Source organism: Bos grunniens, chromosome 2 (genome assembly GCF_055505025.1).
Source record: "Bos grunniens cultivar Pamir isolate PY7600 chromosome 2, Bosgru_T2T1.0, whole genome shotgun sequence".
Taxonomy (NCBI): Eukaryota; Metazoa; Chordata; class Mammalia; order Artiodactyla; family Bovidae; genus Bos; species Bos grunniens.
The window spans coordinates 24,044,642-24,332,999 of NC_141166.1; the positions used below are offsets into that span (position 1 = coordinate 24,044,642).

The window sequence follows — 288,358 nt, forward strand, 5'->3', positions numbered from 1 at the left end:
GCTCACCACTTGGAATTCTGACCCCCTTTGCTCCTCAGACACATCAAATTCATTTCACTTGCATATACTCTGCCCCCAGCTCACTTTTCCTACATTTTCCCATTGCTATTGCCCCACTTCCTTCAACTTTCTTTTCTAACGTCACACCCTTAGAGATTGCTTTCTTGACCATTTCTCTCTTTTTTTAAAAAAATTTTTTTTGCTTATTTATTTAGTTGCACTGAGTCTTGGTTGTAGCATCCAGGATCTTTTAGTTGAAGCATTTGAACTCTTACTTGCTGTCTGTGGGATCTACTTCCTCAACCAGGGATCGAATCCAGTCCCCTGCATTGGGCGTGCAGACCACCAGGGAAGTCCCCCTCACCACTGTTTCTAAAATAGTCATCATTCATTGTCTAGCCACCAATCCCAGCTGTCTCCATTTCCTCATGGTACTTTGTTTTCCTGCTATCGTTATTTTTTAGTATTTAGCCACTGTCCGAAATTATCTAATATATATATATATATATATATATATATATATATTTGCTTCTGTGTTTCTTTTCAGTCTCTTTGCACTAGAACGTGATCTCTGAGCACATAGACCTAGTCTGTCTTGTTTGGGGGTTTATCTCCAGAAAAAAGAACCATGCCTAGCATACAGGAGTTGCTCTGTAAATATTTGTTTAATGAAAGAACAAAATTACAAAATCACTGTATTTTTAGCTTTGGAGAATAGAGTAAGAAGATAATGAGAAAGAGGAAGGGGAACATATTGAGTTTTTCAAATGCCTACAAGGGGCCAAGCACGGTGTCACAAATGTACTAAAGTCCCTAAAAATGGTCACTGTTTGTTGATCCTGTACTGATTTACACACTCGATTGAACTTCATGCACTCATGGATTCTTTCATGGATTTAAGGTAGACATTAGTGTCCCCATTACGCAGAAAAGGAAGCTGAGGCAGAAAGGTGTTAAATAATGGGCCAAAGAGCTGGGTCACTTCATGGCAAATAGGTGGGGAAACAATGGAAACAGTGACATACCTTATTTTCTTGGGCTCCAAAATCACTTCAGATGGTGACTACAAGCCATGAAATTAAAAGATGCTTGCTCCTTGGAAGAAAAGCAACCTAGACAGTATATGAAAAGGCAGAGACATTCAGTTCAGTTCAGTCGCTCAGTCATGTCCGACTCTCTGTGACCCCATGAACCGCAGCACGCCAGGCCTCCCTGTCTATCACCAACTCCCGGAGTCCACCCAAACCCATGTCCACTGAGTTGGTGATGCCATCCAACCATCTTATCCTCTGTTGTCCCCTTCTCCTCCTGCCCTCTATCTTTCCCAGGATCAGGGTCTTTTCAAATGAGTCAGCTCTTCACATCAGGTGGCCTTGGAGTTTCAGCTTCAACATCACTCTTTGCAATGAACACCCAGGACTGATCTCCTGGACTGGTTGGATCTCCCTGCAGTCCAAGGGACTCTCAAGAGTCTTCTCCAACACCACAGTTCAGAAGCATCAATTCTTCAGCGCTCAGCTTTCTTTTTAGTCCAACTCTCACATCCATACATGACCACTGCAAAAACCATAGCCTTGACTAGATAGAACTTTGTTGGCAAAGTAATGTCTCTGCTTTTGAATATGCTATCTAGGTTGGTCATAACTTTCCCTCCAAGGAGTAAGAGTCTTTTAATTTCATGGCTGCAATCACCATCTACAGTGATTTTGGAGCCCAGAAACATAAAGTCTGACACTGTTTCCCCATCTATTTCCTATGAAGTGATGGGACCGGATGCCATGATCTTCGTCTTCTGAATGTTGAGCTTTAAGCCAACTTTTTCACTCTCCTGTTTCACTTTTATCAAGACGCTTTTTAAAAAATTCCTCTTCACTTTCTGCCATAAGAGTGGTGTCATCTGCATATCTGAGGTTATTGATATTTCTCCCGGCAATCTTGATTCCAGCTTGTGCTTCCTCCAGCCCAGCATTTCTCATGATGTACTCTGTATATAAGTTAAATAAGCAGAGTGACAATATACAGCCTTGACATACTCCTTTTCCTATTTGGAACCAGTCTGTTGTTCCATGTCCAGTTCTAACTGTTGCTTCCTGACCTGCATATAGGTTTCTCAAGAGGCAGGTCAGGTGGTCTGGTATACCTATGTCTTTCAGAATTTTCCACAGTTTATTGTGATCCACACAGTCAAAGGCTTTGGCACAGTCAATAAAGCAGAAATAGACGTTTTTCTGGAACTCTCTTGCTTTTTCCATGATCCAGAGGATGTTGGCAATTTGATCTCTAGTTCCTCTGCCTTTTCTAAAACCAGCTTGAACATCAGGAAGTTCATGATTCACATATTGCTGAAGCCTGGCTTGGAGAATTTTAAGCATCACATTACTAGCGTGTGAGATGAGTGCAATTGTGTGGTAGTTTGAGCATTCTTTGGCATTGCCTTTCTTTGGGACTGGAATGAAAACTGACCTTTTCCAGTCCTGTGGCCACTGCTGAGTTTTCCAAATTTGCTGGCATATTGAGTTCAGCACTTTCACAGCATCATCTTTTAGGATTTGAAATAACTCAACTGGGATTCCATCACCTCCACTAGCTTTGTTTGTAGTGATGCTTCCTAAGGTCCACTTGACTTCACATTCCAGGATGTCTGGCTCTAGATGAGTGATCACACCATTGTGATTATCTGGGTCATGAAGATCTTTTTTGTACAGTTCTTCTGTGTATTCTTGACTCCTCTTCTTAATATCTTTTGCTTCTGTTAGGTCCATACCATTTCTGTCCTTTATTGAGCCTATCTTTGCATGAAATGTTCCCTTGGTATCTCTAATTTTATTGAAGAGATCTCTAGTCTTTCCCATCCTTTGTTTTCCCCTATTTCTTTGCATTGATCACTGAGACATTATTTACCAACAAAAGTCCATATAGTCAAGGCTATGGTTTTTCCAGTTGTCATGTATGGATGTGAGAGTTGGACCATAAAGAAAGCTGAGTGCTGAAGAATTGATGCTTTTGAACTGTGGTGTTGGAGAAGACTCTTAAGAGTCCCTTGGACTGCAAGGAGATCAAACCAATCAATCCTAAAGGAAATCAGTCCTGAATATTCATTGGAAGGACTGATGGTGAAGCTGAAGCTCCAATACTTTGGCCACCTGATGGCAAGAACTGACTCACTGGAAAAGACCCTGATGCTGGGAAAGATTGAAGGTGGGAGGAGAAGGGGACAACAGAGAATGAGATGGTTGGATGGCATCACTGACTCGAGGGACTTGAGTTTGAGCAACTCTGGGTTTTGGTAATGGACAGGGAAGCCTGGCGTGCTGCAGTCCCTGAGATCACAGAGTCAGACACGACTGAACTGATCAGAAGGAGCTGGAAGGTGACAGAACTGACCCTGATGCCAGAGATGGTTTCCCTTCCACCACACTGATTCTGACCACTGTGTCTGAGGTTTACTGCCATAACCTTTCATCCTTACACTTTCTCCTGTAAAAAAATGGGCTGAATTAAAAAGAATGAAATAATGCCATTTGTAGCAACATGGATGGACCTAGCAATTGTCGTACTGAGTGAAGTAAGTCAGACTGAGAAGAAGTAACGTCATACTACATCCCCCCTTATACCCCTTATATGTGGAATCTAAGAAGAAATGATGGGAATGAACTTACCCAGAGACTCACAGACTTAGAGAATGGACTTACTGTTCATTCTTACCTGTACACACTGCTATATTTGAAATGGATAACCAACACAGTCCTACTGTAAAACACATGGAACTCTGCTCAGTGTTATGTGGCAGCCTAGATGAGAGAGGAGTTTAGAGGAGAATGGATGTATGTTTATGAATGACTCAGTCCCTCTGCTGTTCACCTGAAACTATCACAACATTGTTAACCCAATAAAAAATAGAAAGTTTAAAATAAATAAATAGAAATAAAAAAAAATTGGCTGAAAAGAACTTGCCTCCTAAATCCTAAATGTGCCCAAGGCAAGAAAATAAATCTCAAAAATTGTTTCAACCTCTTGGAAGTAGAGCACCCTTTGATGGCTAAGTGCCTCTTGATCATCTGGCATGTCAGAACAAATTATGTCCTTGTTAATAAAGAGAGGTCAACATTTGAACACCTGACATGTCCATTCCTGCTCCTGTCCATCCAGCTTAGACTCTACATCTGTGGTCCCTAGTAAACCACACACTAGGATCAGCATTTTCCCTATCTATTATGATGTCTTGCCTTGCAAAGGGAACATAATGTGGTCAGACAGAATGATCACAGACACACTCATAAATTGACTTTTCCCCTTTGAAGAACCCTTTTCAGTAATCACTTACCTAAAAATTTGATGCTCAGTTTTTTTTTATAAAAGTAGCATGCTGAGAATGGAAAACGGTGTTCGTTGTTGTTGTTATTCAGTCACCAAGTTGTGTCCAATTCTTCATGACCCCATGGACTGCAGCACACCAGGCTTCCCTGTCCTTCACTATCTCCCAGAGTTTGCTCAAACTCATGTCCATTGAATTGGTGATGCCATCCAACCATCTCATCCTCTGTTGTCCCCTTCTCCTCCTACCTTCAATAGCTTTGACTCATATAATTCCAACATCTTTCCCAGCACCAGGGTCTTTTCCAATGAGTCGGCTCTTCTTATCAGGTGGTCAAAGTATTGGAGCTTCAGCTTCAGCATCAGTCCTTCCGATGAATATTCAGGGTAGATTTCCTTTAGGATTGACTGTTTTGATCTCCTTGCTGTTCAAGGGACTCTCATGTATCCCCTTCACGGATCACTGCCTTGTTGTGGCAAAGGGGCTTGCATAACTCAGTGAAGCTATAAGCCATGCATGCAGGGCCACCCAAGATGGATGGGTCATAGTGGAGAGTTCTGACAAAACGTGAGTCACTGGAGGAGGGAATGGCAAACCACTCCAGTATATTTGCCATGAGAACTCCATAAACTGTATAAAAAAGAAAATGGTATAACCACCCTGAAAAACAGTTAGGCAATTTCTTTTAAAAACTAAATATATACTATGACTTAGCAATTGCACTTATCCCAGAGAAGTGAAAATACATGCGCACACAAACCACTACACAATTGTTCATAGCAACTGTAATGGAAATACCCAACAGACGGTGGTACCTTCATGCCAGGGAATTGTGCTTAGTAATACAAAGGAATGAACTAACTGCTCATACACACAACTTGGGTGAATCTCAAGGATATTATGTTGAGCAGCAAAAAGCCAGCCTCAAAAGGTCACATACTATAGAATTCCACTTATATAACCACCTCAAAATGACAAACTTACAGAAATGGAACAGATTAGTGGTTGCAAAGGTTTGGTTGTGGTGGGGGAGGGTCAGGTAGCAAGAGGGAAATTGCTGAGACGTTGGAATAGTTCCTTATTTGGATTGTTGTGGTGGTTAGACACAACTGTGCTGTGCTTAGTTGCTCAGTTGTGTTGACTCTTTTCGACCCCATGGACTGTAGCCCAGGCTCCTCTGTTCATGGGATTCTCCAGGTGAGAATACTAGAGTGGGTTGCCATGCCCTCCTCCAGGGATCTTCCCAACCCAGGGATTGAACCCAGGTCTCCTGCATTGCAGGTGGATTCTCTACTATCTGAGCCACCAGGGAAGCCCAAGGATACTGGGGTGGGTAGCCTATCCCTTCTCCAGAGGATCTTCCCAACCGAGGAATCAAACCAGTGTAGCAGGTGGATTCTCTACACAAGTCTTAGATTCACAGAGAACTATGCACACACATGGTACCAATGTCTGTCCTAGTGAGTGACTCTATAGTGCTTTGTGCACATACAGAAAACACTTCTCTCTAAAATCAGACATTCTAATAGAAACAACAGAGATAAATTGCTTGTATAAATTGTAACATTTGATAAATGTTCTTGGGATAGTCCCAGGAAACCCTTTTGCATTCCAAGTCAATCCAAATCAGAGTGCTATAATATATAGGTAGATATAAAGATAAACAAGTTTGACGGTTTGAAACCTCAAGAAAGTTCCTAGTAAAATCTGAAACTGGACCCCAGAAAGGGAAAGTGAGGAGAGAGAAGGGTCAACTTCTCTAGGCTGGTAGGTGGCTTTGAAATAAGCAAGGGACTTACATAAGAGGCTTGTCTTGGGTGACTGCTGTAAGTGTATCTTCTCACCCGCCCACCAGAATCTTGAGTTTGTGTACAGACCTTACTACCTGGGTTCAGTCAAGTATTCAGAACAGATGGTCCCAATAGACCTTATTCTTTCGAGGTTATGACCTTGAAAATCCCCCTGCCCTCCCCCCCCCCACTCTGAGAACAGTGGTCAAAGTGTACATTCCAAGGACAGGGGAATGTACCAGCCTGTGTACAAGCCTCTACTTGCCCGGGTTCAGCGTGCAAGTTAAGCAGTGGTCACGTTCTCTCCACTTCTTCCAGCACCTTCAGTACTGGTTTCAGCAGTTCTAGAAGTGATGATTGAAAATACATTTGTTCTACGATGGTGTTTTCCTATGTGTTTTCCCTCCTTAAATGAAGTAAGCTCTGCCTCAATGTCTATTTCCTTCTGTGGTTTTGTTTGCTGTGGCAAGAGCCCCGGCAGGTAATGTAAATGTGTGAGTCAAATAGGATGTAGTGCGACTTAGAGGGAACCAAAAAGCATGCCTCATCTCAAATCATTCAAATTCAAATATTATAAAAAGAGAGGAAAACCACACACATTGTGCCAGCTCCACAAACGTGCAGCCTCTGAGCAGTTGCCGAGCCCCTCAGTAAACAATGTGCAGGTGCACAGTCACTGAGGTGGGGCCAGGCTTGTTTGTTTTCTTTTCAATCAGGATGAGGAGGCAGCCATCATGAGGAAGTGCTGAATTTTTTGGCCACGAAATAGAGAGGGTGCCTCCCAGAGACACCCACCTGTTGAACTGTTTACTTCTTAAAGAGTGTGGCAGGGAACATCAAGATACCACTGATGAAAGGAATTCGGCTAAAGCTCTAAAAACCAGCAGTAGTATATTGGGCACATTGGAGTGCAAAAGGTTTCTACAAAGCATTGGTGAATATTCTGTTCCCTCCCACTCACAGTAATCCAAAACCAGTCATTTGTAATGTTTATGTTGTTCTGGATAAATGGGGAGGAAAGCAGAAGAAAATTTGCATTGACAGTCCCTAAAATCTGTGGCCCATTGCTTTCTGTCAAGTTGCTGTGGAGCCCTGTAATTCCAAATCCCAGTAACCACAAAATCTGTGATTTTGTGATTGCATGTGCCCATCCCCCTTGTCTTCAAACAAAGTTATCCTAAATCTTTTAATGCAGGCTGGAAATCTGGAAGCTGCCATTGTGTGAAATTCAGGCCTCAGGATCCAAATGGTTCACGGAAGAAAAAAAATGTAGCACTGATGCCTGTTCACTGCTAAATGTTATTCACATGGTTGACATCTGGTCTATTACAAAATCCTATGTAATTTGAGGTCCTGATTATGTGATTGTATCTTCCTCTGTTTCCTTTGGACAGGATGCTTTTGTAAATGCCTCCCTTTTTAATTTCAGGAAAACTAGGGATTATTTGGACTTTTTTTTTTTAACTACAGGACAAATATAGATCAGATTTGCCACCGTTCTGGGTACTCTTTTATCAGTTTATCTATTCAGCAGTGTTTATTGAGCTGTTACTATGTACTAGCAACCATGATAGATGCCAGAAATAAACCAATGAGTAAAAGATGGTACTTATCCTCAGCAAAATCCTGCAGAAAGAAATAGAGTAGGTGGACATTAGCAATTGTCTATCTAGCAGACTTTTCCTTCTTAGGCCTTTCAAACAGAACTCCGACTGAAGGGTAAATTCATTTCTCTCATCAGCGATTAGGCAGGTGAAAATTCTTGCCAATGAGTTATGAGAAGAAGTATGTTGGGGGGCCCCCACCATGCTCTTCAGAAGAAACTTCTGGAAGCTTCTGACTTCCTCTGATGTTACTGTTCATGGGTCATGTGTCTCAAACAGCTGCATCCAGTTCAGTACAAGAATGAGGGTGAAGCTGATCCATAGAGAGGCACAGAGCTCAGTCAGGAAAATGGAGCCAGTAGACAAAGACAATTAAAACTGTGTCCTATGTCTGGGCTTCCCCTTATAGGAACCAGTGAGTTTCTTTGTCGTCAAAGCAAATTTGAGTTGGGTTTCCTCATACCTGCAAAGAAAATGGTTTGTTATGCCTTTACCAAGATCCCTTCCCATGAGAAGATCCAAGATCACACCATCTTTTTCTCAGTGATGAGAGTGACACGTGATGTCGTAAACTATCATGGATGTACTTCTAACTGTGCTTGTACTTCTCAGGAAAGATACTTGAGGTTATCGGGCACTTTCTCCTCTCTCTTTGCCCTTGTATTTACAATCTCCCTTCACTTACTCCCAGTTAATTTAACCTAAACTACAGCATGAGAAACACAACAGGAAAGTTTCTCAGACTATGACTGTTTCTGTAGGTTTATTTTCAGTTATAAAAATTATTTTCAGTGGATATATATTTACAGTTAGAAAATTAGATATATATTTACAGCTAGAAAATTCACAATTAGTCAATTAAAAAGTGGAACTTGAACTCAAGTTTTCTGACTGCCAGCTTAGTGCCTTTAAAAATAATGTTCTTGTGAAAACCCTGGCCTTCCTGAAGAACATCACCGACAAAGGTCCTTCTATGAGGAGTTCCTCTGATAAATACCACAGTGACACAGACTCTCACTGATTAACTTAGGTTATCATTATTTTAGACTATAAAGAAACTATTATTTCAGTTTTAACACAATAATCACAAGTAGTTTAAGGGCAACACCCACATGACTTCTCCCTGCCCCACATGGCTCAGTCCAGGGTAATAAGGTCTGAAGTATCCTAGGCCTTACCTTCTACAGAAACGGGAGTCAATAGAGGGCAGTGCCGCTGCTGCTGCTAAGTCACTTCAGTCATGTCCGACTCTGTGCGACCCCATAGATGGCAGCCCACCAGGCTCCCCTGTCCCTGGGATTCTCCAGGCAAGAATACTGGAGTGGATTGCCATTTCCTTCTCCAATGCATGAAAGCGAAAAGTGAAAGTGAAGTCGCTCAGTCGTGTCTGACTCTTAGCAACCCCACAGACTGCAGCCTACCAGGCTCCTCTGTCCATGGGATTTTCCAGGCAAGAGTACTGGAATGGGTTGCCATTGCCTTCTCTGCTTTCCCACACTGCCCTCGGCAAATCCCAGTCCATCCTTTGTAACACCTATATCCACAAGCTGTCTCTGAATGGTTCCCCCTTTTTCTTGCTCCAACTATAACCTGGCTCTCCCCTGAGGATGCTGTTTCCCCTGCGGCCTTTTGGCCAATGGACCTCTTTTCTCCCAAGGCCCTTGTATTACCTGGTTATGGAATAAGTTATCTCAAAGCTAACATACACAAAACAGCTCCTGATCTTCCTCCACAGAACTCCACTACAGACTTCCCTATTGGACTGATTGATGGCATCTCCACCCTTCCAGTTGCCCCAGTCCAAAACCTTGGAGACATCCTTGATTCCCTGTTTTGTCACACCTCACATTCAATCTGTAGGGAGATTCGTTGGCTCTACTCTGAAAATACTACATTCAAAATGCAAACTCTTCTCTCTACCCCTGGTGATCCACACCATCCCTTTCCTAGATTACTAAGACAACATCTTTGAAAGCATCACTGCTTCTGTCTAAGTCTACTCTACCTTGCCGAAGTGCATTCTCAAGGCAATAGCCAGAGCAATCCCTTAAATATGTAAGTCAGAGGATGCCACCACCTCTGGGCTGGAAACCTAACAAAGACACCCTGTTTAGAATGGAGTGGTACAAATCAATACCCTCATGGTGGCCTACCAGGCCCTATAGGACCTGGTCCCTTGGCCCATCAGGTCTCTTCTGCTCTCCCAGAATTACTCTGTTCTACACATTCTTTGGGCTTCCCTGGTGGCTCAGATGGAAAAGAATCTGCCTGCAATGCAGGAGACCTGAGTTTGATCCCTGGGTCAGGAAGATCCCCTGGAGAAGGGAATGACAACCCACTCCAGTATTCTTGCCTGGAGAACTCCATGGACGGAGGAGCCTGGTGGGCTACAGTTCATGGGGTTGCAAAGAGTCAACATGACTGAACAACTAACACACACACACACACACACACACACACACACACACACACACACATTCTTCACTCTCCAATGCTCCCAGGAGGAACTGAAAAGTCCTGTCTCTCTTAGGACTTTGAACTGTTTCTTCTGCTTGAAACACTCTTTTTCCTGATATGCCCCAATACCACCCCAGCATTCCTGATCCCCACACCCTGCTCTGTGCTTTCTCCTAGCTCTCATCCCTTCTATCATCTATATAATTTTCTTATGTATCACATTTCTGTACCCCCAACAACCTGAGAATGTAATGGCGGGAGCTGGAATCTTTGCTTGTTTGGTTCACTGAGGTGTCCCAAGTGCCTACTTAGAACGTAGGACTGACTCCTGATCATCTCCCACAAACCTGCTTCACAATGAACACCTCTACCCCCATCTCAGTTAATGGCAACATCATCCTTCCAGTGGCCCAAGTCAAAAATATTGAGGGCATCCTTAAATCTTTTATCTCTTAACACCCACATCTGATCAGACAGAAAGTCTTTTGTACTCCACCTTTAGTATAATTGCTTGTTAATTTCATGTTGCAAGAAAGACTGATTGATCCTTGTGCAACTGGCTAATAATAGTATGTCCCAGTAATAGAAAACCATGATGGAATCTCAATAGATCTAATCCTTTTACATATCTCACACATTGATACCCTACCAATTACACACATAGGTATGGGTAGTCCTTCTAAACATCACTTTTGAATCTAATTTTGTCTGGCTTGACATCTACAATGCATAGACTGCATTAACTCCCTAAGTGCAGGAAGCATGTGCAAGAGACTTTCTAAATCTTGTAGGTCCAGTTTAGTCCTTCTAGCTATAAAAGTATTAGTTGATGGTAAGACAAACAGTAAGTTCACAGTCTTCAAACCATGGAGTTCTCAAGATCCTATTTGAAAGTCCATCTAATCCAATGAATTTTTACTGCATGACTGTACTAGAAATTTTACTGAATGCTGGAAAGATCAAAATACATAACTCTCAAGACGCACACTGTCTAATAAAGAACACAGTCATTTAAACAAATAATTTCAATACAATGTGATAAATAAAATATGGACATGGATACAAGGTGAGAGGAGTTAACCCCCGGAAACCCAGGGAAAGACAAGGACATGTCAGAATTTATCAGGAATACAGTGTGGGGAAAAAAACATTCCAAGCATGGAAACATTGAACAGAATTCTTTTGTTTGTTGTTAAGCTCTTTTCTTTATTATTAGTGATGCTACTTTTGGGCAGGGGAGTGCAGATGGGGAAGAGGATTCAATTCACAGACCAGAACACACACATTAGGTAGGAAGTTTGAATTAAACTGTTTTCAAAGTCCCCTGCAAAACTTTTATACATAATAACTCAAATGATCAAAAAAGGACTCTATTAATTTATTCAAGTTTTGACTCAGAATGTTTTTGGCAAGGTTTTCATGAATAATACTATTTTAAATGTGGCTGAGGCCAGAACTGAAGTATTAATAGACTGTGTTAAGATTTAAATGTAGTCATAAACATGTCTCCAAGATAAGATGCATGATAATTAGGAGAAAAAAAAATAATCTGGGGCTGTTTCTTTCTGTGAACCATCAGAACCGTGAACAGCTACAATCTGTCTTTGCGTTTTCCTTGAAAGTAAAATTGAAAAACAACAAAGAATAAAACTGCCACTACCTATACCACAGTCTAAGAATAATTCTGTTTTAATTCCATTTTGAGAAATTTTGACCACTTGCTAAGGAAATATTTTCTTCTGGAATCTGTAAATTAAGCCATTGCTTTTCCAATAGGCACGGATAAATACATTCACATCTTCACAAAACTAAACAACAAATTGCATCTTTCTTTGAAAACAGTTGCTTCTGTTAACATGCCTTAAGTTATTCCTGGGCTTCCCAGGTGGCACTTGTGTTAAAGAACTTGCCTGTCAATGCATGAGACTTAAGAAATGCAGGTTCAATGCATTTGAGTCAGTCCTAATGAGGTAGATTAAACTAGAGCCTATTATACAAAGTGAAGCAAGCCAGAACGAGAAAAACAACTATTATATACTAATGTGTATATATGGAATCTAGAAAGATTGTACTGATGAATTTATTTGCAGAGCAGCAATGAAGACACAGACATCGAGAACAGACTTATGGACACGGCTTAGGGGATGGGGAAGAGAAGGTGGGGTGTATGGAGAGAGTGATATGGAAACATCTATTACTATATGTAAATAGACAGCCAATGAGAATTTGCTGTATGACTCAGAGAACTCAAAACGGGGCTCGGTAACAACCTAGAGGGGTGGGATGGGGCGGGAGGTGGGAGGGATGTTCAAATAGGAGGGGACATGGGTAAACCTATGGCTGATTCATGTTGATGTTTGGTAGAAACCAACACAATACTGTAAAGCAATTATCTTTTAATTAAAAATAAATAACTTTTTTTTTTTTTTTAAAGAAAGAGATGCTGGCTTGATCCCTCAATCAGGAAGATCCCCTGGAGGAGGAAATGGCAACCCACTCCAGTACTCTTGCCTGGAGAATCCAGTGGACAGAGGAGCCTGGTGAGCTACAGTCTTTGGTGCTGCAAAGAGTCAGACGCAACTGAAACGACTTAGCTGCAGCAGCAGCAACCTACTTTTAAAAGTATAACTGGATTGCAATGCTGACATTAGCACATACTAGCCAGTTTTATCTGAGAGCCTGAGTTTTCCTAACTGAAAAGGGGAAATAGCAAAACTTGCCTTATCTCACATATTATTTGTGAGACCCAAATCAAAATCTGAAATTTTATCATAAACACTAAAATATCATATACAAACAAAAACATATATGAATGGTCACAGGAGCATTATTTGTAATATCCAAAAAGTGGAAATAACTAAATCAAATGGCCAACACTGATGAATGGATAAACAAAATGTAGCAAAACCACACCATGGGATATTATTCATCTATAAAGGGAATGAAGTACAGATCTTCTTTCACTTGTAACAGGGTTACATACCAATAAAGCCATATCGTAAAATGTGTTTAATAATACACCTAACCTACCAAACATTATAGCTTAGTCTCAGTACAGTTCAGTTCAGTTGCTCAGTCGTGTCCGACGCTTTGCGACCCCATGAATCTCAGCACGCCGGGCCTCCCTGTCCATCACCAACTCCCGGAGTTCACTCAGACTCATGACCATCGAGTCAGTGATGCCATCCAGCCATCTCATCCTCTGTTGTCCCCTTCTCCTCCTGCCCCCAATCCCTACCAGCATCAGATTCTTTTCCAATCAGTCATTCTTTGCATGAGGTGGCCAAAGTACTGGAGTTTCAGCTTTAGTATCATTCCTTCCAAAGAAATCCCAGGGCTGATCTCCTTCAGAATGGACTGGTTGGATCTCCTTGCAGTCCAAGGGACTCTCAGGAGTCTTCTCCAAAACCACAGTTCAAAAGCATCAATTCTTTGGTGCTCAGCCTTCTTCACAGTCCAACTCTCACATCCATACGTGACCACTAGAAAAACCATAGCCTTGACCAGACGGACCTTTGTTGGCAAAGTAATGTCTCTGCTTTTCAATATGTTATCTAGGTTGGTCATAACTTTTCTTCCAAGGAGTAAGTGTCTTTTAATTTCATGGCTGCAGTCACCATCTGCAGTGATTTTGAAACCCAGAACAATAAAGTCTGATACTGTTTCCACTGTTTCCCCATCTATTTGCCATGAAGTGATGGGACCAGATGCCATGATCTTCGTTTTCTGAATGTTGAGCTTTAAGCCAACTATTTCACTCTTCTCGTTCACTTTCATCAAGAGGCTTTTTAGTTCCTCTTCACTTTCTGCCATAAGGGTGGTGTCATCTGCATATCTGAGGTTATTGATATTTCTCCCAGCAATCTTGATTCCAGCTTGTGCTTCTTCCCACCCAGCATTTCTCATGATGTACTCTGCATAGAAGTTAAATAAGCAGGGTGACAATATACAGCCTTGACGTATTCCTTTTCCTATTTGGAACCAGTCTGTTGTTCCATGTCCAGTTCGAACTGTTGCTTCCTGACCTGCATACAGATTTCTCAAGAGGCAGGTCAGGTGGTCTGGTATTCCCATCTATTTCAGAATTTTCCACAGTTTATCGTGATCCACACAATCAAAGGCTTTGGCATAGTCAATAAAACAGAAATAGGTGTTTTTCTGGAACTCTCTTCCTTTTTCCATTATCCAGCGGATGTTGGCAATTTGATCTCTAGTTCCTCTGCCTTTTCTAAAACCAGCTTGAACATCAGGAAGTTCACAGTTCACGTATTGCTGAAGCCTGGCTTGGAGAATTTTGAGCATTACTTTACTAGTGTGTGAGATGAGTGCAATTGTGTGGCAGTTTGAGCATTCTTTGACATTGGCTTTCTTTGGGATTGGAATGAAAACTGACCTTTTCCAGTCCTGTGGCCATTGCTGAGTTTTCCACATTTGCTGGCATATTGAGTTCAGCACTTTCACAGCATCATCTTTCAGGATTTGAAATAGCTCAACTAGAACGCCATCACCTCCACTAACTTTGTTCATAGTGATGCTTTCTAAGGCCCACTTGAGTTCACATTCCAGGATGTCTGGCTCTAGGTCAGTGATCACACCATCATGATTATTTTGGTCGTGAAGATCTTTTTTGTACAGTTCTTCTGTGTATTCTTGTCACCTCTTCTTAATATCTTCTGTTTCTGTTAGGTCCATACCATTTCTGTCCTTTATCGAGCCCATCTTTGCATCAAATGTACCCTTGGTATTTCTAATTTTCTTGAAGAGATCTCTTGTCTTCCCCATTCTGTTGCTTTCCTCTATTTCTTTGCATTGATCGCAGAGGAAGGCTTTCTTATCTCTTCTTGCTATTCTTTGGAACTCTGCGTTCAGATGCTTATATCTTTCCTTTTCTCCTTTGCTTTTCCCTTCTCTTCTTTTCACAGCTATTTGTAAGGCCTCCCCAGACAGCCATTTTGCTTTTTTGCATTTCTTTTCTATGGGGATGGTCTTGATCCATGTCTTCTGTACAATGTCACGAACCTTAGTCCATAGTTCATCAGGGACTCTATCTATCAGTTCTAATCCCTTAAATCTATTTGTCACTTCCACTGTATAATCATAAGGGATTTGATTTAGGTCATACCTGAATGGTCTAGTGGTTTTCCCTACTTTCTTCAATTTAAGTCTGAATTTGGCAATAAGGAGCTCATGACCCAAGCCACAGTCAGGTCCTGGTCTTGTTTTTGCTGACTGTATAGAGCTTCTCCATCTCTGGCTGCAAAGAATATAATCAATCTGATTTCGGTGTTGACCATCTGGTGATGTCCATGATGTCTTAGCCTAGCCCACTTTAAACATGCTTAGAACACTTACATTAGCCTACAGCTGTGCAAAATCATTTAACACAAAGCCTATATTATAAATGAAATGTTGAATATCTCATGTAATGTATTGAATACAATACTGAAAGTGAAAAACAGAATGGTTTTAAGTATATCAGCTGTTTACACTCAAGACTGCATGGCTGACTGGAAGCTGGGGTCATTGTCACAACTCAGCACAAGAGTGTATCATACCATGTATCACTAACCCAAGATCAAAATTCAAAATTTGAAATATGGTTTCTACGGAAAGTGTACTGCTTTTGCACTACCATAAAGTTGAAAAATCATCAGTGAAACCACCATAGGTCAGGGACCACCTGTAACGATACATGTTACAACTTGCATGAATCTTGGAAACATTATACTAGTAGTAGCCGCATACATTTATATGATTTATATGAAAAGCCACGTTTATATGACTCCATTTATATGACATTTCCAAAGCAGGCAAATCCACAAAGACAGAATGCAGATTAGTGGTTGCAGAGCTGAGGAGAAAGAGGATTAGGGACTCACTTTGAATGGGGGTGGGTGAGGGAGGGAAAGAGAAAATGTTTTGACATTAGGTCATGGTGATGGCTACCCAACTGTATGAATACAGGAGAAACCACTGAACTGTACACTTCAAAAGGTGAGTTTTTGGTATGTGAATTATATATCAATTTTTAAAATGATACAATACACATATAATATATAAATATAAATATTTTGATTATTACTTTCATCAATTAGGAGTCTATTTCCATTAGAGGTCCTTTCTCTGAGAATATGCTATGGCTCCTTTTGTCCTCCCTCAAAATCTCACTATAAAGTACTTATATAGCTGTCTTCCCAGCTCCTGGACAGTAACAGAGAAAATAATTGGTATTTCAAAGAAAGCAGGAGTTGGGAAAAGGGACTGGAGTTCACAAGCATGACCATATACAAGAAGTGCTTTCAGAGGCTAGATACAATGTGACATGACTTTTCACTCAAAGTTGCACTTGGTATTTATTTTGAGCCAATAATTTCACCTGGGTAAAAATGTATATATCTATGTGTGTAAAGAAAAAATATGAGGATACAACACAATCTGACCAGGGCTCTTCTCTTCCTGCCATTAAAGTTCACCAAGTTCTTACAATTTACCATATTTTTGAAGAACTTTTTCTTAATTTCTAGAAATTTTGAATAACCATTTTTTAAAAATCTGTTGGTAAAAGACATATGATCAAAAATATAATATTAAATTATATAATATCATTATTCAAATGTGGCATAATATTTATTTTCTACCTGTAAACTATTTTCAAATCAAAGAGAACATAATTTTATTTAATTTGGTCATTTTTCTTATGAACAACTAGGGAATCTCTATCACACCCAAAAAAATGTATTCAGTAAAATCACAACATGAATTTCATACAGAATTAACTGTTGTTACACTAATCACTTTTTACCACCCAAAGGGCTGCTGCTACTGCTGCTGCTGCTGCTAAGTCGCTTCAGTCATGTCCAACTCTGTGCGACCCCATAGATGGCAGCCCACCAGGCTCCTCTGTCCATGGGATTCTCCAGGCAAGAACACTGGAGTGGGTTGCCATTTCCTCCTCCAATGCATGAAAGTGAAAAGTCAAAGTGAAGTCACTCAGTCGTGTCTGACTCTTAGCGACCCCATGGACCGCAGCCTACCAGGCTCTTCCATCCATGGGATTTTCCAGGCAAGAGTACTGGAGTGGGGTGCCATTGCCTTCTCCAACCCAAAGGGCTAGGCTAGCATGGAGCAATGAAAGCAAAAAAATCTTTAAAAATAGCTTCTTTGAGAATATAAATAGGGATACAAAAGTAAAAATAAACAGCGACTTACATAAAATGCTCTCCTTTTCATTGTTTTTAGTGCATGAACATGAAAAGAAGAGGAAGTGAAGCACTGTAATAGTAGCTGTCTCTGAAAAGGTGGATGGTGGGTGGTCTTAACCTTTTCCTGCATATCTGACTTTTCTGTAAAATCAACATCGTAAAAGAGGATGTGGCCAAAATGTAGGAGTAGGAAGACTCTGAACTCACCTCCTCCCACGGACACACCAAAATTACAACTATTTACAGAGCACTTATCTTTGAGAAAAACATGCAGAGTAGTAGAAAAGAATTTTCACAACTAAAGACATCAGGAAGGAATCACAACATGATGGGAAGGCGGGTCAGAAACGATATAATCAGGACCCACAGCCCTGGGCCAATGACTCACAAACAGGAGGGGATCACAGTCGTAGGAGTCCTCCCCCAGGAGCTAGAGGCCCAAGCCCATCATCAGGCTCCCCAGCCTGGGGGAATCTCTACTGGGAAGGTGATCCCCCAGAAGTCTGGCTTTGAAGACTGTCAGGGCTTGTCTTTGGGAGAGTTGGAGGCTACAGGAAAACAGGAACTTCACTCTTAAAGGGGTACACAAAACCTCACGTGCTCCGAGTCCAAGCAGAGATGATAATCTGAAAAGAGCCTAAATCAGAACCACCTGGAAAGACAGAAGGCACCTGGGATTCCCTGGGGACCCTGGAGGCGGCCATCTTGGGAGCTTGTTCTAGCACAGCCACAGCAGTACCGGCAAACACCATTAGCACTGGAGACACAGCCCCAGCTTCTAGCTGGCTGACATCAGCCTCCAGGTCCGCAGGCCACACAGACGGACCCCCAGAGAACTGGCGCCACCCACCAGTGGATAAAAGAAGCTCAGCGTCCCCATGGCCTCACAGCCAGTTGCTAAAGAAGCCTATCCACTTTGCAGCAGGCCCGTAGCCACCTCAAGAGGCAGGACGTCACAGCCAACCAGGCCCAGGGTTCAGCCCCACCCACTGACATGCCCACAGTAGTCAGCCCCACCACAGCAGAAGAGTGCATCCAGCCTACACAAGGGGCACTCTAGAGCATATAGCTCAAGCGACCAGAAGGGAGTGTGCCGCTGGTGACTCCTACATAAGGCCAATTCTCCAGGATAGGGAAATGCACCCAGATTACCTAACGCATAGATATAAATACAGACAACTGGGCAAAATGAGAAGACAGAACATGTCCCTACTGAAGGAGCAAGATCAAATCTCAGAAAAAGAACTAAACGAAGAGGACATAAAAAATCAATCCAACATGGGTTAAACGGGGAGGTTGGAATATATACACACTGCTGCTGCTGCTGCTAAGTCGCTTCTGTCGTGTCCGGCTCTGCTCATAGACGGCAGCCTACCAGGGGACTACTCTGTATGAAATGGGCTTCCCTACTGGAGAAGGCAATGGCAAGCCACTCCAGTACTCTTGCCTAGAAAATCCCATGGATGGAGGAGCCTAGTGGGCTACAGTCCATGGGGTCGCCACGAGTCTGTCGCGACTGAGCGACTTCACTTTCACTTTTCACTTTCATGCATTGGAAAAGGAAATGGCACCCCACTCCAGTGTTCTTGCCTGGAGAATCCCAGGGACGGCAGAGCCTGGTGGCTGTTGTCTATGGGGTCGCACAGAGTCGGACACGACAGAAGCGACTTAGCAGCAGCAGCAGCAGCACTGGTATGATGGCAGAGCATCCACCTGCAATGCAAGAGACTTGAGTTCGATCCCTCAGTGGGGAATATCCCCTGAAGAAGGGAATGGCAACCCACTCCAGTATTCCTGGAAAATCCCATCGACAGAGGGGCCTGGTGGGCCACAGATCATGGGGTCCCAAAGGAATCTGACACGACTTAGCAACTAAACATCAATATATAAAATAGAAAACTAATAAGGACCTACTGTATAGCACAGGGAACTCTACTCAGTATTGTGCAGTAGTCTATATGAGAAAAGAACCTAAAAAAGAAAAGAATGGACATAAGGGTATATAAACTAAATCACTTTGCTATACGCCTGAAACTAACACAACATTGTATATCAACTATGCTCCAATAAAAATTTTGAAAAGTGGTAATTACCTGGCCATAAACAATTATTCACTAACATGATAAGAAAAAAAATAACTTTTATTAAAAAAAAGAAATTTTACTCGCTAAAAGAGTAGCATAGCAGGGCTAAAAGGTTTAGATACACTTTAGATTCCTTTTACTATTAATAGAAACATTACTGAGAAATCTACCTATTTTTCTTATTTTTTTCTTATTTGGTAATACATAATCTTGGGCTTCCCTCATAGGTCAGTTGGTAAAGAATTGGCCCGCAATGCAGGAGACCCCAGTTCAATTCCTGGGTTGGGAAGATCCCCTGGAGAAGGGAAAGGCTATCCACTCCAGTAATCTTGCCTGGAATAGTCCATGAGGTTGCAAACAGCTGGACATGACTGAGTGACTTTCACTTCACGTCACTTCATACATAATCTTAAATTAAGCTGAATTTTGTCATATAAAATAGCAGCTAGTGTTTACTGTTTCCTTCCATCTGGTATATATGGGTTTAGTATGAACTGTGTATAAAGGTTTGATAGTAAGTAAACAGATTTACTAAGCCATCAGATCAGATCAGTCGCTCAGTCATGTCCGACTCTTTGCAACCCCATGAATCACAGCACGCCAGGCCTCCCTGTCCATCACCAACTCCCGGAGTTCACTCAGACTTACGTCCATCGAGTCAGTGATGCCATCCAGCCATCTCTTCCTCTGTCGTCCCCTTCTCCTCCTGCCCCCAATCCCTCCCAGCATCAGAGTCTTTTCCAATGAGTCAATTCTTCACATGAGGTGGCCAAACTACTGGAGTTTCAGCTTTAGCATCATTCCTTCCAAAGAACACCCAGGGCTGATCTCCTTCAGAATGGACTGGTTGGATCTCCTTGCAGTCCAAGGGACTCTCAAGAGTCTTCTCCAACACCACAGTTCAAAAGCATCAATTCTTCGGCGCTCAGCCTTCTTCACAGTCCAACTCTCACATACATACATGACCACAGGAAAAACCATAGCCTTGACTAGATGGACCTTTGTTGGCAAAGTAATGTCTCTGCTTTTGAATATGCTTCTAGGTTGGTCATAACTTTCCTTCCAAGGAGTAAGCGTCTTTTAATTTCATGGCTGCAGTCACCATCTGCAGTGATTTTGGAGCCCAGAAAAATAAAGTCTGACACTGTTTCCACTGTTTCCCCCATCTATCTCCCATGAAGTGATGGGACCGGATGCCATGATCTTCGTTTTCTGAATGTTGAGCTTTAAACCAACTTTTTCACTCTCCTCTTTCACCTTCATCAAGAGGCTTTTTAGTTCCTCTTCACTTTCTGCCATAAGGGTGGTGTCATCTGCATATCTGAGGTTATTGATATTTCTCCAGGCAATCTTGATTCCAGCTTGTGTTTCTTCCAGTCCAGCATTTCTCATGATGCACTCTGCATAGAAGTTAAATAAACAGGGTGACAATATACAGCCTTGACATACTCCTTTTCCTATTTGGAACCAGTCTGTTGTTCCATGTCCAGTTCTAACTATTGCTTCCTGACCTGCATACAGATTTCTCAAGACGCAAATCAGGTGGTCTGGTATTCCCATCTCTTTCAGAATTTTCCACAGGAAGAGACTAATTTATAACATGTTTCTTTCCAGCCATGACATATAACTGCAACCACAGCTAATGATACATGCAGTGTTTCAGGTGAGTTGTAGATAAAAATGCGAGGCAAGCAGTCTTTGGGATACATGTGCCAGTACTGGGAATTGCTTTTTGTTCAATTCAATTGCAATTGACAAAGGAAGGTTTTTATTAAAATCTCAGAATTCTGAAACATTCCTGGTATTGGACTAGAGAAACATAAGGATATTATCAAAAGGGGTTTTTCTTATCACTTATGAGGGAAACCAAAGTCAAAGTGTTAGTCGCTCAATCATATCTGAGTCTTTGTGAACCCATGGACTGTGGCCCACCAGGCTCCCCGTCCATGGGATTCTCCATGCAAGAATACTGGAGTCGGTTTCCATTCCCTTCTCCAGGGGATCTTCTCAACCCAGGGAATGACCCTGGGTCTCCTGCATTGCAGGCAGATTCTCTACTGTCTGAGCCATCAGGGAAGTTCCATACCTGGGAAACTGGAAATCTGAGGAGAAGGAGATTAAGACCTGAATTTCTGCTTTCAAAAAATTGGTAATTAAGTCTAATGGAAACATGTGGACAGTGAATACACATGCAAGTAAGTGGACAGTGGAGATTTAAATATAGCAATACTTTCTTCTATACATAGATTTCTTTGACACTACATCTTTGCATTGCTGTTGCTCGGTTGCTAAGTAGCTCAAAGTATTGGAGCTTCAACTTCAGCATCAATTCTTCCAATGAATGTTCAGGGTTGATTTCCTTTAGGATTGACTGCTTTGTTTGGTCCACTGAGGTGTCTCAAGTGCCTACTTAGAGTGTAGGACTGACTTGAACTTGCAGTTCAGATAAGAAATGTGCGGCTTGCAGGATTTGGTTATTTTAGAATTCCAGACTCCAAATCAGAGCAACACATCACCTTTCATCATCTTTCATAAATGTTTTGTTTTGCTGGCTATTTATTTCATTGTGTTTTATTATTGTTTCTGCAGATCCGAGACAACACTAACTGTATATGTCCCAATAAAAGTGCATTGGGGATTTCTTTGGAAGGAATGATGCTAAAGCTGAAACTCCAGTACTTTGGCTGCCTCATGCGAAGAGTTGACTCATTGGAAAAGACTCTGATGCTGGGAGGGATTGGGGGCAGGAGGAGAAGGGGACAACAGAGGAAGAGATGGCTGGATGGCATCACTGACTCGATGGACGTGAGTCTGAGTGAACTCCGGGAGTTGGTGATGGACAGGGAGGCCTGGCGTGCTGCGATTCATGGGGTCGCAAAGAGTCGGACACGACTGAGCGACTGATTTGATCTGATCTGATGTAACCCACAGGGTAGACTTTTTTCTTTGTCCAGAAGGCATTCACTGTCTGCAGGATGATTCTTCTGGACCCCAGAAGCCCCTGATGAGGTCTCTGTGTGACACAGGAGTAATGAGACAGAGGAAGGACAGCCCTCCTGCTCATGAACACTGTCCCAAGTGCCTTTGGCTGAAGCTACCTTGGCGCTGACTCATTGAAGAATTAAGGCAGAGCTCACAAACAAAACAAAAAACACACAGAACCTTTTGGTACGGAGGGCAGTTTTTTTTTTCTTTTTTGAAAATTTGAGTCTAAAAGCCTTTAGGTGAGACACAAACTTACCACAGCCCCCAGCTGTCTTACACTTGGCTGCCTCTGACTTCTCTGATACCTCTGTGGTCCCTGAAGGCTCCTGGAGAGCAGGTCTCTCCCACCAGATTGCTTATATTTATTCCAAAGCTGCATTGAATACAGAAGGTACGGGTGGGATCAAATGTTGTAGCCCTTGTTAAGATGCCAGTTCTTTTTTTTTTAGTAAAAATTTATTTTATTGAAGTTTAGTTGATTTACAATGTTGTGATAATTTCTGCTGTACAGTAAAGTGGTTCAGTCATGCACGTATATATGTTATTTTTTTCAATTTTTTAAATTGGAGAATAATTGCTTTACAATGCTGTGTTGTGCATGCTCAGTCACTTCAGTGATGTTCTACTCTTTGCAACCTCATAGACCGTAGCTTGCCAGGCTCCTCTGTCCATGCAACTTTCCAGGGAAGAATATTGGAGTAGGTTGCCATGCCCTCCTCCAAGAGATCTTCCCGACCCAGGGATCGAACCCACAGCTCCTGCATCTCCTGCATCACAGGCAAATTCTTTACTGCCAAGCCACCGGGGAAGCCACAATGCTGTGTTAGTTCTTGCTACACAGCAAAATGTATACAGGTATACATATACAGTCCTACAAGATAATGCTGTGAAAGTGCTGCACTCAATGTCAGCAAATTTGGAAAAGTCACCAGTGGCCACAGGACTGGAAAATGTCAGTTTTCATTCCAGTCCCAAAGAAGGGCAATGCCAGAGAATGTTTAAACCACCACACAATTGCACTCATTTCACGTGCCAGCAAAGTAATCTCAAAATTCTCTAAGCTAGGCTTCAACAGTACTTGAACTGAGAACTCCCAGATGTTCAAGTTAGATTTAGAAAAGCAGAAGAACCAGAGGCCAAATTGCCAACATCTGTTGGATCATAGAAAAAGAAAGGAATTCCAGAAAAATATCTACTTCTGCTTCATTGACTATGCTAAATCTTTGACTGTGTGGATCACAACAAACTGGAAAATTCTTCAAGAGATGAGAATACCAAACCACTTTACCTACCTCCTGAGAAACCTGTATGCAGGTCAAGAAGCAACAGTTAGAACCGGACATGGAACAATAGACTGATTCCAAATTGGAAAAGGAGTATGTCAAGGCTGTGCATTGTCACCCCGCTTATTTAACTCCTATGCAGAGTACATCATGAGAAATGCCAGGCTGGATGAAGTACAAGACGGAATCAAGATTGCTGGGAGAAATATCAGTAACCTCAGACATGCAGATGACACCATCTTTATGGCAGAAAGCAAAGAGGAAATAAAGAGCCTCTTGATGAGGTGAAAGAGGAGAGTGAAAAAGCTGGATTAAAACTCAACGTTCAGAAAACTAAGATGATGACATCTGGTCCCATCACTTCATGGCAAATAGATGGGAAAACAATAGCAACAGTGAGAGACTTTATTTTTTGAGGGGCTCCAAAAGCACTGCAGATGGTGACTGTAGCCATGAAATTAGAAGATGCTTGCTCCTTGGAAGAAAAACTATGACAAACCTAGACATGAGTATTAAAAAACAGAGACATCTCTTTGCTGACAGAGGTCAGTATAGTCAAATCTATGGTTTTTCCAGTAGTCATGTAAGGATATGAAAGTTGGACCATAAAGAAGGTTGAGCACCAAAGAATTGATGCTTTTGAACTGTGGTGCTGGAGAATACTCTTGAGAGTCACTTGGACTGCAAGGAGATTAAACCAGTCAATCCTAAAGGAAATTAACCCTGAGTATTCTCTGGAGGGACTGATGCTGAAGCAGAAACACCAGTATTTTGGCCACCTGATGCAAAGAGCTGACTCATTAGAAAAGACCCGGATAATGGGAAAGACTGAAGGCAGAGGAGATGAAGGCAACAGAGGATGAGATGGTTGGATGGCATCACTGATTCAATAGGAATGGGTTTGAGCAAACTCTAGGAGATAGTGAAAGACAAGAAAGCCTGGCATGCTGCAGTCCATGGGGTCGCAAATAGTAGGAATGACTGAGCGACTGAACAACAATAACAACAACAACATACATATATCCCCTCTTTTTTTTATTTTCTTCCCATTTAGGTCACTGTTGAGCATTGAGTAGTGTTCCCTGTGCTATCTAGAAAGTTCTCATTAGTTATCTATTTTATATGTAGTACCAATAATGTATATATGTCAATCCCAATCTCCTAATTCATCCTACTGCCCCTTCCCCTTTGGTATCCATATGTTTGTTCTCTAAGCCTGTGTCTCTACTTCTACTTTGCAAATAAAATCACTATGCCATTGTTTTAGATTCCATAAATATGTGTTAATATTCCACATTTGTCTTTCTAACTTACTTGATTCTGTATGGCAGGCTGTATCTAGGTCCTTCCACATGTCTGCAAATTAGACGCTCCGTTTGTTTAAACCTCATTATGGCTAAGAATTCATACCTCACTTTCCTGGGTAAGGGGATAACCCCATAAGGAGGCATCTGAAGCTTTCAGAGTGAGTTTCTTCCCAACCCTGATCTCTCTTGTTTCCCATCCTGGATCCTCCAACTGTCTTCCCCTCTAATATCCCATCTTATCTTTTTAGGGTGCTTCTTACCCCTCCCTGAAGAAATAACCAGGTAAATTCCATATCCCCAGGCACCAAGTGTCAATGACAATAATGATGGTTAACAGGGATCGAGTTTATATTATATACAATATAGTGCTAAGGGAATTGTTAACCATAGTTTACATATGAAGACGTTGAGGCCTCAGGCATGACTGAAATTCTTGGTGCCACAGGCTGTGGGATTCCAACCTAAACTGCCTGTCCTGGGCCCTCCATCACAATATCTCTTCTGCTTTCTCCCTCATCCATTTCTGCTCTAATGAAGAGAGAGCTGAGCTTTGACTTAGGCTATGAAAGTCTGCCCAGAGAAGGGAAGGCAGAAAAGAGGAAAAGTGAGTCTTTCTTCAAACCCCGATCCCACACCTACCCACTCTTATACCTTCTCTGCTGAGAAGCAGAACCAAACACATTCACCAAGACAAAGACCCATTTCCTTCTGACACTTGGCCTGAGGGTGAAGAATAGAAATTCATATTCTCCCATTATTTATGCAAAGTAATATCTTAATCTTTTTAGATCTAGAAAGCAATTGCTCTCATTTTTCGCTCATCACACAACACAAAGCATCTTTGTGAACCAGATAGTGAATAATACAAAGACAGCAACACCTTTCCTAAAACAGGAGGCGGGCGAAGGGAAGAAAGATGTAGGGAAGAGTCTCAGTGTTCCTTTGATAGTTTAATATACAATTAATTTAGGTTAAATATTGATGTCTTTTTAATATGATGTGTAGAGTCTTTAAAACTTATACACAAAAGGGGGGAAAGACACCAAGAAAATGCAGCCTGATATTTGGTCCTAGGGATTCAGAAACACCTGTAAATCTCAAACTTGGCTCTGTCCCAGTGGATCCAAAGAGGCTGGCTTCTTTCAGGGAAGCTGGTCTGTGTAGGCCACATTGAGAGGCCTGCTAAGTTGACCCAAACCTCGTGTCACCTGGAAGTCCATCCACGTGACTGATGGTAATCACAGAGACTTTTTATAAAAGTTAAATAAATGAATAAGAAAATAAATAAAGGCATACATGCATTCATACATTCGTAATGTATTCAGGGTAGAAATCCATTCAAAGCTAATTGCTAAGCAAATTAACAAGCTAGCTGAATTGCCCAGAAATTGTTATTTCGTGTGGGTAGCATAAGACAATGTGTTAAATACAAACTATCGTTGACCCTAGAGGAACTTGTATTTAAGAAGGGGAGGAAATTATGCCTTAGAGCATTCATTTTTTAAGCTCTTTACTATCTGTTTGGGTGAAAGACCATATAAAGGCCGGTAATTACCATTGTCACTAATTATCTGTCACTAGAAATCTTTTTCAGTTTACCATTAGCATTAAATGTGAAGCAAGAAGCAGGCTTGTTAAGTCCTAGAGGAGATTTTAAGTCTCTATAGACACACATAGTTTACAAAGCACTTCTGATTCTAATGTGGACTCTGTCCAAGTACTTAGGATCCAGTCCAGCTTCACTTTTGTGCATGGAACTGCCTGCCCGTTCCTCAGACCTGGTGTTGTGTAACCTGGGCTCAGTTAGGTTCTGACGCAGTTAGGTTCTACCTGGTTATCCAATTACCAGGGAGAGTGATAACTGTTGCTGTGTGCTAGACGAGAATGCTCATGGTATGGATGTCAAAGACCTCAACATTCAGAGATTCTAGGCCCTGAAAGAGAAAAGCTATGTATGCTTGTTGTTGTTGCCAGTTGCTCAGTGGTGTTAGACTCTCTCTGACCCCATGGACTGTGGCTTGCCAGGCTTCTCTGTCCATGGAATTCTCCAGGCAAAACACTGGAGTGGGTTGCCATTCCCTTCTCCAGGGAATTGTCCTGACCCAGGGATTGAACCTGGGTCTCCTGCATTGCAAGCAGATTCTTTACTGTCTGAGTCAACAGGGAAGCCCTTATGTATGTTTGCTGCTGCTGCTGCTGCTGCTAAGTCGCTTCAGTCTCGTCCGACTCTGTGCGACCCCATAGATGGCAGCCCACCAGGTTCCCCCGTCCCTGGGATTCTCCAGACAAGAACACTGGAGTGGGTTGCCATTTCCTTCTCCAATGCATGAAAGTGAAAAGTGAAAGTGAAGTCCCTCAGTCGTGTCCGACTCTTCACCACCCCATGGACTGCAGCCCACCAGGCTCCTCCATCCATGGGATTTTCCAGGCAAGAGTACTGGAGTGGGTTGCCATTGCCTTCTCCGGTATGTATGTTTACTAGACAGTGAATAAAACCCTCATTCACTTACTCTGCTTCATTCATACAAGTGCTTAACACAAAGTAGAAACCCAAGGAAGAAGCTAGAAAAATGTTAGTTGTCGTTTCTAAGTAGAATGACTTGTGGCTTATTGGCTTCGTATTTAATTAAGTTGTTTCAGTGATCTACTGACTTTATTTTTCAAGAATTGAGATATCAAATAGTCGATCTTTCTCAAGAGCTTACTAAGCAGACTCAGATTCCAGTTGCCATATATCTAGATTGTCGTTTCATGGTGTGATCTCCCTCTTGACACACTGTACAACTAAATTAACCTGCTACTTGACTCTGGAGCCTAGAACTTACCCAGCAACCAAAGAATATTTTACAGAAAAACATGGCAGCTTTCCTCCATGGTGTTGTTAGGTAGTTAGAATAGGAAAGAGGAGTCCAAGATGGCAGTGGCTAAAAGACAGACAAAGAAAGGGGAAAAGCCCATGAAAAGGGAACAAAGGAAAAATCTGTAGGCTAGGGTGAGAACCTCAGATGAAACAAACACACCTCCTTCCTGACTAGCCCTAATACGCATAGGGCAGGCTCAGGGAGGAGGAGATAAAACATATAAAAAGTGGGATCCCAGATGGGTTGAGGCCTCTTCTTGGGGGTCAGCCCACCCTCATGCCTCTGGGTATACCATCCTTAATAAAACTCTGAGCTGTAACCAAGCTGTAACACTGGTCTGTCACTTCAAATTTTTGTTGCTGCGAGACAGAACGGAGCAAATTACACATTTTCCCAACAGTGTGTTCTCTGAGATTACAGAGACCCTGGAAAGTCTAAAGGCCTCAGCTTACCTCTTAAAACCCTTAACAATCTGATATCACTTTATATTTCCAGCTTCTTTACCTAATTGTTCCCTTTATGAACTTGGGCTATAATGAATCCATACTATATAATGATCTCTGAATCTCAGAGTTAATCTAGAAAATTTACTGACTACATTCATTTTACTGACTCTTGTGCTGTACCTTTATTCATGCTATTTCATCTTCCAAAAATTAATTTCTTCCATATGCTACTCACATTTTAAAGTTGTCATAAATAGGTTTTCAGAAATGTGTCTTCCCAAACTCCCTTTCTTGCCACCTGCCACCATCCACCATCCACTCCATCCTACTAGGGCCGCAAAAGAAAGGGGTATAGGTGCCCATGTTTTTACCATGTGTTTTCATTCCTACTCTCAGCTGAGTGAATCATGTTGGATGCATAGCTAATCAAACTGGACCAATCAGAATCTTCTCTTGGGAATCTAGAATTAACACAGAGTCAATTCAACATAGAAAGTTATGTAAAACTCATCTAGAGTCTCTTGAATTAGTCCCTTATCAACCCAAAGTCATGCACAAGACAAAGTTATGGAGGATCAGAAACCAAAGAAAGTTGGTTGGCCAAACACAAGAGAGCATGCTTATGAAATTATGTGCAGAAGAAGAATTGTGCAGCCACCAAAAGATAAAGCAACCTTGGCAGCTCCCCAGGTTATAGCACCATTCCCAGCTGTATCTCATTTATGTGAGAGCTCCATTTCCTAAAAATAAACCCTCCTTTCAGTTGGAATTAATTTGAATGAGTTTCCATCCCTTACAACCACCGAGATTTGCCTTTTGAAAAATAGCTCTACTTAGGTCTGGTCCCCTTGTTGCTTTTCTTCTCAGATTGAGGTATGGGGGTGAGGTAGTGGTATGCTGACCAAACCTTGGCCAGGTAAGATAAGATAAGCATGGCAATTTCTCTGGAGCATTTATTCTCCTGGCAGATTTTTGAGGAAATGTTAATTAATGGAAAGATTATTATTACATTAAGTTGAATTCAAAAATTGCATTAAATTTAATAAAATCAAGTATCTTAAAAAAAAATACCTCCACTTAGATGACAACCCTTCTATGGTTGTTGTTCAGTCTCTACGTCATATCCAACTCTTTGCAGCCACATGGACTGCAGCACGCCAGGTTTCTCTGTCCTTCACTATCCCTCAGAGTTTGCTCAAACTCATGTCCACTGAGTCAGTGATGGCATCCAACCATCACTTCCATCACCCTCTTCTCCTCCTGCCCTCTATCTTTCCCAGCATCAGAGTCTTTTCCAACGAGTTAGCTCTTTACATCAGGTGGCCAAAGTATTGGAGCTTCAACTTTAGCTTCAGGATCAGTCCTTCCAGTGAAAATTTAGGGTTGATTTAGGATTGACTGGTTTGATCTCCTTGCTGTCCAGTGGACTCTCAAGAGTCTTCTCCAGCACCACAATTTGAAAGCATCAGTTCTTCAGCATTCAGCTCTCTTTATGGTACCCTCTTCTATGGTACTTTGAATTGTCCCAACTGAAACAATTCTTGCCTTGCTATGCTACCTTGTCAAGAGCTGCCTGATTTTCTATTCTTACTGTCTCCTAGTTTCTGCACATACACCCCTCTAAGCTTAACCTCAACTCTAAGCCCTGGATAGATCGTGTATTATTATCTGGGGAAACCAGAGAAGGCCTAGTTCAATTGCCCAGTACTACTAGACTTCAGCTTGTTTCTGTCACCAAACTCCCATCTTTGTCCTTGGTTTGATAATTTGGTATATGACACCTTTCTAAATTGATCCTAACTAGTTGTCTTCTAAGAGTCCAGTTCTAAGGCAGGGGTTGTGCCAGACCTCTCTAACCTTAGTAACCTCTTGGCGCTGGCCGTGGTGCTCTAGAAGTGACTTTGGCATATGGTATTATCTTTTATCACAATCTGATAGGGAGGCGGAGTGGCTTGCATCTAGCGAGTAAATTCCAGAGATGCTGATAAACATCCTACAATGCACAAGACTGTTGCCCACAACAAAGAATCATCCAGCCTAAAATGTGAATAATGTGAATGTTGAGAGTACTGGGTAAATGACCTTGAGCCAGTTATTTAACAACTGTATGCTTTAGAATTTCCCTCCATAAGAACCCTATTTCTTGTAGGGTTATCACAGTACCTAACACAATGTCTTTAGTACTTTGTCATGATTATGTCTGTATAATACAAAAAAATCTTGTTAAATAATTTTACTATTATCTAACTATTCCTTCCTTATTCCATCTATACTTTGGGTTTGGAAAACTTTTTGGCAGTGATGAATTCCTTGTTTACTCATCAAATCTCTTAGGATTCTGGTCTTTGATCACATTTGTCTCGATTTTTCAATAAGATTTCTTAATGAAACTTTTTATAGTGTTAAAATACAATAGCATAAAATTTTAATTTAATCATCTTTGTTGTCGTTCAGTCTCTTAGTCGTGTCCGACTCTTTGAGACCCCAGGGACTGCAGCATGCCAGGCTTCCCTGTCTGTCACTCTCTCCCAGAGTTTGCTCATACTCATGTCCATTGAGTCGGTGATGCCATCCAACCAACTTGTCCTCTGTCGTCCCTTTGTCCTCCTGCCTTCAATCTTCCCCAGCATCAGGATCTTTTCTAATGAGTCAGCTATTTGCATCAGGTGGCCATCTTAACCATTTGAACCATCTTAACCAGTTTTAAGTGTCCAGACCTGTGATATTAAGTACATTCATATTGTTGTGCAACCATCACCGTCATACCTGTCCAGAACTCTTCGTCTAGCAAAACTGAAACTCTGTACCCATTAAACAATAACTTCTCATTTCCTCCTCCCTCCTACCCCTGGCAATCACCATTCTACTTTCTGTCTCTACATACTTGACGACTCTAGGCACTTGTATAAGTGGAATAGTACACAGTATTTGTCTTTTGATGAATGAGTTATTGCACTTAGCATAATACTGTCAAGGTTCAGCCGTCTTGTAGCCTGTGGTAGAACTGTATTCCTTTTTAAGACGGAGTAACATTTTATTTTATGTACATATTTTTTGCTTATACATTCATCTGTCAGTAGATAGTTGGGTTGCTTCTATGGTTTAGCTTGTTGTGAATAATGCTGCGGTGAATACGGTTATACAAATATATCTTCAAGACCATTCTTTCACTTCTTTTGGGTACACACCCAGAAGTAGAATTGCTGGATCATTGGTAATTCTAATTTTAATCTTATAAAGTACTGCCATTTTGTTTTCCATAGTGGTGTACCATCTTATTAATACATTCCCACCAACACTGCACAAGTGTTCCAATTTCTCTACACTCTCATCAACATTTGTTCTTTTCCATCTTAATGTGTGTAAAGTGCGAAATTTTGATTTGCATTTATGTAATGACTCATTGGAAAAGACCCTGATGCTGGGGAAGATTGAAGGCAGGATGAAAAGGGGATGACAGAGGATGAGATGGTTGGATGGCATCATTGAATCAATAGACACGAGTGTGAGCAAACTCTGGGAGATCATAACAGACAGGGAAGCCTGGAATGCTGCAGTCCATGGGGTAGAAAAGAGTCAGACACGACTTAACAACTGAGCAATGACTATTAGTGACGTTGGGCATCTTTTTGTGAGCTTGTTTGTTATTTATACATCTTCCTGGGAAACAGGTCTATTTAATTCCCTTTGTCTACTTTTGAATTAAATTGTTTTCTTCTTCTTGAGTATTAGGAATTCTCTACATACTCTTTATACTAATCCCTTATCATATATATATATAATTTGCACATAATTTCTCCCATTCTGTGGATCATCTTTTAGTATTTTAATAGTGTCTTATGACACACAAAAGTTTTCATTCTGATAAAGTTCAATTTGTCTATTTTATCTTTTATTGTCTGTGACTTTACAGGCAGTACTCAACAAATCATCCCCAAATCCAGTGTCATGAAGCTTTTTTTCACATATGTTTTTCTGAGCTTTGTGGTTTGTATTTTGGGACAAAATTTTGTAGCCTAAATATATGAATTACTCATCTGCAAACCCAAAGGTAAGTAGCTACTGTATCTGTACTTGTGCACATGTGTGTACCCAAGTACTTGTGCATGTATGTTAGGGTATCACTTGCTGAAAGAAATAGAAAAAGCATTTAACACTAGTACAGGAAAATATGGACATATTAGAGTGTGTAGGCTAATGGCTAAACAAACAAACCCCCAAATTTTCTAGCTGTTCAAGCAAAAAAAGATGTTTATTTCTTACTTGTGTACTATCCAAAGCAAATTTGTTTGATTGATGGCAGGCTTTCCTCAAAGTGATGATCCAAGGACCCACACTTCTTCCTTCTTGCACCAGCTTTCATAGGCTGCATGTTCATTTGCATCAAGCTTGGGAAAGGGGGCAGAGAGTGAAGAAGCCACACGTGCTTCACCTTAGTTTAGAAGTGACATACATAACTTTTATTCCCAAGTTTTTGACAATATCTAGTCACTGGGCCCTTCCTAGATGCAAAGTAGCCAGGAACTGAGGTTCCTTAAGAGCATAACTGTTGTCCAGTGATTGCTCTGTCTTTGGGATCCAATATGGTAGCCACCAGACACATGTGGGTATTGGATGCTGGGAATGTGGTTCAAACTGAGATGTGCTATAAGCGTAAGGTGCATCCCAGGCTTTGATGACTTTAGCATGAATGAAAGGATATAAATATCTCATTGACAAGTTTTAGTGGTTACACATTAAAATGGCAAGATTGTGAATTTGTGAATAACTGGGTTAAATAAACTATGTTGTTAGAATTAATTTTACCTGTTTCTTTTTACTTTTTTACCAAGGCTACTAGAAAATTTTAAATTACATATGTGGCTTGTGTTCTATTGGATTGGCCCAAAATTCATTTGGATTTTTTTCCCATAACACTTAAGACCCAAATGAACTTTTAGGCCATTCCAATATTTCTATTGGATAGTTCTGCAATGGAAACCAGCCTTCTCTGTTACATAGATTATCTCACAGGCTTGAGATAAGGAGTGTATCTGAGCCATTCACAGAATCCAAAGCAGGGGACTTGGAAGCTCTCTTGAATCAAGATGTGTACTCTCTCTCTTTCTCTCTTTCTTTTTCTCTCTCTGGAGCCACATGGTCACTGGTGTCTCTCTCAATACCTACTGACTTGACTCTTCTCTTTCTGTCTGTCTCTTTCATCCCTGTTGCAATCAGCTGGGGTCAGGAGGCTGAGGTCAAATGGCTTGCTGCCCATTCACCAGAAGCAATGGAAACAGGTTCTCAGGAAAAGGGCATGAGTAGGTCAGGCAGATTGACTGACATGTTTGCTCAGCATGTAAATGTGTAGAGACCACATGGGCTTGGCAGCTGTCAACATTCTCCAATTTTTATATTTAAAAGACTATATTTATTCCGAGGCCTTTTGTAAGAAGTCTGTGTTGAATAGATGATAAATTTAATCTGAGGGTATACTATTTAATTCAAGTCATCTCTAATGAGAACATGTAACTAATTTTTTTTCTGGGGTTTGTAGCAGTGCCCAGAAATAGTCAACCTCGTGGACAAAGCTTAAATTTCCAGCAGTGTACTTTGGGCTCAATATATATTCACAGAATGTCAATTTAGCCCATACGACAAAGTTCATTAAACCATATGCTGAAATTATGTGAGAGTACAAAATTAATAAATGGGTGATATACCCCAAATATAACTCACATCTAGAACTAGCACATTTAAATTGTAATGCCTTTCTCTGGAGTTTAATTAATGTCTCCAAGTAGCCTCTGTTAGAATATGTACATATGGACTAGAGAGATTACCAGATGTGTTTATATTCTCAGGAACATTTATATGCCAGACACTGTCCTAAATCTATGATCACCACTAACAATTTATCGAAATGGTTTTTTCAAATTATTCTCTTCCATCTAGAAAAAAAAGGGGCCCATAAGAAATGGAATTAACTTTTGTTAAAGCAGGGTTTGATTAGCCTCAAAATATGTCAGACTTCCTAGATAGCTCAAGAGGCAAAGAATCCACCTGCCATGCAAGAGATGCAGAAGACATGGACGCAATCCCTGGGTTGGGAAGATCCCCCGGAGAAGGAAATAGCAACCCACTCCAGTATTCTTGCCTGGAAAATCTCATGTATAGAAAAACCAGGCAGTCTATAGTCCGTAGGATCACAATGAGTCAGACCAAACTGAGCACACACACAAGCGCACATGTACAGGGGTCCCTGTAGAGACTGGACAGCCAGTGCATGCACTAGGATCCTGGCCATCAGGGAGGGAAGAAAGGCCGGAGATGATGAAGAAAGAGGGGATGGAAGTGTCACCAAACACACATTTTGCATTCTTTATTTTTCTGATGCAACTAGAGCTTTGACAGTGGTAGTCTTTTGCAGGTGCAATTTCACAGCCTTGCTTTGAGGCTATGTCCTTCAAGGTAGGTAGGACTCTCCTCAGTCTCTGAGGTTCTTTTGGACTTGTGTTAGTCAGTGGATGACTTTCCAGAAATGAGCTGACATTTCTTGTGGCATTTTAAGGATGCTGAGTGTGGCTGGCTGCAAGCTGAGCTGTTGAGGATACATACTTGCCTTTTTCTCTCTTACAGAGCTTACTCAGAGTCCGGTGGGTGTGTGGGTCTGCCAAGACAGGCCTCTACTACACAGTGCATCGAGCTGGACCTTAAGTCTCCCACTGACATAATGACCTGCCTCCCAAGAAGCCTAGCTTATTCCCAAGGGGGATCCTCTTACCCCTTCACTAAGAGGAGTTGGGGTATAGTTGCCAGCTTGGAATCTAGACAAATTCCAGCCAGGACATTTGCCAGAAAGTGGAAAGTGGCAATGCAAACAGCTCAGATATCTTCCACTACTTGTGCATGGCTTTGAGGGCTACACATAAATCTTGATGGAATCACTGGCCTTATGATTTATGTAACAAATAGTAGTTCTGAGCTTTCTAGTACATGTTCTTGAAATCAAACACACATCTTACAAATAGGCACAACATTTGACGACTAGAGCTAGATTATTAGCTCTATGAAGGCAGGGACCACTTCTGTCTTTATTGTCTTGTTTTTCCTACTATCCTTAGAGCTAAACACTGATTAAATGAATGAATGAACAACAAATTTACTTATACTCTTGGTGATATGTTGTTTATATTTATCATTTTTGCCATAGTCATTCTTTTAAGGAATGATAAGATCTGTTTTACTTTATTCTGTGTCTAGGTGACAGCTTTATCAGGGAACCACTTACTAAAAATTACTGCTAATAAACAATTGGATGGGAACGATTAGAGTTGTAGTTGTAGAGAACAAATAATCCTTTACTCTAAAGAATGGACTTCTTTTTCCACTTGCCATGTTGAAAATAAAAAAAATAATGAGAGCACAGAGAAACAATAAATAGTATCTGCCTCAAACTCTATCATGTGGGGGAAAAAAGGGAATACTTTCACATACCCTATTTCATTTTATACTTAGAGGAATCTTCTCAGAAATAGAGCTGAGATTGTCATCTGTTTTATTAGTAAAAGAGTAATTTAAGATGCAGATAGTTGTGTATATCTCCAGTAAAACCAAAAGGGTTGGGGTCACCAATTGCAACATGTGGCTCCTCTTAATTTTGAAATCTGGATACAGACTTCTGTGTTGACTCTTAGGTTACAGACACAGTTGCAGCCAAAATCATTATTTTATGTCTGACTCCTATGGATCCCTCAGATCTCAATTCAGATGTCTCCCTCAAGGAAGTCCTCTCTCTCTTTCTCTATAGGCTAGGTCTGGTCTCTCTAGAAATGCTCTCAAAGTACCTGGTAGCTTTTGTGAGTGTGTGTAAGTCACTTCAGTCATGTGCAATTTTTTGTGACCCACGGACTGTGGCCCACCAGGCTCCTCTGTCCATGGGATTCTCCAGGCAAGAATACTGGAGTGGGTTGCCTTGCCCTCCTCCAGGGGATCTTCCCAACCCAGGGATTGAACCTGCATCTCCTGTGGCTGCTGTATTGCAAGTGGATTCTTTATCCTTGAGCCACTGGGGAAGTCAGGTAGCCTCTGTACATGGCACTTATCACACTTGTCTCTTACGGGCTTTTTCAGTGGCATTATTTGATTACTACTATTATTAGTAGTAGTAGTATTTGGTGGCATTATTTGATTACTAAGAAGCATTCTGTTTTACCTTGTTATTCCTGGAGCTTAACACACAGTAAGCTTTGGTAAGTGAACACCATAGCATTAATGAGTAAAGGAATAAGGACTTACTGTATAGCACAGGGAACTAGACTCAATATTTTATGATAACCTATAAGGGAAAAGAATCTGAAAAAAATATATGTATGTATGTGCATAACTGATTCACTGTGTAGTACAGCTTAAACTAATACAACATTGTAAATCTACTATACTTCAATTAAAAATAAATAAATAAATAAATAATGGAAAAGGAAATGGCAACCCACCCCAATATTCTTGCCTAGACAATCCCATGGACAGAGGAGCCTGATGGGCTAAAGTCCATGGGGTCACAAAGAGCTGGACACAGCTAAGCCACCAAGCACATTACTAAGCAGGAAGGGAGAGTGCCCAAAGGGAGAATTTCTGTGTCTGCAATAAAATGGGTATATATTTTAAACAGAGTAGTGGAGAGATATTTTTCAAATAAAGCTTTCATCAGAATGTTAAAGAGGTCTATTAATATTTATAAATTAAAAAAAACACTGTTCAGAACAGCATCAACTATTTTACTATGTAAATATATAGATTAGGGGTATCTTTCTAGATTATCACATGTCTGTGCTGGAGCAGGAGAGTAGAAAGTAATAAATAAGCAGAGGTTCAGTGCTGTCATATATATAATATCAATGCCATTTGATAATGATGGTTTATTATTTTAATTTACCCTCTTAAATCAATCACTTTACATAAGTTAGTGACTTCTTTTTCATGCACTCTACTGATGATGTATTACTTAAAAGATTTTTAAGCAATTTAAAATTGTATCTATCCCCTCTTCTTCTTTCATCATTTTGGATTCTAATCTCATTTCTTTTTGAGAATTAGTTGAGTTTTGCTTTTCATAATTAATTTCAAATTAATAAGGCATAGTAAACATCAAATAAATAAATAAAAGAATAAATAAATGTTGACTTTTTAAAATGGAGTTTAATGTCCAAGGAAGAATTCAAAGAAAAAGAAGAATTAAAATCCATTTTCAGAGGATATGAATTGATGTTTACATTTCAGAAGTAAGAATAATTTTAAAAATTTAAATAAATGCAGCAAAGAGATATTTCAAACAGTAATTACTAAATAAATAAAGATGTATTATTTTTATAAGTATGTATATACACAGACTACTTAAAACATTTAAAATAATTTCTTAGCATCCATAAATCTGTAATACAATTTGAACTTATTTTTTAACTTGACTTATGTACTTTCTTAATAGGAGCATCAGTTAAATCATGAATTTTTTTTCTCCCTAATGATCTGTTTTTAAGATAAAAACATTTGATTCATATTATCTATAGCAATATGTTTTATTAAAATGATGCTGAGAGAGGGAAAAAAATGGCTAGAAAATTCAAGAAATAAAAATAATGCTATAGTATATATGAATTAAGTTTATATGAAATTTTATTCTACCTCCTACTTAGAAAAATTTTATAGGCCAGTAAGACATCAATAAAAACTTTTTTAAGTTGACTAATGTAAGAAAAGAATGATTATAGGTTTTTCTAACTTCTCTTGGTCTATAATAAAAATAAGTAGCATTTAATAGAATTCAAATGTAAGACATTTAAATGTGGAAAAAAAGAAGTACCTAAAAATAAAACGTCTCATTAAAACTGTCAAAATCTTTCAGTCTAAACACTGGTAAGATATTTATAGAAAGATTACAGTTTTCTTAACTTTTAAAAAATATCCACATATATGTGCATTAAGATAGCTTCAGATTTAGACATAGAAAATAATATCTAAATTAGCAACTGCAAAAGTGAAAAAGGATTTTGGACAAAAGGCTTAAGACAATTTCCTCAATATAAAGATTTAACATAAAAACTTAAAAGTCTTAATATAAAGACACATAATACATATATAAAAGTGAGAATTCTTTAAATAGATTAAAAGTCAAAGCAGAGCAAGGCAAGAGGACTGTTTGGGGACAATTAAAGGTAATGGAGATCAAGGATTTTATTAGATTAGGAAATAGGCAAATCTGTAGACTTTTGAGGGCTTCCCTGGTGGCTCAGCAGTAAAGAATCCACCTGCAACGCAGGAGATACAGGTTTGATCCCTGGGTCGGGAAGATCCCCTGGAGGAGGGCATAGCAACCCACTCCAGTATTCTTGCCTGGAGAATTCCAAGGACAGAGGAGCCTGGCAGGTTATAATCCATAGGATCTGTAGAGTCACACATGACTGAAGCGACTGAGCACGCATGCATCCATAGACCTTTGAAGAGCTGGTTTCCATAAATATGTCTGTTCCTTGGTAAACTGTGATTTCCTTCTCTTGTGTTTAGCATAACAGCAGAATTTAACCAAGAGAATTACTAAAATTCTTGAGTGTTTTCCTTTGGTGAATTCCATAGTTACCATGACGCTGATTTGCAGGAGCCTGACATAAATGATACATAATGCTAGAAAATTGAGTTTAAAATATACTTCTTTTTTATATTCTCATTCCCATAATAGAAGAATAGAAAATTGAGTTTAAAACTGCTGTGTTACTGACACTTCAAATAAAGTTTAATTGGTTTCTCTGACAAAGCAGTTAATCTTTAAATTAAAGAGTTTAGGAGTGCCTAGCCCCATAAAATTCTCTAAGGAAATTTAAATAGGAATAATAAGTTTTAAACACATCTTTCTTGGTACCTCCCATGAGACAGCCAATGTTGGCCCTGACAAATGGCAAATATAAATACACCTTGAATCTGTTAACAGTCCATCACAGGCAGTTACTAAAATCAGACTTCTTGATGTTTGGGCATTAGAAGTCGACCTCCAGAATATCAGAGAATGATATGGAAATACTAATCAATCAATAAATGTCATCTTCTTCTATAACAATAGCCAACATTTTATTATGTGCTTAGGAAATGCTATGACCTACTTTAAGTATTTTACATGGATTGAATCTGGAATCCTTTTCTCAACCCTAGGTGGTTGGAGCTATTATTATTTCCATTTTATGGAGGATGAAACTAGGGCTTAAACAGGTTGAGTGACCTCCTTGGAATATATTGATAGAAGATGTCTGTAGCAAAGGCTGTGGGTGTGCCAACTATAGTTCCTTGGCCTTATCAATGTAGTGCACACCCAGGCCATACTTCCAACTGCCAGGGCCTGCTGCAGGCCGCTCTGTGTACGTTTTGCTGTATGTAAGACAGGCCAGAAAAACTTAGAATCTGTCCCAACATCCTCCCAGGAGCCCTCAATCAATGATGAATGGGATTTGGTATAAAATATCTCAGGTCCCTCACCCCTCAGACACATGTTCTATATTGCCTACTAAGAGTTTCTGAGTGGAATTAAACTTTTGTTACCCATAGTCATAACTTACTTAAAAATTCATCATTTATTGGCAGTCTTCCCTCCCCTTTTTTTATTTCCTTAGTTCCTACCAGTAATTTCTGGGATTACCTCCCAAATAAACTGTTTTCTCTCATATCCTTATCTTAGAGTTTGTTTCTGGAGGAATTCAAACTAAAAAGAGCCCTAGACATGATTAGAACCCAGACAGTCTGGCCACAGAGCCTAGTGTTTATCCCTACCACATGCTTCCTATTCTCCCCAAAAGATGATATATATTTTGTAAACTTGGTCTCAAGACATGAGAGGCAAAAGAGTTTTGTCTCTGTTATACATCCCAACTTCTTATCAAGAACTGTGAGGGGTCTGAGATTTTACATTTCTTGCCAACAAAGAAATTAGCCTGCCATAGGCTAGCAGAGTTTTGCCAAGAGAACATGATGGTCATAGCGAACATGCTTTTCCAACAACCCAAGAGCTCTACACATGGACATCACCATATGGTCAATGCTGAAATCATATTGATTATGTTCTTAGCAGCCAAAGATGGAAAAGCTCTAAAGTCAGCAAAAACAAGACCTGGAGTTGACTGTGGCTCAGATCAGGAGCTCCTTATCGCAAAATTCAGGCTTAAATTAAGAAAGTAGGGAAAAATCACTAGGTCATTCAGGAATGACCCAAAACAAATCCCTTATAATTATACAGTGGAGGTGATGAATAGATTTAGGGATTAGATCTGATTGACAGAGTGCCGGAAGAACTATGGATTAAGATCAATAACACTGTGCAGGAGGCAGTGACCAAAATGATCCCCAAAGAAAAGAAATGCAAGAAGGCAAAATGACTGTCTAAGGAGGCTTTAAGAATAACTGAGGAAAGAAGAGAAGTAAAAGGCAGGGAGAAGGGGAAAGATATATCCAACTAACTGCAGAGTTCCAGAAAATAGCAAGGAGATATAAGAAGGCTTTCTTGAATGAACAATGCAAAGCAATAGAGGAGAACAATAGAATGGGGAAAACTAGATATCTCTTCAAGAAAATTAGAGATATCAAGAAAACATTTCATGCCAGGATGGGCACGATAAAGGACAGAAACAGTAAGGACCTAAGAGAAGCAGAAGAGATTAAGAAGAGATGGCAAGAATACACAGAAGAATAATACAAAAAAGGTCTTAATGACCTGAATAGCATGATGGTATGGTCACTCACCTAGAGTGGAACATCCTGGATGGCCAAGTCAAGTGGGCCTTAGGCAACATTGTTATTAATAGGAACAAAGCCAGTGGACATGATGGAATTCCAGCTGAGCTATTTCAAACCCTAAAAGATGATGTTGTTAAAGTGCTGCAGTCAATATGTCAGCGAATTTGGAAAACTCGGCAGTGGTCACAGGACTGGAAAAGGTCAGTTTTCATTCCAGTCTCAAAGAAGGGCAATGCCAAAGAATGTTCAAACTACCTTACAGTTGCACACATTTTGCATGCTAGCAAGGTTATACTTAAAATCCTTCAAGCTAGGCTTCATCAGTACATGAACCCAGAACGTCCAGATGTATAAGCTATGCTTCGAAGAGGCAGAGGAATTATATATCAAATTGTCAACATTCGATGACTCATGGAGAAAGGAAGGGAATTCCAGAAAAATATATACTTCTGCTCCATTGACTATGCTAAAGCCTTTGACTATGTAGGTCTCAACAAACTGCAGAATTCTTAAAGAGATGGAAGTACTAGATCATCTTACCTGTCTCCTCAGGAAATCGTATGTGAGTCAAGAAACAGCAGTTAGAACCAGACATGGAACAATGGACTGGTTCAAAACTGGAAAAGGAGTATGTCAAGGCTGTATAGTGTCACCTGCTTATTTAATTTTTATGCAGAGTACACCATGCAAAATGTCAGGCTGGATGAATCCCAAGCTGGAATCAAGATTTCTGTGAGAAATATCAACAACCTCAGTAATGCAGATGATACTACTCTAATGACAGAAAGTGAAGAGGAACAACAGAACCTCTTGATAAGGCTGAAAGAGGAGAGTGAAAAAGCTGGTTTGAAACTCAGCCTTAAAAAACTAAGGTCATGGCATCTGGTCCCATTTGCTGCCGTTGCTAAGTCGCTTCAGTTGGGTCTGACTCTTTTCAACCTTTTGGACTATAGCCTGCCAGGTTTCTCTGTCCACAGGATTCTCCAGGCATGAATACTGGAGTGGCTTGTCATGCCCTCCTCCGTGGTAAATAGAAGGGGGAAAAGTGGAAGTAATGACAGATTTTATTTTCTTGGGCTCCAAAGTCACTGAGGACAGTGACTGCAGTAATGAAATTAAAAGATGCTTGCTCCTTGGAGGAAAGCTATGGCAAACCTAGACAGTGTATTAAAAAGCAGAGATACCACTTCATTGACAAAGGTCCATATAGTTAAAGCTATGGTTTTTCCAGTAGTCATGTATGTATGTGAGATTTGGACCATAAAGAAGGCTGGTGTGCTCAGTTGCTCAGTCATGTTCGACTGTTTGCAAACTCATGAACTGTAGCCCACGAGGCTCCTCTGTCCGTGGGATTTTCCAGGCAAGAATACTGGAGTGGGTTGCCATTTCCTTCTCCAGGGAAATAAGGCTGAGCATGGAAGAACTGATGCCTTCAAGTTGTGGTGCTGGAGAAGTCTCTTGAGAGTCCCTTGGACAACAAGGATCAAGCCTGTCAATCCTAAAGGAAATCAACCCTGAATATTCAATGGCAGGACTCATGCTGAAGCTGAAACTCCAACACTTTGTCCACCTGATGCAAGGAACTGACTCATTGGAAAAGACCCTGTTGCTGGGAAAGACTGAAGGCAAAAGGAGAAGGGGTTGGCAGAGGAAGAGATGGTTAGATAACATCTCTGACTCAATGGATATGAGTTTGAGCAAACTTTAGAAGACAGTGGAAAACAGAGGAATCTGGCATGCCACAGTCCATGGGATTGTAAAGAGTCAGACATGAGTTAGTGACTGAACAACAGTTTCATGAAGACTGACAAAAGACACAAAACTCCTGGGTCAGAGACAAGAGCTCTGTTCTATTATATACAGCAATGATAGTAGCTAAAAAAATCTGCATTTGCTCCCCAAGGTCCATTTCTCACAGGATGACACAAACAGGCCCAGATGGATAACTACACACACAGAGGACTGTGTTATGAGAGAAAGGACCCTGAGGTTAGAAAACCCAAACCTTTTATACAGGACAATAAACATGACTGTTCTTTGCTCCAGAGATAGTCACTACTTCTGTCTTTCAAGGCTGTTACCTATACTAAAATCTTTGAAAAGATAGTCCGTAACAGAGGATATCAGCGTCTCACTTGAATGTGTGCAGCTATGCAAGCCACCCATAAAGAACTGTCTTCTTTGTTCTGAAATCACAAAAGTTTGTTCCTAGTTTCATCACACAATGGAAACATAATTATGCCTTACAGAAAATGGCAAAAACAAATGGCAAAATTTAAGAACTGTTCATTGCATGGTCTTAGTTTTTATGGTTTTGTCATTTTGTTTTCAAGGTATAAGCGGGCTTTCCTGGTGGCTCAGATGGTAAAGAATCTGCCTGCAATGCAGACCTGGGTTCCCTCTCTGGGGCAGGGAAATCCTCTGGAGAAGGGCATGGCAACCCACTCCAGTATTCTTACCTAAAGAATCCCTTGGACACAGGAGCCTGGGGAGCTACACTCCATAGGATTGAAAAGAGTTGGACACAACTGAACGACTAACACTTTCACTTTTCAAAGTATAAACACATTTTCCTTTGATGCCAGCAATAATCCTGTGAGGTAAGTAGTTATTTTATGACTGACGGAAAAATGACTTGGAAGATAAAGAGCTTCATTATACTCCTCTAGTGAGTGGTGGGCCCAGAGGTTAAACCCAGGATTTCTTATTTCCAAACTGCCAAATACTTGACCAATAGCACTAGAGCAGATGAACATTTGCTGAGAACTTAAAACCTGAAAGCTTTAGTGGGTCTCTTCATTTCCTCAGTGCTGCCACACTCCCATGGCAGAATTTTGGGAGCAGAATTGAAGACATAAGCTGGAGGGAACACAAGTGGAGGAGAGGATATAAATATGCCCTCTTTGTCTTTTGATGCTCAACTTCCCTTTTCTACATTCATTTTTTTTTCCTTTTGGTGGTTTGCACTACATAAATCAGTCATTGCTTAAAAAAAAAAATCCCACAACGACATGAATTTGGAATTAAACTGTGAAAAAAAAATCCATAGTTATCAGAATGATAGCATTTTCATTCAAATGGATGGATGCAATACATATTTATTTTAGAATTTTGTGTGTTTCTCTCACCGGGGAAGTATGCACAATTTCAGTGCATTCAAAACTTCAAGGGAATTTACATTTTTTGGACATACGGTTCGTAGCATCTTGGTGCTGCTGTTTATGACATATACAATACCTGAAAAAAGTACACAGATCAAATTCTGCTACATCGTATGATAGTTGGAGTACATTATAGAAATCTGTTACTTAAAGGAATCCTATAGTGAATCCATTTTGTAACAAAAACAAAAAAACTGTACCTTGAGAGATATTATGACTTGTGGCAAAAACCTTGATCAAAGAGTAGAAATTCTGGGATTCTAGTGCTACATCCCCTTTGTGTCATTTTTACCAAGGAAGGGGAAAATATGATCTCTAAACGTCTCTAATTTAAATGTCCTTTTCCTGGGGACTTCCATGGTGGTCCAGTGGTTAAGATTTCACACCCAAAGCAGGGGGCCAAGCTTCAATCCCTGGTCAGGGGAATAGATCTCACTCATGGCAATGAAGATCCCACAAGCCACAACTAAGATCTGACGCAGCCAAATAAATTAACTTTAATAATAAAAGATTTGCCTTTCCTGGAGTGCAATGACTTACGTGGTTTGCCTCTCAACTGTGTCGCTTACTGGATATACACTTTCCTGCAAGTCATGTAACCTTTTTATATCTTATCCTAACTTGTGAAATAAGGATGATAATATGTACTTCAAATAGTAATTGTATTATATTAAATTCGATAATGGGCTTCCCTGGTGGCTCAGCAGTAAAGAATCCGCCTGCAATGCAGGAGACGGGTTCAGAATCCCTGGGTCTGGAAGATCCACTGGAGAACGAAATGGCAACCCACTCCAGTATTCTTGCCTGGAAATTTTCATGGACAGAGGACCATGGTGGGCTACAGTGCATGGGGTTGCAAAAAGTCAGACATGATTTAGCAACTAAAGAACAACTACAAAATTAGATAATACTTATTAAGCAGTTTGTACATACTAAGTACTCAATAAATTGTAGTCAATACCATTAATTCTACATTTTAATGTATCAAGTTCACTTACAGTGAGACTTCCTATAACACATACATTTTTTGGACTCTTCAATTAAATCTGACTATAAGCAATTTTTTTCAGTAGTCACGTATAGATGTGAGAGTTGGACCATAAAGAAGGCTGAGCGTGGGAGAATTGATGCTTTTGAATTGTGGTGCTGAAGAAGACTCGAGAGTCCCTTGGACTGCAAGGAGCTCAAACCAACAATCCTAAGGGAAATCAGTCCTGAATATTCATTGCATGGACTGATGCTGAAGCTGAAGCTCCAATACTTTGGCCACCTGATGCAGAGAACCAACTCACTGAAAAAGATCCTGATGCTGGGAATGATTGAAGGAAAAAGGAGAAGGGGGCGGCAGAGGATGAGATGGTTAGATAGAATCACTGACTCAATGGACATGAATTTGAGCAAGTTCCGGACGTAGCAATAGACAAGCGAGATTGGTGTGTTGCAGTCCATGGAGTCGCAGAGTTGGACACGACTTAGCAACTGAACAACAAAATAATTTAATCCACACATTCATATTTTTTCTAACATTTTATTGAAAAATTTTAAATCTATCTAAGGTTGAAAGAAATATGCCGTGAATACCTATCCAACCATGGCCCGGATTGTACAATTAACATTTCCCTGTGCTGTGCTTAGTTGCTCAGTCATGTCCAAGCTCTTTGTGACCTCATGGACTGTAGCCCGTCAGGCTTCTCTGTCCATGGGGATTCTCTAGGCAAAAATACTGGAGTGGGTTGCCATGATTATCAAGGATATTTATGTTACCACTTATCTGTCCACTTATTCCATCCACCAAAGCTTCTTTTCTAATGCAGTTCATATTCTATGGAAAACATCAGTACACTTCTCTCCCCAAAAATATCAGCCTGCTTATTGTTAAATAGAATCCAGACTTTGTTTGGGAGTCTTTTTTTCCCACTTGGGGTAAAACTTTACATATAGGGAAACTCAACATTCAGAAAACGAAGATCACGGCATCTGGTCCCACCACTTCATGGGAAATAGATGGGGAAACAGGGGAAACAGTGTCAGACTTTATTTTTCTGGGCTCCAAAATCAAGACAGATGGTGACTGCAGCCATGAAATTAAAAGACGCTTACTCCTTGGAAGGAAGGTTATGACCAACCTAGATAGCATATTCAAAAACAGAGACATTACTTTGCCAACAGAGGTTCGTCTAGTCAAGGCTATGGTTTTTCCTGTGGTCATGTATGGATGTGAGAGTTGGACTGTGAAGAAGGCTGAGCGCCGAAGAATTGATGCTCTTGAACTGTGGTGTTGGAGAAGACTCTTGAGAGTCCCTTGGACTGCAAGGAGATCCAACCAGTCCATTCTGAAGGAGATCAGCCCTGGGATTTCTTTGGAAGGAATGATGCTAAAGCTGAAACTCCAGTACTTTGGCCACCTCATGCGAAGAGTTGACTCATTGGCAAAGACTCTGATGCTGGGAGGGATTGGGGGCAGGAGGAGAAGGGGACGACAGAGGATGAGATGGCTGGATTGCATCACTGACTCGATGGACATGAGTGTGAGTGAACTCCAGGAGTTGGTGATGGACAGGGTAGGCCTGGCGTGCTGTGATTCATGGGGTCACAAAGAGTCGGACACGACTGAGTGACTGATCTGATCTGATGCATTTCTTCTTATATTCCAGGGTGATTTAAATATTTCAAGTCAACTCTTTTGTGGTGACTTAAATACTCAAGTTAAATCGCCAATTATATTTGCTACAACCCATAATATAATGCATTGAAATGCCTTCAAAATCCTGGTATCAAAGAGCAAGCTTGTCTGATAGGTCAGCTGAACCATATCAAGTTTCTCTTTGCTGATTGTTTGATTTGGGCATTTTCAGTTTGATCTTGTGTCATAAATCCAAATCCATCTGGTATATCCATTTGTAATTTAAAACATAAAGAAGTTCCACCACAAGAAAAAAAATTGTAAATTTGTAACTACATACTGTGATGATCATTTCACAGTAATCATCATGTTGGACACCAAAAATAAATAGAATGTTACCGTGTCAATTATATCTTGATTTTTAGAAAGAAGAAAAGAAAATAAACCTATAAATATGTAATAAAACCTCAGAAAATAGAAAAGACAATGAATATTGCAAGTCAATAAAATTAGCATGATGACAAGGGTCATGTTCTGGTTCTCCAGCTTTTGTTTGATTCTACCATGTCAGAGCACCTAACTCAATAGTTCCCACATGTAACACTATGGGGACAATGTGGACAATGACTGATGAGATCCCCTACCAAAGGAAGGGTTTTGACAATCTTAGTCTTTTTATGTGTGCTCCAAGAAAAAAGATTTCAACAAAATTATCCTCTAACATGTGCCTGCTCAGCGTATTTTATAATTCACACCTACTTCTTCTCATAATATAATTGATGTAGAAAGTAAACCCTGGACAGAAAACAAAAACATTCCAGTACTGTTAATGAAAAAAGCAACACATAATCACAGTTGGGACCGTCTCATATATCTATCTATACATTCTGGTGAGCTAAAGAAATGAATTTCACTCCAAAATCTCTGTTGAAACTTCAGTTCTTTTCTCTACCATGTGAAGAACATACTCAGCAAAACAATTTTTCCTAGCTAACTTATATCTTAAAAGACATAGAGATGGTCTGTGAGTAAAGATCACAGCAATCTTATTACATTTTCAGGTCATCACTGAGAATGGCAACAAAACACAGTTATCTCTCAGTATTCAAAGGGGATTAAGCTCCAGGACCACCACGGATGCCCAAGTCCCTTCTGTAAAGTGGTGAAGTATTTGCATATAACCTATGTACATCCTCCCGTGTACATCAAATCACCTCTAGATTACTTAGGATATCTAATTCAGTGCAAAAATAATTGCAATGTGTGGCAAAGTTTTGCTTTTTGGAACTTGGTGGAATTTTTTTCGCCAAAATTATTTCATTCCTTTAATTGGCTGAATCCCTGGATGCAGAAACCTTGGATACAGGAGGTCAATTGTAGTTTGTCAGTAAGACCCCTAAGGGGGTTTTAGGCATGGACTCTCTATCATTCAGCATTTGGCAACATCCACCTAGGGCCCTTAAGTACAGATCACTAAGGAAGATACAAAAAAAAAAAAAAAATTCCACTCTCCAATTTTTAGGGAGCTTCATCCTATTATCCTGTGTGGAACAGAGCAGTGAAATAGATGATTCAGCAGGAATATTTACTATTTGTGAAAGATGCAGACTCTAGAAATGGATAAACCTGAAATTAGAAAAAATTGTTCGAATTCCTCTCTCATGATTTATTAATGCAGTGACCTTAGGCAAATAACCTCTCTCAGATATGACAAGTTACATAATCTCTTTGAGATACGACTTTCTGATAGGTAAAACAATAAAACAAGAGCAGATTTCTATTCAGTTCTTATTATTGCACAGTCTAAACTTGAACCAAGAGTGTTGAAGATTCCTTAACTGATTTAATTTTTAGAGCAATCTCATGAGGTAGGTTACTATCTTCTTCTGTAGGAGAGCCCAGGTCGTTCAGCTTGAGTGCAGTACCTGGGTTTGAACCCAGAGCTCTTCATCATTTTATCCTAGTAAAACGGAATTGCACAGGGTTGCTTTCAAGAAAAGTTAGCAAAACTGAGGCATGAAAGACATGTGTTACTGCTAAGTCACTTCAGTGGTGTCCGACTCTATGAGACCCCATAGACGGCAGCCCACCAGGCTCCCCCATCCCTGGGATTCTCCAGGCAAGAACACTGGAGTGGATTGCCATTTCCTTCTCCAATGCAGGAAAGTGAAAAGTGAAAGTGAAGTTGCTCAGTAGTGCCCGACCCTCAGCGACCCCATGGACTGCAGCCCACCAGGCTCATCCGTCCATGGGATTTTCCAAGCAAGAGTACTGGAGTGGGGTGCCATTGCCTTCTCTGTGAAAGACATGTAGTAGATGTTCAATCAACGGTAACCCCCTCTCCTTTGCAATCTGAATCAGAACATCCAGAACTTATACTTTAGATATTTTTAATCTATTTATTATTGAAGTATAATTGATGTACAATATTGTATGTTACAGATGTACAATATAGTGATGCACAATTTCTAAAGGTTAGATACTTTCTTACTCTTAGGAAGTTAGTGAATCAAGCAAACAAAACAACAATAGATCAAGAATCGATCTGACCTAAACATAAAGTACGAACTTCTATTCCCAAAGGAAAGCTTCCTTGTTACACTGGCTCTTTACATCTTTGGGGGACACACACCTTTGCTATCAAATAGTAAAGACAGGATCAAGAGCCAGAAGGGCTCCAGAATGATTAAAAAACCTTTTGACATCAATGAAGTACAAACATTTCTGAGCTAAATATCCCGATACAAAGTTCTCACATTCCTACTCATTCCCTTGTTGTTGTTTAGTGGCTAAGTCATGCCTGACTCTTTTGCAATCCCATAGACTGTAGCCTGCCAGGTTCCTCTGTCCATGGGATTTCCCAGGCAAGAAGACTGGAGTGGACTGCCATTTCCTACTTCAAGGTATCTTCCTGACCTAGGGATTGAACCCTCATCTCTTGAGGCTCCTGCATTGGCAGGTGGGTTCTTTACCTCTAGCACCACATAAGAATACTGTCGTGGGTTGCCATTTCCTTCTCCAAGGGATTTTTCCAACCCAGGGATAGTACCCATGTCTCCTGCATTGGCAGGCAGATTCCTTACCACTGAGCCACCAGGAAAGCCCACTCACTCCCTTAGGAGGGTCTAAAATGATCCCAAAGTCATAGTTGATTCTCGGGAACATTGATTAATTTCCATTGTAATGTGGAGAGGAGCCAATCTCTCACCAATAAGCAGGAAGTGGGGTAAAGAACACAATCCCAGGATTCCCCTTGGAAGACAAGCCAGGGAAAGAGGAGATCCCAGAGGGCCACCGACCCTCTCCTGACAGGCTTAGTTTCTGGTTTCTTCCTCATATATTGGTTCAAGTAGGACACACGTTTGAATTTCATCATCACATTATTTTCTCATGTGTTTTACATACACATGCTTGTCTTACTGGAAATCTAAGCAAACTGATAGAGCAGTTGTATCTCCCTTTTTAAAGATGCTATCCATCTAGGAAATTTGCTTGTTTTCAGGTACACTTAGTTTCTGTGATGTAACAATTAATGCCAGGGTGTTGGTGGCTTAATGTAGTCTAATTCCCATAGACATTTACTTTTTCGGTGTTTTTTTTTTTTTAATTGGAATATAATTGATTTCAGTGTTGTGTTAGTTTCTGTTGTACAGTGAAGTGAATCAGCTATATGTATACATATACTCCCTCCCTCCCCCCTCAACCCATCCCACCCTTCTAGATCATCACAGGTCATCACAGAGCACCAAGTTGAGCTTCCTGTGCTTTACAGCAGGTTCCCACTTGCTATTTTATACATGGCGGTGTGTATATGTCAATCCTAATGTCCCAGGTCATCCCACCCTCCCCTTCCCTGCCTGTGTCCAAAAGTCCGTTCTCCAAGTCTGCATCTCCATTCCTGCCCTGGAAGTATATTCACCTGTACTATTTTTCTAGATTCCATAATGTTCATTGCAACACTATTTACAGTAGGCAGGACATGGAAACAATCTAAATGTTCAACAGCAGATGAATGGACAAAGAAGACGTGCTGCATGCATACAATGGAATATTGACTCAGCCACTAAAAAAATGAAATAAGGTTATTTGTAGAGACATGGATGGACCTAGTGTCTGTCATACAGAGTGAAGCAGGTCAGAAAGAGAAAAACAAATATATTAATGGATATATGTGGAATCTAGAAAAAGCATTACTTTTTGAAAAAACCTGTAGGCATGCTTTATACAGTAGTGTTCAGAGAAGGCAATGGCACCCCACTCCAGTACTTTTGCCTAAAAAACCCCATGGACCGAGGAGCCTGGTAGGCTGCAGTCCATGGGGTCGCTAGGAGTCGGACACGACTGAGCGACTTCACTTTCACTTTTCACTTTCATGCATTGGAGAAGGAAATGGCAACTCACTCCAGTGTTCTTGCCTGGAGAATCCCAGGGACGGGGGAGCCTGGTGGGCTGCCGTCTATGGGGTCACACAGAGTTGGACACGACTAAAGTTACGCAGCAGCAGCAGCAGCATACAGTAGTGGAACTGATGTCTTTGGGCTGAGAATGGGGTACCACAGGGGCTTGGAGAGACAGCACAGAAACTCTCTCCATATTTCATGGCTAGCTAGCTTCCTTGTCCATCTAAGCAGATGGCTAGTTTGATTTCTCTGTGTTTTTGTGCATTTCATTTCCTTTGTTTTTGAGGGGAGAATTCTGGAGGGTGGAGAGGCCTCTCCATTGCCTGTCATGTTGCTCTGTGTGGGCACCCACCTTGTGTGCATTTGCCTGTGGTGGTCCTGATCTATAGATCCCATTAAAACAGGGAGCAGAGAATAAGGTTTCTTCAGTACCTCTGAAAGAGAAGCCTGTGACCCCTGAGAGAAGTGTGAAAGTGTCTGCGTACATGTGCATGCCCGTGGCATCTTTTTGAAACAAGCAACATCTTTCTGTGGATCCCTGGCTGTGATACACTTCTCTTCGATTTCCTTTTCTGTGTTTGAGAGCTATCCTTTCATTTCATTGTAGTTTGAGGCCTGAGATCATGCCCCTTTATTCATACACACACACACACACACACACATTCCCTTTCCTTAATCTCCATGTAGACTCTCTTCACAGATAAATAAATGTGTTCTATACTTAGTTGACTCCAAAAATCCATTTTACCCCAATGATTAGCATAAACTAAGGTCACTCTCCTTGCTACTGAGTGGGTTAAAATATACATGTAATCTAGTCTTGGCCAATGAGCCACAAGAGAGTCTCCTGCTTCTGGGAACACTTTCTGGCTCATTACACAGAGAGACAATTCTCTCCTTCCTGCTCTGTTGACTTTGTTGTGTCTGTAAGTGATACAGACACACATAGAGATACAGAGGTGACTGCAGCCACCTCTCCATCAGTCCAAGACCAGGGCCAGGAAGATTGTCACAGGCTGGACTGGAACCTTGATGTTCCTACCTAGAACCCATGCTAACTTTGGACTTGCTATGTGAGACAGCAGATTTGATTGTTGCACATGCCTGTCTGAGTTGAGTTTTCTCTTACTTGCAACAAAATTAACTTGGCTGATTCAGATGCACTACTTTTTAAAATTTTATATATTATCTGTTTGTTTTGGGCTGTGCTGGGTTTTTGTTGTTGCACGCAGGCTTTCCCTAGCTGTGGTGTGTGGGCTTCTCACCGCTTCGGCTTCTCTCATTGCAGAGCACAGGCTCCAGGCACATGGGCTTAGTAGTGTGGCACAGGGGCTCCTTAGTTGTGGTTCATGGGTCATAGAGAAGGCAGGCTTCAGTAGTTGTGGCTCATGGGCTCAGTAGTTGTGACACATGGGCTTAGTTGCTTCGCGGCAAGTGGACTCTTCCTGGACCAGGGATTAAAGCTGTGTTCCCTGCATTGGTAGACAGATTCTTATCCACTTCACCACCAAGGAACTCCTCAAGTGTACTATTTTTATGGACAACCATAATTGTCACTTGGCTTTGGTATAACCACTTGATAACTGCTAATATTCTTTAAGTTTAGACCATATGCCAGGTATTTCTATAAAGGAGAGTGTGCTGGCTTGTTTTAAAAAGTGATGTTTCTCATAATCAATTCATTCATAATCCTTCCCCATTCCTACGCATGGTCACTTGTTACATTAGTTCAAATGGTAGATGTGTAAATGCACCAAAAATTGATGGTGAATAAGTTGATCAAACGAGAGTCTTGTGGACCATTTCTATTACTTCTAAAAGTCTGGACACAATTATGGAAAGAACTGCCTACTTATCAATAGATATAAAAATACTTTAGATTTTAATATAGCATCATGCTGCTGCTGCTGCTGCTGCTAAGTCGCTTCAGTCGTGTCCGACTCTGTGCGACCCCATAGACAGCAGCCCACCAGGCTCCCCCGTCCCTGGGATTCTCCAGGCAAGAACACTGGAGTGGGTTGCCATTTCCTTCTCCAATGCATGAAAGTGAAAAGTGAAAGTGAAGTCACTCAGCCGTGCCCGACTCCTAGCGACCCCATGGACTGCAGCCCACCAGCCCCCTCCGTCCATGGGATTTTCCAGGCAAGAGTACTGGAGTGGGGTGCCATTGTCTTCTCCGATATAGCATCATACTTTCAATCAAAACCTTAAGGACGAAGTTGTTATCTGAGATTAAATCAATGCAAGAGTGTCAAGGGGAGTTTTCTATCCACTCCTTTTAAACTGAGGTTTCCCAGGTGGCTCGGTAGTAGAGAATCCTCCTGCCAATGCAGGAGATGTGGGTTTGAGCCCTGTGCTGGGAAGATCCCCTGGAGAAGGAAATAGCAACCCACTCTAGTATTCTTACCTGGGAAATCCCACGGATAGAGGAGCCTGTCAGGCTACAGTACACACGGTCACAGAGTTGGACACGACTGAGCGACTAAGCATGCACGCCTTTTAAATTTGCATTCTGTTAATATTATTGGCAAGTATTAGGATTAAATGAAAATTTAAAAACATGTGCTGAAATATAATAAAGGTGAAAAGTGATGAGAACACAAAAAGCTTAAGGATTAATTTAATTTGTCATGTACTTAACACTGACATGAGACATAATTTTTCCGTTGTCAGGATGTCGGTTCGAGCCTTGCTGCTCTCTTGTGCACAACAAAAGTGACGTGGCAGTGGAGAGAGAAAAGCGGAAGTGCAAATGATGATGGATTGCACCACGTGTAATGTATATATCCAAGGTTTGTGCTTTGTATGCTTTGGAAGGTAAGAACACAGCATAAGACAGACCATGACAAGGGACAGTAGGGTTATATTGCTTTGTGTGTTTATTTTTCCTAGTCCATTTTCAGCCCTTAAAATAAGCATAGTAGATTTACAGTTTTAATCCTAGAATTGTGGTAAAGTCAAATCTTAAACTACAGAAAGGATATCCTAATAGTATAAAAGTTAGTGAAGATTTTGACATGACTGGAAAGTCAAAGCAAAATTCCCATCATTGTTTCTCCTTTTCAGTCGTTTTAGAAGACTTGCTGCTCCTGGGTCTCCCTGGGAAGACAGATACCTTGGGAGGAACGTTCATAGGTAAGAGACAGCTAGGAAATAGGCCTAGAGAAGTGAAAGTTGCAGGGAAAATGAAAGCTGATTGGAAAGTGATATGATTGACAGGATGATGGTAGTACAGGTAACCAGATACAGATGACAGAAAAGTGCTGATGGTACTGGTGCCACCAAGGAAAGGATCAAGCAAACCGGATACTGGTGGCTGCAGGAATGAAAGTCAAAACACAGGGTTAGAAATTAACCGTGGAACAATTCATGTCGGTGTTGTGCCAAATACTTTACCTCCACTGTTTGTCTTAATCCTCATGTTAGCCTTGTCAAGCTGGTATTATTATTAACCTGATTTCACTGTTGAAAATAAATGGTACATTTACAACAGACATGAACTTGGGCACACTCCAGGAGATGGTGAGGGACAAAGAAGCCTGGCATGTGGCAGTCCATGGGGTCTCGAAGAGTCAGACACAACTAGGTGACTGAACAACAACAAAAATTGATACACTGCAGAATTTGGTTTAGAATCCAGGTGCTCTGATTCCAGCATGGGCATGCTTAACCACGGTGCTATTTTCTTTCATAGTTTAAAACTTTAGTGTATAGGTAATGCAATCACTGTTTGTCTACATGATAGGTTTTCAAAATAATTTTATTTCGTTGTGCTGCGTGGGCTTCTCGCTGTGGTGGCTCCTCTTGTTTCAGAGCACAGGCTCTGGGACTCACCGAGTTGTGGCTCCCGGGCTCTAGAGCACAAGCTCAAGAGTTGTGGCACGTGGACTTAGTTCCTCTGTGGCACGTGGGATCTTCCCAGACCAGGAATCAAATCTGCATCTCCTGCATTGGCAGGTGGATTCTTTACCACCGAGGCACCAGGGAAACCCTATATGATAGTTTTAATACAAATTAGAAAAGACCAAAGGGTCCTGCCCACCACCGAGGGAAACACAGACTCACAGCTGCATAGTTTAGAGGGCAATTGGCACTTCTGATCAAGGAAATAGGTTTCCTTCCTTCAAGTAATGACAGCCCTTGCAAGCACACCTGCTTTGGATATCACTTCTATTGACCTCCTCAGCGAGGCATCTCCTTATTGTGCACAGACTTTACAACTACATGAAGGGGTTTAAAAAAATGTGTATTTTATTTTTATCAGTTAAGTCTTATTCACAAGAACTCTACACAGATATTCCCTGTTCCCTTCTCCATTCTGCTCTGTGTTCAGGAAGGCTAACCTTTATGGGATCCATTAATGAGCTTCCTTGCCTTCTGGCTTCCAGTTAGCTTCATCCAATGGAGGTTACCAGCCAGAAATCTGGAGGAAGGAGAAGAGTAAGGCTCGGGTATTTTCTCCCCTGTCTGCCTCCCTATTAAGCCAGCAGCTTGGGTCCTCTCCTAAGGTCTCAGCTTCTCAGACAGCCCTGTTCCAAGGCTTCAGAGAGAATTCTGCCTCCAGGTTCTGGTGGCCATTTCTCATAGCCCTTCTAGTCTGGAAGGGATGCAAACCTCCCTTCTGTTGTTAGTCTTGAGATGCTTCATCATCCTGTGGTCACTCCCTAAATCTGCCCACACTTCTGTAAATAGTCGCCTGAATTAAACTTCTGAATTAAACTCGCCTCAATTTCCCTGTATGAGTGAGCCATCTGTTTCTTGCCAGGACCCTGACTGATACACAGTGGAAACAAACTTTAACTATTTTAAGTGAAAATGGAAATTGGGGAAAGCATGTTAGGAGTCACAGAAAGGCCAGGGAGGTGGGAAGATCAGGGTTGGAGAATAAGCAGGAACCCAGGGATCTCTGGAAAGCTGAAGAGCAGAAATGACACGGAAGTCATTCAGTGGGAGGCACCTAGGCCACCCACTGCCACTGCCTGTATGCCCACCAAATGTCCCTGTGTCCTTCAGCCACCAACTCAAGGAGAAGGCCCGCTCGCCTGAGTCTACATAATACATCCCCATGTTGAGCTGGGCAGTGGAGAGTGGGCATCAGGCCCCCTTGGCTATTGCGATAGGAAATGGACACCACTACCCACCAAGACCACACTCAACAGTTGAATCCTTTAAAACAAGAAATCAGGAGATGCTAATAGGAAGTACCACCCCCCGAACAAGCACAAACATAACTATAAAAATTAATAAAATAGCGTGAAACTGCCTTAACAATATGAGCATCTAAAGCAACTTTTCCCAAAAAATGAAGGTTCATGCAGAGATAAGCACTTCTCAACAAAGTCCCTTAGCAGAGAAGGACAATATCTAAAGTTTTTATACATGAAAAATTTTTACAAGGTTTTAACCTGGGTGAGATATAAAGTTGCCTGTTTCATCTTAACAGGGTGTCCACATTGTCCGTTTCTTAGAACCATCCATTCAGTGGATTGTCTGCCCCAAAACTAGCCATTCAAGAACCAGGAGGTTCAGATACCAGTAACTAACTTCAAATCAACTTATTGGTGGGAATTAATTGATTATATCAACTTGGGGCTAGAAATCGGCCCCAACAATTTAAAACAATAATTTGTAAGTTTCTTAAAGGTAATTCTTCATCTCTACCAGCACTATTGAAAATGTAACAATAAAGAATATAGGTTTACTGTGAACTCAAAACAGTTTATTGAAGAAATTGAAAGATAATACTATTTTATTTGTTGACTGTTGTATTTATAGTTCACACAATTACTAAATGTAGCATAAAATTTAGACTATTTACATTTATAGTCCTTTGGAACTGCATTTTATCTCATCTTCAAAATTAACTTACTTCACAAAGACAGAGCTGAAGAGTTATAAATTTCAACATGCGTTTTACTCATCACGAAAGAAAGAGCAATACATATCCATAATTGTCCCCCAGAGGATTCTTGATATAGTTACTGTTATCAGTAAGAGGAAATTATTTGTCTTCAAAATAAAATTACATTGACACGATGCCTATAATTTTTAATTGAGAATATGTATTCTGTTAAATTAGGTTTGTCGGTTGTATATATAGACATTTTTATTTTCAAAATATTAATTTACTGGATAAATGTGGAGTAAACAGAACACTGTCCAGGCTAACTAGAAGATTTCCAGAGCTTCCAGTGAGATGATTTTGTTTAGCATGACATGTGATAAAAAATTGAGATGGGTTTTTATGATACAACGGGCATTTAAGATTTTAATTCAAGATGTAACTTGTTTCCTATGCTCATAGGTCTTACATGCTCTTGTATAGATGATATACATATAAAAAAAACAGTAAAGAGTAGAAAAGATCTACAGTTTTTATGTCTGTGATTATGTTGTCAATCCAATACTCCTATGACATGTCATCTTATAAAGCAAACATGAATGCTACTGCTCTAAACATGTACAAATTTAATGGCCTACAATACTTACTAGTTGCCTGGTGGAGACAAGGAAGAAAGTAGGTTGAGCCCTTCTTTTCAAGGACGTGATAATATCTACAGATCTTTCCCTTCCAATTTGAAGAATGTGCATCTTCCCCTAACACAGCCTTTGCTGTTTAAAGCCAATGAGCAGATCTTTCCAAATAAATTGGTAGGCTGTCAGCTGTTTTAATAAGCAATATCTGCAGAATCAAATCACTAGGTATGATGCAGTGATTAATGTGGCTTGGTATCCTGGATACCTGGAAATTCATGGCCAAGAAGAAGCTATTGCCTTTCACTGGCTTCTCACAGTCTGTACTGCCCATCTCTAGACTGGGATGTAGAAAAGAGGCTGGTCCACTCAGCCTCCTGGCTTCTCTGACTGCACGTGCTCCCTGCAAATAAATGGAAATGGGGCCACAATTCTCCTGTGTCAGGACACGGTCAGCATAAGTGGGAATACCAACTGGCAGGCATGTAACATCTAGTTGGTTCCTAGTCCCGCGCTCCTTTCTCTGCTGGATCAGGTGGCAGTTGACAGAAAAAGGAATATCCTGAAAGTTCATTTGCTATTTGCAGGGCAGGGAACACGACTGGACTAGGGGCCTACTGCTGCTTTAGAAGGTATTTCATAGGCATTTTGAGGATGTTGATTTTCTAGGAAGGAAAAGCTCTGATTTCTGGACTACAGTGTATAAAAAAGTTATTGCCAAATCCAGCGTGGACCTGTCGTTTCCAAGTTTTGGGGATGGCGGAGGGAGGAAGGACTATATATTATGTAATGGTAGGTCTCATCTGTCTTATTTACCTTACCGCCCGATATATGGCAGCCATTAAATAAATATTTCTTAAATAAATGAGCAGTAGAATTTTTTATGGCAGTGGCAGACAAATTCATTTTTAAGAATTTTTCTGGGTCTTTGTGGTTAACAACCTAAAGGGAGACAGTAGAGAGTGATTCTTTTAAATGCAGCTAAATTTTGCTTAAGTAAAACCATAATATGAAAATCTGAGTTCACAAAACAAAAGGACATTATACGCTTCACAATTACATGGATATATGCTTTAATGCAGGGGGGTTTCCTAAATGCTGGCTTTTAGTGTGTTGTTAATGCTGGTGTTTTCTCAGGTTCACACTGAAAGAAGAAAAATCACCTCAATGCATTGTTCTAAAGAACTGTTCTTCATTCACAAACTGATCTTCCTCCATTTCTGTGGTTAAAATACATAAAAAAGCAAAATAAAATAATGAAGTTAGTCTATACTTCCGGTTACTTATTTTCTTTTAATGCTCTTTGTTGTTGCTGTTTTACTGGCTAAGTCAGCGCTCAACTCTTTTGCCACACGATGGATTGTAGCCTGCCAGGCTCCTCTGTCCTTGGGATTTCCTGGGCAAGAATACTGAAGTGGATTGCCACGTCCTTCTCTGGGGGATTTTCCCAGCCCAAGGATCAAACTGGCATCTCCTGTGACTCCTGCGTTGGCAGGGGGATTCTTCACCACTGAGCCACCTGGGAAGCCCTTTAATACTCTTACTTGCCAAATAACACTGGTTCTCTAATGTTTGAAAAAACTACTTTATTGGTTTCTGAAATCCAAGTAAGATTCATTTTGTAAAAGCATACAGCATTCTTAAAGAAACCTACATATTGAATAAAGGAAGACAGTATAAGCTGGGCCTTAATTACCAAAGATAATAGCAGCCAACAGGTTTTGAGTGACTACTCTGTGCTGAACACTGCTTTCAGGGTTTTAAAAAATGTATTTATCATCTAAATTTGAGTAGCCCAAGGAAGAAACATTCTTTTTATCTCCATTTCACAGATAAGGAACTCTAGACAAACAGCCTAGCCCTTGCCCCTAAAGACACAGAATACATCCAGTGAAAGAGTAGAAGGGCTTCCCAGGTGGTTCAGTGAAAAAAGAATCCTCTTGCAATGCAGAAGTGGGTTTGATCCCTGGGTCAGGAAGATCCCCTGGAGGAGGGCATGGCAACCTACTCCAGGATTTTCGCCTGGATGATCCCTTGGACAGAGCAGTCTTCTTACATTAGAAAGAAACTGAGCCACCTGACCCTGCAACCAATACAAAAACATTGGTTGTTAGTATCATCTAATGATTATGGAAATGAAGGTTCAATCAGCACACAGATTATAAACTTCTATCCAAGACTCATGTGAAGTGAAGTGAAAGTGGCTCAGTCGTGTCCGACTCTTTGCGACCCCATGGACTTTCCATGGAATTCTCTAGGCCAGAATACTGGAGTGGGTAACCTTCCCCTTCTCCAGGGGATCTTCCTGACCCAGGAATCGAACCGGGGTCTCCTGCACTGCAGGCAGATTCTCTACCAACTGAGCTTTAGTACGGTGAAGTCACTCAGTCTTGTCCGACTCTTTGCGACCCCATGGACTGTAGCCTACCAGGCTCTTCCATCCATGGGATTTTCCAGACAAGAGTACTTGAGTGGGTTGCCATTATTTAAATCAGAGTCCCTCCCATTGTTAGCTTATCAACAAAATTCTTGACATATTTTTAGCTTCAGTATTTACATAGATATTGCTTCAAGCAATATCCTTGTTTCTTAAGCTCTGTTTTATTAGCAAATACCAGAAAACAAAACAAGAAAATGTTTTCAATGGGGCATTTCAACCAAGTAAGGGGTGAAGGCACAACACTGGTGAATCTAGTTATCAGGATTAAGTTAATTTAGGGAAAATCTAACCTTACAGTGAACAAATCAAAAAGGTATATTCCAGTTCATTTATTAAAAAAAAATAAAATAAAAACCCCCAGAGTCCAAATGCTTAAAAAGATTTAAACTTCATCTTAAAAAAGGCATTAAAAATAAAATTTAAAAGTATTAATATTCTATTAATATTTATTCCAACAACAGGTTCTTACTTAAAATGATATCGTAAACTTTAGTGGGAACTCACATATTCCTCTGCAGTCAGAAATCCAAATATAACAATACAAAGAAGTAAATTAGGATGTAAAATTCATAATGAAAAGCAAAACTGATGAATCAAACTAGACTTTTTGAACGCAATGCCAAACTTTTATTCCCCCAAATTATCAGCAAACTGAAATGAAAGACAAAAATTTTGGCTTTCAAAATGTATCATACTCTTGAAATGGTAAAAATGATTTGGCAGGTTAAGGTTAGGTTTCTATCATTCTATTTTATATTTAACACCATTTACCAAAATATTGCACTGCGTTAAGGGAGCTGTTATTTCAATGGCTAAGAAATACAAATTTTAATACTAGTAAGTTCTAGGTCTCTCAGACAATAGTGAATCAAGAGCTTGTGCAGTTTAAGGAAATTTTATGGATTTCCACCCCTCAATCCTGACAGCTGGAGTGTGCACATCCAATCCGAATACCTTGTTAGGCATAGAGGACTCTACTTTCTGACACTGCATATATTAATAACTCCTGCACAAACTCTTCTTTCAACTTTCTGGCTTCTGGTCAAGTATCCATCCCTAGTCCACATGCCCTAGAAAAACACAGGAACCAGTTTCAGGACGTGGTTATCCACCTAGCACCCTACGCTCCACCCCGAGACTACCCTCCTCCCGCTCTAGCCCAGCCCATCCAGGTCGGCCCAGCTAAGCAGAGCCGAACACTGCCTACTACAGTCCGGCTCCGGCTCTCGGAACTTCCCCCGCCCACTCGGTCCACGTGAACAGGACCCCGCCCCCTCGCCGGCGCTCCACCAATCAGCAGCCCCTTCACCCAGGATCCGGTCTCCAACGCTCCCCTTTCAAAAAGTAAGCTCACTCCTCCCTCCTCAGTCCCGCCCCTTTCCTACCTCTCCTCCCCGCTGGCCCCTCCCACCTCCCCAAATCCCCGTTCCCTTCCTCCTCTCCCGTTGCCCCCTCCCACTCGCAGGCTTCGCCCCGCCCCGCCCGGGAAAGCGCGCTCGCCCTCTTCTCGCGAGACTTGAGCGTCCCCCTCCTCCTGCCGCGGCCGCCCGCCTCCCCCTCCTGTCCTCCCACCCCCCCTCCCCCCAATCTCTCCACTCTCCGGCTCTCCTCCCTCCCTCCTCCCCTCTCCACCCTCTGGGCCGGATCTCGTCTCGCTGAGGCGGAGGAGGAGAAGGAGGAGGAGGAGGACGTTCGGCCTGCGCAGTGAGATGTTTGTCCGTCGCCGCCGCCGCCGCCATCGCGAAGGAGCGCGATAAAGGGAGCCGAGCCGGGCGTGAGGGGGACCCCGCGGAGCCGCCGCGCCAGCGCAGTCCCCCAGCCGAGCCCGAGCCGCCGGAGACCGAGCCGCCGCTGCCCCCGCCGCGGCCGCCCAGGGGCCGGCCAGCTCCCCAGCCCAGCCCGGGGGCCGCGCCGCCGCCGCCGCCCCCAGCGTCGCCCCTCGCCTGCCCGCCCGCCTTAAATGTGACACCGGCGCCTCGGAGTGCGACCCGAAGCCGCCGCCGGGGAGGGGACGAGCACCATGTCGAATCTGAGCAAAGGCACGGGCAGCCGGAAGGACACCAAGATGCGGATCCGGGCCTTTCCGGTGAGTCTCTTCTCGGCGCTTGGGACCCGGGGTCTGGGGGCCCGGCCGACAGCCGCACGCGAGGCCCGGGCTGAACTCCCCCCCAACAGGCCGCAGGCCCGGCCTCCCATCCCCCACGCCGCCGGCCGCGGGGCGCGAGCCTTCCCGGCAACGGGGCGGCGCGGGGCCCCGGCGCGGCCGCCTTCCCGGGCCGTTCCCCGCGCCCCCGGCGTCCGAGGCCGGCGCCGCGCCCCCGCCCCAGAGCTGCGCCTCCGGTCGCCCCGCGGGCGTCGGCTGCGGCCGGGGCCCCTCGGCCGGTCCCGGCACCTCGCCGCGCTCTTGGGGTGTAGGCCCAACCCCTAGCACCCCGCTCCTGCTCGGTCCCCGGGGCTCTCAGCCCTGCAGGGACGGGGACCGTCTACGTCCTCCCGGTGTGGGGCGTGTGTGTAACTTTTCACGTGAGGTTTCGCAGCAGTTGAAAAAAAATCACCATGCCTAAAGGATGGCCTGCTAAAAGATGCCGGGGACGGACCTCTCCCGCTCTTCCCCTCCCCAGGAAGGGCTCTGCCGTTCACCTACCCTCGACGCGTTGACAGACGTTCCGCGTAATGCTCTGTAGTAATACACTAACAACGTCGGTGTGTTTACAGAATCTTTCATCCGCAACCTTCCAATGCACTTTACAAACTCTCCTGTGCAGGAATGGCCTAGCCACTCAAGGGGAAGTAAGAGAAAACAAATGGGACGATTGGTTCTTCATTTCTTAGCCATGGAAGCCCAAAAGAATAAGTAGTCACCACCGTGAGTTGCTTTACTCTAGGTTTTAGTGACAGCAAAAGTATTTTTGTTTAGAAACTTTTTTGGCCTTAAATTAAGTCATACCCCTGCGGTGTTTAGTATTACAGGGTATAACTTTGGATGTCATATCTGAATCAGATAGCCAATGGCAAGCAATTAGAGTGTACTCTTGGGACAGAGAAACTGGACATACTTGCTCATGGCCGCTTCTGTAACAAGTAGACGTCAAGGTGGACAAACTAGCAATTGAATAGAAGATTTTAAACCAGGAAAACTAGAGAAGAAGCTGTTGTTTCCTGTCTTAGAATCACAAGCACATTATATTGTGTAGTGGGGGGCATTGAAGAGAGGGTTTGTATTCACTTCTTAAAGCATGCTTTTTCTAAAGTGTAGTTCGCACTTTAGTGGAGAGATTAATATAATTGTCCTAGTTGAGTAAGAAACTGACTTAGAAAACTTGAGGACCTCCCTGAATTCTTTCGAAAAAATACACCTGATGCAGAATTCCCAGATGGTAATAAGAAAAATGTTAATGCCTATGTGAAAACTCTTGGGACTTTACGTAAATAAAGGTAGGATATAATCAGGAGAATTAGATGTTTTAATGCACATTAAAGGGATTTTTAATTTCTGAAGTTTTTTTCCTTAAGTAATCGTGAGAAAGTACAAAGAAAGTAAGAAATGTTGACAGAAGAGCACTAATGAAGTTCACTTGCACGTTTTCCTTTATAATGATAAACAATGAACTGGGTTTATGAATTCGTGAGTAGGGATAGTTTTCCTACTGAATCAGTTCCTACTAAGTGAGCAGAATCTAGAATTATTCAGAATTTAAAATAATTTTATACATTTTTAAGAAAAGTTTGCTATTCTTGAAGTCTGACTTCTAATACAGATTATTGTTAAAAGGTGAAATAGCTCACACTTGACATCAACTCACTGTTGTGGATATTCTGATTAATCAGCTCTGTCTTTATCTATGTGTAATCAACTCTTTGATCTCTTGGTTTGCCTGTCCCTACCTGTTCTTCCACTCCATTCATTTAGGAAATACTGAGGACTGTGTGCCAGGTACTGTTCTGGGGTCTTGGGATGTATCAGTATAGCTTCAGAAAACAATATCCCTCTTTTCTGGATCTTGTACTGTTGGGAAGAAGCTGTGGGAGAGAATTTTGTTCTTCTTTTAGCTAAAGAGTATCAGAGTATGTGACAGGTTACCACACAGCACTGAAACTGACTTTTTTTTTTCAGGAGCATTATGGTCATGAGCTAATGTAGGCCTTTTCTTATCTGTAATTTGTTGCCCTCTTAAGTTTGTCTAAAATCCTTAAATGAAGTTTGCAAGTAGCTAGTGTTTGATATTCAGTACTTAGTATCTGCTAATTTTTAAAAGTGTCTAAGAGTTTTAAATTTTCTCATGGGTATTAACATTACTCATAAGTAGTTCCTACAATGAGAACCATTGCATTTCTTTAATATATAAATTTAAAAATCATAGTTTTTTGAACTTTCATTAAGAATGGCTACATAAAACCTCAGTGGTGTGATATTTCACTGATTATTTGGTAAATGAATACTTACAGACTTTCAGAATTTTTTTTTCCTTCCAGGTTAGCAGTCATTTACCTAACTGTAGTCTGCATGGATTGCAAGTCAGAAGTAATAAATGCATGTTATTCCATAAAGAAAATATGGAATTGTGTATTCATGTGTGCAAAACTACTATATTTTACCATTTGAGATAAACAGCTACTCTAAGGGAAATTGTAGTGTAAGCAGAGGCCTCAAATACTCCTTTCAAAGTGTTTTATAAAACTGATCGGTGAAACAGTGTAAAAATATGTTTGAAGATTGTTTTGTTATCTTTACAAAATAGTAAGTGATGGTACAGGATATTTTGTAAATGTGTAAACCTACCCCAGCTGTAGTCTCATCAATAAAATCAGGTTCTGAGAAGTTGGTTCTTTTTAAGATGGAAAACAATGCAGAACTTTCTGTATGTAACAGATTGACGATGGAGGAAATATTTTATTCCAGTTTGTAAACTTTGCTGCAGTGGACAAAATATATAGCATCTCATATCTTTCGGAGTTTTTTGGTACCCAAAATGACAGCAAGTGACACAACACTTTTTTAAGAAAGGAAGCTGTAGTTGTGAAACTCCTGGAAACTCTGTGGCTTTGGACCAAAGAATGCTGTCCCAAGAAGTTCCTGCCCTTATTTCCTTGCTGTTGCCATGTGTTTCACTCTGTAGGATTAGTTGCTGTCAGGTGAACTTTTTGTTCTTATCTTTATAATAGTCATTCCTCACCGTCTGTACTGTAGTTGGGTTGTTTGTCCACATGGGCTTGAAAAGCTTGATTGTATTGGAGGGGATATGGTTGAATGGGAATACTGGTCTCCTCTGATTTGCCTTTTTTGACTTAGACTTCAGAGTTTAGGAGACAAATTGTGAAAGTGATTTTCATTAGAATGTGATCTGAAAATGGTTTCACTTACTGGTTTATAGAAGCATCGTCAATCATGATAAGGAATCTCTGTCTGTGATGTGCATGCAGTAATTCTAGATGAGCACCACCTGTGTGGCATGGACAATAAGAGAAGTTATTGTTAAATGGAACCCACAGAATGACTGATACTCATTTGTTATGTTCTTAAATACTTAAGAGCACAAGAATTTAAGGACAAGAGGGAAAGTTAATGTTTTTGTTTCTCCTAGCTGTAGTGATATTTGTTAGATTTAAGGGAACAGCTTTAATGTTCAAAATAGGTTTCTTTTATTTACTACCTGGACTGTACATACAGAGAGATTGAATAAGAGTTTTGCAAATCACACAGGGTGCGGAATTAACCTCTCAAGTTTGGTTTGTTTTTTATTCTTTAATATTTTCTTATAGGGATGTTATGGAGATATAGCATTCATTAAAGTATTGCTTTCACTTAGACTGATTTTTTTTTTCTATTTAATGGTTTTAGGACAGCCAGCTGTTATAGTTAGTACCTCACAGGCTTTAGAAGCTTAAAAATAAAAAGATAAGTAGTTACAAAGTGTCTATTTTGTATTATCTTAGAAAGCAGTTCTGAGGAGCCAAGAAAATTATTACTACCAAATTATTAGTACTAAAGTTACTGAATTTGAAACAGTTTTAATAGTATAGAGTATAATGTGTGAATTTGACTTGTTAAATAATACAGTAGTCACACAATAAGTTCATTCAAACAAAATAGAGAAAGTTTCATTCATTAAATGCAGCTAGGTAATAATAGTGTTTTCTCTATTTCAACAAGATTATATAATTAAGGCTAGAAAAAATAGTGTATCTTCTCATTGTGTTATAAATTGGGAGACCTCAGAGATAATTTTTTGCTGTTATTTGAAAAAAAATTATCTGTTAATCTTAACAGCAAAACAAAATTTTGAAGTTTTGCTAGATTTTTATAAAAGTTCTGAATTTGAATAATGCGGTTGAAAGGCAGAGTCCAGGTCTTATGCAGTGTTATCATAGGCACTTTACAGGTGAGGACGATAACACACAGAAACTGTGAGCCACCGAACCACAGTTAACAGAGATGAAGTGTCATTTGAAGCCATTGGAAACTAATGAGCAATTAGGAGGCAAATTGTGATTCAATATAATAGTTACGACTTGTCTAACTACCAAAGTTTCATAACAACAGGCACCTCAGTGGGGTTCTGAATCCCCTGTGCCCAGGAACACCCAGGAAAAGAAGTAATAATACAATAACATCTTTGGTTTACATCCACTTTATGATTTCCAAGGTGCTTTATAGGGAGCTTCCCTTTCTTTTGGACTTGATGGCCCTGCTGCTTGTTTCCCACCTACTCTGGTCAAGGACTTCAAACCGCAAGCAGATTATCTTGCCCTGCCCACTAATATCCACTGTCACTGACACTTGAGCTGGTTTCAAATGGTCGCAAAAGTTTTTTGACAACTGAGCAGCATTTGAGGAACCATTAAGCTGTATTTGTGCATATGTGCTCTTCATTTATCCATCTGCTCATTCAACTAGTGGTTATTGAACATCCATGATGTGCCAAGCGCTGCCTGGGTGCTAAGGATACAGCAAGGAAGAAGGCACAGCCTATGTAGCCACAGTTGTCCACAGCCCACTCATAGTCTACCCATCCTGGAGGTCACCTCCAGACAGGTCACATCCAGGCCAATGGCTTTCAGCCACTCTGTGCCTCAGGGTTTTCTCTGGTCCTGGCATCCTTGGCCACTGCAGAGGAGCATCCCTCAGCCCAGGGGAGGAGGAAGCTAGTGGATATGTGCCCCAGCTTCCTTGCCCTTAGGTGGGACAAGGTGATGTATGCCCTTTATAGACTATTCACACCTCGCCCCCAACAGAACTGAGCCCTAGTTCTAGAACCCAAATCTGAAATGTCATTCATGCTCCGTCCATTGTCTCTCCTTCATTTCCTATCTCACTTCCTCACTTGCTCACTGTGCTTCTTAGGATCATTTCCTAAATAAACTAATTACACCCCCCCCCCCAAAAAAAAAAGTTATTGGACAATTTATAGCTTTAAATAACGGAACTTTCATAATAGTTCTTGTTTATCATTATAAAGTCAACAAAAAAGGTGCTACTAGTAAGTAATCACTGAGCTGAAACATGAATTACAGTTAATGTCTGTAAGTATATTGTGAAAATTATTCAGTTGTAGTCTAGCAAAGCTATGAATTCATTTTAGTAGGTTTTCTAGTTGTAAAAGTGATGCATATTCATGATAGAAAACTTAATAAGTATCTGAACTTCTAAGTAAAGTAATAGATAATCACCTGTAACCCTGCCACTTGGAAGTAAGCTGTATTAACCTTTTGATGTGTTTCCTTATAATCTTTCATACATGTGTAAGCACACAGTAAAATTGAGGTACCATCTTTTTATATACTGCCTTTTAAATACAGTATCTTACTATATTTATTTTATTTCCACTAATTTTTATTTCTGTACTATATATATTTATTTCCATGTTAAATATATCAAAAACATGATTTTGAATCTGCAGTACTTTGGCTTATCCATTTCCTTGCTGACAGGTTTGATTGATTCCAGTGAATACATGCTTTCTCTATTACAAAGAATGCAACTGTGATTATTTAGGAGCTTCCCTGGTGGCTCAGACAGTAAAGAATCTGCCTGCAATGCAGGAGACCTGGGTTGAATCCCTGGGTAGGGAAGATCCCTGGAGAAGGGAATGGCTCTCTACTCCAGTATTCCTAGCCTGGAGAATTCCATGCACAAAGGAGCCTGGCAGGTTATACAGTCCATGGGGTTGCAAAGAGTTGGACATGACTGAGGGACTAAACAGTTTCACTTTTTCACTTATGATTATGGAATTACTGGACTCAACATAATGTATCAATTGACCAACCACATTGACCTCCAGAAAGGTAGGAATAATAATAGTTCCACTTGCTGAATGCTTATAATGTGCCACACACTGCTCTCTCTGCTTTGCATGTGTAAACTAATTTAATTTGCATAACTCTGTAGGGTTCTATTATCATCTTTTTTACAAAAGAGGTCTTGAGATGTTAAGTAATTTGCTTAAGGTCACTTTGCTTGGAAGTAGCAGAACCTAAGGTTCTTTTTAACCTAGGCAGTCTGGCTCTAAAGTGAAGGCTGTAGGAATTAATTATATCTCTCAAGGTTGTACTTCTACCCTGTAACAGTGTCTTAGATAAGATATCTTTAATTTCATAGGTGAAAAAATAGTACTTGAATGTTTTAATTTTTATTTCTTTGCCTACATATAAAACCATGGATAGTCTGTAGGGAATTTTCATTTAGTTTCACATTTGAGTATTCAGCATAGGTTTAGAAACCTGACTAAAAAGTAAAAAGACTAGAGAGCATGAGTGTGGGCTCATACACTATCAGAGTTTAAATGTCAGCTGTGCCTCTTTCTAGTTGTGTGACCTTTAACACGTTACTTAACCACTTCTAACCTCAGTTTTCTCCTCTGTAAAATGAGGTTGTAGGGCCTGTCTTACATGGCTGTTGTGAGATAAAGAGAGTCAAGCATTAGAACTGGACCTAACATACAGTGAACAATTGTTATACCAGTATTTAGTCATGATTCTGCCACAGTTTTGGAGAAGGGCATGGCACCGCACTTCGGTATTCTTGCCTGGAAAATTCCATGGACTGCGGAGCCTGGTGGGCTACACAGTCCATGGGATCGCCAGGGTTGGACACAACTAAGTGAGCACTCATGCCACAATTTATGTTAAAATTGAAGGTTATTTTTGCAAGTAATTTTATTTATACAGTTATTTTAGTGATGCTGCCAGTTTTGGGTACTTAAATTTTTAGAACTTAGGTTTTGAGAAGCTTATAGATTCAATTTGTGGACCACATTAAGAAATCAGTCTCAAAGTATATGGGTTTGGTCACTGCTGGGGTGTTTGAAAAGAATGCCACTGGCTCTTGTGGGGTGGGGGTAGATTGAAAAGAGAAAATACGATAGTGATGGTTACTCATTGGGGTAAGTGTATAACCTTTCTGGGATAACTTTATTGAAGGAGTAAACACTCACTTGGTGTGTACATTCTAATATGTACATTAAAGGAAGTGTTAGTCGCTCAGTCATGTCCCAACTCTTTGTGACCCCTTAGACTGTAGCCCGCCAGGCTCCTCTGTCCATGGGATTCTCCAGGCAAGCGGGCTGCCATTTCCTACTCCAGATATGTACATTAAGTGTTTATCTAAAAGTACATTTTGTTTTTATTTCCTTCCTTCTTTTCTTCCACCCTCTTTTTTTTCACTCATGAACTAGGTTATGGTTCCTGCCCAAAGTTTATACCAGATCCCCTTTTCAATCTTGAAGTGTTAGACACAGTGTGGATGGTTAGTGAAATGATTGATTAAATGAGAAACTAGTCCTTGAAGCCAAACCACAGTAATCAATGACTTAGCTAAGTCGATTCTGGGAGTATTCCAAAATATTTGAACTCTTTCAGCTGTAAGTGAAGCCTTAATTTGTAGGTCATTACTGATCATGTGGCACTTTTCCTTAAAGGTTAGTTAGCCTAGTCTCCTAAAACAGTGACTTGAAAGTAAAGATGTAGGTATGTATTAGCAGTTACTTTGGATTGCGTGTCGGAAGACTTACTTGCTAGCCTAGTCTTTTCTGTTCACTAGCTTTCTCTACATTTTACTCCCTCCACCATGACTTCTTCCTCCCAGCCAGTTAACCATAGCTGGTAAGGCCCTTCTTTCTCGGCCGATTGACTACCATCTGTCATCTCTACCTGTTCTGGGAATTCTTCACCCTCTTTTCATCTGTAATTTACCTTTGACCTGAGGATACAGGCTTATCTTCTTGAATTGAGGTGTCCTCTTTCCTTATAATCCATGAATCATTGGGCCCATATGCTAATGATTGCAACATCTATCACTCTTGCAGCTTGGGCCCTTCTGTACCGTTCTTTGAGTGATTCCTGTGACTGTCTCCTAACTTCTTCCACATGCTCCCTCAGTCATTGAAGACTTGCATGCATTCTTCACAGATATTCTCTCTAGTTTAAACTAACTTTATCCAGTGTGTGTGGGCAGGCATTCATTTATTTATTTTAATACATGTTTATTACGTGTTCCTACTGGCACTAAATGGTAACGATGGGACAGATCTGGCCCCTTCTCTATTACTGTGGTCTTCACTCTGTCTTGAAACTTGTTATCCGCTACTTTAGAAATCTTAAAACTTCATACTACAGTCTGTCCTAGCTCCTTCATTTATTAGGTATAGGACTTGAGCAAATCACTTAACCTCTGTCTGTTTTCTCTTTTGTAAAAGAGAAGAAAACAGTAGTACCTACCTCATAAGGTAGTTGTAAGGATAAGGTTAATACATACAAAGTTCTTACAAGTGGCACATAATAAACACTATAAATAAATCCAACCTGTTATTATTGAATTATTCTATCCTACCTGTTGCTTGTTTTCTTCTCACATTAAATGTGCTGTGGGATCTCAAGAAGACCCTTTTCATTCTCCCAGGATGTGGGGCCTGATACCAGTTGCCACTTCTTTCCTGTTGTCTCCCAGGGTAAGGCCAGAAATATCAGCAAAAAGCATCTTGAACCATTCCATTCATCTGTCTTCACTGCTCATATTTTTTAAGACTATTGGGTACTCCTGGAGAAAATTACAAGATTGTGGTCTCTAACCTTGCTGGACTTTTCAGTGCCTCTGGGCAATTTTTTGTGTCCCTGTGAGCTTTGGCTCCCTTTTTCCTGCTTGAACTATTTCAAACTTTAGTCATTGTCCTCAAGCTCTTTATTGAGAATTCTCTTATCTCTCTTCTTCAGGAAATGTAACTACCAAAGTTATCTTGTGTAAGTACCTTCAGCTTTGATCTCTTGCAGTTTCATTCATTAACCTGTATCTTTACTTATTCTCAACTCCTTCCCTTGGGTCTCAGAGAAGTAGGATGTTCCTTTTTCTGTCTTCTCTACCATGGTAACTACCATTCCATTTCCTTTCATAGCCCCATCTTCAGAGAATAGTCAGTATCTCCTGTATTAGAATATGATTTTCTTTAGAGAAGGCAGCAGATCTCTTTTATTGATCTTTGTCAGTGCTTTACAGTAGCAACCAACAATGTTGAGTGAATGAGCTGACAGACTCTTTATAGTTCGTTTTCCCATCTTTTAGATGGGCACTATAGCAATCTTTCTCACAGATTAATTGTGAGGAATAAAAGAAATAATATTAGAAAGTGCTTGCTAATAAACAGTAACATCACTGAGACTGCTAAAATCATTTTCTAATCATAAAGTTAGTATTTTCAAGCATAAGAGTAGTGTGTTAATGTAGAACAGTTATTGTCAAACTCTTACAGGGTCTCTGCTTAGTTCCTCAGTTGTGTCCGACTCTTTGCCACCCCGTGGACAGTAGCCCGCCAGGCTCCTCTGTCCATGGGGATTCTCCAGGCAAGAAGACTGGAGTGGGTTGCCATTCCCTCCTCCAGGGGATCTTCCCAACCGAGGGATCAAACCCAGGTCTCCTGCATTGCAGGCTGATTCTTCACCATCCGAGCCACCAGGGAAGCCCTAGGACTCAGGAAGCCTAAGAGGGGTGGAGTAGGTATCTTCAGAAATCTCCCTCTCTAGCCATTTAGAGCCATTTTTGTATTGTTCTTTGTATAGAAGACTTCATTTTAAAAAGTTCTCTGTTGTTTTAGAATCAGTGACCAATCCAGTGTTTTTAAAGTTGAGAGTCCTACTTTCCTAAGTTGCTGCCATTAATGAGAAATTGAGAACAGTCTAAAGTTGCTTTAACCACTAGTCCAGAGCCTTTTGCTACAAGAAAACATTCCTTCTTTCTTTTTTAAAAGTTGAAAATATAATTAAAATTTATTAATTTGACTTCCGTTTATTTAAGTGAACTTTGAGTAGGGCTTGGAGCTGAGTTTGCTCTTTAGATGAGAAAGGTTACAGCTAAGCAAATGAATAAAGACTTCAGAGAGATATCTTTTACCTACTTTAAGAAAATACAAGATTCCTTAGAGATGCTTTTCTGTAAAAGCAAGCCATCATTTCTAAGAGGAATGCTTTAACATCCTGATTGCAAGTCATTCTTATCTAAAGCAGCTCTTAACTGAGCAATACTTAGCCTCTTCTCTTCTCCCTATCCTCTTGAAAGTAATAATGAAAAACTCTTCCCCCTCTCCTTTTCAGTTTAATAGTATGAGAAATTGCTTTATAAGATTAATAACTGCATTGTGTTGAATGTCTACTTTGTGCTAGGCTCTGATTTAGGCTGTTTGAACTATAATCTCAAATCCTCACAACAATCTTTAGATGTTACTTCTGAAGGACTGATGTTGAAGCTGAAACTCCACTGCTTTGGCCACCTGATACAAAGAGCTGACTCATTAGAAAAGACCCTGATGCTGGGAAAGATTGAGGGCAGGAGGAGGAGGGAACGACAGAGGATGAGATGGCTGGATGGCATCACCAACTCAATGGACATGAGTTTGGGTAAACTCCAGGAGTTGGTGACAGACAGGGAGGGCTGGTGTGCTGCTGTCTGTGGGGTCGCAAAGAGTTGGACATGACTGAGCAGCTGAACTGAACTGTTTTAAATCTGTCCTGTGGCTCAGAGTGAAGTCAAAGTCGCGTAGTCGTGTCCGACTCTTTGCGACCCCATGGACTGTAGCCCGCCAGGCTTCTATGTATATGGGATTCTTAAGGCAAGCATACTGGACTGGGTTGCCATTTCCAGTAAAATAATGTGTATTACATATACACCTACGGAAGGGCAGAGCTGGGATTTAGATCCCAGGTGTATCTGACTCAGAAAATCATGTTCTTTCCATTACATCACACTGCCTTAATTATATTCAGTCAAAAACTTGCTGGATTCTGAAGAAGGAAATGGCAACCCACTCCAGTATATTTGTCTGGTAAATCCCATGGACAGAGGAGCCTGGCAGGCCACAGTCCATGGGGTCGCATGGAGTCAGACACAACTTAGCGACTAAACTGCCTTGCAATATATAATAAAAGTACTGGTTTAAAAAAAATATTTACTAGTTTCTGATATTTACTTTCCTAATAGGAATATATTGGGAAGTTAATTCTAAGCTTGCCATTTAAATGATTACCCAGGGGTTAATCCAGGGCCCCTGAAGCTTATACACTTCAGTACTCTCTTTATAAAAAGAACTTAAAATTAGTTTCCAAGTCTTGGAAGGAGCTTTTGCAAGTTTAAACCTCACTAGATTCAAAGTGTGTGTACCTCTCACATACAAGTTATAAGAACTTTGACTCAATGGAATCCTATGTTGTTCAGTAAAATTTGACTATATATATTGATTAAGGGGGTCCTAGTGTGTATTGACTTTAATAAAGCAGTCAAAATAATAGCCTATAAGAAAGATACATTAGTTGATGTATTTCTAAGTTAACACTTTTCTTTTTAAGTTGAAGATTCATAGTACACATTTTTAAACTTTTTTCAGTTATTAGAAATTTATCTTGTTAAACATTTTAAAAAGTGATTCCTTGAAGTTAATGTATTTAAGTGAAGGTGAAGTCCCTCAGTCATGTCCTACTCTTTGCAACCCCATGAACTGTAGCCCACCAGGCTCCTCCATCCATGGAATTTTCCAGGCAAGAATACTGGAGTGGGTTGCCATTTCCTTCTCCCGGGAATCTTCCCGACCTAGGGATCAAACCTGGGTCTCCCGCATTGGAGGCAGATGCTTTACCATCTGCTGCTACTGCTGCTAAGTCACTTCAGTCGTGTCCGACTCTGTGTGACCCCATAGATGGCAGCCCACCAGGCTTCCCTGTCCCTGGGATTCTCCAGGCAAGAACACTGGAGTGGGTTGCCATTTCCTTCTCCAGTGCATGAAAATGAAAAGTGAAAGTGAAGTCGCTCAGTCGTGTCCGACTCTTAGGGACCCATGGATTGCAGCCTACCAGGCTCCTCTGTCCATGGGGTTTTCCAGGCAAGAGTACTGTAATGTGTTTAAATACCTTTATATATAATTTTTTGTGTCTCAGAATATACTAAGAAGTAGGTTAAAGAGTGTATGAATTTTGGAGTACAAGGATCAGATACTTAAAATAGTTTGCTTTTCTTCATGCCGTATGCAAATGAGATATGAAAGAAGTGTGTTTTGATGAGCAGTGTTCAGTTGCTAAGTCATGTCCAACTCTTTGTAGAGGACATGGCTTCCCTGTCCTTCAGTGTCCCAGAGTTTGCTCAAACATATCCATTGTGTGGGTGATGCCATCCAACCATCTCATCCTCTCTTGCCTCTTCTCCTTCCCTCAGTTTTTTCCAGAATCAAGGTCTTTTCCAGTGAGTTGGCTCTTCACATCCAGTGGCCAAAGTATTGGAGCTTCAACCTCAGTCCTTCCAATGACTATTCAAGACTGATTTCCTTTAGGATTGACAGCTTCAGGAGACTCTCAAGAGTTCTCTTCAGCACCACCATTCGAAAACATCAATTCTTGGACTCTCAATCTTCTTTATGGTCCACCTCTCACATCCATCCACGACTACTGGAAAAACCATAGCTTTGACTCCATAAACCTTTGTCAGCAAAGAGATGTCTGCTTTTTTTAGTATGTGTCGTTTGTCATAGTTTTTCTTTCCAGGAGCAAGCGTCTTTTAATTTTATGGCTGCAATCACTGTCTGTGGTAATTTTGGAGCCCAAGAAAATGAAATCTGTCATTGTTTCCACTTTTGCCCCATCTGTTTGCCATGAAGTGATGGGACTGGACACCATGATCTTAGTTTTTTGAATGTTTGTTTTAAGCCAGCCTTTTCACTCTTTGACCCTCATCAAGAGACTCTTTAGTTCCTCTTTGCTTTCTGCCATTAGAATGGTATTATCTGCGTATCTGAGGTTGTTGAGATTTCTCCTGGCAATCTTGATTCCAGTTTGGGATTCATCCAGTCCAGCAATCCACATGGTGTACTCTGCAGATAAATAAGCAGTGTGACGGTAGACAGCCTTGATGTACTCCTTTTCCAATTTTGAACTAGTCCATTGTTCCATGTCCGGTTCTAATTGTTGCTTCTTGACCAGGTTTCTCAGGAGGCAGGTTAGGTCGTCTGATATTCCCATCTCTTGAAGAATTTTTCAGTTTGTTCTCATCCACACAAAGTCTTTCGCATAGTCAATGAAGCATATGTTTTTCTCAAATTCCCTTGCTTTTTCTATGAGCCAAGAGATGTTGGCAATTTGATCTCTGGATCCTCTGGCTTTTCTAAATCCAGCTTGAACATCTGGAAGTTTTTGGTTCATGTACTGTTGAAGCCCAGCTTGAAGGATTTTGAGCATTACCTTGCTATCACATGAAATGAAAGTTTGAACATTTTTTGGAATTGCCTTTTTTTGGGATTAGAATGAAAACTGACCTTTTCCGACCTGTGGTCAGTGCTGAGTTTTCCATATTTGCTGGCATATTGAGTGCAGCAGCACTTTAACAGCATCTTTTAGGATTTGAAATACCTCAACTGGAATTCCATCACCTCCACTAGGTTTGTTTGTCGTAATGCTTCCTAAGACCCATTTGACTTCACATTCCAAGATGTCTGGCTCTAGTGAGTGAGTGCACCATTGTGGTTATCTGGGTCCTTAAGACCTTTTTTTGTCCAGTTCTTCTCTTTATTCTTGCCACCTCTTGGAAGCAGATCTCTTCTGCCTCTGTTAGATCCTTGCCGTTTCTGTCCTTTATTGTTCCCATCTTTGTATGAAATATATCTCCAGTTTTCTTGAAAAGATCTCTGGTCTTAATAATTAATTTGATCCTATTTGTTTTCATATTTAATTTTAGTCTTTAAAAGCTAAAAAGACTTTAGAGAGAATCTGTTCTAGATCTTACATAATAGATGGGGAAGTGGAGAACTGGAGAAGGTGATTTACCCAGAGGATACTCATGTCTTGAATTTACGGAAGAACCATGACTTAAAAGCCTGGTTTCTGGTTAAAAACTTTTTTCTCTAGGCCAAACTAGAAAAAAGCATATAGCCTTGATAATTCGGTGTTAATATTAGCCTATTAATTATTAATTGATTTTGTAGTATCAGACACTCAGGTGATTTGAGTTAACATGGTTTAACAGAAGACTCTTGAGAGTCCCTTGGACTGCAAGGAGATCCAACCAGTCCATTCTGAAGGAGATCGGCCCTGGGATTTCTTTGGAAGGAATGATGCTGAAGCTGAAACTCAGGTACTTTGGCCACCTCATGCGAAGAGTTGACTCATTGGAAAATTGCTGGGAGGGATTGGGGGCAGAAGGAGAAGGGGACGACAGAGGATGAGATAGCTGGATGGCATCACTGACTCGATGGACGTGAGTCTGAGTGAACTCCGGGAGTTGGTGATGGACAGGGAGGCCTGGCGTGCTGTGATTCATGGGGTCGCAAAGAGTCGGACATGACTGACTGAACTGAACTGAACTGAACAGAAGGATCCTTAGCTTAGGACACATGGATTCCTTCATTGCTTTAACTAACTGAATAATTTTGGATAAACTCCCTAGCTTCAGTTTCTTCATTTGTAAAATAAAGAGATTTTAAATTGGGGTTTCCTTAGGCTCATTTCTGTTTTTAAAATTTCAGTCTAGAAACTGAATGCTGGTGTGTTCTCCTGTGCCCTAGAACCTTTTGTGATGTTGCAAATGTCACTTGTCTTTTCAGCTTTAGAATTTCTTTAGAATAAGAATGGTATGTTTCAGTGATGATGATTAAATGCTAATATGAAGGAGTGGAAAAGTTGATTATGTTCTTATATACTTCTTTTTGTGTCAGTTTTAGAGAAATTTTGAGATGTGTTGTCAGATTTTTGTAATAATTTTATGAGCTAGGCCTTTTGCATTATCACATGTAGTTTATAATTAGAGTCATTCAAAGACAAAGCTAAGTAACTGTGGCAGCTTATACTGTTTTACTTTTTTTTTTTTCCCTCTTTGGATCATGTGTAGCTTATAATGGTGTAAACTAATTTGTTATTGTCTAACAGTTTATACAGCTGTACGCATTATTTCCCAACCCAGGGATCGAACCCAGGTCTCTGGCATTGCAGGTGGATTCTTTACCAGCTGAGACACAAGGGAAGCCCACACGTTATCATAGTTTTAGAAAAACTGGGTTTACCCACTAAAAAAAAAAGAAACTTTAGAGATGAAGCTACAGAGAACAGAGGATTATCATTTTTAAATTAAAATTCATAGTTTTAGATTGTAGGGTAGAAATATGAAACTCAGATATGCATTTAGACATGAAGTATTTCTGTCTGAAGCATTGCTACTACTACTTTGAGATTCCATCCAAAATATATGATTCTTGCTTTTCTCTTATTTTTGTTTTCCAGATAGATGTTTAAAGAGCTAGTTTATACTCATGGCCTCTTATTGTTAATGATTGGGATTTAATGGTATATTAAGAAAATAGGAAATGTTTTTATTTTAAATTGTTGATCTTATAGGTGTAATAACTAATTTTCTCAACAAGGAGAGTCTTTGAAGAGTTGTGAGAGTCTTTGAAGAGTCTAGTGAATATAAATATTGTATTCTCGGGATAAAAGATGTTTTAGGATGCCAAGTAACATATCTTTATCAGAGAAGTAGCACCAATAGGATAGTGACAGACTTCTTGACTCAATGAGAATATGTAACAATTGCATCTTGTGGTCATTATCAGACTATGAAATGTTAGATATACATTTTTTCACATAAAATCACTGACAGATAACAGTTGAAAGAATACTGTTCATACTCGTCAGTTGTGACTTAACTGAACTTTACAGGCTAATCTGAAAACTTAACCTATGCCTTTGAAAGAAATTACTTCAAAATCTTAAATTGATTTTTGAACAGCCTACTCATGTTGAGAACTGAAATGCGGATTATAATAATTGAACCTTCTGTTGATGATTTAGCTTTCTCATTATAAATGTTACTGTTCTGTAATTTAGTGATGTTAGATGCCAGTTGAGTGTAGGTCAGACTTAATTTGTAATTTCATAGTATTGTTTCAGGCTACTGTGCTTTTCTAATTGATAATCTTTCTTTCCATCCTTGACATCAGTCATTACTTTTGGCAGCACAATTCCAGCACAGAAGGCTGTGTGTTGTTTCTTTGTAGGAAAGAAAGAAATTTATTGAGCAAGGGTTATATGTCAGATGCTTTCACAAACTTTGTTAATTGCTACACAATATACCACCTTCTCCCATTTCTCTTGTTACAAGCAGATGAGGAAAGTGAAGTTGGAAAGTTTAAATAACTTGCCCAAAGTCTGAGTGTGTCCCACTGCGCTGTTTTCCTCAAAGCTTGGATCTTTGACTATCTTTTTTGTGGTTGAGGATACTTAAAGATTAAGTGATGAGCAAATGGGATTATTTTAGACATCATAAGTCGTTGTGTGAGCTATGGGTCATTAAATAAGATTCATCATTATTACTAACTCTTAACGGGACTGCCTTCAAATTATCTAGGCGTCATGACATGTTTTAAAAAGGATACGGTAAAATAAGAGAACAGGCTTGATATTACTTTGAGATGCTTATAATCTGGGAGGGAATGTCCTTACAAAATTTATAGTTTTAGTTGTATTTGTCTAGAATATTGCCATTCCTCAGATATTTGTACCAAAACAACATTTTTTTTTTTGAAGCTGAAGCTCAAAATTAAAATCAAGCATTTTTCCTTGTTTATTTTTTTCTAGCTGTGTCATTCTGAATTGCCTGGAATTTGAAATTCTCACCCTTTCCCCCCACCCACCCTGTTCTAAATTTCTTGTTGAAAATTATTCACAGGGGACTAAAGACTTCTTGTCCTCTGTGTGTAGTGAATGTGAAGAATACAGTTTTCTTCATTTTAGTTTTAATTGGCTCATGCTGCAGTTCTCCAGCTCTCAGTAATTACAGAATCTTCAAGATGTGTAAGTATGTAATAGACTGACATCCTTTTAAATGTAGCATTTTGAAGGTTATGCTTTTATATCTTTTAATGTAGATGAAAAGGCAGAGATGTTTGTGAAAGAAAAGAGACTGTTAGTGTTATTTTTCTTATTTATGCTTATTAGCGGGGACATTATAATCCTGGATTGGGTACAGTAAGGGGGTGAAGTTCACTATTTTATTTCTTTTCTCTTTTTATTACTCTTTAAAGGTCACTTAAAAAAATTAATTTATTTATGGCTACACGGCATGTGAAATCTTAGTTCCCCAACCAGGGATTGAAGCCATGCCCTGTGCATTGGGAGCTCTAGTCTTAACCACTGGACAATCAGGGAAGTCCGTTTTTTCTTTTTCTTTTTTTTTTTTTTAATATTTTATTTGTTTGAAGGTTACTTTTAAAAAATAGTGTTAATTTGGTTTCTAAGAGGTCTCACTAAACCTTTCTTTACTTGCTAAATGAATTTATTTTGCTGAACACTTTGTAACGTGAGCTTGTTGGGGAAGCATGCAGTGTCTTCCTGCAATTGTGTGCGCTTAGTTGTGTCCAACTCTGTGACCCCATGGACTGTAGCCTGTCAGGCTCCTCTGTTCATGGCATTCTCCAGGCAAGAATACCGGAGTGGGTTGCCATTTCCTACTCCAGGGGATCTTCCCGACACAGGGATTGAACCTATGTCTCTTCCATTGGCAGGCAGGTTCTTTACCACTGAGCCACCTGGGGAGCTCCATATACCTAAAATTAGCAAACATTAAATGTGTATATAGGCGTGTGTGTGTGTGTGTGTGTGCATTTTATTGTTTTGCTGAAGCATTGTTAGCACATTCCTTCCTGAGTGTATTTGCAGTTACTGCAACCTGAGTAAGTCGGTTTCTCCAATGGGATAAATTCTACTCAAATAATTTGGAAAATTACTTTAAAGTATTAGGGCTTTTAAATGATTCTGGTGTTTTTTAATGGTTAACATTGATGACTTCAGAGTTTAACATTTAGTTCTTTTAACTTTTGCTGACAGTTAAAGTTGTGTTCTCTATCAAAGATGGGTGAGACATTCATGCATCAATTCATCACCAGTGCAGTTATCTAGCTGCTGTTGTTGACATGTTCACTGATGCCAAGACCAAAGCATGTAGGAACCTGCACTTGAAGCATATTTCCTTGGGTGTGTGGTTTTTGGACTTAGTTGATTTAGAGGAAGATTGTAGTTGTGGACTCCTCCTGAAGAGCTTTTTTATCCACTATTTTTCTCCTGCTGCTGCTTCTGCTGCTGAGTCGCTTCAGTTGTTCTGACTCTGTGCGACCCCATAGACGGCAGCCCACCAGGCTCCCCCGTCCCTGGGATTCTCCAGGCAAGAACACTGGAGTGGGTTGCCATTTCCTTCTCCAATGCATGAAAATGAAAAGCGAAAGGGAAGTCGCTCAGTTGTGTCGATTCTTAGCGACCGCATGGACTGCAGCCTACCAGGCTCCTCCGTCCATGGGATTTTCCAGGCAAGAGTACTGGAGTGGGGTGCCATTGCCTTCTCTGATTCTTCTCCTAGTTAACGTTAATTAATAAAATTAATGATTAAACATCCTTCTGAGGCATTTAGTTAGGTGAATGGGAAAATATGAAAATACTTGATATATGAAATTTGAGAATCCTTTGCTTGTACATTATTTGAAAAAAGATAGTTGATTATTTTAAAATTAAAATTACACTATTACATAAGCACATCAAAATATTTCTGTTTCATTGTGCTTAGTAAATTCAAATGTTTGTGTTTTCAAAATTGCGTTGGTATAACATAGATAAAACAGCATTCCCCAGACATTTGTTTATGGCCTTCAGTGACATTGAAGAAAAATGCACAGTCCGTTAAGTATCTCATAGTCTAATGGAGGAAAAAGATTCGCAAATGGATAATTATGGAGTAGTATGAGTGTAGTGATAGATATAACCTGAGTGTTGTGAAAAAGTTAAGAGTTGTTAGCTTTGCTTGAGGATTTCAGGGAGGGATTTTTGGAGGATGTGACACTTGAACTGTGTTCAGAAGCTATGTAAGATATCAAGAGGCAGAAGAGGGGTGTATAAAGAATGAGAGGGTGGTGTGTGGAAGGGAGGTGTGACAGTGCAGGAAGTGAATGTAAGATAGGTTGCAGTGAGTGACAGATGAAGTTCCAGAAGGAGGCATAGACTGGATCATCAAGTGTTGTGTTCGCTTTTAAAAGGGCCACTGCCTCCCCCCACCCATGCTAATAGGAGCTGGGTTTTGAACAGGGCCATGATGCTCAAGTGTTTTATTTTAAAGGGTGGATTTTGAGGAAAATAGATTCTAAAAGGTTATTAGAGTTCATTTCATGATGCCTGGAAGACTGTTGCAGTGATCTAGAAGAAAGTTTTAGGGCAGCAGTATTCAGATTGAAAGACTGGAAGCATGTTTGAGAAATCTCTTGAGCCTGACATTGGTAGCCCTTGATGATTGGATGAGAGAGAGGAAAGAAGACAAGTTAAGGCTTATGCTTCCAGCTTGTATAACTAGGTGGTTTGTGTTGGCCACTACTGAACTAGAGAATATAGAAAGAAGACTTGGGTGGGTTTGAAGAGTGAGTTTACCAGAAAGTTTGGACATGATAAATTTGATTTGAGTCTGGAGGATTTTGTTGGGCATGTCCAGCAGGTAGTTGAATACCATAGTTTAGACTTTGGGGTTACTGCCGGGCTGGCAGTATAGATTTGGGAGCAATTAATACGTAAGCCACTAATTTATCTTCTTTGAGATATGGACCAAATTTCTTCAGAAATCTGGTAAGAGCTATTGACTCACCATCCAGAAAAGAAGTACACACACAAAATTTTGCAAAATTTTCTATGTGGTTTTAGGGGACTTCAGAATCCCTTGCTGGTCTAAAACTTTGTACATTTTAGAATCCTGAAAGTGTTCATAGTAGTTGTAACCATTATAATAAATGGAAATGCATGCAGACCCAGTGTAGAGTGAAAAGAAGAACCAAGGACAGAGCTCTGGGGATTAAAATCATGTAAATGACACTGGAAGAATAGGAGATATGAAGTAGGGGGATACTGTTTTTGAAAGAAGGCTACATTTTATTGACTTGCATTTAGCATAGTTGTGCTCTTGTTCAGTCCCTTAAGTTGTGTCTGACTTTTTTGCTACCTCATGGACTAAAGCCCACTGGAAATAGTGGCAGACTTTATTTTCTTGGGCTTCAGAATCACAGTTGTGTTCTTAAGGTACTTCTGTTTTAGCTGTTTATTTGCTAAGCTTGAAAAACTGTTTTTTCCCTGACATTTGATTTCCATAGATGAGAGTTCAAGAGATCCTGTCACTGATGGTCAGCATGTGAGGGATTATATAGTAGTCCCTCAGTATCCTTAGGGGACTGGTTATAGGACCCCTGCAGATACCAGGATCTGCGGGTGCTCAGTGAAGTGCAAGTCGCTCAATCATGTCCGACTCTTTGCAACCCCATGGATTATACTATACAGTCCATGGAATTCTGCACGCCGAAATAGTGAAGTGGATGACCTTTCCTTTCTCCAGGGGATTTTCCTAACCCAGGGATTGAACCCAGGTCTTCTGCATTGCAGGTGGATTCTTTACCAGCTGAGCCACCAGGGAAGCCCAAGAATACTGGAGTGGGTAGCCTATCCCTTCTGCAGCAGATCTTCCCAACCTAGAGATCAGACTGTGGCCTCCTGCATTGCAGGCGGATTCTTTACCAGCGGAGGTATCAGGGAAGCCCTTGAGGGTTCTCTGGTCCCTTGAATAAGATGCCGGAGTACAGTCTGCTCTGTATCTGTGAGGTCCATGGATACGGAGGGCTGGCTATACTGTGCCTTGGCCTGGGCAGAATTTACCAACATTTGCGTTTAATCCTCATGATAGTCTTTTGAGATAGATGTTGTTATTAAAAAGTGAGGAAATAAAGGTTTGTTGTTATTTAGTCAGTCATATTCAACTCTTCTGCTACTCTGTGTACTATAGCTATAGCCTGTTAGGCTCCTCTGTCTAAAGGATTCTCCAATACTGGATTGCCATTTCTTCCTCCAGGGGATCTTCCCAACTCAGGGATCGAACCCACATGTCCTGCATTAGCAGGCAGATTCCTTACCAGTGAGCCACTAGGGAAACCTCTTAATAAAGATTTGGAGGAGTTATGTAATTTTGCCCAAGGTTGTGTGGCTTATGCATTTAGCAAAGCCATGACAAATCTAGGCATCAGGTCAGTCACTCAGTCGTGTCCGACTCTTTGCAACTCCATGAACCGCAGCACACCAGGCCTCCCTGTCCATCACCAACTCCGGGAGTCCACCCACTCATCTCCATTGAGTCGGTGATGCCATCCAACCATCTTATCCTCTGTCATCTCCTTCTCCTCCTGCCCTCAATCTTTCCCAGCATCACGGTCTTTTCAAATGAGTCAGCTCTTCACATCAGGTGGCCAAAGTATTGGAGTTTCAGTCCTTCCAATGAACACCCAGGACTGATCTCCTTTAGGATGGACTGATTGGATCTCCTTGCAGTCCAAGGAACTCTCAAGAGTCTTCTCTAGCACCACAGTTCAAAAGCATCAAATCCTTGATGCTCAGCTTTCTTCACAGTCCAACTCTCACATCCATACATGACCACAGGAAAAACCATAGCCTTGACTAGATGGACCTTTTTGGCAAAGTAATGTCTCTGCTTTTTATTGTGTTGTCTAGGTTGGTCATAACTTTCTTTCCAAGGAGTAAGCGTCTTTTTAATTTCATGGCTGCAGTCACCATCTGCAGTGATTTTGGAGCCCAGAAAAATAAAGTCAGCCACTGTTTCCACTGCATGGGGGGGCAGCAAAATCTGTGTTCTCTACTATTAATAATATACTGTACTGTGTTTACCAAGATTGTCAGTGATTACTGATACTGCTGCTTTACCTAGTTAGCACAGAGGAATTGTAGGTGAGTCCAGTGGTTTGGACTAGATTTGAAAATATGGATTCTGATTCCAGCTCTGTGATTTTTGGGTAAGTCATTTAACTTCTCTGGGTCTATTTTCGTCTTTGAGCATTTTTATGCTTCAGCAATCATGAGAAGAAACATTTTGTCCTGTGTCTTCCACTTGTACCTATAATGCACAAATACTGAGGAAAATAAACATAACATCTTGGATTTTAAAATAATTTATATGTGTGAGAAATGATTCTTTAAGAGTATTTGTACAATATTTGAAACTTGTTTATATTTTAGTTTATCTTTGTAACTTCTATATTTTATACTAAAAATATGTTAAAAATACTTTACTTTCTAATAGAAAATTTAGTAATTCATGCTGAGTAGAGACCCTCGTGTATGTTTTTTTTAGCTTCCATGGGGTCTTCGTTACAGAGCCTGAAAAGATCATTTAAGGTTTGCTGAACTTTTATTTAGCAGTATAATTATCTCTGGCATTTTCAGTCCACAGTTAACTTTTCTTTCTTTGAAAGTGTTTTCAACATTCTTTATATGTTCAGGATTTAACCTCAGGAATGGTGTCTTAGTCTGCTTTATTGTAACCTCTATATATACTGTCGGCAAACTGTTAAGAAAACCACATTGCACATGTATGGACTGTTCGAGGCCATCATTCTCACATTGTCTTGTGGCCTTTATTTGTGCAAAGTTGTAAAAAGTCATATCTTATTTATATTTCACATGGATGGCATCCTCTGTATAAGGGTTCGGTTCAGTGCAGTTCAGTCGCTCAATCGTGTCCGACAATTTGCAACCCCATAAGTCGCAGCACACCAGGCCTCCCTGTCCATCACCAGCTCCCGGAGTTTACTCAGACTCACGTCCATCGAGTCAGTGATGCCATCCAGCCATCTCATCATCCTCTGTCATCCCCTTCTCCTCCTGCCCCCAATCCCTCCCAATATCAGAGTCTTTTCCAGTGAGTCAATTCTTCACATGAGGTGGCCAAACTATTGGAGTTTCAGATTCAGCATCATTCCCTCCAAAGAAATCCCAGGGCTGATCTCCTTCAGAATGGACTGGTTGGATCTCCTTGCAGTCCAAGGGACTCTCAAGAGTCTTCTCCAACACCACAGTTCAAAAGCATCAATTCTTCAGTGCTCAGCCTTCTTCACAGTCCAACTCTCATATCCATACATGACCACAGGAAAAAACCATAGCCTTGACTAGACAGACCTTTGTTGGCAAAGTAGTCTCTGCTTTTGAATATGCTATCTAGGTTGGTCATAACTTTCCTTCCAAGGAGTACGCGTCTTTTAATTTCATGGCTGCAGTCACCATCTGCAGTGATTTTGGAGCCCAGAAAAATAAAGTCTGACACCGTTTCCACTGTTTCCCCATCTATTTCCCATGAAGTGATGGGACCGGATGCCATGATCTTCGTTTCCTGAATGTTGAGCTTTAAGCCAACTTTTTCACTCTCCTCTTTCACTTTCATCAAGAGCCTTTTTAGTTCCTCTTCACTTTCTGCCATAAGGGTGGTGTCATCTGCATATCTGAGGTTATTGATATTTCTCCCGGCAATCGATTCCAGCTTGTGTTTCCTCCAGTCCAGCGTTTCTCATGATGTACTCTGCATATAAGTTAAATAAGCAGGGTGATAATAAACAGCCTTGATGTACTCCTTTTCCTGTTTGGAACCAGTCTGTTGTTCCATGTCCAGTTCTAACTGTTGCTTCCTGACCTGCATACAGATTTCTCAAGAGGCAGGTCAGGTGGTCTGGTATTCCCATCTCTTTCAGAATTTTCCACAGTTTATTGTGATCCACACAGTCAAAGGCTCTGGCATAGTCAGTAAAGCAGAAATCGATGTTTTTCTGGAACTCTCTTGCTTTTTCCATGATCCAGAGGATGTTGGCAATTTGATCTCTAGTTCCTCTGCCTTTTCTAAAAACCATCTTGAACATCAGGAAGTTCACAGTTCACGTATTGCTGAAGCCTGGCTTGGAGAATTTTAGGCATTACTTTACTAGCATGTGAGATGAGTGCAATTGTGTGGTAGTTTGAGCGTTCTTTGGCATTGCCTTACTTTGGGATTGGACTGAAAACTGACCTTTTCCAGTCCTGTGGCCATTGCTGAGTTTTCCAAATTTGCTGGCATATTGAGTGCAGCACTTTCACAGCATCATCTTTCAGGATTTGAAATAGCTCAACTGGAATTCCATCACCTCCACTAGCTTTGTTCGTAGTGATGCTTTCTAAGGCCCACTTGACTTCACATTCCAGGATGTGTGGCTCTAGATGAGTGATCACACCATCGTAATTATCTGGGTCATGAAGATCTTTTTTGTACAGTTCTTCTGTGTATTCTTGCCACCTCTTCTTAATATCTTCTGTTTCTGTTAGGTCCATACCATTTCTGTCCTTTATCGAGCCCATCTTTGCATGAAATGTCCCCTTGGTATCTCTAATTTCTTTGAAGAGATCTCTAGTCTTTCCCATTCTTTTGTTTTCCTCTATTTCTTTGCATTGATCGCTGAAGAAGGCTTTCTTATCTCTTCTTGCTATTCTTTGGAACTCTGCATTCAGATGCTTATATCCTTCCTTTTCTCCTTTGCTTTTCCCTTCTCTTCTTTTCACAGCTATTAGTAAGGCCTCCCCAGACAGCCATTTTGCTTTTTTGCATTTCTTTTCCATGGGGATGGTCTTGATCCCTGTCTCCTGTACAGTGTCACGGACCTCATTCCATAGTTCATCAGACACTGTATCTATCAGACTAGGCCCTTAAATCTATTTCTCACTTCCACTGTATAATCATAAGGGATTTGATTTAGGTCATACCTGAATGGTCTAGTGGTTTTCCCTTTCTTCAATTTCAGTCTGAATTTGGCAATAAGGAGTTCATGATCTGAGCCACAGTCAGGTCCTGGTCTTGTTTTGGTTGACTGTATAGAGCTTCTCCATCTTTGGCTGCAAAGAATATAATCAATCTGATTTCAGTGTTGACCATCTGGTGATGTCCATGTGTAGAGTCTTGTCTTGTGTTGTTGAAAGAGGGTGTTTGCTATGACCAGTGCATTTTCTTGGCAAAACTCTGTTAGTCTTTGCCCTGCTTCATTCCGTATTCCAAGGCCAAATTTGCCTCTTATTCCAGGTGTTTCTTGACTTCCTACTTTTGCATTCCAGTCCCCTATAATGAAAAGGACATCTTTTTGGGGCGTTAGTTCTTAAAGGTCTTGTAGGTCTTCATAGAACCATTCAACTTCAGGTTCTTCAGCGTTACTGGTTGGGGCATAGACTTGGATTACTGTGATAATTAATGGTTTGCCTTGTAAATGAACAGAGATCATTCTGTCATTTTTGAGATTGCATCCAACTACTGCATTTCAGACTCTCTTGTTGACCATGATGGCTACTCCATTTCTTCTGAGGGATTCCTGCCTGCAGTAGTAGATATAATGGTCATCTGAGTTAAATACACCCATTCCAGTCCATTTTAGTTTGCTGTTTCCTGTAATGTCGACATTCACTGTTGCCATCTCTTGTTTGACCGCTTCCAATGTGCCTTGAACCATGGACCTCACATTCCAGGTTCGTATGCAATATTGCTCTTTACAGCATCGGATCTTGCTTCTATCACCAGTCACGTCCACAACTGGGTATTGTTTTTGCTTTGGCTCCATCCCTTCATTCTTTCTGGAGTTATTTCTCCACTGATCTCCAGTAGCATATTGGGCCCCTACCATTCCGGTATGACCTAAATCAAATCCCTTATGATTACACAGTGGAAGTGAGAAATAGATTTAAGGGCCTAGATCTGATAGAGTGAGTGCCCGATGAACTATGGAATGAGGTTCGTGACATTATACAGGAGACAGGGATCAAGACTATCCCCAAGGAAAAGAAATGCAAAAAAGCAAAATGGCTGTCTGGGGAGGCCTTACAAATACCTGTGAAAAGAAGAGAAGTGAAAAGCAAAGGAGAAAAGGAAAGATATAAGCATCTGAATGCAGAGTTCCAAAGAATAGCAAGAAGAGATAAGAAAGCCTTTCTTCAGCGATCAATGCAAAGAAATAGAGGAAAACAAAAGAATGGGAAAGACTAGAGATCTCTTCAAGAAAATTAGGGATACCAAGGGGACATTTCATGCAAAGATGGGCTCGATAAAGGACAGAAATGGTATGGACCTAACAGAAACAGAAGATATTAAGAAGAGGTGGCAAGAATACACAGAAGAACTGTACAAAAAAGATCTTCATGACCCAGATAATTACGATGGTGTGATCACTCATCTAGAGCCACACATCCTGGAATGTGAAGTCAAGTGGGCCTTAGAAAGCATCACTACGAACAAAGCTAGTGGAGGTGATGGAATTCCAGTTGAGCTATTTCAAATCCTGAAAGATGATGCTGTGAAAGTGCTGCACTCAATATGCCAGCAAATTTGGAAAACTCAGCAGTGGCCACAGGACTGGAAAAGGTCAGTTTTCAGTCCAATCCCAAAGTAAGGCAATGCCAAAGAACGCTCAAACTACCACACAATTGCACTCATCTCACATGCTAGTAAAGTAATGCCTAAAATTCTCCAAGCCAGGCTTCAGCAATACGTGAACTGTGAACTTCCTGATGTTCAAGATGGTTTTAGAAAAGGCAGAGGAACTAGAGATCAAATTGCCAACATCCTCTGGATCATGGAAAAAGCAAGAGAGTTCCAGAAAAACATCGATTTCTGCTTTACTGACTATGCCAGAGCCTTTGACTGTGTGGATCACAATAAACTGTGGAAAATTCTGAAAGAGATGGGAATACCAGACCACCTGACCTGCCTCTTGAGAAATCTGTATGCAGGTCAGGAAGCAACAGTTAGAACTGGACATGGAACAACAGACTGGTTCCAAACAGGAAAAGGAGTACATCAAGGCTGTTTATTATCACCCTGCTTATTTAACTTATATGCAGAGTACATCATGAGAAACGCTGGACTGGAGGAAACACAAGCTGGAATCAAGATTGCCGGGAGAAATATCAATAACCTCAGATATGCAGATGACACCACCCTTATGGCAGAAAGTGAAGAGGAACTAAAAAGGCTCTTGATGAAAGTGAAAGAGGAGAGTGAAAAAGTTGGCTTAAAGCTCAACATTCAGGAAACGAAGATCATGGCATCCGGTCCCATCACTTCATGGGAAATAGATGGGGAAACAGTGGAAACGGTGTCAGACTTTATTTTTCTGGGCTCCAAAATCACTGCAGATGGTGACTGCAGCCATGAAATTAAAAGACACGTACTCCTTGGAAGGAAAGTTATGACCAACCTAGATAGCATATTGAAGAGCAGAGACATTACTTTGCCAACAAAGGTCTGTCTAGTCAAGGCTATGGTTATTCCTATGGTCATGTATGTATGTGAGATTTGGACTGTGAAGAAGGCCGAACGCTGAAGAATTGATGCTTTTGAACTGTGGTGTTGGAGAAGACTCTTGAGAGTCCCTTGGACTGCAAGGAGATCCAACCAGTCCATTCTAAAGGAGATCAGCCCTGGGATTTCTTTGGAAGGAATGATGCTGAATCTGAAACTCCAGTACTTTGGCCACCTCATGTGAAGAGTTGACTCATTGGAAAAGACTGATGCTGGGAGGCACTGGAAGCAGGCGAAGGGGATGACAGAGGATGATGAGATGGCTGGATGGCATCACTGACTCAATGGACGTGAGTCTAAGTGAACTCCGGGAGCTGGTGATGGACACGGAAGCCTGGCATGCTGCGATTCATAGGGTGGCAAAGAGTCGTAGATGACTGAGCGACTGAAGTGAACTGAACTGACTGACCTGGGGAGTTCCTCTTTCAGTATCCTATCATTTTGCCTTTTCATACTATTTATGGGATTATCATGGAGAAGGCAGTGGCACCCCACTCCCGTACTTTTGCCTGGAAAATCCCATGGACGGAGGAGCCTGGTAGGCTGCAGTCCATGGGGTCGCTAGGAGACGGACACGGCTCAGCAAATTCACTTTGACTTTTCACTTTCATGCATTGGAGAAGGAAATGTTAACCCACTCCAATGTTCTTGCCTGGAGAATCCAATGGACAGAGGAGCCTGGTGGGCTGCCGTCTATGGGGTCGCAGAGAGTTGGACACAACTGAAGTGACTTAGCAGCAGTAGCAGCAGCATGGGGTTATCAAGGCAAGAATACTGAAGTGGTTTGCCATTCCTTTCTCCAGTGGACCCCATTCTGTCAGATGTCTCCACCATGACCCGCCCGTCTTGGGTTGCCCTACAGGCATGGCTTAATTTCATTGAGTTAGACAAGGCTGTGGTCCTAGTGTGATTAGATTGACTAGTTTCTGTGAGTATGGTTTCAATGTGTCTGCCCTCTGATGCCCTCTTGCTACACCTACCGTCTTACTTCGGTTTCTCTTACCTTGGGCGTGGGGTATCTCTTCATGGCTGCTCAAGCAAAGCACAGCTGCCGCTCCTTCCCTTGGACGAGGGGTATCTCCTCACCGCAGCCCTTCCTGACCTTCAGCGTGGGATAGTTCCTCAAGGCCCTCCTGTGCCTGCGCAGCCACAGCTCCTTGGAGGTTCTGTTGGTCCTCCTGGCCACCGCCCCTGGCCTCAGGCGTAGGGCAGGTCCTCCCGGCCGCCACCCCTGGCCTCAGGCGTTGGGGCTTGGGTAGCTCCTCCCGGCCTCCGCCCCTGACCTCGTTAGCAGGGTAGCTCCTCTTGGCAGTTCGAAGGGTAGCTCCTCTCGGCTGCTGCCCTTGACCTTGGACGTGGGGTAGCTCCTCCCGGCTGCTGCCCCTGACCTCGGAGTTGGGTAGCTCTTCTAGGCCGTTCCTGCGCCGACGCAGCCTGGCATTCTCGGCTCCTGCCCCTGACCTCGGATGTCGGGTAACTCCTCTTGGCCGCCGCCCTTCGGGCATGGGGTCCTCCTGGCTTCTGCCCCTGACCTCGGACGTGGGGTAGCTTCTCTCGGCCGCGCTTAGTGTGCCGGTCGCAGCCGCCGCCGCCCTTAGGTTGTACTTTAGATACAATGGTAAAGTCTCTTAAGGCTGTTTCAGAGAAGTCTCTGATAGACCTGGATTTGAATAAGGTTTGAGAAACAAAAAAGTTGTTGTTTTCTAAAGAGTTCCTTTTTAAACTCTCCAGAAAAGATTAGAATAATAAGACTTAGTTTGAGTTATCTGCCTAAGAATCCTCTTGACTGAGAGTTGAAATTGTTTGACTGAAAAAACTGTTTTGCCTACCTACCTACTCCTTCCTCTTTTCACGTTCATACCCTTTGGACAGGACTTGAAGAGGATTCTTTTTTCTTTTTTTGTTTAATGTCTTTTTAAAAATCTCTTTATTGAGATAAGCTGTACATATTAAATGTATGCAATTTGATGAGCTTGGAGGTAAGTATTCATTTGTGAAGAGATCGCAGTATATGCAGTAAATATATCCATCACCTCCAAATTTTCTTACAGCCCTCTTTGGAGAGGATTTTATTCGTTCAGTATCTTATCCATTTCAAGTCAGAAGTAGACATGAGTCAGATGAGTAATTGATGTAGTGTTTCCCTGGTTGTGAACAGAGAACTTGTAGGTTTTATATGGCATGAAAAGGGCTGCTTAAGTCAGAGATAAGTAGAAAATTTATCAACAAGTGCTTGTTAAATGCCAGGTATTATTTTAATGGCTGAGTTTATTCAGTAGTGAGGAAAATCCCTGCTTTCATGGAACTGATATTTGACTGGAAAGAGAGAGACCAGGAAAAGAGATAATGTGAAGTTGGCATTTGATGGTCACTAGTAGGAGGGAGGGGCCTCCCTGGTGGCTCAGTGGTAAAGAATCTGCCTGCCAATCAATGCAGGAGACACGGGTTCCATCCCTGGGTCAGGAAGGATCCCCTGGAGAAGGAAATGGCAAATCACTCCAGTATTCTTGCCTGGAAAATCCAATGACAGGAGCGTGATGGACTGCAGTCCATGGGGTTGCATGTTGTTGTGGGAGACAACAGCAGCAAGTAGGAGGAGGCTGTTGCTTTAGAGTAGACAGTTAAAACTTCATTTTAAGGTGACTTCATTAAAGGTTGAGCAGTGTTTGTGTTTGATAGGGGGATGAGACATGCAGATATCTGGGGGAAGACCATTTCCAGACAGAGAGAATAGCAAAAACCACCTTGAAGTGAACTTGTTTATCATGTTCCAAGGAATAACAAGGAGGCTTATAGGGCTGGAGCAGAGAAAGCAAGGGGGAAGGATAGATGAAGTCACAGAGACTGTCAGGTCGAGTAAGAGTTTGTAGGATAGTGTTTAGGACTCTTACCTCCAAGAGAAGTCACCCACTGAGAGTTGTGAGCAACCAAGTGACATGATTTGGCTTGTTTTTCAGAAGGGTCACTCTGATTGCTTTATGATAGTGGGCCAAGAGCAGAAGCAGACCAGTTAGGACACTGTTGTAGTAATCTGAGAGATAATGGTGGTTTGGATTAGGCTAGTAACAGGGGAAGAAGTGAGGACTTAGTTTTGGATGCATTCTGAAGATCAGTTTAGTTGCTCAGTTGTGTCCGACTCTTTGTGATGCCACAGACTGCAGCATGCCAGGCTTCCCTGTCCGTAGTCAATTTTCAGAGCTTGGTCAAACTCGTGTCCATAAAGTCGGTAATGCCATCCAACCATCTCGTTCTCTGTCATCCGCTTCTCCTCCTGCCTTCAGTCTTTCCCCGCATCAGGGTCTTTTCCAGTGAGGTATTTTTTCCCATCAGGTGGCCAAAGCACTGGAGCGTCAGCATCATTCCTTCCAATGACTATTCAGGACTGATTTCCTTTGTGGATGGACTGTTTGATCTTGCAGTTCAAGGGACTGTTAAGAGTTTTCTCCAACACCACAGTTCAAAAAGTATCAATTCTTCGGCACTCAGCTTTCTTTATAGTCCAACTCTCACATCCATACATGACTACTGGAGAAACCATAGCTTTGACTAGATGGACCTTTGTTGGCAAAGTAATGTCCCTGCTTTTTAATATGCTGTCTAGGTTTGTCACAGCTTTTATTCCAAGGAGCAAGTGTCTTTTAATTTCATGGCTGCAGTCACCATCTGCAGTAATTATGGAGCCCAAGAAAATAGTCTGTCACTGTTTCCATTGTTTCCCCATCTATTTGCCATGAAGTGATGGGACCAGATGCCATGGTCTTAGTTTTCTGCATATGGAGTTTTAAGCCAGTTTTTTCACTCTGCTCTTTCTCTTTCACTAAAGAGAAACTCTTTAGTTCCTCTTCACTTTCTGCCATTAAGGGTGGTGTCATTTGCATATATGAGGTTATTGATACTTCTCTGGCAATCTTGATTCCAGCTTGAGCTTCACCCAGCTGGCATTTCACATGATGTACTTTGCATAGAGGTTGAAAAAACAGGAAACGGGGACAATACACAGCCTTGACGTACTCCTTTTCCAATTTGGAACCAGTCAGTTGTTCCATGTCTGGTTCTTATTGTTGCTTCTTGACTTGCATACAGGTTTCTCAGGAGGCAGGTCAGGTGGTCTGGTATTCCCATCTCTTTCAGAATTTCCCACAGTTTATTGTGATCCACACAGTCAAAGGCTTTGGTGTATTTATTAAAGCAGAAGTAGATGTTTTTCTAGAACTTTCTTTTACGATGATGCAAAGGATGTTGGCAATTGATCTCTGGTTCCTCTGCCTTTTCTAAATCCAGCCTGAACATCTGGAAGTTCTTGGTTTACGTACTGTTGAAGTCTCGCTTGGAGAATTTTGAGTATTACTTTGCTAGCATGTGAGATGAATGCAATTGTGCACTAGTTTGAACATTCTTTGGCATTGCCTGTCTTTGGGATTGGAATGAAAACTGACCTTTTCCAGTCCTGTGGCCACTGCTGTGAAGTCATCTAGTCGTGTCCATCTGTGCGACCCCATGGACTGCAGACCACCAGACTCCTCCATCCATGGAATTTTCTAGGGAAGAGTACTGGAGTGGGTTGCCATTTCCTTCTCCAGGGGATCTTCCCGACCCAGGGATAGAACCCAGGTCTCTCACATTGCAGGTAAATGCTTTACCGTGTCTGAGCCACTAGGGACACTGCTGAATTTTCAAAATTTGCTGGCATATTGAGTGCTGCATTTTCACAGCATCACCTTTTAGGATTTGAAAGAGCTCAACTGGAATTCCATCACCTCCACTAGCTTTGTTTGTAGTGATGCTTCCTGAGGCCCACTTGACTTGGCAGTCTAGGATGTCTGGCTCTAGGTGAGTGATCACACCTTCGTGGTTATCTGGGTCATGAATATCTCTTTTGTATAGTTCTTCTGTGTATTCTTACCACCTCTTCTTAATATCTTCTACTTCTTTTAGGTCCATACTGTTTCTGTCCTTTATTGTGCCTATCTTTACATGAAATGTTTTCTTGGTATCTGAATTTTCTTGAAGAGATCTCTAGTCTTTCCCATTCTATTGTTTTCCTCCATTTCTTTACATTGATCACTGAGGAATGCTTTCTTATCTCTCCTTGCGTTGTTTGGAACTCTGCGTTCAGATGGGTATGTATATCTTTCCTTTTCTCCTTGCCTTTTGTTCTCGTCTTTTCTTGGCTATTTGTAAGGCCTCCTCAGACAACCATTTTGCCTTTCTTTTTCTTGGGGGTAGTCTTGATCACTGTTGCCTTCCTATACAGTGTCATGAACCTCCATCCATAGTTCTTCAGCCACTCTTATTAGATTTAATCCCTTGAATTCATTTCTCATTTCCACTGTATAGTCATAAAGGATTTGATTTAGATCATACCTGAATGGCCTTGTGGTTTTCCCTACTTTCTTCAATTTTAAGTCTGAATTTGGTAATAAGGAGTTCATGATCTGAGCCACAGTCAGCTCCCGGTCTTGTTTTTGCTGACTGTGTAGAGCTTCTCCATCTTTGGCTACAAAGAATATAATCAGTCTGATTTTGTATTGACCATCTGGTGATGTCCATGTGTAAAGTTATCTCTTGTGTTGTTGGAAGAGGATGTTTGCTATGACCAGCATTCTCTTGGTAAAACTCTGTTAGCCTTTGCCCTGCTTTATTTTGTACTCTGAGGCCAAACTTGCCTGTTAACTCCATGTAACTCTTGACTTCTTACTTTTGCATTCCAGTCCCCTGTGATGAAAAGGGCATCTTCTTTTCATGTTAGTTCTAGAAGGTCTTGTAGGTCTTCATAGAACCTTTCAACTTCAGCTTCTTCAGTGTTACTGATCGGGGCATAGACTTGGATTACTGTGAGATTGAATGGTTGGTTTGCCTTGGAAATGAACAGAGATCATTGTGTCGTTTTTGAGATTGCATCCAAGTACTGCATTTCGGACTCTTTTGTTGACTCTGAGGGCTACTCCTTTTCTTCTAAGGGATTCTTGCCCACAGAAGTAGATAAAATGGTCATTCGAATTAATTCACCCATTCCAGTCCGTTTTAGTTACTGATTCCTAAAATGTCAATGTTCACTCTTTCTGTCTCCTATTTGACCACTTCCAATTTACCTTGAGTCATGGACCTAACATTCCAGGTTCCTATGCTATGTTGGTCTTTACAGCATGGAACTTTACTTCCATCACCAGTTACATCCACAACTGGGCATTGTTTCCATTTTGGCTCTGTCTTGTCATTCTTTCTGGAGTTATTTCTCCACTGATCTCCAGTAGCATATTGGGCACCTACTGACCTGGGGAGTTCATCTTTCATTGCTCCATCTTTTTGCCTTTTTGTACTGTCCATGGGGTTCTCAAGGCAAGAATGCTGAAGTGGTTTGCCATTCCCTTCGCGAGCAAACCACATTTTGTCAGAACTCTCCAATATGACCCATCTCTCTTGGGTGGTCTTAAACGGCATGGCTCATAGTTTCGTTGAGTTAGACAGGTCTGTGGTCCATGTGATCAGTTTGGTTATTTTTTTGTGATTGTGGTGTCTGTCTTTCATTCTGTCTTCCCTCATGGATAAGGATAAGAGGCTTGTGGGAGCTTCCTGTTGGGAGAGACTGACTGTGGGAGCAGGTATTGGTGAGGGGCTATGCTCAGTAAATCTTTAATCCAATTGTCTGTTGATGGGCTGGGCTGTGTTCCCTCTCTGTTGTTTTTAGCCTGAGGCCAAACTATGGTAGGGGCAATTACAGTCTTGGTGACCTCCTTCAAAAGGACTTGTGTATGCACTGTTGTATTCAGTGTCCCTGACCCTGCAGCAGTCCACTGTTGACCCACGGTTCCACCAGAGACTCGTGGACTCTCATAGGCAATTCTGGCTTAGTCTTTTGTGGGGACACTGCTCCTTTCTCCTGGCGTGCACAGAGTTTTGTTTGTGCCTTCCAGGAGTCTGTTTCCCTAGTCCTTTGGAAGTTCTATAATCAAATCCCACTGGCCTCCAAAGTCAAATTCCCCGAGCGTTCTCAGTCCCTTAGCCAGATCCCCAGATTAGGGAGTCTGTTGTGGGTCCTAGAACTTTCTTAACATTGCTAGAATTTCTTTGGTACAATTGTTCTGCAGTTTGTGGGTCATCTGCTTGGCGGCTCTGTGATGGGGTTAATGGCGCCCTTCTCCAAGAGGGGTTAACATCACACTCTGCATGACCCAGGTCTGCTGCAGCCAGAGCCCCTGTCCCCGTGGCAGGCCATTGCTGACCCAAATCTCCTCAGAAGACACTCAAACACTCAAAGGCAGGTCTGGCTCAGTCTCTGGGGTCTCTGGGTCCTGATGCACACGAGATTTTGTTTGAGCCCTCTGAGCGTCTCTGGCAGGTATGGGGTTTGATTCTGAATCTGATTTTGCCCCTCCTACTGCAGCCATGAAATTAAAAGACGCCTACTCCTTGGAAGGAAAGTTATGACCAACCTAGATAGCATATTGAAAAGCAGAGACATTACTTTGCCAACAAAGGTCCGTCTAGTCAAGGCTATGGTTTTTCCTGTGGTCATGTATGGATGTGAGAGTTGGACTGTGAAGAAAGCTGAGCACCAAAGAATTGATGCTTTTGAACTGTGGTGTTGGAGAAGACTCTTGAGAGTCCCTTGGACTGCAAGGAGATCCAACCAGTCCATTCTGAAGGAGATCAGCCCTGGGATTTCTTTGGAAGGAATGATACTAAAGCTGAAACTCCAGTACTTTGGCCACCTCATGTGAAGAGTTGACTCATTGGAAAAGACTCTTATGCTGGGAGGGACTGGGGGCAGGAGAAGGGGACGTCAGAGGATGAGATGGTTGGACGGCATCACTGACTTGATGGACGTGAGTCTGAGTGAACTCCGGAAGTTGGTGATGGACAGGGAGGCCTGGCGTGCTGCAATTCATGGGGTCGCAAAGAGTCGGACATGACTGAGCGACTGAACTGAACTGTCTTGTTGGAGCTTTTCCTTTGCCCTTGAATGTGGGGGGTATCTTTTCTTGGTGGGATTCAACATTATCCTGTCGATGATTGTTCTTCAGCAAGTTGCAATTTTGGAGTTCTTGCAGCAGAAGATGAGTGCACATCGTTTTACTCTGCCATCTTGAAGACTGAAGATAGAGACAACAGAAATTCCTCTTGGATTAGTAGTGAGGTGATAGACTAAAGGGGACTGACTGCAAACTTTTTGGCCTTAGCACCAGGAAAGATGGAGTGGATGTCTTCTTGCTGGAGAAGACTGTAGGGATGCCAACTTAGGGGGAAAGATTAGCCATTCTGTTCTAGATGTGATTGAGACCCTTAGTAGATTTCCAGGTATCAGTATTGAGTTAGAGGGCTGGATATGGGAACCTGGTATTAAGTGGTTGGTGGGAGAGGGTGGCTCCCAACAGGATATGTAAATTTTGAGGTTGACTTAAAGCCAGGAGACCAGATGAGTTAACTTCACCTGAAAACTGAGTTTGGATAGATAAGAGGTTCTGACAAGAGTTGGAGGTTGTGGTGATGTGTAAGAATCAGTAAGCAGGCTGGCAAAATAGGAGCGAGTGGAATAGAAAGAAAAACAAGAGATGGTAGTGCTTGAAAGGCAAGGGAGGAATCTGTATCAATCTGAATAATTGGGCCTTTGAATTGCTACCAGAGTGGTCAAGTAAGATGAGAAGTGAGACTTTGTTAGAAATAGCAGTGTGCAAGGTCACTGGTGACCTTCTGTAGAGTAGTTTCTGTGAAATGGTGGAGTGTGCGTGTGTGCTAAATCGCTTCAGTTGTGTCCAGCTCTTTGCGAACCTATGGACTGTGGCCCATCAGGCTCCTCTGCCCAAGGGATTCTCTAGGCAAGAATACTGGAGTGTGTTGCTGTTTCCTTCTCCATGGAGTCTTCCCGACCCAGGGATCGAACCTGCATCTCTTACGTCTACTGCATTGGCAGGAGAGTTCTTTACCACTAGCTCCACCTGGGCTGGTGAAATGGTAGATATGAAAGCCTTATTAGAATGGATTCAAGATACAGTGGGGAAAATGTGACCTGGGGATAATAGATATAGAAGTCCTCTCCCTAGCTCTGTGATTGTGTTGTAAATGAAAAAAGGTTTTCTGATGGTGCTGGAGAAATATGTGGGATTGTGAGGATTTGTTTTTAAGGTGGGAAACTGAGGATATAAATTGCAGATGGAAATTACTTAGCACAGAGGAAAATTTTGATGATGCTGGAAAGGTAGATTGCTATAGGGAGGTCCATGAATAGGTGACTTGGGATGGACCTAGAGTAGTACTTGTTAAACTTTGTTCTGTACAGGTATCACCTGGGGTGCTTGTTAAACTGCAGATACAGTTCCATTGGTCTGGGATGGGGCCTGAAATTCTGCATTTCTAAGTCCCTTGATGATGTCTGTTTCTGGTACCTGTGCTGTAATTTGAGTATAAGAACTTGGCACTTCAAGCACAAGAGCTAGCAGGTTATGTTGGTGTACAGTCATATAGGTTAGTGGATATGACGCTCTCTTCAGGTTGTTTCTGTTTTCTCAGTGGAACAGGAAGCAAGTCATTATCCTAGGGTTGAGGATGGAGGAGACAGCATAAAATCATCTAGGAAAGTAGAGTTAGACTAGGAAAGTAGAACCGTGGGATTGTATTAAGGGCCCACATATGGTTTGTGGTTATGAATTTAAATTGAGATGGATTGAATACGGTTGTATATATGTATGTCTGTAGTTACATTCAGCTTTGTGAGTGCCTGTGAGGGTAGGTGGGCAGTTGGGGTGTAGAATGGCAAGTATTTTGAAGTGGGGGAAAGGGACGAGTTATTTATGGGTGTATGCAACAGGGCTCAGAAATGACAGACCATGGAATCTAAACTGGGAAAGGTGGAAAATGAGAGAATCCTAGGTTAAACAAAGAAAATGTGTGGATTTATTGTTGTTTTGTTTTTTAATTGCAGATCTCCTCATCTTTAATTTGCTAAGGAGCTCTGCAGATCTTCAGGAGAGGAAAATAGTGTTCATGTCCCCAATGTTTTTTCATCAAGGAACATATGAGCTTGTATCTACTAAATAAACTTAGGGAAAAGACGTCCTATATTTTTGGCTAAAACAAGTATTAACATCTGGAATTACGATTTTATTTAAAGTGGAGGGTTGTGCTGCAGATAAGGAAGGAGGGAGGTCTTAAAATGAAATTTTAAAATTGCTTCTTTCAGCTCTAAAAACTATTTTAAATGTATTTTAAATTTAATTATTTCTGTTAAAATAGATTGTTAGCATCCTTGTAAGTCATAGAGATATGTAATCATAATCATAATAAAATATTTACTATGTGGACAAATCATAATCATATAATAAAATATTTACTATATGGACAAATACAGAAAGATTTTCAACCATTGGTTTTTTCTTTTTTTTTGTCTCTTTCTCTCTTTTGGATATTACAGATGACCATGGATGAAAAATATGTAAACAGCATTTGGGACCTTCTGAAAAATGCAATTCAAGAAATCCAGCGTAAGAATAACAGTGGTCTTAGTTTTGAGGAGCTCTATAGAAATGCATATACAATGGTTTTGCATAAACATGGAGAAAAGCTCTACACTGGACTAAGAGAAGTTGTTACCGAACATCTCATAAATAAGGTATCCAACTTTTAAAGGACTATTGCTAACTGTATTGAACCTAGAAGAATTATTTTTAAAGATTCCAGGAAGCCTATAGAAATAATAGTAGCAATGTTGTAAAACCTCACTTAAAAACTTATATTCAGCTAAATTAGAATTTTTGATAATTAAGGGAAGGTGGAATTTGTGATCTTTGATAAGTATAATTTCAGAAATAAATTTAATATACATATGGTTGTTTATGAATAAGTTAATTATAGATTATCATTTTCTTTAAAATGCTTATCTGCCCATTTTAGTTTTGTCGTCTTTGTATATTTGAAAGTAAGATGACTACATTGTTTAAAAAATGATGTCTAAGACTTTTTACAAATGAAATTGGCCTTATTCATTTTAACTGAGTTTTATTACAACGAATAGGAATTTTTTAAGATAAATTAGTGTTGGAGTGTTAACATTACAAAATGGTTCTTTGGTTCCAAAAAGATGTGTTTGTTTTTTTTTTTAGAACAAATGTTTTTTATAAAGCAGACTCTTCCACTATAAGTATGTCCTGCTTTAAGATTGTCAGATAAGATGTAAAATACCACAGATAAATAAAAACGTCTCAGTGTTTTTGCGTGGTATTAGGGTATTTGTTTTTTAAATTTTGTTTCTGAAAAAAAAATGGAAAAGTTGCATCAGTAGTACAATAATTTCTTTATATTGTAGATTTACCAGTTGTCAAGATTTTGCCACATTTTAGCCAATTTTCTATTGGTATTTGTTATTACTATTATTGGTATTATTATTATTGCCAGACAGAGAATTAGTTTTGGATTCGTTTACACTCAAATGCTTTGGAATATTTCTCCTAAGAACAAGGAAATTCTCTCACTTAACCAAAGAACAATATTTAAAACCAGGCAGCTTAACATGAACATAAAACTATTAACTAATATGATCCACATTCAGATTCACCGGTGTCCTTTGTGGCAGTGATGTCCTTTATCGCAGTATGTTTCCTGATCCAGGATCTTCATCCAGGATCACTCACTCAATTTCTCAGCCTGCTTTTGTCTTTGAGCACACTGACATTTTTGAGAGTATAGGTCAGTTGTTTTGTAGATTGTCCCTCGGTTTTTGGTTTGTCTGATTGTTTCCTCATGACTAGTTTCAGGTTGTGCGTTTTTGGCAGGAATTATACATAAGTGATGTTGTGTCCTCAGTGCAGCACATCAGGAGGCACATGATGTCAGTTTATCCCATTATTGGTGATGTTAACTTTGATCACTTGGTGTCCGCCAGATTTCTCCACTGTGAAGGTACCTTTTTTCCCTTTGTAATTCATAAGTAATTTGTTCAGATATATTTTGAGACTGTGTAAATATCCTGTTCCCCAAGAAACTTTTCATGTGATGGTTTTAGCATCCATTGATGATTCTTGCATGAATCATTATTTCTACAATGGTTACAAAATAATCACTTTATATTTCTACTCTTCTGTAATTCTTTTCTCTTAAATGGAATTACATGAGCAGGTAGCTAGTGTCTCATGAAGCAAGGGGATTAAGTTCTTCATTCATTCAGTAGTTTTTTTTGTTGTTGTTGTTAAGTGCCTAACTGTACAACTTTCTAAGAAAATGTAGTAGATGCAAACAGATATGATGCTGTCCCTTTCCAGGTTTGTTTTTGTTTTTATTCTGATGTGAGAGATGATATACATATTTAGATAACAGTGTGTGGCATTACATAATTAAAGGGCAAATGAGTTGTATAGGCAATAAATGGCTTAGTTATTCAAATGAGGGAGATACTACCGTGGGCTGTAACATTTCATAGGAAAGGATGAAATTGAACTGAACCATGAAAAATTTCGAATATAAGTGAACAATGCAGCAGGTGTTTCCAGGATGTCAGATGTCTCATGATTATACAGAAATAAACTTGGTGGTAAGTAGAGTTGGATTGAGGTGTGTAACAATTTATGGGGATTAGTGGAGTGTAGTGTTGCAGAGTTGATTTGGGAATAGATTGGAGAAAAACTTGAATGCCAAGCTAAGGAATTTGAACTTTACAATGAAGGTTATTGGAGGTTTTTAAGTGGATGATAATATGACAGAATATTTTAAGATTAAGATGAGAGTGATATAAAGTAGAATTGAGGGAATGTGTGTGCTAGAAACAGAGGAAGACCTGGAAAAAGCTAATTAAGATGATAGTCTAAAAATGTGATGTCAACAATTCTGAAATAAGATAAAATTTAGTTACTGGGAGAGAATTACGGTGCTACCAAAAGAATTATTGTGAACTTCGGTGGAAAATGGATTTAGAATGGGTAGAGGAGATGAAAAATTTTGCTTTAGGTTAATATTGGAAACTTTTATAGTTAGAAGTCAACTTAGAAACCATTTTACATGTGAGGAAATTTGTGTGAGAGATTATAATAAGGTGTCCAAGTAGAGATATGGTGGGTTTGGAGCTTGGCAGGAACTCAGAACTGGAGAGTGAGATCTGACATTTGGTAGCTTGCACTGAGGAATACGTGTTGGGAGTTCAAAAACGAAAATCCCAGAGCCGAGGGATGAATCTTCAAAAGCAAACTATGGTAAACAGGTGTGAGAAATGAAGACTAATTTAAGAATCTTGGCATCAAAAAAACAAAAGTAGAGTGGAAGAGGTTTGTTTACAGCTGTAGAGGAGAAGTTTGGAGCAGCTGAAGTTTGGATATGAAGGGAATGTGAAATGGAACAGTGGAGAAGTAAAGGTAGAAGGGGAGCAGATTCTCACAGGGCATGATGATAATGATCCCAGCTAAGTCTTATTTAGCATTTACTATGTGCTAGGTCCACTTTTAGTGCTTTTGGATGTGTTCACTTAGTTAATGGTCACAACACAAGGAGCCAGATACTACTATTATTACCTCTGTTTAAAAATGAAGAAACCCAGGCACACAGTGTTGGTTATTTGTCCAAATACACGAAGTTAGGGACTTCCTGGTAGCTCAGATTCTAAAGAATCCGCCTGCGATAGAGGAGACCCATGTTCGATCCCTGGATCAGGAAGATCCTCTGGAGAAGGGATTGGCAACCCACTCCAGTATTCTTGCCTGGAGAATTCCATGGAAAGAGGAGCCTGGCAGGCTACAGCCCATGGGTTTACTAAGAGTTGGACACAACTGAGCGACTAACATTTCACTTTCACAAAGTTAGTAAGTATCCTAGCTGAAAACAGTATTCAAGCAGTGTGGCTTCAGGCTGAATCCCTAACTTTTCTATAAATCTGCTCCTGAGGCATAATGAATGGATGAAGATGCTGAAATTGAGGGTGCATGTGGAGTTTCATGAATATTGCCTCAGTGTTTATAAAACTGTAGTCCTTTAAATTTTAGTTTTTGGTTTATTTATGGTTAAAATCAAGGAGTTGGCAGGAGTATCTTTGAGATGCTTTAGTTCTAAAACTACTGCAAATCTAATAATTAAGCAGTGTATCTTCTGAAAATGAGATGAAGAGGCTTGGAGTAGCTCCTGTGGGGAATATACTAAGGAATTGGCAAGTGAGGGAAAAGATATCTCTGTGGGAGTTGGCCTGAATGTATGATTTATCTTTCTTCCTTTTTTTTTTTTCTTTTTTTTAAGAAGTGCTTTGCAGCTTGGGCACAGATGCAGGGAAAAAACCTCTATATTTATGTGCTTTGATTCAAAAAGTGAGGAGAGGAGGGAAGGTCAGAGTGAGAGGTCAGTGTTAATGTGACAGATTTTTGGACTCTGAAACATGGTTAGGTGGAAATTGGAGTCATGTGAACAATAACTCTGTGGTAATTGTTAAGAGCTTCATATAGTCTCTTAAAGTGGTCCCATATCTAAGATTAACTGTTATTTCAAAATATAGCCAGTTCTCTACATTATATTCCAGAGAACATGTATTCAAGTTGATTATGCTAAAGAATTAAAAAGTGAATCTGCTGAACTTTTATTTCTCCTATAAGTATTAACGAAATAGCAGCAGCATCTGAAGATGTTCTTTAATTTTTTTTTTCTTTCACAAATACTCATTTGACCACGTTAAGCTAGTTAATTTCTGACTAGGAAATGTGCCAGTATCGGCATATCTGATGATTTCTTTGTTTCAGTTGAATTAAGTTTTTGAACCTCTGGTGATATCTGTGCTTTCATTTTTCTGTTTCCTGTTGATCTTATTTCATTTTTAGTTTGATTTTATAAGACACTTGAAAAAAATCATACAAATACAGTACTGTCTAAAGGGGACACTATTACAGAAGTCTTAACTGACAGAGCCATCATACAGTAGTGTAAAATGTTTGTCCTCTGATATAGGAAGTCCATTTGTTCTCCCAAATAGGACTTAGGGATGTTACTGATATAATGTGCAGAGAAAGAGTTTGCATGTAAATCAATAGTGCCTGTTTCTGCATTGCACCTTCTGCCTGGAAGGTAAGAGAATGGTTTAGGGTTCTGTGGTATCAAAGTTCATAGAAAGTCTCTACAGAGGACTTAGCTTTTCTTCTATACACTGCTAAGAACTCCGTAATAATAAATAATAATAGTTTAATAATAAATAATTTAGAAGTAGATGCAGTGAAAAAAAGTACTGGATAGAAAGTAGGGAGAATGAGGCATTAGACCTGATTCTACCACTAAATATTGAATCAAATTACTAAATTTTTCTGAACTTAAGATTATTAATGTATAAAATGATTGGAATTAGTTAGCCTGAATGAGCATTAAATTTATATAATGATTATGTACCTTGATAATTTTGGTTCCTTAGGAAAATGATAGTTTTTGAGTTTACTGTTGTCCTTTCATGTGCCATAATACATGTTTAGAATAAAAGTTTTTCCATTTTTAATTGTTTCTTAAGGTCAGGAGAAACTCTTTGGTTTTAATATAGAAAAAACTTTATTATCCTAATCTTGTTATGAATAACAAGTTTCTTAGATTTGCCTTAAGGTTAATTTCCTCCTTTTTCCCCAAATTTCTACTTTTTAGTAATAATAGTAAGATAGCCTCATAAGTGAGTTTATAAAAACTAATTTCTGTACTGTAAAAGTTAGTTCTTTTAGGAAAATAGCTGAACAGAAAAGATGTTGACTTTTCAACTCTACTAGAAAGTTTATTATTGCTAAAAGAAATATTTATTCCAGTGGTTTTCAAAGTCCTATCTTGTTCTTCAAATAATGTCTTACTTTGATGGAATCAGTGTGAGGAAGGCAGAGTAAGAGGAGCTTCATCCTCTTCACTTTTCATTCATTCAGAAAACTGCCTATTGAGGACCTGTTAATGCCAGGCACTGGGCTATGCATTTGTGTTAAATCAAAGATCTCCATCTTTCTGAAACTTAGGTTACAGACTTATATACTTGAATCTGTGCCTTGTAATCCTGATCAGTTCTAAGCACTCTGTTTTTCAGGTAGGAAAAATGATGCTTCGAAGGAGAATAATTTCAATTTTTAAGTGACTTCCTGTTGATTTTATGTGTGTGTGTGTGTGTAAATTCTCTTTGTAGAATAACATATGCTACTGCTTTTATTTTGCTGAAAATGATGTTTCTATGTAAACTACTTGCTCAGTTTATTAATGTTTCTCCTCATCTTTAGAGGGAGAATGGGAAGAACTGGAGTTTTAAATACTATGTTTATTCATAGGTAAATTTAAATGTTTATATAGTGGTACTAATTGCCTGAGAGAATGAAGTTGGTAATTTTATGGTAAGCTCTAGACTGTTTTGTAGGCCACTTACTTAAGTAGACTTAGCTTTTATAATAAAGTTCTTTTGGTGCTTTTCCTTTCTAGGGAAATATAAATGGATGTAGAGGCACCTTTTAAATAGCATTGTATGCACAAAATATATCGTAAATATAGTGATTGCTGTGAATTAAAAAGGACATTGATAGAAACACTAGGGAATAAGATTTTCATTAGCAAAGTTCAGAGGTCCCACAGATACTGAGTCTCTCCTGTGGCTTACCCACCAGAAAAGAATTAAGACACAGTGCCTATCAGCAGGAAACCTCACCTCCCAGTTTTAGTGAGGTAATCAGATTTGAAGGGGAATTATTTTGCCTGAAGAATTCAGGGCAAAGTAGAAAGAGGAGGTCATGTTTGATGAGCCTAAAGTATTATAGAAGATTCATCATGTTAAACATAGGCAAAAGATAATCTCAGTAAGGGAAATGGCATGAATAAATAAAAAGGTAGGTAGGTAGGAGCATAGTATGGTGGACCAGTATAAGTTTAAAGGGAACATAAAGGACTTCACTTGGATTTGTAGGAAATGAGAATGATAAAGTTAGCTGGCCTAACTTTGTAGGGGATTTGGCTTTTATTCTGTGGGTGCTAGGAGCTATTGGGTTTTAATCTTCAAAAAGCCTGAAGTGGAAAAGATGGAGTAAAAGGTTTAAATAGAAGTTCCATTTTCAGTCCTTCATTGCTACTTATCTTTCATTCTCGTGCCATCTTGTCCTTTTTTCTAAATTTAAAGTTGTTGGAAGAAACTTAAGAACCCACTGAATGTTAGAGTCACTTAGGGTGACACTGACAGTCAGAAAGAAGAGGAAGGCTCTCAGCTAGGTGTACAAACCCTTAAGGAATAGGAGTGGAAAGAATGACTTGAATATAAATAGGATGATAGAGATTATTAAGGATAGGGATAGGGTGAGGAGTAGGGATTAATGGAGAATCAGAAAGACAGCAGTCAGAATATGAGGCGGGTAGGAAATTGAGTAGTTTCTACTTTAAAAGGATTGAAAGAGAAATGCTGGGGAAGAGCGAAGTTTAGAGTGTTATTTAGTTAAGTTCACCCATGTTAAACACCAGCTATTCCTACTTAAATTGTGGAGTAGACTATAAATTCTGTGAGCTCAGTGCTCATAATCTTGATTGTATTTTCTAGTGATGTTCTTTTAATATTTATTAAGCTAGGGCCTGTTTCATTCATCTTTGTGTCTTCTGCTCTCCATATACTTGGCATCAATAATTGTCTATTGAAATGAATCTCTAAGAACACTAGTAGTCAAATGGAAGCCATTATGGTTTATATCTATGAACCGTATGAACCGCTGACATCTGTTTTGTCTTCTGTATATGAAGTAATACTTCTGCTTACCCAAGTTCGTTACTGAATCTTAACTACTATAAAGCAGTGTTTCACCATTTTAAAGTGCAGTTTAGTTTTGGGGCTGACTACCTTTGATTTCTTGAGTCAGGAGTCTGTCAGTTTGGTGGGAACTCTAGATTGTGTGATCTTGCAGAACTGTGTTTTTTCTCTTCATGATACCTAGGAGAGGGTAGTTGCTTTATTGCCATACTTTGTATATGTTTTACTATTTGTTTTGTCAGTGTCCCTGTTGTTCAGAGTTGAACTATGGCATTAATGCTATAATGTACTGGTGCTTTTAATGTATTTAATGTATTTCTTAAACATTGGGAATGAAGTACTTGACAAATGATAATCATATTGTCCTGTGGTATACTGCTTTGTTCTTTGTTTTCCTTTCCATCCATTAGGTAAAAAGCTACCATTTTTCAGGGCATGACTTCATCCTTAAATCCTGGTTTTCCAAGTTGTGTTATTTTAAAGTTTTTAAGAAGAATGTTTTTGAAGTAAGAATGTATTTTTTTTTTTAATCCCAGATTTAGGTGTTTTTTAAAAATCTTCTTTAACATGTAGCAGATTTTCTTTATGAAACTATGAAAACCTGTTGTCCTAATAGGCATCATGTGCCCCTGCTTTGACTTCTTTAGTACTGTTCATTGAATTCTACTTTGTATTGAGGTCATATGAATGCTAATATTAAGCTCCTCCCTTCTACCCTCCTTTGTAGAGATTGTTAAGTGAGTGCATTTTATATTCCCCATGGTGCCTAACATCCTGCTTGCTTGTTGAAACTAATCTTTAAATATTAGAATTGTCAGCTCGGGGAAAAAATTTTACGTATCCATTTAAATTAAGACCTTCATTTTGGACACTTTGTGAAATTCTTAAACTTAGTTAATAACTATGTATACATTAGTAAACTTACAGAAGAATCTTTTGACAGCGGTCAAAAAACGTTTCCCTGAAATGGCTGTCTTTAGTTTTGATGATACTGGTTTAAATCCTCTGATAAAGGTGACCAACTTTTATCCTAAAAATAAGTGAAGATAATGAGAACAGTACTGTGAATCTAGAAGATATCAAAAGGGCAGTGGATTTTATTCCATTCAGGAATCTCTTGTCATTAGTGAATTCTTAAAGTATCTACAAAAGTTAAAATTAATTCTCCTAATCTTTAGTAGGACAAACCTACTAGACAGTGTATTGAAAAGCACAGACATTACTCTGCTGCCAGAGGTCTATATAGTCAAGGCTATGGTCTTCCCTGTGGTCACATGTGGTTGTGAGAGCTGCACTGTAAAGAGGACAGAACGCCAAAGAATTGATGCCTTTGAACTGTGGTGCTGGAGAAGACTCCTGAAAAGTGCCTTGGACAGCAAGATCAAACCAGTCAGTTTTAAGGAAAATCAACCCTGAATACTTGTTGAAAGAACTGACACTAAAACTGAAGCTCCACTATTTTGGTCATCTGATGCAAGCAGCCGGCTCATTGGAAAAATCCCTGATGCTGGAAAAGATTGAGGGCAGATGGAGAAGAGGGCATCAGAGGATGAGATGGCTGGAAGGCATCACCGACGCAATGGACATGAACTTGGGCAAACTCTGGGAGATGGTGAGGGATAGGGAGGCCTGGCATACTGCAGACTATGGGGTTGCAAAGAGTTGGACACGATTGGTCGACTAAACAAAGCAACCATTAGTAGAAGTTTGCTTTGAAATACAAGTCTTAAGCTTGTTATATGTATTTTGAATTAGCTATATCTATTCATCAGATTTAATGGAGGTTGGCTGCATTATGAACTCCTCAAAATATGAAGTAAAGTAATTCCTTCTAGTTATGGAGAGATTTTGTTCTTTAAAAGAAGAGAAAGAAAGCAGTAATCAAGTGGAAATGGAGAGTTGAGAATCAACAGTGTATAAAATATGTGAATATATATGTATGTGTGTTTGTGTTTCAGAAAATTTTCTGAGCATGTTGTTAAAATGCAGATTATGATTCAGTGGGTCAAGCTTACAGATGATGAATGTGGTGATGAGGATATTGACCATGATTCTACCCTGTGCAGACGACACTCAGCAAGATTCCAATAATTTTATAAATAATGTAACACAAGTAATATTTTAATGGAAGCAAATGCTTATGTAGCATTTAATGTGGGCTAGGCACTGTTCTAAGTATTTTGTGCATGTTGACTCATTTTATCCACACAATAACTCCTTGAAATAAGTGCTGTTTTATAAAAACTGATATACAAATGAAGGCTTCGCTGGTAGTTCAGTTGGTAAAGGATCAACCTGCAATGCAGGAAACCTCAGTTTGATTCCTGGGTTGGGAAGATCCACTGGAGAAGGGATGGGCTATACACTGCAGTGTTCTTGGGCTTCCCTGGTGGCTTGGTAAAGAATCCGCCTGCAGTGTGGGAGACCTGGGTTTGATTCTTGGGTTGGAAGGATCTCTTGGAGAAGGGAACAGGTACCCATTCGAGTAGTCTGGCCTGGAGAATCCCACGGACAGAGGAGCCTGGCTGGCTACAGTCCATGGGGTCGCAAAGAGTCGAGCATGACTGAGTGACTAACACACACTATCACTTTCACACAAATGAAGTCTCAGGGTCACACATCTACCTGATGTCAGCTCTATGATTTGAATCAGGCAGATGGGCTTTTTAAAAAGCATCTGTATTCCTGTGTTGCCTTTATTTACCATGTAATCTTTTAGATCAAGAATCTTTGCATAAGGGGAAAAGCTGTGGAGCATTTTTTCAAAGGATGCATCAGATTAGGAGAGATATCTTCTACACTTTATGGCTTGGCTTCTGTTGAGATTCACTTATATATTAAGCCATGTTTATTGATAGGTTTATATCACATCACTTCATATTTTGAGATCTTCAGGAATTATTTTTTAATGACGTTTTTAGGAAATCCCTGCCTGCTTGTTTAGTTGTGTCTGACTGTGACCCTTTGGACTGTAGCCCACCAGGCTCCTCTGTCCATAGAATTCTCCAGGCAAGAATACTGGAGTGGGTTTCCATTTCCTTCTCCAGGGAATGTTCCCGACCCAGGGATCGAACCTGTGTATCCTGTGACTCCTGCGTTGCAGGCGAATTCTTCACCTACTGAGCCACCAGGGTAGTCCATTTTTAGGAAAAACAGGATTTATATAACTGGTAAAATTTGTAAAATGATAAGTTCCCAGATTATATACGCAGGGCTCTGAAAAATTCAAATGTTGTGAGAACTTAAATGCTATTTTTGATCATGGTAAATGTTTCATATTTTTGTAAATACTTGGTTTCATCAAGTGAAACAAGCAGTGTGCTTTGAAATTTAGAGTCAAGAAAAAGATACTTAGCGCGTATCCAGTGGCTCTGTCAGTCTCAGGCACACCTTGTTTTATTGTGCTTTTGCTTTACTGCACTTAGCGGATGACAGCATTTTTTACAAATTGAAGGTTTATGGCAACCCTCTTCAGCGTGTTTCTGATGAACATTCCTGATGGGTGGGAAGAGGTCAAAATACCAATATTGACACAAGTTTGGAAGAAGTTAATTCCTTGGATTACTTCGAAGGGCTCACAAGTAACTTCAGATGTGGTGCAAGTAGCAGAAAAACTAGAATTACAATTGGAACCTTAAAGTGTGTTAGTCGTTCAGTTGTGTGCAACTCTTTGTGACCCCAAGGACTGTAACCTGCCAAGCTTCTTTGTCCATGGCGTTCTCCAGGCAAGAATACTGGAGTGGGTTGTCATTCCTTCTCCAGGGGAATCTTCCCGACCCAGGGATTGAACCCACGTCTCCTGCATCGCCAGCATCACAGGCAGATTCTTTACTGGCTGAGCTACCAGGGACGCCTATGGGTGGACAAAGAAAATGGTTTCTTAAGATGAAATGTACTTCTGGTACAGATACTGTGAAGGCTGTTGACATGACAACAAAGGATTTGTTACATAAACTTAGTTAATGAAGCAGGTTTGAAAGGACTGACTCCACTTCTTACTGTTGGTAAAATGCTGTGAAACAGCGTTGCATGCTACAGAGAAATCATTCTTGACAGGAAGAGTTTATTCACGTGACACACTTCATTGTCATCTTATTTGAAGAAATTGCCACAGCCATCCCAGCATTCACCAGTCACCCCTGATCAGTTAGCAGCCATCAACACCTTGGCAAGATCTTCACCAGCAACAAGATTATAACACCTTGAAGACTCAGATAATGTTAGCATTTATTTGCAACAAAGTATTTTTAAATTAAGATATGCATTGTTTATTATAGACATAATGCTATTGCCCACTTAATAGCCTACTGTATAATGTAAACATAAGTTTTATATGCAATAGGAAACCAAAAAATTCATGAGACTTGCTTTAACAAAAAATGTCTGTGTGACTTGTTTTGTTGGCAATGCTTAGTTTATTGCAGTGGTTTGGAATCAGAACCATGGTATCTTCAAGGTATGCCTATATTTTTAAAACAGTGGAAAACCCTACTTTTAAAATCACACAAAACTGATATCAGTTCAGTTCAGTCGCTCAGTCATGTCCGACTCTTTGCAACCCCATGAATCGCAGCACGCGGGGCCTCTCTGTCTATCACCAACTCCCGGAGTTCACTCAGACTCACGTCCATCGAGTCAGTGATGCCATCCAGCCATCTCATCCTCTGTCGTCCCCTTCTCCTTCTGCCCCCAGTCCCTCCCAGCATCAGAGTCTTTTCCAATGAGTCATCTCTTTGCATGAGGTAGCCAAAGTACTGGAGTTTTAGCTTTAGTATCATTCCTTCCAAAGAACACCCAGGGCTGATCTCCTTTAGGATGCAGTCCAAGGGACTCTCAAGAGTCTTCTCCATCACCACAGTTCAAAAGCATCAATTCTTCGGCGCTCACCTTTCTTCACAGTCCAACTCTCACATCCATACATGACCACTGGAAAAACCATAGCCTTGACTAGACGGACCTTTGTTGGCAAAGTAATGTCTCTGCTTTTGAATATGCTATCTAGGTTGGTCATAACTTTCCTTCCAAGGAGTACGCGTCTTTTAATTTCATGGCTGCAGTCACCATCTGCAGTGATTTTGGAGCCCGCAAAAATAAAGTCTGACACTGTTTCCCCATCTATTTCCCATGAAGTGATGGGACCAGATGCCATGATCTTCATTTTCTGAATGTTGAGCTTTAAGCCAACTTTTTCACTCTCCTCTTTCACTTTCATCAAGAGGCCTTTTAGTTTCTGCCTTTTCACTTTCTGCCATAAGGGTGGTGTCATCTGCATATCTGAGGTGATTGATGTTTCTCCCGGCAATCTTGATTCCAGCTTGTGCTTCTTCCAGCTCAGTGTTCCTCATGATGTACTCTACATAGAAGTTAAATAAGCAGGGTGACAATATACAGCCTTGACGTACTCCTTTTCCTATTTGGAACCAGTCTGTTGTTCCATGTCCAGTTCTAACTGTTGCTTCCTGACCTGCATATAGGTTTCTCAAGAGGCAGGTCAGGTGGTCTGGTATTCCCATCTCTTTCAGAATTTTCCACAGTTTATTGTGATCCACACAGTCAAAGGCTTCGGCATAGTCACTGGTATAAATGATATTAATTAGGGGAAACAGCCCACCCTGGAATGGTTCTAAGGCATTGCATGAGTGCCATTGATCTGATCAACCTGTCATATTACAGGAAGAGGAACTACAGAATGTATAGGTTAAGTAACTTGATCAAAGTCCTTGTAACTGCCCTGGGTAACTGTCTGCAAATACAAATTTGATTCTTTAGTTCCTGAGTGAACACTGAAATGCTACAGATTTCTAAGAAGTCACATGATAGTCTCTCTGTTGTATCCTTAAATGTTTTCTTTTTTTTTTTTTTTTTTTTAGCACATGAACCATATTAGTCATGTACCTTTTGATGTTTTAATACATGGTGTATGTTTCAGTGGAAAATAATGTCAAATACAAATGTCCGTATTTTTCATAGGTTTATCTATATTGGAATTAAGTTTTGTCCTGAGTTTGAAGATTTTTTAAAGAAGAAAGTCCTTCTCAGTATTCCATATCATCATTAATTATATGGCTTAGTTCTGGTTTCAGTAAAGTTGAGAATTAAAATCTTAGTTATTACTTTTAGTTGATAAAATTTCTTGGTGTTACCTAGATATTAGGATGGGCTTGCTGGAATTTGCCCCAGGCATTTAAACTTTAGAGCATGAAAAAGTTTTAATTAATGATTAAGAATAAATATGTGTGTGTGTGTTAGAGGGTGGGGAGTTAATGTATAGATTATTAATAATCCTTCAACTCTGTAGCCATGAGCTGCTGGCCCAAGGGCAGCCTCCTTGTCCTTTGAGCTCCCACTCATGCTCCTACCTGCTGCCCTCTCCTGTCATTACCCTTTCCACCTTCTTCCCTTCGCCAGTAATTTGATTGATGTGAGAATGTATTTCTTACAACTTGGATGTCAGTTTATCATTGAACACAGTGAACTTATGTTATTATGGCATTGAAAAATAAAGGTTTTGTTTTGATTTACTAATCCACTTTAATCTTTGCTGAGGGTGTAATAAAAAGGACAGGGAAAGCTGTGTTCACAGAAATGGAGGATGTAGTATGTCCATTTGAATTATTGCAGAGGCCTCTGTAAAGGTTGGTGTACTCAAAATAATGATTCTTCATTGTTTGGCATTCAGGTTGCTTTTGTGAATAATAATTGTGGCATCATAGCTTATACAATAAGGAAACAAGACCCAATTTGAGAACATAAACGTTGCAATTTAAAAAAATCAATATACAATAAAATTAGCCTTTTAATTTTTATGTACGATTCTGTGAATTTTAACCCATGTATCAGATCAGATCAGAAAAGTCGCTCAGTCGTGTCCGACTCTTTGCGACCCCATGAATTGCAGCACGCCAGGCCTCCCTGTCCATCACCAACTCCCGGAGTTCACCCACACTCACGTCCATCGAGTCAGTGATGCCATCCAGCCATCTCATCCTCTGTCGTTCCCTTCTCCTCTTGCCCCCAATCCCTCCCAGCATCAGAGTCTTTTCCAGTGAGTCATCTCTTCGCATGAGGTGGCCAAAGTACTGGAGTTTCAGCTTTAGCATCATTCCTTCCAAAGAAATCCCAGGGCTGATCTCCTTCAGAATGGACTGGTTGGATCTCCTTGCAGTCCAAGGGACTCTCAAGAGTCTTCTCCAACACCACAGTTCAAAAGCATCAATTCTTTGGTGCTCAGCCTTCTTCACAGTCCAACTCTCACATCCATACATGACCACAGGAAAAACCATAGCCTTGACTAGATGAACCTTTGTTGGCAAAGTAATGTCTCTGCTTTTCAATATGCTTTGTAGGTTGGTTATAACTTTCCTGCCAAGAAGTAAGCGTCTTTTAATTTCATGGCTGCAGTCACCATCTGTCGTGATTTTGGAGCCCAGGAAAATAAAGTCTGACACTGTTTCCACTGTTTCCCCATCTATTTCCCATGTATAGGTTTATGTAATTGCTATCACAGTCAGTATGGAATATCCTTCAGCCCCAGAAAATTTCTGTTTTTCCTTTGTTGTCACGTCCTTCTTCCACCGTTAATACTTGGCAACCACTGATCTGTCTGTGTAGTTTTGTTTTGTCAACAATGTTGTATAAATGGAATCATACAGACTAACTTCTTTCATTCACATAATTATTTTGCAATTGAACCAGTCTGTTGTGTGTATCAATAGTTTGTTCCTTGTTATTTCTGGATGATACTCTTATCAGTGTATCAGTTTGCTTATCCTTTTACTTATTTATTTATTGCAAGACATTTGGGTTGTATAGTTTCTTCTGGTTGTGAATAGAGTTGCTGTGAACATTTTTGTGCAAGTTTTTGTGTGGATACATGTTTTCCTTTCTCTAGGATAAATTCCCAGGAGTGGGATTGCTGGGTCTTGTGGTAAGTGTATATTTAACTTCATAAGATAACTGCCTGACTGCTTGTGGGATTGTGCCATTTTGTATTCCCACTAGCGATGTATGAAAGTTAGCTATTCAGAATCTTTGCCAGCACTTGGTAATGTCAATATTGTAGCCATTGTAATGGATGTGTGTAGTGGTATCTCATCATGCTTTTAATTTGCCTTTCCTTCCTTCCTAATGTTGGTGAACATCTTTTCATGTGCCAGATTGCCTTTTTATATCTTACTTGGTTGAGTGTCTGTTCAAGTCTTTTCCCCATTTAAAAATTCTGTTTGCTTTCTTTATTGATTTATAAGAGTTTTGGGGTTTTTTGTTTTTATTTTTGGTACAAGTCATTTAATACTTTTTCCCTGTCAATAGTTTGTCTTTTTATTGTTTTAACAGTACTTGCAGAACAAAAGATTTCAGTTTTGATGGAGCCCATTTTATCATTTTTGTCTTTTATAGCTCATGATTTTGGTGTTAGGTTGAAAACTGTTTAAATCTCAGATAATATTTTTTTCCTTACATTTCATTCTGCTATACCCTTTTTCTTTGAATTATTGTGCTTTGGAAATGAAATGATAAAGCAAGAAACTTGTCTCCTAAAGTAAAGGTTAATGTTGAATTTTAACAGTGGCTTAAGAAAATCAGGACTTAGAACCACATATAGGTATTATAACTATATAAAAACATTCATACTGAGGAACTTTTGCAAAGGGAAGGAACAAAAATAGCTGGTGTGGCTCTTTAAGTCAGTGGTCCCTTAATCCTGGCTGTTATATCAGAATCACCTGGGTAGCTCTTTAAAAACAAGAATACCCAGATTCTCCTTCTCTTAGATTCTGTGTGGGCCCCCGACTTTTTGTGTGTGTCCCCGACTTTTTGTGTGTGTGTTAGTCCCTCAGTTGTATTCAACTCTGCGGCCCCATGAAACTGTGGCCAGCCAGGCTCTTCTGTGCATGGAGTTCTCCAGACAAGAATGCCGGAGTGGGTTGCTATTTCCTTCTTAAGGGGATATTCCTGACTCAGGTCTCCTGCATTGCAGGTGGATTCTTTACCATCTGAGCTGCCAGAGAAGCTTTTTAAGATAGACTCTATTTTTTATAGCAGTTTTTGATTCACAGCAAAATTGAGCAAAAGGTAATAGAGATTTCCTATATGTCCACTGACACATGTACAGTCTCCCTCACCACAAGCATCCCTGCCAGAGTGGTGCGAACAGTATTGAACTTACACTGACTTATCATTATCACCTACAGTCCATCATCTACATGATGTTTATTCTTGGTGGTGTTTATGCGTTTTGGCAACTGTATAATGAAATACCATTACAATAGCATACAGAATATTTTCACTGCCCTAAAAATCCTCTGTACTCTGCATATTCATTTTTCCTTTCACCCTAAGCCCTGGCAACCATTGATCTTTTTTACAGTCTATTTAGTTTTGCCTTTTCCATAATGTCATGTGGTTGGAATCATATTGTATGTAGCCTTTTCAGATTGACTTCTTTCACGTTGTAGTATGTACTTAAGGTTCCTCTGCATCTTTTTTTTTCATGGGCTTGATAGCTCATTTCTTTCTAGTGCTGAGTGATATTCCATTGTCTGGATGTACTGCGGTTTATTTATTCACCTACTGAAGGGCATTTTCTTTGCTTCCAGGTTTTGGCAGTTAAAGTAAAGCTCCTATAAACATTATGTCGACATACGTTGTCAACTCCTTTGGTGTTTATTCTGGAAAGCATAATTTTCTGGATCACATAGTAAGAGTATGTCTAGTTTTGTAAGAAACTGCCACTGTCTTCCCAAGTGGCTGTATCATTTTGTATCCCTCCCAGCAGTGATTGAGTGTTCGTTCCTATTGCTCTGCATCCTCACCAAATTTGTCGTTGTCCTTGTTTTGGATTTTGGCCATTCTAATAGATGTGTGGTGGCATCCCATTATTTTAATTCAGACGTTGAACATCTTTTTATATGCGTATTTGCTATCTGAATATCTTTTTGGTGAGGTGTCCAGGTCTAGCCAGTTTTAAAAGTTGGATTGTTTATTTTCTTATTACTGAGTTTTAGAAATTATTTGTGTATTTTGATTAACAGTCCTTTATCAAGTGTATTGAAATTAAAAGATGCTTACTCCTTGGAAGGAAAGTTATGACCAACCTCAGTTCAGTTCAGTTGCTCAGTCATGTCCAACTCTTAGCAGCCCCATGAATCACAGCACGCCAGGCCTCCCTGTCCATCACCAACTCCCGGAGTTCACTCAGACTCATGTCCATCAAGTCAGTGATGCCGTCCAACCATCTCATCCTTTGACGTCCCCTTCTCCTCCTGCCCCCAGTCCCTCCCAGCATCAGAGTCTTTTCCAGTGAGTCAACTCTTCGCGTGAGGTGGCCAAAGTACTGGAGTTTCAGCTTTAGCATCATTTCTTCCAAAGAAATCCCAGGGCTGATCTCCTTCAGAATGGAACTGGTTGGATCTCCTTGCAGGCGAAGGGACTCTCAGGAGTCTTCTCCAACACCACAGTTCAAAAGAATCAGTTCTTCGGCACTCAGCCTTCTTCACAGTCCAACTCTCATATCCATACATGACCACTGGAAAAACTATAGCCTTGACTAGACGGACCTTTGTTGGCAAAGTAATGGCTCTGCTTTTGAATATGCTATCTAGGTTGGTCATAATTTTCCTTCCAAGGAGTAAGTGTCTTTTAATTTCATGGCTGCAGTCACCATCTGCAGTGATTTTGGAGCCCAGAAAAATAAAGTCTGACACTGTTTCCTCTGTTTCCCTATCTATTGACCAACCTAGATAGCATATTAAAAAGCAGAGACATTACTTTGCCAACAAAGGTCTGTCTAGTCAAGGCTATGGTTTTTTCCAGTGGTTGTGTATGGCTGTGAGAGTTGGACTATAAAGAAAGCTGAGTGCCGAAGAATTGATGCTTTTGAACTGTGGTGTTGGAGAAGACTCTTGAGAGTCCCTTGGACTGCAAGGAGATCCAACCAGTCCATTCTAAAGGAGATCAGTCCTGGGATTTCTTTGAAAGGAATGATGCTAAAGCTGAAACTCCAATACTTTGGCCACCTCATGCGAAGAGCTGACTCATTTGAAAAGACCCTGATGCTGGGAAAGATTGAAGGCAGGAGGAGAAGGGGATGACAGAGGATGAGATGGTTGGATGGCATCACCGACTCAATGAACATGGGTTTGGCTGGACTCCGGAAGTTGGTGATGGACAGGGAGGCCTGATGTGCTTCGGTTCACGGGGTTGCAAAGAGTAGGACTTGACTGAGTGACTGAATTGAATCGAATCAGGTGTATGTGTCTTTTGTAAATATTTTCTTCCAGTCTGTCTTATCTTTTCATTTTCTTGATTGAAATCTCTTAGTCTCTATGGGATTCTGTCTCTTTGCCAGGTTTATGATCTATTGTTTTAAATTACTGTGTCTTGCTTTCTCCTTTGCAAGGCTAGATGCTTTGCAAAGTCATCAGTTTTCAGCTACTACTTTAGGCTCTTGTCACAGCTGGTGCATCATCCTGCTCTCAGCTTCCATGATCTTATTAAACTTGTTCATCATTTCATTCTTCACATTACAGCTTTTCATCTGCATAATGTTCATATAGATTTTTTAAGTAATGGATCGGGTCACAATATGATTGGTAGGACCCTTTGGTTCTGGTACCACCTTTATTTCAGGGTTCTTCTTCCCCTTTGCCTTTGCTAGTGCAAAAACTAACTATGGTTTTGGTAGGGTGTGAGATTGATAATGTTACATATCCCCCACTTTCTGTTTTAAACTTTCTGTATTGTTATGTTAATAATTTGTAAGATAAAGGTTAAATCTTTTGTCACTTTATGTGTATTTTGCTTTATATGCCAGCTTAGTCTTGAAAAAGCCTGTTTTGATCTTCATAAACATTAAATTTTCATCTCCTTCTACCATTTTATTGTAAGTTTGGACAAATAATCTTTCACTTTTCATGTATCAGTACAAAGATCCTTTTCTGAAACAGTTTTAAAGGAACAATTTCTTGATCATAGAGTGATCTGAATAAGAGATGATTGCAGCAAGTATATTTAAGGGCATTTATCTTTCATCTTTTAGTCATCTCTGTGTGTGATCATTCAAAAATAAGTATTAACAAAATTAACTCTTAATAGCAACTTCCTTTCTGCTAAGTAGAATTCACTATTACTGATTTGTCAGGATAATTTTTTGAAGTATAATGCAAATAAAGCAGTGTTATTATTTCTGACACACTGTGCTAGTTGGTTACATTTTAATGTTGTTGAAAGGCAGTATCTTATACTTGCTGATAATATTTTTAGTGTATAAATTAGTGGTTTTAGAAAACATGCGTTATTTTATAACTTTTAAATTTAATAGGTAAATTTTTCATTTATTCAGCAAATATACCAAACATGTTTTTGCATTCCAAAATCAGAATGACTTTATAAATAGAGTTAACATATAACTTGATTTTATAAGAAAGGGAATATTTTCACTTAAATCCTTTCAAATGATTAATTTCTAGATTTTCCAGTGTTTAGAATGTCTAATACAGTTTCTCTAGTATTGTCATGATTTTAATTTAATTGCTACTCAGAGTTTAGAGGGTCAGTGAAAGAATATGAAGCTTGATGAAGAATTTTGTAAATAGGTACATTTTCAGCTTGCTGGGTTTTTTTTATTTGTTTAGCATATGGGAGCTTGCATATGATGTGTGGTAGACTTAATTACTTGAAATATGATGTTTTACCACTTTGCATGAAAATGTTTAACATAGTACTGTCAGCTGACATGGGTGTTTATCACTTTTAATATTGTCAACATATTTATAGAGTAATCTCTTAGTGATATATTTAAAGTCAAGTAGCTGAGTCTTGTGAACAAGAGTATATAATGAAATTTTGAATTATGTGGTATAGACTAGTGGTTTTCATATTGTATGTTTGGTAGAAGAGATTAATTGTCCCACCAGTAAAAATCTCCCACTATTTTTCCTCTACATGTAAGAAAAAATAAATTACAGTTTTCTCAGATTCAGCTTTCTCTCCCATGTATTCAGAATAACGTGTGTGTGTTTTAATCTTTGGCACTTAAAATCACTTTATTCTAGTTCTAATACACAATGACATTTGATTTACATGTGTTTATAATTTGGGTTTTAGGTGTCAGAAAGTACTGTGCCTTCAGATTCTTCCAGCCTGAAAAAGTTAAACCATTGCTGTAGATTATCTGTGGTGAAGAATGTTTAGAGATTAAAAAAAAAATATATGTCTCTTTAGGCTGGAGTTACTGAGAGTTGAGGTGGACCGTGGAAGATTGGTTGGATTTGAAAAACTGGCATTAATAGTCCCAAAGTGTCATAGGAACTTAGAGGACAGATGCAGTACTTCATGACGAAGCCAAAACCAGAGTCTAGATTCTGTTTCCTAGTCAAAGAATTTTTCCATTGAACTGATAACATAGCAGGAAGAAGTAATGGGCAGTAACCTGTTACTGGAGAAGGTGTGAATATACTTGTGGATTGTGGAAAAAAATTCCTGAATTCTTATCAGAATTGCCTTTAAAGGGTATTTCAGACTGGAAGGAACTTTATGCAAAGGCGGAAATGGTGAAAGAACATACCTTGTTGGAGGTGAATCATGGTATTGGAGGGTGGGTATGAAATAAAGGGTCTTTTATATGCCAGGCACTGTTGTAGATGTGGGAGGTACACACGGAGAAGAGAAAATCCCTGCTGCAATGGAGCAATAGTAAAGAGATAAATATGTAATATACTGGTAATTAGTGACAAATACTGTGAGGAAAAATAAAGTGCAGAGTGAAGAAGTAGAGGTATTGTTATTAAAATAGGATAGTCAGGAAAGACCTTTTTGTGGAGGTTAAACTTCAGTAGAAGAAAAGGAGGGGAGTGAGCTGTGTGAACTAAGCAGAGGAGATGGCAGAGCACATTTGCAGTATGCAGCTTTGTGGTAGCTGGAGTACATTAAGTTAATGTATTTTATGCTTGTTGAGTGTTTGCTGAGTGTTAGGCACTGTCTTATGTGTATTTCAAGTGGTAATTCAGTCCTTAAAACAGTCCTATAAAATGGATACTGTTTTAGATATGAGGCAGCTGAAGCACGGAGATGAAATAATTTACCCAAGGTTGCACTCCTAATCAGGAAACTGGGATTCAAGCCCAGGTAGTTTGACTCCAAAGTCAGTGTTAATTGACCATTTTTCAAAGATGGGGGAGGGGTAGTGTAGTAGAAGGTTTAACTGGAGCGATAGAGCCTGGGACCAGTTCTGTGGCACCTTTGTAGTTCTTTTGTAAGTCTTTAGGATTTTATGCTGACAAGTTACATCATTGGAGGGTTGAGAAATGCCCAGGAGATTGCTTTATGATTCTGGAGGTCAAGAAACCTGTCTGGACTGTACAAAACATGTTTTGTTAGTTATCTGTATATAGGTTATATTATAGCTTAAAATATTTCTACTGGTCTGTAACATGTTTCTTTGATTTAAAATCGAAGATTTCACTTCATTATTTTGTTGAACAGATAATGTGCACGTATACATATGAGTGTGCGTTAGGTGTATAAACAAACTGTAATGAACCCTTCTGTTAATAGGTGCGAGAAGATGTACTAAATTCATTGAATAACAACTTTCTTCAAACGCTAAATCAAGCTTGGAATGATCATCAGACAGCTATGGTGATGATTAGAGACATACTAATGTATATGGTAAGTAGAGCTTTGTTGTTTTTAAGTTAAGCATTTCAAAACACATTGTCTTTATTTCTGTCACATTTAGTTAGATTGTGCAACTCGGTGTGGGAAACTTTTCTTCTTTTTTTTAATACCATTTATGTCATAAGGGCAACTTTAGCTTATATGAATAAAATCTTAGTTCGTATACTTAAGGATTAGAAAGGAAAAGATGTAATCAAGCACTTACGCTTCAATATGGGAAATACTGAAAAGCCCATCTCTGAGTAAGGGGAGTTGAGTGACAACATGAGAAATGAAAGCTAAATATTCTCTTGCAGATTTTTAAACCCTAATGTCCTTATGTTTTCAGTTACCGTATTAATGCAACTTTTTTTGTAATAACTGTACTCTTAATAGTTGCCATCTGTCTCTCCCAGTGGTATGTGTGTGTGCTCAGTTGTGTCCTACCCTTTGTGACCCCATGGACTGTAGCCCTCCCAGGCTCCTCTGTCCATGGAATTGCCCAGGCAAGAATACTAGAGTGAGTTGCCATTTTCTCCTCTAGGGATGTGTGTGTATATGTGTACATGTACACACACATACACACACACATATATGTGTATATATATTCTTCAGATATGTATTCCCTTTTTCACGTATAACTTTTTTGTTTTTATCATTCAAAAAAAAATACGTTGTTGATCAGAACAATTAGGAAAACATTGACTTGAGCTAGACTGTTTAATAGCTTTCAAGGAGATTAAAAACTGTCAGGTTTTTTTTTTAATACAATTATTAAAGATTCGTCAAGCTTAATTATTGTGTCTGCAGAGTCACCAAGCCCAATAACTTGTTTCTTCAGTGTTTATGCTTGGGAATTGAACTTATGTTTGGGAATTGGACTTAATGATTTTCTTCTAAGATTTTACTCTCTGCTTTGGAATTTTTATTTTCAGTTTCTTTAGTTTTTGATTATTAGTTGTAATGGTGAGAGTGGATCCTAGTTTCTTTACTTGGTAGAATGAGGCAGTCTTTGAAAAGAATTTCCAGTGAGATCAAAGAACTATAAAGTTTTTTGTTCTGCTGAGTGAATTCAATCAGTCCTTTTACCCCAGGATTTGTGATGCTGGGAAAGGTTGAATGCTGGAGGAGAAGGGGTGGCAGAGGATGAGGTGGTTGGATGGCATCACTGATGCTATGGACGTGAGTTTGAGTAAGCTCTGGGGGTTGGTGATGGACAGGGAGGCCTGGAGTGCTGCAGTCCATGGGGTCACAAAGAGTGGGGACATGACTGAGTGACTGAACTGAACTGATTGGCAAGAGCATCAAAGAGGGGCTACTTCATTTTTCAGGGTTTTGGGAAAAGGTTTAGCAGATTATTTAGCCTTTCTGAGCCTCATTTTCCTTTTCACAATAGTGATCGCAGTGTAGACATTTTGAGGTAAATGAGGTAGCCTGTGAAAACATATTATAATGTTTAGGATTTAAATGTGAAATGACTTCGCTTACTACTGTCTTTTTTAAGTTCCAGTTTGTTGAGTCTTTGAGTTTCAACACAGACACTGAGATAGAAAATCACTTGTGATTTTATAGTCCATTGCTCTATTGATGAGTATTTTGAAATAATATATACTTACTCTTTATACCCTGTGATTTTTTAGAATTTCTATTTTATTTCAGCACACACACCACATTTTTTGTTGGTGGGGGCACAAAAGAAATCTCACACTTTGAATCCTAGCTGTTACGTGACTGTAGTCAGGGAGCTAATTATGATAATCAGGGAACTAATTATTATTCCTTAGCTTCATTTATAAAATGAAAATAATATTGTACTCATGGGTAGAGTAGCCGTGAGGCTTAAAGGAGCCCTTCATGTGAAGCATTTATATGGCCTGGACTGCAGTATTGTGTTCAGTAAAAATTGGTAGTAATATTTCCCTTCATCTTTTCATCGAATCCATCTAGTAGTGTAACAGCCCTGGATAAACCCAGCCACTTGCCTTCCCTGGGCTTCTGCTGGTAGAAACCCCACTTGGGAAACCTCATACTATGTGTCCATTTTCGTGAACGTCCTCTATCAACCTTCCACACTGCCCAGAAGTCTCTAGTCAGCTCATTCTACCATTTTGAAACAATTCTTTCTCTTCAAGCCTCCTGCTATCCTGCTGGTCCCCTTACTCTTAATAAACAATCTCATCTGCCTTTTAGAGAAAGAGAAAGCATCAGGTAGAAGCTGTATTCATCTCTTGCCTCTGAGTCTGCAAGTTTTCCTCTATTTTCTCCCCCTTCTCAGAATAGTATCCCACTAAATTTTCTCTTGGACCCCCTCCACTGCCACCCAGGATCTCCCATTGCTATTCACAGCTAAATGTCTCATAGGAAGTGTTGACACTTGCTTCTCTCTTTTCTCATCGGTTTGAATCTGCCTGCAAGGTAGGAGACCCAGATTCGATCCCTGAGTCGAAAAGATCCCCTGGAACAAGAAATGGCAAACCACTCCAGTATTCTTCCCTGGGAAATCCCATGCACAGGGGAGCCTAGTGGGCAAGTCCATGGGGTCGCAAGAGTCAGATACGACTTAGCGACTAAACCACCACCATTCATTTTGAGTATGTTTCAGTCACGCTTCTACCTCAGCTCTTCTGTTCTGTCTTGCTCCTACTAGGATCACCATGTTTGCACATCTCTGAAAACAAAGCGCACTGCTAATCCTCACTTGCCTTGATTTCCCAGCAGCATTGGCACACTTGAGTACTATTATTCTGGCATGGTTGAGTGCTTAATTTCTGTCATCAAGTACTCCCTTGGTATACCTCTGGCCTTTCTGACTGTTTCTTCTCAGTCACTCTTCTTTCTCTTCTTGCCCCTTAAAATAGAGCCTTTCTTGGGGCTTACCCTAGGCTTCCCTCTCCTGGTACATGGTTTTTACTTACCTTGACTCTCTGTAGTGCCTTTGTGTAAATGATTCTCACCTTGTCTCTCCAGTCTCATGCTCTGAGATTCAGACTTATAAATTCATTGATCTAGCTGGTGGCTCCCTTCACTGTCTAAAGATAGTTCAAACTTGGCATTTCCAAGTGAGCTCATAATCAGTGTTATTCCATTTGGTCATGACAGGAACCTGGGAATTATTTTGTCAGTTTCTTCTCCCTTTTTTCCCACATCATATATTTCTAGAATGTGTAATTTCTCTATTTTCATATCTGCCACTCAAGACCAGAGCACTTTGATTTCTCAGTAGCTAGTCATAGAACATTAACCATGCTCTCCTCTCTTCTTTTTCACATGGTTCCTAGAATTATTACTTTAAAGTGCATGATTCTCTCTTATCCTTCTCTCTCATCTTGGAATTTTCATACCTGTGTTGTCGGGAAGTGTTTCCAGAATGTTTCCTCTCTTTTGTCATGTGTTTCTTCTTATCCTTTAAGACTTTGCTTAGATTTCTGGTAAGCTTTCCTTGCTCCATGCTTTGTACTGCCCGTGGCCCCAGCTGCTCTCATTGTACCTAGCGCTACTCCCTTTGTAGTATTTATCATTACTAACAAGTGCTTAAAGCCTCAGTTCCTCACTAGACTGGACTGGGAGGGGTGGGGACGGGACAGTGTTTGTATCACGGCTCTGTCTCCAACACCTAGCACAGCCTCCTGCACAACCTGGGCACTCACTACATCTTAGAATTACTATACACGTTGTGTTTTAATAGATGGTGCATTTTTTTCAAAATGCTTATTAAAAAATGCAAAATTTTAGATTTAGAAAGAGGTTAAAGTGTTGATAATGTATTTTCATATTCCATAGGTATAATTCTTTCATCTTTCATTCTCTTCGTTTTGCCTTTTTATGTGTAGTATTCTGGGCTTAACTAAATAAGTTTTTTTAAAATTAAAGTATAATTAATTTCAGTTAACATTGAAATGTGCAGAACTAAAGTGTACAAAGTTATTTTTGACACATGTATGCACATGTGTAACCAGAGCTTCAGTCAAGATAAATTCTTCTAATTTTCCCAAAACTCCTCTCCTCCCCCCCAATTTTTTTATATTGACATCCCCGTTATTTTCTATGAAGCTTTTTACCCTCATTCCAGACTTATCAGATCACTTTACCTGCTAGATAAGACATATACCTAGGCAGATTTCTTCTTCCTGTGAAGACTGGCTCTGATTGTTGGAATATTAGAACTTAGGCTCATGGGAGAAGAGAAGATGCTGCACTGTCTTCCACCTTCCTCCTCCTCAGCTAGCTGACTTTTACTCTGACAGGGAGATGTCTGTATCTAAAATGCCCTGCACCAGCCTCAGTGTATAGATAACGTGGGAAACACTGGCTCTTGAAAGTGAAAATGGAATCACAGGTTACATGGAGGCAGCTATTGGTCAAAATTTGTCCCTGAACACTTTGTTGGCAGGTTCAGCGTTCTGGAAAGAAAAGTGTACACATATCTCAAAATGGAACATGTGATTCTGCCACTATACTTTTTCTAACATTTGAGACTTAATTTACCTGTTTTGTCCCTGAAAACATTGGAGTTTGTAATCTGCTTTATTTTTAATTCATCCTTTTCTTTAAGAAAAGTTAACATGTTAAACTTCTAAGATTGGTTTGGGGCTACTTAGTATGTTATCTTTTAAGTTTTGTAATTTTATGAAGAAAATTTGTTATAGGTTATATAATAGCTTTAATTATCAAAATAATCCACAGATATATTAATATTCATGCATTTCTCCCCCTGTAAACTATAAAATAGCTATTATATGGATGGCATTCTGTAGGTTGCTTTGGAGCAATTAGAATTCATTTCAAAAGAAATAGAAAAGCATTTCCTATTGTGTGGAAGGTTAATAGAATTTTCTGCATAAAACTTTGTGATGATTTTCCAAGATACTTTCATATTTTTACTTATTTATCTATATTCCCAGTCATTTTTACAAATAATAAAGATACAGTTCTGTTGAGGTTATCCTTAAAGACTAGAAGCTATAAATTCAAAGTCATGGGGGGAGAGTTGACCCAGGTTAAAAATGGATCACTGCTTCTTTGAGCTATTAGGAAAGTCATTAGGATGGGTAAAGAGGTGAAGTAGAATGTAGGAAGAACTTTGTGAAGAGGAGAGAAGCGAGGATGGTCTCCTTAATAAAGTAGAGCATGCGACAGTCGTTACTGGTCGCAGAATCATGTGAGGTGCTGAGGAATGTGGTAGGCTGAGTAATGGACTCCCAGATACGCCCACGACTAATCTCTGGAACCTAGAGGTTGTCACCATATTCAGCAGAAGGAACTTTGCAGAGGTGGTGAGGTTGAGGATCATGAGATGATAGTTGTCTTAGGTTATCCTGCTGCAGGGTCTTTATAAGAGAGTTGCAGGAGGGTCAGAGTAAGAGAAGGCAGTATGGCAGACACAGAGATTGGATTGATGCGCTTTGAAGATAGAGGGGCTATAGTCCAGGAATACAGGTGACCACTAGAGATTGAAAGAGACAGGGAAGTGAAACTCCTCAGAGCTTCCAGAAAGAACCAGTGCTACTAACATCATAATCTCTTCTAGTGAAACTGTTTTCAGTCTTGTCAACTCTGGAACTGTTACAGAGTAAACGAGGTACTGAAGCTGGTCATTTGTTCCGCAACAATAGGAAACTAACACACAGGGAGGTTTGGAATATCCCCTGTGCTGGGTCAGCCACCTAAGTGGGTCATCTGTAATTGTGAGGGGATAATTTAAGTAAGTTGGCACAAAGTTTGTATAGTGACGGCAGTCAGTAGCCTTCATACTTTCTTTGGAGGGACTTAGCAATCTCAGAGAAGAATATTCAAAAGCTAAGGAAAACCTACGAATTCAATTTGGCTTATTGGGTACGGGGAATAATTCTAAGATCGTAGCATTGTTAAAATTGTTGGTTGTCAATCTGTGCTATTTTAAGAAGCGGGCAATTGAATCACAAGTTCCCAGGAAACAAGTGTTCCATGTTAGAGATCAGTAGACATGAAGTTCTAGTTGAAGTGAGGAGCTGTTGAAATGTACACAGGGAGAGGTGGGAGGAAAAAGAGGACCTTTAATACAAGAGATATTTGAGGTCTTATAATGATGAAGCTGAAAGTCTGTCCATCTCAATATGTGGATGAAGGGATTCCTGATAAGATGGGAGATGAAAATTTAGGCATCTGTAAGGAGTGTGTCAAATTGGTCATTATTATGAAAATTACAGTTATCAGAGGTGATATCAAGGAACCAAGTTGAGAGATAATATAAGCTGTTTGCTAAAGCTACCAAGGATTTGTATGTCCTTGGATACCAGAAGATAGGATGAGAACATGGAGATCACAGAATTTGAGAGTCTGCATTTTCTTTTGTAGATTTTGGTACTTTTTAGATCCAAAAAAATATTTCTTCTTTACTGTATTCTAGATTGAGCACTGAGAAAAGTTTGAAAACAGCTGTATTCTAGAGGAGCACAGATAGGTTGTTTAAAGTCTTCTTGGTACTTTCTCTGCTTTCAAAATGATATCTTAGAGGAAAATAGGATGTGGCTTTTGGGCTGTTAAGCTTCACACTTTTTAATTTTTTTTTTTCTTTAACTCACTCCTTTTGCAAGAAGGGCCTGTACAAGACGGGCTCCCCATATGTGCTCTAGTTTTTGCATTTGTGACTGATAGTATAATACCTTGGTGTCTTTTTATGGTTAGTTCAGAAGCCGAGTACTGGGCATTTATGTAAAATAAAACCAGGGCAACATCATAAGTACTGTAAAGGTTAAGCATATTGGGCTTGATAGTTTGGATTTCCTTCCTTGCCATCCATTTAAGTTCCCCTTTCAGCAAATTAACAGAACCATAAACACTTTTGATTACTTATGCCCTGTGAACTGTTTTTTTGTGTGTGCAGTGATGATGTAGCAATCCATGACATTGAGTTTAGGGAGGGAGGCTGCTGCTGTTGCTGCTACTGCTACTGCTGCTGCTGCTGTTGCTGCGTCGCTGCATTCGTGTCCGACTCTCTGCAACCCCATAGACGGCAGCCCACCAGGCTTGCCGGTCCCTGGGATTCTCCAGGCAAGAACACAGGAGTGGGTTGCAAGCAGGTTAATCCATCATGGGTAGGTCCTGTGGAGGTGCACTCATAGAGCACAGATACCTTGGTGTAGGAAAGGAAGATGAAACTTTGTCAATAAAGGAGACTTCACACTCACACACACTGACACATACACACACACTTATATGTTTATGATAATTTATTTACACAGAGTTGAGCTAACATTTATTCACCTTTGTTGCTTATGTGGATAAATTCACTCAGCAGGTATGCTGTGAATGTGTATTATATGTCAAACACTATTCTAAACAACTGGGTTTCTTTTTCCAATTTCTTCTGTCATTGGGCAGTTTTATGATGTGGACATCGCATTTGGGTAGATAATCCTGTTTTCCCAAGCCTATAATTTAAGAAAAGTGATTTTTATCAATGATCCAAGTGTAAGCTAAGAAAGCATATTAGAAATTTTAGCACTGTTTTCTCATTTTTAAATTTTGAATCTGATGGTAAAATTCTCATTAAAGAAGTGATTTTCTAAGGATTTAGACAAAAATTGTCATCAGAAGTTATTTAAAACCATTATTATTAGAATACTTAGAAACTCAGCAAAAATATTAGATACTGTAGCAGTTACAGCAGTTATTCTAACCACTAATTCAAAAGTCCCCTTTTAATTTTTTTAAAAACAATTTATAACAGGGAGAAGGAAATGGCAACCCACTCCAGTATCCTTGCCTGGAGAATCCCATGGACAGAGGAGCCTGGCGGGCTACAGTCCATAGGGTCACAAAGAGTCGGAGATGACTGAATGATGAACACTTGTGTATAACAAATTAAACTACACATTTGCCCATTTTTTTTAATGTGGGTTTTCTGATTTTTTAAAAAATTTGAGAGAGTTCTTTGTATGTTCTGGATAAAAATACTTCATCAAATAATAAATGTATTGTGAGATATTGTCTTTCATTCTAGTTATCTTTTTTCCTAATGGTGTCTTTGAAGAGAAGTTTTTAATTTCAGTTGGTTTCAGTTTTTCAATCTGCAGTTGTTGGAGAAAGTGTTGTGTATATATCAATTGGTCAGATTTACTAATCAAGTTCAGATCTTACCCATCTTTACTAATTTTTTTGTCTGCCTGTTCTATCAACTACCAAGAAATATTAAAATCTTCAGATTTGATTTGGGTCTTATTTCTCCTTTTAGGTTATATATTTTTAAGTTTTGTTATACAGTGAATATAAATTTAGGATTATATCCTTCTTTATCTTTAGTAATACTTCCTGCTAAAAGACTACTTTGTCTAGTATTAGTATGAGCTTTCTTATAATTAATGTTTTCATAGCAAACTTCATCCAACTGTTTGCTTTTCACCTTTTTGTCTGCTTATATTTAAGGTGTGTCACTTGTAAGTACCAAATAGTAACATGCTTTTTAACCCCATCTGATTATCTTTGTTTTTAAAATGAAGCATGTAGTTCTTTTATGTTTAATGTGATTACTGACACATTGGGGTTTATGTTTGCCATCCTGCTGTGGTTTTCTTTTTTCTGTTTGTCTCATCTGTTCTTTATTGATTTTTTTCTTTCAGTTTTCTTTACTTCTTTTAGGTGAGTCAAGTATGTTTTATTACTATACCCCCTTCCCCCATTAGCTATTATTTATATATGCTTTTATTATTATCATTTTAGGGATTTAGAGATTACAACACAGACCCTTGATTTACAGTTTACTTAAATTTGTTTGTCGTTGGTTTGTTCTTAAACACTTCTGGATAGTTTGAGTATAGAATACTTTGACTTCCGGGGGCCTTTTCCTCTTAGTTTTTAGACATTGGATCCTGGGGTGTTTGTTTTGTTGTGCCTGGTAACTTTTCCAACATTGTATATGAAAATTTGTGGAGGCCCTGAGTGATGATAACCTTCCTTCTTAGGAAATGCAGTTTTCTTCTGGCAGACAGGCACAGTATGGGCAGATCACCATAATCTAGATGAAACTGGCTTTTAGGCTTTGTTAAGGTTGATCTGTTTTTAGTTTGCCTTTTTGTTTTCTTCAGACCATCCCTTCTGGGGTCTCAGTCAGAAGCCTGATTGTTTATGGTTTGGTCTCCACATTAGTGCGCCTTAAGATAACACTGACTTGACCCCACCGCAGGTCTTCTGGCAGTCTCTGTTCAGCTCTTAGTCTCCCTGCGCTGCTTTCTGTTTGGCGTTTTGGTGTCTCATCCATGCTTAGATGATGTGTCAGTAAACGTCTCAGTGAAGTTTGCTTGCACAACTTTGGTTCTTTTCTTTAGACTTTTGCCTCAGAAGCCTTGGCTACTTGATAGCCATTCCACCTGTGACTTTCTGCTTGGCCTCCAAGTATTGTGAGAACAACAGATGACCCAAGGGAATGAGTGAAGGCAAATGTAGGACTCTTCTCAGTAAACTTGCCTTTTTCCCAGAACATTGGTCCCGCAAATCCAGATGGCTTTTGGTGCTCTTTGATGCTTTTAAACAGTATTTGTTTGTTTGTTTTATTTTAAAATACATATGATGTTAAATACATTCATACTGTTACACAGCTATCATTGCCTCCATTCATCTCTAGAATTTCACCTTGCAAAACTGATACCCATTAAATGGTAACTCCCCATCCCCCCCCACCCTATTCCTCAGTCCCCTGGTCTCCACCACTGTACTTTCTGACTGTATGAATTAGTCCACTCTAGCTACCTCTTAAAAGTGGAATCATAGAATATTTGTCCTTTTGCAACTGAAGTTTCATCCATGTTGTAATCTGAGTCTGAGTTTCTTTCCTTAACAAATTAGTGGTTAACAGAGGGAAAGGGGAGTGAGGGCAAGGCAAGATGGTGAAACTGAACTTGTGGTGAGCACGTTGTAGTGTATACAGAAGTCATAATGTTTTACACGTGAAATGTGTTACGTCAGTTTTTAAAATTGTCTTTCTTTTTAAGGCTGAGTAATACTCAGTCATATGGATATGCTACAGTTGCTTTTCCATTCGCAAGTCAATGGTCTCTTGGATTTTTTTCCCACCCTTTGGCTATTTTGAATAACACTGCTATGGATAGGAGTGTAAGAATATTTCTTTAAGACCCATCTTTTGAGTATAAACCCAGACAGTAGAATTGCTGGATTACATGATAATTCTATTCTTAATTTTTAAGTAACTACCATCTTATTTTTCGATAGCAGCTGAACAATTTTACATTCCCAGCAATATTCAAGAATTCCGATTTCTCCGTATTCTCACTATGTGCTTGTTGTTTTTCCTTTCTTTACCTTTTATTTTAAAGTTGCAGTATAACTGGTTTACAATATTGTGTTAATTTCTGCTGTACAGCAGTGTGAATCCGCTGTATGTATACATAGTATATTTCCTCCTGGGCTGAACTCTGCTATATAATGACTTCTTGCTAGCTATCTGTTTTACACATGGTAATGTACATGTGTCAGTGCTACTCTCATTATCCCACCCTCTCCTTTACCTGCTATGTCTATAAGTTCATGCTCTACATGCAGATAGGTTCATCAGTGTCGTTATTCTAGATTCTATATATGTGTGTTAATATACAGTATTTGTTGTTCTCTTTCTGACTTCTTCACTCTGTATGACAGCCGCTAGGTTCTTCCACATCCCTTCAGATGGCTCGATTTCAGTCCGGTTTATGGCTGAACAATGTTCTTTTGTATATATGTACCACGTCTTCTTTATCCATTCATCTGTCAGTGGACATCTAGGTTGCTTCCGTGTAGTGCTGCAGTGAACATTAGGGTACATGTATCTTTTTGAATAATTATTCCTTTTTAATAGTAACTATCTTGATGGCTGTGAGGTGGTAATATTGTAGCTTACTTTTATAGTTATTGTGAAAGGAGTTTGTTTTATAAAGGGTATTCTTTCAAGACAAAGAGTGAAAGTACGTGATAATAGCTTTTTGAGATAGGTGTTATTTTATATTGAAGAAACAAACACAGATGTTAAGGTCACACCTAGTAAATGGTAGAGATAGGATCAAGACAGCCTGTCTGGCTCATAAATCTGTGCTTATGAACACTGAACGATATCGCTTCTCTGATACAGGTCTTCTTTTCTAAAAGTCTTATAATCACATTATTAAAATTGGTACGGTTCTAATAGGGACGGTATTCTAGCGTTGTTGCTTTATTCCCCACCATTACATTGGTGAAATTTTGCAGTAGGAAACAGTGCTTTTATTTGGTGATTCGGTGCAAGTTATATAGCTTTAGAGAAACATGACTAGGGGTTTGTTTTGTCACATATTCTAAGATACAGTTCTTGAGATGAACGGGAATTATTTTAAAGTAGAATTTCTTGGGGACCTCCCTGGTCGTTCCAGTGGTTAAGACTTCATTTTCCAATGCAGGACCTGTGGGTTCCATCCCTCCTCAGGGGGCTAAGATCCTACACTCCTCATGGCCAAAAAACCAAAACATAAAACAGAAGTAATATTGTAACATTCAGTAAAAAGACTTTTTTAAATAATAGAATTTCTTGGAGCTGCACAGCCTTAAACGGCCTTCATGTTCCCAAGAGGGAGATTGGGGCCCATTTTATATTGGTGGAAATTATGACTTTGAACTTTAGTTATGCAGCTAAGTTTTCAAGCCAGGTTTTTGGACACTGTATCCTGTGCTTTTTCATTCACTTTATCCAGAATTAACCAGTAACATTTCTGTTAAATTCAGAAGTATTAATCTGGGCAGTTTACTATTTCGTATCTTATGGATGCCTTTTTAGCAATGTAGTCAGACACTAGCATTCTGTAAAAATATTGGGACACTTCTTCAACCGTTGCTCTGATTAGACTTTTTTACCCCTACTGTAAACTCTGCCATAGAACCTTTTTGTTGCTTTTCTGGGGTTTTGTTTTGTTTTTAAACTTTCTATTTCTATCTTCATTGTGTTAATCCATCTTAACTTGTGGTTAGAAAGTGAACCCTGTTTTTGAAAACACTTAAATTTATTACTTGTTGGTAAAAGATTGCCTGGTGATTAAATTTGGGAAAGTAGGTTCAAACCTACAGTAGCTACTTATTATAGCGGTATTTTCTTGTGTGTGTCTTTTCTTTTAAATGAGTCTAATTTTTCAGGATTTATCTCTAGTATATGAGTAGGATAAATATTTAGTATTGATAAAGATTTTTAACCTGATTTACATTCCTATTTTTCTGTTCTCTTGTAAAAAAAATAAAGCAGTTATAGGTCATCTTGCCTTGAGATGTGGGAAAGAAAAATGAGTGAAAGTGAGGGAAGAATTAAGTTTTATTAACCATCTTGGCAATGTACTTGATAAACCAACTTTCAGAGCTATACACTTAGATTCAAAAAGTGCTCTTTGCCTAAAGAGCTGCCATTGGTCATAAGTGGGATCAAGCAGGAAGTGTAGACAAACGAGTACTAAACCATAACTGCTCCTAGTTCCTTAGTGTTGTTACCGAAAGTACTGAACTACTGGAATTAGAAGCAAAAAAATGATGAAGATCTGCCCTAAATTTTATAATTGAGGCAAAGGAATGTTGTATATATATTTATAGTACTAAGTTTTCAGACTTGAATATTACCCAAAGGTTAGAATTTGCTCCCTGAGTACCCATTTAATCTTACAAGAAAACATTGTTCGGTGAGACTAGATATGAATGATACTGAAAGAACTTATAATTTGTTCTTTCCTTGGCTGTTTCATGACATGATGACTGTTGATTGAAAATATTTCCCAAACCATTTATTGTGGGTAAATTAAATAGTATGAGTTACTTTTTGAACTTCATTACCAAATTTTTGTTACTGTTTTTATTTATCCCTGACTCCATGAAACTGTTTAGCCCACTTACACAGTCATTTCTTGACTTTGCATAGATTTAGCTTTCCTAAAAAATTTTCTTTTTGCATAGTGTGTCTTGGACCATCTGAGAATACTTTTGCATTCTGAGTTTGACCTCTTATATATTAGTTAGGTATTTAGGTATCGAGGTGAATTAGGTGTCTCGATGAAGCTGTCAGTTAAGGGGAAAAGGTTTGCTTAGCCTAGGAATAGCAGTTCCCGAGAGGGAACCATAGAGATTTTAAATGTAGTTTTATCTCTGTAGTGATGAAACATGGATTTTTCAGAACATTTTTGAATTCAAAATGCCTTAAAAAGGAATTTATTTTGGCTTTAAAAAGTCAAATAGAAGCAACCACCAACTTTCTACCTGTGCTTATCTCTCTAGTAGATAACTGACTGAAGTTGAACTCATACAAATTACATTTTGGTCAAATTAGATATCACATAGACACATATACAAAATAAAAAGTCCTGCAGTGATTTAAATGATTACAGCTAAATAGATACTGTATTAACATAAAGTTAGCCATTTATTTTTTTAACAAAGATTCCTATTAGAATCTGTTATGAAATGCTCTTGTGTACCCACAGGCTGAAGTCCTTCTGATAGTGCTTAATAAACAGTAAAAAGATTTAGCACGTTCATTCAGCAAATATTTTAATATTTATCATGTGCAGATCACAAGTTTATTGTGAATGTGTGCCTGCGTTATTGTTCATACACATGTAAACACCTAAATGTGTGCATGTGTAGCTTTTACTTTGCTTGATGGCTATCAATCACATGTACCAAACAATATAAATGACCATTTGGTATTACTCATTTTAAGTAGCCACACTCAAGGTTGCAGGTTTTCCTTCTCTATTTGTTAGTTCTCTGGTATCCATAGTCAAATTTCAGGGTTAACAGGTTTTCTTAATATTATGTCATTTAATTATGATCATTATATACACCTTGACAGTCTCACATTGAAAGACAGGGTTTAGCATCAGTATTTCCCATGTCCTCAGTTATTTTCCATGGATGTAAATTTTGTGTGATTTCCTTGAATACCCTAGCCATGTGGTCCCATTATACCTGGCTTCTCCTACTCTGAAGCATTGTTTGTCTCTGTATGCAGTATACCTGAAGAGCTTATTAGCTGCACCAGGCTCCCTTTCTGTCTTTTTGCCAGAAGACTCAAGATAGCAGTTTCTATAGGCCATATGCGGAGAGGGCAATGGCACCCCACTCCAGTACTCTTGCTTGGAAAATCCCATGGATGGAGGAGCCTGTTAGGCTGCAATCCATGGGGTCGCTAAGAGTCAGACACGACTGAGCGACTTCACTTTCACTTTTCACTTTCCTGCATTTGGAGAAGGAAATGGCAACCCATTCCAGTGTTCTTGCCTGGAGAATCCCAGGGACGGGGGAGCCTGGTGGGCTGCCGTCTATGGGGTCGCACAGAGTCGGACACGACTGAAGTGACTTAGCATAGCATAGCATAGCATAGGCCATATGGTTATAGAATGATAGCATCACTGTGTTTAGGATTGAGAGGGGAAAAACCCAGGCCAGAGGAGACTGATAACAGAAGGAAAGAAGTAATAGTGATACATGTCTTGATCCCTAGTATATGCTAAGTCTTGATCAGAGAGTTAAGCTTCAAAGGAAATCAGAGTTTTAGAGAGTATTTTTACCAGCCCTTTGTGTTACCCAGGACCAGAGTGGATAAATGATTTACTCAGAATCAAACCAGCAGTTAATGGTAGGGCCAGACATCTTAAGAAGAATTCTGTAACTGACATGTCCACTTTAGAAAGCAATTTGGCTATTTCCATGTGACCAATACTTCTGCTCATAGAAATCTATCCAAAAACAAAAAAGGAGGCATACATCCTACAAGAAAATTGTACCCAAGTGTGCATAGCAACATTACCTGTAGGAGACTGGAAACAACTGGTAAACTGAAACAGCCCTAGATATCCATTAGCTGATAAATGGGTAAACTAAATGTGGCATATCCATGCAGTGGAATACTATTCAGCACTGAACAGGAAAGAAATACTAATATGTGTTACATTAATGAACCTTAGCAATCTTAACGCTTAGTAAAAAATGAGACTCAAAAAGATTACATATTATATGATTCCACTTCTATGAAATGTCCAGGAAAGGAAATTATAGAAAAAGCAGAGGTGCTGATAGTGACAATTAATGTCAGAAGGGCTGGAGGGATTTTTTGAGTGACGGAACTATATTCTATAACTGGATTATTGCAGTGATTACACAGTATAGAAATGGACTGTGAATTATTGAACCATACTCTTAACAATGAGTGAATTTTTTATGGCATATAAATTAACTACAATAAAGCCAAAAGGGGGAACGTTAAAAATTTTCACTTTAACACTTTTAATTTACTCTGAAGGTTACATTGCTGCATCTTTTGTTCTGTAATTCTTAAAGGTAATTGCCTTTCACCAAAACCAATAAAATCCGATCTAGTTCTTTGACATTTCTCTTATCCTAAATTAGAAACATTTGGTTTCTTAAGAAAGAGGTATTTTAGAAGGCATATGTTAACTTTGCTAATATGTATTATGTATATGTATGTTACATATCTCCTACAAGATGTGCTGACGGTTACAGAGGCATGTAATACATTGAAGCTTGACAGTACTTGCTGGAATTGACAGTACTTTCTGCTCTAGCCGTGAAAAGCCTGATTGGTAGACATTCTCTCAGTGCTATCCCACTACTTTTCAGTATATCTTTGTCTTGTTCTTTTCAGTTGAGCTTTCCTTACTGAGAGTCAGTTGTATTTGTTTTCAAATTATGCTAATTGTACTTCCTGTTTCTACATAATTTTATATTGTGTCAATCAGTAGAATAGTGTGTAAAACAATACAGTTTGTTATTTGGCAGACTAGATTGAATGTTTTGGAAAGACTTGACAAAGGCAAATCGCTAAGTATTGGGTTATTTGGTAATTTAAAAGTCTAGGGTGGAAACTAAAAATTTAGAAGGCCTTTTACAGTTAGATTGCCTCACGATTGTCTCTGGTCACGATCCATCTTAATAAAACTGAAAGTGGAAATGCTAGACAATTTACACTGAATGAGTATATTTGAGAAAGACAGCATTGACCTCTAATAACAGGACGCATGTTCAAATAAAAAGTATTTTAGTGAACACGCACATGTTTTAAAGTAAAATGTTTAAGGTGCAAGTGTGGTGTGTGTATGTATGTAATGGTTTTCCTGTTTCACCACTTTAATTAATCAGTTAACTGGTTTTGGTGGCATTGGGTAAGAGTGATTCTATATTTGGTCCAGATTCTGTGCCATAGATATTTATGTTCAAAATTGAAAAAAATTTATAAATAATTTATGCTTTAATTGGAGTGACTATTTTTATAATAAAAATAATTCTCATTGCTTTATGAATTACTGGGTTTTTGTCAGTTTTCATTGAATACGTTTTGTTTTATGCTGAAAAGTAGGCCAGAATCAGGATGATACTGGAGGGTGGGGGAGAGTTGGACCTTGAAGTTCATGAGTAAGCTTCAGTAAAAGTGAGTCTGTTAAAAAAAGAGGGATGTGCACAGGGTGAAACTTAGAATTTAAGATCTCAAGGAAAGAAGTGTGAAATTCAGGAATTTATTGAAGTCACCGGTGAAAATTTTGAACTTAACTGAAGTTGCTACCACAGTTTGAAAAATGTGGTATAAAATGTAGAAAGTAAGCACCAAAGATTAACAAAAGAGCAGCTTTCCTTGTAGCGTAGGAATGGACCATTGTTTGAGATGAATGAAAGTTGGAGGAATAGTGTCTGTGAAGAGAGGCTATACTACTCTCAAAAAATTAGATAAAAATTGGTTAGAAAGGTCATGAGTACATGTATATTTTATGTACAACTATAATTTTATATGTTTGCATTTTGTATATTTGTATTTTTACATAAAAACAGAAATGTCATTTCCTGCCATTGGAAAAAAAAAGATGAGTGCCATTTAATGCCTATTATGATATGATGTTCATGTTTACTTAGCTTGTACTTTATTTGGTATTGCTTTTAGTACAGTGTTCCTTTGAAAGTTCAGAGATACAGTTTAGTGGATCTTGTTTGGGGATTACAGATTCCTTTAAGAATCTGGTGAAAGCTATGGACTCTTCCCAAAATACTTACGTATTAATATGAACAAACACAAAATAATTTTTAAAACTTCCAAAGTTTGCAGGCCCACCAAAGCCCAGAGACATCCTGGTTAAGAACAGAATGGAATTCTGTTATTAATCCTTTTGTGAATGAAAAAGAGTAGTTTTATTTCAGTGTATCTTGATGTAAATACAGATTTCTAAGTATTTCACAAAATGAGCCTTCCATGACCAATAATTTTGGATTATCTGTGCTGTATTAAGTGAAACACTGGTAACATGCTGGTAAGAACTTGAAAGTTAGATGACTGACTACTAGTAAATAATCCGAAATGGCATTAGCCAGGGGTGTTTTAATTATGTAATACTGAATGCTGCTCTGTTATAAGCATTTAGGAACTTTTAACATTTAACGGCACCCCGCTCCAGTACTTTTGCCTAGAAAATCCCATGGACGGAGGAGCCTGGTAGGCTGCGGTCCATGGGGTCACTAGAGTCAGACACGACTGAACGACTTCCCTTTCACTTTTCACTTTTCATGCATTGTAGAAGGAAATGGCAACCCACTCCAGTGTTCTTGCCTGGAGAATCCCAGGGACGGGAAGCCTGGTGGGCTGCCGTCTATGGGTCGCACAGAGTCGGACACGACTGAAACGACTTAGCAGCAACATTTACCAATAAGCAGCCAGCTTAAGTCACATGTATCTCTATTTCATTTAGCTCTCGATTTTATTTAAAGAATATCACCTTCAGGTACAGTATTTAGGAAAATAAGAACCATGTTCATGCAGGGTATGGCTTTGGGGAAAAGGGAAGACCTGCCTGCCTGCTGTCTACCTTTCTCCTGTCTCCTTTCTGCTGACTTGTCTCTCTCCCTGGGTGGAGTGCTTTTTTTTCCTCCCTTTTACTTATGGTAAATGGGTGATCTTCACCTATCACCATTGTTTCAGTAGCCATTGTAAATAGTAAATACTTAACTATGTATAACTTTTATATAACTTGGGAGGTACTAGAAAATTCCATGCTGCCTGAAGTGTTTCTCACCTGAAAAATTGACCACTTTTGAAATTGTATTTCCTTTGCTTTTGTAACACAAAATGATTATTTTTCTGTACGCAAGAGTTTACTAATGTTTATATTATGATTTTCTTTTAACTGCAGGACCGTGTATATGTACAACAAAATAATGTGGAGAATGTCTACAATTTGGGATTAATTATTTTCCGAGATCAAGTTGTACGCTATGGGTGTATTAGGGATCATCTCCGGCAGACGCTATTGGATATGATTGCCAGGGAGCGGAAAGGAGAGGTTGTAGACCGGTATGACAGTCTTTCTAAACTCTTTGGGTTTCGGTTTTTAGTGGTTATATCTTGAGAATTGATTCACTGTCTTAATTTTAAGTTTGTCTAGCAGCAGCATGTTATAAAAATACTCAAAAACGTTATGTCACAGTTAGCAAAGTTAGCTAGATTTTAACTGAAAAGCAGACATTTATTTTTAGAAGAAACCATCCTAAAGCTTTTGTTTAATATATCTTTAAGAAGCAAATCAACCATTAATCTTTTTTATTTTTTGTGTATTTTTTAATGCTGACATTTTGTTGTTTTTCTTTTTTCTGTTTGATAACATGTTTGTCTCTTTGTCTTTTTTTGAAGGGGCTTTTGGTTAGCATTTATTCTTAATGTATGTGAAGAAAAAAATGTCGAACATAGTCTAAAATGACTGAGAACTTGTACCCGTTTTGTTAAGTCATATTCTAAGTTACAACAGCATGAGGACAACTCGAGATAAATAACTGTACAGTGTGCTTTCCAATTAAAATTGTTCTAAATCCTCATGTTATAAATCGGTTGCTTATGGGAAATTGAGCACTTTCGTTAAAGTTGTTCTGAAAGTCTTTCTCGCTACTTCTGTTGCATGTTTCACGTGAATCTTTAATGTGTTTTTACTATCAAGTGGTTTAACTTCTTTTGACAGAGGCGCAATAAGAAATGCTTGCCAGATGTTAATGATATTAGGTCTCGAAGGACGATCAGTCTATGAAGAAGATTTTGAGGCTCCTTTTTTGGAAATGTCTGCAGAGTTTTTTCAGGTAATCAGTTATAAGATACAAATATCTTATGTATTTATTTGTATAAGATATAAATACATATTTTTAAGATGTTCTTAAGATTACCAAATATAGTTACTAATTTAAACACTTTGACCTTTATGTCCTGAGGCCCATTGGGGAAAAGAATGCAAATTTTATACCCTTCAGCACACCAACCCTACATGCTCACATTCCAGTGAAGGAGCTTATTGGAAATAAATCGAAGAGGTTGGACTTAGACATATGATTTTTTTTAATTTATTTATTTTTAAATTGAAGGATAATTGCTTTATAGGATTTCATTGTTTTATGATTTTTTGAAATTATATGCATTTTCCTAATGGTCCAGTGGTTGGGACTTTGCCTTCCAGTGCAGGGACGTGGGTTCAGTCACTGGTCAGGCAGCTGATATCCCACGTGCCGCTCTGCCAAAAAACAAAATGTAAAACAGAAACAGTGTTGTAACGAATTTAATTAAATCTTTAAAAATGGTCTCCATCAAAAAGAAAAATCTTTAACAAATTTTATGTTTATATGTTTCTAAAACATAGAAACTAAGGAATAACCTTAAGTTTTATAATATTTATATGTTACTGTAATTTGCCATAAATTCACAGGCAGTACATCACCAATGAAGTCTCATTATTCAGGCTTTTGGTAATTTACTAGTAAATATAGATAAGATAATAGGTATGATCCTGTAGTGCATCTATATGTCTTAAAAGCTATTGATGAGGAAATTATAAGATACAAATTTGCAGCTGTATCTACAACCCCAAACCAACTGAATGGCCAAAAGTAAGGATAAACTAGTACTGATTTGTAATGAAATAACAATGACTGAGTACTGTGACAGACAAGACAGTCTTTATAGAGTCATGGTAATTGGGCATTCTTCCTGAAAGCCTCAACCATCTGAGCAGTTTATAGTAGGAGCTTTGTAGTACTGCTAAAGTAGACTCAGTTAAAACTTTACTATTCAATTTCAGTAATAAACTTTTTAAAAATAAGCAGAAAGTTACAATTACTCTACAGTAGGTCATTTTTAAGAGCCGTTCAGATCAGTTGCTCAGTCGTGTCCGACTCTGCGACCTCATGAACCGTAGCACACCAGGCTTCCCTGTCCGTCACCAACTCCCGGAGTTACCCCAACTCATGTGCATCGGGTCGGTGATGCCATCCAGCCATCTCATCCTCTGTCGTCCCCTTCTCCTGCTGCCGCCGCCAAGTCACTTCAATCGTGTCTGACTCTGTGTGACCCCAGAGACAGCAGCCCACCAGGCTCCCCCTCCCTGGTATTCTCCAGGCATTGCTACTGCTAAGTCACTTCAGTCGTGTCCGACTCTGTGCGACCCCATAGACAGCAGCCCACCAGGCTCCCCTGTCCCTGGGATTCTCCAGGCAAGAATGCTGGAGTGGGTTGCCATTTCCTTCTCCAGTGCATGAAAGTGAAAAGTGAAAGTGAAGTCACTCAGTCGTGTCCGACTCTTTGCAACCCCATGGATTGCAGCCCACCAGGCTCCTCCGCCCATGGGATTTTCCAGGCAAGAGTACTGGAGTGGGGTGCCATTGCCTTCTCCATCTCCAGGCATTGGGTGTATATAAATGTGGGACTCCTGAAATTTTGCTGTCACTTACCAATAAAGAAACAAACGAACGTACTTGCACACTGCCGCCCACATCACCCTACCACCACCCCCGCCACGGTTTTTAAAAATCAGTTTGTAACCTATCAGGAAGATTTTTATGGCCTGTACTGGTAAGCCTGAACCATGCTTCATGAAATACTAATTTTATGATGTAGGAAACTATTTTCTAATAACGCAACAACTAGTTCTGGATATTTTTTACAGTGTTTTTACATTTGCATTTGTTTTAATTTCTTTCATTACAGTGTAGAAATAAAGTAGAAAATTGTCAGGTTTCCAAAATATATTACAGTGATATATATATTAATGTAATAGTGAAGTGGTTGTCTCACCATGATTTTTGTTTGGTGTGATAATGTGTATCACACCATTATCACACACACCTAAAAACTTTAATTATTTCAAACTACTTTTTATTAAGAGAATGGAAAATACTATTACATTTGTATATCATTTATATTAATATGTCTAACATTATATAATTTTTAGATATATTTGTTAATTTTATTATGAGGTTAAAGTCAGGGTCAGCATTTAAAACTTACTGAGATTTCTCTGTAAGACTGGTGTTAGCAGACAAGATTGATAGTTATTGAAAAGCTTGTTCTCAGACTTTATATATATTCCTTTGAGAGTGGGAGTAGGGTGGCAGGAGGACTTTAGTAACTACCAGTATGGCAGCAAAACTGTGATAAATAGGATGAATCTTTTTAGGCATAATTTTACATTAAAACAAATAATTTTTCACTCTCACTTGAGGTCAGATGCTTCATTGTGTAGTTTCAACTTTTACTGGCATATGCTTACTTTTTCTGCTATTCGGAATACACTGGCAAAGTTTGAAAAATGCTGCTTAAGGATAATGTATTAATTTAGTTGTATGTAATGCTTTAAAGGATATGCTGATGCTAGGAGTATTTATAGACAGTATATAAAATGTTAATAGTGCTTGGGATATTTAGTTTGGTTTATGAGAAACACTGTAGAAACCGAGTTGAAAGCAGAAGCACATTTTGCTGCTTTGTTTAAAAAAGAAAAAAATCATGCTTTTTGTTTGCAGATGGAAAGCCAGAAATTTCTAGCAGAAAACAGTGCTTCAGTATATATAAAGAAAGTAGAAGCTAGAATTAATGAAGAAATAGAACGAGTGATGCACTGCCTTGACAAATCAACGGAAGAGCCGATTGTAAAGGTGGTTGAGAGGGAACTCATTTCCAAGCACATGAAAACTATAGTAGAAATGGAGAATTCGGGACTAGTACATATGTTGAAAAATGGCAAGACAGAAGGTAAGTGTTAGCAATTGAAAAACAATTAAATTCTTGTAGGTCTGCCAGGTTCTCGTTTTTTTTTTTTTTTTTTTCTATTGAAGATTATGAATATCAGTTTTCAAGAAGTCATGATGTTTGATCACTTTATCACTGTTGGTACTTTGATAGGATTTTACAGTAAAGCTTTACACTTAATAAGGTTTCTAGATGTTGCTAGTGAATTGAATAGCTGATTTTTTCTTTCATCTTCAGTCTCCTCACTTTGTGTTTTTCTTAACCCAGAAGATAAAGCCTAATGATGTTGATGAGGCTGGTGAGCTCCTGACCTGCTCCTGTACTTTATTTTTTTATGCCAGGGCATTTAGAGTCTTTTTTTCATCCACACTCTCCACAGTCTGAAGTTCCAGTCTTAAATTTTTGTATGCATTCCTTTGGGGAGTTGGTTGTGATAAGGGTACCAAAAATGCAAAAATTTGTGTGTCTTCCATGTTGACATGTTTAGATGAACTCTTAAGTTATAGACTGAACAAGGAGAAAGGAGTATTGCTTACAAGTAAACATTTTGGAGATAACTAACATTTACTCTTTTTTTGACTATTTACCTTATTTTCCTGAAGTGATAGGGAATACCCTGGGACAAATTACGAAGAACAGTTATGTTGTCCTCATTCTTAATTTCTGAAGCTTCGCATTAAAACTGTAACTTGCTAAGTCACTGATACAGTAATAAAAGGGTAGTGCTAATGATCAAGAATCTGCCTGCCAGTGCAGGGGACACAAGAGATGTGGGTTCAGTCCCTGCGTCAGGGAAGATCCCATGGACAGAGGAGCCTGGTGGACTGTCTGTGGGGTTGCAAAGAGTCGGGCATGACTGAGCAGACGAGCACATAGAGCACATGGTGTTAAAAAGTAAATCTGGTGCTGGGTGAAGTCTTAGCAACATTATAGCCACGTACTTATAAAAGAAATACATACTGCCTATGACCTATGACCCTACCTTGACTCCCTAGGTAGGGAGTGAAACAATTTTTTAAGTTAATAATTTAAAAGACAGGAAGACGTAAGAGAAGGGAAAAGAAAGATAGTAGAAAGAGAGGTTGTTCCATTCTTCTTCTAGTGGAATCTTTGCCTTGTATTTTCAGATGATTATGTTTCTATATATGTTTTAACTTCCAGAAAAGTTGCATGTAAATTTGTTGTCTGTATTAAGCTAGAGAAAGTTACTTTTTAAAAACACTCCGATAAAGCTTTTTTGTAAAAGCAAAACAAAAATCATTTTTAAGGATATTTTCCAAAATAAGCTACTCCTGGATGCCCATTGTCTTAAGTCAGGGATTGGCAAAATTTTTTTCTAAAAGGAGAGAGAATAAATAGTTTAGGGGTGTGGACCATACAGTAAACTACCCATCTCTGCTATAATAGAAAGTAGGTATAGACAATAACATAAATGAATAAACTTGTATTCTTATAAAATTTTGATTTTTATTTTTCAACCATTTAAAATGTGAAAAGCATTCTTATTTTGTGAACTGTTTAGTAACAAGCAGTGGCCTGTACTTGTTCCATGGGCTATAGTTTGATGACCCCAATCTTAATGATCTCTGGCAGATTAGGACTTTATGAAAAGCAATTTTCCTTACTTAAACAGAATGAGAATCAATTTTCTAATGTATTGTTTAGTTACTGAGTTAATGCTTGCTTATTCATGTTTGGTGGGGGTGGCTAAGAGTTGGGAGATTAAATGTGCTTGAAGATTAAGAGGCTAGGAAATGTTTGATGGAGAGATGATTGAGCACACCTGAATTATAGTATCTGTAGCCTGCATGGAGACTTGTGTTAAAGGCATTAAGTATATCTAACACGTGGCAACTGCTTAATAAGCACCTAAATGGTGGAGTATCAGAATAGCCACTTACCATAGTTTCTGTTTAGTGCTTAATGTTCTCAGCAAGTAAGCAGCTTTCTGTGATGCTAAATTAAATTTAAAAATCATGGCTTCAGTTTTCCTGGCTTTCCACTAGAAACCTAATTGCAAAATGTCTTAATTATGCTAGGACCTGCTCTTGAACAATATGTCAAGAATATGTCAGAGATGCAACTTCACCATTATGAAGCCAAATGTCTTATAGATCAGAAAGTGAAAGTGTTTTCCCACCATGAGTAGAGGATTAGTTGGATTGATCATGAAATGCATATGGCACTATGAAATTAAGTTCACATAGTATCATTTTATTGTTTCAGTGTAAACAAATAATATTTAATTGCTTGCCAAATAATTTTTCTTCTCTTTCACTTTCTCCACTATGCCATCCATTTATTTACAGTGGATTACATATAATGAAATTTTATTAGTTTATATACAGTTAAATATACAACATATAAACAGAACTATAATAGCATAGGAATAAAGAATACAAAATTGGAAACTGTTTTGTTAGAGGTATTTGATAACAAAAGCTTACTGTAGTACATATCCATAAATTTCTGTTGCATTTGTAATATTTATTTTTAACATGGGCCAACTTGGTTATAATTTATACCAAATGTGAGATACTATAAGATTTGCTCTGTGTGGATTATTTTGGACATACATTGTTGATGAGAATACTTTGTCCAAAAACTTTTGAAAGTCATTTTGAAAGTCATTTCAAAAAAAGTTTGTCCAAAAACTTTTGAAAGTCATTGAAACAAATTTTGAAGCCCTTTTTATAAAAGTTGCATCCATGTATTTTTAGGATCTAAATTGCTCTTATAAATACAGACAAGGTGGGCAAATTACAGCCTGTCAGATCTGGCCCACTACCAGTTAGGCTGGAAAAAAAGTCAAAAGAGTAATATTTCATTACATATGAAAATTATATAAGTTTTAGATCTCAGTGTCTATAAATCAAGTTTCATTGAAGTACAGTCATGACCATTCATTTATGTATTAGCCATGGCTTCTTTCTGGCTACAATGGCAACATTGAGTAGTTGGAACAAAAACCATATGATCCATGGTTTAAAACATTTACTGTCTGATGCTTTACAGAAAACAGCCCCTGATCTAGAAGGTGCTGTTCTAACTCCATTTTTAAAAGTTCTCAGTTATAAAACCTTTTTTTATATCATTGTAAAGTTTTGACATTGTATTCTTCCAGTAAGTTCTTATTTCAGAGATACATTAGACATACAGGAAAGCAGAATCTCAACTCCCACCTTTTATTTCTGTAAAAGGCAGTCTAGAATTTTCATTCTAAATAAAAACAATGTAGTGAGATACGCCAGTTTTTCAAATACAGATATTGGCTTAGATCACCTCCTAAAAAATACCAGGGATTGCTCCGAGGAAAATACTAAAACATAGGAGTTTATACTGTAAGTTTCACATGAATTTTACCATGATGTGTAATGAAATTTATTTCTTGCCACTATTGGCATTGAACTTTTGAGATAGACATGCTTCAAAAATACCTGTAAGACTTTTCTTGGTTTTTAAAGTTCCTCTTTTTACATTAACTGTCAGTTAAACCACATTTATTTTTTTAATTGGACATACCAAATTTAAAGTTATTCTTTTGATAGTTGTTTTGTTGTATTATTAGTTTCTAAATTAGAATTATATTGGATAAATTACATAGGAACCCAAAAGTTCAGTTTTCCTTTTTTGTGACTTTGTTTCTTATGCTATTTGGACATCTCTTCCATGCAAACCAAAACTTGCCACAACCGTTTATTGATGCTTAGTATCTCATCTGTATGATGTATTTTGTAAGTTGCAATAATAATCATTAACTAGTTTTCCCCCATCCCAGCCCCATTTTGCTGCAATTTTGTTTTTTAGTAGTTTTTTTATGTGGTCATCAAATTATCATAATGGAGCTTCTTTAAATATCACAAATCAGCATGAACAGATATTCAGTTTTTTTTTTCTTAATCTTTAATGTAGCCAATTTGTGTGTTCATTCTGATTGCAGACCTTGCTTGCATGTACAAGTTATTTAGTCGTGTGCCAAATGGTTTGAAAACGATGTGTGAGTGTATGAGTTCCTATTTAAGGGAACAAGGTAAAGCCCTTGTTTCTGAGGAAGGAGAAGGAAAGAATCCGGTAGACTATATCCAGGTAAGTAAATACAGAAGATTCTTTTTATCATAAAGTAATTTTGTCGTGCTAAAAAGATCACTTTTACAAAGTGATGTAGTATGTATTTTGACTGAATTGTTCCAGTGGTAGGTTAATATGTGTAATTATCGTAAATATTTCAGGAATTTTGGAAAGTACGTATGTTTATATCAGGGAGCCAAACTCAGCCACTTCTTTTTATGTATTAGCTTATCTGATGAAGACCTTATTTAAATAGTGTCAAGAATGAAAGTTTGTTCTTCTTTGTATGCCTTAGTGTTTATATACCCTCATGTGTTAGAAAAAATAACTGTTTAGTGACTTTTTGTTTCAAGATATTTTGCTTTCAAACAGTAATATGAATATATTAAGCTCTCAAATTTTTCATGTTTTAGTATCAACAGTCAGCTTTCTCTGTGTGTATTTTTAAAGCTGATTTTCTTAGGCTCACCCATTCAGTCAAGATAGAGGAAGGTAGGGAGAAACGGTGAAACGGATCTTTGTTTCACCTTCAGTAGAGTAATACATAAATGGAACATAGAATACTTCTCTCACCACTGATGTTTTTAATACAGGCTTTTAGATACAGGCTCGAAAATAACAACGTAGAATCTGTAAATTTAACACTGAGTGCACACATTTATTACTAGCGAAGTCAAAGGTAAATGTGTAGTTACACATGTGGTGTTTATAGAACATATATTAACATGTATCCTAAATTTCTTTCTTCTTTTTTTATTTGGAAGGGCTTGTTGGATCTGAAGAGTAGGTTTGATCGCTTCCTCCAGGAATCGTTCAATAACGACAGGCTCTTTAAACAGACTATTGCGGGTGACTTTGAGTATTTTCTCAACCTCAACTCCAGGTCCCCTGAATACCTCTCATTATTTATTGATGATAAGCTGAAAAAGGGAGTCAAAGGGGTAAGTGTTAAAGCATTTGAAAGTACATTGTTTTATTTGTAGATGTAACATTAGGAAATAAAACATAAGGTTAGACAATTTTGTATATATAAAGTCTTTTGCTATGCTTGGGCTTCCTTGATGGCTCAGAAAGTAAAGAATCTGCCTCCAATGTGGAATACCCGGGCTCGATTCCTGGGTTGGGAAGATCCTCTGGAGAAGGGAATGGCAGTCTACTCTAGTGTTCTTGTATGGAGAATTCCATGGACCGAGGAACCTGGCAGGCTACAGTCCATGGTGTTGCAAAGAGTTGGACAGCACTGAGCGACTGACACTTTGACTTTTCACTTTTGCTATGCTTAAATGTGCACTGTGATATTTGAAAGGCTTGTTTTAAGTGCTTGAAGTGGTCAGAAGTGCTTTGACATTTCACTTAATGTGTCATTGGCGTCAGAAACAACCACACAGCCATAAACTTTTGGATTGTGAGGGTTATATATAAGTGATAATAAGAAACTAGAAAACAGGTATACATTGCACATAGAATATTGCTTACTCTTATCTGGTTCTGGAGGTTATCTATCCAGTAGTACTTGAGTGTCAAGAATTTGAAGACCTAGTCTAGAATAAGTATCAGAAAATACTTTGATAGCATATATGGCAGCTCAGTTTCAAGTGTTTATAATGTATCTGGGATCTTGGAAGTGCACTATAGCACAGAAAATCAAAATAAACAGATTGGGATTATGTGTAAATTGGTCTTGCTGACTTCATCTTGGGATTTGTGAGACATAAGGGCAAAGCATCAAGTAGGTAGTAATAACAGAAACGAGGAATATTACCATGGACACCGAATAGAAGAGACACATCTAAATAGTCTTCCGTAATTTTTAATATAAACTGAATACAACCTACCACAGTATCATCTTGCCCTTGTTTAAAAGATTAGGGGCAAGAGGCCTTTTTGCTTTGGGAAATATAACATATTGTTATGCTTCTGTTTGAACAATTTAGATTTTGAATGAGCTCATATAAAAATAACTGTCTTTTGGCCAATATGTTTTACAGTACAAGGGCACTGTAAAATTCTCTTATGTGATTAAAATTTCATTTCAGCTATTCTCAGTCATCCTCCAGCCATGTATCAGCCTCTCCCTTTCAGAGTTAGCCCACTGGGGAGTGGAGTGCCATTCCAACTTCTGATTCGTGTTGCACTGGTTCAGAATGTAAGAACCGAGCTGTAGGAAGTGGGCCATATTTTCTCATGTTAGATCTCTTTTCTGACATGGTCAACCAGATATTTATGTTTGTTATTAATGTTGTTTTAAAACTGAACTGTGATACTGTTTTTGTAGAATTAAAGCTATGTAATTGTTAATTGTCTTCTAATTGATTTGCAGCTAACAGAACAAGAAGTAGAAACAATATTGGATAAGGCAATGGTCCTTTTTAGGTTTATGCAAGAAAAAGATGTATTTGAACGTTATTATAAGCAACACTTGGCAAGGAGACTTCTTACAAATAAAAGTGTTTCTGATGACTCTGAAAAAAATATGATTTCTAAGTTAAAGGTAAGGTGTATTTAGGATGGAATGGAGTGCCCTTAACTAATGTTTATCACATAATTGAGCACCAACAAACAAGTAATTGGGAAATAATTGATTTAAAATATTTGTTTCTGTAAATGAACAAAGCTAGATTTTGAGGGACCTGTGGTTTTTTTGTTTTGTTTTTTAAAGAGAAAGTTGTATTGCGATTTGTTCAAGTTCTGGGACGTTCACAGTGTACTGAAATTTCTCTTGGTGAGGCAGATACATTTATGGCGATCTGGGGGAGGATCAGTACAAGGAAAGCAGTAAGTGGAATATGACATACACTTCTGTTTCACACAGTGTGATCCACAGGCCACCTGTACACATATCACCTAATATGGGTGTTTCTTGTTAAAAACACAGAGTTCTGGGCACTACCTTCAGTTGGCTTTATGAAAATCTCAGAGTCTGGAAATTTGCGTTTTAAAATAAAATTCTTAGGTTATTAATCCCACTAAAGTTGGTGCCTACAGGCATAGAACAACTATTATTAGAAAGATTTAGAAAGGATGACAGTAACATGGAAGAGGTTGTATGTTTCCTCATAACAGAATCCATCATTTGTTTGTGTATGTTTGTGTTTTTCTTCTAGACTGAATGTGGATGTCAATTCACATCAAAACTGGAAGGAATGTTTAGGGATATGAGCATCTCAAACACAACTATGGATGAGTTCAGGCAACATCTACAGGCTACTGGGGTGAGACTCTTCATTAATTTCTACTTATGTAAATGTTTTTTATATATAGTCTTTTGTAATAGGCATTTTCATCCATTTAGATAACTGAATTGCTGGTGTCATTTCTTTAAATGTCATTAGAGACAACATATGTATTTGTGAGTGCTTTAAAAATTACTTCACCCATACAACCTGTTTTTCTAACTTTTCTATTCTTAAAATATATTCTCTTATTCTTAAACAACTTAGTTTATCCTCCCTACTTGAAGGAATGCACTGAATATTTAATAAATAGAGTTATGTTATAACCATTTACAGATTATGGAAACAATACCAGGCTTAGGCAAACTTCTTGTTGCTTAATCGCTCAGTCGTGTCTGACTCTTTGTGACCCTGTGGATTCTAGCCAGCCAGGCTCCTCTGTCCACAGGATTTTCTCAGGCAAGAATACTGGCTGCTAAGTCACTTAAGTTGTGTCCGACTCTGTGCGACCCCATGGACTGCAGCCCACCAGGCTCCTCCGTCCATGGGATTTTCCAGGCAAGAGTGCTGGAGGGGGCTGCCATTGCCTTCTCCAAAGAATACTGGGGTGGGTTGCTATTTCCTTCTCCCGGGGATCTTCCTGACCCAGAGATTGAACCTGCATCTCCTGCATTGGCAGGCGGATTCTTTACTGCTGAGCCTCCAAGGAAGCTCCCTAGGCAAGCTTATTGAGTTTTAATACTTTTTATTTACCCTAGGATGGTACTGTCTTATAATTGTTACCTGAGCTTGTACCTCATTATTCTTATTCATGTGAAAGATTAGGATAAATGGGCCTGACATCCTCAGAGTTGGTAAAGGGTGAGCTGAGAATAGCAATGCTGATGCTGGTGTGTTGTAAGTGTGCTTTTGTATTGTGATTGCCAGAAGTTCAGTGAGCTGCAACTTACAGTAAGACTTTGGAGTCCAGTGAAGTTTTTGAGAAGATTTCAGTAGGGTATGATGAAGTTCAGAATTTTCTCTTTTTTGTTAAACTGTTTTTCAACTCTGCATTCACCTTAAGGTTTTGTTTTTTTGTTTGTTTGTTTTGTTTTGTTTGTTTTAAGTGTCCAAGTACCTTTTCTATGATAGTTGAAGGTCTTTTGATTGAAAAATTGCCATCTTTATTTACTGTTGACCATTCTTTGGAGATCAGTTCTGGGTGTTCATTGAAAGGACTGATGTTGAAGCTGAAACTCCAATACTTTGGCCACCTGATGCAAAGAGCTGACTCATTTGAAAAGACCCTGATGCTGGGAAAGATTGAGGGCAGGAGGAGAAGGGGATGACAGAGGATGAGATGGTTGGTGGCATCACTGACTCAGTGGACATGGGTTTGGGTAGACTCCAGGAGTTGGTGATGGACAGGGAGGCCTCGTGTGCTGCAGTCCATGGGGTCACAAAGAGTCTGACATGACTGAGCGACTGAACTGAACTGATTCTTTTGCACCGGGATTGTTCAACACGATCATTTCATCAGATTCTGTTTTCTGTTTTCTTTCTGTGAAGTTTGTGCATTTTCTCTTCTTTCATTGTGACTGTTCAGATACATCCTGCACTTTATGGTGGAATATTTTTTTTATAATTGTTAACCCATTAAGTAGAGTACTTGTCGAGATGCTCAGAGTTATATATCTGCTGATCTTGTTGCATCTTCCACTTTGTAGAGCCATTATTTGCGTACAATTCCTGGCTATTTTGTAATTGTTTATACAATAAGCATCTTAAGCTTTAAGTCTCCTAAACCTTTATTTTCATTAGAAAGATTTGATGAAAAGTGACAGAGAAAAACAAATCTTGAACTTTGTGGAATCTTGGAGCCCTTTTAAAACATCACCAATCCTCAGATATTTCTGTTACTATCTTAAAGGTTCCTGACTTGTTGAAATAGAATGACTCTTCTGTTTACTTTCAGAAGTCATATAACAAGTACTTTCTTAAAATTCTGAATACTTGTAGTATACTTTATTTAGACAAGTCATATTTATTATGCTGAAGGAAATTTAAGTATTTGTGCATTATTTCCTGTGTTTTACTTTTTTCATGGGGATAAGGACAGGAAAACCACCTTGCTGTCATATTTCTGTTCATTTATATCAACAAATTATATCCAGACAGACTTTTCTAGTACCTTGTCTTTGTGTACTTGTCTCTGTCATGTAGTGTCTTTGAAAATAAGCTGAATGGCTTAAAAATACTACTACAATAGCTAGAAATAAATGTCCAAACCATTAGAGCAATAGTTCTTGAGGTTCTTTCTCTTTTTAATTTAACAACTAACTCACTGTTTCTATGCCAGGCATTGTTCTAGGCACTGGGTATACAGCAGAGAATAGGCAAGAATCCCTACCTTGATGGAGCTTTCTTTCTAATTACAGAACACTTCAGCTGGTGATAGGAGATGTAGAGGAACACTGTAGCCAGGAAGAGTGGTCAGAGAAGGCCTCCTTTAAAAAATGACATTTTGAAGAAAGACTTGGAAGATTAGGGAGCAAGATATCTGGGGATATGAGAAAAGAGATAAAAGACATTGTTATTTGGGTGCCCCTTCCCTGCTTGCAAATGTGTAAACAGTTCTCAGGCCTCTTCCATTCATCATCTAAGCATCTTTGCTGTGATCTTTCCTATGTGTCATCTAAGGTTTCTGGGTTCAATTCTTTAAAATGGAGTAACCCATTTAAGAGATAATTATGAAGAAATCTAAATGTGGAATACATCTTGATATTTATAAACTTGTTCTTCTTTTTTTAAAATTTCACTGAATCATTCAGGATACATAAAAATGGAACAAGCTGTGAATCTTAATGATAAAGCTGAACAGTGATTGTTGTTCAGCTGACTATTTGCGACCTCATGGAGTGTAGCATTCCAGGCTCCTCTGTCCTCCACTATCTTCTGGAATTTGCTTAAACTCATGTCCGTTGAGTTAGTGATGTTATCCACCATCTCATCCTCTGTTGCCCCTTCTCCTTTTGCCCTTAATCTTTCCCAGCATCAGGATCTTTTCCAATGAGTCAGCTGTTCACATCAGGTGGCCCAGAGTATTGGAGCTTTTCCCCTTAATAATGTCTGTTGATATGCTTTGTTACTGTTTTCTTAAAAAATTATCTTGTTAAGAGATCTGTTTAAAGGGAAAAAATAACCTCATTGTGACAGTAATGCTAGCATGTATTTTATAGAGGTGGTCAAACATGCAAATAGTTACAGAGCACCGACTGTGTAGAACTGGGCCTAGCGTCCTATGCAGAGATTGATAGAATGTGAGCTACATGTGAAAACCTGAAAGTTTTGGTCAGTTTAGTTGAAATGTGATTGGGATGTTAGAAATATTTTGTTTCTGTGTTAAGATGGCAGGAGTACTTAAAAACTGAGATGAAAGGTATTATTCTGGAGTTTTCTCTAAAATGATACTGATATGACCCCTTGGCATTTTATCTGGAAAAAATCTTAAAGGCCTCAAACTTTGTACATTTCAGTGACACCAGTAAGACTAAGCAAACATCTTAAGCAATAAAATTTACCATAGTTAAAATTAGGAAAACATTGGATGAGTCTAACTTTTAAGAAGATGTGTTTTATTTGCTGGCTGTTGGACCTGGAGATAACTACTTTGATAACTCTGATAACTCTCACAGTGGCTTGGCAACAGATAGCACATCCTAGCTAACTTGGCGGGGGGACAATTTCTTCTTTTTGCCGCAGGTATCTTTAGGTGGTGTTGATCTCACAGTCCGGGTGCTCACAACAGGATACTGGCCCACTCAGTCAGCCACACCAAAGTGCAACATCCCACCAGCACCAAGACATGCTTTTGAGATATTCAGAAGGTAAATGTAGATCGAACTTTGTATTTCTAAGTACAAATTGTCCAGAATTGAGATGAATCGGAGCAGTTAGTAGTGTCCCTGATTGAAGAGGAATATACTCCATTTTTTAATCTTATTACCCTTTATGCTTTCAATATGTAAGGATGAATTGCATAATCTCTTTTCAGAGGAATACTAATACCCTTCTTCAGCGTTAGTGCATAGTTAGGAGTATATTTTGTATTGATGTTTTCCACTAGGTGGGGGTGAATTGTTTTGGGGTTAATTATGGAGAAAGGTTGTCTTAAGAACTGCGGTGGCTGAGCAGCAGCCAGGACAAATAAATATACAAGTAGAAAGTATTTAGTGTACTACTTTTATCACTTACTGTCTAGCTAAGTTTCTTAGGTCTGTCTTTTTCTGTCTCTTTTCCCCCACCCCTTAATTTATAGTTTTTTTTCTATAAAAAATTGGAACTGAACTTGATTCCTGAGATTTTTTTTTTGCTTTTGAAGTCTCCCTTACATAAATGTTTGTTAAAGATTGGAAGTTTATAATTTCAAATAAATAAGTTGTGTAATTCTCAAAAACCTGGTTTGATTTGCTGAAGGTTTTACTTAGCCAAACACAGTGGTCGACAGCTCACACTCCAGCATCACATGGGTTCTGCAGATCTCAATGCCACCTTCTATGGACCAGTTAAAAAGGTAAATATTAATAGTTTGAGCATATTTTTATTTAATAACTTAGAACTGATTAGTGAGTTTTGTTGATTTGGGTAAATTATTTATTTCTTTTATTTCCCTGCCTGTTTCAAATATTTAGAAGAAGGAAACATCAGCTTTGATTCTTTACTTCTATTCCTTCAGTTACTAACTTCCTTTGACATTACGAAGACTATGCCAGTAGCCTTCCTTATGGAATAAGTAATATAATTACATTATTTATGAGATTAGACTTGAGATAGTATTGCTTAAGATAATAAAATGCAAATTGATTTGAGAGCATACAAAACCCATCAGTCCTTTCTCAGAATTCTCAGTCTCCTATAATCCTTATTTCCAATAAATTGAAATCAGGAAAGCTAACAAGATTTGTGAAATGTGCAAAATGTTACCAAAGTGATTATTTAAAAATTAGCAATACACTAGTAAATTGCCTTCATTTTTAAAAAAGTAACTTCTTTTTTGTATGTAAAATTGTGAGCTTTAATTTACTTCCATTGCTTGGTATAAATAAAATCAGTCATTTGCCTTAAAATGGCAAAATAATAAAAAGCTTTTAAAAAAATTATTGAAGGAAAAAATACCCAAGTTGTTATCTAGGCAGCAAGTAAGTTTCATTAAACATTTTAATTAAAATCTTAACTTTTTTTATATGTCACTGTAACACCAAAGGTTTTTTTTTTTAATATTGTTGAAAATGCCTATAGTTACAAAACTACATATTGTAGTTTTTTATATTTAATTGAAGTGGGAAATATTCCTTAGAATTCATTTAGTTGAATTAGGTTTAAGACTGTTACATGTTTAGTTGTAAGTGGGAAGGTCAAGGATATTAAAGAACTCACTCAGCTTTTTTTTTTTTAATTTAATTTTATTTTTAAACTTTACAATATTGTATTAGTTTTGCCAAATATCGAAATGAATCTGCCACAGGTATACCTGTGTTCCCCATCCTGAACCCTCCTCCCTCCCCATACCCTCCCTCTGGGTCGTCCCAGTGCACCAGCCCCAAGCATCCAATATTGTGCATCGAACCTGGACTGGAGACTCGTTTCATACATGATATTATACATGTTTCAATGCCATTCTCCCAAATCTCCCCACCCTCTCCCTCTCCCACAGAGTCCATAAGACTGATCTATACATCAGTGTCTCTTTTGCTGTCTCGTACACAGGGTTATTGTTACCATCTTTCTAAATTCCATATATATGCATTAGTATACTGTATTGGTGTTTTTCTTTCTGGCTTACTTCACTCTGTATAATAGGCTCCAGTTTCATCCACCTCATTAGAACTGATTCAAATGGATTCTTTTTAATGGCTGAGTAATAACTCCATTGTGTATATGTACCATAGCTTTCTTATCCATTCGTCTGCTGATGGACATCTAGGTTGCTTCCATGTCCTGGCTATTATAAACAGTGCTGCGATGAACATTGGGGTACACGTGTCTCTTTCAATTCTGGTTTCCTCGGTGTGTATGCCCAGCAGTGGGATTGTTGGATCATAAGGCAGTTCTATTTCCAGTTTTTTAAGGAATCTCCACACTGTTCTCCATAGTGGCTGTACTAGTTTGCATTCCCACCAACAGTGTAAGATGGTTCCCTTTTCTCCACACCCTCTCCAGCATTTATTGCTTGTAGACTTTTGGATCGCAGCCATTCTGACTGGCGTGAAATGGTACCTCATAGTGGTTTTGATTTACATTTCTCTGATAATGAGTGATGTTGAGCATCTTTTCATGTGTTTGTTAGCCATCTGTATGTCTTCTTTGGAGAAATGTCTATTTAGTTCTTTGGCCCATTTTTTGATTGGGTCATTTATTTTTCTGGAGTTGAGCTGTAGGAGTTGCTTGTATATTTTTGAGATTAGTTGTTTGTCAGTTGCTTAATTTGCTATTATTTTCTCCCATCCTGAAGGCTGCCTTTTCACCTTGCTAATAGTTTCCTTTGTTGTGCAGAAGCTTTTAAGTTTAATTAGATCCCATTTGTTTATTTTTGCTTTTATTTCTAATATTCAGGGGGGTGGGTCATAGAGGATCCTGCTGTGATGTATGTTGGAGAGTGTTTTGCCTATGTTCTCCTCTAGGAGTTTTATAGTTTCTGGTCTTACGTTGAGATCTTTAATCCATTTTGAGTTTATTTTTGTGTATGGTGTTAGAAAGTGCTCTAGTTTCATTCTTTTACAAGTGGTTGATGAGTTTTCCCAGCACCACTTGTTAAAGAGATTGTCTTTAACCCATTGTATATTCTTGCCTCCTTTGTCAAAGATAAGGTGTCCATATGTGCGTGGATTTATCTCTGGGCTTTCTATTTTGTTCCATTGATCAATATTTCTGTCTTTGTGCCAGTACCATACTGTCTTGATAACTGTGGCTTTGTAGTAGAGCCTGAAGTCAGGTAGGTTGATTCCTCCAGTTCCATTCTTTCTCAAGACAGCTTTGGCTGTTCGAGGTTTTTTGTATTTCCATACAAATTGTGAAATTATTTGTTCTAGCTCTGTGAAGAATACTGTTGGTAGCTTGATAGGGATTGCATTGAATCTATAAATTGCTTTGGGTAGTATACTCATTTTCACTATATTGATTCCTCCAATCCATGAACATGGTATATTTCTCCATCTATTAGTGTCCTCTTTGATTTCTTTCACCAGTGTTTTATAGTTTTCTATATATAGGTCTTTAGTTTCTTTAGGTAGATATATTCATAAGTATTTTATTCTTTCCATTGCAATGGTGAATGGAATTGTTCCCTTAATTTCTCTTTCTGTTTTCTCATTATTAATGTATAGGAATGCAAGGGATTTCTGTGTGTTGATTTTATATCCTGCAACTTTACTATAATCATTGATTAGTTCTAGTAATTTTCTGGTGGAGTCTTTAGGGTTTTCTATGTAGAGGATCATGTCATCTGCAAATAGTGAGAGTTTTACTTCTTCTTTTCCAATTTGGATTCCTTTTATTTCTTTTTCTGCTCTGATTGCTGTGGCCAAACCTTCCAAAACTATGTTGAATAGTAATGGTGAAAGTGGGCACCCTTGTCTTGTTCCTGACTTTAGAGGAAATGCTTTCAATTTTTCACCATTGAGGATAATGTTTGCTGTGGGTTTGTCATGTATAGCTTTTATTATGTTGAGGTATGTTCCTTCTATTCCTGCTTTCTGGAGAGTTTTTATCATAAATGGATGTTGAATTTTGTCAAAGGCTTTCTCTGCATCTATTGAGATAATCATATGGTTTTTATTTTTCAATTTGTTAATGTGGTGTATTACATTGATTTGCGGATATTGAAGAATCCTTGCATCCCTGGGATAAAGCCCACTTGGTCATGGTGTATGATCTTTTTAATGTGTTGTTGGATTCTGATTGCTAGAATTTTGTTAAGGATTTTTGCATCTATGTTCATCAGTGATACTGGCCTGTAGTTTTCTTTTTTTGTGGGATCTTTGTCAGGTTTTGATATTAGGGTGATGGTGGCCTCATAGAATGAGTTTGGAAGTTTACCTTCCTCTGCAATTTTCTGGAAGAGTTTGAGCAGGACAGGTGTTAGCTCTTCTCTAAATTTTTGGTAGAATTCAGCTGTGAAGCCGTCTGGACCTGGGCTTTTGTTTGCTGGAAGATTTTTGATTACAATTTCAATTTCCGTGCTTGTGATGGGTCTGTTAAGATTTTCTATTTCTTCCTGGTCTAGTTTTGGAAAGTTGTACTTTTCTAAGAATTTGTCCGTTTCTTCCACGTTGTCCATTTTATTGGCATATAATTGTTGATAGTAGTCTCTTATGATCCTTTGTATTTCTGTGTTGTCTGTTGTGATCTCTCCATTTTCATTTCTAATTTTATTGATTTGATTTTTCTCCCTTTGTTTCTTGATGAGTCTGGCTAATGGTTTGTCAATTTTATTTATCCTTTCAAAGAACCAGCTTTTGGCTTTGTTGATTTTTGCTATGGTCTCTTTTGTTTCTTTTGCATTTATTTCTGCCCTAATTTTTAACATTTCTTTCCTTCTACTAACCCTGGGGTTCTTCATTTCTTCCTTTTCTAGTTGCTTTAGGTGTAGGGTTAGGTTATTTATTTGACTCTTTTCTTGTTTCTTGAGGTATGCCTATATTGCTATGAACTTTCCCCTTAGGACTGCTTTTAAAGTGTCCCATAGGTTTTGGGTTGTTGTGTTTTCATTTTCATTAGTTTCTATGCAAATTTTGATTTCTTTTTTTGATTTCTTCTGTGATTTGTTGGTTGTTCAGCAGCGTGTTGTTCAGCCTCCATATGTTGGAATTTTTAATAGTTTTTCTCCTGTAATTAAGATCTAATCTTACTGCATTGTGGTCAAAAAAGATGCTTGGAATGATTTCTATTTTTTTGAATTTACCGAGGCTCACTCAGCTTTTAATTCTTCTTGCTTGATTGCTTCTTTTTAAGGAAAAGGTTTTTTCTTAAATAATCATGTTAGCTTCTGCAGTTTTATTAAACAGATAAGTAGGTTTTGAAAAGATAATTCATATGTTAATTATTGAGGACTAAATTTGTACTTTTAAATCATAGAGCAGCAATAGGCTTTAAGGATGACAGATTCCCCCCTCTCCACCCTATGCTATTATTTAATCTCTTACAATGATCAGATCATGCAAAAAGAAACCTAACCCTATTACTTAGGGTGGCAGTATAATGGCAGTGATATCTTAAAAGTCCAGTTTTATCCTTGTATGTCCTATTACCATAAATTTTAGCTATAAATAAAAGGAATTATTGATTCATTACTTGTTCAGATACATTAGCGTGTTCATAATGGGAAAAAATGAGACAGTCCCAAATAAAGACTGTGTGCGTGTGTGTGTTTACACACACATATATACATATACACTTTTAAAATAACATTTCTTTTTTATGTAGGAATGAGTCCTGTCATTTTGTTAAGGCGGGTTTGGGCAATGCAGAGCTTATTTCACAAACATACTGGTAAACTTATCAGAAGATAATTATATCTTGGTTCTATTTTTATGTTTAAAAATTAAACAGGAAGATGGATCTGAAGTTGGCGTTGGAGGCGCACAAGTAACTGGCTCTAATACACGGAAGCATATATTGCAAGTCTCCACTTTCCAGATGACCATATTAATGCTTTTCAATAATAGAGAAAAATACACATTTGAGGTATGGGTTGGTTTGTGGATTTTACCTTGTTGTGTTGTTACTTGAGTCTTTTTCTTGTTTGAATAACCTAATGCAGAATTATTATTGAAAAGGATCTGAGTAATAACCTTTCAGAATATAATCGGAGAAATATGTATAGCATAAAATTGGACCATGGAACCATGAAACTATGAACGTTATACGCTTCTTGGGTCATGTTTCATTTGGTTTTTTAAGTCAACTTTGTTGAAATAGTACGTTTTATATAGTAAAACATAACTCCATCTAAGTTCACAGTTTGATGAGTTTTAACAGATACATGCACCTCTGTAACAAACACTGAACTCAAGATACAGAATATTATTTGGTTGTTCAGTCACTAAGTTGTATCTAACTCTTTTGTGACCCTGTGTACTGTAGCCTGCCGGGCTCCTCTGTCCATGGAAATTTTCAGACAAGAGTACTGAAATGGTTTGCCCTTTGCTTCTCCAGGGCATATTCCCCACCCAGGGATGGAACCCACATTTCCTACATTGGCGGTTGGATTCTTTACCACCTAGCCACCAGGGAAGCCCCCATAGAATATCTTCCCCAAATTTTTATACTCTGTTGCAGTCATTTCCCTCACAGTATCTCCAGACTCAGGCAGCCAGTTGTCTGCTTTGTATCAATGTAAATTAGGTTTGGGTTTCTAGAATTTCTTATAATTGGAACCAAATGATACATAGCACTTTTTTCCAGCTTCTTTTACATAGTCTAGTATTTTTAAGATTAATCTATGTTGTTGAGTATATAGTTCAGTAGTTTATTTTTATTGCTGAGTGATAACTCTGCTACATGGATCTGTTATGGTTTCTTTATCCACTCACCTCTTGATAGGCATTTCGATTGTTGGGTTGAATTTAGATCGTAGTGAATAGAGCTGTATGTTTAAATTTTTTTTGCACTTTGCACTACTGTGCTTTGCAAATCCAATTTTTGAAAACGATTATTTTTTTAATTGAGGAGTATAATTGCTTTACAGTGTTGTATTGTTTCTGCGGCATAGCATGAATCAAGCTGTATGTATACATAGATCCTCTACCCCTTGATTAAGCCTCTCTCCCACGCCCATCCCACCCTTCTAGGTCATCACAGACCACTGAGCTACCAGGCTGCATCCTGGAGTGATTTTACTTTTTCCATTTCTACCAGCAATGTAGGAGAGTTCTGCTTGCCCCACATATTCTCCAAAATCTAATATTCTCAGTCTTTTAAATTTTAGCCATTTTAGCTAGTGTGCAATTATACCTATTCGTTGTGAATTTAATTTCTTACTTTGATTGCTAATGGTGATGACCATTTTTTTGTTAATTCATGTGCCACTTAATGTGTCTTGTTTGATGAGTTCTTTGTTCATATAACTTTATTGGGTTGTTTAAAAATTCTTTATAAGGTTTGGATACAGATCCTTTGTCACCTCTATGTACTATGAATATTTTCTCACAGTCTGTTATTTGCCCTTTTATTTTCTTAATTTTACTAAGAGCAGAACTTTTTAATATTGACAAAGTCCAGTAGCCGCTGTTTTATGGTTTGTACTTTTGATAGTCTTAAGAAATTATTGGCTGTTGTGTGGTTTCAAAGATTTTCTTCTACATTTTCTTCTAAGTGATTTATAGTTTTAGCTTTTTGCATTTAGATGTATGATCAATTTCAAGTTAATTTTTTTGGTATGGTTATAGGAAGGATTAAGAATTATTTCCTCTGCCCACATATATTCACTTGTTCATTCAACATCATCTGTCAAAAGCACTAACTATTCTTTTCTCATTGAATTACCTTAGCCCCTTTATTTAGAAAAAATAAAATCAGTTGACCATATGTATGTATTTTTACACACTCTGATCTCTGTTTCATTAGTTTCTGTCCTTTTGGTAATTTTACACTATCTTGATAGTGTCAACTTTCTTCTTTTAGAGTAACTATAAAAATATACTTCTTATTACTTTTTTCTCCCATTAAGTCATGATTTGATTGAATTATATTCAGTTAGTCTTTTCCCATATGTTTAATGAGTAGGTTGGAGTTGAAATGAGGATCATGTGATATTTTTAAATTAAGTTTAAATGAAAGATAATGAATATTTTAAAAGCTGTAGAGTTACTGCCATTTTTACACTTAATTGAAAAAGAATTTTCAGATACAGGTGAACATTGGAAGTTTTAAATTTGAAATGAACAATTAAATTCTAGGCCTATTTTAATACTCATATTCTCTTTATGTGATGATAATATAGTTCAGAGATGACTATTTTTACATGATAATGCTTCAGAGAAATATTTTGAAACCTTAGTGTTTTAAGTCAGTGGCTAAGCCAAGAGATTTTGCTCTTGTAAATTTCCAGGTGTGTATTAACTTCGGGAATAACTTTAATTTCCAAACACAAAATTATATGTGATTGAATCCTAAGAATATTGATTTCAAGTAAGTATTGAGTACCTTACCCAAACATTGTAAAGCTTTTCAGGCAGGTAGAACTGAATTATCTATAACAGCTTGGATGTTTTAGTCTGGAGCTATCATGGATAATATATTTTAAACAAATAAGCTGCTTAATAAATACTAGATTTGGTTTTCAGAGTCCTACTTTATAAAGAGCTGGTAAAAATAATAGGATAAACAAAATCATGAATGCATTTTCTTAAACCATTATTGGAATTGCTAATAATTTTAGTGGTTCAGGCTTTTCTCCTTCCCTGTCTGGTTGGGATCGTTGAGGCTTAACAAGAAGTGACTTAGGTAGAAGGAAAAATTAAGTAGAAAATTGCTCTAATATTTTAAATTTTAGCTGTGTCAAACCAGAATCCTGAGCATAAGTGGCATATGTAAAACGCCATTCCTGTGGCTCTAAAACCTCTGCTTGCATCTCGAACCAGGCAATGGTGAAAAGGCTCATGACACACATTCACACTGTGTGCTTAGAGTCTGCTGCATAAGTTTTATTAGACAGCTATTTTGCAAAAATCTTAACATATTAGAAAAGATAGTTTAAAGTATTTAATAATTATTAAAGGAAGCTGATCTCTTTAAATATTCTTTATGAGTTCCATAAAATAGAGTATTTTTTATTTAATGCTACATAACAAATCTCAGCTTCATGTTGTAAAACAGCTACTAACAATTTATTATCTTTTGTGGTTTCTTTGGGTTGGGGATTCAGGAGCAGCTTGATTGACTTGTGGCTTGGAATCTTTAATGAGGTTATGTTAATATGTCAGCTGGGGCTTCAGTCATCTAATGTTGTCAGGATTGGAAAATACTATTGGTATGCACCTTTTTCCACATGACTGGAAAGTTTGTTTTGGCTGTTAACCAAACTTAGGGGGTGTTAGATTCTCTCCATGTGGTCTTTACCAGACATGGCTGTTCGATTGTCCTTGTATCTTGGTGGCTAACTTTCCCTAGAGTGAGTGATCCAAGAGACCCAGGCAGAACCTGCAGTGCCTTTATGATCCAGCCTTGAAAATCACATATTATCACTTCCTTATTTTGTTGGTCACTAACATCACCCCAGTAAAGTGAGGGGACCACACAAGATTAAAACGTACCAAGGTCACTGTGGGCCATCTTGAGAACTGCCTTCAAAAGGTAGCATTTATTATAGTGTCACATTTAATCCATAGTAGTCAGGCTGCAGAGACTTTTTCCTCTTTTTATGTATTTTTTGGAATGTAGTCCATATTGTGATGTAGAACAGCTAAAATACCAAAATATATGTTTAATGGTAGTCTGTACCTTAGATTTTAGTAACTAGCATTTAATTTTTGAAAGAGGTATGGATATTAATACATGTTTTTCTGAATGTTCTTTATTAATACTTTTGAAAAATTTCTGAGTATGAGACTAAAAGCTAATTATTGACAGTAGCAGAATTAATGTCAGACAGAATTTGCATAGACAATCATTAAACGCCAGTGGTATTTCACCGAGAAATTATATCATTATTGTGACATAACAATGCATAAAGGAAAATGATTGGAAGTACAAGGAGAAATAGGTTAACTCCATTGTTACAGAAAGCCCTCACATATGTACTGACTATACAATAAAAAAGGATATTAAAGATCTGAATTAACACAGCAAATTAAAATTGAAAGTTATACTGGGAACTTTGAACCAGAAAGCAAAATACACAAATTGTTCTTGAGAAATACCTTAGGCTACATAACCTTATTACTAAAACTGAACTAGGAAAATACAAAAAAGATAAGGAAGCTATAGGTTATTCAAAATAAATATACAAATCTTAAATAAAATATTATTAGGTTATATTCAGCAGTGTATTGAAATAATAATCCACCCTGTCCAAGTGGGGTTTCTTCCTGGAATACAGAGAAGGAGTTTGTCAACAGAGAGCTATTGAGATTTTATAATAATAATACAATTAACTGAGCAGACATCAGTTCAAGGAGAAAAATCAATGATGTCTATGGATGTACGCAAAGCATATGAGAAAGGTCAGTCCTGATTTCTTAATTCCAGATGGGGCACTCTTAGCCACCTAAGAATAGAAAAAGTACCTTAATGGCATAAAGGTGTACCTAATGAGAGATCTAATAAGGAAGCAGTAATTAGTATTAAAATATTAGACACCTTCCCCTTAAGGTTAGGAACAATTTATACTTGCCTTTACTCCTACTGTCCAGCCTTGTTCTGCAGGTCCTAATGAACACACTAAAAAAGAAAAAGGAATGGAATTTACAAATATCAAGAGTTGACAAAGTTTATAGACAGTATGACTGTCAAGTATAATAACTAAGAAATTATTTTTTGAGGAGAATTTGGGGTTGAAAAATCTTTCTATAAATCAGACTTACTGTTAGTAAGTCCCTTCTCTCTGCATCAGAATTAATTGGAAAATAACATGAGGAAAGAGATATTTTAATAATTATAATCTTTCTGGGAATCATTCTAAACACAGAAAGTACAGGACTTAAACCAAAAAGGCAATAAGAGAAAAGAATACGGAAGGGTAAATGTATCTGAATGAGAAAGCTATGTGTTATAAAGGAATTTGTTTGGTTTTTTTTAAGTCACCTATAAATTCAGTGTCTCAATCCAAACCTGTAGATTTATTTTCTATGAAATTTGACAACTGATCCCAAAATTCGTCTGGTCAAGAGAATGCACAAGAATAGGCAAGGAGGGGCAGGGGTTTGGAGATGGGAAAGCCCAGTGAGAGGAAAAGGAATATGTCTTAATACCCAAACATAACTCGAAGTTAATTGTTTTTAACATGTGTGAACAAATAACTCAATTTGAACAAAACAGAGTCCAGAAACAGAGTGTTATATACAGAAGTGTTTGGGATGTGATAAATTTGCCATTTCTAATAAATGGAATTGAAATAACTGCTAATTCATTTGTGAGAATGGAAAGAGAGTAGTTCCATATGTCATATCAAATGCAAAATCATAATCAAATTCCACTGATCTATTGAGATAATAGAGATTTGACACTGTCCAATTTATTGATGGAACATGAATTTCTACCTAAAAAGGCATTTCTGGTTCTTTGACTCTGGTTAAACAATAATATAAATAAGCCACTTTTAGCATGTACATAATAATTAAAATTAACATTGTTTATTAAGAGCACGTATTTAATTTGCTAGGATTGACATTGATGTGTCTAAAGTTTGTAGACATACTGAGATCATTGGAAGCTAAGGGATGTGCATCATCACCACTAAAACTGACATGTCTCTCAGTCCTCACCTACCTGTAGTCCTCTGAAAAAGCCTAAAACTCTTCCTCAGGATCTTGTGAAAGGACGACGACTTGCTCCAGATCGGTTACACAGTCTAAATAACACCGTCTTTATGCCCATTCTTCCTGTGCTCCATTTGAGGGAAAAAAACAGCCTTATACAGTGAATCAAAATGATACATCCCAATGTGAAGACTTGAGCCATGCAGTACCTGTCGATGTATATCATATACATGTACAATTCTCTTCCTGTCCCACTGACACAAAAAAGTATACAACGAATTTACTGCTTTTCATGTTTAATATAAATTACCAAGTATTTAAATTTTTTTTCATTTGGTTATACAGGCAGTAAATATGGTCAACTTGGATTGTAAATTTTTGATGGTATACTTTGGTTATTTCTAGGAAAAAGTTGCTAAGCAAAGAGTAGTATGGATAAACTTGGGAGGAAGATTGTAGACTGTTTCTAAAGTTAGCATTAGTATGTTGGTTAACACTTTATTTTTACCTAAATTTTAAAGTAGGCGCCTACTAATCTCTGTTGGATGACATTCTTAGACTGGGCTTTATATCCCTGCAGGAAAAAACATAGCTTTTCGATGTTCAGTTACTTGAACCACCTTTTTCTCTAGTGTGTTCAAATAAGTGAGATTTTAGTGAAGTGTCATAATAGAAAGATTTTTGTTGTGAATTATTTCTTAAATGGAATTAACTCTCTTAACTATTGCCTGGTCAATTTTACTTACTAATTAACTATTTTAATCTTTCACACTGTTAATCTGGCCTGTTAAACTCTGTTAATCTGGTGAAATTTCAGGAAATTCAACAGGAGACAGATATCCCTGAACGAGAACTTGTTAGAGCCCTGCAATCCCTCGCCTGTGGTAAACCAACACAGCGGGTCCTCACCAAGGAGCCCAAGTCAAAGGAGATAGAAAATGGTCACATATTTACAGTTAATGATCAGTTCACATCCAAACTACACAGAGTCAAGATTCAAACAGGTATCTGAAATTATCTTTTTCTCTTAAAAATTACATACATATTTTTTCTTAGAAGTTCTTAATGTTGGATTTCTATTTTTTAAAAAGTAATGTTTTTCTGTGTGCTGCATGATACATAAACTTACAAGATAAAGTGACTTTTATCATTGTATGTTCCTGTCAAAATGCAGTTGAATCCAAGTTCAGTAAGCATTTGAAAAAGTAATTCATAGTGTGAACAAGTATTGTTTTCATATGGTTTTCAGCAAGTGAAATAAAATTTTATGAATGTTTTCTTATAAAAAAATTGTTTTTAACTGGTTAACAAATAGTGAAGTCTGTTTTTAAAACTGATGTACAAATTTTTCAAAATTGTGAGTTATCTATTTAAAATTTAATCTTTAGATGCAGCTATTTATATTCTGATAAATATTTGTTAAATTTCAAAACTTTAAAAACCCATATGATTTCTCTAATTTAAAAACAGAGATAACCCTGTTGTGAACAGTTTTTGCTTCAGCTTTTTTTAGGATGACAGTAAACGTCCTATCTATTGTATATTTAACAGTGTAAGGTGTATATTTTCTATGTATTTAAGAAGGCAAAAAGGTACTTCACCTTTGCTGAATATTTAAAAGTCTTAGTGTTGCTTGCTACCTGGTTTTTAGGTGAGCTTCCCAGTGATAATTTATCCAATACATGTAATGTATCTGTGTAATAAAACCATATTTTAAAATAAGCATTTAAAATGACTTCACTTTTCTGATTTTTATATATTAATAATAAAAGATAGTGTTAAAATTTTTTTAATATTAAGTATACAGTTGATTGCCAGAATACACTGATTTAAGAACTTTGTATATACACTTTAGTTTTTCTTTTTGACTCTAAATAGGATATTTTTTTCACAGCAAAGTGGTATCTTTTTACAGCCATGACTACTTTGTTTATTCATTGGAAACCATATCATTGATCCCTATGTTTGGGACACAGATGTATGTTAAAAAATAGAACAGTGCTAAAGGGTGGTTGTGGAATAAAATATCTTTTTCACTAGTGTAAGACATAAGACTGCAGTTTTGGGCAGAGGTAGGTTTTGGATTTCAGAAGTTACTTGTATCTCAGATTTGAAGGATGTGTGGTGATACAGATCTGAATTACCTAGCCTCAGCCTGCTTAATCCTAAATAAATGTCTTTGTAATTCAAGATTCTATCATGCCCAGCTAATATTGTCAGGTAGTATGATTATTTTAAAAAGTCTTCTTCATAGATTTTTAATTTTTGGTGTTAAGTATATAGTATGAAATACAGTTAAATGTGATGAAAAATTTGACTAGATGACCCTTTTTACAATTCTTTTCAGCTATCAAATTCCGTAAAGAAAAATATGTTTTATTTTTGAAATGGTACTTAGATTATCTTGGCTCTTACTGATTTTTGTGGAAGTTCAAATTTTCTCTCTGGTGCTAAGTATATTTCTCCTGATACATCTAGATACTTACGTACCCACTTACGCAGCAAATATCCTTGTTATGCTTCTCTTAAACACATAATATTATGCCAGGGTCTGGGAGTGAGCTCTGTCCTCACGTTTTTAAAAACATAATCCACAGTCTTGGAGTATATTTATTTAGGTGACCAAATTTAGATGAACTAAGTGAGTTGTTAAAAAGTTTTTTCCCTCCACTGTTTTATCTATTTTCACATCAGCAGAAAAAGTGAAAAATGCTGTAATAGATACTCAATTAAATTTTGCCACATTTGTTTAAGCACCTTTATTTCTACCTTCCCATTCTCCCTCTCCGTTCATATATGTTTATAGTTCCTACAGCGTTTGGACTTAATTTGCAAACATCATAACATAATTTGCAAACATCATAGCACTTATCCCTTAAATACTTGAGAATATACTTATCTCAGAATTAAGATTTTACCACAAAATTGTTGTACTATATCAGACCTAGAGATTAATTATTAATTAGAAATTCCAAACATCTATATGCATTACCCATATTTGCATGTCCACAGTTGTCTAATTTTCATGATCTTATTTTTTGGGTCCAGGATTCACTCAAGAGCTCCACATTACAGTGATTTTAATGTTTCTTTAGTTCTATTTAAACCAGTGTCTCTTTGTTTTTCCCCTTATGGTATGGAATTATTGAAGAAAAGCATTTTTCTCCTTTAGTTGAGCATTTTAATCTAATTTTATTCTTTTTCTTGTTAGTTTGTGGATAACTTGGGAGAAGACCCTGAAAGTAGAATTCTTAACCAAGGAATTCTAATTAGAAATAACTGAATGGGCACACCAGAATGATCTTCTGAATTGTAGTCTGCTGTCTCATGGGTGTGCCCAGGCCTAAGTCAGCAATATTTTATGTGGTTCTTTGTAATATTTCAGTTTTTACTCCAGAAACTTCACATCTGTCTACTGTTGGTAACCAAATAAACTGCATCAGTTACCACTTTCTCTGCTACTTCAATTAGAGCAAATTATAAGAGAAAGAACTTGTATACTTAATTCTTGAGAAGTTGGCTTGAAGACCGGGGAATAACACAGTAAGACAAGACTACTCTGCAAGAGTGGAATGTAGTTTACATTGTTGTTCAGTTGCTCAGTCAGGTCCGACTCTGTGACCCCACGGACTGCAGCATGCCAGGCTTCCCTGTTTTTCACTATCTCCCGGAGTTTGCTCAAACTCATGTCCATTGAGTCAGTGATGCCATCCAACCATTTCACCCTCTGTCGCCCCCTTCTCCTCCTGCCCTCAGTCTTTCCTAGCATCAGGGTCTTTTCCAGTGAGTCGGATCATCACATCAGGCGGCCAGAGTATTGGAGCTTCAGGTTCAGCATCAGTCCTTCCAGTAAAAATATTCAGGGTTGATTCCTTTAGGATTGACTGGTTTGATCTCCTTGCATTCCAAGGGACTCAAGAGTCTTCTCCAACACCACAGTTAAAGCATCAATTCTTCGGTACTCAGCCTTTTTTATTGTCCAGCTCTCATATCTCTGTGATTACTTGGAAGAACCATAGCTTTGACTATATGGATTTTGTAGGCAAAGAATGTCTCTGCTTTTTAATGTGCTGTCTAGGTTTGTCATTACTTGTATTCCAAGGAGCAAGTGTCTTTTAATTTCATGTCTGTGGTCACCCTCCCCAGTGATTTTGGAGCCAAATTAGTGATATTGTGACATTTAGGAATTACTAAGATAAATAACAAGAAATTGTTAAATAATTGATGAGGTGTCCAAATGGAGTTTTGTTAAGAGACATTCTGGTGATACTTGAAAATTTTTTAATTTAGCTAGCTAAATCTTGGCAATACGTGCTCTTTTGTCCTCTTAAAGTCCCCACGTTTCTCCCATTTGAGGTGGTTTTGGTGAGACTTAACTTGAAGTCATATTGGTAAGATACTACTTAACTTCTGGAAGTCACAAGCAGTGAAAATTCTTTACTGATAATTTTACTGCTAACTAAATGTGGCTTCCATTTTTCTTCTAGGAAAGGAATCATTCTAGTCTATAAAAATAAAATTGTTTTATTATCTCTATAAATTTAAGCTCCTAATATTTAAAAAGAAAAATCCAGAATTAAATTTAATCAGTAAACTTTGAATTAGGTACTTTTTGTATGTTTATTTGAATAGAAGTATGTGTGTAGTGTATATTCAGAGGTTGAAATTGATTTTTTTAGGTTAAGGTTGTTTATAAATAATTTTTCATTGTGTGTGAAATTTGCATGATAATCACATGGTAAATGTCTTTATTTCTCTTTTAGTTGCTGCCAAGCAAGGTGAATCCGACCCAGAAAGGAAAGAAACAAGGCAGAAAGTAGACGACGACAGAAAACATGAGATAGAAGCTGCTATAGTGCGGATAATGAAATCTAGGAAGAAGATGCAGCACAATGTGTTAGTAGCAGAGGTGAGGACTCTTCCAGACAGCACTGATGTGGAAAAGGCAAAATTACTTGAACAGCTTAAATTTAGGAAAGTACTGTTGTATTTTAAAATACAATCTTCAAATTTGAAAACTGTAGTCAATTCACACAGTATTAAACATCTGGCACTTTCTTGATAGCTAAACATAGCTGAGCATCAAATTATGTGCACACCTTAAAAACAAACATGCTTGTAGTAAAGATGTAAGATCTATGTGAAGCCATTGAAATAGTGAGGAAAGAGGTGATTAGGGTTGAATAAAGTATTGGGTGAAGATAGAGAACCGAATGAAGACAAATGGGAAGAGAAATTGACAGCATGGGAAATGAAAAAGAGGAGTGGAGGTGACTCTTAGGCCCCTAGCTTGATTGTCTAGATAGAGGTTGGTTTCTTTAACTGAAAAGGGAGTGGGTATGTACTGCTGTGTTCCACAGGTCAGTTAAAATCTTTTTTATAAGTTGACTTTGTATTATGTTGACAAAGGAAGAGAATTATGGGTGAGTGGTCAGTTAGTAATTTCGAAAATCATTTAAAAACCAAATCAAGTAAACATTTAATATGTGTTGGCAATTAGGTGACTGATTAGTTTTCCCATTTTCATTGGACTGGTAAGAGTGAGCATTTGGTGGCAGTGCCTTGAGAATAAATGGAGCTGAAACCACCAAGTGAGTGGCTTGTCCTTTGGGATGCTGTCTTGTGGGAAAGGGCACGAAGAAGAACATCTAGAGGATTATGTGTTGAGATGAGGGCATCTGAACAGTTTTTTTTTCAAATGGGAACACGGAACACCTTGTGTTGCATTTATAGTCTAAGGATAAAGAAAGGATGCTTAAAAACAAAAGGAAAGAACAGGGATGAGGGATAATTGATGTACTAAAGTCTAGAAAAAGAAAGACAAGAGAATTGTGTAGAGAACGCACAGGCAGTCAATGTTAATGAATGCTACTGAATACCTCTTCCTGAAACCCAGGGCAGGAGGCAGGGGTGGTTCTAATGAAAGGTGGATACATGCTTGGATAAACTGGTTAAGTGCAATGTGGTGGGAGTTAGAGGAGTTTCAAATGAAAATGACTTCTTTTCTTATGTAAAACAGGATGTGAGTTTATGGTGCTTGGAAACTTGCTATACTTGAATACTATAAATTTGTGTTATCAGTCTGTAGCAGAGATTGGCAGCCTTTTTTAAATGGCCAGTTGTAGCATGAAAGCACCCATAGATAACAAATGAGGGTGGCTGTTCCAGGAAAAATTTACAACAGGCAGTGGGCTGTATTTGCCTGTAGGGTGCAATTTGTTGACTCCAGGTCTACACAAAAGGTATAAAAACTACAACTTAGTAAAGGACTGAATAGTGGCTTTTGGAGTGTTCTGGAATGGGTGCTTATGGAATAGAACCAAAGGAATCAGGGAGTTGAAGGTACTGTTGCAAGTGTAGCTAAAGTGATCTTACATGAAAGAAGGAGGCAAGATCAGAAAGATTTAGATTCTCATCTCTTCTGGTTCTGTTTGCTACTTACAACTTATCATTTGTCTTCTCTGGCTTATTTTCCACTTTTGTAAAATGAGACAGCCAACTTTGCAGGGTTAAGAGTATCAAATAAATATATATAAAACTGACATATATATAGAGTGTATACTCAGGTTGCAGCTACTGTGCTGGAGTTACTGTTTGGTTATTACTGATGTAACAAGACCTGAAATCCTGACAGCTGTTGAAGAAAAGAATACTAACAGTAGCACTTAACTGTGGGACAACCCATTATTCTGCATCACATCTATTAACTCATTTAATACACACAACTTGATGAGGTTAATAATTTCCCAAGGACCCAGAGCTAGTGAGAGAGCTGGAATTTGAATCTCTGAATTAGGATAGTAACTTAGAAGGCATTAAATTATAGCTTCAAAGTGGATAAACTGTAAGGTTGTATAAATTGATATGAATATATTCCAATTCATCTACTAATCCATTTGAGCATTCACATCCTCATATGAGGAGATATGTTCTAGCCAGCCACACAGGACGTTTTCAATAGTATCATTTTTAATTTTCATAATCAAATTACTGAAGTTTGATCTGAGTCTTAAAATGGTGCAATTTCTTTTCAAAGATAATTGTGTGTTTATATGGAAATATTTTTTGTTTCCGATTTTCTGGTAGAAATTAGTTTATTTTTTAACCTTCTCTTTTAGGTAACTCAGCAGTTGAAGGCCCGATTCTTACCAAGTCCAGTTGTTATTAAAAAACGTATTGAAGGACTTATTGAGAGAGAATATTTGGCACGAACACCTGAGGATCGCAAAGTATACACATATGTAGCATAAAATGCGTTCAGAAACTTGATTTATTATTGGACTGTACTCTTCGCATGGACTGGGAAGTTCTTTTAAATCATTAAATATTAAGACGACCATCTCTTCTATTAAATTACAGTACATGTTCTAGACCATTCAGATCAAGCCTTTACTCCCTTTGAGAGTTTTCAACATCAGTTGATTGAGCTTCAGGCTTTACAGCGTTTATCCCTGTAGAGATCATCTTTACAGTTCCTCGGGAAAATGTGAATGTGCTGAGTTTTGTTTTCAATACTGTATGAAAACAGGAAAAAATAAAACAAAATTTAGAAAATACAGCTCATTAAAATAAAAATTGTTGGATTTCATTTCCCCAGGTCTTCAGTGTTCATATAATTGTGTTTTTGTAGCGTTGCTTAGCACTTTGCACATTGTATAAGTTGGGTAACAATAATGGTAAAAGCAGTGACACGATTCCCAGTTATCTCGCTCTGCTTAAGGCATTTCTTTAGCTCGTCTTGTTTAATTTAAAGGTTTGATTATATACAGAGACCCAAGCATAAAATTTGAGCATGCTTTATTCTACCACTTGCACTTACTAATCTAATAGCCTTATGACCAGGAACCTTTGTTTTGGGCTCAGTACACACCCTTATTTGATTTTTCCCTACTGTAATTTGAGATGTCCCAAATTCTTAACAATGATTAGGTTTTGTTCTGCATTATTTCTAGAGAAAGAAAATATTTTAGTATGTATAAATTGTACAATAATTTTTTGCTGTTGTACTCACTGCTAATAGTGGATTGTATAGGGCAGTGTTTTATTTCATTTATTGTAGGCAAACATAAATGAGTTTAGTATACATATACTCACTAATTCAAGTATGTCAGAGCACAAAGTTGGCAGCTGGTTATATTTAATTCAGCCCTTCTGAAAAGCACATGTGGTCTACACTTTGTTTCTGAATATCTTAGGTTCCCCCTCTCAAATATATATATTTTGGTGAAGCTGGGATGCACTGTTAATTTTCTGCTTCAGAATGCATTCTAAAGATGCAATAAATATGATTACCTTAATATTTTTTAATAAGATCTTCAGTTCTTACAGCTGCAATTTGGAAAGTGATTAAGCAATATTTTTCAAACATGATGATTCTTGGATATTTAGCTCTTATAATCCAAAGAGTCATCATTTTATGTTTTCAAAGATGTGCTCTGTGCTGAAGATTCACGTCAGTTATCCTGTGCTTCCAACTTTCACCAATATTTTTTACCTGACTGATCTGCCAAGGATTATAGTTTGCTTTATTTTAACTTCAGAGTATTTTTATCTTCAATTTTATTTAATTTTGTTTCATTCTGTTTTCATAAGACAATGTTTCAGATATGTAATTGGGGCAAACCACTATAGATTTCTGTTGATAGAAAGATGAAATGTTACTAATAAGTTTGAGTAACCAACTGACCCTTGGTTGACTATGGTAAACTGTTGATACATTTATTAGAATGTATGTCTCAGAAGATGATATCTGTTTAAATTTATGGTCAAGTTAAAACTGAATTCTAATATGGATTAAAAACTCCACGTCAGTATTTTTTCCCCATGCGTCTTGGGTTATAATTTTCCTTTCAGACTTGGAAATATGCTCTTATTGCATTTAATTTCGTCTCCATTTGTGTTGTAGAAATACAGGCCGCCTGCTCTTCTCAGTGCTTTCCAGTTTTGCATGATAGAGTTAAAATACAAGTGAAAGCTATCATGAACATTATTCTCAGGATGCTTTGACCATACTTGAGCGGTAGTCAGTCAGGTGTGACATGGGAAGGTGAAAGGTTTCCCTTTCAGACTACACAATTGGAATTTCTATAATGATAGGGTGTTTATCTACAAGAAAATACTGGTATTGCACATTTCATTATTTTTTTTTATTGGTCTCAGTTTCCAATTAAATGATTGATATATATATATAAAACTTTAGGGAATAGAATACTGTCAAGTTAATATGAAAGATGTAAAAACTTCCATTTGAAGTCTAAATGAGACATTAAAACAAAAATTTAGGTTGTGGTTTGAATTAAAAATCAGTCAAGTTAAATTTGTATCATTGTCTCAAGTATGGATATACAAATCACATGTAGAATTCAGAGACACACTTGTTAGTTTTGGAGAACAGGTTTGGTATCTATGCTTCTAAATGCTTATAAATACATTAAAACATTTCTCGATTGCAGTTGAACAGTCAGCGAATGCAGCCATTTTGCATTCAGTTGCATTTCAGTCAATTGCAATTGAGTTGAATGGTCAGAAAATGATGCTGTACTGAAAAACACAATTGGATCACCCAACATGTTTTAAATGTTTTAGTGCATTAGCTTTATTTTCGTTCATAAAGCTCATAGTGATACATTTTGACGTTGCTTTCTTTTCAGGAGAGGTCATTCATGCTGTTTTTCTTCTTTGTTTTTTAATGTCTTAATCTCAAACAATGATCCTAACCATTCATTTAATCCTGTTGATGTGAATAGATATTGGTGACTTGAAGAATTTTAAGGAGGATGGATACATAGTTTTTCAACTGCAAAAATGATGTACTCTTTGTTCACTTGTTTAATTGTAATTCTCTGCTATCATTTTTGAATCCAGGACAGTGTTTATTTTGAATTGTTATATAGTTATATTATTTAAAGATTGAAAACTCATTGCAATTAGGGAACACACAGCCTCACAAAATAAACTGTGGTTGTGATTGTAAGGTTCTTATGTCAGTGAATTTTAAAAGGGGGCGGGAGAGGGATGTATTTCTTGCTAAAGAATATACTAAAATCACCCATGTAGCACTGTAAACATAGACCGGTATCACCACCACCCCCAAAGACGCTGGTGTATTCTCTTGGCAAAAATCTTGTCAGCAAAGCACTGATGATGCTCCACCCGCCAGAATGTACATTGGGTAGCAGGAAAGGCTTAGGTGACAGGCAGTGATCTTGCAATTACGTCTGCATCCCTAGGAGACTAGTTTGCATGATCTCAGCTTTCTAAGTATTTAGTTCCCAGTTCTAGAAAATAATTGTATGTTCATTCCAAATAATGCTGTTTTTGTTTGCAGTTTTAAGTACATATTTTGAATAAGCATTACAGGGTTTTATCTTTGCCTGCCTTAGAGCCTTGATTATCACCTGGTATCTCATGAATGCTATTTTTGTCCAAGTCTAGGGAGGAGAGCAGTTAACGTACCACAGTTGTAGATCATGTATTCAGTATGATGCATATAGTCAGGCAATCAGTATTTTGTACACTATCAGTAAGAACATTAAACCATTTCAGGTTAGCAAAATCAGTTCAGTTCAGTCGCTCAGTTGTGTCCGACTCTTGCGACCCCATGAATCACAGCACGCCAGGCCTCCCTGTCCATCACCAACTCCCGGAGTTCACTCAAACTCATGTCCATCAAGTCGGTGATGCTTACAATGGACTGGTTGGATCTCCTTGCAGTCCAAGGGACTCTCCAGAGTCTTCTCCAACACCACAATTCAAAAGCATCAATTCTTCAGCACTCAGCTTTCTTCACAGTCCAACTCTCACATCCATACATGACCACCGGAAAAACCATAGCCTTGACTAGACAGACCTTTGTTGGCAAAGTACTGTCTCTGCTTTTCAATATGCTGTCTAGGTTGGTTGTAACTTTCCTTCCAAGGAGTAAGCATCTTTTAATTTCATGGCTGCAATCACCACCATTTGCAGTGATTTTGGAGCCCCCAAAAATAAAGTCTGACAGTGTTTCCACTGTTTCCCCATCTATATGCCATGAAGTGATGGGACCAGATGCCATGATCTTCGTTTTCTAAATGTTGATCTTTAAGCCAACTTTTTCACTCTCCTCTTTCACTTTCATCAAGAGGCTTTTTAGTTCCTCTTCACTTTCTGCCGTAAGGGTGGTGTCATCTGCATTTCTGACGTTATGTTCTCCTGGCAATCTTGATTCCAGCTTGTCCTTCCAGCCCAGCGTTTCCCATGATGTACTCTGTACATAAGTTAAATAAGCAGGGTGTCAATATACAGCCTTGACACACTCCTTTTCCTATTTGGAAGCAGTCTGTTGTTCCATGTCCAGTTCTAACTGTTGCTTCCTGACCTGCATATAGGTTTCTCAAGAGGCAGGTCAGGTATAGTTTAAATCATTTCTGTTCCCCAAAGCAGAAACAAATATATAGGTGTTAAACAGTGATGTAATAACTTATCACCATGTGCCAGACCCTATTCTGAGTGCTTTGTGTATGTTATTTAACGTAGTTGAAACATGATCTCCATGAGATGAGAACTGTTGATTATACTAGTGTTGCCCAAGCTTAATACTGCGTGTTCAGTCACTTGTGTCTGTTTCTTTGCAATCCCATGGACTGCAGCACACCATGCTCCTCTGTTTTCCCCTGTCTTCTGGAGTTTGCTCAGATTCATGTCCGTGATCTAACCATTTCATCCTTTTTCCCAGCATCAGTGGGCAAAAGAGTTGGCTCTTCCATCAGGTGGCCAAAGTATTGGAATTTCAGCAACAATCCTTGCAATGAATATTCAGAGTTGATTTCCTTTAGGATTGACTGATTTGATCTTAGAGCCCTAGAAACTCAAGAGTCTGCTCCAGCACCACAGTTCAAAAGCATCAATTATTGGGCATTCAGCCTTCTTCATGGCCCAGCTCTCTCACCCATTTATGACTGCTGGAAAACCATAGCTTTTACTATATGGACCGTTGCTGGCAAAGTGGTGTTAAGACGTTGTCTAGGTTTGTCATGTCTTTGCTTCCAAGGAGCAAGCATCATTTAAGTTCATGGCTGCAGTCACCATCTGCAGTGATTATGGAGACCAAGAAGAGAAAATCTTTCTGCTTGTACTTTTTCCCCTTCTGTTTGCCATGAACTGATGGGACCAGATGCTATAATTTTAGTTTTCTGAATGTTGAGTTTTAAGCCAGCTTTTTTCACTTTTTACTTTGATCAAGAGGCTCTTTGCTTTGCTTTCTGTCATTAGGGTGGTGGCATCTGCATATCTAAGGTTATTGGTATTTCTCCTGACAGTCTTAATTCCAGCTTTAGCTTCATCTGGCTTGGCATTTTGGATGATGTACTCTGCATATAAGTTCAATAAGCAGGGTGACGATATACAGGCACCTTGTACTCCTTCCCCAGTTTTGAACCAGTCTGTTTTTCCACGTTTGATTGTAATGTTGCATTTTGACCTGCATACAGGTTTTTCAGGAGACAGGTAAGCTGGTATTCCCATCTCTTTTAAGAATTTTCCAGTTTGCTGTGATCCACACAAAGGCTTTAGCATAGTCAATGAAGTAGATGTTTTCCTGGAATTCCTTTGCTTTCTGCGTGATCCAGTGAATGTTGGCAATTTGATCGTTTACTCCTCTGCCTCTTTGCAACCCAGCTAGTACATCTGGAAGTTACTGATTCATATACTGCTGAAGTCTAGCTTGAGGGATTTTGAGCATACCTTGGTAGCATGTGAAATGAGCACAATTGTATAATAATTAGAACATTCTTTGGCATTGGAATGAAAACTCCCTTTCCCATCCTCTGGCCACTGCTGAGTTTTCAAAATTTGCTGACGTATTGAATACAGCATGTAACAGCATCATTTGAAATAGCTGACATTCTGTTACCTCCACTAGCTTTGTTCATTGTAATGCTTCCTAAGGCCCACTTGACTTCACACTCCAGGATGTCTGGCTGTAGGTGAGTGACCACACCATCATGTTTATCTGGGTCTTAAAGATCTTTCTTGTATAGTTCTTCCTTCTTCTGTTAGGTCTTCACTCTTTCTGTCGTTTATTGTGCCCATCATTTTATGAAATGTTCTCTCAATATCTCCAATTTTCTTGAAAAGATCTTGTCTTTTCAATTCTATTGTTTTTCTTTATTTCTTTGCAATGTTCAATTAAGGCCTTCTTCTTGGCTATTCTATGAAACTCTACATTGAATTGAGTGTATCTTTCCCTTTTACCCTTGCCTTTCACTTCTCAGCTATTTGTAAGGCCTCCTAAGACAATCACTTTGCATTCTTGCATTTATTTTTCTTTGGGATGGTTTTGGTCATTGCCTACTGTACAATATTTTGAACCTCTGTCCATAGTTCAGGCACTCTTAGATTTAGTCCCTTGAATCTACCCATCACCTCAACTGTATAGTCATAAGGGATTTCATATAGATCGTATTTAAGTGGCCTAGTGACTTTCCCTACTTCCTTCAATTTAAGCCTGAATTTTGCAATAAGGAGCTCACGATCTGAGCCATAGTTGGCTCCATGGTCTTGTTTTTGCTGACTGTATAGACCTTCTCCATCTTTGGCTGCAAAGAACATAACCTGATTTCAGTATTGATCATCTGATGATGTCCATGTATAGAGTCATCTCTCTGGTTATTGGAAAAGTGTTCTTAACGAACACTCAGCATGTTCTCTTGACAAAACTCTGTTAGCCTTTGCCCTGCTTCATTTAGTACTCAAAAGGCCAAACTTGCTGCTGTTCTGGGTATCCGTTGACTTCTTACTTTTGCATTCCAATCACCTATGATGAAAAGGACATTTTGTGTGTGTGCACGTGTTCTAGTTCTTCAACTGCTTAACTTCAGCTTCTTTGTCATCAGTGATTGGGGCATAGACTTGGATTACTGTGATGTTGAATGGTTTGCCTTGGAAATGAACCAAGGTCATTGTGTTGTTTTTGAGGTTGCACCCACATACTCCATTTTGGACTCTTGTTGACTATGAGGGCTACTCCGTTTCTTGGGATTCTTGCCCACAGTAGTAGATACAGTGGTTATCTAAATTAAATTGGCTCATTCCTGTCCATGTTAGTTCACTGATTCCTAAGATGTCGATGTTCACTCTTACCATTGCCCGCTTGACAATGTCCAAATTACCTTGATTCCTGGACCTAATATTCCAGATTCCTATGCAATATTATTTTTTGCAGCATTGGACTTTACTTTCACCATCAGACACATTCACAACTGAGTCATTTCTGCTTTGGCCCAGGTACTTCATTCTTTCTGGAGTTACAATTAATCACCCTGCCTTCTTCCCCAGTTGGAGGAGGAAATGGCAACCCACTCCAGTATTCTTGCCTGGAGAACCCCATTGACAGAGGAGCCTGGCAGGCTACAGTCCACAGGGTCAAAAGAGTTGGACACGACTTCGCGACTAAACCACCACCTTTCCCAATAGCATGTTGGACACCTTCCGACCTGGAGGGGCTCACCTTCCAGTGTCACATCTTTTTACCTTTTCATACTGTCCTTGGGGTTCTCACGGCAAGAATACTGGAGTGGTTTGCCATTTCCTCCTCCAGTGGACCATGATTTGTCAGAATTCACTAGACTGGTCTGTCTTGAGTGGCCCTGCCCAGCATGGCTCATAGCTTCATGAGTTGCACCAACCCCTTCACCAGGACAAGGCTGTTACCCATGAGCGTGGAACTTAAAAGACTTTTTTATTGTCTATATTATTTGTTGATAGAGTTGGAAATGGCAACCCACTCTGTATTCTTGGCTGGAAAAAATCCCATGGGCCGAGGAGCCAGCAGGCTACAGTCCATGGGGTCACAGATAGACTAAGCGACTGAACATTATTTGTTGGTCACAGTTTTTAGTAGGAAGGGTGATAGGGAAGGTAATGGCTGCTATTCTGGAGTCTCAGTGAATTTCTTATATATTATAGTGGGCAACATGGATAGATGCTTTATTTAAAATTAAATCTTGGATTTAAAGAAACACTTTACTTTTTGTATGCCTGTCCTGTACCAAATCATTTAGCCAGAAGTAAAAGGAGACCTAAAAATTAACAAGTAATAATGGTCATGAAGCTAACTTGGAGAAACATGAGCAGTTACAACAACTTAAAACCCCATTCATTTAATAATTTTTAGATATAGCCAGTTTGTTTGTGAATGAGTCATCTGAGTGATTTGATCCTCAGTATTGAGGTTATTGAACCTCCAATAAGCCACACCAAAATAACTCTGTATGTTATCAGAGTAATCTTAACGTTTTAGTCACAGTGAAACTGTCAAATTTCAATATTCAGGTAAAGTATAGTTCAAATAATACATAAAACTATAGGAATTTTTACAGTGTGGGAAAATTAAAATTTTAAGCCTTAAAATTCTTTATGTAGTTGTGATTCTTGAGGAAATGCCTCAGCATAATGTCTGGCATGTGGTGGGTGTAGGCACTCAGTAAATCTCAGATGAATGTGCACAATAATCACGAAATGATTTGAAAGAAAGTCTTAGAAGAATTGAGCTTTATGAAATTCATACTTCATACTAGGGAGAGATGACAATATGGTATAAGGGTTATGTATATTTTATACTTTTATAAATGAAATCACTTGACCTTTGATTTTTAACTAGGTAAAAAGTGGGAAATGCAGATCAACTGCTGGGTTGCTCCAGACGGTATTAAATACTTATTTTTGTCCTCTTGACTCAACATCCTATGGGAAAAAACTCAGAACTAGTGATCTAAAAACTCACGAGCCCACTTAGAGCTAATGAGGTGCAGGAGTTCAGGCCTGAGTTTCTGAGTCCAAACCCCGTGCTTCCAGTGAGTGTTGGTGTGTCCTCGGTGGTTTCGGCAGGCAGTGGACAGAACTTGACGGATTTGGATCCGAAAGGTGATTGTTTTGGTGAGTATTTTGGTGAAAGTTTGTGTTGGCTTCTTCTGAAAGTGTTCTGTGGAGAATCTGATGTTGTGAAACTTCTATAGATCCTGCACAAGAGAAAAATTGGGAATTATCAGCTGTGCATATCACTGTATGTGGTATATGTGACTTCTTTTTGTCTATAATAAGTTCATAGAACTGATGTATCAATATCTCTAGAATTAATCTTTTATTTCCTGCCTGATGTGATATCCTCTGTATTAAAAAAAGATAGCCACTGGACTGATTTTATTTAATTGAATGGAATAGAATTGTAAGTGGAGGGAGAAAACTCACCTAAAGGGCGTGGAATTGAGTGAGGAATAGGACTGCAGTGTAGTTCCAGCAGTCAGCAGCCAGTGTATGTCACTAGAGATTGTCAAAAGCTATTGCAACTTCTGAGTGAGGGGGGAGGTGGAAGGAGAAGGCCCTTAAGAAAGTCTATAAATACTATGTTTATAGTATCACTTTAAAAAAAATTCGCCCTTAGGCATTTTACAGTACTCATAAGAAGAGCATTCTTACTATTCTTTGACCGAAATTAGTATTATTGAAATTTGTAGTAAGACATCTAATTCACCAAACTGACTTGAGCTGATTAAAAAATAATTCAATCCATTCTCAGAAGAGTGAAAGGTTGCAGTAGCTTTTAAAAGCGGTTCCAGAAGAGGAATGACAACTGCTTCAATGTTTAAAGCCTGACTGCACACCATAGTTTCTTAAGGGAGCTTTAAACAAAACAAAAACATAATGCCTCTTGTAGATTATGATTTGGTAAGTCTGAGGTGATTCTTCAATGCAGCTAAATTTGGGAACCATTGCTTTAGATTACATGTGTTACAATAAAGCATATAATCTACCAGTTTTACTAATTGGAGAAAACATTCCCTTGATATGTTACGCAAGTTATGAGATGTTCTTACACATCTTTCGTGAATTTATTGAGCCTCAGTTGATTACGGCAACATGTTGGTCAAGTCAAGAGATTTGATTAGTGAACCAGTTCATTTCAAGCTCTGCATGCTCACAGATCACAGTATTAGTTGCAACCAATCAGTTGTTAGTGAATCCTCATAATTGCAGCGGGGTGGAACATGGGGATGCATCACTAATAGTGTCCTCATAGTCAAAGGGAAGGCTGTGGTCTTTAAAAAATTTAGTTAGGCCTTTCCACTGGGAGAAATTAAATTTAGAAACCAAGTGTTCAAAGCCCAATGACCTCTGTCCCCTTAGTATGAGTTTAGATAGTAACTTAAAAGAGTGATTCTAAGAAAAAAGTCAGTGCCCACTGAACCTGAGTTTTTTTTCTCCCGTAAAGATTGATTGGTTATGAATCAGTTTAATGAGATCTGGGTGACAAAGAATTGGTATGTTTTTGTTGTCAGCCTTGTAAGATCACATGCAAGGCTAAACCACAGTCTGGCCATCATCAGCATAATCCCAGTGTTGCCAAGTATTTCCAGGGAGTTACTCTGGTTTAAGGAGCATCCACTTAGTCTGATTGAGGTGCCTCCCTTAAGGCCGCAGGAATTGCTCCTTCAACCCCAGCATGGATACACAGCCTGTTAATGTTTATTAATATTTATAATGTTTACTTCTCCACTGGCCTCAACCGTGAATCCAGTGGTAGGATAGGGTGCCAAATGGTGTTATTTCTCCTGAGGGAGATTTTCCCCTCTTTAGCTTCACTTAGAGTATTTGGAGCTTGAATTTATCAAAGGCATGCTTGCTCTCACTGTAATACCTCATAGCATGATACCTGCCACTTGGTTCTCAAATTCTAACTTCATTCCACCCCTTAATAGCAGCATTCAGTTATGAGGCAATGGGCTTCCCAAGTGGCGCTCGTGGTAAAGAATCCTTCTGCCAATTCAGGAGATGCAGGAGACTCAGGTTCAACCCCTGGGTCAGGAAAATCCCCTGGAGGAGGGTATAGCAACCCACTACAGTATTCTTGCCTGAGAATCCCATGGACAGAGGAGCCTAGCTGGCCACACTCCATGGGGTCGAAGTACATACTAGAAAAGCATAAACATAAAAATAGTCTACATATATACAGAAATGCTGCTTCAATCCCGAACAGCCAAAGATTTACAAGATTTGTATTTTCATACTTTCTGGTGTCAGTTTTCTGTAACTGTGTTACACTCATGTCTATAGCTTTCTGAGAAGTGAGTGTATACATAATCTGACTGTCTCTGATGATTCTGGGTCAATGGACAGCTGTAGTAAAGTTTTGTGCCTTTTGTCTGGGGCTTTTTTATGGCCTCCCTCCAACTCTGGCTGAGTCTGCCTGCAAGTTGCTTCCTTGTTCAGTGGGCTTGCCTGTTAACAGCTTCCTTGCTTCTCCTGTGCTAGAGATGGGGAAAAAAATAACTGCCATGGCACGATTGCTGTTCAGAAGTAAGTGAGGCTGAGACACCAGGAGGGAAGGAATCAAGAGCCTGGCTTTGCTAGAGTTTGCCAGGCAATTTGGGTTTGGACTCCTGTTGGTTCAGACGGTAAAGAATCTGCCTGCAATGCAGGAGACATGAGTTCGATCCCTGGCTTGGGAAGATCCCCTGGAGAAGGGAATGGCAACCCACTCCGGTATTCTTGCCTGGAGAATCCCCATGGACAGAGGAGCCTGGCGGGGTACAGTCCATGGGGTCACAAAGAGCTTGGACACAACTGAGTGACTTAACACTTTCACTTCTAAAGTGAGGAAATCTAACCTCCATGATGTGTATGTGTGCCTGTGCTCACTCAGTCGTGTCTGACTCTGCGGGCCCACGGACTGTAGCCCTCCAGGCTCCTCTGTACATGGAATTCCCCAGGCAAGAAAACTGGAGTGGGTTGCCATTTCCTACTCCAGGGGATCTTCCCAACCCAGGGATCCCCGTCTCCTGCATTGCAGGCATCCCAGATGGTGCAGGGGTAAAGAGTTTTCTGCCATAATAATGGTGTGTAATTGCATAATATGAAATTGCCTCTATATTGACTTCTAATTCTTTAAAAGTTTGTCGGTCCAGGTTTACTAAAAATAAACAAAAACCTTTAAAAAGTAGTGAAGGAGTTAAAAGGGGACTGTGGAAGATAGGGTAACAATAGCAAATCTCAGAAAGAGATTCATTATTGAATGTATTCAAGACAGGGTATATGCAGGCAATTTATAAGATGTGCATATTTTCAGAAGTTCCCAGTATTGGCAATGAGAACTCCCCTTCATCCACAAGTGGAATTTGGTATTATGAACATTCCCAATGTGTTACCTAGTTTGTATATCACATAACTTACTAAATTTAATAATCTCAATGTAATGAAATATATTTAAATTAATTGAATAATATTTTGTTTTGCACAGAATTTTTTTATATTATGTGTCTATACCTAGTTAACCATATTTAATATGTATCTTCATTCACATTTAGGTATATATCTTCTATATGCCAGGTAGAGTTTTCTTTATGCCCTTGAGACTCAGAAGTGAACAAAAGAGACAAGCCTTGCCCTCAAGAAAAGTGCACCTGGGACGTGCCAGCAGTCCAGAGGTTAGGGTTCCACACTTCCACTGCAGGGAGCGCGGGTTCAGTCCTTGATTGGAGAACTAAGATGCTGCATACGGCATGACATGGCCAAAAAAAACGGAGTACACTGAGGAGAATTGTCACATACAATTATATAACATGCATAATGTGATAAGCACTGTGAGGAAAAATAAAGGCGGCTTGAGGGCATGAAGAGGGCATAATGGAAGAGAGTTCTAATTCTGAACAGAATGATCAGTGTAGGTCTGTCTTACTGAGAAGCTCGCATTTGAGCTAGATATGATTTGGAAGAAGTGAAGGAGCAAGCACACCGTGCCACTATTAAGAAAGAATGATCCAGGCAGAGAAATAAGACAGTTCACAGACTGGATTAAAGGGTCAAAGCAACAGACATGGGGCTGACTTCACTGTGCAGAGTCTCTGGGAGGGAAAGAGAGAAACAAGAATGGGCCAGAGGGCGGAGGGCTTTGCAGGCCTCAAAAACACTGGCTTTTACTTCAAGTGGCATGGAGAACCATTGCAGGGGACTAAGCAGAGGAATGACACCCTCACTCATCCTTTAGAAAGATCACTCTAGCTGCTATATTCTCTGGCTATTCCAGTACTCTGATGGATTTACAAGTAGCATCTGATGGATAGGATGTGGGCAGAGAGAGAGAGATGACACCAAGGCTTTTGGTCTGAGGAACTGAAAACGTAGACTTGCCATTCACACTAGTGGTAAAAAAAAAACAAAAAAACCCACCTGCCAATGCAGGAGATCTGATCCCTGGGTCAGGAAGATCTCCCAGAGGAGGGCATGGTAACCCACTTTTGCCTGGAGAATTTCATGGATGGAGGAGCCTGGCAGGCAACAGTCCATGGGGTTGCAAAGACTCAGACACAACTGAAGCAAGTTAGCAGGCAATAGGGGGAGAAGGTGAGTAGGGTAGTTTTCTTTTTTCATTTTGTTAGACTTTTTTACATTACCTTTTTTTTTTTTAAATTTATTTTTCAGAGCAGTTTTAGGTTCACAGCAAAGTGGATCATTTTACTTTCAGGGAGGGGTGTGTTGAGTTCAGTTCAGAACCTGTTCAATTTCAGTGTCTAGCACACAACCAAATGTACACAGTGAGTTGGATATGCACATTTGTGGTTCAGGGCAAGGCTGTTGGGTGGCAATAATGAATTTCAAAGTTGTCAGTGCATGTTAAGTCACTTCAATTGTGCCCGACTCACTGAGACCCTATTACCGTAGCCTGCCAGGCTCCTCTGTCCATGGGATTCTCCAGTCGAGAATACTGGAGTGGGTTGCCATGCCCTTCTCCAGGGGATCTTCCTGACCCAGGGATCGAACCCTCGTCTCTTGTGTCTCCTGCATTGGCAGACAGGTTCTTTACCACTAGTGCCACCTGGGAAGCCCAAAGTTGTCAGTGGGTGCTGCTACTGCTAAGTCGCTTCAGTCGTGTCCAACTCTGTGCGACCCTGTAGACGGCAGCCCACCAGGGTCCCCGGTCCCTGGGATTCTCCAGGCAAGAACACTGGAGTAAGTTGCCATTTCCTTCTCCAATGCAGAAAAGTGAAAGTGAGGTCGCTCAGTCGTGTCTGACTCTTAGTGTCCCCATGAACTGCAGCCTATCAGGCTCCTCTGTCCATGGGATTTTCCAGGCAAGAGTACTGGAGTGGGGTGCCACTGTCAGTGGGTAGATGGTATTTAAAGCCTTGAGACTGTAAGGAGGCACCAAAGATGTGTGTCAGTTTTCCACATGTTGCCTCTCAGCTCCAAATACACCCTTCATCTGTGCCAATAGACCTGCATCCTGCATCCTTTCTCCTTTGCTTGCCAACACGGTGTTGAGCTCTGCAAGTAGAAGGTACTGAAGGGACTTTGCAGAGAGGAGAGGTTTATTGTCCTGGGTCTGCTGGTTCTCTTTTCCTCCGTCTACCGCTCGGCTTGCACGGTTTTCCCAGTGCCAGGTGCCCCCAGGTGTAGCCCTCTCCAGCATCTGGCCACTTCCCCCAGTGCCTTCTTAAGCCCCTGACTCAGGCTTAGCAGCTTGACTGGGCCCCGAGACGGGGTGGACCTGAAGTCTAGCTGAGACCACTGCCCCCTCACCCTCTCCTAGTGAACGAGCCCCCTGACTTTCCTGCCATGCAGCATTCTAGCCATCTGGGCCCAGCCATGCACAGACAGTCACTAGGGCTTTCAGCCCCTGGATCCACTGGTCTCTACGGTGGTCCCCCAGGCCCCTCTGCACAGACCATCGCCTCTGTGCACCAACCCCCGCTGTTAACCCAGTGAAGCGTCTGCTCAGCCACACCAGTGGGCTTGTTTCCCACGGCCTTCCTGACACGGACACTGCACATTCCAATCCTGTGCCTCCACTGACACGACTCCCTCTGCACACCTGCCTGTCAGTGGTGGCTTGCCTGCACCCTGGAGGGTTGTTCCTGCTTTGCTAGGTGATAAAGGGCCAGGAGATTTCTCCTCCTTGCAATGGGCTGCAGCCATGCCTGCTTCACTAGGTCTGAACCCCCTTCCACAACTGTCCTTTGAGCATGCTTCCTTAGCTCCTAGGTGGCCTTTAGGGTTCTCTAGCAATCTTCACAGTTACCTTCCCCAAATGGCTTAATAACTCCTCATTTTAAACTTGCCCTGTTTAAGTTACTGTGTGGTGTCTGTCACCTTATTGGACCTGGATTAATACCAGAGTTGAGAGGAAAGAGAGAAGAAGTTTAAGGATTTGAGCTCTGAGTCACCTCACCAGTAAGAGGCTGAGAAGAGAGGCTCAAGAGTGATAGTGTAAGCAAGTGGCCAGGAGAGGAGACAAAGCAGAAGCATGTGGCATCACATCATAGAAGCGAAGAGCATATCTATAAAGAAGGAAGTAATCATGTCATGTATATACAAAGGAATAATATTCAGTCCTTTGAGAAAGAATAGAATTTTGCTGTCTCCAGCAACATGGATGGACTTGGAGGTTATTATGCTAAGGAAATAAGTCAGAGAAAGATAAACACTGTATCACTTACATGTGGAATCCAAAAGGTACAACAAACTAGTGTAACAAAAAGGAAGCAGACTCACAGGTGTAGAAACCAAACTAATGGTTACCAATGGAGAGAGGGGAGATGGGAGGGCTTTAGAGCAGTAGGGGGTTAAGAGGTATAAACTACTATGTATAAAATAAGCCATAAGCATGTATCGTACAACATGGAGAATATAGTTAATATAATAACTATGAATGATGTATAATGTATAAAATTGTGGATCGCTATATTGTACACCTGTAACATATATAATATTGTACAGAAAGGTCTCTGAATAAAAAAATTTTTAAAAGAAGGAAGTAATCAACTATATTAAAAGCAGCTGGTTAGTCATGTGTGCAGAGAATGGAGAATAAAACACCGGATGTAGCATTGTGGAGATTATGAGTAAACTTCACAAGAAGCAGAAAACTTAGAGCATACAGTTCATCTACCAACCTCCTGCCCAAAACATCCTTGACAGATCATTTATCCATGTATAACTTCCCAAGTTCACTTCAAATATCATTATTTATTAGTTATGCCATTGTATTTGTGAACTTTTAGGGCTTCATAGTATTTTTTAAAAAATTAGAAGCCTCAGTTATTGTAAGCATAGAATATTAAGATAATTCTTTTTATAATTCTCTTTATGTATTAATTTCATAATATTTATTGAGCGCCTATTGTGTGGCAGGTATTGGTCTAGGAACTGGGACATGGCATTGAAATAGGGAAGCAAATTGCACTGCATCATGAAGCTTACATTTCGGTGGGAGAAACAGGTAATAAACTAGTAAACAAACACCTAAACTGGTGTGTATTCAGACCCATATGTGCAGTCAAAAAAGCAGAGTGACAGGAATAGTAGGGAGTTGCATTAGAATTACACCAGTGGGTTAGAAAAGTTCTCTCCGAAGAAAAAGCATTTGAGATGAGACCCAAAGATGGAGAGAGATGAACAATGATCTGGCCAAAAAGTAGTTTAGGTGAAGTGCGTGGCAAATAAAAAGGACCAGGGAGCGGAAGCTTTGTGGATTCAAAAGGTAAGAGGGGAGCAAATAACTGAAGCACAGAGTGAAATTTGAGAGAGAAGTGGAAGACAAGGGGAAAGATAGGCAAAGGCACTTCCAGTTCAGCCATGATGCAGTAACAGGGACAAGATTTACACTCTAACCCTAAATCCAGAACTGTGATCCCTGAGAAAAGGGAAAAAAGCCAAGTGAACCCTAAAATTGCAGTAGGTTCTTATGGGGAGATAGTTTCCAGGCTGAACTATGAGGAAAGAGCAACTCAAACAGAGCCTGGCAACCTTTCTAAGTTAGCGAGTCCAAGATCAGAGTTTCAGGAGGTCAAAGATAACCTAGAATTGGTGGGAGAGGAGACAACTTCACCAAGAGAGCCCTGGGCACCTGCACACGTCCTCTCAAGTCTTTGGTTGAATATTGAGCCGAGCATTCATGAGAGGAAAGACCCAGGGCTGGGGAAAGGCCCATCGGAAAGGGGAAGGCTGAACAGTTCTGATGCCCACATATGACTGGGAACGCTTTGTGCCCCCCTTAGCCAAGGGGAAGAGTCTCACAAAATTCAGGGCACTGGGTCAAGTCCTCAGAAGTGTACCAATGTACTAGTGAAGCACAGTGAGCTGTAGACAAAGACCTACACCAACAAAGATCAAAAGCAAACTTCAAAAAAATCCAGCGGAGTCCAAGTATCTTAACTGTGAACCAGTATTTAAAGGAACGCAACAGTATTTGCTGTTGTTCAGTCGCTCAGTCGTGTTCAACTCTTTGTGAGCCCATGGACTATAGCAAGCCAGGTTTTCCTGTCCTTCTCCCAGAACTTGCTCAAACTCATGTCCATTGAGTCGGTGATGCCATCCAACCATCTCGATCTCTGTTGTCCCCTCCTCCCGCCTTCCATCTTTCCCAGCATCAGGGTCTTTTCCAGTGAGTTGGCTCTTTGCATCAGTTGGTCAAAGTATTGGAGCTTCGGCTTCAGCGTCAGTCCTTCCAATGAATATTCAGGACTGATTTCCTTTAGGATGGACTGGTTTGATCTCCTTGCAATCCAAGGGACTCTCAAGAGTCTTCTCCAGCATGACAATTCAAAAGCATCAATTCTTTGGTTCAACAATATTTAAACAAATACAGCAAAATCCTTTGATCAATGAATTCACAGTATCTGACATGCAATAAAAAGATTATGAGACATGCAAGGAGTGTAAAATGATCTATAAATGGTAGAAAAATAAACAGACCCACAAAGCAGTGATGGTGAAACCAGCAGACAAGGTCTCTAAAACAGCCATTGTGAATATATCCCATGTATTCAAGAAGGAGAGAAAAACAAGATTGTAAAAGAGAAGAGAATTAGAAGATGTAAAAAAAATATGTCAATGGAACTTTTAGAGATGCAAAATACAACATTTGAAATAAAAATATGCTGGATGCGATTAAAGCAGATTAGACAGCAACTTGACACAGCAATAGAAACTATCCAAAAAGAACAGAAAAATGAAAAGCAAATACCAAAAACAAAACACCAACAACTTGTGGGACAATATTAAGTCGTCTAACATATCTGTAATTGAAATCCCAGTGGGAAAAGAAGAGGAGAGGCAAAATATTTGAACAAACAATGAACAATTAACATTCTCATAATTTTAGGAAGATTACAGTGGTTGGAAATCAGTGCTTGGAAAACTATAACTTGAGGATGAATTATTTCCTGAAGCCTATTTTTCTTAAGTTAGAAAATTCATAAACGTACATTTATTCAGGAAATACAATTACTAGAGACCTTGATATTTCAATGATCATTCCACATAATGAAATATTCACAACACATAGTCTTGTAAGTCTACCCAAACTCATGCTGACATTCTTTTCAGATAAGCCATAGCCATTTCTTCTATTAAATACTGTAATATCCACATCTATTGTAAACAAAGTACTTGAGTCAAACTATTTAAGTACTTGAGCAAAATAACTTTCAAAAATTTAGAAGAGGAAGACAATGATTTTAAAAAAAAAACACACATCTGGATTATCAAACCCCAAAAATGAGGCCACTATAACCTAGTGTTATACTAATGGATAAAATGGCCATATGAAGACAGTTCATAATTATCAATGAAATATCGTTAAATATCATCTGCAATTTTTAAATGTGCTTTCTCAAATAATAGACATTTATTTTGAACGTTTTAAAGGCAAAGGTGACGGGCATTAAAAGCTTACATTTAAACTACTGGTAGATTTTATTTAAAAAAGACAGAAAAAGTTAAGCTGTAGTTACTTCCCCAATAAAGAATGCCAAGTACCTTTTATTCCTAAAGAAATTACTAAGAAATATAACCGACCCTTACATTTGTAGCTATTTAGTAGTAGCCGTAAACTGAATTATTCTGATGCTTCCAAACAGAGTCCTGGAGCCTATTTTTGTGAATATAAAGTTTTCCTGGAACAGAGCTCTGCTCATTTTTGTGTTGTTTATGTATTATGGCTGTCTTTGAGTAGTTGTGATGGAAATTATGGGGTGGAAAGCTTCAAGTATTTATTTACTATCTAGCCCTTTACAGGAAAAAAGCCAGGAAATTGAGAGCGAAAATTAACTTTACAGGACCTGGAGGAAATCTTGGAGGTGGATGGTATTGTTTTATATCATGAGTGGTCATTACATGATTTGTCAAAACTCTGTCAAATTCATTGTCAAAACTCATTGAACTGGGCTTCCCTGGAGGTCCAGTGATTAAGAATCCACCTTGCAATGCAGGGGAGACTGGTTTCATCCCTGGGCTGGGAAGATCCCGCATGCCGAGGAGCAGCTATGCCCGTGCACAATTACTGAGCCCACGTGCTGCAACTCCTGAAGCCCACGTGCCCTGGAGCCTGTGCTCTGCAACAAGAGAAGCCACCACAGTGAGAAGCCCGCGTGCCGCAACAATGAGTAGCCTTGGCTCGCCTCAACTAGAGAAAAGCCTGCATGCAGCAATGAAGACCTAGCACAGGCATAAAAAATAAATCTTTGAAAAATGTTTAAAATGAATTATTATACTGAAGGTAGATGCTCAAATCCCTCCCACCCCAATTGGTAATTATTAGGTGCATGGGACAAAAGTGTAGCCTAGGAACATACTAGGCTACATTTCATTTTCATCCTTTGCCTAGTTTCTCACTCTAGTGCCTCAGCTAATGTGGAAAAAAAAATACTTTCTCACCACGGACAGCTACAGGAGGGTCCCATCTGCAACTCTGGTGCCATAGGTATTAACTGAAATAATACAGATGAGACTGGCAAATTTGCCATCAGTTATCTTGCTGTGAGAAACTCACCTACCAAGTGAATTCCCTCTGGTCATTATGAGAAAACAACAAGCCCCACTGGCTTCCTAAGCTCAGGAGGATCACTTTTTAGCTTCCAAGAGATAAAACCACCCCAACATCCTCCTGCAGTGAGACCAACATGGATACTAACAGAGTCCATGGTCTCCAGCCATACAATCAGGCTCCACCATCCTAGGTGAACATGGAGACAGACAGTAACATGACACTTGAGCAGCATCCGTCACTTGAAAACATGATGCCAAATCACAGAGTTGATAAATGGTCCCAGTAGATGGTTAGATGGCACCAGCGACTCAATGGTGATGAGTCTGAGCAAGCTCTGGGAGATAGTGAAGGACAGGGAAGCCTGGTGTGCTGCAGTTCATGGGGTCCCAAAGAGCTAGACATGACTTAGCAACTGAACAACAGCAAGATAGAATTAACACAGAAAGCAGAAGAGAATTTAACAGTATTTCATCGTGTATTTTTGTGTTGATTTCAGGGCTACTGCAACAATAGATCAATCTTGTCATAAGAAGGACTAACTACAAAAATAAGAAAGACTTCTTTCAAATGAAAAGATGGAACTGTCAAAAAATTTTAACTTATTAGAAATGCTGATGGAAAGAACATTCCCCAAAATGAAAATAGTGATTTATATTTATAACTCACTAAATGAATTATTTACCCTTATAAATAATGACTGAACAACAACAAACTCTGTTTCAGAGTGCAGAGCAGAAAGACCAAGAAAAAGAATGCATAAAAGGAAAGATGAGACATAAAAACAGAGCAAAGAGACCCCATATTCATGAAATAGGAATGCTAGGAAACAATGAAGCAGATGGAAAATAAGCCCCCAAAAGAACAACAAAAGCAAAACAGAACAGATACCCAAAGGAAATTTCCCCAAGTCTAAGAGTCATATGAATTCCAATTCAAAACGCCTCACAAATGTTTGGCAGGATTATTGAAAAAATTGAAAAATACATTTTATTTCCAAGGATAAAATAAGCATTTTCCAAAATAAATACAAAATATAGTTTGACTACAAAGAGAAGAGAATCATGCTGACATCAGAATTCTTATTTGCAATACCAAACGCCAAATGCCAAATGCAACATGCCATGTGATGGGCAAATTTCTGAGGACCAAACACTTTCTGAGAGTTCCATGTCAGACCAGGAGTCATCTCTAAGGGCAAAAGAAAGACACTTTTTAGACCAGACATGTAACTTTCTGGAAAGAATTATTTTGAGATTCTCCAGCTAAAGGTAAACGTGAATCTGAATTAGAAAAACAAGTGCTCAGTCGTGTCCAACTCTTTGTAACCCCATGAACTGTAGCCCACCAGGCTCCTCTGTCCATGGGATTCTCCAGGCAAGAATACTGGAGTGGTTTGTCATTTCCTCCTCCAAGGGATCTTCCTGACCCAGGGATCAAACTCCTGTCTCGCACGTCTGCTGCATCGACAGGAGGATTTTTTACCACTAGCACCACCTGGGCAGCCCTTGAAAAACACAGGGAAATGAAAACATGTTATCCAACAAACTAGTGTTCAGCAATGAAACTCAGGCTCCACACCAGACCTAGTGAATCAGAATTTTCAGTCTGGCAAGAAGCTGTGCTCTTAAGATAATTCTGAACTCCCTTACAACCACCAGCTGCTGAGGAGTGAGTGGGAAAAGTTTTAGATTTTAGTTCAATTTAATTTGATCCCAGTTTGCTTAAAACATTAATGTATACAGTCTCTAGATTTAAGTCAGTTTACTGAGGAGAAGGAGGGGCTAATGGCAGTCCTGTTTCTTACCGCCCACTCCGCCTTGTTTTTTTCTAACATGATATCTGGAACGTGGGGTGGGGCCAACAGGGTCTCATGTTATTTGAAGGTAAAAGGAACCCCCGTGATCTCATCAGTCCTAGGTTGTGCACTTGGGTCTTCTGAGAGGTGCCTGGTCCCGTCCCACCCTGGGCTTCCTGCTGGTGTCCGGCCTCTGGAAGTGATGAATTCACAGTGTTCGTAGGATCTGTCAGCGTCCAGCTGCCCCTCCCTCTTGTCTTATCAGCCTCCCGTCAGTTTTCACTGAAGCTGAGACCCTCATGCACACCCTCTATCCCAGTTCCAGCTCAAGCAATCCATCGTGGCCTTTATCTGCTGGTCATCAGCTCGGTGTCCCTTACCTCAAAGGATGCGAATGCAGACTGGAGCCACAGGTTTAGATCTTTGGGTGTATAACTACACTGTCCTCCCTTGTTAGACCAGGGCTGCCCTGCCCCTCAGCCTCCTTCCACAGTCCCGGGTGACGTAGAAGAAGCCTTGCCATCCTGTTAGCACCAGTTTCCCTCAACAAGCCAAGGCTGTAGGAGAGACGGGGACACACACGTGACTCCTTCCTCCCAGGGCACAACCTCCCCTGACCTATGTGTCTTGGTTTCCAGCCACCTCCCCAGCACCAGCAGGGACTAATTCCTTTTACTCCCTCTGTTTAATATCCTCAACCTTCTGATTCCAAATTCTTGGCTAATCTCTAGTGGCAGACCAAATTATTTTCTATGAACTTTGGGAGAAATACTGCTTTATGGCTCAAGCCTAGCATTTGATCTATTAAATAGAAGCAAAGGAATTTAGACATTTCTTTGTTTTCAACTGACTTTCAAGCATATTTGCCTATTGTCTTCCTGCAAAATGCCATTTAAATGTCAGAAACTGAACACTCTTTGTATATCATTACATTTCTTCTCTACAAATGAATCTTAATAATTTTCACCAACATCTCTTGTTGGCAGATGAACACCTTGGTTTTATATACATAGGAAAAACATTTTTTGAGAAGAGTTGGACACGACTTAGTGACTAAACAACAATGAAAATAATTTTTAAAATAGAAGGGCATAATATAAAAAATAAGCTAAAAATTTAGTAAAATGTTTTGAGTTCTGCTTTTTCTGATGGCCAGTGAAGCAAGATAGAACATTAATAAATAAAAAGATAACAAGATTAATCTCTTTTGGAAACTTTACATTACTCTTCTAAGTAATTCCTTTCAAGAAATCAAAATTGAAAGTATAAGCTCTTTAGGACTGAATGACAGTGGGAATATTGAATACAAATAACTATGGAATTCAGCTACAGTCATACTCTGGAGAAAATTCAGAATTTAATGCCTTTGTTATTAAACAAGAGACTAAGCATTCAACTCACTCACATAATAAAAATAACACCATAAGACACCTAAAGAAAGGAAAAGGATATAATAAATATAAAACTAGAAATCAATTGATAAGCAAGCAAAAGTAGAAAAATAATGGATAAAACTAAGAATCTGACCTCTGGTGGGAGTGAAGGGATTAATAACAGATACATTTTTAGAAAAACAAATTGGTTACCAAGTTCACCTGAAAGAACAAATAAAGACCATTGGTTAAAAATGCAAGACTGAAAACATGCATTTAACCTTCACTCTCTCCTGAAATCCTACAAAAATGAGAATAAAGGTATTTTTCTCTTTGTTTGATTTTTGCGTAAATTCTCAAGGCTGGAGAGGGGAGATGAAAGCAATAACCAGTGTTAGGATCTGCAAAGCAGATGGATCATGGCAGCAGACTTAGCAGCTCCTAAAAGCTGAATCCTAAACCTGGCAGGAGAGAAAAATCAAGAAGCAATCTGACTTACATTGTGTGTATGCGCGTGTGCGCTCAGTCATGTCCGACTCTTGCGACCCCATGGGCTGTAGGGTGCCAGACTCCTCCTCTATTCATGAGATTCTCCAGGCAAAAATAATGGAGTGGGTTGTCATTCCCTTCTCCAGGACATCTTCCCGACCCAGAGATCAAGCCTGTATCTCTTGTGTCTCCTGCACTGGCAGACAGATTCTTTATCAGCTGAGCACAGATCTTTCAGTCTTGGGAACTGAATATATTTGGAACCTATGAAAGTGGATGAGAGGTGAAGCAAAAAACTGGAGAGAATGGATTCCTTATCTCTTTAAGAAGTTAGAATTTTGATACGATCTCCGCCATCTCCAAAGTCTTTTTACTGGCTCTCTCCCACTCCCAAAATTGGACTGGAATTTTTTTGCTTTCGTGGAGAGAGCAAACAGAAGGTACCAGAACAAGTCGAGGGTGGGAATATTGTGCTTGAAAACAGGAGAGTAAATAAATAGAAGCTGAGACAATGAAGACTAGACTTGCAAACTTCCTCCCGGGCAGACCCCCTGGAATGCTGGCAGCTAGGCAGACATCCTCCATGCAGGATGGACTGACTTCCTCCAGGCAGAAATAAAATATGCAAAGTGAAGGAAGAGACAAACAGGTATTGATGTCAGGGGTGACTGGAAGAACTAGCCCAGTCAGAGCTTCTTAAAGTGAAAGCCACGCTAGACAAGAAACCAAGACCAACAGGGAAGAGTTACTTGAAAGTCACAGAGAGACTCTCCAGGAAGAAAAAAATTTCACAAGAACTGTCAGATCATCAGAGGGCTAAGAGAAGATAAAGTGCATGCATGCATGGGTGCTCGGTTCCCTCAGTCATGTCCTACTCTTCGCGATGCTATGGACTGCAGCCCACCAGGCTCCTGTTCCATGGAATTCTTCAAGTAAGAATACTGGAGTGGGTTGCCATGCTCTCCTCCAGGGGATCTTTCCAACCCAGGGATCGAACCGATGTCTCCTGCATCTCCTGAAGACTCATTTACCCACTGAGCCACCTGGAAAGCCCGATGATACAGTATTAACAGATGCTGTTAGAACAGGATGCTCTAAGAGAAAGAGCATGGAGAGAGCAAAGAAAGACCATTAGAAATTAAAAATATCACAGAAGTGAAAGACTTGATAGAAAAATTGGAAGATTCAGTTGAGGAAATATACTGGAGAGCAGGGAGGAAATAGGAGAGAAAAGATGATTGGAAGACTGGTCCAGGAGGTGGGATATCCAAAATAAGAGAAGCTCCAGAATGAGAGGGCAGAAACGAAAAAAAACAAAAATGGAGGGGAACACCATCAGAGGAAAAAGTCAAAGAAATCTTCCTGGGATTGGATGAACTTTTCAGGAATGGGCTAATTGCTCAAAATAGATCCAACCCAAAGTATATCATCATATAATTTGAATACTGATCACTAAAAGTGAAATCAGTCAGTTCAGTCGCTCAGTCGTGTCTGACTCTTTGCGACCCCATGAACTGCAGCACGCCAGGCCTCCCTGTCCATCACCAACTCCCAGAGTTCACTCAGACTCACGTCCATCCAGTCGGTGATGCCATCCAGCCATCTCATCCTCTGTCGTCCCTCTTTCCTCCTGCCCCCAATCCCTCCCAGCATCAGAGTCTTTTCCAGTGAGTCAACTCTTCGCATGAGGTGGCCAAAGTATTGGAATTTCCACTTTAGCATCAGTCCTTCCAAAGAACACCCAGGGCTGATCTCCTTTAGGATGGACTGGTTGGATTTCCTTGCAGTCCAAGGGACTGTCAAGAGTCTTCTCCAACACCACAGTTCAAAAGCATCAATTCTTCAGCGCTCAGCTTTCTTCACAGTCCAACTCTTACATCCATACATGACCACTGGAAAAACCATAGCCTTGACTAGACGGACCTTTGTTGGCAAAGTAGTGTCTCTGCTTTTGAATATGCTGTCTAGGTTGGTCGTAATTTTCCTTCCAAGGAGTAAGTGTCTTTTAATTTCATGGCTGCAATCACCATCTGCAGTGATTTTGGAGCCCCCAAAAATGAAGTCTGACACTGTTTCCCCATCTATTTCCCATGGGACCAGATGCCATGATCTTTGTTTTCTGAATGTTGAGCTTTACCAACTTTTTCACTCTCCTCTTTCACTTTCATCAAGAAGCTTTTTAGTTCCTCTTCACTTTCTGCCATAAGGGTGGTGTCATCGCATATCTGAGGTTATTGATATTTCTCCTGGCAATCTTGATTCCAGCTTGTGCTTCTTCCAGCCCAGCGTTTCTCATGATGTACTCTTCATAGAAGTTAAATAATCAGGGTCATAGTATACAGCCTTGACATACTCCTTTTCCTATTTGGAACCAGTCTGTTGTTCCACAACAGTTCTTACTGTTGTTTCCTGGCCTGCAAATAGGTTTCTCAAGAGGCAGGTCAGGTAATCTGGTATTCCCATCTCTTTCAGAATTTTCCACAGTTGATTGTGATCCACACAGTCAAAGGCTTTGGCATAGTCAATAAAGCAGAAATAGATGTTTTTCTGGAACTCTCTTGCTTTTTTGATGATCCAGCGGATGTTGGCAATTTGATCTCTGGTTCCTCTGCCTTTTCTAAAACCAGCTTGAACATCTGGAAGTTCACGGTTCACGTATTGCTGAAGCCTGGCTTGCAGAATTCTGAGCATTACTTTACTAGCATGTGAGATGAGTGCAATTGTGTGGTAGTTTGAGCATTCTTTAGCATTGCCTCTCTTTGAGATTGGAATGAAAACTGACCTTTTCCAGTCCTGTGGCCACTGCTGAGTTTTCCACATTTGCTGGCACATTGAGTGCAGCACTTTCACAGCATCATCTCTCAGGATTTGAAATAGCTCAAATGGAATTCCATCACCTCCAGTAGCTTTGTTCATAGTGATGCTTCTTAAGGCCCACTTGACTTTGCATTCCAGGATGTCTGGCTCTAGGTGAGTGATCACACCATCGTGGTTATCTAGGTCATGAAGATCTTTTTTGGGCAAGTTCTTCTGTGTATTCTTGCCACCTCTTCTTAATATCTTCTGCTTCTGTTAGGTCCATAACATTTCTGTCCTTTATCGAGCCCATCTTTGCAAGAAATGTTCCCTTGGTATCTTTAATTTTCTTGAAGAGATCTCTAGTCTTTCCCATTCTGTTGTTTTCCTCTATTTCTTTGCATTGATCACTGAGGAAGGCTTTCTTATCTCTTCTTGCTATTCTTTGGAACTCTGCATTCAGATGCTTATATCTTTCCTTTTCTCCTTTGCTTTTCCCTTCTCTTCTTTTCACAGCTATTTGTAAGGCCTCCTCAGACAGCCATTTTGTTTTTTTGCATTTCTTTTCCATGGGGATGGTCTTGATCCCTGTCTCCTGTACAGTGTCACAGACCTCATTCCATAGTTCATCAGGCACTCTATCTATCAGATGTAGTCCCTTAAATCTATTTCTCACTTCCACTGTGTAATCATAAGGGATTTGATTTAGGTCATACCTGAATAGTCTAGTGGTTTTCCCTACTTTCTTCAATGTTTTTTCTGAATTTGGCAATAAGGAGCTCATGATCTGAGCCACAGTCAGCTCCCAGTCTTGTTTTTGCTGACTGTATAGAGCTTCCTCATCTTTGGATGCAAAGAATATAATCAATTGATTTCAGTGTTGACCATCTGGTGATGTCCATGTGTAGAGTCTTCTCTTGTGTTGTTGGAAGAGGGTGTTTGCTATGACCAGTGCGTTCTCTTGGCAAAACTCTATTAGTCTTTGCCCTGCTTCATTTCATATTCCAAGGCCAAATTTGCCTGTAACTCCAGGCGTTTCTTGACTTCCTACTTTTGCATTCCAGTCCCCTATAATGAAAAGGACATCTTTTTTGTGTGTTAGTTCTAGAAGGTCTTGTAGGTCTTCATAGAACCATTCAACTTCAGTTTCTTCAGCATTACTGATTGGGGCATAGACTTGGATTACTGTGATAATGAATGGTTTGCCTTAGAAAAAAACAGAGATCATTCTGTCGTCTTTGAGATCGCATCCAAGTACTGCATTTCAGACTCTTTTGTTGACCATGATGGCTACTCCATTTCTTCTGAGGGATTCCTGCCCACAGTAGTAGATATAAGGGTCATCTGAGTTAAATTCACCCATTCCAGTCCATTTTAGTTCTCTGATTCCTAGAATGTTGACATTCACTCTTGCCATCTCCTGTTTGACCATTTCCAATTTGCCTTGATTCATGGACCTGACATTCCAGGTTCCTATGCAATATTGCTCTTTATAACATCGGACCTTGCTTCTATCACCAGTCACATCCACAACTAGGTATTGTTTTTGCTTTGGCTCCATCCCTTCATTCTTTCTGGAGTTATTCCTTCACTGATCTCCAGTAGCATATTGGGCACCTACTGACCTAGGGAGTTCCTCTTTTAGTATCCTATCATTTTGCCTTTTCATACTGTTCATGGGGTTCTCAAGGTAAGAATACTGAAGTGGTTTGCCATTCCCTTCTCCAGTGGACCACTTTCTGTCAGACCTCTCCACCATGACTCGCCTGTTTTGGGTGCCCCAACATGGCATGGCTTAGTTTCATTGAGTTAGACAAGGCTGTGGTCCTAGTGTGATTAGATTGACTAGTTTTCTGTGGTTATGGTTTCAGAGTGTCTGCCCTCTGACGCCCTCTTGCAACACCTACCGTCTTACTTGGGTTTCTCTTACCTTGGACGTGGGGTATCTCTTCACGGCTGCTCCAGCAAAGCGCAATCGCTGCTCCTTACCTTGGACAAGGGATATGTCCTCACCACTGCCCCTCCTGACCTTGAAAGTGGAGTAGCTCCTCTAGGCCCTCCTACGCCCAGGCAGCCACCGCTCCTTGGACATAGGGTTGCTCCTCCTGGCCGCCGCCCCTGACCTCGGACATGGGGTAGCTCCTCTTGGCTGCCACCCCTTGGGCATGGGGTCCTCCCAGCTTCTGCCCCTGACCTTGGACGTGGGGTAGCTCCTCTCTGCTGCGCTCGTGCGCCATCGCAACTGCCCTGTGCTTGTGCGCCGTCACAGCCAAATAGAATCTATTAAAAAAACAAAAACAAAAAATCTCCCTACAAATAGAAGTCCAGGACCGTATGGTTTCATAGGTGAATTCTACCAAGCATACAAGGAAGAACTTAAACCAATCCCACTGAAACTCTTCCAAAAGACTGAAAAGGGAGAGAACACTCCCAAAGATAGTCTGTGAAGCCACCATCACCCTGATACCAAAACCAGATAAAGACACCACCAAAAAAGAAATTTACAGGCCAATATCTTTGATGAGTATAGATGCAAAAGCTCTCAACAAAATATTAGTAAACCAAATCCAACAACACATGAGAAACATCATACACTACAACTGAGTGGGATTCATCACAGTGTCACAGGATGGTTCAACAGAGCAAATCCATCAGTCTGATGCTTCATATCCACAAAAGAAATGACAAAAACCAAGCAACTATCTCAATAGCTGCAGAAAAAGCAATTGATAAATATTCCAAGTATATCATGAAATGGCAGAATACTAGAAATAGAGAAAAGAGCCCATAAGTTACCAGAGAGAAAAACATTTTTTACCCAAATGAAAGTGAAAGTCGATCAGTCATGTCCCTAACTCTTTGCCACCCATGGACTGTATAGTCCATGGAACTCTCCAGGTCAGAATACTGGAGTGAGTAGCCTTTCCCTTCTCAAGGGTGTTTTCCCAACCCAGGGATTGAACCCAGGTCTCCCACATTACAGGTGGATTCTTTACCAGCTGAGCCACAAGGGAAGCCCAAATAGCAGAACAAATTTTATTTCTTGACGGCAACACTGGAAGTTAGAAGACAATAAAGAGGTGTATTCCAAATTCACAAAAGACAATTTTCCAATAAACGTGAGAAAAACTACATAATATCAGCAATAAAAAAGGAAACTTTAAATATCAATGCCTATTTTCCTGTTGTTCCATGTCCAGTTCTAACTGCTGCTTCCTGACCTGCATACAGGTTTCTCAAGAGGCAGGTCAGGTGGTCTGGTATTCCCATCTCTTTCAGAATTTTCCACAGTTGATTGTGATCCACACAGTTAAGGGCTTTGGCATGGTCAATAAAGCAGAAATAAATGTTTTTCTTGGACTCTCTTGCTTTTTCGATGATCCAGCAGATATTGGCAATTTGATCTCTGCTTCCTCTGCCTTTTCTAAAACCAGCTTGAACATCTGGAGGTTCACGGTTCACGTTTTGCTCACCAGACCACCTGACCTGCCTCTTGAGAAACCTATATGCAGGTCAGGAAGCAGCAGTTAGAACTGGACATGGAACAACAGACTGCTTCCAAATAGGAAAAGAAGTACATCAAGGCTGTATATTGTTACCCTGCTTATTTAACTTATATGCAGAGTACATCATGAGAAACAATGGGCTGAAGAAGCACAAGCTGGAATCAAGATTGCTGGGAGAAATATCAATAACCTCAGATGACACCACCCTTATGGCAGAAAGTGAAGAGGAACTAAAAAGCCTCTTGATGAAAGTGAAAGAGGAGAGTGAAAAAGTTGCCTTAAAGCTCAACATTCAGAAAACGAAGATCATGGCGTCTGGTCCCATCACTTCATGGGAAATAGATGGGGAAACAGTGTCAGACTTTATTTTGGGGGGCTCCAAAATCACTGCAGATGGTGATTGCAGCCATGAAATTAAAAGACACTTACTCCTTGGAGAAAAGTTATGACCAACCTAGACAGTGTATTGAAAAGCAGAGACATTACTTTGCCAACAAAGGTCCGTTTAGTCAAGGCTGTGGTTTTTCCAGTGGTCATGTGTGGATGTGAAAGTTGGACTGTGAAGAAAGCTGAGCGCTGATGAATTGATGCTTTTGAACTGTGGTGTTGGAGAAGACTCTTGACAGTCCCTTGGACTGCAAGGAGATCCAACCAGTGCATTCTAAAGGAGATCAGTCCTGGGTGTTCTTTGGAAGGACTGATGCTAAAGCGGAAACTCCAATACTTTGGCCACTTCATGCGAAGAGTTGACTCATTGGAAAAGACTCTGATGCTGGGAGGCATTGGGGGCAGGAGGTGAAAGGGATGACAGAGGATGAGATGGCTGGATGGCATCACCGACTGGATGGACGTGAGTCTGAGTGAACTCTGGGAGTTGGTGATGGACAGGGAGGCCTGGTGTGCTGCGATTCATGGGGTCGCAAAGAGTCGGACATGATTGAGCAACTGAACTGAACTGAGCTTACTTTCCATTTGTATAATGAAAAAAGTAAAACATGTTGATACTATTCAGTGTTGGTAAAAATAATAGGAAAACAGGGACTTCTCAGGTGTTCCATTGAGTCATTAAGACTTGATGCTTCCACTGCAAAGGAATCAATCCCTGGTTGGGGAACTAAGATCCCCCATATTGTGTGGCATGGGTTTTTAAAAAAATAAACAGCTCACTGTGCAGTTTTTTGATGAGATCAGGCATGTTCAGGGCGGTATGGCCATAGGCCAATGAGCTGTTTTTTGTTAATAACTGAAATACACCGTGGTCCACGCTTACCTGATGGAAGTACCAAAGGTCATTCTGGTGTCAAACTTATTCTGGGTCTGATAGGGGATATAGGAGCTAGAAAATACAGCAGTTACGTAATTCATTCATTATCCATGCACCAAACCTGATGTGTTTTATTGTACTAGGAGTGACCTAATATAAAAAATAAACAAAACCTTTTGGAAGGATTATGCACAGGCTTGGGGAGATGAGTCAATCTTTCCCTCAAAGAGGTCCTGAGATTATTATGAGTTTGGGCTTCATTTATCCCATCTGTAAAATGAAGGTGTTGGATGATTCAGCGTCTAAAGTCTTCCAGCCCTATAATGTTATATTCTTCAATAGCTAAAGTATGTTTTATAAGTGCTATACATCAATCCAGCCTTTGTATCACTATGGCATAAAGAAACCATGTACGTGTCTGACTCATAGTCAGTCAGGCTCTAGGTGGTACAGTGGAGTCCAAATGTTTCACATTTCAGTTGTCTAATGAGAAGGTAAGTTTATGTAAAAGTTCCGACATCCATTGCTTAAGAGATAAAGACACTTCTTCCCACCTCCCCAGGAATTCCCTAAAGTCCATATGACACCAAACTTCTCCAAACAACAGGGCATACCCAATTCACATTCCAGAATCAAGGCAATTCCAGTATTTGATTACCTATTCTGAGTCGAATGGAAACATACCAAGGAAAATGAATAGCAAACTTTTTTTTAAATAAGTTCAGGAGTGTTCCTTGTTGGCACATTTTAAAAGAGGGCTCTAACATGAAACTAAAATATTTCTGAGAATTAAGTAAATGTGTTTAATGGAGGAAGAAAACCTCCTAGGCATTTTAATAAATGATGAAACTATACTGTAAATAAAAGCTTATTGAAGAGAATTTCAAGTTGCATCTAAAATAAACAAAATTAAATGCAAACATTAAAAAATCTAAAAACTAGCAAGACTGAAGTTTTTTAAATTTATTTTTAAATTGAAGGATAAATGCTTTACAGAATTTTGTTGTTTTCTATCAAACCTCAAGGACCGAAGTTTTTGAAATTTACATTTGATATGTTCAGAATTTTGGTTACAGAACCAGCACATGATTTCATAAAGATAGAAACAAGAACAAGATTGCTTTATTTGGGGAAAAAATTATTCCTTCCAACATTGTATTTCAGAGTCTCATCTGTTAGCTACCTCTCTCAGAATTTCTTGTGATGTTTGCTGAAAAAAAGAAAACAAGCCCTACTTTTCTGTACTTGCCCTGATACCACTAAAACAGAATTTCTGAAGAGTGGACCTGGGAATTTTCAAATTTAACAATACCAAATTTAACAATAATAAAATTTAACAAGTTTTCTATCAGACATTAACATTTGAAAATACAGTCTTACAAAGCTTTTCGAGTTTGTATGTAAATGTCCTGGGCAGCTGTATTATTTTTCTAGATTCCCCATACATGCATTAATGTACTATATTTGCTTTTCTCTTTCTGACTCACTTCACTCTGTATGACAGACTCTAGGTCCATCCATGTCTCTACAAATAGTACAAACAAACTTATTTCCGGGGTAGGAATGGAGACCCAGTCATAGAGAGCGGACATGTGAACACAGAGGGGGAAGGGGTGGTTGTTGTTGTTGGTCAGTCTCTCAGTCGTGTCTGACTCTTTGCAACCCCATGGACTGCAGCAAGCCAGGCTTCCCTTTCTCTATCTCCTAGAACTTGCTCAAACTCATGTCCATTGAGTCAGTGATGCCATCCAACATTTTCATCCTCTGTCATCCCCTTCTCCTCTTGCTTTCTATCTTTCCAGCATCAGGGTCTTTTCTAATGAGTCTACTCTTCATATCAGGTGGCCAAAGTATTGGAGCTTCAGCTTCAGCATCAGTCCTTCCAATGAATATTCAGGACTGATTTCCTTTAGGATTGACTGGTTTGATCTCCTTGCAGTCCAAGGGATTCTCGAGAGTCTTCTCCAGCACCATGGTTCAAAAACATCAATTCTTTGGTGCTCAGCCTTCTTTATGATCCAACTCTCAAATCCATATATGACTACTGGGAAAACCATAGCTTGACAATATGGTCCTTTGTTGGCAAAGTAATGTCTCTGTTTTTTAATATGCTGTCTAGGTTGGTCATAGCTTTTATTCCAAGGAGCAAGCATCCTTTAATTTCATGGCTGCAGTCACCATCTGCAGTGATTTTGGAGCGCCTCAAAAAATAAAATCTGTCACTGTTTCTATTGTTTCCGCATCTATTACATGCCATGAAATGATGGGATTGGATGCCATGATCTCAGTTTTTTTGAATATTGAGTTTTAAGCCAGCTTTTTCACTCTCCTCTTTCACCTTTGTCAAGAAGCTCTTCAGTTCCTCTTCGCTTTCTGCCATAAGGGTGGCATCATCTGCATATCTGAGGTTATTGGTATTTCTCCCGGCAATCTTGATTGCTGCTTGTGCTTCATCCAGCCTTGCATTTCTCATGATGTACTCTGCATATAAGTTAAATAAGCAGGGTGACAATATACAGCCTTGGCGTACTCCGTTCCCAATTTGGAACCAGTCTGTTGTTCCATGTCTGGTTCTAACTGCAGCTTCTTGACCTGAATACAGGCTTCTCAGGAGGCAGGTAAGATGGTCTGGTATCCTACCTCTTTGAGAATTTTCCACAGTTTGTTGTGATGCACACAGTCAAAAGCTTTAGCATAGTCAGTGAAGCAGAAGTAAATATTTTTTCCTGGAATTCTCTTGCTTTTGCTATGATCCAGTTGGCGGGTGGGATGAGTTGTGCAATTAGGATCGACATATAAACACTACCATGTGTAAAATAGATTGCTGGTGGGAACCTGCTATAAAGCACAGAAAACTCAGCTTGGTGCTCTATGATGACCTAGAGGGGCAATAAGGGTGGGGGGAGTAGGAGGGAAGTCTAATAGGGAGGGAGATGTATGTGTACATATAGCTGACTCACTTTGTGGTATAGTAGAAACTAACACAATATTGTAAAGCAACTATATTCTAATAAAAAATAAAAATTAAAGAAGTCATGAGCAGCTGGCATTTGTACATATTAGAGTTTGTATGTACATATCATTTTAAATATAGAGATACTTTTGAGTCATAATCCTACATAAAAATTTGTATTTTATATTTAATAACCTCTCAGACCATTATTTCAAGCTATCAAAGATATGTATATATCTGTGTCCATGTGTGTATATATTTGAGTTTGTGTGAATGTATAAATACGTAAGTACACACAGAGGAACTATTCACCAAATTTCTTATGCTGCCATAATGTTTTGTCAGGAGCTTGAGTGGCTGTGCTTGAGTCTGTCTAGTAGAGAACAAGGCATATCAAGGGAAGAGAATGTGAGGGAAGAACAGGAACCAAGAACCCCATCTCGGCTGCCATAAAAGGCTGAGCTGAAGATTTGCCTTGGGGATACCACAGGCTATTTCTTCACATTCATGTGAAACCTGGGGCAGGCTGGGGCGAGAATATGCTGCCCTTCACCTGAAAGCCACAGGCAGATTTACTTCAATTCCGGAAATATGGTGGTTAAAGCAGAGGAAAGGATGGAGGGACTGGTAGACTGAAAACTCTTGATTCAACATGGTAGGTAACGGGAAGACACTGCAGTTTCCAAGAGAAACATCAGACAGAGGCTGGAAGAAAACCACGTAAGTTTAAATTAATAAGAAAAAAAAAAAAGAGTAAATGCCCTTTAATGATTACCATTAAAATCAAGTAAAATTTCCTTTGTAGAAATGCTATTTGGATTTTTCAAAACATTTTGGTTCTAGAATATCACAGCTCTCACCGCTGTTACATGATTCACTCTTATTCTCTCTCATTATGCTCTCCAGTTAAAAATATGGCATATTAGGACAAGCGTCTGATTTTAAACTCTAAGTTGACTCCATAAAAAGTAGGAAAAAAATTTAAATTTGTGTGACATTTAATGTTTTAATTAATGAATTTCTCTGTATAATGTCTCAAATAATGTATAACACAAACAGTTTTCTGCTTAAAACACAGAAATAATACATGAATTCACTTGAAGATTAATGTTTTCCACCACTGAGTCTTGTCAACATAGGTTTAATCTTAATTTAAAATTAAAAATAGCTCCTTATAGCACTGTGGAATGTTTGCTACATTTTTGGAAAGTAAGAGTGAATTATGGAAGGAGTGTTATACTTACAAGCCATGTTTTAGTGTGACCTCAGGCCAGATAGAGGGGTAACCTATTTGTTCCGGGCATGCGTGCCAAGTTTCAGTCACGTCCAGCTCTTTGCAACCCCGTGGACTGTAGCCCACCAGGCTCCTCTGTCCATAGGATTCTCTGGGCAACAATGCTCAAGAGGGTACCCATTTCCTCTTCTAGGGTATCTTCCTGACCCTGGGATCAAGTCCGTGTTTCCTTCATCGCAAATGGATTCTTTACTATCTGAGCCACCAGGGAAGCCCAACACATCTGTTAAGTCTTATATATGGAAGGTTGACCCAAACTGATGAACCCAATCAAGCCCCTGCTCTGGGTTTTGCGTGTGCGCGCATGCGCTCACGCGCACGTGTGTGTGTGTGTGTGTGCGCGCGCACGCGAGCGTGTGTGTGTGTGTGTTTTGCCAACATCGAGTTCATATGCCTTTGGTGGAGTCTGCCTTCTCCAGTTTCACCACACTTGGCATCATGATCTACTGTCAGACACAGAGTTACTTGGCACATTTACACAACCTGTCTGGCTTCTGAAGGCAACTGACTCTGTATCTCCTGATAAAATCTATTCCAACTCCAAAATCTGTAATAAATAGGCACTTTGTGAATCCACCAGGGGTCAGCACACCAAGCCTTATCACTCCAGTATCAGTACGAATTGAACCAAGAAAAAAATTATAAAGAGTGGAAAAGCCAAATACCTTTTGAAACTTGCATATGCCCATAATTTTATTTTTCCCCTTTCAGGCAGGTTGCCATACTTGCTGGCTTTGTGCTGCTTTGATCCTTTCCTCTGAGGACTAGGAACTTAATAGCCATAAATTCTAAGTTCCAGTCAAGCAAGAGGACTCTATAAGTTAACCTTTCAATTCATCCCCCTTGCTCCAAACCCAAAGCAATGACAGCTAGGTCATAAAAAGGAAAAGCCATTAATATGGATTTGGGATCAAAGACAAGACAAATTATTTCTGGATCAAAAAAGTGGATCAGAAATGCAATGCTGTGAAAAGCCAATGCCACACAAAGTTCTTTATTAAAATAATTATCGGGACTTCCCTGGCAGTCCAAATTAAACTCCACACTGTGGGTAAAACTCCACACTGTCAATGCAGGGGGGCCTGGGTTTGATCCTTGGTGGGGGAACTAGATCCCACTTGCTGCACCTAAAAATTCCATGTGCTGCAACTAAGACCCAACACAGCCAAAATAAATAAATAAAAATAAATATCTTAAAAAATTATTGAAATATATACTTTATTGGAAGAAAAATGAGCTTAGAGAAAAGGTATGGAATACAACGGAGAAGGCAATGGCACCCCACTCCAGTACTCTTGCCTGGAAAATCCCATGGACGGAGGAGCCTGGTAGGCTGCAGTCCATGGGGTCGCGAAGAGTCAGACACGACTGAGCAACTTCACTTTCACTTTTCACTTTCATGCATTGGAGAAGGAAATGGCAACCCACTCCAGCATTCTTGCCTGGAGAATCCCACGGATGGAGGAGCCTGGTGGGCTGCTGTCTATGGGGTCGCACGGAGTTGGACACGACTGAAGCGACTTAGCAGCAGCAGCAGCAGCAGCAGCAGCAGCAACAGCAGCATGGAATACAAAAAAGCAAAAGAAAACCCAGGAGAAGCAAAGAAACTGATAAAATGTAAGCAAATGTTTATAAACTATTAACTGTAAAAAAATTCTAATTTTTTTTCTTTCTTTTTTTTCAAGAAGTACAAAACCAAACTCTAGAACAATAAACTGAAGAAGTAATGTCAATGGCCAGATAAAGTATGCTAAAGGCTTCTTTGCTATTATTGTTCAGGACAAAAGCCAAATTATTGAACATTTTGGATTATATAGAAAAATGTGTGGTCTAATGTGTATGTTAAACAACAAAAGGGAAAAAAACCCTAAAGACAAATAGTCAAAATATAAAAACACTATTAATAGCTTCCTACCATAAATGGGGGAAATACAGAAATGTATTAGTTCAATAAAACTCAAAGAAAAGGGAAGAAAAAGATAAATGAAGATGAACAGAAAATTAAAACTAACAGAGTAGAAATAATTTTTAAATCAATCAATAATTAAAAATGGAAAATAGAATAAAATATAAACAATAAAATTATATGATTAAATTAAAATTTAAAAGCTAAGTATAAGCAGATAATCACTTAGTCATGTCCCACTCTTGTGACTCCATAGACTGTAGTCCACCAGGCTACTCTGTCCATGGAATTCTCCAGGCAAGAATACTGGAGTGGGTTGCCATGCACTCCTCCAGCAGGTTTTCCCGACCCAGGGATTAAACCTGGGTCTCCTGCATTGCAGATGGATTCCTTACCATATAGTCTTTCTTAAAAAGATATAAATAAAATAAAACCACACATATAAACTTTTCAGCTAAAGGAATGGGAAAACTTATCTTCAGTTCAGTTCAGTCGCTCAGTCATGTCTGACTCTTTGTGACCCCGTGGACTGCAGTACGCCAGTCTTCCCTGTCCATCACCAACTCCTGAAGCTTACTCATGTCCAGAGAGTCGATGATGCCATCCAACCATCTCATCCTCTGTTGTCTCCTTCTCCTCCTGCCTTCAATCTTTCCCAGCATCACGGTCTTTTCAAATGAGTCAGTTCTTCACATCAGGTGGCCAAAGTTTTGGAGATTCAGCTTCAGCATCAGTCCTTCCAATGAATATTCAGGACTGATTTCCTATAGGATGGACTTGTTGGATCTCCATGCAGTCCAAGGCACTCTCAAGAGTCTTCTCCAGCACAATAGTTTGAAAACATCAATTCTTTTGTGCACAGCCTTCTTTATGATCCAACTCTCACATCCATATATGACTACTGGAAAAACCATAGCTTTGACTAGACGGACCTTTGTCGGTAAAGTAATGTCTCTGCTTTTTAATATGCTGTCTAGGTTTGTTATAGTTTTGCTTCCAAGGAGCAAGGGTCTTTTAATATCATGGCTGCAGTCACTGTCCACAGTGATTTTGGAGCCCAAGAAAATAAAGCCTGTTACTGTTTCCATTGTTTCCCCATCAATTTGCCATGAAGTGATGGGACTAGATGCCATGATTTTAGTTTTCTGAATGCTGAGTCTTGAGCCAACTTTTTCACTCTCCTCTTGCACCTTCATCAAGAGGCTCTTTAGTTCCTCTTTGCTTTCTGCCATAAGGGTGGTGTCATCTGCATATCTGAGGTTATTGATATTTCTCCTGGCAGTCTTGATTCCAGCTTATACTTCAGCCAGCCGGGCATTTCTCATGATGTACTCTGCATATAAGTTAAATAAGCAGGGTGACGATATACAGCCTTGACGTACTCCTTTTCCTATTTGGAACCAGTCTGTTGTTCCACAACAGTTCTTACTGTTGTTTCTGACCTGCATACAAATTTCTCAAGAGGCAAGTCAGGTGGTCTGGTATTCCCATCTCTTTCAGAATTTTCCACAGTTTGTTGTGATCCACACAGTCAAAGGCTTTGACATAGTCAATAAAGCAGAAGTAGATGTTTTTCTGGAACTCTCTTCTTTTTTTGATGATCCAGCGGATGTTGGCAATTTGATCTCTAGTTCCTCTGCCTTTTCTAAATCCACCTTGAACATCTGCAAGTTCACAGTTCATGTACTGTTGAAGCCTGGCTTGGAGAATTTTGAGCATTACTTTGATAGCATGTGAGATGAGTGCAATTGTATGGTAGTTTGAGCATTCTTTGGCATTGCTTTTCTCTGGGATTGGAATGAAAACTACCTTTTTCAGTCCTGTGGCCACTGCTGAGTTTTCCAAATTTGCTGGCATATTGAGTACAGCACTTTCACAGCATCATCTTTCAGGATTTGAAATAGCTCAACTGGAATTTCATCACCTCCACTAGCTTTGTTCATAGTGATGCTTCCTAAGGCCCACTTGACTTCGCATTCCAGGATGTCTGGCTCTAGTGAGTGATCACACCATAGTGGTTATCTGGGTCATGAAGATGTTTTTTGTATAGTTCTTCTGTGTATTCTTGCCACCTCTTCTTAATATCTTTTGCTTCTGTTAGGCCCGTACCATTTCTGTCCTTTATCGAGCCCATCTTTGTGCGAAATGTTCCCTTGGAATCTCTAATTTTCTCGAAGAGATCTCTAGTCTTTCCCGTTCTATTGTTTTCCTCTATTTCTTTGTATTGATCACTGAGGAAGGCTCTCCTTGCTATTCTTTGGAACTCTGCATTCAAATGGGTATATCTTTCCTTTTCTCCTTTGCCTTTAGCTTCTCTTCTTTTCACAGCTATTTGTAAGGCCTCCTCAGACAACCATTTTGCTTTTTTTTTGCATTTCTTTTTCTTGGGAATGGTCTTGATCACTGCCTCCTGTACAATGTCATGAACCTCCATCCATAGTTCTTCAGGCACTTTGTCTTTTAGATCTAAGCCCTTGAATCTATTTCTCACTTCCACTGTATAATTGTAGGGGTTTTGATTTAGATCAAACCTGAATGGTCTCATGGTTTTCCCTACTTTCTTCAATTTAAGTCTGAATTTGGCAATAAGGAATTCATGATCTGAGCCACAGTCAGCTCCTGGTCTTGTTTTTGCTGACTTTTTAAAGCTTCTCCACCTTTGGATTCAAAGAATATAATCAATCTGATTTCAGTATTGACCATCTGGTGATGCCCATGTGTAGAGTCTTCTCTTGTGTTATTGGAAGAGGGTGTTTGCTATGATCAGTGCGTTCTGTTGGCAAAACTCTATAAGCCTTTGCCCTGCTTCATTCTGTACTCCAAGGCCAAATTTGCCCATTACTCCAGGTATTTCTTGACTTCCTATTTTTGCATTCCAGTCTCCTATAATGAAAAAGACATCTTTTTCTGGTGTTAGTTCTAGAAGGTCTTGTAGGTCTTCATAGAACCGTTCAACTTCAGCTTCTTCAGCATTACTGGTTGAGGCATAGACTTGAATTACTGTGATATTGAGTGGTTTGCCTTGGAAACAAACAAGATCATTCTGTCGTTTTTGATTGCATCCAATCCAAGTACTGCATTTCAGACTCTTTTGTTGATTACAACCAGCTACTGCACTTCTTCTAAGGGATTCTTGCTCACAGTAGTAAATATAATGGTCATCTGAGTTACATTCACCATTCCAGTCCATTTTAGTTCGCTGATTCCTAAGATGTCTATTTTCACTCTTGCCATCTCCTGTTTGATCACTTCCAATATGCCTTGATTCATGGACCTGACATTCCAGCTTCCCATGTAATATTGCTCTTTACAGCATCGGACTTTACTTCCATCACCAGTCACATCCACAACTGGGTACTGTTTTTGCTTTGCCTCCTCCTCTTCATTCTCTCTGGAGTTATTTCTCCACTGATCTCCAGTAGCATATTGGGCACCTACCAACCTGAGGAGTTCATCTTTCAGTATCCTATCTTTCTGCCTTTGCATACTGTTCATGGGCTTCTCAAGGCAAGAATACTGAAGTGGTTTGCCATTCCCTTCTCCAGTGGACGACATTTTGTCAGAACTCTCCACCATGACCCATTGTCTTAGGTGGCCCTACATGGCATGGCTCATAGTTTCATTGAGTTGGACAAGGCTGTGGTCCATGTGATAAGATTGGTTAGTTTTCTGTGACTGTGGTTTTCATTCTGTCTGTCCTCTGATGGAGAAGGATAAGAGGCTTATGGAAGCTTCCTGATGGAAGAGAGGGGGAAGCTGGGTCTTGTTCTGATAGGCGGGGCCATGCTAAAGTAAATCTTTAATTCAATTTTCTGTTGATGGGCGGGGCTGTGTTCCCTCCCTGTTATTTGACCTGAAGCCAAACTATGGTGGAGGTAATGCAAATAATGGGGACCTCCTTCAAAAGGTCCCATGCAGGCAGTGCCCCCAACCCTTCAGCAGTTCACTGCTGACCCACACCTTTGCTGGAGACTCCTGGACACTCATGGGCAAGTCTGGGTCAGTCTCTTGTGGAATCACGGCTTCTTTCTCCTGGGTCCTGATGTGCACAAGGTTTTGCTTGTGTCCTCCAAGAGTCTGTTTCCCTGTCTTGTATAAGTTCTTGTGGCTCTATGGTGCGTTTAATGGTGACTTCCTCCAAGAGGGCTTAGACCATGTCCAGGTCTGCTGCACCGAGAGCCCCTGCCCCCTCGGCAGTCCACTGCTGACCTGCACCTACTCAGGGGACACTCACACACAGTTCTGTCTCAGTCTCTGGGGTCTCTGGGTCCTGGTTCTCACAAGATTTGTTTGAGCCCTCTGAGCATCTCTGGTGGGTATGGGGTTTGATTCTAATCATGATTTCGTCCCTCCTACCATCTTGCTGAGGCTTCTCCTTTGCCCTTGGACATGGGGTATCTCCTCAAAGTCATTCCAGCGCCACATAGCCACTGCTCCAGCGGTGGCTTATCTTATATATAGACCAGATCAGATCAGATCAGTTGCTCAGTCGTGTCTGACTGTTTGCGACCCCATGAATTGCAGCAGGCCAGGCCTCCCTGTCCATCACCAACTCCCAGAGTTCACTGAGACTCACGTCCATCGAGTCAGTGATGCCATCCAGCCATCTCATCCTCTGTCGTCCCCTTCTCCTCCTGCCCCCAATCCCTCCCAGCATCAGAGTCTTTTCCAATGAGTCAACTCTTCACATGAGGTGGCCAAAGTACTGGAGTTTCAGCTTTAGCATCATTCCTTCCAAAGAAATCCCAGGGCTGATCTCCTTCAGAATGGACTGGTTGGATCTCCTTGCAGTCCAAGGGACTCTCAAGAGTCTTCTCCAACACCACAGTTCAAAAGCATCAATTCTTCGGCACTCAGCCTTCTTCACAGAAACAGTTACCCTAAGAATAGCAATATCAGTTGCAAACAAAAAACAATTTATGGCAAAAACATTGATAAAGCAAGAAAGAACTCAGTAATAAGACGACTGTATAGTGCTCATGAGTTCCTATGCACTTGAAAAAATGCCTTAAAATCTAGAAGATAAAATGAATCTGCATAAAGAAAATGGACAAACCTTTAATTATATTGAGGTGTTTTAACACATCTCTATAAGATAGTGATTGCGCACAAAATAATAAAAAGTGTGAGGTCATGGAAATGAAAAAATAAAAATAACAAGTTTGATGTAATGAATTATTTTCAAAAATATCTTTAAAAATTGACCATATAACAGGTAATAAGGTATAAACAAATTAAAACACATAGAACACAGACCACATTCAAATGATTAGAAGTGAAGTGAAGTGAAAGTTGCTCAGTCATTTTGCAATCCCAAGGACTGTACAGTCCATGGAATTTTCCAGGCCTGAAGACTGGAGTGGGTAGCCTTTCCCTTCTCCAGGGGATCTTCCCAACCTAGGGATTGAACCCAGGTCTCCCGCATTGCAGGCAGATTCTTTACCATCTGAGCCACAAGGGAAGCCCAAGAATACTGGAATGGGTAGCAGAGAACTCAAGAATAAAACAGTAGTAAAATAAATAAATAAACAATAAACATATGTATGAATAAATAATATACATACACTTCTAGAAATTCTTCAATGCATTTCTGAATAATTTCTGAATTAACTTAAAAAGAGATCACAATGGAAACTGTAGCATATTTAAGACCAGAATGATAATACATTTGTTACATATAAAAATTAATGGATTGCAGCAAAAAGAATTAGAAACGTATTTTATAGACTTAAATTTATCTTTTAATGAAATTTTGAAAACAAATGAGTAAAAAAGCATTTAATTAAATAGAAAAAAAAAAAACCAAATCCAGTAAATATAAACAGAGTAAAAAGAAGAAATTTTAAAGAACAGGAGCAGAAATAAATAACATATTAGAGAAAGAAACAGTATCAACAAAATCAAAAGCTAGTTTTTTGGTTAAACCAATAAAATGGAAAACAATAGAAAAGTAACACAAACAATCAATATTAGGAATTTTAAAACAGGACACAGCTATAGATTTAATTGAAAATTTAACAGCATACATGAACATTAAAACCTTTGATAAACTGAAAAAACTTTAATAAAATACTTTTCCAAAAAAAAAAAAAAATGTCAAAAACTGACCCAAAAAGACAAAGAAATTCTGAATAAACCAGTAAAAAATCACAGATATTAAATTACTAATCAAAAAGTTAGTAATCAAAATCTGTATGCAGGTCAAGAAGCAACAGTTAGAACCCAGCATAGAACATGGTTCCAAATTGGGAAAGGAGTATGTCAAGGCTGTATATTGTCACCCTGCTTATTTAACTTTTATGCAGAGTACATCAGGTGAAATGCCAGGCTGGATGAAGTACAAACTGGAATCAAGATTGCTGGGAGAAATATCAATAATCTCAGATATGCAGATGATGCCACCCTTATGACAGAAAATGAAGAGGAACTAAAAAGCCTCTTGATGAAAGTGAAAGGGGAGAGTGAAAAAGTTGGCTTAAAACTCAACATTCAGAAACCTAAGATCACAGCATCTGCTCCCATCACTTCATGGCAAATAGATGGGGAAACAATGGAAACAGTGAAAGACTTTGTTTTGGGGAGCTCCAAAATCACTGCAGATGGTGACTGCAGCCATGAAATTAAAAGACTTGCTCCTTGGAAGAAAAGCTATGACCAACTTGAAAAGCATGTTAAAAAGCAGAGACATTACTTTGCCAACAATGGTCTGTCTAGTCAAAGCTATGGTTTTTCCAGTAGTCACATATGGATGTGAGAGTTGGACTACAAAGAAAGCTGCTGCTGCTGCTGCTGCTGCTAAGTCACTTCAGTCGTGTCCAACTCTGTGTGACCCCGTAGATGGCAGCCCACCAGGCTCCCGCATCCCTGGGATTCTCCAGGCAAGAATACTGGAGTGGGATGCCATTTCCTTCTCCAATGCATGAAGTGAAAAAATGAAAGTGAAGTCGCCCAGTCGTGTCTGACTCTTAGTGACCCCATGGACTTCAGCTTACCAGGCTCCTCCGTCCATGGGATTTTCCAGGCAAGAGTACCGGAGTGGGTAAAGAAAGCTGAGTGCCAAAGAATTGAAGATTTTGAACTGTGGTGTTGGAGAAGACTCTTGGGAGTCCCTTGACTATAAGGAGATCCAACCAGTCCATCCTATTGGAAGGACTGATGCTGAAGCTGAATCTCCAATACTTTGGCCACCTGGCAAGAACTGACTCCTTGGAAAAGACTTTGATGCTGGGAATGATTGAAGGTGGGAGAAGAAGATGACAGAGGATGAGATGGTTGGATGGCATCACCGACTCAATGGACATGAATTTGAGTAAGCTCCAGGAGTTGGTGATGGACAGGGAAGACTGGTGTGCTGCAGTCCATGGGGTTGCAAAGAGTTGGACACGAGTGAGTGACGGAAATCAAAAAGTTCTCCTGGCATTCTCCTTCTCTTCCTCAAAGCAACACCAGGCCAGTTGATTATTCTGGGGCTGAGATGGGAGGGTGGTTTTACTAAACTTTAAGGAGCATTTATTCTATCTTAAACTATTTCAGGGGGAACAGAAGGAAATTATCTAGCTAATTTTATGAGGCTAACAGAATCTTGGTATCAAGACAGGATGAGAACAGTATAAGCAAAAATCCCACAGGCAAAGTATATGTATGGTTTAAATGAAAAAATCCTAATTAAAATGCTAGTAAATTGAATTCAGAATTAGGTCCCATCACTTCAGTAGAAACAGTGTCAGACTTTATTTTTTGGGGCTCCAAAATCACTGCAGATGGTGATTGCAGCCATGAAATTAAAGATGCTTACTCCTTGGAAGGAAAGTTATTACCAACCAGATAGCATATTGGAGAAGGCAACGGCACCCCACTCCAGTACTCTTGCCTGGAAAATCCCATGGACGCAGGAGCCTGGTAGGCTGCAGTCCATGGGGTCGCTAAGAGTCAGACACGACTGAGTGACTTCACTTTCACTTTTCACTTTCATGCATTGGAGAAGGAAATGGCAACCCACTCCAGTGTTCTTGCCTGGAGAATCCCAGGGGCGGGGGAGCCTGGTGGGCTGCCATCTATGGGGTCGCACAGAGTTGGACACGACTGAAGCGACTTAGCAGCAGCAGCAGCAGCAGCAGCAGATAGCATATTAAAAAGCAGAGACATTACTTTGCCTACAAAGGTCCGCCTAGTCAAGGCTATGGTTTTTCCAGTGGTCATGTATGGATGTGAGAGTTGGACTGTGAAGAAAGCTGAGCACTGAAGAATTGATGCTTTTGAACTGTGGTGTTGGAGAAGACTCTTGAGAGTCCCTTGGACTGCCAGGAGATCCATCCAGTCCATCCTAAACGAGACCAGTCCTGGGTGTTCATTGGAAGGACTGATGCTGAAGCTGAAACTCCAGTACTTTCGCCACCTCATGTGAAGAGTTGACTCATTGGAAAAGACCCTGATGCTGGGAGGGATTGGGGGCAGGAGGAGAAGGGGACGACAGAGGATGAGATGGCTGGATGGCATCACCAACTCAATGATCATGAGTTTGTGTGAACTCCGGAAGTTGGTGATGGACAGGGAGGCCTGGCGTACTGAGATTCATGGGGTTGCAAAGAGTTGGACATGACTGAGCAACTGAACTGACTGAACTGAGGAGGATAAAATGGAAACTAAAAAATGCCTTTTTTCAAACTTTCCTGGAGGTCTAGTGGTTAAGACTCTGGGCTTCTGCAGGGGGCATGGATTTGATTCCCTGATCAGGAAACTAAGATCCCAGGATTCCACATGCTGCATGATGCAGCCAAATGCACAATAAAGAAAAAAATTTTAATGCTTTTTTTGATATGAGCTCAGATGTTACACCCCAGTTTTCTCCTGGTCATTCGCACCAGCCCTGATTCAGTGCCTCCGTCACCTACACCAGGGGCATTATAGCAGAAGGTGAGGATCCCTGGGGGCCACCTTGGGGCTGGCTACCACCTCCAAGTGCCCTTTTGGAAATTAAAGAACTACATAGGGTATCAGTTTCTCTAGGAAGTGCTGCTGTAGTACAATTTTTAAAAGTCCACTATTTGTTCAATCCATATCTGATCATTGTTGCTGTTGTTGAGTCGCTCGACTCTTTGTGACCCCATGTACTGCAGCACGCCAGGCTTCCCTGTCCATCACCAACTTCCGGAGTTCACACAAACTCATGATCATTGAGTTGGTGATGCCATCCAGCCATCTCATCCTCTCTTGACCCCTTCTCCTCCTGCCTTCAATCTTTCCCAGCATCAGAGTCTTTTCCAATGAGTTGGCTCTTTGCATCAGATGGCCAAAGGATTGGACCTTCAGCTTCAGCATCAGTCCTTTCACAGAATATTCAGGGTTTATTTCCTTTAGGATTGACTGGTTTGATCTCCTTGTTGTCCAATGGACTCTCTAAAAGTCTTCTCCAACTCTTTTATTCATCGGATACCTACTGATTCCTCCATACCACACATTGGGAAATCTGCTTTCAGTTGTTTAGTTGAAGGGAGTATTAAGGAACCCAGTGTTCATAGCACCTTAGAAATTGGACCACATTTTGTAAAATAGCTTCCTTTTGAACTTTTTTGAGTGTTTGGGATGTAATGGAACATGTGATTCATTTATTGAGGCTAGTCAGTGAAAGCCCAGTATGAAGAGGTCCTTTCTGTTCAAGTGTTGGTGGCTCATCTCTTTAGACTCAAGATTGGATATGGTTTCCTAGCCTCCAGGTGTAGGTACAGATCTGAAGGGAGCCCTGGGGGATGCCATCCTGGGGAAAGAGCAGAAGGTAGAGTCAGAAACTCCTAAGTCTCCTTCAGCTCCTGCTGCTGCTGCTAAGTCGCTTCAGTCGTGACCGACTCTGTGCAACCCCATAGACAGCAGCCCACCAGGCTCCCCCATCCCTGGGATTCTCCAGGCAAGAATACTGGAGTGGGTTGCCATTTCCTCCTCCAATGCATTAAAGTGGAAAGTGAAAGTGAAGTCGCTCAGTCCTGTCCCACTCTTAGTGACCCCATGGACTGCAGCTCACCAGGCTCCTCCGTCCATGGGATTTTCCAGGCAAGAGTACTGGAGTGGAGTGCCATTGCCTTCTCTGCCTTCAGCTCCTAAAATTCCCTTATTCCGACTTAAGTTAATGCCTTTGGGCTTCTCCCTTTAAACTCCTGGCCTCTTGCTTGTTCTTCAAAAGGTATTAATCAGCACTTTGAAAGAAACACTGGGTGGTCCTTTACAGTACTAAAATAAATTAATAACGCTAAAATAAATTAATAACCCCCATTAAGCCTGGATCTTCCCTGGTGGCTCAGTGGTAAAGAGTACCCCTGCAATGCAGGAGACTTGGGCTCGATCCCTGGGTCGGGAAGATCCCCTGCTGTAGGAAATGGCAACCCACTCTAGTATTCTAGGAGAATCTCATGGACATAGGAACCTGGCGGGCTACAGTCCATGGGGTGGCAGAGTCGGACTGGGTTTAGCGACTAAACAACAACAACTAAGCCGCGGGTTTTATATGTGGAAAATTTCCACGACTTCTCATGAAACGGGTAGTTCTAGGGTAGAGGATGTCAGAGCCAAATTGGCATGAAAAAGTAGAGAGGTAGTATATCCGGCGAATCGGGAAATAATCGGTTTGAAAAAATGAAAAAGGCGGGCCAAAAGAAAAAATACTAGGCTCTGTTTAGAGTGAGGGTTTTAACCTTTACGGCTGTCGCCTCCAGGAAGCCTTCCGGGAGAGCGCCGCCTCTCCGCGGCCCCATCAGAGCCTGGATGGACCAGGTCCCTGGTGGCCTGGCCATAGGTCTCGCTCTAAGCCAGGGCGCAGGCCCGGGGGGCGGGGGGTGAGGGTGGGGGTGGGGGGCTTGGTGCCCGCGGTAGGGCCCTGGTCCGGGCTGAGGCAGAAGGGTGACCGCGAACGCGCGCAGGACCTGGGCGCAGCAGAGCGGCGGAACATCCAGTCCGGTAGTGATCGGGTGGAACAGCTCGAGAGGGACGGAGGGGAGCGCAAAGCCACGGCGGCGGCTGCCCCAGCAGATTCGGCGGAGTGGCACATCCCGCAAGGCCTTTTGTGCCAGGGGTTTGTGGGGGGCTTCCACATGGCCGGGGCCGGGATGGTGGGTCGGGGAGGGGCGGGCAGGGCGGGGTCGTGGCAGGACGCGGCCGGAGCCTAGATGGGGCGGGGCCAGAGTCTGGGAGGGACGGGGCCGGAGCCTGGGTGGAGCGGAAAGCCGAAGTCCTCGTGGAGCCTACAGGGAGACTCGCCTGGCACCCATGGGACCTGAGTCCCTGGACTCAGCCCGCGAGAGAGGCGGGCTAGAGGCGGGATGCAGGTGGGCTGGGGGGACCTGGCGTGGCTTCTTTTCTGAATGCGGCCTGCGAGACTCCCTGGACGTCGGCTTCTATTTCCTTCTTCTCTGTCATTGACTATGGGTCCCGGGTCTCTGAATGGACTCTCTGATTGCCCTGTTATTCTGCTTCCTGAATCCTTAGTGCCCTGTCTTTGGCTTCCCATTTTTGGATTCTCCTGATACCGTCTCCATGAACTGAACTCCCTCCTCACCCCACCCCCATCTTTAATAGAGCACAGAGGTCAAGTGGTGCCTTACACAGAGTCCCACTCAGCATCCTCCCCCATCCCCTCCCTATGTCCATCATGAAAAGATTCAGAAGCGGGGTTAGAGACCAGGTCCTCCAACGAGGTTCTCAAACCGGGCCCCAACGATCACCCGAGCCCCATCCATCTTTGGACGGGAGTTTATGGAAATACACCCTTTGGCCCAGCTCTATCTTGCCCTCCTTCTGTTATGACTTTTCTTCTGGATACTTAAAAGCTATTTACTTATGTCTTCCCTTTGTACTAAAAGGTGAGTGGTGATACCAGCACTGTTGATGGAGAAGAAGTTAAAGAGGAACGAGGGTGGTGACTGGGGATGAGGGGTGGGGTTGTGGAGGAGACAAGAGGGATCTGAATGAAAGGCCAGCGGTGCAGGCGCACCTCCTGGGCTTGAAGAGAACGTGCAGCTTCAAGTAACTGAAGTATCCAGGGTGCTGTTTCTCCTCTCCTTTCTAACTTGGGGTGATCACATTTTGCTCCATAAAGACCACCTTCTTATGTGTTACTTATGTAATGCTGAGCCAATGAAAAGAAAAATTCAATGGTGATTTTTGGGAAAGGAGTACGTCAAAGCTGTATATTGTCACCCTGCTTATTTAACTTACATGAGGAGTACGTCATGAGAAATGCTGGGCTGGAGGAAGCACAAGCTGGAATCAAGATTGCAGGGAGAAATATCAATATCCTCAGATATGCAGATGACACCACCCTTAAAGCGAAGAACTAAAGAACCTCTTGATGAAAGTGAGAGAGTGAAAAAGTTGGCTTAAAACTTGACATTCAGAAATCTAAGATCACTTCACTAAGATCTCATCACTTCATGGCAAATAGATGGGGAAACAATTGAAACAGTGACAGACTCTATTTTCTTGGGCTCCAAAATCACTGCAGATGGTGATTGCAGCCATGAAATTAAAAGATGCTTACTCCTTGGAAGAAAAATAATGACCAACCTAGACAGCATATTAGAAGGCAATGGCAACCCACTCCAGTGCTCTTGCCTGGAATATCCCATGGACGGAAGAGCCTGGTGGGCTGTGGTCCATGAGGTCGCTAAGAGTTGTACACGACTGAGCGACTTCATTTTCACTTTTCACTTTCATGCATTGGAGAAGGAAATGGCAACCCACTCCAGTGTTCTTGCCTGGAGAATCCCAGGGACGGGGGAGCCTGGTGGGCTGCCGTCTCTGGGGTCACACAGAGTCGGACACGACTGAAGCGACTTAGCAGCAGCAGACAGCATATTAAAAGGCAGAGTCATTACTTTGCTGACCAAGGTCTGTCTAGTCAAAGCTATGGTTTTTCCAGTAGTCATGTATGTATGTGACAGTTGGACTATAAAGAAAGCTGAGCACAGAAGAATTGATGCTTTTAAACTGTGGTGTTGGAGAAGACTCTTGAGAGTCCCTTGGACTGCAAGGAGATCCAACCAGTCCATCCTAAAGGAGACCAGTCCTGGGTGTTCATTGAAACTCTAATACTTTGGCCACCTGATGTGAAGAACTGACTCACTGGAAAATACTTTGATGCTGGGGAAGATCGAAGGTGGGAGGAGAAGGGGATGACAGAGGATGAGATGGTTGGATGGCATCACCGACTCTCTGGACATGAGTTTGAGTAAGCTCTGGGAGTTGGTGATGGACAGGGAAGGTTGCATGGGGTCACAAAGAGTCAGACACGACTGAACGACTGAATTGAACTGAACTGAATGGTGATTTTTTCCATCTGCTTGGCAAATTAATACCTGGGAGGATAAAGGCTCAAGTTTCAGGGGACCTTCCCCCCGATTAGCTCAGTAACTGTGTGTGGAGATAAGAAGTAACTCTAAGAGTTAGAAATCGCTTAGCTGTTTGAATCTTGACACTAATCAACAAGATTCAAATGAGTGTCAGTAGACCAGAACCCTGTGCAAGAAAGCAAACTGCACAAGGGTCTTTATGTCACAGCTTTAAGCTGAAGAGGATTGGGCAAAAGAAAAAAAGAAAAAAAAGCAAAAACAAAAACCCAAAGCATCAACTGAGGAGTGAAGAAAGGCAATTGTGGGTAAACCCAGTTCAAGAATGATCACTTTGATGAGCTGCATAGTTGCAAGCTGAAGATGGGAAATGCTTGTCGTTTTAATAATGAATCATACAAAATATTTTTGGACTGAGGATATTTTAATCCCACTGCTCTCTTCTTTGTAATATGACTTGATAGGGGAACGTGGCAAGGTCAAAATCTATCAATTTGAATCCTAACTCAGGCTTTCCCAGGCTGCATTACCCCTGGGGTAGAAGGAGGGGAGGAGGGGGAGCTACCAACCTCTCAGAGTCTCTGTTGGTTTATTAGCTAAATAGGATTCTGTGTGAATTAGATAATAAACAGAGCCTCTGGTAGCTGCTATTAACAAATATAATTGTCATTACTAAAATCACTAGTCATATTAATAAACTACTTTGTTAGAAATCATGCCATGGCTTTAATGGGCACTCAGTATATATTTTAATTTTTTAATTTTTTGTTTAGTACATATTTTCTTGTCTGGAGAATCCCTTGGACAGTGGAGCTTGGTGGGCTACAGTCCATCGGGTCTCACAGAGTCAGATGTGACTGAAGTGACTTAGCATGCACATATTTTTAAAGAATAAACAAATTCTCGTTAATACTGTCTCTGTCTTGTTTAGTCACAGACTTCCTGTTTTATCCTAAAGGCAGTATTAGACAAACTAAAATACTGGCATTTACTTAGTCTATTTAAGAATAATAGAAAAATTTACAGACTGTGGCAAAAGAAGCTGGTACAACTCTGTAATCTTATGAAAGATAAAAGAATGAGGAAGGGAAACACGGGACTGCCCAGAGTCACCACTTGTCACTCATAAGTCTTTGTTGATTTGGGGGGTTTCCCAGTTTGTCATTCTCAAGGTCAAAATCTAGCTTTCCCAGGATGCCAAAGCACTTTGGAATGTTAGTGGAAGATACTCTTCTTGGCCCTGGAATCCTTACATCATCCCAGGGGCTGTTGGAGAGAGGAGAATAATTAAACAGTAAGTAAATTAATATTGCTGTCATTCTCCTGGCAGGGGCCATACAATGGGATTTGCATTACAAAGGTGGAATTTACATGATAAAGAAGTCCCTTAAATGTTTTATAACTCAATCCTTTTAGGCAAAGTCTGCTACAGACTTGCCTTGACTAACTACATGTTCTTTATAAAGCATTCCAATTCCACAGAAAACTAAGTGAACAGTGATACGATGAATGCTTTTTGGAGTAAATCTTAAAGGACTTGATAAGTGGAAGGGCATGGTGGTGGGGGGGCCCAGCGGCGGCGGGGGCAGGGGGATGTATGAACAAAAGCCTTTGGAGAAAGGTGTACGGTGGTTAGGAGTCTCTTATCTAGTGCTGATGTAGAGGTGATGTGTATACTCAGTCACTTCAGTCGTGTCCGGCTCTTTGCGACCCCATGGACTGTAGGCTCCTCTGTCCATGGGATTCTCCAGGCAAGAATATTGGAGTGGGTTGCCATGCCCTCCTCCAGGAAATCTTTCTGACCCAGGGATCAAACCTGCATCTCTTATGTCTCCTGCATTGGCCAGCAGGTTCTTTACCACTAGCAGTTAGAGGGGGGAGATCGGAGAATTTGCTCTGGCGATAGGAATTTACTCACAAATGAAAAGGGGGAAGGGAGAGCGGGATGGGTTGCTGGGAATAAACCTTACAGCCCTGGACCAGAAGTTTAGCATGATCAGGAGCACATGGGGGAAAATGACAGCATTCAAAAGGAGGTCATTGTGTTGTCGACTTGAAAAAATATTCACAACCTAAAAGTTGAGAGTTAGCTTTTTAGGAATTCAAAATTCCTAGGAGGCAGGAGGAATGTCTCAGGAGGCAACATCTCAAGTGACCTTGAGAGAACTGTTGTGAGGAGGTGAGGGGAGGAGCCAGGTTATACAGAAGTGTTGCAACAAAAGGCAGGTGGTCTGAGCATCAAAAGATGACTGTAAATTAAAGAAAACCAGATATCCTAAATTAAGGAATTTATCAGTTTTCTGGGAAGATGCAAAAGTCTGGATTCACTGAAATCATCCCTTTCATATGCATCAAGCCATCAAACTTGGGGTCCGTGTCCTGTGTTTTTCACGTCCTGAGCTTCCATGGGGCTCACCTTAGGGAGAGGCTGCAATCTGATGGTCTGTGTGTGCTCAGCTGCTCAGTCATGTCCAACTGTTTGTGACCCGATGGACTGTATCCTGCCAGGCCCTTCTGTCCATGGAATTTTCCAGGCAAGAATCCCAAAAGTTGAACCTGTGTCTCTTGAGTCTCCTGCACTGGCAGGCAGATTCTTTACCACTGTACCGTCAGGGAGGCCCAAAGATATTTTTCTCCTTCCTGAGTGCCCTTACGGTTCAGCAGCTCACATTGGAGGGCTGCAAACCCTGATGACTGTGCCATCCTTGCTTGCTGATATGGCAGGAAATACTCCATTTCTCAGTGTCTTCAGTGGCCACTCCAGAATTTCCAGTGTGGGAGGTGATGAGTGACAGCCACCTCTTTCCAGATACCTCAGAGTATTTGTCTGGAAGTTCTCTGCGGGGCTAATGCTGCTTTTACTTAGATTACATCTTTATTCGGAGTGGCTCACTGTAGATTAGAGATAGGAGTGACTAATTTGCTACCTCTCCCTACCACCACTTTATTATTTAGATTGCTTTGATTAAAAAAAATGCTAATTGCCAAAAAATTAGATTTTGTTATAAAGATATTAAGGAAATTAGAGTCCTATTTACCTCCCACAGAAACACGGCCACCCTCACAGAGACTGTAAAAGAATCACAGTTGGTGGCAGACCAGAAAAGGACTGTGGACCCAGGTTCCCACAGGAATCCTCTATTATCTTCCTTGGGGACTTGGGGGTCTTTGTGTTCTGTTCCTACTGCTACTGCTTGTCCAGGCGATCTTGCTTCCTTCCAGGGTCTCTCTAGTATCAGCTGTCTGTCTCTGTGATGCTGTCATACCTCCCTGGAAAGAATGTAGTCTTAGTCTCCATGAGGCCAGAAGAGGCCTTTTTCTCCTCCAAGGTTGCAGGGGAGGGAGTCACCCTGGAAGACTGCTTTTTAGAACCATCTAGGGCTGTTTCTCAAAGCAGGGTGTGTAGGAGATGTTGGTATTGCCTAACGCGGCTCGTGAGCCACGTTAGGCATTACTGACAAAGAGGCACCTTTGGAGAAGGGGCCTTGGCCTCGCCAGGAAATCTGCTGCTCTCCACTCTGAGAATGTGCTCAGATTCACAGTTTAAGGACTGGGGAACTGGGCCAGCTCCCCTCAGTCTCAGAGCCTATTGAATATGTGAGAAAAGGGCCTCAGAGGGTTTGAGAAATAATATCATCTTAAAGAACAATCACCCTTCATACCATTGCTGGTGGGACATTCAGCCTACCTTGCAAAATGACAAAATGACAACACAACAGCAGTTCCCTCTGATGGAGATTTCCTACCTGCAGGAACTTCCCCTGCTCTTGGCATCACATGTATGTCCTTTTCTTCCCTGTGATGAGGGAAGTGCTTCTAATATTACTGGTCACACTTTACAGATGAATCATTTATTTCTATGGAACAAACCACCTTGAAACTTAGCAGACAATGACTATTTGTTCAGGTCGGGAGGGGTGGGTGGCAGTCAGGGATTTAGGTAGGGCTCAGCAGGTCAACACTTCTCTGCTCTGAGATGTTAGGGGCCTTAGTGGATCTGTATGTCTGAGACTGGCTGGGAAAGTTTAAAAAAAATAATATTAGCATCACTAAGCTGGAAAATTCAAGATGGCCTCAGTCACATGACTGGGGTCCAGGTGCTTGCTGCTGGCTGGGGGGTCTTGGGTGTCTCCCTGAGTGGTCCCCCTCTGTCTTTCTCCATGGTCCTTCATCCTTTGGTAGTCTAGCCTCAGTTTCTTCACATAGTGGCTGGTGTCTGAAAGTGCAAATATGGAAGCTGCAGAGCCTCCTAAGGGAGAAGCCTGAAAGTCACAGAGCATCACTTCTGCTGCATTCTCTTGGGCAAAACAAGGCACAGAGACAGCCTAGGTTGCAGGAGAGAGGAGATGGAGCTGCTTGTGCACACAGGGAGGCGAGGACCAACTACTGTAGGATGTGAGCTTATTGAAAATGGCAGAGCCACTTCTGAATTGAGGCTGACCCTCAAGTTTATGTTTGCTATTGCCTCAGATGTCTCAGTAACAGAGAGGTCAGCACTGGAGTTTTGCTTTGATTAGAAATGTTTTCTGTTGAGATGAAATCTGCTCCCGGTTCTAGAGTGGTGATCTGCACTCGACTCTTTAAACCTTCCTACTGTTATGAAATACACTATTTTTCCTTCTCCTTGTCTCTCTATCTCTCTGTTTGTTTGTTTTTTGGTCACAGCTCATGGTATGTGGGATCCTAGTTTCCCAATGAAGGACCAAATCCGCAGCCCTTGCACTGGGAACTTAACCCCTGGACCCCAGGGGAAGTCTCCTATTTTCCCATTTCAAGGATTGACTAATAATGATTCAGACAGAAGACCTCAGTGGTCAAGGACACATTCACCTTTCTGCTGTAAAATGTTTGTGCCCTGGGACAGGACAAAGGAGAACGTTGCAAAGATTCAGAGCGAAGGCCCTTAGAATAAATACTCTCTCTCCGTGGACCTGTCTCCCATAAAATGATGATGCTCACAGCACCAAACGATAGTTTTTCTTCTTACCTCTCACCCTTTCAAACATGTGTCATTCCAACTATTTATCCTTTTTCTACCTGGATTCAGTTCAATCCTATAAAAGACATTTTATAGGATTACACCTTTATCATTTTCAAAAAATAGAAACAGTACTGAGAGACTTTTCAGAGAAGCTTGAGCCATCAGAATGCTTAGTGATGGGCTCCTGGACCCTGTCTGTTTCTGGTTAACTGAATATTGCGCTTTCATCATTTCACCTCCTGTTGGAAAATAGTGCTTGTTGTTCAGTCGCTAAGTTGTGTCCGATTCTGTGACCCCATGGACTCTAGCCCACTAGGCTCCTCTGTCCATGGGATTTCCCAGGCAAGAATACTGGGGTACATTGCCATTTCCTTCTCTAGGAGATCTTCCCAATCCAGGGATTGAGGCTGCATCTCCTGCACTGGCAGATGGATTCTTTACTGCTGAGCCACCAGGGAAGTCCACTGGAAAGTATTAGAGAATGTATTAATTTAATTGACTGCCTTTGCAATTATAGTATATGAAACACATCTGAATTTTGGCTCCCGACTGAACATTTCTATATTCAGTGTCAAGTTTATGAACACTTTCTTCAGAGGGAGCTGTAACATGACCAAGTGCATGAGCTAAATATGGAGTTCCCAGAAAGTGACTTGTTGACAGAGTCTGAGTTTTAGTGTAACTTTCCTCTTCTGGATAAAATTAAATGCAGCCCCTCTTTTCAAAGAATGCTGCCTACTTGGAGATTTTACTATCTACAGAAACAAATACTTTCAACCAAAATAAAGGGAAATTATTTTGCCATTGAATCATGGAGAATTTTGCTCTTGCTTCATCTGACTCTTCAAGAGGAAATCAGTAATTAGTATGAGGTTGGTATGCAATAACACGGAACCCCACTTCTTCCTGAAAGGAAGTCCTGAACAATAGGGGATATGAACTTTTACTGGACTATTATTATAATGCATAGGCATACCTGTCCAGACACATTCTTCCTGGAACTTCCATTTCTGTTAAACTTTTTATCTTTCACACATTTCCCTGTCAGAGTCTGAATGCCCTCTGAAAGATAAGATTTGCACTTATAACTATAAAAGTAGTTCCAGGACTAGGTGATATTTGTATTTGATTGGACAAAGTTGAACTTTAAAGAAGACTTATTTGATTAGTATTTTAAAAAGAAAACCCTTATGATACAGTGTCATTATTTATCCAATCAAGTATGGTTTATAGACTAAAAATTCCATGTGCATTTTCCAACTTACCTGTAAAATCAGGAAGTGTGATAAGCAGAGATATTCTGCAGTTATAAAAGTTGGAGCTCTTTCTATAGTTAAAAAAATGTTTGCATATATATTTTGGACGTTACATCAAATCATTCCACAGCTGTCTCTGTTGTTTCCTCTGTGTTTGGCTTTTATAAGTTCCTTTGTCTGTCTGTTCATTTATTTATTTATTCACCAAGCTTGGAAAAACCTGGTATCTGTTGGGCATTGGAGATCTAAGGATGAATACAGCTGTAGTCCTTCCCCTCTGGAGACAGACACTGAAGGATAGTTAGCAATAAGTATTATCACATCAGTATGAATGTGGGGAGCTTTAGGGAAGTCAGGGAGGACTTCTTAGAGGAAGAAGTTCTTATGCTGTATTCCTAAGAAAGAGCAGGAATTCACCAGATACAAAGTAGGGGCGAGGTGGGAATGCTTGGGTTCACATGTGGATCAGGCCTAGGGATTTGGATTTGGAACTCACCGTGGCATAGGGGGCAGGAGAAGCCATACATGGTAACATACATGCCATTTATATGTCCATTTATATATACCTCTTCTGACACAGGTCACATGTTCAGAAGAGAAAAGGAGAAAAGACAAAGACTTGGGCAGGACTCACTGGAAATCTGGGTCTGGAGGACTCTGGGCCTTTCCCTCTGGAGAGATGACAATATTCTATTGAGCCTGAAGTTGTCCTACTTGTGTTTGGACTATCTGTTAGGAGGCCAGCACATCTGAGGGGGCAGTGGTTCCTGGGGACAGGAAGAAAGAGCCACTCCTAAAGGGTGGTTGGGGATGAAAGTCAATTTTGAGAAATTCGCAGAGGAAAGTGTTCCAAGGCAGAGGAGCACTATGGCAAGGTCAGTGTCAGATGGACGCTGTGAATAGCACGGACTATGGGAATGCAAGCTAGATCTGGGTTGAAAAGCAGCTGCTTCTAAAAATAGCTGCTGTTAATTGAGCATTTACCGTGGCCCTCATCCCGCTAAGCCTCTCAGATGGATGTATAATCCTCACTGCAACCTCGAAAGTGGGTACTGTCATCTGCACCTCCCCAGTTGCGAAGCATCTTAAAGAGATGACATTACTTGCCTCACATCACATAGTAGTGAATGGCAGTGAAGACTGATGATTCTGTGATGAGTGCCTGCCTCCTGGGGCTGCAGTTGTTATTATGAGCATACGGGTTAGGTTTCATCAGGAAACAGATGGGACCTTTAAACTGGGTAATTTGGGAGTGAATCTAAAACAGTGGGGCTTCCCTGGTGGCTCAGATGGTAAAGAATCTGCCTGCAGTGCAGAAGACCCGGGTTCGTTCCCTGGGTCAGGAAGATCCACTGGAGAAGGGTATGTCTACCCATTGCAGTATTCTTGCCTGGAGAATTCCATGGACAGAGGAGCCTGATGGGCTACAGGCCATGGGGTCGCAGAGAGTCGGACATGACTGAACAACTAACACTTTCAAGACACTGTATTAGTAATAAAGAAACTAAATAGGAAGGTTTAAGGAAGGCACCAGGAGCAGCGCAAGACCTCCAGGCAAGGAGTCGGTGTGCCAGGAGGGGAGAGGACAGCAGGGGATCTTGGAAAGGGCCGTGGATAGGTGCTGTGACCTTCAGAGGTGGCTTGAAGATGACCTGAGATGACCCTGCAGGAAGGGAGCCAGAGGAATGATATCCTGCCCTCATCGTCCTGCAGCTCTCAGATCCCATCATTGCCCAAACAACCAGACGCTAAGGGCAGGAGGTCAGTCTCAGGACACAGAGCAGGGTGGAGAAGGGTGGAGGATGGAGCAGGGGGACAGTGAAAGCTTCCCGCACAGTCAGGCCAAGGGAGGTGGACCGACAAAAGCTGAGCAGCAAAGCCAGGTAGAGTTCATGGTCCAACAAGCCTGATGCTATCCTCAGGGCAGACGACTGGAACCTGTGGTGCTGGCCCAACCCAGGAAATCTGTCCCAGGGCATCTTTGTGGCCCCTTTTGGGCCACAACCCCCTCAGGCATCTCTTCTCAATTCTAAGATTCAGAGGGTCGACAGTGAAACAAACCCTACACTTGGCAGGGCGATGGGCTCCCAGTTCCCAGGACCTCAGGCTCTACCATGGGACTTCCTGACGCCTGTTAAAAACTGTCAGATTCCTCCAGCTGTTCCCAGCGGTCAAGTACATGTGGACAAAGAGATGCTGCGTTATGACCTGGAGACCATTTAGAAAGGCTCTCGTCTTCATCCGTCAGAGAAGAGAGAGATGCATGTGTGTGTGTGTGTGTGTGTGTGTGTCTGTGTCTGTGTCTGTGTCAGCGTGTGTGAATGAGTGAGTGAAAGAGAGAGAGAGAGAATGAATGAATGAATGGGCTGGATCCCATAGGATAAAACTGATGTCAGAGCTGGGATTAGAGCCTTTTTTGGGTGCCCCCTGCACAGTTTTATTATGCATGCTTCCTACTGCCCTGGACCCAGGGGACCTGGACCCTGACCAGGACCCATACCTAGAATTGTCCAATTCTAATTTGGGTAGCTCTGAATTCCATTCATTCATTTGTGAAAATTAACAGAACAGGATTATTTATTCATATCTTGCAATGAGCAGGAAGCTAAATCAGATGAAAGTGGGAAATGATCACTGCAGATATTTTTTGAGGCGGGTGAAACTGTGGTGAACAGTTTCCATTGCCTGAGCATCAGCCATGTCCCTGCCAACCTGCACAGATCACCAGGGATGCCTGTGCCCCCCAGTGGGTTCTGGGCTGGTACGCTGAGTTTCCAGTTCCCCTGGGTTTTGCTTAAGAACAATTCTTATGTTAGTTCTTCCACCTGGAATATGTCTTTCCCTTTTCATGATACTGGATTCTCCTTTTACTTAAAAATTGCTATCATTTCAGTTTATGCCTTTTATAGTAAGGATATTCCAAACCTGTATGGATGGGACACACAAGTGGGAAGATATATAAATATAAGTAGAAGCCCTCCAGGCCCCTCTGTCCATAGAATTCTCCAGGCCAGAATACTGAAGCGGGTAGCTGTTCCCTTCTCCAGGGGATCTTCTCAACCCAGGATTGAACCCAGGTCTTCCACATTGCAGGAGGATGCTTTACCATCTGAGCTACCAGGGAAGCCCAAGAATACTGGAGTGGGTAGCCTCTCTCTTCTCCAGTGGATCCTCCTGACCCAGGAATTGAACTGGAGTCTCCTGCAGTGCAGGCAGATTATTTATCCTCTGAGCTACCAGGGAAGCCCTTGAATCTTACATACTAGAAGTGTTTTTATGGAAGTTGAAATATTTGACTAATTTACAAGCTGTCCTTCCATGATCATTTAGGAATTTACATAACTAAAGAAACTGTATTTAACAGTTTGCAAAATTTCTCAAATCTATTGGATTGACCAAGAAGTTTCCACAACATCTTATGGAAAAACCTGAATGAGTTTCTTGGCCAAATCAATATTTCATAAACAATTTTTATTTTGGCATATGATAATTCAAAGCAATTCATAGCCTTTAAAAAATTCCCTGGTGGGCTAATGGTAAAGAATCTGCCTGCCAATGCAGGAGATGCAAAAAATGCAGGTTTAATCCCTGGTCCAAGAAGATCCCCTGGAGAAGGAAATGGCAACCCACTCCAATATTCTTGCCAGGAGAACCCCATGGACAGAGGAGCCTGATGGGCTACAGTCCATGGGGCTGCAAGGAGTTGGACATGACTGAATGATTGAGCACTACACTACAAAAAATTATTAGAGGTGGCTAGTACCAAATATTGAGAAGAAAAACAGGAAACCCTTGTTCTAAATTGGCATCTTCTTTTGTTCAATCAAATCAGCATCAAAGCTTGTGGGATTTACTACTCAAGAGGAAAATGTCTCTTCTGACTCCATTGATTTCATCATTTTAATGCAGGTGGAACTTTGATTCTGTTGAGCCAGTTAAGCTGTGTTCTTGGTCTTCCAGTGCTTTATCTTAATACCAGGCAAATCCCTCATGGCTAGCAAATGTTTACTGAACAGAACCAAATTTATTGAGCATTCCTAGGTGCATGCAACCATGCCAGGCATTGTGCAGAGCAGAACAGGCTGGTAAGGCAGCATCTCCACCGCATGTAGGTTTAGAGTCTCTTGAAGGAGATATCACTATCAGTGAAATGACTGGGAAATGGTTAAGTAGAATGAAGACGTGCCAACTACTTATGGTGTTGAGTTGCTTAGTGCTCTGCTCTGGACTGTCTCTCTATACTCACTTCCTTGGTGATCTTAGTCAAGGCTTCTTATTTTAAGTAAAATTATTTTATTATGATAAGGAAGATTATATTGTACAGTGCTGTGACTTAAAAAAACAGTCAAATTTCACTTATGGCTTTTAATGGCTTTAAATACCACTGATATGCTTCTGACTCTCAAATGTGTGTCTTCCACTCCAAGTTGTCCCACTTGCATCTCAAACTCATAGCCCAGACCCAACGTACTCCATGACCAGGCACTGTCCTCCTGGGAAATGACATCACCGTCCACCCGGCTGTTCAAGCCAGAAACCTGGAGTGTCTAATTTCTCTCCTTCCCTCACCCTCCTTATCCAGTTTCCTCCAAGCCTGGCTGGCCCCACCTCCTCTACCTCCCAAATAATTCCATGGGTTTTTCACATCTTTGCTGCTTCCTTCAGTGCCTTGTAGTAGGAGCCTCCTAACTGGTCTCCTGACCCAACCCACTCTCCTCTGTGGTTACTGCCAAAAACATAAATCAGAGTCTGTCACTTATTTGAAATTCTTCACTAGAGTCTATACGTGGGTTAAAATTGGATAGAACCATGCATGTGTACAAATGAATAAACACATATAAAAAATCTGTAAAGCTGAATAGGATCTGTAGTCTAGTTAGCAATGTTGTATTGATGTCAGTCTCCTGGTTTTGATATTAGTCTCTTGTAAGATCCTACTCTTGGGGGAAGCTGGGTGAAGGGTACATGGGAATCTACACAACTTCTTATGCATTTATAATTAGTTAAAAAATCAGATTTAAAAAATTTGCTCAAGAATGAAGAAAACCATTGGCTTTGTACTTCAGCAAATCCAGCTCCTTACCATGGCCTGTGGAAATCACTGACTGCTATGGTTCCTGCCAACCCTTTTCCAACTCCTCCCAATGTCATTGTTCCATCAGTTACACTTTCTCAGGTACAAGGGATTCCTGGCAGTTCCTAAGACATAGTGAACACCTTTCTGCTGTAGGACATTTGCATATGCTGTTTCACGTGCCTACAAATGGTATCCCCATGGCTGGTTCTTCTTCATCCCTTGGAAATGTCTTTCCTGGCACCTGACACCTATATTGGACCCCACTTGGCTCTTTTCCTTAACAGAACTCTTTGTGTTCTGTAAGGAGAGCTTGCCTAGTATTCATTGGAACATAGAGCCTAGTGAGAAAATATCACTGATCACGTTTGTTTTACTTACTACTGTATCCTTGGTCCCCAGCATGGTGTGTGGCCAATCAGTTCAGTTCAGTCACTCAGTTGTGCTTGCCTCTTTGCGACCCCATGGACTGCAGCACGCCAGGCCTCCCTGTCCATCACCAACTCCCGGAGTTGACTCAAACTTATGTCCATTGATTCAGTGATGCCATCGAACCATCTCATCCTCTGTCATCCCCTTCTCCTGCCTTCAATCTTTCCCAGTATCAGGGTCTTTTCCAATGAGTCAGTTCTTCACATCAGGTGGCCAAAGTATTGGAGTTTTAGCTTCAACATCAGTCCTTCCAATGAACATTCAGGACTGATTTCCTTTCAGATGGGCTGGTTGGATCACCTTGCAGTCTAAGGGACTCTCAAGAGTCTTCTCTAACACTACAGTTCAAAAGCATCAATTCTGTATTCAATACATATTGACTGATAAAAAGAGCAAACAAACATGTTTAGGGTCCCAGAAAATGAAGATGTCAGTGTTGAAAGGAGCTTGAGGAAAACATTTTATAGAGCTTGCTAAAATTTGAATTAATAATGAGTATCTGGTGTAAATGTTGTATTCTATGGACTACTACTCAGCCATGAAGAATGAAACAACTGTAAAGAATGAAACAATATCATTGACAACAACATGGATCTACTTATAAATGATCATACTAAGTGAAGTAAGTCAGAAAGAGACAAATATCATATGATATCACTTATATGTGGAATCTAAAATATGACACACATGAACTTATCCACAAAACAGAAACAAACACACAGACATAGAGACCAGGCTTGTGGTTGCCAAGGGGGAGAGAGTAGGGGAGGGATGCATTGGGAGTTTGGGATTAACAGATGCAAACTATTATATTATACATGTATACACACACACACACACATATAACTGATGATTGTACACCAGAAACTAATACAGCATTGTAAATCAACTATTCTTCAATAACATAAATTAAAATTTTAAAATTCTATCTTCAAAATATAAATGGATAAGTACAATTCCATTTTATGTTTTATCTGTTTTGAAATTTTATCTGCAACCTATTTTAAAACCAATTGCAGGAACTACTGCAATGTCTAATATTTTAAGTCTCCCCCATAACATCTGAATTTATTTAAACTCATTTTTTCTGATATTTTTGTGTGGGTAAAAGGAGGGAGATGATGCATATAAGTTACTTTATTTAAATATATGTTTCTCCTTATTGAAGCTCAATATGCACATTTCAGATAATTTAGAAAATACAGAAAGATAAAAATAAAAAGAAATGTCAGTTATCGTATTCTCCAGAGATCATCACTGTTCACACTTATATTTTCTTACTGCTCTATGAATATTTCTCTACCCAAATTAGAAACATACTATATATCAAATATCATACCTTGGCTTTAAAATTTTAACACTAACGTAAGCAGTTTTACATCAGTAGATACTTTTTGAAAAAAGCTTTTCAAATGATAATGCCATAGTTTATAAAGTGAGGTGCACTTCAGTTTATTATTATCCAATTAGAAATTTAGGTTGTGTTTTTTCCCCTTTCACAGATTTACAATGGGATGAATATCTCTGTCCACAAATATTTGTCAAAGTTTCTAATATTGGCTTAGAATAACTTTTTAGAAAGAGGATTATTGAGAAAGTTTTAAAGTTCTTGATAATATATATATATTTTTAAATATTTGGCCCAATTGTTTTCCAAAGGAAAAAAGAAAACAAAGACACAAATCAAAATCTGCATTCCCCTAGCTATTCCTTTATTACAGAGCTACTATGGCATTTTACTTTATTCTAAACCCAAACTGATATGACCCAGCCCATGTGACAGCCCTTCCAAGAGATATATTATGTAGGTACCAGAAGGCCTCACACTGGGGTGACCCTGCATAAGAAATGATCTCAATGCATGGATAACCCAGCCAGTATTATCCTGTCTTCTGCACGTTTACTTCCTTATTATTCTAGGGAGAAGTGTTAGTATTCAGGTCTGGTTTCCTGAACCTTCAGTTGGCAAGAAAAGTGAAGGAAGTGGGTTAGTTTAAATTCCCAGGGTATTCCTTTGCATCAGTAAAAGTAACAATGTTTGAATAGATACCTGTATTTCAGCCGGGCCCCAGGGTGCCTGAAGAATTTAGGGCATGATTAAAAGAGTTGAAAGGAAGCGGTGTCAAAAGACCTAGAAAATCTAGTGTGTCGAGAATGAAAACAGGATTTCAAGCCTTTGAACTTCACATGCCATTCACAGCTGTGCATCCTGGCAGATTTGGGCCACTGGGTAAACATCTTTGGAAAAGAAGCGTTTGACCTTTGAAAACCTTTTTGCACCTGAAGGAAGATGAACAACTGCAGTGACAATGGGCTGACGAGTTTTCTGGAAGTCAGTTATTTTTATTTTTAATGAGGTAGGACATTACTGCACGAGTAAAATGAGTATTTTTGGCTCTTTCATCTGTGTCTCAAGGACTAAGTTTCAAAATTGTGTTGGCCGAACACAGTGAGAGTTTTTCACAGTTTTGATTGTGGTGATTACCAACAAGTAAACAATGTCTGCGTGTGTGTGTGTACACAGTGGCAAGGATGTTAGAATTATATATTCTGTAGACCAGGGAATCCAATATATCCAGGTAGGTTGAACATTTCTGCTCAGAGCTCTTAAGAGCTTCAGTGGTGACGAAAGAGGAGTCACTCAGTAACCTCAGAACAACAAAGCTTGGCATAAATATCCCTGTCTTCAAAGCAGCAGTTTTAGTGGAGTTCTGTTCCTTTACCTCTGTATTTCCTGTTGTTCCAGAGCTTATGTGGCTAACAGAGATACAAATCACCGTGCATGTGGCATGCTTTCCTTTGAAGGAATGCTAGGGTGTAACTAATTACTAAGCAAATGGACAATTATTTTTTGAGAGTTTTTATTCAGCATGTTTGTTGATACAGTGATTAGGCTATTTATAGTAATCTTTTCAAGCAGTTTCTGCATCTTTCCTTGGGCCAGCAAATAGATAAAATTCGTAGAGATTTGACGACGGGGTGTAAGAGTGCTAGCTCTTTTGGTAAGAATGTGGTGCTAATGAGGGCATGATCCCCTGAAGATCATAACAGCAGTTCCATTGGTACTGACGGAGAATTCTCATCATCACCAGCTATCTCAGCTTGGGGTTATTCATCATCAGAGGAGCTGTATCAGTGGGAGAGGATGGTCCAGGGCAAACTTTTCACCATCTGTGGTTCACCTCCTAGTGATGAGTTGTCTCCGTTACCATCCTAGAACCTGAGGATTCTCTTCTTAGAGAAGAAAGAGAATTAACAGAGAAAATATGCCTCATGGTGCACCTCTGGCTTTTCCTTGAAATGCCAGGTATCAACTGGCAAAGCTAACACTTCAGGGAACACAAGCCATTCCCTGTGCTCACAGGAGGGAGGAAGTGACCTGAGTGGTACAGGAAGTGCTGTGGGAAGCCCTGGCAGTGCTAGTTTTAAACACACCTCCCATCTGACAGTCAGGGGCTTGCTCTGGGCACAGCTATCACCATACAACAAGCACTTGGTCAGTATTCACTGCTGAGATCAAGAAAGATTGAAGCTGCCCTTGCAAAACCTCATCAGACCACCCATCACCTTCCCTCCCACCCAGGGGATAATCTGTAGCTGGCCTAACCAATTTATGATGGAGTACAGGAAGCTAACAAAGGGATTTTCTGATCATGTCTTTAACTCTTTAAAAAACGTGCTTTCTAATTTAAGAGCAGAACTTGGCTTTTTCCTCTAAAGCCCTTTCCCATCATATGTATTATTATTGCTCAGAACTCTATTGTCCTAGACCTTCACACATCCAAAACTGAGGGCTGTTGAAGACATTTTTATTTATAGTTTTGGCCATGCCATGAGACATGTGGGATCTTAGTTCTCTGACCAAGGATCGAACCCAGATCCCCTGCATTGGGAATTCGGAGTCTTAACCACTGGACTGGGAATATATTTTTACAGTTAAAGGTAATGCCATAAACTATGTTTATAAAATTAGCCATCTTCCCTTTCAGGGGATACTAATACCTAAATGTAAAATGTTTCATTTCTTTTAAGGAATATAGAAGAAATATAGCTTCCACTGTATAAGATAAATAGACATGATAAACCAATTCAAGGGATGTCTGAAGGATGGTTGTTCTTTCCCTTATGGGAATCTCAAGGTCTCTTTGTTTGGGGGGCCAATGAGTACAGCAGAAAGTAGCTAATTTATTTCACTTATTACTTTTACTTAAATATTTTAAAGTTCTTATAACATGACACTTCTCCCTTAAATATGGGTTACACATCTCTAAAAAGTCAGGACTTCTCCCTATCTTACCAAAAGATCTAACAACAGTAATTCCTCAGTTGTATCTAAGGGGCTTCCCAGGTGGCTCAGTGGTAAAGAATCTGCCTGCCAAAGCAGGAGATGTGGGTTTGATCCCTGGGTCGGGAAGATCCCCTGGAGGAGGAATTGGCAACCCACTCCAGTATTCTTGCCTGGAAAATCCCACGGACAGAGGAGCCTGGCAGGCTACATTCCATAGGGTCCCAAAAAGTCAGACATGACTGAACATGCACACACAGTTGTAGCTAATACTCATCTTCTTCCCCTGCCCAAATGTGCCCACTTGTCCCTAAATGTCACTTCAGCCGGTTCAGTTACTCAGTTGTGTCCAACTCTTTGCACCACATGGACTGCAGCATGCCAGGCTTCCCTGTCCATCATCAACTCCACTCACTCTTGGTTTATTTGAATCAATCAAGTCTGCACATTGCATTTGTTTATGTCTCTTCATCATTCTCTTTTAATCCAGAACCATCCCCTCCCTCTTTCTTCACTCCATTGATGTAACGAAGAAACATCCAGCGATTTCATAACAATTAGTTTCATTTTATTAATTGCTAAACAAGAAGCAACCACAAAGGGCAAATTAGTTTTGTCAACTTAATGAAACCAGATGTCTTCATTCCATGACTGATATTTTTGGTCTGGGGTTTACTGATATTCAGCCTCAAGAGCAAAGGAAACAAAAACAAACCCTGACTTTGACTTGAATTTGACTAGCAGTTGTATGGCAGAATCCCTGTGATTTGGTTCATGAGTCTCTGAATCCTTGACTGCTTGTCACTAACTGGTACCCAGTTACTATGAATGCCCACTGTAGTTTTCATCTACCCTTCATGATATTCAGGTCACTTTTCAGACAGCCAACATCCTTTACCTGTGGGTTGCTTTTCAGAAGGTATGCAAGTCCCTACCAGCACTATGAAGTATCTCCGTGGAACCTGTATGACTTAGAAAGATGTTTACTGATTTTCCCTTTTACTTGGTTGCACCTTACATTCTTTGGTACCCTTTTCTCATATGGAAAAGAAAGCCCCCGTGACAGAATGGTAGTTGGTACTAGTATTCCCTCCAGTAACTGGTAATCTTAAATCTTAGAGTGCACATGTATTAGGGATATGGGGAAAGGGTCCTTTATTCCAGTAGTCTCCAACCTTTATGGCACCAGAGACTGGTTTCATGAAGGACAATTTTTCCATGGATAGGAGGGTGGGAAGGGCTTCCCGTGTAGCTCAGTAAAGCATCTGCCTGCAGTGCAGGAGTTCATGTCCAACTCTTTGTGAGCCCATGGACTGCAGCATGCCAGGCTTCCCTGTCCATCACCAGCTCCCAGAGTATACCCAAACTCATGTCCATTGAGTCGGTGACGCCATTCAACTATCTCATTCTCTGTTGTCCCTTTCTCCTCCTGCCTTCAATCTCTCCCAGCATCAAGATCTTTTCCAGTGAGTTAGTTCTTCACATCAGGTGGCCAAAGTATTAGAGTTTCAGCTTCAGCATCAGTCCTTCCAATGAATATTCAGGACTGATTTCCTTTAGGATGGACTGGTTGGATCTCCTTGCTGTCCAAGGGACTCTCAACAAAGAGTCTTCTCCAGCATCACAGTTCAAAAGCATTAATTCTTCTGCGCTCAGCTTTCTTTATAGTCCAACTCTCACATCCATACAGGACTATTGAAAAAACCATAACTTTAACTAGATGGACCTTTGTTGGCAAAGTAATGTCTCTGCTTTTTAATATGCTATCTAGGTTGGTCATAGTTTTTCTTCCAAGGAGCAAGTGTATTTCATTTCATGGCTGCGGTCACCATCTGCAGTGATTTTGGAGGCCCCCCCCCCCCCGCTGCCGCCAATAAAGCCTGTTACTGTTTCCATTGTTTCCCCATCTATTTGCCATGAAGTGATGGGACCGGATACCATGACCTTAGTTTTCTGAATGTTGAGTTTTAAGCCAGCTTTCTCACTCTCCTCTTTCAGTTTCACCAAGAGGCTCTTTAGTTCTTCACTTTCTGCCATTAGGGTGGTGTCATCTGCATATCTGAGGTTATTGATATTTCTCTCGGCAATCTTGATTCCAACTCGGCATTTCACCTGATGTACTCTGTATATAAGTTAAATAAGCAGGGTGACAATATACAGCCTTGATGCACTCCTTTCCCGATTTGGAAACAATCTGTTGTTCCATGTCCAGTTTTAACTGTTGTTTCCTGACCTGCATACAGATTTCTCAAGAGGCAGGTCAGGTGGTCTGGTATTCCCATCTCTTGAAGAATTTTTCACAGTTTGTTGAGATCCACACAGTCAAAGGCTTTGGCATAGTCAATAAGGCAGAAGTAGATGTTTTTCTGGAACTCTCTTGCTTTTTTGATGATCCAGTGGATGTTGGCAATTTGATCTCTGGTTCCTTTGTCTTTTCTAAATCCAGCTTGAACATCTGAAAGTTCACAGTTCATGTACTGTTGAAGCCTGGCTTGGAGAATTTTGAGCATTACTTTGCTAAAGTAATTAGATGTGTGAGATTAGTACAATTGTGCAGTAGTTTGAACATTCCTTGGCATTGCCTTTCTTTGGGATTGGAATGAAAACTGACCTTTTCCAGTCCTGTGGCCACTGCTGAGTTTTCCAAATTTGCTGGCACATTAAGTGCAGCACTTTAACAGCATCATCTTTTAGGATTTGAAATAGCTCAACTGGAATTCCATCACCTCCACTAGCTTTGTTCATAGTGATGCTTCCTAAGGCCCACTCGACTTCACATTCCAGGATGTCTGGCTCTGGGTGAGTGATCACACCATCGTGGTTACCTGGGTCATGAAGATCTTTTTTGTATAGTTCTTCTGTGTATTCTTGCCACCTCTTCTTAATATCTTCTGCTTCTGTTAGGTCCATACCATTTCTGTCCTTTATTGTGCCCATCTTTGCATGAAATGTTCTCTTTGTATCTCTAATTTTTTTTTAAGAGATCTCTAGACTTTCCCACTCTATTGTTTTCCTCTATTTCTTTGCATTGATCCCTGAGGAAGGCTTTCTTATCTCTCCTTGCTGTTCTTTGGAGAGATAAGAGCTTCCATAAGTCTCTTATCCTTATCCATCAGAGGGCAGACAGACTGAAAACCACAATCACAGAAAACTAACCAAACTGATCACATGGACCACAGCCTTGTCTAACTCAATGAAACTATGAGCCATGCCATGCAGGGCCACCCAAGATGGATGGATCATGGTGGAGAGTTCTGACAAAACGTGGTCCACTGGAGAAGGGAATGGCAAACCACTTCAGTATCCTTGCCTTGAGAAGCCCATGAACAGTATGAAAAGGCAGAAAGATAGGATACTGAAAGATGAACTCCCCAGGTCGGTAGGTGTCCAATACACTACTGGAGATCAGTGGAGAAATAACTCCAGAAAGAATGAAGAGACAGAGCCAAAGCAAAAACAACACCCAGTTGTGGATGTGACTGGTGATGGAAGTAAAATCTGATGCTGTAAAGAGCAATATTGCATGGGAACCTGGAATGTTAGGTCCATGAAAGCAAATTGGAAGTGATCAAACAGGAGATGGCAAGAGTGAATATCAACATTCTAGGAATCAGCGAACTAAAATGGACTGGAATGGGTAAATTTAACTCAGATGACCCTTATATCTACTACTGTGGGCAAGAATCCCTTAGAAGAAATGGCATAGCCATCACAGTCAACAAAAAAGTCTGAAATGCAGTACTTGGATACAATCTCAAAAATGACCGAATGATCTCTGTTTGTTTCCAAGGCAAACCATTCAATATCACAGTAATCCAAGCCCCAACCAGTAATGCTGAAGAAGCTGAAGTTGAACCATTCTATGAAGACCTACAAAACCTTCTAGAACTAACACCCAAAAAAGATGTCCTTTTCATTATAGGGGACTGGAATGTAAAAGTAGGAAGTCAAGAGATACCTGGAGTAACAGGCAAATTTGGCTTTGGAGTACAAAAGGAAGCAGGTCAAAGACTAACAGAGTTTTGCCAAGCGAACACACTGGTCATAGCACACACCCTCTTCCAACAACACAAGAGAAGACTCTACACGTGGACGTCACCAGATGGTCAATACCGAAATCAGATTGATTATATTCTTTGTATCCAAAGATGGAGAAGCTCTATACAGTTGGCAAAAATGAGACCAGGAGCTGACTGTGGCTCAGATCATGAACTCCTTATTGCCAAATTCAGACTTAAATTGAATAAATTAAGGAAAACCACCAGACCATTTAGGTATGACCTAAATCAAACCCCTTATGATTATACAGTGAAAGTGAGAAATAGACTCAAGAGATAGATCTGATAGACAGAGTGCATGAAGAACTACGAACAGAGGTTCATGATATTGTACAGGATGCAGTGATCAAGACCATCCCCAAGAGAAAGAAATGCAAAAAGCCAAAATGGTTTTCTGAGGAGGCCTTACAAATAGCTGAGAGAAGAAAAGTGAAAGGGAAAGGAGAAAAGCAAAGATAAACCCATTTGAATGCAGAAATCCAAAGAATAGTATGGAGAGATAAGAAAGCAGTGCGTGAGACCTGGGTTCAATGTTGGGAAGTTGCCCTGGAGAAGGAAATGGCAACCCACTCCAGTATTCTTGCCTGGAGAATCCCATGGACAGAGGAGCCTGGCAGGCTACAGTGCATGGGATCGCAAGAGTCCAATGCGATTTAGTGCTATCTTTCCTATCTTTCTAGGAGGGTGGGAAGCTGGTGTCAGGCGGTAATGCAAGCAAAGAAGAGCGATGCGGAGAGGCAGATGAAGCTTGGCTCACCCGCCACTCACCTCTTGCTGTGCGGCCTGCTTCCTAACTAGCTGAGAACTGGTACTGGTGCACGGCCTGGGTGTTGAGGATCCCTGCTTTATTTGCAATGAAGGGAAATTGCCACTTAAAAAAAAAATAGGACTCCTATTTAGGAAGTATTTATTAAATGGTACTCACTGTTTTGCCAGTTAAGGTTAGAGGTTATCCTTTCTTGCACCCGTGGACCAAAGTGCATGCATTGGCTTGTGTTCTAGTTCCAGTTAAACCATATTAAACTGGGAGACCCGAGGCAATCCACCCATTTTCCTTAGCCTTATATTCTCAATCTAAAAAATCAGGAGGGACTTCCGTGGTGGTCTAGTGGTTAAGAATCTGCCTTTCCGCACAGGGGATTCAGGTTCGATACCTGGCCGGGGAAATGAGACTCACATGCCTCGAGGCAATTAAGCCGGGATGACACAACTGCTGAGCATGCGCTCTAGCTTCCATGGGCCGCAGCTAAGACCCGATGCGGCCAATTAAGTAAATTAAGAAAAAAAAGTCAGGGGATCCAACTAGACTTCTAAGCTCCCATCTAGCTGTTGAGCTTGACCTCATGACGTTAATAGTAACTTTAATTTTCCCATAGTGTCTCTCGCCTCCTCCCATAAATAACCTCTTCCAACAGGCGCTTGCCTCTGAATGTGTTGGAAGCCTCTGTAATGGTTTGGGAGCCATGAGTCAAGATGTCCTAGTTCTTACCCTTCAAGTATGACTTTGCTAAACAGGTAATTTCTTGTCTAGTTTTACCCACAGTAAGTTTCCCACATATGGTAACTACTCATCTTTTTAATTGAAACCAGTGAACCTAAATATATTTATGTTAAAATGTGGGTTATCAGAGGGTTGCCTAGAATTGATTACACTAAAAAATATGTGGACCAAGCAAACAAGCTGGGACTGAAGAGTACCAGCTGAAAATGCAGCATACACAGTGTCTGAGCTAAAAAAAAAATCAACCCTGCGCTAGCGCACACGTAGGTTCTTTTCCTCACTAATCCCCACAGCGACCAAGGGTAGAGCCAGCCCATTTGGGGAAGGAGCTGCTGCTGCTGCTGCTGCTAAGTCGTTTCAGTCGTGTCTGACTCTCTGCGACCCCACAGACGGCAGGCCACCAGGCTTCCCCGTCCCTGCGATTCTCCAGGCAAGAACACTGGAGTGGGTTGCCATTTCCTTCTCCAATGCATGAAAGTGAAAAGTGAAAGGGAAGTCGCTCAGTCGTGTGTCCGACTCCTAGCGACCCCATGGACTGCAGCCCAGCAGGCTCCTCCATCCATGGGATTTTCCAGGCAAGAGTACTGGAGTGGGGTGCCATTGCCTTCTCCGGGGGAAGGAGCAAAGAAACTTAATTCTGAGCATAAAAGAGCAACGATTCCAAACCAGGTCTTCCCCATCCTCAGACCAGTTTTCTTCCCTGTGTTGCAACTCAGCCTTTTAAATTGTGTATTTGAGCAGTATTATTGTTTATACTTAGATTGTGTGTGATTCAAGATCTGTTCTCATTTTTCTCCTGCGTTATGCTACAGAATAGATACCACAGACACATTTAGAAACCTTTTCAGAATGATTCATATTGGGAGAAAAATCCAGCCACATGATATTTGTATCAGGTAGCCATAGAAACTGCAACTTCAATCAGTCTCTCATAAAAGTTCTTTTGTGAAGTTGAATAGACCCAAATTCCTGCTTCGTGGTTTAAAAACCCATTGGTTATTAATGTGTACGGTTATTTCCCCATCTCTTCTATTTTTGCTGTGTGGTTGGCACAGCCGTGGCCTTTGGCAGCAGCTGGGATATAAATATAAAGTGGGAATTGAGGCCCATTGGGAGTGGAAGAACAGCTGACGGAGCAGAGCAAAGCCCCAAGCCCTGCGGGGCCGACCAACCAGCCCAGGCTTGCTGGTTTCGGTCTGATTGACTTGTCGGCTTTGTGCTGAGTGAGGGAGCTTTCACGGTTTAAATGTTGGCATGGGAAGCGGTGTTTCTTGCCCTGAGAATATCCATCTCTATTTGTAATCTACATGGTAATTAAGGTCAGACTTTTTGATGGAGCATCGTCTGTGGCAGAATTTGAGGTGTGGTGTTCTATTATATCCCTCTTTCTAGAATATTTTAAAAGCTGCACGTTATATGTTAGGAAAATGTTTAACAATTGTTTATGGTTCCCAGTCAGCTGGCGTCATCCTTACTAATTCATAGATGTGTCACTTCATGAATGCAAGTACTTAAGTTGGCTATGTACCTGTCTAACACACAGATGAGAGTTCATAACGCTTATGATCCCTTTTGCAAAGGCTGGCAGGATTTTTTTGTCATTGTTTTGTTTTATTTCTTTGGGATTGTTTCTTAAGCTTCTAGTAAGAAAATATTGCTATAGCTTATTAATTATAGTTTACCTGTAACCCAAATTATTGACAAATAGCTAACATTTTTCCACTAGGGGAACAGAAATCAAGTGCATTGTGTGGAAAATTTGCCACATATATTCAGCTAACAGTGAACAACTTTCTGTAGCAAACGTTTTTGAAATGCTCAGGTTTCAGTACATAGTCCCCAGTTTGGAGAACCTCAAATTTTCTGTAAAATTATTACTATTGTAACAGAAAATGAAAACATCAAATAATTAAAAGTTATTTTGCCTTTACATATTCAGGTATCATATGACCAAAACTTCTGTGCTTTTATGTTTTTCCATCTGTTTCTCGATGTTCTCATCTATAAAATGGAAATAAGCATAGTACCTACCTCATAAAGTTGTTGTGATGTTTAAGTTAGTTAATAGATCCAATATTTAGAACAGTGCCTGGCACACAGTAAATATTGAATAAGTATTAGCGTTATTATTATTTGTCTGATACTGTCAGGACTTTCTTCTTTCCTGGGTTGCTAATAACATTCTGTATCATATGACATCTTCTGAAACTCATATATGAAAACTTCCTGGCCACATCCAGCTAAACCTGCTCTTCCTGCAGAATTTCCTGTCTTAGCACATGGCACCAGCAGCTACATGAACAAACCCTTCATTCCACCATGGCCCTGCATACCACAGGGCCTTTGCATGTGCTGGTCCTTGTCTTAGAATGTCCTTCCCGCTTCTCCCAGGTAAATTCTGCTTCTTTTCAAGATCACAGCTTCCTTATTCTGAGATGGCCTGTTTGACCTTCCTGAACAGGGCAAATATTCTACCCTGCTGTCTGTAATGTAACATGGGTACCACTTTACATTTCACTGAGTGATGATTTGACCAATATTTGTCTCTGCCATTGAAATATAAACTCCATGAAGACTAAGGCAGCATTAATTTTTGTTAGTTATGGTGTCCTCAGCATCTAACCCTGTGCCTGAATTACATGATAGGTACTTAGAAACATTTGTTGAAAGAATGGATTAGAAGACTGATGTTCATATATTACTTGAATTTGTGCACATATTATTATTGAATTCTAAAAATAATACATGGTATTTGTAATAAATATAAGTAACATAGAAATACATGAAGAAACAAAGAAAAGAAATATTCTTTTATCTTGTAATCCCATCTCTCTGAAGTATCCTCTATTGTCACTCTTATTCAGACTTGGTTTATATCCTTTAGACTTCCCTCCTGTATTTATCAATAATACACATATATACATATATATGAAATCAGAATCTTATGTGGTATACAAAGGCTTTCATTTCATTTAATACTATACTGGGGCTATCTTTCTAGGTTGATACATAGGAATATTTTTTTTTATATGGGCCATTTTTAAAGTCTTTATTGAATCTGTTACAGTATTGCTTCATTTTATGTTTTGTTTTTTTGGTCTTGAGACATGTGGGATCTTAGTTTCCTGACCAGGGATCAAACTTGCATCCCTGCATTGGAAGATGAAGTCTTAACCACTGGGCCACCAGGCAAGTCCTGAGGTTGGTATGTAATATGTCTCCCCCATTAAAATGATAATGAAATACTTTAGAAAGGTCTAGAAACAATATAATGAGCACACCTGTACCCACCACCCAGCTTGATAAATAAAGATGATCAATACATTGATCATATCCCCCTGCAACATCTTGAATTTAGTGCTTCTTGTCCCCATGAATTTCTTTATTCTTTGCCCAGAAGTTGAAAACTGCTCAGTCATGTCTGACTCTTTGTGACCCCATGGACTGTAACCCACCAGGATCCTTTGTCCATAGGATTCTCCAGACAAGAGTACTGGAGTGGGTTGCCATTCCCTTCTCCAGAGGATCTTCCAGACCCAGGGATCAAACCTGGTTCTCTCATGTTGCAGGCAAGTTCTTTACCATCTGAGCCACCAGGGAGGCCCATTCTTTGGCTACCTAGGTTTATACCCACCACCATGCGAGAGTTCTTGCATGTTTCCAAATTTTAAAACAATGGTATCATTCTATATGTATTTTCTGAAACTTGCTTTTTTCACTCAAATTTATGTTTATGAAATTCATTCAAACTGAAGTGGGTAGTTCAGGCTCATTCATTTCCCTTGATTCTAATGCAAGAATGTGATATAAATAGTTATCTATTCTTCTTTTGGTGCATTCCGATGGTTCCCTCTCCCCCCACTCCTTTTTTTAGTGTTTCAATCAATGCAGTTATAAAACATTCTTGAATTTCCCTTCTTTTGTGTGTATGTGAGAGAATTTCTCCAGAGTCTATACTTGGGAGGGGAAATGCTGAGCGTAGGGTATGGAGCTCTTCAGCCTTACTGGGTGGTGTCAGTTTGCTTCTCCCAAGTCTCCTCATTGTTTCTTACAGTTGCATAGTATTCCGTGAAAGTAGTGTACACTAATTTATCCATCATTCCTTTTGCTAGATACCCATTTGTGATACCCAGTAGTACCCATTTACTGGATATTATTTGGGGAGTTAAAACCCATATTAAACATAAAAATCTTTCATAAAGCGATGACTACACTAGCAGAACACTTGAGAGCTTGGATGGCCCGCTAGGGTATTTTAGTTTATTTGATTCACTCCATGTAGAGAGGCGGGTCAATTATTATTATTAATAATTTTATTTTTATTTATTTATTTAATTTATTTTTGGCTGTTCTGAGCCTTTGTTGCTGTGTGCAGCCTTGCTCTACTTGTGGTGAGTAGAGCCTACTCTCTAGTTGTAGTTTGTGGGCTTCTCGCTGCGGTGGCTTCTCTTGTTGCGGAGCATGGGGCTGTAGGGTGCTCAGGCTTTTGTAGCTACTGCTCCCAAGCTCTAGAGAACAGGCTCCGTAGCTGTGGCTCAGGGGCTTAGTTGCTCTGCTACATATGGGATCTTCCTGGACCAGGGATCGAGTCTGTGTCTCCTGTATTGGCAGGCGGTTTCTTTACCACTGAGTCATCAGGGAAGCCCAAGGCAGGCCAATTATTATTATTGCTACTTTTTATCTTTAATGAATGATGAAACCAAACCTGAAGGATTAGAAATTCCAGGTCCTCGCTGTGTGGGCAGCAGAGCTCAGTAGAGTGGCTCGCATCCCTGGCTCATAACTTGTTCCCTTCTCCTCTCCTTCTTACACAGTGCAGAGAAAAAATGTTGCCTACCATTCCAGTTCTACAAGGGTCAAGCCTTTAGGCACTTCAGGCATTGCACCCTGAGGGGAATTCAAGATGGAGAAAAACAGGAAGCATCCTGTGCTTTGGATATACTGGCCCCTAGGTAGTTAAGATGCATGTCTATGGAAAATTTGCAAAGACCCCAGATTCTTTCATCTTCCAGTACGTAGAAAAGCACTAAAATCAAAAACTTGAGATGTCTGTTTTTTGTGACTGGCAGTAATCTTATTAGGCTTGACTACATGTTTTTCCCAGGAAAAAGGTTCATGTATATCTGGCTCCTGCCTCACCTCTTTTTAGTAGCTCCTCAAAGCTATTTGAGAGGCTGTCTTCCGGGCTGTCGTCCTCAGTAAGATCTTGGATGAAATCTAACTCACAACTTTTATGTTGTGCGATTTTAGTTCAGTCAACAACAGCTACTGAGGGGTTCAGTCAGGAACAATAACTGGTCAGAGCCTTAGAAATGATGTCAGAGCAGAAGACTACCACAAAGTTGATGGAGGAAATGCACCTTCTTTGTTGCACCTGTGAAAACGCTGGGTATCTGCTCACAGGCTCTGTGACTGGACTGCATTGTCCTGGGAAAGGGGAAACAGATGGCAATTTAATAGGAAGCCTGATAGCATTGTTTGGGGTTGGGCAGGGGTGATCCTCTGGGGAGCCAGGAGAGAAGCGTCAGCTAAGAGCCACGCCAGCCTGGAGAAGAAGCTTGCCACGGCCACTTTTTCCCTCCCCTTCTCTGCCTGGAGGAGCCCAGAGTGGGGTGGGAATCGTAGAGGTTTCCATTTTCTGCCTGCCACTGGTTCTAACTCCTAGAGAAGCCAGAAGTTCTGACCACAGGGTACAGGGTGTGTATGTGTGTGTGTGTGTGTGTTTAGGAGAAGGTCTGGGATGGTGAATGCTGAGTATATAAAGAGTATCGGAGCAGGAATGCTAAGGATGGAGAAACACGTGAACCAGAGGTGTCCAGGGCATGGGACCCAGTGTGTATAATGCCCAACCCTCATACCTTCCTTTTTCCTTTTTATGTGCTGACATGAGTCTTGAACTTGAATGGCTCTCACCTGACTGTATATATGCAGCTGCTGTGCATGGCTTTCCTTGGGAGTGGTGGGGAAGCATGTTTCAAAAACCAGAAACCCAGGCTCTGCCACTAACCAGCTACGTGAGGCTGGGAAAGCCTTTTCACTTCCCCACAGCTCTTATATTTTAGAAGATGCCAAGATTCCTTCTTCCCTGCAGATTCCTTCTATCTTGTGCCTGCTGTGCAGATACAGGGTTGTAGGCTGCTGTCAAGGGTTTAAAAGTGAGCACACCACAATCCCATCCCAGCACCTTTTCTCCAGCTCTCACCTCAAGTTCTGAATTTCTAGCTCCTGGCTAGCAAATGAGTATCAGACAAAGAGTCAGAGTTCAGGTTGTCTGGGGAGCGAGGAAAAGAGGCTTGAATGACTCAAAGTCTGCTCAGTGCTTTCTTTGAGTTTGCTCCATTGAGGAGGTAGACTGAGTCACAAGTGTTATTCTGTAATACTGAGTCTTGTGGTCTTTCCGGCCAACACTATCTCCTGAAACCCTCACAACCCAAGACACAAACACCCACGCAGGTTTTGTACAGTGAGGCCACTCTTCAGTTCTCTCTGGGTGCCACTCACATGCCCCATGTCCCTTATTCTGTTCCAGGGTCCCGTCTGCTTGTTGCCTTGCCTGTTCTCGTTGTAGATTCTCCACCTACATCATCATGTGAATTCCCACAGTTGCCTAGAAATCAATGGTTCCCCACCCACCTTCTCTGATCTGTGGCTCCCCTCTAGATTCCATGTTAAATGGCCACCAGACATCTCAACTTGGGTGACCCACAAGCATCTACACTCATTGTCCAGAACACACCCCTCAACTTAACTCCCAGCTGCTGCCTTTCTCCAACCATCCCTCTTTGATGGCCTTGTGGTATTTACAGCCTCAACTGTAAATACCACACTGGGAGGTCCCTTGGTCCCATCACTGCAACTTTCTACCCACATCCAATAAGCCTGTCCATTCACTTTGACTTTCCATATCTCACTCCTATCCAGGTTTTCCTTAAAACATGATTTCCTTTTCAAGCCAGTTCTCAGCTTGAAACTTTCTGTGGTTCTGCTCCCAGTAGAAGAAATTCCAAAGTCTTTATGATGACTTTTGAAGCCTGGCTGCCTTTCCAGCTTCTTACCCCTATCTGTGTTCCCACCCGGCAGCCACCTTGAGTTCAGTCCATGGATCATAGGCTCCTTGCTCTTCTGCAGGTGTATATAGCTTGTCCCCAGCAGTTTCCTCTTCCTGGAATTCCTCCTTCTTCCCCACACCCAGTCTCCTCACCTGCCTGGCTCCTTTTCTTCCCACCTTCTGGGACTTCAAATAGTATCTCCTCTTTTTTTTTTTTTTTTAAAGATTTTCTTTTTAACTTTTTGTTTTGAAATCATTTTCAACCTATAGAAAAACTGAAAAAGTAGTACAGAGAATTCCATCTATGCTTCTCCTAAGTCCTCCTAAGATTAACAACTTTCATGAGTATGTATAGTTACCAAAACCAGGAAAAAAACATTGGTATGATATTCCTAACTAAACTAAGCACTTATTCCAATTTCACTCATTTCCCCCATTATCTCTCTCTTCTATTCCAGGATCCAATCCAGAATCCACATCCCATTCGTTTGCTGTGTCTCCTTCGTCTCCTCCAATCTGTAACATTTCCAATTTTATTCTTCATAACCTTCAGACTTTTGAAGAGCACTCATCATTTATTAAGTGGAATGTCTCTCAGTGTCAGCTTGTCTGATGTTTTCTCGGGGTTTGACCAAGGTTATGAACTCCTGGCAAGACTTCCATAGAAGTTGTTTGTCTTATTACTCGTATTGTTAACCTCAGTCACTTGATTTCCCTGATGTCTGTCACAATGATGTCTCCCCTGTGGAGTTACTGTTTTGATCTTTTTTCCTAAAAGATCAAAACAAAACAGGGATGGCACTGAAGGATTTTAAGCAAGGGACATGATGTGTTTAGTGACGTGTGTTTCAAAAATGCCCTCTTTGTTGCAGCATGAAGAACAGGTTAGAAGAGGCTAGAATGTACCTGTAGGGGATTGCTTCAGGGTATATAATACAGTCCCATATGTGATGATAAAAATGGGGAGAAGTGGGCAGATTTTAGAGATATTCAGAGGGTAATATCATAATGCAGGTTAAGGAGATCAGGCAGGTTCTGATAGAATTGGCTTGCAACTGGGCTTGGGCAAAATCTCTTGAAAAGCACCCAGATGATTGTGATGTTCAGCCACACTGAGGTCCATGGCCAGCCCACAGCTTGCTCCAGATGGGCTTCAAGTTAATGCCACTCAGAGTGATCAAAGTCAAGATGCTCGGTATCTCTCTGGATACATGTGGAGAAAGATGGAAGGGTGGGGGGGTCCCCTGCCAGCATCTCCTCTTCCTTGGGCTTCCTTGTCCCTCTTGTCTAGGTTGGTGTCCCTCGTAGGAGTTTCCATGCATCCTGCAGTGACCTTGATCCCTGATGACAATAATTGAAGTTGCTTTTCCAAAGCAAGACTTGGTGATTATCTGTTCTCTGTTGTGGGCAAGTGGCTGACTGTCAACATGTGGGATAAATAGACAAACTTTATAATATGTCTTCCCTGGTGGCTCAGACAGTAAAGCGTCTTGCTTACAATGCGGGAGACCTGGGTTCAATCCCTGGGTCAGGAAGATCCTCTGGAGAAGGAAATGGCAACCCACTCCAGTACTTTTGCCTGGAAAATCCCACGGACAGAGGAGCATGGTGGGCTACAGACCACTGGGTCGCAAAGAGTCCGACATGACTGAATGACTTCACTTTCACTTATAAAGAGAGAAAGAAGCTCAAAGTTTTCTTGGGATGCGGGTGGGATTTCAGGATTTGAATGTCTCCTGGTGTATTTACGAGATTTGCCATAGGGACAAATCTCAGAGGCCGTCCGTGGGTTCCAACAAACCCTCCTAACTAGCTGATTCCTTAGAGTTCCTGGCAGTGCCTGTCACCAGCTTCTCCACTTTGCTGTGAAGAGTTGACCAGTTGGCTGCTGTCCAGAAGCTGGTGATTGACAGATACCTGGTCATCTTTCCCAAATTTCAGGGGAAAAAACGTAGTGAATAGAGTGTCAGCTGTCCAGGTACTGGGAGGCAAAGCTGATGACTTCCCCTAATATTTCCACCTGTGCTTTCAACAGAGGCAGTGTACACAAATGAAGAGTACCGTGGACCCCAGCTGAATCTGGCCACTGTGATGAGTGGAGGGGGCTATGAGGAATGGAGGCTATTACTGGGCGTGAGGGATGGGAAGGCGTCAATATTTTAGGTTGTTCTTGGAGAAATAATAACCACAGAGGCAGCCAGTCAGAAAGGAGGTTGGTGGCCCCCTCCCCCATCCACCTGTTTCTTGGCAGTTAGGCAGCCATTAAATTAAAGAAATCTTTTCATTCCTGACAGATATGACAACCTCATGAGGAAAAAATAATGTTTTAACGCTAGATGGAAGATTAAAACAACATCAAGGAGGAAAACCTTTTCTATATAAGGGCTTAAACACTTGCCTTCTACAAAATGTTGTGAGTTAATATCTTTGTCTCAGGGGTATAATTTTTCTTCTTGAATCTTTAGAGTTATTTGTAGAATGGCAAACACTTTTCCAAAAACTGTCTAAAGTCTTGAATGCCTGCATCAGCTCTGTGAGTGAAGGACTGCAGAAAGGAAAGGGTAATTGTACTGAGGAATGAGAAAGTTACTGTCTTCACATGCCAGTGTGGAATCTAAATTAAGAGTTTTTTTTTTTTTAAAGCTTCAGAACTATAATGCCTTTAAAAAGTCTAATGATTTTTGGAAAGTTGGAGCAAAATGAATTCAATTACTGAATCACAGATGGTAATTAAAAATCAATGTATCTGTAATAAACTGTATTTATAGATTTTTCCATTGCAAAATGTATAGGATTTACAAAACTCAAATGATTAGAAGTATAGGTTAGATTTAGGAAGGAAAGCTGAGGGGCTTCCCTGGTGGCTCAGTGGTGGAGAGCCCTGCCAATGCAGGGGACATGGGTTTGTCCCTGGTCTGGGAGAATTCCATGTGTCACAGAATAACTAAACCCATGCACCACAACTGCTGAGCAAACGTGGCGCAGCTACTGAGAACCATGCACCCTAGAACCCATGCTCTGAAACAAGAGAAGCCACCGCAGTGAGAAGCCCACACACCGCAACTAGAGAGTAGTTCCTGCTCACCACAACTAGAGGAAGGAAGACCCAGTGCAGCCAAAAATAAATACATACACAAAACTTAAAAAAGGAAAAAAACTGAATAGAAATGATTCCCTTCTGCAGATAACAGTGCCGTGCTTAGTTGCTCAGTCGTGTCCAACTCTTTTTGACCCCACGGACTGTAGTCCGCCACCGCCAGGTTCCTCTGTCCCTGGGGATTTTCCAGGCAAGAATACTGGAGTGGGTTGCCATGCTCTCCCCCAGGGTATCTTCCCAACCCAGGGATCGAACCCAGGTCTCCTGCACTGCAGGCAGATTCTTTACCATCTGAGCTACCAGGGAAGCCCACAGATAACAATCAGTTCAGTTCACTTCAGTTGCTGTCATGTCCGACTCTTTGCGACCCCATGGACTGCAGCACGCTAGGCCTCTCTGTCCATCACCAACTCCCGGAGTTTACTCAAACTCATGTCCATTGAGTCGGTGATGCCATCCAAACATCTCATCCTCCGTTGTTCCCTTCTCCTCCCACTGTCAATCTTTTCCAGAATCAGAGTCTTTTCAAATGAGTTAGTTCTTCTCATCAGGTGGACAAAGTACTGGAGTTTCAGCTTCAGCCATCAGTCCTTCCAATGAACACCCAGGGCTGATTTCCTTTAGGATGGACTGGTTGGATCTCCTTGCAATCCAAGGGACTCTCAAGAGTCTTTTCCAACACCACAGTTCAAAAGTATCAATTCTTTGGCGCTCAGCTTTCTTTATGGTCCAACTCTCACATCCATACATGACTACTGGAAAAACCATAGCCTTGACTAGACAGACTTTTGTTGGCAAAGTAATATCTCTGCTTTTTAATATGCTATCTAGGTTGGTCATAACTTTTCTCCAAGGAGTAAGCGTCTTTTAATTTCATGGCTGCAGTCACCATCTGCAGTGATTTTGGAGCCCCCCAAAATAAAGTCTGTCACTGTTTCCACTGTTTCCCCATCTATTTTCCGTGAAGTGATGGGACCAGATGCCATGATCTTATATCTGAAGTTATTCTGCCCCAGATAAGTAGCAGGGAGGGATCACAGCTCCACCCATTAACAGAAAATTGGATTAAAGATTTACTGAGTATGGCCCTTCCTATCAGAACAAGACCCAGTTTCCCCGTCAGTCAGTTTCTCCTATCAGGGCAGACAGACTGAAAACCACAATCACAGAAATCTAACCAATCTGATCACAGGGATCACAGCCTTGTCTAACTCATTGAAACTATGAGCCATGCCATGTAGGGCCACCCAAGACAGAACTCTTTGTGACCCCAAGGACTGTAGCCTACCAGGCTCCTCCATCCATGGGATTTCCCAGGCAAGAAAACTGGAGTGAGTTGCCGCTTCCTTCTCCAGGGGATCTTCTCAACCCAGGGATCAAAGCCAGGTCTCCCGAGTTGCAGGCAGACGCTTTACCACCTGAGCCATCAGGGAAGCCCTACAGATAACAATACGTGATGTTAAATTTGGTTCTTGTACTGTTAAAGCAATCAACATATATAAAATGAAGCTAGAGTAAGTTATACCTTAACTTTATTGTGTTTTGTTTTTCACCACAGAAGTGCTTTTTAACTTGTGATTTATCAAGTCACATGATGTTCCGTTATGTGAGTATGAAATTTGCTCAGTCATGTCCGACTCTTTGGACCCCATGGACTATACAGTCTATGGAATTCTCCAGGCCAGAATACTGGAGTGGGTACCTTTTTCCTTCTCCAGGGGATCTTCCCAACCCAAGGATCAAACCCAGGTCTCCCACATTGCAGACAGATTCTTTACCAACTGAGCCACAAGGGAAGCCTGAGAATACTGGAGTGGGTAGCCTATCCCTTCTCCAGCAGATCTTCCCAACCCAGGAATTGAACTGGGGTCTCCTGAATTGCACTAAAAGTGTTAATAAATTTCTCATTAAAAAAATTACAGTTAGAAAAATGTGCTTGTCCACATTTTTAGTAGCACAGCTATCAGAATTCCAAATGATTTTTAAATGGATATTTAGAACACATTAGGGTAGGTGTTATGTTTAGAGCTTGGGTGTTATTGAGTATTAGCCATGCCCTCCTCCAAGGGATCTTCCCAACCCGGGAATCGAACCCAGGTCTCCTACATTGCAGATTCTTTACCATCTGAGCCATCAGGGAAGTTTATATATTTAGAGCTTGGATGTTCTTATTGAGGATTATTCAGTTTGAGATTCAACAGCAATGAGAACTTGCTTGGGCAGCCTTTCCTTATATTCAGGGAGAAATTCCAGTCTGGGACATCTGGGTCCCAGAGAGGTACCTTCTCCCTGGCTCACAGGGGGGCCACTCACTCAGTTCCTGGATTCAAATGTTCCCTCAGCCACTTTTAGCTCTGACACCTTGAGCAAGTTACGTGACTTTTCTGTGCCTTAGTTTCCTTTTCAGTAATTTGGGGACAATGGTCTCTTCGTAGGTTTGCTGGAGGATTAAACCAATTTACGCAAAGTTCTAAAACAGTTTATGACCGGTATGTAGTAAATCCTCAACAGAGTGAACAAGGATTATTATTGACCTTAGAAAGCTCTCATTCTTTCTAAAGAATGGGCTTGAGTAAATATCTTTTGAATATACTTAGCAGCAGAGAGAATCATTTTCAGTGAACAGTTAAAATTATTTGGATATAATAACTTCTCTTCAAAGCCCAGGCATCCATTGTTCAAGAAGAAAATAAAAAGACAAAGGGGGAAAATTCCTGGCCAAGGGACAAGTTGGGAGGATTGTTTTAAAGCAATCATTGTGTTCAGGTGGCCTGGCAGCTACTGTAAACAGGGAGGGAGGGAAGGAGGAAACCAGAACCCATTGTGGGTCCAGAAAATGGATGTCTTTTCAACTAAACAGATTGCTATCAGCCTCTCACAGCCGACTCTTATTCCTTTTTGCCTGGTCATTTCCTTTACTGAGTGTCTGTAAGAACCACCCACTCGAGTGTTTCTCAGGATTATAGGTTTTTAGGTCAAACAGAAACCCAGGGAGCGCCTGACACAGCCCTGTACCCGCAGTTACATTATACACCGGCTGGATGACATGGACCCCGCTGCTGGTGTGTGTTGCATGGAGGCTGTTGTCCCCGAATTTGTGGAGATTCGTTTACAGTGTGGCCAGCAGCAACCAGGCATACAGGGTAAGAGCATGGCTCTGAAGTCCTGAAGCTTTCCTGTTGGGCTGAAGGCTGAGTGTAGGAAGCTCCCGCCCCTCCAATTCATTTCAGAAGCTGGACCTGCGGGCCCCGTTCGCCAGCATCCTTTGTCATCCTCAGCACCCACGATGGATGATACGCCGGAGCCCCCGGCCATGACTGTCCACCTGCTGGCCAACGCAGGGCAGGGCTTGCTTTTGCAGCAAACCCTGGATCGGCTCCTAGACTGCATTTGCCCAGATATCCGTCTCTTTCTTGTGTCCGAGCGGGCCAATCCAGTGAAATACTATGACAAGTGCCACTCCAAGCGGTCACGCTTCCCAGGGATGTCTGTTCTGCTTTTCTTGAAGGAGAACCTAGGTGAGGAGAGGCTATTCCACGTGCTGGACTCCTTACAGCATTGGCCATGGCAGTGCTACCCCACTCAGAACGCCCAGGGAAGACCCTGCCCCTACATTCTTGCCAATCAGGAATTCTACAGCCTGGACAGCCAGATGCCCATCTGGGGTGTGAGGCAGGTGCACTGTGGCACCGAGATCCTGAGAGTGACACTCTACTGCAGTTTTGATAACTACGAAGACGCCATCCGGCTCTACGCAATGATCCTGCAGAGAGAAGCCACCTTGCAAAAGAGCAACTTCTGTTTCTTCGTGCTCTACTCCACTGAGACCTTTGCCCTGCAGCTCTCCCTGAAGCAGCTGCCCCTCGGAACATCGGTGGACCCCAAAGAGGCTTCAGTGTTGCAGTTCAAGGTCCAGGAGATTGGCCAGTTAGTGCCTCTTCTACCCCATCCCTGTGTCCCCATCAGCCGCACCCGGTGGCAAACACAGGACTATGACGGCAACAAGATTCTGCTTCAGGTATGTCTGTTTGGTCTCTGTGATCTCTAGATGCCCATGTAGCCGTGTGATTTGACAGCCAAGAGATGAAGTAATGTCGCGGTTCTCAACCTTGTTTGAATACCAGGATCTCTGGGGAGCTTTCAAACCTCCTCATGTCATGACTTCACCCCAGATCAGTTAGACTGGAATCTTTGGGGGCACCCAGGCTTGGGTAGTTTTTGAAAGCTCCTTGGATAATGCTAATATGTAACTTATAGCACAGTTGAGAGTCACTGATTTAATCAAATCCCCTCATCTGACAGAAGAGGAAGTTCAGCTGCTGTGACCTGGTAGCTTACAGCATGTAGTTTGCAGTAGACTCAGACAACGTCCCATTTTTCAGATTTTTCTTTAACCATGTTCCTCAACTAGACACCAATATTTTGCCCATCTTCCGGTTCAGAAATTTCATTAGTTCTTTCCATGTGAACCTAAGAAAGCTGAAGTTATAATTAAAGTTGGGAATGTTAATTATGTTGGGCTTCCCTAGTGGCTCAGTTATAAAGAATCTGCCAAACTCCTGCCAATGTAGGAGACGTGGGTTCGAGCCCTGGGTTGGGACGATCTCATGGAGAAGGAAATGGCAACCCACTCCAGTATTCTTGCCTGGAGAATCCCATGGACAGAGAAGCATGGTGGGCTACAGTCCATGGGATCACAGAGAGTCAGACATGACTTAGTGACTAAAACAAAACAACAACAAATGTTAAATATGCCGTCCTATGGACTTAACTTTAAAGTATCTTGCATCACTGTCAAAATTTACCCCAAATCAAGTTAGATGGTTAGAACCCTTCAAAATTGAGAAAAGCTTGAATTAAAAGATCTTGTGGTAAGCATCCTACTGAAAGCAAGCATAATTACAGTTACCACGTGTCATTTCTTATACTACATTATGTGGCAGTTGAACCTTGCCACTTAGAAGCACCATGATTTTTGAACCTTGGTTCCTTTGTTAACACAATGAGGGTAGTATAACATCTTCCTAGAGGACAGGTTGTTATTTACACTAAGTGACCTGACATTTATAAAGAGCTTAAGATAGTGCCCAGAAAGCAATTTCAGTTCTTATTGTTTATATTATGCCCTAGACTAAGTATTTCACTTTGGTTATTTTATTTAGTCCTTCTTACAACCTAGGAAGTTTTACAAAAGGCAAAACCAAGGAGTAGAGGTACCAGCTACTTGCTCAAGACACAAGATTAAGTGTTTACCTGGCTCAGAAACCAGGCAGTTAACCACTGCAGTCCAGTACTCTGTGTAAGTGTGTGTAGGCAGGGAGGTGTACGTGATATTCACAGCAAAGTTTCTGTCCTTGAGAAATGGTCAGGAAGTGCTTTAAGACCTACTGGATAAGGTAAAAACAGGCTAGAAGATGAATTATCCTTCCCTTTGATTAATTTTGTTCTCATCAGCTTTGAGTTATTAATAAAATATGAGTCATACTGATTCTATATGAAATGATCTCTAAATCCTTTACCTTCTCATTCACATAAGGCAGATAGACACTGTTTCTGTTAGTTGCCTATTATATAATTCACTAATTTGCAAGGCATCTAAAAATTTTCCTTCAGTCTTAATCTCCAGAATTCAAATCTCGCTGTCGAGCAAAAATATAATAAGTGCGTGCAGCAGGAGAGACATTTCTGTTCTAAAGGCTACCTGACATTTTTACTTCTGAATCATGGCTTATACAGCTTAGCTCCATTGGAAAGTTAGGTTGAATTTGGGGAGTGCAGAATAGTTTTTTGGATAAATGTCAATGAGGTTAGGCTTTTGCAAACGAAATGGGGAATTATCTTCTGGGAACTTCTATTTCTGGTGTCATATAAAAGTCCCTGAAGAATTCATGTACAAAGGATCGGATATAATACACTATATAAGATAACACATTATAGCTACTTCACTCCTATAATGGGGTGAATTTTTCAGGATATGAAACCCATTGCAAACTTCCTTGTGGGGAGAGAGAATGAGGGGTAAATGCATTGGCTTTGTGTGTGCGTGTGTGTGTGTGCGCGCGTGCGTGTGTGTGCAAGCCTTAATTTTATTTTTTTTAAAATTAAAATTTTTTATCTTTTAAAATAAATTTATTTATCTTTTAATTAAGGATAATTGCTTTACAGAATTTTGTTGTTTTCTGTCAAACATCAAGATGAATCAGCCATAGGTATACATATGTCCCCTTCTCTTGAACCTCCCTCCCCATCCCACCCCTCTAAATTGTTACAGAGCCCCGGTCTGAGTTCCCTGAGTTATACAGCATATTCCCATTGGCTATCTATTTTACATATGTTAGTGCATATGCTTCCATGTTACTCTCTCCATATATCCCACCTTCTCCTTCCTTCCCTGCCCCGTGACCATAAGTCTGTTCTTAAATTGTTTTTTGTGCGTAAGTAGCCTGGGTCTTAAGAAGGAGGCCGTGGAGCTGACTCTGAGCTCTGTTACTTCCCCAGATAGGCCACTGTGGTCAGCAGCTGGCTGCCAGCAACTCTGAAGATGATCCATTTGAGTTCTTCACCCCACAAGGGTCCCCTAAAATTTCTGGACTTCATGTCAGTTGTACCAACTTGGATCAGACTCTCTTCTCTGTCAAATGCACTCAGTCACTCACTCAAGGGAATGGGGTTGTGTGGATAGCTTAGTTCTGAGGCAGAGGCACTCCTCTCCTGCATCCTTAGGTTTTTTTCTGGACTCAGACTCTCTTGGGACTCCTGGGGGAGGAGGAACAAGAATTCCCAGGGAAGATCAGTGAGGGGACAAATTATGGGTAGCACAAATGACTGATGTCCACCACGGAAAAAAATAATACAATGCAGGAGACCCGAGTTCGATCCCTGGGTCAGGAAGATCGCTTGGAGAAGGGAATGGCAACCCACTCCAGTATTCTTGCCTGGAGAACTCCATGGACAGAGGAGCCTGTTGGGCTACAGTCTATGAGGTCACAAAAAGACAGACATGACTGAGGGACTGAGCATGCATGAATGCATTTACAGGAGAGTCATAATCACAAGTTCACTTCTCCACATGTAACCCTTCCTCAGGGCCGGGATGGACATGTGTTGAGGGGGTTGCAGGGGGTGGTTTGCTAGATCCAGTGAGGGTGGTGGGCAAAGCTTCCCAGAGGGGTGAGACCTGGCCCTGCCTGAACTGGAGAGCCCAGAAGGAAGTAGCCAGATGGAGACGAGAGGAAAGTGTTCTGAATGGAGGAGATGATGGGTGAGAACGTGTAGAATAGCATTTTCTTAGCCATTATGTTCAGAAAGCACCCTATAGCCCCATGTGGCTGGAGAGAAGGGAGGGGGTTAGGGGAAGAGGATGGGGAGGTGGGCAGAGGCCACATCCTCAGGCACGTGGCCAGCCACTGGGGGTAAGCACCATGGGGACAGGGACCATTTTTGGTCCACTCCTGTATTCCCAGTACTTACAACAATGTCTGGCACATGGTAGGCAAAACCATTCTTGGGTGAATGAGCAAAAGCCTTGCCAAGTAGCTTCTATTTTATCCTGACTATAATCAGCAGTCACTGATAGAGCCTCTGAATGGTAGTGACATGTACAATTTGCATTATGAGATCAAAACGGGGGATATACATGGAGATGCTTTGTAAAGTGGAAACTGTAGTGTAGTTATTGTCTGCGTAAGAAGGATGCTGTGTGTCTCTCCATGTCTTTTCCTATATGACCTCTTGTCAGTGCAGACCGTCTGATGCTTCTCAGAGCCTGGGATATGTGTTTTTGAGAGATTGATATTAGGGTACATAGTAGATGCTCGGTAATGAATGCATGTCTGAATACGTGATCAGGAATGTCAGTGTTTATTCATTCACCAAATACTTATTGAATGCATACCTTGGGCTACCCTCTTCTCCACTTGGCAGTTTTCATCCTACAGTCTCACTCCTTAGTGGATGTAACTGTTGTTGGGTGTTTGACATAAATTAGGGGGGCTTCCCTGGTAGCTCAGCTGGTAAAGAATCTGCCTGCAAAGCAGAAGACCCCAGTTCAATTCCTGGGTTGGGAAGATCCTCTGGAGAAGGGATAGGCTATCTACTCCTTGAGCTTCCCTGGTGGCTCAGCTGGTAAAGAATCTGCCTGCAATGAGGGAGACCTAGATTTGATCCCTAGGTTGGGGAGATCCCCTGGAGAAGGGAAGGGCTACCAGCTCCAGTATTCTGGCCTGGTGAATTCCATGGACTGTATAGTTCATGGGGTTGCAAAGAGTTGGACATGACTGAGTGACTTTCATAAATGTGGGGAAATTCTCAGTCATTATTGTTTCAAATATTTCTAGTATTTCATTCTCTCTTCTTCTGGTATTTCCATTGTATGTCTATTACTCTTTTTGTAGTTGTCCCAGTTTTTAGGTTGTCCATTCTGATTTGTAGGTTTTGTTTCAGCCTGTTTTTTCCTCTCTGTTTTTCTTTTTCAAGGATTTTATTGGTATGTCCTCTAGCTCAGAGATCGTTTCCTCAGCTGTGTTTGGTCTACTAAGAAGCCCATTAAAGTCATTCTTTATTTCTGTTACAGTGTTTTTTTGTTTTTGTTTTTTAATCTTTTTGGTTCTTATTTTAGGACTTCCATCTCTTTTCAGATTGCCATCTGTTCTTGCATGCTATTTACTTTATCCATTAGAGTCTTTAGTATATTAATCAGAAGTATTTTAAATTACTGGCCTGATAATTCCAACATCCCTGCCACATCTGGTTCTGATACTTGCTCTGTCTTTTCACTGTGCCTTTTTACCTTTTGTAATGTCTTGTAATTTTTTTTCCCCTGATAGCCAGGATGATGTAGGAGACATAGGAACAGCTGTAAATAATGCTTTACTAATGTGGTGGCAAGGAGTTGGGGGAAGGGAGTCACTCTAAGATTAGGTCTCAGTCTTAATGAGTCTATGCCTTGAACTTCACAAGCGTTTACACGTTTTTTCTCTCTTAGGTGGAAGAGAATGGCTAGAGTGGGCTAGAGTTGAATACTTCACTTCTCTCACATGAAAGGCTAGATGAAGCTGGAGTTGGGTATTCCTCTTCCACGGGTCAGTTCAGTTCAGTCACTCAATCATGTCCAACTCTTTGCGACCCCATGGACTGCAGCATGCCAGGCTTGCCTGTCCATCACCAACTCCCAGAGTTTATCCAAACTCATGTCCATTGAGTCAGTGATGCCGTCCAAACACCTCATCCTTTATCATTCCCTTCTCCTCCTGCCCTCAATCTTTCCCAGAATTGGGATCTTTTCAAATGAGTCAGCTCTTCGCATTAGGTGGCCAAAGTATTAGAGTTTCAGCTTCTGTAGGTCAGTTAGGCTATGATAATACACCAGCATGTTAGACTTGGGTTGACTAGTTTCCCTGGAAAGAAGGCCTTTTTTCTTTTTGGCCACACATGTGGGAACCATGCAGTCTTTTTTTTTTTTTTCCTCAATGTAGGAGAAATCTTCTTGCTATTTCTTAGAATCACTTTTAGTAAGAGACAATATTATTTTCCCTGCATGATGTCAGATTTTCCTTAACAGCTTGATCATGTTTCAGTGATGCAGTGTCTTATTTCTCAAGTGTTTGGAGCCAAATGTGTGACAAATAATCTTCCTGTTCATCAAGGTATTTGCTAATGTTCCCTGAAAATCGAAAACACCTAGCTCTCAATCTGTAACATTTTACAAATATTTCTTAGAAAGATGTGCTCTAAATAATCAGAATCTCTACAAATGCATTTCAATTGCTTATTTGGCAAGAGAAGCTTCATTTTCTCTTGAGATTTATCTCAATCACTCAGCATTATGTTTCTCCTGAAAATTCTTCACTCCAACTGTACAACCTGCATTTCTATAGTAAAAATTTTGTACTTTCTTCTACCATATGGTCTAAGGACTTCTCTTAAAAAAAGGAAAAGTTGATGTTCTCTCTCTTAAAGATTGCAGAAATGACCATCCATAGGATGGATGTCCTTCTGCAGTTTCTTGAAAAGACTTTGTATCCACTTAATGGCCAATAATTAGGGGACATACATTTCTACACACAAACAATTTGATAGGCATTAAGCTTTATTTATTTATCCAACAGACATCTAGTGATTACTTACCACATGTTGGGCATTGTGCTAAGTACTGGAGATATAGTGATCAAGATGGTGTATAAAGTCCTAACTCTTCCAGTTGGCAAAGTCTAGAAGAAGATCCAGAGAATTTGAGCACACAACTGCAGAATAGCATGGTGACTACTAGGATACGGAAAGTACAGGCTGCCAGGACAGCAAGTAGTATGATTAATGATGATGAGAGTAGCCAACTGATGTTTAGGAACACTGTGTCCTGGGCACTGTTACAATTTAAACTTCTCAGCAACTCTCTGACATTGGTACTTATTATCATCTCCTTCTATGTATGAGGAAACCAAGGTACAGAAAAATTAGGTAACTTGTTTCAAGTCCCACAACTAATAAGTGACAGAACCAATATTTAGGGGCACCTCTGATGGCTTCCCTGGTGGCTCATGGTAGAGAACTGACTTGCAATGCAGGACACACCGGTTTGATCCCCGGGTCAGGAAGATCCCTTGGAGGAGGAAATGTCAACCCACTCCAGTATTCTTGCTTGGAGAATTCCATGGACAGAGGAGGTTGGCAGGCTACATGGGATCGCAAAGAGTCAGATGCCACTGAGCGGCTTTCACTTTCACTTTCTTTTCTGGTCGTTCAGTGGTAAAGAATCTGCCTGCCAATGCAGGAGACACAGGTTCAATCCCTGGTTCAGGAAGATCTCTGGAGAAGGAAATGGAACCCACACCAGTATTCTTGTCTGAAAAATCATGAACAAAGGATCTTGGCTGGTTATAGTCCAAAGGGTCACAAGGAGTCAGACGTGACTTAGCGATTGAACAACAACCCAGATTCAGTAACACGGAGAAGGCTTCTAGGAGGAAATGATGTGTAAGCTTGGAGTTGACGAAAGGTAGGAGTTTTCAGGAAAAAGAGTCAGAGGTGACATATCCCAGACAGAGGAAATAATATACACAAACACTGGCATTAGGAAAGAACAAATAATGTTCCAAGAATTGAAAAAGGCTCAATTTTGACAAGAGGAAGAAGGGGTGAATTAAGCTGGAGTAAGAAAGGCCAGACTGTGAAGGGTATTTGTTGTTGTTCAGTTTATCAGGCATGTCTGACTCATTGTGACCCCATGGACTGCAGCATGCCAGAGTTCCCTGTCCTTCACTATCTCCTGGAGTTTGCTCAAACTCATGTCCATTGAGTTGATGATGCCACCCAACCATCTCATCCTCTGTTGCCCTCTTCTTCTCCTGCCTTCAATCTTTCCCAGCATCAGGGTCTTTTCCAATGAGACGGCTCTTCACATCAGGTGGCCAAAATACTGGAGCTTCAGCTTCAGCATAAGTCCTTCCAATGGATATTCAGGGTTGATTTCCTGTAGGATTATCTGGTTTGATCTCTTTGCTGTCCAAGGGACTCTCAAGAGTCTTCTCCAGCACCACAATTTGAAAGCATCAATTCTTTGGTGCTCAGTCTTCTTTATGGTCCAACTCGGAAAAACCATAGCTTTGACTATATGGATTTTTGTCGGCAAAGTGATATTTCTGTTTTTTAATACTCTGTCTAGGTTTGTTATAGCTTTTATTCCAAGGAGAAAGCATCTTTTAATTTCATGGCTGCAGTCACTGTCCACAATGATTTTGGAGCCCGAGAAAATAGTCTGTCGTTGTTTCCATTGTTTCCCCATCTATTTGCTGTGAAGGGTATGAAAAATAAAGAAAGTGTTAGTTGTTTAGTTGTGTCTGACTCTATGAGGCCCCATGGACTATTGCTCACCAAGCTCCTCTGTTCATGGAGTTCTCCAGGCAAGAATACTGGAGTGGGTTACCATGTCCTTCTCCAGGGGATCTTTCCAACCCAGGGATTGAACCTGAGTTCCTATATTACAGGCAGATTTTTTACCATCTGAGCCACCAGGGAAGCCCCGAAGGGTATGGTGGTCTATTTAAGGGGTTTGATTTTATCTAAATTAAGAAGAGCAGGGAGCCACTTGAAGCAGGAGGGTGACATGATAAAACTGTTTTCAAAGCTCCTCTGGTTGTAGAGTGGAGAATGGATTAGAGGGAGGCCAGGAGCACCCATGAGGTGTCCCGACAGATGGCTGTTGCAGTATTTCAACGAGTGATGCTGACATCTGCCCCAGGATTAATGGCAGTGGACATGGAGGGACAGGAAGACCCGAGAAGTCTTTGGAAGACAGAGTCCATGGGAATGGGTGACATGGAGGATGAGGAAGGGAAAATGAAGCTCTTGCTTGGCTAGCATGGAGCAAATGATGCCAGGTTCTATGAGAGGGAGAAGAGTTAGCAGAATAGATTTAGTGAGAGGAGGGCGATGAGTTCACCTTTGGACATGTTGAGTTTTAGGAGCTTGTGCCTGGATGACGGTTGGATAGATAAGTTTGAAGCTTAAGAGATGGATCTGAACTATAATGACTTTCCGATGCCTTCATCAGTTAGATAACAGTTGAAGGCATGGGATTTAATGAGATTTTCCTGACAGAGTGTGCAGACTGAGAAGAGAAGATGGCCCAGGTTAGCACTGAAGAACTATGTCCTGTGATGAAATTGAGAGGGGTGGATGGAAAAAGAAAATCCAGAAGAATGTGTGAACATAGAAATTTAAGAAGAAATCTTCAAATGTAAAGGAGAAGGGTCAGCCTTGTAAAATTCCAATAGAGTTCAGGTAAAAATTAGTGACACGGAGGCTCCTCTAGATTGCATAGTCTAATATCAATCCTGAACAATTTCTGAATGTGTAAATAGCCAGATTCCAGTTCCAGAAGAGAAAAACTTTATTAGATTAAAGAAAAAGGTAGAACATAATGTCCAGGAAGCAAAGGTGGCAGCTCATCCTGTTGAAGGACTGTACCTCTTACTTCTATTCAGTTCAACTGACTTTATTGAAAGTCCGCATGAGCACAGCATGGCAGAAGCCTGAGTATGATGTAATCTGTTCTTTGAAAGTGAAGTGAAGTCACTCAGTCGTGTCCGACTCTTTGCGACCCCATGGACTGTAGTCCACCAGGCTCCTCCATCCATGGGATTCTCCAGGCAAGAATACTGGATTGAGTTGCCATTTCCTTCTCCAGGGGATCTTCCCAACCCAGGGATCGAACCCAGGTCTCCTTCATTGCAGGCAGACGCTTTAACCTCTGAGCCACCAGGGAAGCTGTTCTTGGCACTTACTTAATGGAAAACATTAACTCTTCTCCTTGTCCCGTAGGTCCAGTTGAATCCAGGACTTGGTGTGAGGAATGGTGAGCCTCCTTTTCTGAATGGCACCTTGGGAGCTGACACTCTTCCCCATGGCTCCAGGCTGACCCCTGTCTCTGCAATCAGGACCCTAGAGTTGAGGAGTCGAAGGATTCGGGGCAGGAGGTTCAAGGTGGGCTCCGTGGAGCTGCCTGAGCCTGGTGGGCGGCCAGTATCAGACGGTTCCGGTAACACTTGGTGGAAAAGCCCTGGTGGCTCAGCTCAGCCCAGCAGCCCAGCCACGGAATCCCAACCGCAACTGTCTTCTCTTCACCTCGAACCCGGGGCCAGAATGAAGGTCCTCGGCCGGGAAAACAGCTTCGAGAAGCTGGAGGCAGAGACAAATGTTGACACTGGATTCACCATGGTCAGTTCTGAACCCAGGCCATCTTTTGCAAGCAGATTTCCAAGGAATCTTCAGACCCACCAGCCACCATCATGCTTGTCAACCTCTTTCTCAGGGTCAGCTGCTTCCAAAAACAACAGGATCTTTAAGGAAAGGGTTCACCCCCTGCCACTTGCTGGCCAAAGGGACCTTGGTGCTAAGAAGATACTCTCAAAATGTCCCCTTCCTCTGCCAGTCCAAGGTGAAGCAAAAGAAGCAGAAGAAGAATTCTTTATATAGCATAAGACGACTGTGGTTTTCTAAAACTCGAGATCAAATAGGATGTTCTAGAAATGGAGCACTGACCTAGAATCAGCCTGTTTCTTGTTCATCTGAGGGGGCCTGAACGTGAGCCATGCATCGATCTGCATCACTTTTATTTCAAATGTTCCAAGTCTAGTGGTGCTGTGTGGTGTTGATGAGTGGTTTTTATTTGCTGTCGTGGTCATGAGGGAATTCAGCCAACGCACAGGGAAAAAGCCCAATGGCTCACATCCTTGGGGACACTCTAACCCAGCTGGGTGTGTTGAGTTCAGCCTCTATCAGGATAATTGCATTGTATGCAAATGAGTCAGATGTGTTATGCAATGCTGATTAGTGACTGTAATTTGGTTTTAATTTTTACTTGGGTTGCATAGCTCATGCCCCCGGGACAGAATTGGACTATTTATTCTTTAGTGTTTTTTTAATTTTTATGTGACCTCATTTGGTAACTAGGCCCTGTTCACCATGAACCCTCCAGTGATTTTTGCCTTGGAAGTTGTTTGCATCTGGAATGAGTTAACATGCAAAATGTTTTGAAAATTGCAAACATTTTTTTTTTTCCTGTTTAATGAGCAGCAACCCTGGAAGCCAAAAAAAATCAGGTTAAAAGTGAAAGCTAGGCTCCAGGGTTTTCTCGCTCCTCCATTTCTTGTTTGTTTCTGTACTACTCTAGTGGGGCCAGTGGTTCATATAATTAAGCAGAGTGGAGTGGGATGTGACTGGATGATTCAAAATCTCCACCGAGTGTGGCAGGAAGATTGCATTGGTTTCATCACTAGAGCGGGACTTGGGTTCTTTTGGCCATGTACAAATTGCTAAATTCCTTTGTAATTCTCATTCATTCATTTATACATTCACTGATGCAGCAAATTGTATCAAACACCTCCCTTTGAATAAGACATTGACATGGTGCACATAGGTTCTGTGGCCATCAAACCCAAAACTTGTTTATGGTTTTGCCTTATGATAAATCCATTCTATCAGCTTTTAAGAACATGTTGGAGTGCAAACATTTCCCTGGGGAACATTTCCACAATTGATACCACACTTGCTGCATCAGACTGTATGAAGAACCCGTGGCTGAAGATTGGGCATACTGTGAACTGCAATTCTAATCATAATGGGCAAATACTTAATTGCTCACATGGTGTCTTGTTTGATTGGGTTGATACTCACATGTTCAAAAACACCTGAGGTCTGTGTGTTTCAGTTAATTTATTAAGGTTATTTTATTCCAAGAACTTCATTTTCCAAAACAGATGATAAGTGACTATAAATGGTGACTTAATCGCTGGATCTTTTGAAGACCCTAACACTTACCACACCCAATTGCAGAGAAGGGTGAGTTCAGACTTAAGGCTGAATCTCATGGTAGCGAGACTGGACTGGGTTTATGTGCTCTGTCTGTCTAAAAGAGTAGAAATGGAAGACAGCTGCAAATGGACAAAGACAAGACTTATAAATGGATTTTTGTCCTTACACTATCAATATATTCTCATCCCCATCTTTTTCTTTCCCTCAGATTAGAGTTAGATCTTAGAATGTGGAATGAAGAACTTTTAGTATAGTTTTCTATAATAGGTGTTTAAAAAAATTAAAGTCTTATTTAAACTGAACTATTGAGCTGCCTTGAAAAGCACAGCAGGAAGTTTTGAGGTTTCTTTCTGGCTTTTTTGAGGTTATCTAATTCCTTTAGCATAATACATGGGTAAGAATAGAAGTACATGGAAATCATGAAGAATATTGAGGAATTTGAACGATAACTTACAAAATTGACTTGTAAAATAAGAGTGTGCTTATAAAGTATCACCTTCTCTATCCTCCTGCTCATGACAGGAATTCAGTTTACCATGTGATAAGAGAGAAATACCAGTGGGTGGATGAGAAAGGCCCAAATTTGGGTCTTAGTTTTAAAATTTGCTATTTATATGTAACCTTAAACCTTTGATCTTCTGTTGCCTTATCTTCTGCACCAAGGTTGTTAGAAAAATCAACATTTGCATATGCAAGCATTTGGATATTGTTAAACACTGTAAATATGTAAGATATTATAATTTCAAATGATCCTTCATACCCATATTTTTAAATGTATTAACAATAAAGGATTTTTTAAAAACAACCTTTAGTAAAAGCAATGATAAAAGAAAAAAAAGAAAATCCAGTTCTCTCATATTTTTGCAATATGTGTCATTTTTGTTTATATATCTGGAGGAAAATTATAGGATCAAATATATCCTAAAAGTTCAAAAGAAATTACATATAACAAGAGATAAACTATGAACTAGTCTAATCCAATTTAACAAATTATCCAGATTCTTTACTTACTTGTACTGTATTTCTTGAAATGTAAAATGTATCATGAGGGACTTCTGATGATCAGATAATTATATATTTTTTATAGGTATATTAAAACTCAGTTGCATTTCAGTTGTTTGGCTCTTTTTAACCTGCATAGTATTCACATTTTTTTGTAAGCATTATTTGGATATTGCTAAACATTAATAGAAACGGTAACATTTGGAAGCTTGCAAATGTGTTTGTTAGAGGAAGTTGTCGTTTAGTTACTGAGTCCATGGACTGTAGCCCGCCAAGCTCCTCTGTCCATGGACTTCTCCAGGCAAGAATACTGGAGTAGGGTGCCATTGTCTTCTTCAGGCAATATTCCCAACCCAGGAATTGAACCTGCATCTTCTGCACTGCAGGTGGATTCTTTACCACTTTACCTAACAGGGAAGCCTGTTAGGGGGAGTAGAGAGGGAAGGAGAGGGACACACCTTGATTGACGAAAGTAAGTGAGCAAGGGTCTCAGCTGCACCCCATCTGTCCTTGGCTCTGACAGTGTCACAGAATCCAAGCTTGTACTGCTGGCCACATGACAGACCAATAAATCCAGAGACAAATTATTGACGCAAGGAATAGTGATATTATTCAGAAGCTGAGATGATGGTGGACAAGTGTCCCAAAGAACCATCTTACCTGGGTTTTGGATGCTAGTTTCTTTTACGGAACAAAGGTGGGGGCAGAGGTGAGGATGTAAAGTAAAAAGGGTGATCAGATCAGATCAGTCTCTCAGTCGTGTCTGACTCTTTGCAGCCCCATGAACTGCAGCACGCCAGGCCTCCCTGTCCATCACCAACTCCCGGAGTTCACTGAGACTCACGTCCATCGAGTCAGTGATGCCATATGTTGTTGCAAACATTTCCTGGTTCTGGGGACTAGAGGGGATGTATTCATTTCTTTCTTCCTACAGTCATTCTTACGTGGGCTTGGTCAGGAGGTTTCCTGTGAACTGAGCAAAGATGTTTTACTTTAACATTAAGGCACAGGAGATGGGGTTCCCAGAGATGGGCCATTATGTATACTTTAAGCTATAGGCAACATTCCTTTGTAGCAATTAACTTGTAGAAAAAGCGATACAAAGGTTAGAATAAAAGAAACAAATCCAATATGGAGTCAGATTTGTTCTTCTTTATTACAGTGGGGCTTTGTGGAACTGACCTTGGTCCTTTCACCACTGACAACAACCCAATTACACATAGGAGGTGCTGGAGGCAGGGGTGGGAGGAGGTGAAAACCCCTTCCTTCCCTCCCAGGTAGAGATTCAGAAAGGGGAGGGAAAGGGGAGAGAAAAGAATGGGTACAGACCCACTGTCTGTTAATTGGAAACTCCTAACTTTCATTTCCTTGTTATAAAACCTAGTCAGAAATTCCTGGGATAACTTAACCTTAACCCTGGATGCCTTTCTTTTTTTGACTGCCCAGGGGCTTCTCTAGTTGCAGAACCTGGGCTCAGTTGTCCCACGGAATGTGAGATCTTAGTTCAGCGGCCAAGGATCAAACCCGCATTCCCGCCACTGGACTGCGTACCTCCTGGCTTGGTGGCTCAGATGGTGAAGAATCTACCTGCAATGCATAGGTCTTAAGTTCAATCTCTGGATCGGGAAGATCCCCTAGAGAAGGGAATGGCTACCTACTCCAATTTTCATGTCTGAAGAATTCCATGCATAGAGGAGCCTGGCGGGCTACAGTCCATGGGTCACAAAGAGTTGGACACGACTGAGCGACTAACAATGCATTGGAAGGCAGATTTTTTTTTTTAGAGTTTTGGCTTTTTATTTTAAAAATTTTATTATTATTATTTTTTTTTACTTTACAATATTGTATTGGTTTTGCCATACATCAACATGCATTCGCCATGGGTGGAAGGCAGATTCTTAACCACTGGACCACCAGGGCAGTCCTCCCCGCCCCCCGCCCCCGGCTATCTTTCTTGTCTTATCTAAGCCACAGTGTGCGGATTTTTCCCCTCCCCTTTGCTTTTCCTTCTTTCTCCGTACCCCTCCCTTTTCATTCCTTTGTCTTTCTTTTCCTTCTTTTCTCTTCCTTCTGTCTTTTCCTCCCTCTGTGTTTCTGTGGGGGTGTGAATTTGATACTCTCTTCATTCTTCACTCTGTTTAAAATACTTCGTCTTTGCAGCATTTCCCAAGATTCCTCAGGGATTGACCTGTAACTAGAACTTCTGACAGCTTGCCTTGGCTCAGCTCGGAGAGGATTAGATGGAAGGTTTACTTTTTCTCTGAGGACATTCTCTCCACTTCGCATTCATTGCTGGGATCCTGCTCCGTGGCTGTTCCACCTGCATCACTTAGAAATGAGCCTGTCTCTCCTCCCATGGCTCGCTCCTTCCTTTCACATCTCTCCAACCTTTCTCTGAGGTCTGAAGATATTTCCTGAGCATTTCTTGCAATTAGCATTTTAAAATATTGTCCATCATTTGTGACAGGAAAACAAAAGGTGCTTATGGCTCCAGAGAGCACATAATGAGGATTTATGAAAAGTTGAGAAGTCTAGTTACTCCAGAGAATCTATCTGACACAATAAGGTCTCTGCTTAGCATGAACAAGGTATCCTATTTGAAGATTGCATTTGCCAGAGGTGATTCTGAGGTTTTTAAGAACAATAATTGTAAAGAAGAGCAACAATACTAAATCTTGAATTGACGATGACTGACTTAAGAACTTCCTTCCTAGGTGGGAGTTTCTCGCCTATGTATTTCCTGCTTTACACCAAGCCTGTAAGGTAGGTGCTACAATGATTCCCATTTCACAGATGAGAAAACCAAAGTACAGAGAGGTCAAGAGCCTAATCAGGAAGGGAGATCTCTGTTTCCATGTGATGCCTCCCTGCCTCCACACCTTGTGTCCTGACAACTGGCATGCCGCCCTGGTTTCCTCCTTACACGCCCCAGACCTGCCCTGGTGGGCTCCATCTTGTCCTGTAGGTCTTAGGGTACACACCCTGTCAGGACAGGCCTGACTAGATGATACCCTATTAAACCATCCTGGGCACCAGACGCTGCTGCGGTCCTAGGATTGTGGTTGATGCATGCTAATGTCTATTATAAATCATAATCCTTTTTATATCCATTTTCATGGGACAGCATTTGCATCTTGCAATTTTCTCTTGCTTTATGCAATGGTCTAAATTACGAAACCAAGTGTGACTGAATCTTAGCAGGACTGGACTTTTTAGTGGGGTGTGTGAACGCTTCCCTTGTTTTCCACTAGAGCATTAATCTGTCAGTAGAGGGCACTGTTGTTATACAATCGAATGACTGCAGGGGGCCTCTCCAAGCTTTTCCCCTCTGCTTCAATGCAAGAGAGTACAACATAGATATTTTTAAATTAATTTATATTCAGGAAATTTCCCCATAGGCGTCTCAGCAGGAGGTAGAGCCCACCTGAAACACTTTCCATCCTTGCATCCCTCGAGGTAGTCACGACGCCAATCTGGTGCTCTCCCCTGGAGGTTTGATGTGGGAAAACTCCTTTAGGCTCGGGGGTGACGGGCAGAAGTCCCAGGGAGAAGTGAGGTCAGCCTTTGGCTTTCGGGCTTGTACCCCACACTGGTCCAGAGGCCTGATTTTGGTTGTGATTCATCCTCCTTTTGTTCTTTTGCATTTTTGGAGTCAGTTCTCCCAGCCTTCTGATAAATCTGTTTTCAGCTTGAATCAGTTACAATCAGTTCTGTTCTTGCACCAAATAACAGAGTGAAATCGAGAGACAGAGTGAGATCGGGGTTTGGGTCAAGCACAAAATTGGGGCACATCGTTAGGGAATTGTGTTTTCAAAGGGATAAACAAAGCTGTTTAAAACCGGTCGTTTGGGGGTTCAGTGTCTCTTTGAAGTTCTCTTGGCTTTGATTCTTTTGATTCTTTTCGTTTGGGATTGCTTCTTTCTTCTCCCTCACGGCTGGGACAGTAAGAAGACCCACCCCCGCCCCTTTAGCAGGCTAAGAAGGAAGCAGCAGGGGACTCACTGGGGGAGCAGAGTCCCTTCTGAGACTCAGGTCTGCTCTAGACTTGTCTAGGGACGGTGAAATGAACCCTATGTGCTACATGTGGTCTGGCTTAGGTCACCAGGAGGACAGGGCCTCCAGTTAGTTAGAGCTGTTTGGCTTATAAGCAAGAGAGACTGAGAACTTAGTTAAACAAAAAAAGAGAAAGAAGGAAAGCTACTGGATCAAAGCCACTGGATCCTTTAACTCAAAGTTTGCCTCAGAGAACCGTAGCCCCAGGGTCACATTCCACCAGCGAAGCCTCCTAGTGGAGAGACCAAGTCTTTTCTCGGAGTTCCAGAGAAGATTCTCTGATTGGTCTGGCCTGAGTCACATGTCCATACTTGGATCAATCACTGCACCCAGATGATGGGATTCTCTGATTGGTGAGGCTGTGGCTCCATATCTATTTCTGTGAATGAGATTTGGGGGGATACAAGAGGAGGAGTTAGCCCCACTGGAAGAAAATTTTCAAGTTTATTGACTATGCCAAAGCCTTTGACTGTGTGGATCACAACAAACTCTGGGAAATTCTTCAAGAGATGGGAATACCAGACCATCTGACCTGCCTCTTGAAAAATCTGTATGCAGGTCAGGAGGCAACAGTTAGAACTGGACATGAAACAACAGACCGGTTCCGAATAGGAAAAGGAGTATGTCAAGGCTGTATATTGTCACCCTGCTTATTTAACTTAGATGCAGAGTGCATCATGAGAAACGCTGGGCTGGGTGAAGCACAAGCTGGAATCAAGATTGCCAGGGGAAATATCAATAACCTCAGATATGCAGATGACACCACCTTTATGGCAGAAAGTGAAGAAGAACTAAAGAGCCTCTTGATGAAAGTGAAAGAGGGGAGTGAAAAGGTTGACTTAAAACTCAACATTCTGAAAACTAAGATTAGAGCATCTGGTCCTATCACTTCATGGGAAATAGATGGGGAAACAATGGAAACAGTGAAAGACTTTATTTTGGGGGGGGCTCCAAAAATCACTACAAATGGTGATTGCAGCCATGAAATTAAAAGATGCTTACTCCTTGGAAGAAAAGTTATGACCAACCTAGACAGCATATTAAAAAGCAGAGACATTACTTTGCAACAAAGGTCCGTCTAGTCAAGGCTATGGTTTTTCCAGTGGTCATGCATGGATGTGAGAGTTGGACTATAAAGAAAGCTGAGCACCAAAGAATTGATGCTTTTGAACTGTGGTGTTGGAAAAGACCCTTGAGAGTCCCTTGGACTGCAAGGAGATCCAACCAGTCCATTCTAAAGGAAATCAGTCCTGAATATTCATTGGAAGGACTGATGTTGAAGCTGAAACTCCAATACTTTGGTCACCTGATGGGAAGAACTGAGTCATTGGAAAAGACCCTGATGCTGAGAAAGATTGAAGGTGGAGGAAAAGAAGATGACAGAGGATGAGATGGCTGGATGGCATCACTGACTCAATGGACATGAGTTTGAGTGGACTCCGGGAGTTGGTGATGGACAGGGAGGCCTGGCATGCTGCAGTCCGTGAGGTCTCAGAGTCAGACACGACTGAGTGACTGAACAGAAAATGTGGGTTCCCGTAGGAAAGGGACTTTTTATTTATCAGAAATATTGAGAAGAGATGTTGGCAGACAATAGAAGCAGATGTCCTCTGCTGATTGCAACTCTAGCTGGTAAGGAAGGAACACCTTCTGTGTGGTCTCTGTGAGTAGAAATCTGGATGTAGCTCCTAGATGCCTTTTCCTTGCCACGAACCTAGTTTTTTTATTTTTTTAATAAAATCAATCTGGGGATAATTTTTTTAAATTAATTTATTTTATTTGATTGTGTTGAATCTTAGGTGCAGCCCACAGGCTCTTTGTTGCAGCATTGGTTGGGGGCTGGTGGTGGTGGTGGGTGGGGGTGGGGGCTTCTCTAGTTGTGGTGTGTGGGCCTTGTTACCCCATACGTGTGGGATCTTAGTTCCCTGCATTGGAAGGCAGATTCTTAATCGTTGGACCACCAAGGAAGTCCCAAAAAACATAGTTTTGACAGCGTGAGACCTTTTAGCATCTGGCTTCCATCAGCCCCTTTTGTTTTCTTTTAAAACCTCTATTACTTTCCTAGAGTTGTTTAACAAATGACCATAAACATCATGGTGTAAAACAACAGAAAGTTATTCTATCACAGCTCCAGAAGCAGTTGTCAGAAATCAAGGTCAGACACGGGGCTGCTCTGCATCCAGGGACACATTGGAGAATCCCTCTCTGCCCTGTCCAGCGTCTCCAGATGTTCCTTGGCTGTGGTTGCAAAACTCTCATCTCTGCCTTCATGTCCACGTTACCTTCTTCTCTTCTTTATGTCTCCCTATGTCTCTTATCGGAGAAGGCAATGGCAACCCACTCCAGTACTCTTGCCTGGAAAATCCCATGGATGGAGGAGCCTGGTAGGCTGCAGTCCATGGGGTCCCTAGGAGTCGGACACGACTGAGCGACTTCACTTTCACTTTTCACTTTCATGCATTGGAGAAGGAAATGGCAACCCACTCCAGTGTTCTTGCCTGGAGAATCCCAGGGACGGGGGAGCCTGGTGGGCTGCCGTCTATGGGGTCGCACAGAGTTGGACACGACTGAAGTGACTTAGCAGCAACAGCATGTCTCTTATAGTGACACTTGACATTGGATTTCAGCACCCTTTCACCCTATACATAATTCAGGATGATCTCCTCTCAACTTCTTTAACTTAATTACATTTGTAAAGACCCTTTTTCCAAAGCAGGTCATGTTTACAGGTGCTGGGAGTTAGGAGATGGACACGACTTTTGGGTGGACCACCGTTTGATCCACTGTAGAGCCCCTACAATGACATGGTTTACTTTGTTCTGGTTTAGTTATCTATTTGTACTGTCTGTCACTCTACTTTAGCTCACATTTCTCTCTCTGTCTCTCTCTCTCACACACACAGGCACTCATATACACACACAAATATAACCTCTGTCAGAGTTAGGACCTGTCATCTTTGTGACTGTAGTCATAAGACCTAAAACAGTACCTGAACCAGAGTGGACAGTGAGTGTTAGTTGATTGAATACAAGGATGAAAGAGTTGCTTTTCTTGGATTGTGTCCTGTTACCATGGGGGCAGGAGGAAAAGGGGACGACAGAGGATGAGATGGCTGGATGGCATCACCAACTTGATGGACATGAGTCTGAGTGAACTCTGGGAGTTGGTGATGGACAGGGAGGCCTGGCATGCTGCGATTCATGGGGTCGCAAAGAGCTGGACACGACTGAGCGACTGAACTGAACTGGAACTGGACCATGCCATCCATGTATTTAGTGAGCCCCTAACCCACTGCATTCATGCTGGCAGGTATCGATCTCCGTCTTCCATTTTAAAATTATTTATTTATTTATTTTTGGCTGCACTGTGTCTTCTCTTTCGCGTGGCCTTTTTCTAATTGTGCCGAGTAGGGGCTCCTCTTCCTTGCACTGCATGGGCTTCTCGTTGCATTGGCGTCTCTTATGGAGCATGGGCTCCAGGCACTCGGGTTTCAGTAGTTGTGGCTCCCCAGATCTAAAGCACAGGCTCAGCAGTGGTGGCGCACAGGCTCAGTTGCTCCGGGGCACACGGGATCTTCCCAGACCAGGGACTGAACCAGTGTCCCCTGCATAGGCAGGTAGATTCTTATCCACTGTGCCACCAGGGAAGTCCCTTCAATTTTCATATGTACTCTCTGAGGACTGTTTGTTTTTTTTTTAATAATTCTGGGTGAATGCTTCTGCCCTTTAATTCAGAGCAACAGAATTTATGTGCCAAGTGATGAGCTAGATGCCGCCCTAGGAGTTAATAGTAGATAAAGACATGTAGAAATACATATTGCCTAGATTTAGCCTTATTATAATTACCAGTCCAGCTGTAAACAATATTGACTTTCCCCCCTCCTCTCAATATTTGTCTCATCTCAAATTATAGATTAAGCTAGCAGTCCTTGGGCCATGTGTGCTCAGAGTCTTTAAGTATTTTTTTGATCTAACTCTCCTTTTTCAAGTCAGTCACCTCCCTCAATTTTTATTTCCTTAACTCAGCACTGAACAACTGAGACATGAAAAAGAGGCTTTAGCTGGACTCCAAATTGCTTCTAATAGATTGAAAAGTAGGAGGCTAAATCTTATTTTTGACTGCCTTAGTCTATTTTTTTTTTTTTAATTATAATTAACATGCTTTGCCACCCAAGCAGTTCCCAGCACCTACTGGGAAGAAGTATGAATGGAGTAATTTCTCTTGAGAAACTTTCCAGACACAGAGATAATTGAGTGACAGCAGCGATGCCCCCACAGCTTTGCAGGTTGGTGTGTGAGCACCGTACGCACACGGAGGGTTTTGAAACGTCTTCTCAATAAATCTCCTTTGAGCCCCTACCTCCAAGCAGCACAGGGCTAGACACTTAGGAAATATTTGCCTGGTTTGGGACTGGAGGGATTAGAATTGATTCTTGCAGTTTTCTCATGAGAGAAAAGTTCTCACATTTTTGAAGAAAGTAGTCAGTGTACACTAGAGAACCAGGCTTCAATTAAATACGTTGCACATTGCTGTGCTAAGTGAGCAAGCTTTAGGAGGGCCCTGCAGACACCACAAAAATGTTCCCCAAGTGCAAAAGCATAAAAACATAACTGCCTTGCTTAGATGTTGCCCTACAAAACTTAACACAGGACTCCTAAGGAAAGAAGAGCAGATTGAGTCGATCCAGGAGATTCATAATTAGTGAACAAATCACTGCCTTAAATGGTTACTCAGTGGTTTTCCCCGCACGGAGGAGGGGCAGAGTTTGCTTTCAGTCACACCCATGAAAGTCTTGCTGAGGCCGAGTAATTTAGTGTAAAATCTGACTTTGGGACTATTTGCAGTTTGCCTAGGAAAATGAGGAATTCCAATGAGGCCACTGAGGCCTGCTTCATAAGGAACTTCTTTTTCCTTTTGTTGTGAGCATAATTTAGCAAATAAGCAAAACTTTAGCTCTGTCCTGGGAAGTCTGTATTAAATCTGAAGTGTTCCCTCATCACCTCTTGAATTCAATATGTTGGACACCATTCAGTTATACTGCAGACTGACATTTTTCTGTCCTATATGGTGCTCAAATGAAGATGATTAATTTCTGCGCCTATGTTAGGTTTTTGTAAGGACACTTCTGCTGAAAACTTATGAGCTAGATGAGGAGGAAATGTACATAGTGGAAACAAGCCAAGATGCTCTTGGCTGTCACTTGTGGCTGTGACCGGTTCCCTTGCTCCAAGAGGAGTGAGGGAGAATGTGCCTGGGAAAAAGGCAATGAGGAAAGATATTTTTAAATGTATTAAGAAAGAGATGCCAGAATCTCAGAAGTTTTTACAGAAAGGCAAAGGCTTTGTTTCTTTGAGTTGATAGCTCTGTAGTTTCTGCTCAATTATCCCTGGGTCAGACTTCCCCGGTGGTGCTAGTGGTAAAGAATCTGCTACCAATGCAGGAGATGCAAGAGACTCAGGTTCGATCCCTGGACTGGGAAGATGCCCTGGAGGAGGACCTGGCAGCCCACTCCAGGATTCTTGCCTGGAGAACCCATGAAAAGAGGAGCCTGGTGGGCTACAGTCCATAGGATTGCAAAGGGTTGGACATGACTGAAGTGACTTAGCCCGCATCTCTGGGTCGTAGTCACACAAAGATTCAGTGAGGTCAACGTCCACAGGGTAAATGAGTGACTTAGGGAGTAGGAGTGACTGGGAGGTGCCCCATGAGAGACTGAAGGCAGAAAGGAGGGCTATGTCCCTGGTTGGTCATTTTATTTTGCAGACAAGGGGCAGTTGGGGGAGAAGGAAGGAATGAGTCTCCTCAGATAGAAGCCAACCACAGGAGCAGGAACAGGAACAGAAATCAGGCCAGGATCTGCTCTCAGCTGCCAGTGGCCAAGGCAGCAGGATCTTTTGTTTAAAGTGACAGGAGCTGAACCAAATTTCCTGATGCTCTGTGGATGTGTTGCCAGGGGGACAAGTGAAGGATGCGGAGCATCCTAGACACAGTGGCTTAGTCGTCAACGTGGGCTCAGAGCCAAAGTCCACTGGCTTCAGGCCTGGAACTAAGATAAATCCCTGGAGACAAGAGAAAGTGACACTGAGGTGTCTGTGTGTGTATGTATGTGTTTTGTCCACCTGCCAAGGGGATGCACAGGTCTTTAGTAGGATAATAATCATCACTCAAGCATAATGAACACTCAATATGTCCAAGGTGATGTTCCTTTTTTAAAAAATATTTCTTTATTTGGCTGCACAGGCTCTTAGTTGTGGCATGCAGGGTCTTTGATCTTCATGGCAACATACAGGATCTTTAGTTGTGACATGAGAACTCTTGGTTGTGGCATGTGGGACCTAGTTCCCTGATCAGGGATCAAACCCAGGCCCTCTGCATTGGGAGCACAGAGTTGTAGCTATTGGATCTCCAGGGAAGTCCCTAAGGCCTTGTTCTAAGACTTTTTCAGTGTACAACTCAAAGTCTAAGATTTTTACTTATATGTGGCTCAGTTCAGTTCAGTTCAGTCGCTCCATCATGTCCGACTCTGCGACCCCATGATTCATAGCACGCCAGGCCTCCCTGTCCATCACCAACTCCCAGAGTTCACTCAAACTCATGTCTATCCAGTCAGTGATGCCATCCAGCCATCTCATCCTCTGTTGTCCCCTTCTCCTCCTGTCCCCAATCCCTCCCAGTATCAGGGTCTTTTCCAATGAGTCAACTCTTCGCATCAGGTGGCCAAAGTATTGGAGTTTCAGCTTCAGCATCAGTCCTTCCAATGAACACCCAGGACTGATCTCCTTTAGGATGGACTGGTTGGATCTCCTTGCAGTCCAAGGGACTCTCAAGAGTCTTCTCCAACACCACAGTACAAAAGCATCAATTCTTCTGCTGCTGCTGCTAAGTCACTTCAGTTGTGTCTGACTCTGTGTGACCCCATAGACGGCAGCCCACCAGGCTCCCCCGTCCCTGGGATTCTCTAGGCAAGAACACTGGAGTGGGTTGCCATTTCCTTCTCCAATGCATAAAAGTGAAAAGTGAAAGTGAAGTCGCTCAGTTGTGTCCGATTCTTAGCGACCCCATGGACTGCAGCCTACCAGACTCCTCCGTCCATAAGATTTTCCAGGCAAGAGTACTGGAGTGGGGTGCCATCGCCTTCTCTGCTTCTTCAGCACTCAGCTTTCTTCACAGTCCAATTCTCACATCCATACGTGACCACTGGAAATACCATAGCCTTGACTAGACGAAACTTTGTTGGCAAAATAATATCTCTGCTTTTCAATATGCTATCTAGGTTGGTCATAACTTTCCTTCCAAGGAGTAAGCGTCTTTTAATTTCATGGCTGCAATCACCATCTGCAGTGATTTTGGAGCCCCCAAAAATGAAGTCTGACACTGTTTCCACTGTTTCCCATCTATTTCCCATGAAGTGATGGGACCAGATGCCATGATATTAGTTTTCTGAATGTTGAGCTTTAAGCCAACTTTTTCACTCTCCTCTTTCACTTTCATCGAGAGGCTTTTTAGTTCCTCTTCACTTTCTGCCATAAGGATGGTGTCATCTGCATATCTGAGGTTATTGATGTTACTCCTGGCAATCTTGATTCCAGCTTGTGCTTCTTCCAGCCCAGTGTTTCTCATGATGTACTCTGCATAGAAGTTAAATAAGCAGGGTGACAATATACAGCCTTGACATACTCCTTTTCCTATTTGGAACCAGTCTGTTGTTCCATGTCCAGTTCTAACTGTTGCTTCCTGACCTGCATATAGGTTTCTCAAGACGCAGATCAGGTGGTCTGGTATTCCCATCTCTTTCAGAATTTTCCACAGTTTATTGTGATCCACACAGTCAAAGGCTTTGGCATAGTTAATAAAGCAGAAATCGATGTTTTTCTGGAACTCTCTTGCTTTTTCCATGATCCAGCGCATGTTGGCAATTTGATCTCTGGTTTCTCTGCCTTTTCTAAAACCAGCTTGAACATCTGGAAGTTCGCGGTTCACGTATTGTTGAAGCCTGGCTTGGAGAATTTTGAGCATTACTTTACTAGCGTGTGAGATGAGTGCAATTGTGCAGTAGTTTGAGCATTCTTTGGCATTGCCTTTCTTTGGGATTGGAATGAAAGCTGATCTTTTCCAGTCCTGTGGCACTGCTGAGTTTTCCGAATTTGCTGGCATATTGAGTACAGCACTTTCACAACATCATCTTTCAGGATTTGAAAGATATGTGGCTCAGTGGTAAAAAAAAAAAAAAATCCGCCTGCCAATGCAGGAGATACAGGAGACATGGGTTCGGTCCCTGGGTCGAGAAGATTCCCTGCAGGAGAAAATGGCAATCCACTCTAGTATTCTTGCCTGGAAAATTCCATGAACAGAGGAGCCTGATGAGCTACAGTCTATGGGGTCTCAAAGAGTCGGACCCTACTCAGCCAGTGAGCGATTACATATGTTAACTCATTTAATCCTCACAACGACTCTGCAAGGGAGGTACTATTATTATCCTTATTTAACAAATGAGGAAACTGAGACAGAATATAAGCACAAGTGTCTACTTGTGCAACAATATAGAGCCCAGGCTGAAAAATCTGTAATTCCCAAACCTATGTTGTCTCACTATATGTGAATATATGACTGAATAACAGTCCCCAAAGACATCCACTTCCTAGTCTCTAGAATCTATGGATATTACTTGATGTGAAGAAAGAGACTTTGCAACTGTGGTTAGGAATGTTGAAATGGGGAGATTATTCTGGATTATTATCCCATGGTGTCTAAATATAATCACAAGTTTTCTTACAAGAGGGAGATTTGACTACAGAAGAGGCAGAAGGTGCAGTGATGATGAAAACAGGGGGAAGAAAGTGATGTGATGGGAGGAAGGAGTCATGAGCAGGTGGCTTCTAGAAGGTGGAAAAGGCAAGAAAACAAAGTCTTCTCTAGAGCCTCCAGAAGAGCCAGCTTTGCCAACATCTTGGTTTTCGTCCTGCCAAACCCATTTCAAACATAATAAATTTGTGTTGGTTTAAGTCACCAGGCTCATGATAATGTGTTACAGCAGCTGTAGGAAATGAATGGACCATGATTCTCAACTCTTTTCATGCTGCTGCTGCTGCTGCTAAGTTGCTTCAGTTGTGTCCGACTCTGTGCGACCCCATAGACGGCAGCCCACCAGGCTCCCTCATCCCTGGGATTCTCCAGGCAAGAATACTGGAGTGGGTTGCCATTTCTTTCTCCAGTGGAGGAAAGGGAAAAGTGAAAGTGAAGTCACTCAGTCATGTCTGACTCTCAGTGACCCCATGAACTGCAGCCTACCAGGCTCCTCCGTCCATGGGATTTTCCAGGCAAGAGTACTGGAGTGGGGTGCCATTGCCTTCTCCAACCCTTTTCATAGAAAAGCATAAAGGTGATGCCTGTCCTCAAGGCATATACTCACATTTTGATACCCTTGACTCCCACCAAATTAAATAGTGTATGTATCAATATATGTTGATATGTTTGTCTGTGTATGTACATGTACATGTTTGTTTGTTCAGTCATCTGTGTTATTTATATTACACATGTATCTGATTCCTCTAAGAGGTGGTAAGACCTGGAAAAGTACAGCTTGTCTTAAATTATCATATTTCCCAAGTCATACAATAGGGTATTTAGCTCATAATAGATGTTAGATAGTTATTGCCTGCATTATATTGACAATCATGTCTATGGGTAAAATTTTATTCTATAACATTAACAACATCACTATTTAAAGAGTATCTTCAGGGGCTTCCCTGATGTCCAGTGATTAACAATCCACCTTGCAATGCAGGGGTTATGGGTTCCATCCCTGGTTGGAGAACTAAGATCTTGGACGCCGTGGCGCAACCCCTGAGTCTGCAGGTACCAGTTAAAGAGTCCGAGTAATGCAATGAAGACCCCTTGTGCCACGACTAAGACCAGATGCAGCAAAAAAAAAAAAAAAAAAACCAACTGGTCTGCCTTCTTTAAAATAAAAACTATCTTCGATCTAAAATACAGGTTTTATTAGTATTCATGGATTGGGGGGCCAACACAAGATTAGTTTCACGCACAGATGGTTTATTACTCTCCCTTCCCAAGAAGAGGGGGCAGCATGCCATGCTATGCAGGGCCACATGGATCCAGGGTCGGTCAGAAGAGGAGGGAGAAAACATGCCCAAAAGCCTTTATTGTGGTGTCCAGAGAAGGAACAGGTGAGACAAGTCTTCAGGTTTAGGACTGGCTAGTTTGATTTCCGGCTTCCCTGGTGGCTCAGGTGGTAAAGAATCCACCTGCAATGTGGGAGACCTGGGTTCAGTCCCTGGGTTGGAAAGATTCCCTGGAGGAGGGCATGACAACCCACTGCAGTATTCTTGCCTGGAGAATCCCCATGGACAGAGGAATCTGGCGGGCTATCATTCATGGGGTCGCAGAGTCAGACACGACTGAGCGAGTAAGCACGCCGGGTGTAGGGGCCGGATCTAGTCAGCTGGTACCTGGCCCTGGAGTGAGTAGGATCAGGCAGATTGGTCCAGTGTGAAGAATTCGGGGAGAGCCAGATTAAGGTGATTGAGATGTGGACTCTGGATTGACTGTTTTGTCAGGGAAAGGCTTGCTCTCAGGTAAGTCTTTTAATTATCTCAGGAAGTGGCTAGTCCTGAGAGGGGCAGTCTCTCCAGGCTCAGCAAGGCTCCAGATGTCAAAGCATCAGAATAAAAAGACACACTTAATCCAAATGAAGAGACCACTTCCGGACGTATGGAACAGGGAGAGTATGAAGGTGACGGTTTCCCTGAGCACTTACTTGTTTTGCGCGTGGCCTCATGCCGTGTGTTTTGCGTGTGTGAACTCAGAACCTTCTGAGCCGGTGATATTCTAGCTAGGTTAAGTAACTTGCCCAAAGCCAGTCTGCTGGTAAATGTCTAAATTAGGATTACCATCCTAGACAGTCTGGCTCCCGAGAACCTCAAAGGGGCCCAGTACTTTTGATGAAGGTGGCACGTGGTGTAATTGCTCAGTCATGTCTGACTCTGTGACTGCATGGACTGTAGCCCACCAGGCCCCTCTGTACATGAGATTCTCTAGGCAAGAAGACTGGAGTGGGTTGCCATTTCTTTCTCCAGGGGATCTTCCTGACCCAGGACTCAAACCTGGATCTCCTACATTGCAGGTAGATTCTTTAATGACTGAGCCATCAGGGAAGCCCTGAAGGTGGCATGGGGCAGTTCAAAAAACACAGCAGAGGTAGAAAATGGACTTGGTGAGAAGGTGGGTGCGAGTTGACTATACATTCTTCTCAGTGGGGAGAAGAATGAAATATTATGTCTATTTTAAAATTCTTCTTTTTTTATTTTAGTTTAATTGCTTTACAATGTTGTATTATTTTCTGCTGTACAGCAAAGTGAATCAGCTGTATGTAAACATATATACTCCCTTGTGGAACTTCCTCCCACCTCCCACCCCATCCCACCCCTCCAGGTCATCACAGAGCACAGAGCTGAGCTCCCCGTGCTGTATAGCAGATTCCCACTAGTTACCTGTTTTACATATGGTACTGTACATATGTCAGTCCTCATCTCCCAACCCTCCCTTCTTCACTGTGTCCACATGTCCCTTCTTTATGTCTGCGTCTCCATTTCTGCCCTGAAAATAGGTTCATCTGTACCATCTTTCCAGATTCCACGTATATGTTTTATTTATTATTTACTTTTTATTTTATTCTTTCTTTGTTATTTTTTAAATTATGAAATCATGATAACTCATTTACAGAAGACTTGGAAAATGCAGAACAAAGTTACATATAGTTCCACTATGTGGAAGTCACTCAGTCGTGTCTGACTCTTTGCAAACCCATGGACTATACAGTCC

General features: G+C 40.4%; 2 protein-coding genes and 2 long non-coding RNA genes across 8 annotated transcripts; 2 read left to right on the top strand and 2 right to left on the bottom strand.

Annotated features, from left to right (window-relative positions):
• Positions 1 to 54,127: 54,127 nt before the first annotated feature.
• On the bottom strand, positions 54,128 to 55,721 carry LOC147377761 (uncharacterized). Its single transcript, XR_015150843.1, has 2 exons — positions 55,612 to 55,721; positions 54,128 to 55,259 (listed from the first exon to the last, which is right to left on the bottom strand). It is a non-coding gene; the product is annotated as an uncharacterized LOC147377761 (long non-coding RNA).
• Positions 55,722 to 58,798: 3,077 nt separating this feature from the next.
• LOC147377762 (uncharacterized) lies at positions 58,799 to 62,962 on the bottom strand. Its single transcript, XR_015150869.1, has 3 exons — positions 62,827 to 62,962; positions 61,137 to 61,252; positions 58,799 to 58,962 (listed from the first exon to the last, which is right to left on the bottom strand). It is a non-coding gene; the product is annotated as an uncharacterized LOC147377762 (long non-coding RNA).
• On the top strand, positions 61,711 to 174,505 carry CUL3 (cullin 3). 3 transcript variants are annotated; one of them, XM_086365640.1, is made up of 16 exons: positions 61,711 to 62,268; positions 100,262 to 100,459; positions 122,093 to 122,206; positions 140,356 to 140,516; positions 141,175 to 141,289; positions 143,999 to 144,227; positions 148,165 to 148,310; positions 149,057 to 149,233; positions 150,613 to 150,783; positions 151,397 to 151,504; positions 155,207 to 155,331; positions 155,921 to 156,017; positions 161,051 to 161,185; positions 167,735 to 167,921; positions 171,681 to 171,826; positions 174,036 to 174,505. In XM_086365640.1, exons 1-16 carry the CDS (start codon positions 62,203 to 62,205, stop codon positions 174,165 to 174,167), a joined length of 2,307 nt encoding a protein of 768 aa, XP_086221766.1. In that variant the 5' UTR covers positions 61,711 to 62,202; the 3' UTR covers positions 174,168 to 174,505. The 3 variants fall into 3 exon arrangements, with proteins under 3 accessions (XP_086221766.1, XP_086221771.1, XP_086221782.1); XM_086365645.1 differs by lacking the exon at positions 100,262 to 100,459 and having other exon boundaries at positions 61,849 to 62,268; XM_086365656.1 differs by lacking the exons at positions 61,711 to 62,268; positions 100,262 to 100,459 and adding an exon at positions 101,600 to 101,745.
• Positions 174,506 to 245,861: 71,356 nt separating this feature from the next.
• Positions 245,862 to 270,288, top strand: FAM124B (family with sequence similarity 124 member B). Of its 3 annotated transcripts, XM_086365676.1 has the most exons (5): positions 245,928 to 246,022; positions 255,351 to 255,469; positions 259,175 to 259,296; positions 259,384 to 260,171; positions 269,471 to 270,288. In XM_086365676.1, the coding sequence occupies exons 2-5, from the start codon at positions 255,465 to 255,467 to the stop codon at positions 270,122 to 270,124; spliced, it is 1,569 nt and encodes a 522-aa protein (XP_086221802.1). In that variant the 5' UTR covers positions 245,928 to 246,022; positions 255,351 to 255,464; the 3' UTR covers positions 270,125 to 270,288. The 3 variants fall into 3 exon arrangements, 2 of the variants coding, with proteins under 2 accessions (XP_086221798.1, XP_086221802.1); XM_086365672.1 differs by lacking the exon at positions 255,351 to 255,469 and having other exon boundaries at positions 245,862 to 246,022; XR_015150885.1 differs by lacking the exons at positions 255,351 to 255,469; positions 259,175 to 259,296; positions 259,384 to 260,171 and having other exon boundaries at positions 245,868 to 246,022; positions 269,471 to 269,608.
• The last annotated feature ends 18,070 nt before the right edge of the window (positions 270,289 to 288,358 follow it).

Bases quoted from the DNA above. Each gene is read 5' to 3' on its own strand.
- CUL3 (XM_086365640.1), top strand. From the start codon at position 62,203: ATGTCGAATCTGAGCAAAGGCACGGGCAGCCGGAAGGACACCAAGATG. The intron at 100,460-122,092 runs GTATCCAACTTT...TTCTGTTAATAG, and splicing joins CCGAACATCTCATAAATAAG to GTGCGAGAAGATGTACTAAA. The intron at 141,290-143,998 runs GTAATCAGTTAT...TTTTGTTTGCAG, and splicing joins TGTCTGCAGAGTTTTTTCAG to ATGGAAAGCCAGAAATTTCT.
- FAM124B (XM_086365672.1), top strand. The intron at 259,297-259,383 runs GTAAGAGCATGG...AATTCATTTCAG, and splicing joins GCAGCAACCAGGCATACAGG to AAGCTGGACCTGCGGGCCCC. The intron at 260,172-269,470 runs GTATGTCTGTTT...CTTGTCCCGTAG, and splicing joins GCAACAAGATTCTGCTTCAG to GTCCAGTTGAATCCAGGACT.